General features: G+C 42.3%; 1 protein-coding gene and 2 long non-coding RNA genes across 12 annotated transcripts; 2 read left to right on the top strand and 1 right to left on the bottom strand.

Moving 5' to 3' along the window:
* Positions 1-11,894: 11,894 nt before the first annotated feature.
* SLC35F3 (solute carrier family 35 member F3) lies at positions 11,895-202,751 on the bottom strand. 8 transcript variants are annotated; one of them, XM_048047250.2, is made up of 9 exons: positions 175,722-175,917; positions 175,361-175,590; positions 174,348-174,452; positions 51,985-52,309; positions 19,444-19,663; positions 15,986-16,111; positions 15,031-15,223; positions 14,341-14,430; positions 11,895-13,547 (listed from the first exon to the last, which is right to left on the bottom strand). In XM_048047250.2, exons 1-9 carry the CDS (start codon positions 175,772-175,774, stop codon positions 13,303-13,305), a joined length of 1,587 nt encoding a protein of 528 aa, XP_047903207.1. In that variant the 5' UTR covers positions 175,775-175,917; the 3' UTR covers positions 11,895-13,302. The 8 variants fall into 8 exon arrangements, with proteins under 8 accessions (XP_047903207.1, XP_047903210.1, XP_066850144.1 ...); XM_066994041.1 differs by lacking the exon at positions 175,722-175,917 and adding an exon at positions 170,313-170,385 and having other exon boundaries at positions 11,897-13,547; positions 175,361-175,392; XM_066994042.1 differs by lacking the exon at positions 175,722-175,917 and adding an exon at positions 170,313-170,396 and having other exon boundaries at positions 11,897-13,547; positions 175,361-175,376.
* Positions 99,287-101,938, top strand: LOC106048743 (uncharacterized). The gene is made up of 4 exons (XR_007157970.2): positions 99,287-100,210; positions 100,352-100,490; positions 100,956-101,077; positions 101,238-101,938. It is a non-coding gene; the product is annotated as an uncharacterized lncRNA (long non-coding RNA).
* Positions 176,164-180,188, top strand: LOC106048729 (uncharacterized). 3 transcript variants are annotated; one of them, XR_010830284.1, is made up of 5 exons: positions 176,164-176,345; positions 176,494-176,621; positions 177,600-177,664; positions 178,794-179,666; positions 179,991-180,188. It is a non-coding gene; the product is annotated as an uncharacterized lncRNA (long non-coding RNA). The 3 variants fall into 3 exon arrangements; XR_001214260.3 differs by having other exon boundaries at positions 178,794-178,895; XR_001214261.3 differs by having other exon boundaries at positions 178,794-178,871.
* Positions 202,752-219,847: the final 17,096 nt, after the last annotated feature.

The raw sequence follows: 219,847 nt of genomic DNA on the forward strand, positions 1-219,847 counted from the left end.
GTAAGCGCTAGGTGCTGTGCAGTTCCAGAAGCGCCCGTTTCCATGGGAGCTCCCTGCGCTGCTGCCGTGGGATGGGGGAAGTGTTGGTGGCTGGGCAGACCCTCCTGATACGAGCCCGAACTGGTGGGCGCTGAGCCACCGGCACCTGGTGGCCTGCCGGGCTGCGCGGGGCTGAACTGCAAGGCCGAGCTCAGGCGGAGGGCCTGGCGTGGTGACGGCCGTGCCGTTGGCTCCCCATCGGCCCCAGTGCCCCGGTGAGCAGCTCGCCCGCAGGGCACCTCGCTGGAGCAGGGGTGCTGCAGGGGAAGGGAGCCCACCGAGCCCCTCTGTTCTGCTCAGCCCTTCCTGACCCAAACCGTGGTTCCTCTTTGGGCCACGGTAACAGCTCTGGCCGGTGATGGGAGGCATGCTCTCATGGGGCACGGTGTCGGTGGCTCGCTTGTCTGTAGGGAAAGGTGTTGTAAGAGAAGAGCACCTTCAGCAGAGCCCCTGTGAGCCGGCCACATTTGGAAGGGATTTCGTTTGTTGCAATGTTTAACCAACCCCTTGGAAGGGACATGTTTTGTCAAGATACTTCTTGTGAGGGATGTTTTGGGGGAGCAAAGTGAACGTGAACGCTGCAGTACACCTGATGGTGTTTAACACAGTCTGTGTTCTCATCTCTGGCTATTTACTTTAACCACACTTTTTATTGCTAGACTATGATGGGTAGGAGAGGGAAATGCAGTAAATTAATTTCTAACATAATAGGGACTTTAAGGTGAGTAGAAGTCACTACAAAAGTAGGATTTCAGTTATGGCTTTTATTGAAAATAATTGATATAGAAGTAATTAAGCTCACTCATGACTCTTATGCACACAAGCTTTTGAGAAGCAAGCTTTTACAAGCGTGAATATTAAAAAGAAAATGGCCATTAAGTTTCAGGACCAAAACGTGGTAATAGCAAGTGTCACTTGTGTTTCAGATTTTAAAATTTATGCTGCGTATAAGGTTGTTTAGTTATTGCATTCATGAAACAGAAGGAATAATGTGATTATATATAATTAATCACAAAGCCCCAATAGCACATCTGGGATATTTGTGATAAATAGTTTATTCTTTAAGGGCCTGCAGTCCAAGAAATACTCGCTGAAGACATTTGTAAATAACTCTATGTAATGGATATTATGGAAATCTAGTAATCTGGCTTTAGAAAGTACGTGAACAGAAAAAAAGACAGATTTCTCTAATATATTTTTAATGACAATGTTTCCATTTGGTTAAACTGCTATCATAAGGAGCTGAATTTTTTTGTTGTTGTTAATTTGCCAATTCTAAGCATCTATCTTTAGCCCTTTGCTTTGGGGAAGTGTGCCCGGCAAGTAATAAATGGGATATTTATAACAGCCAGGCAGAGGCAAATGTTCTAGAAAGATGGAAGGCTGAAATAATTCCAGATTTGTTAGGTGAGCTGCTTGCCACAACTGAAGCCTCTGAATTATGTTTCCACTTAATAGTTAGTGAGACATTAAAGAAACAGGTGCCCGTTGTCCACCAACACTCTTGCCAGGACCGTGTTGAGGTGAATTGTGTGGGGTCTGTACAGTAGTTCAGCTCTCGGATTCTTTTGTGCCTGTTGTTGTTAACTGGGATACAGCTCTGCCTTCCGATGAACACCTTACAAATCTCTCATCACCTGCAGACTTATTTACCCCTTATTTACCTGGTATTTACCCAGCAGGTTCTGGATTGGCTGCCATGACAATTTCTCCTTTCACTGCTGAAGCAATTAGCATGTTACAGGTATATCTAGGACCAGTAATGAAAGCACTTCGTGAAGTACTGTGGCTGTGTTCAGCTTTGTGCTTTTACCAAGAGCTCAATTAATTTGTTTTTCTTGCATAGAAAGACTCATATATAACCTCCTTTAAATTATGATGCTTATCCATAATAAATTGTCAGTGAATTTCATTTGAAATAGTGTTCTTTAAGCAACATAGCCCTATGCCCAACTATTTATTTTGCTAGAAGTAATAACAGGATCTTACCTGAGGTGGCTCAGGGCATTGTCTTCTGTTGTTGAGCACCAAGCCATATTTTAAAATGAAAATTGCAAAAATATGTAGTGTGAGAGAATCATGCATCAATATTTTCTCTTTCTTGCTTTTCAGATGTCTGTTAAAGATGTAACTCTGACTCTTTTAGTCTTCCAGTGCTCCTTGCTATGCCTGAGGAAAGAATATGATTAAAGAAATCATAATAATTAATTGTGTCTGGTTTTATTATTAAAAATGAATAAATTAAGCAAAGAAATACCATGAACTGCAAACAGTAGTCGCCTCTTTCTGTTCCTCTTTGAAAATGTTTTAACAGAGACTACTTAGATGGTTGGACATCAGCCATCTCTCTGGGAAGCTCTCACTTAAATGAAGATAAAATCGTTTCATTTTAAACAGTGAATTTTACCGTAGTGTTTTGAAGGCAAGCATTGGATGGAGAAAGGAGGTTTGCCTACTAGTACATCAATCCTATTTCATGAAGCACAGAAGCTCTGGAAGAAAAATCTAGAGGCTTTGAATGCCTGTTACTGGAAGGTCTTTAGAGGGGAGAAAGTAAGTAGCAGTCAGGAACAGGTTAAGCAGCAAGGTCCCCTCCCTATTCTCTTCTAGCCTTATTTGCTGAAATGGGTTTGGTTACCTAAGAGAAGCCAGCCAGGGAGTGTATCTCTTGAGATCTTGTAGGGTGTGACCGAATTTTAAATTGTACTTCCATCCTTTTGCTGCCTGAAGACCCTCACAGGTTACTCTTGGCAGCAGCAGCAGCTTTGAAGACGCAATCTGCAAAGACAAGCGTAGAAGCACTTTGTTCTTGTGGAGGGAAAACTTTCATACATCTCTATAGTTCGAAGTCTTCCCCACATTGTTTTCTGAAATTACTTTTGTGGTTTATTAGGGTTCAGTGGGACTTAAATTCTCATTCCGGTGGGTCATTCTTTAACAGAAAAGGTCATCTTTAGCTTTAAAATAACTTTTAAAAAGTGCTTTAGAAACTAAATACCCCTCTTGGAGAATCAGTCATTAGAGACCACTGATTTTTAGTGCAACAATTTTCTGAGCATAGTAAGGGAATTGCTTAGGAACTGACAGACAGTTAATAAGTTCCTCAGCTGATAATTAGAGTTCTTTTTTTAGTACCCACTGATGTTACTAAATGATCTGTCTATGCTTATAAAGAAAACTTCTCTCTTTCAATAACTTTGCAGGTAATACCAAATGTTTGTAACTAAATGTCTGAAAGAGGCATATTATGTATGCTATACTTTCTGTAGCCTTATTCAAAGCATTCCTTTTTATTATTTCATTAAGATCTTAAGTAAGTTTTATTTTATTTTTAAACAATGACATGAATTTCTTTGGATGAGTTAGCATTTTTTTGTTGTTGTTCTTTTGAATGAATAAAGAAGGAAGAGTGTATGAGGAAAAAGAAAACTCACTTTTTTTTGGGCAGCTTTAGCAAATCAGTTTTCTGAATCCCTAACAAAATGTGCATTGCCACATTCTGTTTCAACTCAATGTGTGTTGGGGTTCTTACCTTCATTTCCTCATGATGTTGTTTTTGCTGTATGCTGTGAAGATCCCTGCCATAGGGAGTGCCAGGGCGACATGAACATAGAAAATTAGGTAAATGCTTTGGGACAGCTGCCGCAGCTTTCTGTGCTAGCTCTGCTTGTACCAGAGTGCTGCGTGTGCCCAGGAAGCACTGGAGGGGATTTGATGAGGAAGGATGAAACAGGCTGGTGTGGAGATGGAAGGGGAGACGCAACAGACACAACAGTGATATTCATCTTCTTCAGACCCCTGCATAGTAATGTGAAGCCTACATAGAAAAGATTGCTTTTCTTTGCGACCCTTCATGGACATCAGTGAAGTGCTCTGTAGAACGCTGTCTGAATATCACTAGGATACCTAGAAGTTGTGACAGAGGAAAAAAAATCCTAGAGGGTCAGGATTCTTGTAAGGTGGAGAAGACATTTGTGTTAATTATAGGCAATTGTTTTTAATGCCAATATTCCTTTTTTTTGTTGTTCAGTTTTTAGGAAGGAAGAAAACAGAAAAAGGAGTATTTTGGGAAGAGCAGGCAATGGTAAGGCAAGAATACTGACCAATTCTTATTCTTCTGTTGGCTGCTGATTAGCAATTCTCATAGCCCACGAAGGATGACACAATCTTGCTTTGCAGCAATGTTGATGTTCAGTTTCTTGCAAGAAAGCTCAGATGGGAAAGTGGGAATCTGCCCATTCTGCAGACAGACTGATTTTCAAAGCTATGTAAATGGAAGAAGAAAATTCATGAGTTTCATTTGGATGCCTTCAAATTACCATGGCATGATAGATACTGAAAGCTAAGAAGTGGTTCCTGGTTCTCTCTGAGACTGAAACATACTCTATTTATCAAAAAGCCAGCTGAATGCTTGCATCCATGTGTTATATTTAATAATCCATCAGCTGCACCGATCACCTTAGCGTTCACTGTAAACATTTCAGTGAAGCATGGGTGTGCGGTACCAGATGGGATTGCTTTCACATGCACAAAGGCAACATTGTTCTCAAACATGGTGAATATTTGCTCTGAAGATCAATGTCAATTTTCATAGCAGCCAAGCTGGCAAGTAACATGCCTTTGATCGAATCCAGAATCACACAAGGAAAGGGAGATGGTTTTGTTTACATGTCAGGAAAGCATTAAAAATGTATAGCCAAAACATATAGCCAGGCGTTTAAAATGTAGCCAAAAATCACAAGGACAGTATTATACAGCTTCCTCTGTTTGCTCACTAGACTGGAGTCATTAAAGACTTGGCAGCTTCAGAAGCTGGAGGGGCAGCAATAGCTATTGCTGGTAGACAGCAAAGCTGGGCTCACCGGCCCTTCGTGCATGCTAGTGGCCAGCAGGGCAGAAGAACAGAGCCAAAGCTCACACCTTGTAAGTCCCCACAAATCCTGCTGCTTGGACCCCACTGGAAGCCAGCTTTGAGTCTTCAGCATCTTGGCCAGTTGTGGGTACGTGCAGAAGCAGGAGGTCAGTGTAAGTAATCCGCGGAGGCTAGCCAGGGCCACCCTCCCCTGTGGAAAGGCAAAGGAGAAGGGACTTCTTTAAAGCACATCTACTTTAGTCTTCTTTATGTATCAGTTGGGTGAAAGATGCTGTCCCATTGCAGAGAGATTGCACTTAACAGGTTCTTAAGTGCAGTGCTGATGTGAGCTCCACAACCTCCACCGTTTGGGCCTGTTCCAGACTTGTAACTCTCCTTATGTTTCGTTCTTCGTTACTGAAAAGTATGCTGGTTGCATCTTAGTGTGTCTGTCGTGTGTGGAGAAATGCTGATCGCCACCCTCCTTAGAATAAGTTTGTGCATATAGAACGAATGATAGTGTATTTCCCCCAACAGAGTTTCAGGTAGAAGAGAGAAATATGAGGCATTTTACCTTCAGAAACTTTACTTTGAGCTGCTGGTCCTGTCCTTAGGAACGTGATTTCCTCTAAAAAGATTTTTAGGCTGCAGGTGGGCAGCTGTTCATTTGACTTCCTCTTTGCTTTCAAAAGATCTTTCAGCTCTTTTTTTTAATTTCCCTTTTTGATGTTGAAGACTTTTAAGTAAGGAGCAGTCTGTCACAGAGGTGCCCTTAGAACATGCCAGCTGAAGAAAATCTACTTGCTTCTATTTTAATGATGATGAGCTACTTAAACTCATTCATCAAAATCCATTACTGCTGGCTATTTTTGCAAAGACAGCTTGCATGAGGGCTGGATTGTGAGAGAAACTCCTCAGCCTTGGCCTTTGCCAAGGAGTAGCTCAGTTTTGGAGGCCTTGCAGGACTCCTTCCTGTCTGCTGTACAAATCAGGGGCGTGGAGCCAAGCTCCCTGTGGTTCGTGAGTTTACAGCATGAGCACAGACCCCATTTCTTCTCTGGGAGTTGTAGCAAGGGGCACGTGGGCATCTCACCCTGGAAGGTGTTTCCCAAAGGCCATTTCTGTCCTCATCCCACCTTTCCTGTGCTCCTGCTCCACACCAGCGGCATTGCTTCGGGGTCCTGTTCTTTCCCCATCCCCTGAAGAACCCCCTATCCCCTTCCTGTGGCCTGTGTCAGCCCTGACCAACTCAGCAGTGTGCTAGCTTTGTACACAGAGCAGCACTGTGGAGAACCTCAGATGAGTGAGGCCGGCCCCTAAAACAGTAAAGCTAGATGCTGGTTGCAGTGTCTTCTGTTCATCTGAGTGTTGTGGCTGGATTTCTGCCTGTTATAGCTATTTTCTGAAGGCTGCTGATATGAATACAACCATCCTTGACAGAAGAACAGAAGAAACTTTCTAATATAAGCCCGACTCTGACTCATGTGGTGATGAGACTCTGGATGGCTGTAACAAAAAATAAAGGCAGCAGCAGGAGTCATCTACAGACAGGGGGCCAAGGAAAAAGACTTGCATGGGAGGGGCAGAAACCGTTGTTCCTTCTTTGGATTCCTCACTGCTGCATTGTGTAGCTGTGAAAGGAGGCAGCTGCAGTGGCCTGGTGATGTTTTTTACTTTCCAGATATTTTTTTCAACTTGCTGCTTATACAAGCCCACTGGATGTATAAGCAGGGAGGAGCCAAGTCGCTTTGTGAGGGATGAGCTGGAGGAGAAAGCTGACAGTCCAGATCAGCACTTGAGCCCCCTCCTGCAGGCCCGCCTCAGGAGGAGATTTGGGGTGGCCACCCCGGGCTACAAGCGCTGGTTACAGGCTCGGGTTGTGGTGCTGGTGCTGCCCTGCAGAGCTGTGCGGGGTCCGTACGCACCAGCAGCAGGACCAAATCACACAGTGCTGCAGAGATTGCACACAGTGCCTTTGGGGCACGCCGGGGAGCCTGCCAGCTCGGCCCTGACCTCCAAGGCACCAAATCTGTCCTGTGTATCTTTTACCTGACCAGCATCAGCAGAGTTCAATCTTGCCCTCAACTGAAGGGTGACCCAGCTGCATCTAATGCTTTCTCAGAAGGGCTGGCTCTCTGCCTCTCCTTCTGGGGGGAGCTAATGACTCCAGTTCCTTTTGCTCTTCAGCTTCGGGTCTGGGGAGCCTTGGCTCTCACAGATGCCCACATGTACCCATATGGATGTGCTGCTTTCTAGACAGTCTCCTAGTCACACACCCTGGGCTTCACTCTGGAAAGTTTCATCAAGCATCTGCTTGCCTTCAAGCCAGGTATTTAGGGCAAGGTGTTGCCTGAAGAGGTGTAGGTCAGTTCATCTGATTAGTCTGTGTGTAGTTCAGAAGTGCTTAAAATGGGTTAATGTAGTTTCCTCAGCTCGTATTCAGGAGAGACACTGTAATAAAATACGGTTTGAAATCCCAGCCCTCGCCCCTGTTCAGCCTGTTCTCAGGAAGGATAAGCCGGCAGAAGCAATGACAATCACATTTTGTAAATCGCAGTTTTACTGATGCTGTTGTCTGTTGTGATGCGTAAATTCCCTCATGATCTGCACTGAGCACTGAAGAGTCTGCTGCCGTTTTAGCAATGAACACACACCAGGTGCAGATTTTGAAGCATCATTTAGAGCCTTTCAGGTACGTGTTGGACTGCATCAAACACACACCAAAATGGAGTGCAGAGATGACAGAAGATGCCACTTACTGAAATTATGGAAAATACAAGGGATCTTTGTACATTCTTCTTTGGCCTCGAGTCATCAGGGAGCTTGGGGAGGGATGCAGGATACTTTGAGGGTGACGAAATGATATACCTGAAAATGCAGTAAATTTTAATCTGGGAGCTTTGAGACACAAGCCTGCGTGTGTGTCCTTCAAGCCAGTTACTAGCATTGTACATGTCCTCCTGTCTTGTACCTTAACCTCTCCTGATTCCCCCAAATTTTTTAAAATTGAGCTGTGTTATCCTGAATGGGACGAGGGCTGTGAGCAGCTTCCCACAGCCTCAGATTTTTGCTTGCATGTGTAATCTCCATTGGCAAGCCTTTAGTGTCTATTTGGTCATGGAGAGAGATGAGAACAAACACATAGCCTGGGCCAGGGCCTTATTATTCCCCAGGGAACTGGGGTTGTTTAGTCTGGAGACGAGGAGGCTCGGGGAGACCTTATTGCTCTCTACGACTACCTGAAAGGAAGGTCTGGGGAGCTGGGGGTCAGCCTCTTCTCACAGGTAGCTAGTGACAGGACTAGAGGGAATGGCCTCAAGTTGCGCCAGGGGAGGTTCAGGTTGGAAATTAGGAGACATTTCTTCTCAGAAAGAGCAGTCAGGCATTGGAACGGGTTGCCCAGGGAGGTGGTGGCGTCACCGTCCCTCTGGGGGCTTTTAAGGAAAGGCTGGACATGGTGCTTAGGGACGTGATTTAGTGGGTGATATCGGTCATGTGGGGGTGGTTGGAGCAGATCATCTTGGAGGTGTTCTCCAACCTTAATGATTCCATGATTTTATCCAACCAACAGCCATTTTGGGGCTTTCCTCTTGATGGGGGCTTCCACTTTGCCCCCAAGAGGGGTTTTGAGGAGAACCATGCCACGGCTGCCTAGCTTGGATGTGGCTCTGGCCACGGCTCCTTCTCACTGAGAAATCCAGGGCACAGTCCCAAACAAACATGGGGGGGGCTCAGGCCCACCGCCCTGCTGGTCAGGCAGTCCCCCCGTGTGGACTGCAGCGGCAGCAGCAGGCTTCGAAGACCGCCTGCCCGCGTCCTCCCCAGCCTCGCCGCGGCCTTTGTTGCCTGCCGGTCTCCCGGCGACAGGCCCTGTGAGCTCACACAGGGCCGGGCATAAGAGCAGGCTGCGGCTGGGCACCGCTGCTAGTGCTGGTGGTCACTGCTGCGAGAGCTGTTGGTCACTGCCGCTAGTGCTGGTGGTCACTGCCGGAGCTCTGCTCAGCGTGACAGCCGTCTCCACTGTTCTTTTGTGTTCATCAGGAGAGAGCAGGATGAAGTTCGACCTGGCTCTCCTCCTGGCCATGGCTCTGGCCGTGGCTGTGTTCCGCGCCTGTGGCCTTGGCCTCTGCGGCCACCGCCGCTGGGAAAGGGTCAGGGTCAGCAGGAGCCTTGGCATCAAGCACCAGGTCTCCAACTGGCCCTGCAGCCTCGGCCTTTCCAGCTGCCCCAGCCGGATCCGGCTCAGGCTGAACACCATGGTCCCTTCAGAGGGCCCACAGCAACGTCCCGTCGGCACCGAGCGCCAGCCCTCCGAGCTGCCCTACCCCCTGGGCCACTACTGGGAATACCTTGCCCAGGGCAGGAGCGTCTGGCTGCTGTGCAATAACCGGGACGCCATCTGCCTCCTCGGCGTGGGGCTGCTTGCCTCAGCCTCTGGAGAAGTGCGAAGAGATACAGCAGACAGGTGAGTGGTGGAGACGCAGTGTGCAGGAAAGGGCCAGCCTGTGGCGAGCGGACCACAAGGACCTTGGCCACAAGGCTTCCCAGGAAAGAACAAAACCCAGCAGGCATAAAGAAGCCTTAGCAGGCCCCGAGAGGCCCTCTGCCTCTTCCCCAGCCGCACGGCTGACAGCCGCTGGGAGCCCCAAGCATGGGCCAGGGCCTGCCGGTGCTGTTGTGAGGCCCCGTGACTGCCCGGAGCAGTGCTATGAGGCTGGACGCTCCAGAGGAAGCCGAGCCCAGCAGGACAATTCTCCACCCCGCGAGCCCTCAGCCATGCCCTTCACTGTGCTGCTTCTCTTTTTGCTTCCAGGGAACGGTCCGGTGGGCCTCAGCTTCCATGGGGACAGACCACCGGGGAAAGGACGCTCTGGGTGATTGTGCCTCGCTCTGCCGGATGGAGGCCAATGCTGCTGTCGTGGTGAGGTGCCTGAAGCACCTCTACCAGCTCCGCCTGCAAGAGCTTGGGCTCCCACTGCCCAGGAAGAAGGCACAAAACAAGCGCAAGAAAAGAACGGTCCCCTTGCATACCCTCCGCAAATTCATCTAGAGCGTGCATGCCGTGTACCGGTGACAGGAAAGGCAGTGCGGCGAGTGAGTGCTGCTGTCCATGGGTTTGGGGAGGCTGATGCTCCAGGAGAAGGGGGGAGAGGAGCTAGGAACCCATGGCTGTGGGTTGCGCCGCAGGAGCCCATGACCCAGGAGAAGGGGCCCATGTCCCTGTGAGATGGCAGTGGCCAGGGAATGCCCATGACCTGTTGGGTTAGCCCTTGGACTTAGGACCTCCAAGGCCCGTGCGAGGGTAGGCATCGCACCGGGAAAAGGGGCGGGTGGAAGGAAGTGCCTGGCTAATAATTCTGGCACAGCATTTTCACCCATCTGACAGTCAATTCTCTTCAGATTGACAGCGAGCCGGTGAGGCAGGACACACCTCAGCCCTCCGAAGGCTCCTGCGGTGAAGGCACCTCCCCTGACAACTGGATGCCAACATCGCCCTGAACACCGCCTCCCTGCACGGGCACCACCGACAATGCCAGCTGTCCCCTGGTGGGCTGCCCGTGCTCTGCCAGCACAACAGCCAGAGGGGACTCGGCATTCATCTCATGAGGACCTCCGAGGAGAAGTTCCCTTTTCCATCCTCCCAGAGGCACCGCTGGGACTGCTGGCATCCCAAAGGACATGGCTCTGCTTTGTTGCTCCACAGAGGACAGCAGGAGCATGCGTGTGCAGCAGAGCTGGCTGGGGGACTCCTGAACATTTCTGTTGGTAGCAGACCACATCTCCCAGCTGAATAAAGATCATCCGTACAGGAACTTGTGTCCTTTTGGTACCAAGGGGCTTGGGGCAGCAGCCACACGGGAGGCAGTGGGGCAGGTGAGGGCTGCTGCGTGTGGGTTTTAGAGAACACACCTGCAGAGGAGTGAGGGAGCTGGGCTGGGAGAGGAGAGCTGTGAGGTGCCGCCCAGGCGCCTATGCCCCAGGAGGAGAGACCACATCCTGGCAGGGTGCCCGTGTCCCACTGAGGTTTCCTTGGGGGTGCCCATGGCCCTGGGAGGTGGCAGTGGCTGGTGAGTGCCCAGGACCCTGTGAGTCATGTGCCTGGGGGACTAATTCCAGACTAACTCCGCTCCTACTTCACAACACTTTGCATTTGAAGGCTCTGCATAGGGACCTGCAAAGTTTGGATCAATGGCAGAGGCCAAGGGGATGAGGTTCAACATGGCCAAGGGCCGGGTCCTGCGCTTTGGCCACAACAACCCCATGCAGCGCTACAGGCTTGGGACAGAGCGACTCGAAAGCTGTGCAGAGGAAAAGGATCGGGGGGGTCGATGCTCACCTGAACGTGAGCTGGCAGTGTGCCTAGGTGGCCAGAAAGACCACCAGCGTGCCTGGCTTGTATCAGGAATAGCGTAGCCAGCAGGACCAGGGAGGTGGTCGTTCCTTGCATTCATCTGTGGTGAGGCCGCACCTCGAGTGCTGTGTTCAGCTGTGGGCCCCTCACTACAAGAAGGACATGGAGGCCCTGGAGCGTGTCCAGAGAATGGCTAAGAAGCTGGTGAAGGGCCTGGGACACAAGTCCTGTGAGGAGCGGCTGAGGGAACTGGGGTTGTTTAGTCTGGAGAAGAGGAGGCTCGGGGAGACTTATTGCTCTCTACAACTGCCTGAAAGGAAGGTCTGGGGAGCTGGGGGTCGGCCTCTTCTCACAGGTAACTAGTGATAGGACTAGAGGGAATGGCCTCAAGTTGTGCCGGGGGACATGGACAACGCCTGCAGGGCTTTGACTCCGGTTTCGTGTTGAAGGCAGTGGGACTCCGAGTGGAGGGAAAGCTCCTGTGATGTAGCTGTGGCTGTGAGACCAGACTGAACATTGGCTGATCTTGTCTCTGCCACCTGATCGCTTCCGCCAGATGCAACCCACAGCAAAACTGGAGTAAAGGTGCAGCCAAGAGAGGGAAACAGCACTGACAGAAGCTGAGTTTAAAATCTTTTATTATTGAGCGTTGCCAAACAGCTAATGGAATCTGAAGTTGATTTGCTAAAATGTTTTGAAGTGGATGCCACCCCTGCCTGAGACAAAGAGGGCCTCAGTGGCAGCAGGGACCCTTAGGCTATGGCAGCAGTTCAAAAGAACACTTTTAATTTTGTATGCAACAATGTAAACTTCAAAAATAGTAAACTATAACCTTTTTCCCCCCCTTTTTTTACATAGCATGTGATCTATCACAGATAGAAATTTAATGGCGAACCAAAATCGCGTAAGTAAACATCCTGGTGCTTACAAGTTTCATAAAAAGTGTTACATTTGATGTAAATATATTACAATTTTAACTCTTAAACACTCACAATTATGGAGTAAAAGCAACTGGCGATTCACCCCCTCAGTCCGTGTCCTCAGACTGTACACCAGCAACCCCGCTCTCGTCAGCTCCGTCGTGCATTTTCGGTCAGATTTTTCCCCACACGACCACCACCATTTCCCCTTTCTCACGCTAGCGTTAACCGAGTGCGGCTCCACACAGGGGTAAAACCTGTGCAAGCAGGAGGAGAACCAGGTCCCCTGCACACAAACCTGCAGTCCCCCGGGCCCCGCGCTCCCAGGGAAGCCACAGAGCATGTGGGGGGGCACATCCTAATGCCGGAGGGGAATTTGGGGTGCCCGGGGCTGCAAGCCTGAGCCCCGCAGTGCCGCCGTCTCGCAGCGGGGCCTGGTTCTGCACGGATAAAGACAAGAGTTCTGTAGAAGGCACTGGATTTCTCTTGCATGGTTTTAAACGTGGACTACAGTCGTGTGCAGTACCAGGAGATTTGGGCTCTAGACTGCTTTCCCTCTAGTGCTTTAGTGCAAGCATTTTTAGCACTTGAATTTTTGTCCGGTTCCAGCGCAGCATGCGCTCACCTACACAGAGTGATTTCCGAACTTCCCTCCTTCTACTCTTCCCCCCATCTTCCTGTCCCTGTAAAGATTCCCTTTTGGTTCCTTGAAAACTATCAGAGTACAGCTCTGGTCAAAAAAATAAACATGTGATGTAGCATAGCATTTGTTTCTTTTAAATCACAGTGTGCAATGCATCATTCGGTACCTAATGTTCAAAATGTCTGCCCTGCTTTTCATGAAAATCATTCTTTAAAATAACCTATGCAAATATATTTTGACTATATATTACATTCATTTAAAAAGAGAAGAGAGGTTCTTGGTTTGCAGTTTTTTTCAGTGTACTACTTAAGTGAAAGGTCTGATGTGAAAAAAGTACAAGCAAACTGGACATGCCAAGACTTGATGCCTTAGATGGTGATCATATCAAAACTGTACAGGTATGTACACCGTGTTGGACAGGTGTGCTTCTTCCCAAGAAAAGACCTTTGCATCATCATATATAAGGTTAACCACAAAGTTTTGGTAAAAAGAGCATTTAATGAGCAAAGGATGACATGGAGGGGCGAGTTCTCCGGCTTTTGTTAGGCAATCCTGAAGCGATGTCTCCATTCCCTTCGGGGATTTCTTCCTTCTTCCGGACCTTGAGACGTGTGAGCAGCTTTATCACCCAGACGTCCCATTCCTCTGGCAAGAGCAACAGGAGGAAACCCAGGCCAATAATGACGATGGCGATTACTCGGACACTGTTGAAGACAATTTCACTCGTGTAGTGATCAACAACTGTGTGGGACATTGAACTGGTGTTATTATGTGGGACAAAGCACGAGGGCAGTACCCCCCTTCCCTCCCCTCAGCTCCCTGGCTCTGAGGGCTGGGCTGCGGTGCTGGGTCGGCTGCGCATGAGGACGTGGCCATGGGGAGATGGTGGCAGGGAATAGCACACAGCAGGGTGCAGCCCGGGTCAGAGCGGGCACAGCAGGCCCTGGTTCATTTAAGGAGCAAGAAACTGTAAATGATAATGTATTTTTTGTTTCTTTTGATGCCTAGCAAGAAAGGGGGGGGGGGGAGGGGGCTGCGGTTTGGGCCAGGTTTGCCCGTCCGCTCCCCTGCCCAGCCTTACTACCCTGTAGTCTCTACACCTGCTCTTTTATTTACCAAGGCAAGCAGAATTACTAAGAGATATTTGCTCTAAAATGTATTTAATTCTATTTGTTTCAACTTAATATTAAGCCTGCCTGGAAAAAAATCATTAAGAATTGATTTCTACTTCATCTGTGAGTTTTCATCCCAGCCCGGAGATGGATGACTTCAAATCTGGTTTGTTTTTCAGTACACTGGCTTCTTCAGACAGTAACTTAAAAAGCAATTCTAGAAATTATGAATAGTCATGCAATATCATACAACACATATTTAACAATTAAAGTATAAATTTTTAACGAGTGTCATCTGCGTAAGTTTTTAAGAGAAGATGTAAAATGTCTTTAACAGAGCTATTTGCTTTTATCCCTGGTAGATATTTGAAAGGCCACAGATTTCATGTACTCATTAGGATGCAAAAGTCAGAAATTCTTACCCGCATTTACTGGCACACTCAGTACAATTCCAAGAGAAATCAAGGTGGGGTACGTAATAGCGATTCCGAAATTTAGTAGAATATTGAATGCTGAAGAAGGAAAGAAAAAATCACCTTTTACTCCAGTGAAACTAGACAAAGCAAAATACTTCTTTATTACTCCCTCTGTACGTTGTTCATATAGAAAGCACATTAAATTCTGCCGGTATTCCTGGAAGATACCTGTGCACAGATGTCCATCTGCTGCACATCTGTGTGCCCAAGACATTGCTGTTCCCAGGACACAGAGACATTCCTCTATCCCACTGGAGTCCAGTGGCAGGATCAGGGTGAGGTTTGGGTACAGCCTATCTCTTCATGTAATGCCCAGAAATACAGTTGGAGCCCTGAGCAATTCCTGCTTTCTATCCCAAGGCATTATTTTTCATCTGGGAGATTTCAGCCAAATAGCTGGTTCTGTCTGCTTTTTGTTGTTGTTGTGGTGTTTCTTTTTTTTTTTTTTTTTTTTCTTTTTGGAAAAGCTGTAGGTTCCACATAGGAACTGGCCTTCTGAGTGACTTCTCAAGCTAAAATTTAGGTTCAAAATAAGGGGAAACAGCTCCAGTATCAGAGGGCTACAGCTTCCACCAGTGGCCAGTTTTTGTCATGCTATTCCACCCCAAGCACCACGAGATCCCAGTGTGTACTCACTCAATAAGAGAATCGAAAATCCGCAGAGGTTTCCCCAAGGAACGACGGCAAAAGAGCTCCAGTATTCCACTTTGGTAAAATAAAGGATGACAGGAATACAGGTAACGAAGAGAACATTGAAGACGGCTAACACGGACAGAAATAAGGCAGCTTCTCCGAATTTTGCACTGCCCAGAAGAAGTTTGAATAAAACCTACAAGACAAAACCACATGGGCTGGTGTAAATCTTGCACCACTTCCCTGGAGGGCTGGCGTCCCAGCTCCAGCAGCTCCAGGTGACCTGGCTGGTGCTTGGGGCAGAGGGACTGCGTGTGGGGCATGTATGCAACGGTGTTGGGGACACTTGAGATGGCTGCTAGTGAAGCTGTGGAGAGCAGCTCGTGCACCAAATACACCCATGTGGGAGGGGGGCTCAGCCCCTCTGGCCATTCTAAGGAGAAGAGCATGCACCTCCTGAAAGGAAAGGGGGCTCGCCCTAGCCTGGAGCCTTGAGTCTGTTTTCTGCATGATCCCTTCAGGAAAACCTCAGGAAAATTTGGCACGAAAAGCAGAAGACTTGGTGGAGACAGGCAGGGGGAGGAGAGGAAGGGTGCACGACCCTCCTTGTATAAGACGTCGCCTGCCCATGCCTTGAGCTGTGATCTGAGGATCGCTGCGGTGCCGAGCAAGCAGGTCCATACTGCCTGGCAGCCCTTCCCCGTGTCCCCACGCACAGCACAGACACCCGCGAGCACCTTTGTCCCCATGTCCCAACGGGTGCTCACAGCCCTGCCTTCCCGGTTAGGCTTTGTCCTAACTGAGGGCAGGCATCAAAGCAAGCAAATACCTGTGTTTATGGCAGAGGTCCGCAAAGAAGGGCACCCAGCTGCATGGAGGTTTACAAGCCAGACAGGAGCAGCGCCAGCCAGCGGTGGTGGTGACCGGCACCTTTCAGCGGTAGCCCAGGTGTGCTTACCTTGTAGAGAGCAGACATCGAGGCAGAGCCCACCACCAGGGCTATCCCGATCACGGAGTGGCTGTGAAACCCATCAGCGTACGTCATCATAACTATCCCTGCAATAGCAAATATAGCAGCCACGATCTGGTTGGGGACAAACAAAGAAAGCGAGCGTTACTGGCCAGCCCCCAGCATGGAAAAACATGAGGGCAGCTTTACGTGAGAGGTACTTCTGCATCATCTGCCCCTGTCCTTAGGCAGGAAACCAGTAGCAGCCCCAGGCAGGTACCCACGGAGCCGATGCTGTCTCCGCTCGCAGCTTCCCTGGCTCGCCGGGTGCAAGTTTACAGGGGCTGGATACGCTGGCAGTCCTGTCCCTGTCACACCTCTACACACACAGCTGCCTCTAAAGGGACACTTGGTGGTGTAGCTATGCCCCACCAGCCTGGACAGGCTTTGTTTATAAAGGCAAGGAGAGAAAAAAAAAAAAAAACAAAACACGGTGCCTGGCACTACAGCAGCATGGGGCTGTTCTGGATGGGCAGGGCTGAAGGAGCTCAGCAGCGCTCAGCAGTCCTCTCACGTCAGCATGCTGCTGCTTGTCAAATAAAAATAAAAGGACATGCAGACACAGTGTGGGTACAGAAGCACGGGAGAAAAGGGCATCAAACAAAACTAGTGTGGGGCAGGTGCAGAACAAACAAAAGGAGATTTGTCTTCACCAGATGGGTAAATCAGCCAAGGGTATCCTTGCTGTGGGTGTGAGAAGTTTACAAGGATAAACTCATGGAGGAAAAAAGCCCATCAAAGACCATTAACTATATGAACATCTCTTCTATTTCAGGAAGTCCTTGAGCCTCAAACTGCTAGAGAGGCTGACGAAGGACTGTCACTGTAGGTTTCTCCCGTTCAAACAGATTTTTCTGCTGGCAGCTGTTGGAGACAGGCTGCTGGGGCAGACGCACTCTGCACTGACTGTGTGGCTCTTCGCAGGGTTGCGAGACACGCGGCTAGGTCTTGCCTGAAGGATGGCAGCTCCAGCCTTCAGCATCGCCTGGCCAGGAGACAGAGAAGGGCAGATGCAGCATTTCTTGTAGCCCCTGCTCCAGGCGTGGCCATCTGCCATCCAAGCTGCATGTGGGTTGTCCAGCCGTCACCGGGGAGCATGGTGGAGACCGCAGCCATGTGTGGGCAGCAGCCCACAGCCTGGACCACCAGGCGCATTGGTTGAGCCTCCCCTGGTGGCAGCACCTCTGCTGCAGCGAATGGCAGAATAAAAAGCATCAGGGTTTGCTTTGAGCATCAGGAGCTGGCAGCCTTCAGAGTAGCTCCCTGGAGGCAGGGAGGGCCTCTGGCTGGAAAGGAAGACCACAGTTTGGGATTTGATGATAACTTTTTTTCCAAGTCCCACTGACAGATGTGCTTGTCTCTACAGGATTTGTGCAGGAGGTGCTTGCAAGCAGTGGTTCCCTTGAATGCTGAGCTGCTTTATTTCTTGTAGCGTGAAGGGAAACACCGAGGGCAAAGATCAAAGCAAACGAAGCCACTCTGCAAACAGCTTTGCTCTGGCAGAAGGTCTTACCTCTTCTACCAAGCACACCACGAGTGTCAGATGAGTCTTGCCCTGACCTCTCGGCCTGTCGACATGTCAGGAGTGTCACATCGGCTTTCTCAGCAAGCCTTTCAGCCTGTCCCTCAAGCACTGGATTAGCAGCAGCTGCACCGCAGCGACCAGCCCGCGGGGATGTCTCAGCACCGCAGGGCTTGCAGAAGCAGCGCCTCAGGCACTCACAGCTTCACTATACATTTGTCCTGTGTGAAAGGAGCAGGGCAACTCGTGCCCTGCTGGGATGGTCACTCTGTGCAAAGGGGAGAATTGCAGCTTCACTGCAGGAGATGGAGGTGCTCCTGCTGTGGCACATGGAGGTGGGTGGTAGGGCCGCTGTGATGTCCCACGCTGTGTTTTCTTGCCAGTCCCTGGGGACAAGGACCTCCTCACTCACATTTTGCCACAAATCACGGCAACACCATAGGTTTTGGGGTGGAGAAATGTCTGTTTCAGGGCCAACAGCCCAGTCCTCCTGCAAGTCCCTTCTGCCTGCACCCAGGCCCCTTGCTGACCCGTCAGTGGGACAGGGGATGGCCGTGTCCCTCCTTGGGCACGTGGGTGTCTCGGTGGCCCCTTGGCCACCTCTCACAAGCAGCCATGGCGAGGGGCTGGGATGTGTGGGGGAGCATTGCTGCTGCATTTCCATCAGGGTGTCCTTTCCCAAGGCAGTGTGGACAAGAAACAAAGGACAGCTGGATGTGGCTGCAACTCCAGAGAGTGCATAAGAAATGTCTCTGCTCCTGAGTCCACATGTCCCTGTGGGTATCTGTATGCACAAGTCAGCCTCTTGCCCCAAAACTCACATCCAGCTGTGGGAGAGAGCACATACAGAGCAAGGAGCAAGCTGCCAGTGCAGGAGAGCAGTGGCCATCCATCTACACACCTCCTCTCCTGGGTCCAGCCAGCACTACAGGGTGCTCACTGACACTGCCACAAGATGGATGAACACCGGCAAAATGCGTATTTTTTCACTTTGATCAAAATGGCCAGCAAGGCCAGCTGGGATAAAAGTGACACTTCCCTGCCTCCAGGAGCATTTCAGGATACCCTTGCTTATGCATTAAAAGCAAAACAAAACAAAAGCAACCAAACAAAAGCCCAACAGTTAATTTGTTTTCTGCATACTGCTACCTGGGAAGTTGGATGGGCAGGCACAGACACCAGCTGGCAAGGCTGGGCTGTTGGCAGGGGCGTTTTGCAATGCTCCCCTGAGCTGCCTCTTGGCTGCAAACACCACTGGGCTGTCCAAGTGCTCCTGCCAGAGAGCAGTACTTCCCAAAAGTTAACTCTCAGCAGTGAGATATCGCAGCTTTTCCTGAGCACTGAAAACTTTGCCAAGGCTGATGAGCAGGGAGCTCTTCAAGCACTGGGCGAAAAATAGGTATTACTGCCATCATTACTGTAAATACTAATCCAGCGCCTGCTGATGCAGGGAGGCTGGAGGGACTCAGCAATGCCTTTCGGTTGCAGCTACCGCTGGGTCACCGTGGTGGATGCCAGGTGCCCATCTGCCCGGCTCTGCTGCCAGAGGACACCGCGTGCCGGGGGCTGCCAAAACGGCAGCCGGGTCAGCGGGGGCCGTGGGGTTTCCAATACTCTCGGAAACCTTTTAACTCAAAAGAGACAGGCAAAGGCTGGTGTATGCTCACAGCAGCACGGAGATTGCAGCTAGCCTGCACGTCATGCTCCAGAGCAGGCTTCCTCTCTGCTGGTGGGAAATGCGCAGGGAGCCAGGCTGCAGGCGAGGGCTCATCCCCCTCTCCAAGTGTTTCTGTGCTGACACTGCATGGGGCACTGCTCCAGGAAAGGGGGAAGGAAGGGCCGAGGGAAAGAGGTGAGAAAGAGACAGAAATAAGGAGTCACTTACCCTCACTCCCATGAACCTGTCCCTCAGAACGATCCATGAAAGCAAGAACACAAACGCTTTGTTGCAGCAGAACAACACGGAGACATCCGTAGTGTTTATTTTCTTTATTGCATGTAAGTAAAGGTAGTTTGTGAGTGTCCAAAGAACACCAAAGGGTGCTGCCTTGGTAAAAAACACCTTCAAAGTCAAGCCATTGTCTCCAAAAAATCGGCAGCACTCCCTAAAACAACGAGAGAAAGGCAGCATTAGTACACAAGCCAGTCACAATCTGTAGCAAACACAGGGGTTTTTCTTGCTCCTCATCTTTTCCTTTGGGGGAAGAAGGGCATAGACCTCAAAGACAAGGCAAAAAACAAGTTTCAGCACCTGCTGCATCAGCCACCACCTGCACAGGGCACCAACAGGGATGGGCTGCAAAGGGAAGGGACAGCAACACAAGGCAGAGGTGAAGCCAAGAGGTTGAATTTCACCCTCACCATGAGCATCTTCAAAGTGGGCCATCCTGAAGCAGCGTGGGGTTGCTCTCCTTTCACACCGGTGGGGACCAGGACGCTGAGGGGCCCGGTGCTGCTCCCCAAGGCTGGCAGCAAAGCCCCAGCTCCCCGCTCCTGCTGCAGCCCCCTCCAATGCCCAATGCTACAGCTGGGGATTTGGGGGATTTGGGATTTGCTCCCCAGGGGTGGGATCTGGCTCTGCACAGCAAGCTGGCCACGCTGGGCGGAGCTGTGGGGGTCTGTAAGGTGGCGAGGTGCTGGAGTGCACGGGGCCAGGACGGGGTTGTGCGGCTGCACGGGCTTCTTCTGCTTGATTTCAAAACCCCTGAGGCCTGGAAGTGCTTTAATGAGGTGCTCTGGCAAAATTTGAGCAAAATTAGATTTTCCTCTGACAACGAATGCCAAATAGGTTTGCACTGCTGCCTTGAATTTTAAGCTCTTTTTTTTTTTTTTTTTTTTTTCTCCCTGAAACTGGCCATGCGAGTCTCTCTATTTGGAGCCTGATGAAAGTGTGTTTTCTATCCACTTTCTCACCAAATGGGCTGCATCAGGTGGTTACCTATAGAAATCAGGGTGTGCTCTGAGCCTTTTCAGATTTCCCTCATTGCTAATTCTCTCCAATCTTACAGAACTATGTCCAGTTTTATAGTCCTATCACTGTTTCGTATGTCGTACAGCACCTCATGATAGGGCTTCAAGGTGGACAACCCTGGGAATAACACTGCAAATCCAGGAATTAAGTGCCTTCAGCAGCCTTCAGGGGAATGATCAGAGCCCGAATGTGAGACTCAGCCAGAGCTGGCAGCTGGGAGATAGAATGAGGCCTTCAAATTGAGGATCTCCTGGGGGTCACTGCAGCATCTGCACCACTGCCACATCCCCTCATGGCAGGAGGCAGCCCAGCCTCTGCCCCTTTCTAGCAACATCTCTGGAATCCATTCATCTATCCATCCGTCCATCCGTCCGTCCGCCTGTCCGTCCATCCATCCACCCACCCACCCACCTGTTCTCACTGCTGTGCCCATGCTGTCATGCACAAGGACTGTCTTTTTTTTCGTGTGCTCCTACAGACAGCAGCCCGGTGAGGCTTAGTGCCACGCAACTCGGAGCATCCAAAACCTCCAATTCACTGATTAGCAAATGTGGCCAGAGACAAGAAACCACAGAAACATTCACAAAATGGTGTGCCATTGGTGCTCCTGGAGATGCTCCATCACCATGAATCCATTTCCTATTTCGTACAGCAGGTGTTTTTTGCTAAAACTCTCCCATTTTTGGAAGAAGTGGTTCAAACAGGACTAGGAACATGTGCTGGGACTGTGGGCCGGGCCTGATGCTGGATCCATGCAGCAGCACAGCCTGGGGTCCCCCCACCCCGAAGCACCCCAGAGGCCTGCCTCGCCTGGGCCTGGGTTGGGCCCTGAGCTGCACCTCCTGCTCTGGGAGTCTCTTCCTACGGCCTGCACAACAGAGCCGCCTTTTAGCTGTTTTCTCTGGCCGCACTAACTCTGAATTGCCTCTTGCAGGCTCCAGCTTCCAGAGGAGGCCTCTTTAGGCAGAGGTTTCCCACGGAGCACTGTCCTGCCCAACATGTTATGCTGCTGAACTTCCCCATGGGGCGGCAGGTGGGTGAGATGGCTTTCTCGGACTTATTGTCAGTGAAGGCCGAGGAGCATTAAGAGAAACATGGCCTCTTTTTGTGTAAGGATGACTCTACACTGTAGAGGAACCCCCTCACAATTAATTGTCTCCCCGGGTCTCCTATCGCTTATCAGAGAAATGATTTTTCCTTGGTGCCATCACGCCGCTCGTGAAGCGGCATTTGATGAAGAGAGCTATCAGGGAGTAATGCCTGATAAGCAGTTGTGGGAAGCAAGACAGGGCAGGGATATAACCCACACAGTAATCCCAAAACAGCTGGGGAACAAAATCACTGCAGAAAAAAACAACCTTCAGCTCTAAATATTTTGACAGAACGTTTTGGACACCGTTCCTCCTGCTGTCTGGTTGTCTCGGCTTTGCCCACAAGGGCACGCTGTACCCATTGCGGGGCCTGATGTTTTATGGATACTCCCTGGCAAAAACAGAGCCCGTGTCCTGTGGCTCTCCAGGCACGCCTGAACGTGCCAGAAGAGCCTGCCTATGAATATTTTAACAATCTCATCTGCTAATGAAAACGTAATTTTTTAAGGAAGACAAAAGCCACCCTAACGCGAGGGCAGTCTGTAAGCCCTCAGCATCCTGCGGAGCCAAACTCAGCAGCTGCGGATCCCAAAGCGTCCCAAAGGTGCAGGACGGATGGGGAGCCTGGGTTGTCTCCTTGCAATTTCACAGGACAGCGACTTTCAGCCATGCCTGCTGGCTCGGGCAGCACAGCGGAGCCATGCCTGCAGGTGCGATGGTTTTAAGCAGCACGCAGCATCCACATGGGCAGGCAGCATTTGCTCACCACGGCAGCATGACAAACGCCTACTGCTGTGCTCTGAGTCACTGGAGATGCACATCCCTGAGCTGCTCTTGATGCCCACCTCAAGAGGAGTGGAGCCCAGGGAGAAGCTGTTTCTTGCCTTCAGCTCTAAAGGGGAGTTCAGGGTCTGGTAAGAGAAATGCCACCTTCTGTGTTAAAAGAGAAATTGCCACCAAAGACTGACCAGACCTACTCCTGCCTGCATTACCAGCAGTTCTGCAATAGGCAGTCTTACTTTCAGCATGGATAATGGATGGAGAGGCCATAGGAAAAGGGCTGACACAGGGCTGAGGTGTGCTTTGGCCCTGCGCATGTCCAAGTAGTGAGAGAGGTGCTCCATTGTAATCACAGCAATTGGTTTAAAAAATAAGCAACGCAAAGCATCAGTAAGGCAATGGTGAAAGGCTACGTAAAACTGGAATGGAAACATCAGATTAAGAGATCTTATTGCCTACATATATATTACTCTAAATTGTTGGTTTCATAATCCTTCATGTGCTAATTCTTCTTCATAATCTTTTTAGTGTGTATCTTCATTAACCCAGCAAATAGCAAATTAGCTCTGCCCCATTGTGCATGTCTGCAGCACAGCAAGACTATCAAAATATCTCAGGCACTGGAAATGAGCATCCCCAGTGAAGTTAATGACAAATAGTTGGTGCCAAAATTGCATGCTAAGTAAGTAAGAGTTAATCTTACTGAAAGCAGGTGTTGCAGTCAAATAAAGCTGGCAAATAAAACACAACACTAAAGCTCTTTTTTTTCCCCACTGAGCTCATAATTACATGCTTAACAACATTCATCTTTGACTGCCTTTTTTATCTTTAACCATTGCTAGGTAGCTGGGATGTTTCTTCCTGCCTTGAACCTTGTGCAACTGAATGTATAAATTCTGCCCAAACTGGAAGGAATGCTTTTTACATCCCTTTGCAAAATAAAGCCATTTCTTGAAGAGGAAAGGTAGACAAAACCCAAAAAAAGTATACACGGCATGTTCTACTAGTCTGGGGGTTCAGCCTCTTGATACTGGAAAGCAAAACTATGCCAGAGAAGTTAATACCCCACTGAGGTTGCCATTATATTTTTGGGAAAGGTGCAGCAAAGTAGAAAATATCTGTGAGGAATGCACAACATAAGGAAATATTTTGCACAACCCAGTTATTTTTCCTTTCCAGACTGTTAACTGTTAAAATTTTCTCATTTTCACAATATTCATACTGGAACCTTCTCCAAAGCATGTTTTGTTCTGCTGTTGCTCCTAGTCATTGATTTTTGTTCTTTGTAGGCTGCATTTTTTTGCTTTGTTTGACCTTGTAGGGTCTGTACCTGCAAACTGAATTTAGCTAAATTGCTCCTGATTTTCACCAGAGTGAGCATAGGCTCCACAGAGCAGAGCTAAGCAGCCACCGTGCCAGCTAATCTTGCCTCTTGATTAGAGATTGGCAGGCAAAACATGTTTTGCTCATCCCTGCACTGATGAGGACTGCACGGATAAATAGTCTGCAGTAGCGCTGTTGACAGTCGTGCATTTTCCATTCAATGTACGAACAGAGACATGCACTAAAATGCCATGCATGAATGTCTTCTGCGTGACTTGAAAGCCAAGCAAAAGCCAACAAGACAGACAAGGTGCCACAACTGTTAAAAGAAAGGAAGGAAACTAAAATCAAATTTCTTACAGGGAAAAAAAAATCCTGGGACTTTTTTCATATTTTATCCTGTTAGAGCCACATCATTTCTCCTGCATTATGCTCATGAGATAGGCAGAAGACTACTGTGCAGATACAAAACACAAATTAAGCAAAAACATTCCTCAAAAATCCTCTCCAGGAGTGCACACAGTGTGTTTCCCAGAAATCATGCCTCCAGTTCCGCTTTGCTCTCCCTTGAGCCAATGCTCATGTGAACTGCAGTCACGGCAAAATCACCCTCCCAGGTGGGCAGATTTCGGAGCCATGCAAGTGGAGGGTAGCTTCCCAATCCCCATTTTACAGATGGACAAGCTGAGGCACAGAGCGGCGAACTCCGCAGGTGCTTGAAGGAGACAGAATGAGGAACGCCTGTAGGCTGCATCTTCTGAGATCTGTTTCCCGCATGCTTATTTTGTAGCCAACTTCTCTTACTGATCAAGACAGCCCCCGTGTGCGTTGTTCCTACATCACCGCAGGTTCATGTGCCAGCAGAACAGTTGCACGGAGGCTCCTGTGGTGTGTCCCAGATCATAAAACACTGCAAATAAACCCGCCAGCCTCAGCAATTTCCAGAGAGGTGCCCAAGGTGCCTGCAGTGCCTTTTAAATATCAGCCTTGGCAAATCTCAAGCTTGGAGTACCGTGTCCTTAGAAAGGGCAATCCAGCAAGGGCAGGCTGTCATAAAAGCACCATTTCTGCAGCAGATTACATGGGGAAAAGTTTATTTAATTGATTGCTCCTGGCTACAGGGTCAGGTCAATTTGAGAGCATGTCTACAAATCTTATGCTGCAGGAAACTCAAGCAGTGTGTCACCCATGGCCGTGCCATGCCAGCACTCTGCTCACAGCCTGGCAATGAGCCCAGGTCCACGCCAAGTCCTTCTGCTCACCCTCCTTGCTGTATCCCTGGGATGATGTCTCTTCCCTGCTGTCTCTCCATGTGCCTGGGGCCCCCACAGGAGGTTTCTTGAGACTGAGAATGGATGGAGAAGCCCCTGACATCAGATACCGCATGCCTGCTTTCCTCTGTTCTGGGGGTGAATTTGTGCTGTCAGTACAGAGAAGAAGGCCTGAATCAAAGCTTCAAGCACCAGATAGATCTGGGGCTTGTCACTAAACCTACATGCTTACACAAACTGAAAAATAACTACTCAAGATACTGAACAGTTTCTCAGAAATGGACATTGCCTAAAATAATCTAACGGTTTGTTAATGCCCATCAGCCCATGCTTATGTTTCTGCAAGCATTTTATTAAATGCAAGAAATGACCCTAAAAGTCAATCCAGCATACAGCTACCACTTTTAAGTGTACCTCTGATGTTGAGCAGTACTTGTTTCCACACGTGATTTGGGGCTGATGTTCTGCCTTTAAACTTTGAACTGTTCCAGGAGTTTCCAGTGCGTTTGCAGAAACTCATTCTCGTAGGAAATGAATGAGAAAATTGTCTTCTTTTGAATTAAACAAAAAATCTCCAGGCTGATCTTTCTTCTCTGAACTAGGGAGGCAGAGGCAATTGGTTTTGCTCAGCACTGTACATGTGCCAAACTATGCATTTGCACAATAAATGGTCCCAGGAAATGCTTAGTTATGGATTTACATAATACACCAGAATGGCTCCAAAAGAAGCAAATAATACAAATCTTACAAACCACCTGAATACACATTTCCAAGACAAGTTTTAGCACACACTCTGAGGCCTTAATGAGAGACTGTTTAAACTAACAACAACGACAACATGCAGTTTAAAAGAACAAGACCAAACCCCAGGGAGAAGTCACAAAGTGTAAACTGCCTTAGCAAAACAACAACAAAAGGGCTGGAGCCTCCGGCTGCAAAGGCACAGGGAAGAACCTGCCCCATGCCCCTCGTCCTCCCAGATTTTCTGTCTACAGCACCAGGCCCCTAGTCCCTTCCTAAAAGCATTTGGGACTGTCTTTCCCCAGGGTCTCAGTCTCCAGCCTTCCCAGTACTTTCTCCCTGTTGATGATGCCAGGTGCCCTTCCTTGGGGGGTCAGTCTGGCACAGTCCTCCGTCCCCATTACCCGCCTCTGCTCCCTGCTGGCTCCAGCCCTGTCTTCCCTCCCTTCCTGGTGCTCGGTTTTTGTCAGAGGAGAGAGGAGTCTAGAGATGATCTTCCAGCCTGAGGAGCCTGCGGGAAGCTTGGAGAAAAGGGGCACCTCAGAGCCCATCTCAGTCCCCACCCTTTCCTGCTGTGCTGCTGCCTGTGTCTCCAGAGTCAGGCTTATTGCTGTGCCCGGGGCACTGATCCTGTTCATTTTGCCTCCGTCCGTTCCAGGGGAAGAGCAGTAGTCCAGTCCTAGCACACACTGCAGCCTTCAAATACACGACTGGCTCCACAGGCTGCAGGAAGTGGATTATATTGGTATGAATATTTCATTTAATTTTTGCCTCTGAACATACTGCAGGATTTTGATTGTTTGCTGTTTGGGGAGCAGAGCCAGCAGCCGCCTCTGGAGTGACATGATGGGAAGGGCCGAGGTTGCTGGGTTGCTGAAGGTTGTTGTTGGTGAAGTCAAGAGCATCACCACTGCTGCTAGTACTTCACAGGAGCAGTATGGGATATCACAGTGAGATTTTGTTTTGCAAGAGCTTTCCTGCACAATTTCATACCCACAGGCACCAGAGCCCATGCCAGCGTGTGCTGTTGGAGCCTCTGGCGCTCTGCCTGCAGCCTGCTGTGTGGGGCACGCTGGCAGCCATGGGTCTTCCACCAGGCCAGGGGGGACATGCCATTTCGGAAAACAATGCAAGCATTGCTAGCAAGAAGATTGTGATGTGACAGCGTGCACACAGCTGTCAGACAGCTGAAGTTCCCACATGCTGCATTACCCAGCATTTTCTGCCTTTATACCCTAGCGGCACCCAGAGCCTGAGTTGCTTTATACTTTTAAGGATAATTGGTGTTATACAAATCAAATGTAATACTGTTGTTATGTGTAAGCTCCAAGCACCCAGACAGACATCACACTCGGATGTACTTGGAGATGAGCCTTTTGGTTACGCTCAGAGGCTGCTTCATGGAGCAGCTGGTTACAGAGCCCACAAGGAGCTGCCGCCCTCGACTTCATCCAGATTAGCACACAGCATCTGCCTTAAATCCAAGCCAGAGCCCACCAGACCGGAGGCTGGGAGGCATTTAGACCAGACATTTCCCCTAGGCAGCAGCAGTGGCTGACACAAGAGGGGGCAGAGAGGAGACTGAAAGCTTTGCAGGTGCCTGGGGACCCTGATGAGCCTGCGGTGAGAGTAGCCGGCAGCTCCTGCTGTGTGCTTGGGGCTGGAGGACGAGTGAGAGGAACAGGCCTGTCCAAACCGTGGGGTGTGAAGGCAGGAGGCTACCTCGGGGGCAGGTTGTGCCCAAGGGGAATACACGTAAAGGACCACCAACTCTTACAGAGGCACGTAAAACCACAGGCGAGAAGCAGTCAGCAAGGTGAACCAGAGCTAATCACGGTCCTTCCTCCACAGCAGGAAGAAGCCGGTGGCAGTGACTGGTGACAGAGCACAAGAAGAGGACTTGATCAAGAGCAGGTCACGGCAAGGCGGACAAGTGGCTTCTCTGCAGCAGTCGTCACAGCAGAAGAAACAGGGAGGTCTCCGTGCTTCACCTTCTCTCTGTGAGGGGACTCAGTAGTGGATCTACCCAAAACTGGAATGACCACAGGAGGGGTTATGAAGCAAACTGACAAAATGGGCGGTAGGCTGTTTCTGGGCGGTATTACTCAAGAATTCAAAAAAGCCTGAGGATGACCGTGGGGATCCATAACTTGGCCCTTAAAACTGCTCTCCTGCCCAAGGAAATGCCATGCTGATTATTTAATAAGGGCGTGGTGGAGAGATGGTAAGCGACAAGTTTCTAAACTTGATGTTTAGGACTAGATGAATTGGTAGCAGCTCTAACGAGACCGGAATTAGTGGCCAAATTGATAAAGATAACCTACTCAGAAGTACCACTGTGCAAACCTCTAGGAGTTATCTTAGATTGCTTTTTCCTGAGACAAAAAATGCAAGTAAATCACAGATTCCATGTTTATAAGGACTGTTACTTTCCTTCCCTAACATTTAATTCTAATGACAGGAATTATAAGGAATAATAATCTTTTATTCGAAATCAACCTTCTATCCTGTCCACTGCTTGGCTATCATCCCACATTTGTCTGTGGGAACACCAGGGAGATGATTTGTCATTCTCTAGACATCTGTGTGACTGTAACCTATCAAAGGTGCTATGATAATATAACCTTTCACAAGGAAAACTGTTGAACTTTCAAGGTATGGTGAGCAGAAAAGCCTGGTCCTAGGTTTTAGTATGTGTCCCGTACGTTGAGGTATATTAAGATTACACAGGGTCTAAATTCTCCGAATTCTTTCTTCTTTATTCATCAAGCCAAGAAGACTCCATCATTCTGAGCACTTTTCCTCAATGCCCTGATGGTCTGGTTGGCTTGGGTATTTGAGACAGCCACAGAAATGCCAGAGCAACCCCACAGCTAGCCACAGAAACCCAAGTGGCCCCCACAAGACGCCCTTTCTTCACTCTGTCCTTCAATCTGCCTTACAATTTACCTCTTGAATCCACCCTCGTTTTCTGTTGAAAAAGCTATCCTAGGAACAGTATGTTCACTGGACACCTGTAGAGTAGATGTTAAGACTGTGACTCAAAGGCAGGCTGAGTCATTCTAAAGCTATGACTACCCTTTATTACACAAGGATTGACAGGAGATCTAATTGGGGCTGTGGCTGGCCATCCATTTTGAAGACAACGCTGCCAGTCATCTTCAGCCTGTACTGCATGGCCTCCTCCTCCCAGGCTCACCAAGGGGAGATGAGGACAGGGAGGGCACCACTAGAGACATGCTGACAGGGCTGTGGTCTTGCTGCTGCTTTCATAGACTTCCAGCCCGGCAAGATAGCTGAGAGGAACCTGCCCAGGCTCCAGCAGGGCCATTCTGGCACATTCCCCCTACCTAACGACTGTGCAGAGCAAATGTGCACTAATTAACTGGGACTCTCCCCGCTGGGGCAGCGCTCCCCTCAGCAGGCCACGGAGCAGCACCACACCAGCCGCCATTTCAGAAGCGCACCTCAGCTTTTGGGGTGTGTGCTGATACTGCCCATTAAAAGCTGAACTCAGTGAAGCTGGTGTTTGCTTTGGAAAAACAGAAGAAAACAAACAAAGCCAAACCTAGCCACATTACGTTTAATGCTGCCTTCACAGATTAGGCAATTCCCCGGGCTCAGCAGGCTGCAGAGGCACGGTGAGCAATGCTCAAGCACTTCACTACTGAAAAGCAGCAGCCAAGAGGCTGCATTGGAGGTCGGCTGCAAAGCTCTGCCACAGTTTTCCTGAAAGAGACTGGCCAAGCCCCTGGCTGGCCCACGTCCCCGCCTCAGCAGCGTCCCAGGCCATGCTGAGGTGAGTCAAGCACTTGTGCGGCATTCGGCGTGTGGTGAGGGACAGCATATACAAACCCAGGCAGAGAAAACCTAAACATTAGGCTCTCAAGGCTTTCACTGCCGGAGTCAACATCGTCACTGCTCTCCGTCATCATCCAAAATTTCCATTGACGTCAGTGGAAGTTCAGGGTGTGAAAGGCCTGCGGCGTCTGAAACTGTGCAGCGATCACTTGCGGATATCTTGAGCTTGGCCTGTTCTGATTTACATCCGGCTTGTACGCTGCAGCTGTGACCTGCACCCTACTTTTTGGAAGAGTCAAAATGAATCTTCTGGGAGAAGCTGGCCAGCTGGCCCTCCTGGGAATCTTTTTTTTTTTTTTTTTTTTTTTTTGGTGCAGTCAGACAAAAAAAGCTGGCAAGAATAAAATGCTTTTATAACAGCTGGCACCTTGGTTTCCAGAAATGCTGGGAAATGCTGGGGTCTCAGATCTGCTGGTTTGGAAGCACAGTGCTGACGGAGGGGAAACCATGCTGTTGTGCCTTGGGAGAGGGAAGGAGCAAGACATGGGACAATACAAGGAAGAGAGAAATGCCTTGGTGATAACAGTGGCTACAGAAACACTGGTGTTACCATATATATAACCATACATCTACGTTGGAACATATATTTGTAAAATACATACATACATACACACATATTTACTTCAGACCTTTATGCCTGTGGGTGATCAGAAAGACTCTGCACAGAGATATGTGCAGTTCAATCTGGCAAAGCACTGCCAGCCCACAGCCCGCCTCACTGGTGATACAAGCCCTGGGCCATGGGCATAATCTATTGGCTCAGTAAATCCTCACTAAATAGCAGTATCAAGCTGTAATACAGATGAGGGAAACAACTCAACCTCACAGCCTAAACACTAATTGTGCAGCACTATGACAGGATGCTGGGACAGCTGGGAACAGGAAAGCACGTGATTCAGGAGCTACCAGAAGAGACACCATCAATTTGGCATTTAGTCAATGAAAAGAAGTAAAGTTATACAAAAAGAAAGCAGAGAGCTCACTGACACAACAGAGAAGCTGACATTGACGACACACAAATTGCTGCTAGATGCATTAAGTAAACCGGGATACAGAAAGGAAATAATCTTTTCTAAATACTTTTATTTGTGGCCATTTTTAGAGTGCCCTGTATCAACAACAGGTGATTTTTTTCTGTCTGAAGTTTGTTTGCCTTTTTAATTGCACTGCTGATGTCCATTTGACACAAAATCAGAGCAGCCTCTGTCCGGTGCTCTCTGTCTTCAAAAGCACCTTGTGCACAGCAGCAGGGCAGGGAGGGGAGCGAGTCCTCAGCTTCCCACAGAGGTGGAGTGAGGAGGTCTCAAGGTGCTGTGGTGGCATCTACCGTCATCCCAGAGCACGATTTAACAGCACGCTTCAGAGAGCGGTGATTTTGGCAAATGAGAGTGTGAGGAACTGAGAAACTCCGCAGCCTTACGTCACATGGAGTGAAGGAGTACAGCTAATGATTTTAGAGCCAAAGGGGTGGTGTTATAAAATACAACATACAGCACTTCTGAGATTCATATTTCCAAACAGCTTTACTTGTTTTGACATTTCTCCCAATAGGCTAGTTCTTCAAAAAACATGTTCTACAATATGTTCCTGTTGCTGGCTGCATTAATTTAGTGTAAGAAAGACCTCAGTATAAATGATAATAATGGAGTGATACGTAATGGTAACCGAACGGCTTCTCTCTGCATTACTGACTGGTACATTTAGGTCTCTCAAGTGACACACAGTTAACTGAGAATGGCTTGGAAGTCAATTACCTGTTGTCCAGGAGAAATATGTCATTTCTGACTCCTCATATGAGCACTTCCTTGTTGGAACAGTAGACAGGCAAAATTGGAAATACTGACACCACTGTACTGTTAAAGAAGGATTGGAAAGCACAGAAAAGGAGCCATGGCAGCTGAAATTCCCAGAGCCTGTGCTCATGAAAAGTTAGGTAGATACAGCTTCAGTGAAGAGCTGTGGGAACCTGTGTGGTTTGGATCTTTGAAGACATGTCCTACAGCATGTGGTCAAGAAGTTGTAAATTATTACGTTCATTTAATTCTCAGTGAAACAATTTGGTGAACCACAATGCTAATTCACTGAAACGGAAGCTTCTGAAGAGGGGTACAGGTTCAAAACACTTTTAGAGAAAGTACTGAGAGAGGTTTTGAAATTGTTCTATTTGAACATTTTAAGTGAAATCTCTTTTATAAATTCAAAATGGATGTTCACTAAATCTATAGTGGAAAATAATGGAAGTGATCAAAATCAACAAAAATTTTAAAAAGAATTGGAAAGAACATATTTTAGTTCAAAGGAGGTTTTATTTTCATTTTGCATCTGTGGATGCTCTGTATTTCACCTCATTAGGAACAAGATTTCTTTTGAAATTTCAGAATGTTTCCTGGAAAAAAAAGAAAGCAATTGCCTGCGCAGTCTATTAATGACACATTATATTATCTCTTCACAAATCTTCAGTGTGACTGCATAAAAGCCTCTGCTGACCCAAGCTTCACAGGCAAGAAAGAACTATGTCTTGAGGTAGGGGAGTTTTCCCTCCATACAATATAGTTTATAGTTATCATTATAAATAAGATCAGTAGGAGGAAATTTTAAAAGAAACCATAAACCTTACTCTGCTAGAAAGATCACACATGCCAGTTCAGCTGCATTGTCTGAAGGAGTTTCCTCCTCCCCAGTTTTCAGAGTTACAAAGGAGCCTGTAAAATTATGGGCAGTATTACATGAGGATCCTACGTAAAAGTAAAACTTTATCTGAAGACTCTTCTTAAAACATAAGGTACAGAGAAATAACTTCATTTCTTTTCCGAGCATCAGAGGCAGGTCCAGAAGATGGATGCAAGCCATATTTGTCTTTCAGTCTCCTTGCACTTTGAGGGGTCTACATCCCCCTAGTTCTTCTTTCAAGCTCTTTTTATCCTCATTGATTGAAGAGCCACTCCCTCTTACACTGTTCAGAAGCTGAATCTCCACCATTTTGCAGGCAATGAGCTTTCCTCCTTTATACCCTCCAATGAAGTGAATAGGACAACTGGAGTTCCACGGTGGGCCCGTCATGGTGGGTCCACCCTCCAGAGATGATGCTGAGCTATTCCACAGCGGCTCTAGAAACGTGCTTTGTCTCTGCTATTGCAGCTCAGATTTCCTCTATCAGCTCCTTGTAACTTTCCAGACAAGCCAGGTGGAAAGTCCTTCCTATTTTAGAACTCTTGAAGATGATGGTCCCTGCCTCTCCTCTGCTGAAGCCAAGCAGCTTCAGTTTCCAAAGGAGGTACAGCCCCTTCTTTCCCTGAGAGCTGTGGCACTGGCACAGGGAGAAAGTGCTGCCTACAGGCTGGATATGCGCAGAGAGTAAAAAGATGGCTCCAGAAACCTGACAGTAGCAGCCACATGCCTTACGTCTTCCCTTGGATGTGTCAAGTGACAGAGAAGAGGCATGAAGAAATTCATTAAATAGGCAAATGCCTCCAGCTGTGGCAGCAAAGACAAGCTCCAGCAGAGCCTTGTTTGCTGATGCTGATGTGGACTTGGAGTCCAGAAGCAGGAGGAATAGCAAACAAATACCCCAAATAGCCACAGAGACCACTTTATGCATATTGTTGTACTGGACGGCTTAGGGCTTTAAAAATGGTATCAGCTGCCAAGGTTATTAAATCTTGTATTCTTTTTATTGCAGAATGGTGTAGCTTCCTTTGACCCCCTGCTTTCTAATGGAAGAGTTAGGTGGTGCATATGTGGGTCGCTGTTGTGCCCCCACTTCTGGCACATTTGGTGGTGACTTTTATTCCTACTCTGGATTTTACAGCCAACTTTCTCATTAGAGACAAAATAAGAGCGTAAATAAACTAATGGGGTTATTAGCTCTTGATTGCTTCATTCGGAATGAAGTAAAGCAAGCATGATATTAAAAAGAACAGAGCAGAAATAAAAAGGGAGAGAGAGATCAGACAGAATTGATTAGTTCCACAAGTAAACAAAGAGATTACGGCACTGAGGTGACTGCACTACTGAAAGGCTGTAAGAAACTGAGATCTATTTGAAGTTGCTGGAAAGATCAGAAATGCGAACACTGGTGAGGGATACGCAGAAATCCCAGGGAAGCAGAATGTAAGGTTTCAGATTTGCTGAATTTAAAAACAAGACAAAACAAAACAAAACAGACTTGGAGAGTTCATTTGGTGGAGCAAACTGACATTTGCGACTGCAGGAACTGCTGGAAGCTACAAGCGCATCTCTGAATGAGAAACTAGCCATTATTATTTATGTGTTTGGATGGGATACACAGTGGTTCTTTGGAGGCCAGGAAATTTGCTTTAAATCTGAAGCCTGCCACAGATACTCTGCTTCAGAGTGCTGATCTGTATACTTTAGAAATGTTATTTATATGAAATATTTCATATTTTTAAGGTTTTACTCCTACAAGACAAGAGATGGTGGAGCCACCATCAAAACATGGCAGATGAGAAGTCTCTGGCCAGAGCGTGGTACCACAGAAGTACAAAATACAAAGCAGTCGGGTCTTGTCATTGCAATGCATGTGTGGGGGGAATGTCAGTGTGTTTTGGATCAGGTTGTTACAGCGCACACTGCTCGCCTTCTTAGTGACATTTTTTATGTACTTGTTCTTTTTCTTTTATATTTTTATTGCCTACTAAACAGATTGTTTTAGCTCTGCTTTGTGTGATCCTCAGTAAAAGAAAAATTCTGGCCAGAGAAGCACTCCGAAAACATTGCCCCGATGTGGAAATAGCTGGTGCCTTGCTAGTATCTAATGTGCCACCCTAATCTTAGCTGCAAATCTACAAATTAAGATTTCAACACAGTCATCACTGATTTACTTTGTGAACGACTTGAAAGCAGCAAGGAGTCCTTATCTGCAACAGCAATAACACAGGAACTTTTCTGACCATGACACAGAACTCCGGAGTTAATGAATTGGGAAACCCATCTGCTGGTCCAAATGCTGTACTTGTGCTTTAAGCATGAAAATCACTGAAGTAATAACACATTGTAAGCCTTCCCCTCTGCCCAGCCTGTGTCAGTGTGGGATTCACTTGGCAGTGCCTGCGAAGGGATGGACCTGTACAATGCAGGAATTACCAGCCTGGGTCTGCCAAGCCCTGTCTTGTCTCCAGCATCATCCTTCCCGTGGTGACCCTGCCACTTTCTTGTCTTTCTCTTCCCTCTCTTCCACTTCATCCACCTCGGATGCATCAGACAGGCACCCTCACTCAGTTCATCAGCCTGTAAGACAAGCGTAACTCCCTGCAGATCAGGAGTGGTGAGAATTAATGAACATTTCATTAATTAAAGAGCTCTGAACTGCTTAGGTGTGAGTGTAGAGCTAAAGTACAGCTCTGTTGCCTTTGAAAGGATGCTATAAGCTCCTGATAAGCTCAGCTCAGCTTGGACCATGCCAACCTTGCCAGCATGTGCTTGGTCTGGCATGTGGCCCTGTAAGTTTCTGTGATAAGGAACCATCCATCTTGCTGCAGGGCCAGCTAGAATTACCAGGACTACATCTGGGAAACAGCACAGCAGAGACAGGGAGAGTCAGGATCATCCACAGCGGAATTAGATCGTCTGGTGAGAGCACCTGGAAGACTGGAGAGAACAGCCTTGTGATGCTTAAATGGCACACACTGACTGCTGATAGTAAACCTGAGGTGACTCAGGAACATAATATCTGTATTTGTCTCAGGAATGCGAATGTGACATTTGAAACTGTCAAATGAAAATGACAGATGTTATACTGGATTTACCTTAATCGGAACAGATCATGTGTTTCATGCTAGAACTGTTCTGACCATTATCTGCTTCTGTGTTTATTACATTTTGATGTGCCTCTGGTAATGGCTTTAATAAACTACCTGGAACGGAGCCTGTTGCATTTAGATGCTCAGATGCTTGCATTTAGATGCTCAGATACCATGTGATTGACTGTAGCACAGACGAACATCGTTTTATGATAGAGAATTTCTAAAGTAAAACATAAGGATATCAGGAAAGACCTGCAGCAACTATAACCTGATTTAGGGTCACAGAAGTAATTTCTGTTCTTTGACAGTGTTCAGCTATAGAAATCAAACTCTTTTATCTCCATCAGCTAAGTGTGCAGCACATCCACTTTTACAGCATTCACTTCTGGCTAAAACGAAATAGCTCTGTGACATACAGCTGCAGTTTATGTCATCCTCCTGGATTTAATGTGTGGAAGGAGTTACAGGGAGTGTGGGAATGTGATTTTTGGAGCGAGGTTGTAAGGGCAGAGCAATGAGACTCCCTTTGGCTTGCCGGTCCTGAAAGCCGAGCTGCGGTGCGGACAGCCAAGCATTTGCCAGATACGACATTACCGGGTTCATTTGTCTTCCACTTTCTACTCCCGTGACATGCTTATTCCTTCCTTCATTCTGGAGAGTGACCTTGTGATCCTTACTTCCACGATAGCACTCTGCTTCCAGAGCAGCTGCACAGACAACAGTCACAAATCGGCTCCCTCCTACCACGGTGCAAACACACCGGTAGGGCACAACACCTGCCCTAGCGAGCTCCTGCTGCAGCCTTGCAATTTGCCACCTACCAGGCAAGTGGACATCGGCTAGCATTACTAATGCCTGCATTGTGGGCATGCCTGCTCTTTTTTTTTTTTTTAATATATGACGGATTTATAAAGCCCCTGGACTTAGACTGTAATTATAAAATGGCTTTTCTGGCTCACTCCCAAGGCTGAGGCTCCAGAGGCCGATATCTGAATGTGCTACATAATCTGCATCGGATACTCTTTGGTCGCAGTTATGGTCAGTGCAATTGCAGCCGTGTGCAATAGATTGCCTGGGTTAAAATGAAAATGGTTGGTTTTGTAGCAGAAAGCATGGAAGGAGGGGGCATGGCACTGCTCTGAGAGTGGCTGAAAGCAGAGGAGACAAGTACAGTCAGGTGGCCTGTTTCGGTGTGCCTGTGAATCCTTACACATGCATAGCAGGGGGTGTTGGAAAATTTAACAGAATTACTGCTGGGGATGTATCACAGCCTACATATTCTGTAAGAACTCATCTCAGCTGAAGTTCAGACATAGATTAATTTAAACAGATGACTTGTTGATGTTATCTAGAGAAGCAGGCCTGCAGCTTTCTAAGACGCTCTTAGATTTCTTTCGACCTTGGATTTCATGAACATCTTTTGGTTTAACCAGCCCAGCCATGCTGGAGGCCACGCTGCAAGCCTTCATGGGGAGATTCCCAGTGAGACTTGTCATTTGCCTGCTTCTTGCATAGGGCTTCCTCTTTCAGTGACTTTGGTAGGATCTGGACCTCTTACTTCAGGTTGCAACATGAGGGGGTGAGGATGCAGCACCACGCTGGCAGAAAGCTGATCTCGAGCAGAAGAGGAATCAGGCCGTCTGAAAATCATGGGTTCATCCTCATCTACGAGGACATTTGTAATTACGTTCCCCCCTGTTCATCTGCCACGTTGCGCTATCACATCGTATGCTGTGTTGCTTAGGCATGGACCTCAGCAACCCATCATCAGTTACACGAAAACCACCAGGCTTCAGCAGATCTGCGTGCATGTATGTGCCTCAGCCTCGACTGCAAGCTCTGTGGCACAGGCACTGTGTTCAGCTCCCTGTTGGAAAAGCATCTAGCTCAAGGTGCCAGTGCAGATCAGGATTTCCAGGGTGCTCATTTCGTACAAATAAGTGATAATGACACCTACACAGCTGCGTGAAGTAGGCAAAGGAGACACAGGTTTAGATAATGGAGATCCAACCTAGGATGCACACTAGCAGAGGAATGGAACTAGAAATAAATAAACAGAGAACAAAAATACATGAATGAACGATTCAGCAAGGAAAATGTGTCCAGGCTTGAGGTAAGCCACTGCCCAGCCTGTGGGAAAGAATAAGACAAAGAAGTGTAAGGGTAAGTCTCTTCACTGCTCATCTCATCACATGGCATCTGAGGTATGTGTAAGATGATATATGCGTTAATTAGCTCATGGCATCTCGGTAGCTGAAATAGTTGGTAGGTGGGCTGAGCCATAAACCAAAATATTCCCAGCATGTGAGAGATGCTCAGCAGGCAGCTTCAGGACTGGGAGAAAGGAGCAAGCCATGTTAGCTACCCAACAGAAAGCACGGAATAATATCTTGAAGAAAGATATATAGCAGGGGAAAAAATCTACCTAATAATTCCTGCTCTTTGGTTTTGATGTGAAATTTATTTCATTACTGTGCTCCATCACTAAAAGAATATTTAACTTTTCCCCTTTGGGATCAATGTAAAAACAAGGGTGCATATTCCAAACTATGGGTACACGGGCAGTGCACATCTTAAAAAACAGTTTTCTCTAATTATAGAGAGTAATTTGTGCAATAACAAGCAGACTATTATTTTACTAATTCCCTGTATCCGAATTTCCTCATGTTTACTACCAGAACTGGGTAATTCTGTTTTATGTGAAGCTGTTATTAAAACTTAGAGCATCCTAACAGATCTCTGAAAATTGAGGTTTACATGTATAAGGAGACTGCTTGCAATCAAATCTAATGTATACATAAATCATCCTTCAAAGTAAACCAACAGAGACAAATGATTTGGTGTTGATGAGATCCATTAAATTTCTTATCAAGATAATATAAAAAGAATTTGATAAATAATCTATAGACGGCACCAGTGAGCAAGCTGCAAGGAATTACTGAATTTCTCAGCCTTCACACTGAAATCATATCAAATTAAAAACATAAATTAATATTCAGGTACCTAAGCACACTGACTTGTTCAGTGGGATGAAGACTGTCAGCACCCACTGATTTCAAATGGATTATGGGTGAGCGAATTTAGTTTTAAATAGAGATTTTAAAAAGGTTAAGGCAGCTAAACTTAGTGTCTCCAGTGCATGGCATCAGCCACGACAGGACAGTAGCCCAGAAGAGGGCCAGAAAATGTTGTTCAGAGGGAGTTTGTCATCTTGGAAGTGGGGACACTGCCTGCAGATGGCTGTGGAGGAAGAATTATTTCCCAAAAGCTAAGAATTTGAAGAAAAAAATAATTGGGTTGCACAGAGAGTGAAGGTGTGTTATTTTCCAAACAAGATATACTCTTCCAACCCTACTGTAATTCATCCCCAGTGGAAAAACACGGCTTTACTCCTTCCACGTTTGAAACGAGCATGACTTTGTCCCGAGGCACTGCAGGGGCCAGAGCGGGTGCTCGGCCGTGCTGGCGGAGGGCTGGCACAGCTCCAGGCCATCACTGAGGGCACTAGATTTATCCTGAAACGTGAGTGGGATGGAGGGTGGTGTAAAGGGAGGTGAGCGTCCATCCCTCAGCCCGGCCAGGCACATCAGTGGGGAGCACCAGCCGGGCACGCTGTGCTCACAGGCACCTCGCGGGTACCCCCTGCTTGTGCTCCGGCTCCGCTCTTTGGAGGGGAAAGGATTTTCGGAGCTGCACCGGCAGCACTCGTAGACAGATGCTTGAGAAGAAGCAGCTTTCCCGGAGTGGAAGGCAGGTGTCAGCTTGCTCAGAAGCAAGCCCGTGCAGGAGGCTGTGCAGAACTGCAGCGAAAGGCACTTGAGCTGTCCTGCAGAGCTCGCACCAACCAAGACCCTCTCCAAAGGTTTTCTGGGCTCTTCAGACAGAAGTCGCACCCTGCGCACTGAGCCTCAGTAACAGGGTAATTCCATGTCACGGTGCCCTGTGATTTCCCCATCCGACCCCACTGATTCACACAAGGCATAATCTGGCTCAGTTACTGTGACTGTGCCTGGGGTACACTCTGTTAAATCTAGCTCTTCCAATAAAACCTCACCTACACAGCTAGAATAAAGATCTTCAGTGGCTGGGCTCAGCCCTTGTTCAAAGCGTAATGCTCTGCGATGAAGCTGAGAGAGGTTATTTAATAATCTCAAACCCTTAAGAGAGAAAAAATGCACTGAGCAGTAGTTCACATCATTACTAATTTTGGCACAGCATCTGGATCTCTTTTCAGACTGTTTCACAAGAAGAACGATGAGCGCAGCAATGCGGTTTTGGGCTCTGAGGTGAGCCCGTCCGCCTGGATGCCAGCAGCGGGGGCACCCTCCACACGGCGGCACCGGACTTTGCTCTGGGTGCAGCCTCGCTGTGCCCATGCCGAGGTGCTCAGCAGGATGCCAGCACCCAAGAGGCACTGTGTGCTGAAACCTCGTTACGGTGAGCAAGGGTTTACGAGCTGCAGAGCTACGGGCACGCTGACCACGGGGGAGACAGGTGGCTCTTTGCTGAAGAGGCAGCTCCTTCACTAGTGCACAAAGAAAGACGAGAGGCACACAGTGGCAGAAAGCAGGTGATTCTGTCATCCAGTCCGAAACATTTTTCACCCCTTTGCAAACTGTTTGCTCGTTTAGGGCTGGCAGTACTATGGGGCTAGAACAAGCAGCGTTAGCTGCTGAACAAGATCATGGGAAAGGTAAAGACTGCATGGCAGATATTAGGCATCAGTCAGGCATACTGGGGCTGATTGGGACTTCAGCATGACTTGTATCAAGTCTAATGGAAAATACAATTAACCCACTCCTGGAGAGGCATAAGATGACAAAGTCACACCAAAAAAACCTCTCCTGGTCAGTGCCATCTATGTATAATTGCCAGGAGATGGGAGCGCACTAGAACGTGGGAGCGGTTACAAACAGCATCCCATGCAGAGGGCTGGGCAGGCGAGCACGCAGTAACACCACCACATGGCTTTCAGCTGTCCACACTCTGTCACACCTGGAGGGACCGCATTCAAAGCCCTGGGTGAGCTGAGTCCATGCTAAGGAGCTCATCTGCAAGAGCAGGGTAGCTCAGCCACAATAAACCTAATTAACAAGGCATCTAACCTGCTGCTGCTGCTGGTCTCAGTGTGCCTGCATTTTGTGAGGATGGATCCATCAGGCCTTTACCTCTGGGACAGAAAAGAGGCTCCCTGAGCAGAGAGAAGTATCTGCTGGTAACCACAGGTAGATATTTATGCCTGTTTTCAGGATGGGGCACGCACCTCGGCCATTTTGTGGATCTCACTCTGGACAGGCCTGGCCCCTCAGGAAGGAGTGCCAGCCAGCACCACTGAGAATCAGTAGCAGCACCCCTAAACACCGGTCATTTATGTAAATTAATTATTAAAGACACAGAAAATAACACTAGCAAGGAATCAGCGGGGTTTGCTGACGACTCTCTTCTGATTTGGCTGATGCGTGTTGCTGGGGAGCTGGGAGAGAATTCCAGGTGACAAACTCGTCCAGAGCCTGATCCTCACCAACTGCAGAGCTGCACCGACGGGAGCTATTTTTGGTTTGAAAAGAGTGTAAATGAATTGAGAGTTTGGCTTACGGGGTGAGAACTGGATAACATGATGACAGAAGGGCTTTATAAACATTTATTATTCAAAATCTCTTCTGCAAATGCGGATACGCCTAGGCAATTATCTCACTTTAGCTGCAGATGGGCAATTTTGATGCGATTATTATGCACCTTCAGTACTACAAAGCTTCCAGTGCCATTCCTATTGAAAACGCCTGAATTATACAGAATGGCAAAACTAATGAACTATTGCATCTTTTTCCTGCCAGCTGCACAACATCTTGTAGGTGCCATCAGCGCGCGTCATGCGGAGGAGCCGCGTGGCCGTGGCTGCTGGCCCAAAGCCGTGGCAGAGGCAGGATTCCCGATAAAGGCAGACCGACCGAGTGGCTGAGCTACTTGAGGAAGGACAATTTGCCATTACACATTCAGATCATGGCATTACACTGATTCCAAGACATTGTTTGTCATCTCCTTCTCAAATTTCCCTGGTGAGATGTTTCTACGTGTGCCTAAAATCTGTTGTTAATTACTCTGCTGTGCTAGACACAGGTTTTTTTTTGGTAATGAGACTCCAGATATCAGCAGCGTAATAGTGGAAAATGTCTAAAGCCACACAGAGAACAGTTTGTTTTTAGCACAATTGCTGTGGAGGAAACACACTTGCCTCCAGTTCTTTGAAACGACTCGTCTCTGGTTTCTTACAGCAAACATACCCGGGAAGCCAGCTGTTAATTTTTTTGAATCGTTAAAACGAAGTTCTAGAAATATAAAGCAGCAGACAATGTTTTACAGCCTGACAGCCAAAAGTTAAGTATACATATAACATATGTTATATACGTTAACTACACATATAACTGGTATGACTTTCAAGAGGAACGTCCTCATTATGACTCTTGTTTACCTAAAAATAAAGCCAATTTGGTGCTCCCTTTTGAAAAGATCCCAAGAAAGTATCTTTAGCAGTTTGGTAAATTTTAATTGTACATTCATTCTTATTCAGAAACAAATCTGTTAACACATGAAGCAGCTGTTGCTGGTATGATTAAATCCTTCACAGACACTCCCAAGAGACTTGTCTGGACCCCTGTTAACTTGGATGGCTCCGTGGATGCTGAGCCCCACTGGGCCCTGGAATATTCCATGCTAAGAATCTGCATCCAGGCACAGGACTCAGCACACCAGCATTTCCATGCTAAGCACGCTGTCCATTGAAATCATACATCATTTACTCATCTAGCTTTGCTCGTAGAAGAGGATGTCACCTAGGGTCAGATGCTGACTGGACCCATCACATTTAATATAGAAAACTTCATGAAATACTGATAATACTAGGTGAAAATTTGATTATTTAAAATAAGTTGAGCAAAAACACTGTATAGTGGGTTAATACCATTTAAATTTAAAATTTTAATAAAAAATAAATCATCAGTGTTTGAAACAACATGTTCTTGTCAGAGGATAGACAAACATTTAAGGTGGCTCTAGCAGAAGGGGGCAAACAACAGCAGAACAGGTACCGTTCATGCCAATGCCTTCTGGTATGTGTAATTTTGGGATTTCTAGAGACAGGACATTAAATGATGTAATAAAGTAGACAAAAAAATAAACAACAATATTTGTCTCGTTCAGTGTATGCAGTTCACTAACCTTTAACAAAACAAAGTAGATATGATGAAGCTCTGCGCTCATCATATGAGACCAGAGACCATATGAGACCAACTCTGGTTGGTGGGGACCTGGGGAGGTGTCTCATTCCCATGATACAGTCTCTCACCATTCCCACGATGAGAGACTTCCCCAGGTCCCCACCAACCAGACTTATTCCACGATTCTGCAAGCTAACACTCGGGATACCCTGGTGAGACGGTCTAAGAGCAGCACCATTTGTTAGATGGTGGAAATATCAGGCAGCATTACAGAGCTGTAGCTTCATTTTTATTCAAGGTACTATTAGGTAGTACAGAAAGTTTCTGGCTATTTTTGAGTGTGCTATTTAATAGGAGAGCTTTCCATAGCTGAAGATTTTTCTTTCTGTTCTTGGAAATCTATATGCACTCCAGCTGAAAGCATAAAGAGCCAGACTAGTGAAGAAGGCTTCGCTTTCAGTTTCAGTGCAGAAAAAGCAGAATGCAGTTTTCATTTGGTTGGCTTCTACAACAGATAGTGAAGAGAATTAAGTGGGAAAAAAAAGAGTACTAGGGAAAAAAAAAACACACACAGGAAAAAAGTAAGGTTTTTTAGATGCAACGTAAGGACAAATGCCAGATGACATTTAGGAATGGTTCTACTGTAGTGACTTGGCCTGGACTCATGCTATCCAATGTGTGAGTCTGACCATTTTACTGATGTATTGGAAGGTTTTTGTACATATGAAGGAAACACTACAGGAGTCTCAACATACTGGTGAAATGACCAGCTTAAGCAAACAAATAAATAACCACTCAGCTCCAAAGAGAAGGAATGTGGTTTAGAAATTAATATGCCAACTGAAACCAACCCCGCATGGGAAGAGGGGATGGATAAGAAGGCTGCCGGGGACCTGGCTTGGTACAGGCTTGCTGAGTACAAGAGACCCACATGACACGGCAATGATCGTGAGGCTGTAGAGTAGATAAGGCTCTTGCCTTTAAGCTCACTGAGTTTTAGCCCTGGCCCCAAGGACTGACAAACAAACACAAAGGTTGCTTCGTTTTCACAGCAGCACTGAAGAGAGCTGGCCCTTCACTGATTGCCATGCAAAGCAGTAAAATGAGGAAACAAAACCAGATTTTGTTCATTTTTCCATTTTGGGATAGATTTTCTGGCAGGAAGCTACCATTTGGAAAGGTGTTCTAGCACTGGAATACACAAAATTGGTTGTACATGGGTGTGTGCAAGCACACAGATGAACCTGTCTACCCGTCAGCTCATATCTTAACATTTTTTCCCTCAAAAAAAAAATAAATCTATGGATGTTCGCAGACTATCTCGTGTAACTGCTTGATAGGGTTTTTCAGTTTCTGACACCCTGTTCATATATACCTATGCTAATGCTAACCTTCATCTTTGACTGTTTCTCCCTCTTGGTAAAGCTAAAGCTGGAGCTTCGACTAACAAACGAGGGTGGCCAGATCCCTTAGCCCTTGACTTAACGGGATCTCCAGCCAGGTACTTGTGCATTTATATGAGGCTGTCTTTTAAAACAAACACGAATCATCCTGGGAAATCTGGACATGGGCCATAACCACTAGGCAGCTGGACAAAAAGGTTTTTTCCACTTCTGTGGCGCTGCCAGCCTCGAACACTTCTCACTGTATCATCCGTCTTTATTGAGAGCTGTTAATTATAGCTACAAAGTCTGTTACCATACAGGCACTTTCCCTTTTTAAAGCAGCTTTAAAGGTAGCAGCCTTCAAGACATTTTGACACGGATCTGGGCTGAAAAAAATACCCTGAGCTTCCTTACCACTCCCTCCTGAGTTGTGTTGTTTTTGTTTCTGTTATAAACAACATGGAAGAGCCTGTGCAGGACAGTCCTTGTTTAGTGTGTTTGTGCACTGGGTGTCAGGATGCTTGATAGGATGGCTGGGGTTAAACACTTCCTGCAAAAAGACCAGCCATGAACGCTGTCTTCTTTCGTGTTATAACGATTGGAAAAACGGAGGATCCATGCTTACCCCAGCTTTCTGCTTCTTTCTGCACGCAGTAAATATGATCACACACTCTTCCTAGTCCCTTTTTGTCTCTGCCAGCCACAAAAAGCAGATCCTTTTCAGTTGGTGCATGCTGGTCATGCACCGGAGGCAGGACAGGGAGGAGGTGACCTCTGAGGTCCCTTCAGCTCTGCTTTCTTTGGCTCCACAGTCTCAGTCCATGCAGAAGGGTCAGTATAGCTAGGGTCAGTATAGGTAGATTTGCTCTAGAGGTCTCCTGAGAAAAGCCTTAGCAGCCCCGAAGTTTGGCAGTTTCCTTTACTAACTCGGGAAAAAGCCAGTTAACGAAGTGCTCTTCATCTGCAGCTCAATGCCGACCAGGGGTCACTCAGCGCTGCAGGACATGACATATTTTTCAAGCAAAAGCCATTCCATAAACACGTTATTTCATAGCACATGCCCCATCATCAGGTAACAAGAACAATTACTTCTGTCTGCAGCCCTTGCCTCAAGCACCATTACCTCATAGGAGGCATATAATATAATTATTTCAGAGTATCTGCTCAAGACACAGGAGAAAAGACAAAAGTAATGAAACAACGAGACAAAATTACAGGATGGCACTTAATTAAATCATCCGTGGAAAGGTTTTGCAAACCAGGCTCAAGAGAAAAGACCATATATTTCTCCTGATCAGGCAGTACCCAATTTTTATTCTCCCTTAACATTCCACATAGGTCCCAAAGCCCAGAGCAGGTGATCCTCAACAGATGAAGGATTTTCAGATTAAGGGAAAGATTTTCACCAGGCATGAATGTTAACGAATGTTTCAGAACATCATGGTCAGAAATACAAGGGATTGGTTTCCTAAAAAAGGATCCATGACAATTTTCTTACCGGGGCTAAGACACAAGCCCTCAAAGTAGCTGCAAAAGTTGAGGGTAGGTTTAGAAAGCGAGGTAAGCACGTAAATGCCTCTCTATGTGCTTAAGACTCCCATGCAGGCTTTGCATTGCGAGAACTGTCTCCAGGGAAGTCAGGACTTGGGCACTGACTTTGGGGCATTCTGCCAGCCCCTCACACCATCAGCTCGGTGTAGGAACCAAGCTCTCATACCACACATTCAAGGAACGGAAAAACTACCCCCTTAAGCCCAGGTCCAGGAGAAGCTTTTTAAACTTTCCATCGAGAGCAGTGCCACAAGTCTACACAGGCATCTAACGCTGGGATGGTGCAGGGCTCCCACTAGCAACTCAAGTCTGGCAGACAGACTTTCTCCTCAGCCTCTCCTGTTTACCTCATGTCTCCTCTCCACTGCCGCATGTTTGTGTCTCCTCTACAGGTGTGTGCTCTCCCTGTGCATTTGGGGGAAACCTGGCATTCAGATCCACGCTGGCAATGCTGGAATACGCAGTTTGGTGCTGAGGAGCCAGAGGTGACAAATTTCCTTGCCAATCTAATCCCTGGTACTGTCTTGTGTATAGGTAAGACTTACGTGAATAGGAAGATCCTCTAGAAATACTCTGGAGCTGCAGGACTATGTATTTTCTCAAGAACAGGCAGCTCGTAGAGCACATTTTTGACATTTGGCTGAGAAAATTTTGTTTCAGAAGCCACAAAGAGACAGAAACCATGACATTACCCATTAATCATCTAAGAAAACAAATCTCCCGCAAGAAACTGCTAAAATGGTAACTTGCATGATAATCTGGCAATAATGCAGCACAGCTGTATTATGACAAGACAGCAGCTAGGAGCCACCTACGGAGCTCCGATGGTGTGATGCACCCCTACCTACCCTGTTGCCCACTAGGGTACGCAGTGTTTTCAAAAGGAAAGAGGCAGCACTACCACAATTTTCATCAGAGAGAGGTAATTCCTCAACTTCGAGAAATGGAAGATAACAACAGCATCACCCTGAGCTCTGTGGCTTGGACTGCAGCTGAGCTAAGCCCAAATCAATTCTCCGTGCCCGAGTTTGACTCTGCATGCACAGCAGGTGCCCACCAGCACTGCCCCTACCACAGTCATCACGTTGTTCCAGCAGGAGGAGTCACTGCTACTGCTACTTGTTGACAGTACAATCTGTCCTCGTTTTAGCCAGAAGCCCTGGGAGAAAGTGCAGATTTTTCACTGCAGAGAGGCAGTGAAAACAGCCTAAGAAGTGATACAGATGCCCACCAATAACATCAACAATAATTCAAACACCTGCAGTAGAGATGCAGATGACCAGGAGTATGATAAACCTCTTGGAAAATATTCATAATTTCTTTGAATTAATTGTTTTGATCCCAAGAACAAAGGCAAGCCCTGACAGACTGCTGTAGAGATCAAATTGATTTAACTTGGAGTTACTCCTGATTTGTGTCTAACTTGGGTAAGAATCAGATGCCGTATCTTTTAACAGTCCTTTTTTGTTCTTTGGTTGTTTTCTTTCCCCATCAACTAAAGGGAACTTGAATTGTAAAGTGATTTTATTTTGAGGAACACAAAGTAAATAGGCATTATTTTAAGGCTAATGTACTGAATTAGAGAAATAGAGTTTATAAACTGCAGTTTTTTGAAAGAAAACATGCTTCATTGGGTGACATTTGCTAAAAACACTTGCCTTCACCATGTCTTGATGCTTTTGTAGCTTATTTATGACTCTGTTAATGCAGTCTGCTCTGGTGGTGATGCTCCCACCTAAGCAGTAATATAAATCAGTATGATGCCAGAAGTCAACCACAATGCAACATTTTAATGCAGATGGATAACAGAGACTCGTGAATACAAAATGCTGGAAATCAATAGTAAAAAAATATATCCAGTCATGCCAAAGCAGGCTCTAACCTTCTTCCCTTGCAGAGCTGCATCGTGCCCAGGTGGTACCAGCAGCTATGTGGCCAGGTTCTCTGCCTGCAGCAGAAGAGCTGGGTGGTGCTGATGGCTCGCTGAGTGACACTTTGGTATGAGTCAGAACTGAACTAACAGACTGGGAATTACTGGGGTGGTTGGCTAGTACCTTGTCTCCTCCGTGCTAACAGAAATACACATAAAACACACTGAGAAACTGGCCCACATTGTCTGACCACCAAAGAGCTAAGTCTCAGTCCTGAGTGCATATATACATAAATCAAAAGTAGCTCAGTTAGTAAGTTGGTAAATCAGCATACATGTGACCTACTACATCTGTCCTTTTCCACTGTCACTTCCAGTATTTTGGTTCAGCTCCAAATAAGTAACTATACCTCAGTGTTACCCTCAACTTTTTTTTTTCCTTCTTTTCCACGAAAAATGTTCAAATACCTACAGATCAGTGGCAGCTAGTTTGGGGGCAGTATAGGGACAAAATTTGGATTCAGTGAAAAGGAACACATCAAAACATGTTCAAATGTGGTTGTGGATCACTGCAGGTATGTGCAATGAATCTTTCACTCACCCAACACATCCCCTGTATTCAAGACTGTTGAACAGATTTAGTTTTAGCTTCTGGTGCTTTCTTTAGCCCTAATGCTTTATGAAATAATAATTGAGACCTAAATAATAAATAAAAAAACAAACAATCACATACACCATTGTGGAAAGTCCTGCCCTTTCCTTCTCAAAAATCTTCAGATAAAGCTGTATCATCAAAATAAACAAGCATTCTGAGGTATTCTCTTGCTAAAATGGGAGCAGAGCTCTATTATTCCCCCAGCTGGCACACACAGAGTAAATCTTTACAAAAGGTAGGTTTCCTCCTGCCTGGAGATACGCAAAGCCAAACAAGGTCTTACAGGGATTTTAATTTCATCTTCCATGTAGCCAGGGAGCTTTAAGCTCTAGTGCTTTTAATTTATGTTACCTCATAAATTAATAATGTAGATATGATGGAGGGCAGCTCATCAGATTAAATGTGTCATTTTATAAAGCAGTTTGGAAGCAAAAAGTATGAAGCCAAAATGAAGTACTCTTAAATGATCCATTAGGCACATAAATCATTACATGTGTTATTTCTGGACTGGACAATGGTTGAAATTAATGATAATTCAGTTACTGTAATTTTATTTTAAGCTAGCAAGTCTTTGCACAAGAAACAAGAGTGCAGCGATGAGCCTGGAGTGCTCTTCTGTGGCCTGCTGGAATTTTCTGGGTCACATCCCCATGGACACAGACCTGTGCAAAGGGTGCACGGGCCCCCTGGGAGCAAGCGCGGGACAAGTTCTCCCTGATCGATCTACATTTGGGCACAACTCTTCAACGTGATGGTGCTGTACAGGGAGCACACATCAGTTTGTATGTGAATGCAGGCATCTTGGTTTGCCTTAATTCATCCTCAGAAGTAGGGAAGGGATTTTATCCTTCATCAGGCTCTGAGAGGCTGGATACGATTTGGACAGTTTCAGCACTGCCTCAGCAAAAGCACTAGTGATTCCCTCCGGGTGCTGCAGATGTAACTGGCAAGTGTAGCAGGGCTTACACAGGAGGTTACTTACCACGCAATACAGGTCGGTCAGAATCCTTAATGCTTTACATTGCAGCCTAATACTCAAAATCTTACAAAGAGACAGAACAAACCTGTTCTTAATGTGCTACTATAAAGTTTTGGTGCCAGATTTACTACTGTGGTATATGCTAGAAAATGGGAAGAAACTGGTACAGCTTTAAACTTGTTTGTGTCCACAATAAGTATGTTCTCCTGTGATATTACAGAACATACAAATTCGTGTCTATATGGCATAGTACATACACCTACAGGTATAATACAGTAGGAATTCAAAACCATAATAGACCACACAATCAGTATAAGAGGGATGGCTCATCTATTCACTGCTTCTACATTTTATAATCCCTCTTTTGTGTATTTTTTCTAATGATCACTGTTCATTACACGTTCTTTAGCCGTACGGCGAGCTATACTGAAGCACGCCTGCCAGCTCAGACCTCGCAGAGCCACCCACCCAGGCAGGGGCGGTGTGAAGGCACTGTCTGTGCTGTGCTGAAGGGAGGCTGAGCTGCCCAGCCCTGACGAAGAGGTGGTGGCAGCACAGGTGTCCTCGGGAAGCTTTGCTGTCAACACAGGTGTCTATAGATTTTAGCAACCTGCCTAGGCAAGATCTGAGAATCCCCTTGTTTACTACCTTACTACTAAGGTGACTTAGATGTCACATTCCTACCTTCTCCCAGTACCTACTTTTCATTTATCTCACTGCAGATTCCTGCCAGAGAGCTCAGATAATAAATTAAATATATGAAGGTGAAGGATAAATGCAGCAGCAACTGATTAAGCAAGGTGGTTTTTTTTGTTAGTTCCACATCAGAAATGTCTATTTTAATTATCTAGAAGCCCATCCACTGCCTCCATAACATGTCTGACTGTGCCTAGAGTACAAGCTTTCCTGAAGATGGTAATGCCTCATATAGACCTGCCAAGTTTCTTTATAGGTGTGTACATATACATATACATATATATATACGCACACACACACATATAAAAATATGCAAAATAGGGGGAATAATTAGGAGAGGATTCTGGAGCCCAGAACCTGACTTACAAGCATGTGAAATCTCAGCTGTACTGAAATAGGCAGATGATCAGTAATGCTTTTTTTTTTTTTTCATTGGTAGCTAGTGCAGCAGCACCAAAAGGTCTCAGTTTGGATAATGGACATGCTGGGGCAGACACCACATAAGCACATGATTCTACGATTCTAAGGGACAATCCTCCCTCTGAAGCACTGTCTCATCCAGAGAGTACAAAGGAATCTGAGGTCTGCAGTGACTTGCTCAAAGCCACAAAACAAATCTGCAGCAAGGACAGGAAACAAAGCCAAATCTCCAAATATCTGTTGACCCTGACACCAATAAAAACTCTGCAAATTAACCCTAGTCAACGCGCTAGTCAGACTCACAAACACACATTCTTCACTAAGCCTGCTGTAGGCTTATTCGTAATGATGTCCCCCTGCATCCCAAATAGCCTGCAGGGCTTGCACCTGCTCTTCAACTCAGTCATCATTTAATTAAATGGAAGACAGAAAACTATCGCCCATATCAATTAACTGTGGCAACAAAGAGTGTAAGGCTCTGGTTTTAAGCCCAGGAATCTGGTGAACCACAGGCATTCACCCTGGATTTCATCAGTATTTAAAACATTGTCTGATGGCAATTGGAAAGAAAAATACTGACACAACAAAGAAACTAGAATATAGTTGTTTGGGGCTAGCATTTCTTCCTGTTTTTAGATTAAACTCTTTCTCTAACCTCCATACTTTTCTCAACCCTGAAGCCCCCATGTCTGTTATGGAGTAAACAACAAACTGAAGTGTAGGAAACACAGCATCTTATGAAAATGTCTTTAAAACTTCTGGTACTGCTTTAGGACCTGCAGTGAAATTCCTTTATCTGTAGCTGCCTCAATGATTTAGGAGAGGAAGAAAATACAATAATGGCTAATAAGCACAATTTAAAAATTAATAATCTTAACCCTGGTACTAGGAGGTACAGTGTAATCAGTATAACTGAGTAACCTGATTTCTTACGTTTCCCATAGTGAGTTTCCTCCCCACTAGCTGCACAGCTGGAAGCTGAGAAATGTGCATTTCTTACTGTTTATTTTCTGAGCTACTTCATTAAAAGGCTGTGAGTCCCACTGTGTAACAGAAGGGGAAAATGTTGTTCACATCCTTCCATGTATCAGGGAGGCTCTGACACAGGACGTCCTGATGGCTGATTCATCCCATCTGTCCCAGGCGCCTCCCTGAAGCCAAAAGGAGATGAGATGAAGGAGCGCTCACCAAGAGGCAGTCCTTCAAGCAGCTAGAGCATCCTAGCCTCTCATGGAGGATGGGCACTCACGGCTTTCCACGAGTCCTTCAGGCTCAGTGGGTTTGGCTTGCTGTGAAGAAAAGGTGTGCTGAAGACAAAATACTGTCCTTGTTTATGACTGTGCTTCCTCCCGGAAATAAACAAAACAGCTCGAGTTTAACTGGGATCAGAGTCTGGCCTTAGATGTCAGGGGCATAATGCCAGGAAAATACTGTAATACCTTTTACTTGGCTATTCGAGGCACTGCACAAGTCTCGACTTTGGAAAGAAGAGCTTTCTCTGCTTACTCAGAGATTGCCATAAAGGTCAGCTGTAAGGCAGAGGAAGAAGACCCTAATAAAGAAAATGATGGCCACAGGAGTCTGAACAGAAAACTCTTGAGAAGTAATTACAGAAACGGTGGACTTTCATTAACCGACTTGCGTGTATTTCTAATAAACCCGGACTTCTTACTTTTGGAGTCAAACTGTATTAAGAGTAATATCAACAGCTATCATATGACAGAATGAATTCAGAGCACCTTTTAACAAACCTGAAGAGGAAAGCAACTGCAGGTTTGATTTAATGAGTAAAATGTCGGCTTAGAGGCAGAGCAACATGCAAGAGCCACAGGAGAAAAAAACAAAAGCTCCCATACCTGTATCTCTGCTTTGGAGACTGCTTTTCAGCTGACTTAAAAACATGTCCAAGATAATACAAAGGAAAGAATAAAAAGTTCCAGTTTGTTGCAAACCATGTTAGAGTGAAGGGTGCATCAAATTTCTTAAAGGTTAGTTTGGCTAGCTGGGTTGAACCCGACCAGGAGGAGCAGACACCCAAGACCACGGCCACACCCCAGAAAATTTTCTTGAGTTGTGTCACGGAGCATTTCCAGCAACAGCGGCTCACCCTTCCACCACCTTCTGCCCCGGCTTGCATCTGTGCTTCTGCTGGGGCTGGAGACTCCCGGGAGCGCTCATCCCCTGGGGAGAAGAAAACACAAGGCTTACTGAGGAAATCCGGGCAGAATTTTAGTTTTCCCATCCTGGGGCCTTCTGAAGTCAGGTGGGGCTTTACCAGCCAAAATAAACAAATAAATACAGATCTTGCCACAAAGCGTCATTCATTTTTAGATCATTGCAAGGCCTCTGGTTCAACTAAGGCATGGTTAGAATGTAAATAATAATTATCACCTCTAGATTTAAAAGCCACTGAGTAAATGGAAATTAAAATTACATGTTCTGATGTATGTAGAAAGATTTAACACGCCACTTAAAACTGATGCTGTAAGGACATGTAGATGACTGAAAAATACAGCACTGAATTTGGTAGAGCAGCAAAGGGGATTGCAGCAATAGTTGGAATTGTTATCGTCTTGGAAAACGTGGAATTGGGCAGCTTACGCAGTATGACGTTTCTTTAAGAGGAGGGAGGGGACCACGTAGTTAACCTTGCAGTGAGCATCCTCACTGCAACACACGTAGCACGACTAATACTGAACTTGGATCCCCCAGCATTTCAGCGGTCCCTAGCTCTCCTGCGGCAGGTGCCAACAGCTAGACCAACCCACAGGCTGCCCTGAAGTGTCTCAGACTACGCAGCCGTAACTTTTTTCGGCTTGAGTCCTGCACCAGATGTGATACAGCACGTTGACTTTTCCCTGGTTTAACCAAGCCTAGGATGCTGCTGGAAAGCTGGGTTTCACACATGCCTTAGGGCTGGACCCGGCATCCAGCACCCCAAAGTGGAGGCAGCTCCTCAGCCGCACACCTCAGCACCCACTGGCCCAGTTACGGGCAGTGTACAAACCAGGCGACGATTCTGAAAGACAGCACCTGCTGTTATTTCTGGTTTTTACTTATATCCTTAAACATGAATTGTTAGAGTCCTGCTATCTTACCACTATCAGCAGATAACTGTGTCCAGGCTGTAAATGAATGAGCAATGCAGCGCTAGGTGGCTCATCTCCTACTGAGATCAAAAGGTGCTGGCAGACCTCAGCAGCAGGCCACTGCCTTTAGGGCTTTCACCTGCTGTAAATTAACTCCATTCAACATCCACTGAAGCCATCAAGTCACCTGCATGCAACAGTCAGCCAGCAGTGATTTCTCTTAAAGGCTGATTTGTTTAGTTGGCCCATTCACTTTAAGGATGAAGTAATAGTGATTTATGCTGAAAGCCAGGAGCCTACAACTTCAAAAGCATCCAAAGGCATTGAAAGGTGGAAAGAGAAATATAAGTACAGCCAGGATAATGAGGGACTATACTGCCAAACATTTATCCATGCTCATTGCAGACTAAGAGATCCACGTATGGAAGTCCTTCCTTATATTGGTGGGAATCAGTGGTTGGAATGGACAATCTCTTAAAACATCTTATTTCAGGTTAACCTAATTTTGTATTTACGTAAGCTAATACATCATTAAATGAAAGGTTTATTCCAATGGAGAGAAGTATTTAATTAGTCCTTCACATAAAAGAAATGCTTGATCTGAGCTAAGAGTACCATTAGTTTGCCTAGCAAAGCTGTATTTTGTAACCGTCTGACATCTTGAGATCTACGAAGAGCGTTCAGCAGCAAAGGAATAAACATCTAGATTTTTGCTGGTGTTTTTGAGTGGCTTTAAAGAGATGGGGACGTTGCTGAACTCTTCACTTATTTCAGTTTTCAATAGAAGACTGTGTGGGCAGCTTCCCACATAATGGGAGATGCATCAGCAGGCCAATGAATTATCCGAAGTTAATGTAGCATTGTGTTAAACATACAACGGGAAGCTCAAAAGCTACCTGCTAAACATCAGAAGAAGGCAGAATTGAAATAAGGCTGAGGCTCTAGCTCATTCTAAACATTTTAATACGTTTTCTTTACACCACTACTTGTAAGTAACGTTCCTTCCTCTATTGCCTGGCACAGACTGGTCAGAGTTCAGTTTGCTGTACGATGATACCTTGGTTTCCTTTAACTTCAGCAAATAATGTGCAGCTGACAGCACCTTCTTTACTGTCCACCACACAAGCCCCGCAACGATGGCTATAATTTTTAATTTCCCCTCGCGCCTTTCTAATGGATGCTGCCAGTGTAAGACCAAACACTTTCTACACCTTCGTGAACTCCCCTTGGCATGCTTCCCATGGGCCAAGGAGGAGAGCTGGGCACAGCAAAAAGGAAGCCACAGTGCCAAGTGAGAGCCGCCTCAGCTAGCTATGCAACGGGCTTCAGAGGGGGCTGTGCCACTGCTAGTGCAAGGAACAGCCTTCCTCCACCCACAGCCCATCTCTGAAACCACTGGAGAGGCACACAAAAATGTTCCTCCTTCTAGAAGACAGCCAGAGGAGTACTCTCTGCCCCCTTCTTCTCTGCAGTTCTTCCTCCTGGATGCAGGAAACCAGCATTTAACCCCCTCCTGCTGAAGATATTTAACAGCAGGGAATATGCCTGAAGCCACTGGGATATACGACATCCCAAGACAGGTAGGTGCTCTGAGTGACAACACTGAATTTGTGTTATTTTTTCTAAAATAAGAACTGGTCACTGAGACGGCAGGATAACGTATCTGACCTCTGGGGTCCAGTACTTCTGGCACCCACTGAAAAGGTGGAAAATCACAACCACACGCCCTGACCCACCAGGCACTCAGTATTAAGTAATGCCGTGTTTGATGGACACCCCACTGCAGACAACGCGGTGAGGATCTTCCAGGCTGAAGATGCCTGTCCTGCTCCCTCTTACACCATGCACGTACTCATAAGCTAGCAGTTCATTTGGGCAGCTTGTAGGCAACATCGCTATCTTTTAGGTCTGTTCTTTGGCAATTAGTCCCTTTGAAATAAAGCTACACTTTACTGATGTTCTCTCTACCCCATAGGCAAAATGACTCACCCATGTACATTTAACTTTGTGTTCAGTGCCCCAAGACATTCACTTTCAGGAAATGACAATACTGAGTGTACCACTTCTACTACAGTGATATTGCTGCTCAAGGCTTAAATTTCTAGTGATGCTCATTCTTTGGATGCATTTACATGCTGGACGGAGTAAAAACTTATCCCAGGCATGACACGTTTCATGATGATGGACCTCAAATTTAGAGGTAAAAATCACTGTTGGCTGATCAAGAGTTACAAGCAGGGACATCTTTTAACTATCTGGCTGTGAAACTGCATCTTGTGCTCACTATTTTCTGTGCTCCCAAATTTTCTGTGCTTCTGTCTCAAAAAGCCAGATTGTCTTTGGAAAAGGTGGAGGCTATAGATAATATACACACACATCATCCCCTCTGTTCATTTTCTGGGTTGGGGACCTGCCTGCTGGCTGGAATGCACAACCCCCAGAGCTGTAGCTCTGCTTGTCCACTCCCTGTGTCCCCATAGGGACAGTTTTTCTTGCACAGGTGTAGGTTGGGTGATGGCAAACCCACACATGGATGAGAAGCTTCTCATCCCCTTTCTAAAGCTGCACAAGGGCCAGCTGGCATCAGACTCCACAGCAATTTAAAGATGGCAAAATGGCTTTTCAGAGCAGATGAGGCAGGACTTTAAAGAATTTTATTTCTGGACATCTTCCGCCAGACTTCCTGTTTTTTTTTTTTTTTTCCTTTGCCCCTTGCAGCAGACTGCTCTGTATGCTACTATATGCCCCAAAAGAGTAAATCAAGATGCTGAGATAGATGAAAAATGCCTATCTTGCTTTTACTAAATTTGGCTTTCTTTTCTCCTGTTTGATCATTCATTTTTCTGTTTCATAAATCCCAGCTGAGACCATTCCTCCCTCCCTTTCAGCCCAGTCTGTCTCCCGTGGCATTTACAAACACCTGAAGGAAATCACCTCCAATGCCAGTGCCCTCTGGGATCCTCAACCCCAGAACAGACATTCTGTGTTTCCCCCGTTAAGGGTAAGACCCCTCTCGGCTAACTTAAGAAACCTGTGGTAGGGACACCCACACCCGAGCTAGTCATCCCCTGTTCCTGATTGAGTCCAGGGTGAGAAACAGGCACCAGAAGGCACAACTAATCCCACATAAGGTATATGCTTTCACTGAAGTGCCCTTTCTCACTGACTAGAGATGCACTGGGTTACAGAAAACCCACCCCCGCACTGGTATCGCCCTTAAGCAGCCTGTCCAGACCACTTCAAGGGCCTTAAGCCTCACTTATGGCTTAAGACTCCTGTGCACAGCTCACCGGTTTAAGACTCTCCATAGGGCTGAACCTCACAGTGTATCTTCAGAGTGTGATCCTGATAGAAACCAAGGGTGGCATTCCTCTTACCAGTTTGAGACATCTGCTATGCAGACTTGTATATCTGAGACAGTCATTTACACTTTCTGCATAGTTAGTAGACAGAAAAAAAAAGACATTTCCATAGCACGATTTATCTCATCCTAAAGTAGACGATTAAAACAAGCCAGATGAATCACCCTCTCCAAGTGCTTGTTTCTCTCCACCAGCCCTAAACAGTCTGGGGAGATAAGCCCAGAAGTGGGTGTCTCTGGTGTAGGAGCCCGAAGCAGGGTGAGATGTGTCCCTCCTCTCCACCACTGCTGTCAGGAACCAAGAGTAAAGCCACAGCAGGCAGCGCTGGCAGGCTCTGAGATGGGCCCACGACACAAACATGTATAGCTGTCAGCAGCAAGCTGCTCTCGCTGTTCCCAGCTAGTCAGCAAATGACAGAAAGAAGTACTACAAAAGCGCAGGGTGCCCTTGCCAGACCTTCAGAGAGAGAAAGTGACCCTCGCAGACTAAGGTCCTGTCTATTAGGGACTGATACATGTGCCTAATGATAATGTACAACTCCCTCAGCTTCCCCAGACTATGAACGTGCTTGCATGTGAGCATAATGTAAGCATATTCTTAAACAGCTCTTTAAGGAACACTTCTGAAAAATCGTTGACAGAATCCTCACAGGTCTCTCTAACAATTACAAATGAGCCATCCTCAAGGCATCTGTATTTTGCTAGCCTCTTAAATGTTTTGTAGCTGTTTGGGTGTTGCACAGAAAGTTTGTAAAGCTTGCAAAAATATTATTTTCTTCTAACAGATATGGGAGATGTCTCCTGTAAGACAGCGCCTGATCCTCAGAGTGGTTAGGAGCTCTAGAAACCCGTGACATGCAGGGGGATCAGAGCTGGGCACTACGCAAAGTATATTCACACAACTTCAGCTACTCTGTGGCTTCCTCTTCACCCAGTAATTACTACATGGAGAGATTAGTGGGTGACAGTTATTTCCTAAACAATTACCATTTCCAAACATACCTAAGAACACACACAATGACCGCTGCTGGTGGTGTTCAGGACACAGAATACTATTTGCCTCAGTAGCAGAGTCTCAAACTCCTGCAAGTGTTTTTATCCCATTTCCATCTACCACACTAGCTATGCATTATTTAGGTGTCCAGGATTTTTGAGCTAAGCTGTTAAAAACTGCTGAGGCATAATCCTGTGAAGAGAAGAGTAAGTGCCAAATCCACAAAATGATTTACGTCTCTAATTGCCTCTGTAGCTGTCTAAATCTGAAATACTGGCATTTATTCAGATATGTTGCCCAGGCGTTTTCTTCACAGTTGGTCAGGTTAAAGAATGAGGTCTGAGGGGGTCACCTGTCACAGCGTCCAGTCACTGGTGCAGATTTCCCATGCCATTGTTAATGATGACCTCTCCTCTCGCAGACCATCCTGATAGCTGGTTTTAAGGAATTCTAATATTTCATTTAGGAAGCCAGTAATCTCCATGTAACAACCTTCCCAAAGGCCTATGTTTCTGCTGCATGGAAATGCAATGAGAGACCGTACAGCCTAATTTCTGCACAATGGGACATTGCCTCCTTCTCCAAATGAGCTTTAGCTTTGCCAAGCTGCTTGCACCAGCTGTATCCTCCTCCCATACCCCTTAGAGCCCCTCACATACCAAACAACCTGTCCCTGGGCTCACCTAGGTGGATTCCTAAGCAGGTCGGTGCCTCTCTTACACCTAGACCCTGTCAGGATTCAAAGCACAGTTTACATCTCTCTTTTAAAAAGTCATCTCCAAGAAATATTTCTAGTCTATATCTGAAATAATCATTGGAACAAGCCTAAAACATCACTTTTTTTCTCCCCTGGGCAAATGACCTCCTCAGTTAAAGCTTTCCCAGCAAACGAGAGCATATTTCACTCTGGGCAGACCAGCCTTGCTGCTGTGTGGCTCCCCTGGCCCTGGGCTCCTTCCAGCTGGGGAGCTGCCACCACAAGGAGGTGCCCTATGTGCCGAGCCATGGAAGATGAGCTCTTGCTCCCCCTCCGCTTTTTGAAAGGCAAGGTTCAGACACTTAGCTGCCAGCCAACTCAGCTGTGAAACAGAGCAGCAAGTGCTACAGCGAGCAAGCAATAGAGAGGGACGGGCATCCTAGTGTGGCATAAAGCCGTGCTCAGGCCTGCTCTCAGCATTACCCACAGGACAGGCGAGGCCGCTCATCCTGCAGCCTCACTGGTGTCCTTTGACAGGGGTGGATGGCCGCACTGATGAAGGAAATGTAGTTTCTCGTTCCAGGTTTAAAAGAGGCTTCTGACAAAATCCCACTCCAAAGGGTTGTACAGAAAATAGGCAGCCAGGGAAGGTGCTGGAATGACTAAAAGGCCCAGTGCAAGACAGGAAACCAGGAAGGAGTAAAGGAAGCAATGGAGAGGAGTGACTGGAGCTCTGCAGAGGCCTGCTGTGGGACCTGCACTCTTCAACGTAATTATAAATATCACGAGGGCAAGTGGTGAGCTGCCAGTTTCCTAATGAAATGAAGTTATCATCCAGGGCTGCAGGATGACAGGCAAAGCGGTGTGGTCATAAAACAGCAAACTGGAGAAGCGTACAGATGTGCAGGTGGGAGTATGCGAACCACATGCTGCATACACAGAGTGGGCTCTGACCCATCTACCGTGAGGGATCCTGAGCTCTTCCCAGGCTGTCCCACAGAAAAGACAACCTACTGTTCAGGAGCAGCCAAAAAAAAAAAAAAAATAGGAAAATTATTATCTGCCAGCAATTATTAGGAACAAAGCAGAAAACAGAGCAAAAAGTTGTTTTCTGCATCGAGGGAAATTTCAACTGACAGCATGCCCACAGTGGAAGAGATTCATCTCAGGCTAGAAAAACACCTTCCCAATCAATTCCACCAAGCTGGAGGCAGGACCAGAAGGACCTTTGGCCAGGCCCCATAGGCGGCTGTTCATGTGCTTGTTGAGGAAATTGCTCTTAGCTTCCTAAGGGGAAGCTGGCAGTGTCCATGGGTGGCTGGTGGATGGGACTGTAACGCTTAGTGTTTGGGTTTGTCTATGCACAATACCCAATCTTCCCTATTGTGGGAGGTCCTGAAGGTCTAACAGACCATTTTTACATTTTTCAATGAATACCAATTAACGCATCATGATGGAAAAATGACAAAGCCCCATAAATCTTCATAAAATCAGTTCTTAAATGAGAATAATTGGTCAAAATGGCATTGCACATGTGGATTTTTAGACAATATTTAGGAAACTGTAAAAGTGCTCTCTAAATGCTCTGCCTTACAGTAACAGATAAAAATTATGTTACTTAATTTGATCACGGAATAGCATGACTACATTAAGAATAAATGAAAACAGGATAAAATTTTAGAAAGTCACAGTAGAGGTTATTTTAAACAACAAAACCAGGGTATTAACCTGTTAGATCAGAAAGTCTGAATTTGTTTGAGGCTACAGCATAAATTCTATGAAGGATGAAGGTAACTGTAAATGGGAACTCTGCATGAGTACAGATTCAAAGCAAGACAAATGCCGACTGAGTTCAGACCTTTTTTTTTTTGCTATTGGAATTTATTATATAAATTAATTAATCATAAAAAATAAAGTGTTAAGATAATCTATGCAGGACATTCAAATTTATCTGATCATCTCACCTTAATTTCAACAGGGTAGGAAATAGGTCTGTTGGCTTGTAGGCGGTCAAGATGAGTCTCCTGTGCTTTTATCTATGGAAATCTGTGTCCCATATCACTGATACTACTGAATCATCCGTATAGCTTATCTTGCCAAGCAGGCATAAGTTTACTCTAACAGGTACTCCAAAATCCTTAAGTACTACTCAAAACTATAGTGATTTCTATCACTGATGGTTATCATATATTAATTCCTGGTTTATCCTGTGCTAGATACTATATCTAAGCTTACTAAGAGTTGGAATTAAATAACAGATCTGCACATATTTGTTGAAGATATGCTAAATTCTCCTCCCTAGCATATATATATTATTTTATTCCTCTCAAATACTCCAGCAAGACTTTCTGCAAAATCTATATTCTAATTCCTGTTAGTGACACAGAGAGAGCTGATAAATTATCAACTCTGTACTGCAGCAACTTGCACTGTAATCCATTTAATTTATCTTCAGAGGCAACTGCTTAGAAATTCTATTAAAATTGCTGCATTGAAATGAGCCTCATTAAAACATGATATTCCACTTTGAATGTTGTGGGGTGAGGCGTTCCCCTAAATACTGTCCTTTTTATTATTAAGCAGAATGCGTGACTGGAGTCCAGAGTGAAAACTGGTAACACTGTGAGCTTATTACAGTACACTGTGGTACTGGAAAGTAACAACTGTAAATGGACATACAGAATAATCCTGATTATGAGATATGTATTCTTGATAGTATGGAAAATTAGATTTTTTTTTTTCATTATTCTGAATTTCCTTCTTGAATAAAAATTGCAGTTGTGAGTTTTGCCATTTATTTTGAGGAGACCAGCATCTCTATGGAAGTACAACTTGCATTAGAATAAAAATAAGCCATGGCCAAAACTGGATTCTGGGCAAATGTGAGTTGGAGGCTTTGCAAATTTCATCTGGAACAAAGGTTTAAATAATGGTTGTCTGTTCTGGTGAAAAAAAAAAACAAGACTGTATTCTCTACAGGAAACTACTATATTAGCCAGCAGTTTGAGTGCCACATCTTTCCTGGGCAATGGTTTAATTGCCAAAGGCAATACTCAGCTACTTATACTAATATGAATACCACATCCGTATCAGGACATATAAACAGGTATTATATTGAGTGGTAAACCAGCTATGCTGGCTGCATTTTTTCAGAAATGAGACAATGCTGTTTTTCCCTTACAGAGCTTTCTGAAATTCTGAGCTGCTTGGTATTCAGGTATACACAGTTTCAGGTAACGGATTTTGTCAGAGCCCATTGGTCTTTTGCACACTGAATTCTAAGTCCAGTTGACTGTTCTCTTAGGAAAAACCTGCTAACCTGCTATTGAACCTAAAACATGATGCTTTTTTAGGTCCTAAATTCAGAACACGACACTCAGAGCATCTGTCTCTGCCAACTAACAACCAGACAACAGAGCAGACTTGAAATGGATTTCAGTCTGCTCACAATGGTTGGAGCAGCATACATATATCCAGAAAAGTCCTCATGTGATTTGCTGCTCAAGGATGTACCAGAGGAAACAAGAGGATGCCTCCTCACATCTCACTGGCAAGCTCACCCAAAGCTGGGTCTCCTTTGGTAACAAATCTAGGCTTGGCTAGACCCTTGTTGGCATCAAGAAAATTATTACAACTGAGCAAAAAAAATATTACACGTAAGGATTCCAGTTTCCACTTTCTCTCTGATAATTACCTTCTCCTCTTTTCAATAAGGAAGGGTTTTGGAACCTCTTATTGTTTCAATCAGCTATAGAAGACATACTCATACTTTTTTTCAGCCATAAATACAATGCTATCTTTGCTGAAAGATGCACTAGGGAATGTGAGGTGATTGTGGAAAAGCTATATCCAGAGCATATTTCCTCATTTCTTTATTCTCCATGACCAAATTACAAGGCTTATGGGACTCACAGGTCTTTCCTTCGAGGAGTTTGTTCTATGGCCAGAAATAGTGAGGCTGAGCAAAACCCATTCCTGTTACATCAAGAAAATTCAGTGTATAATTTTTGTATAATCAAAGGGTACTAGATCCCATGGAGATATTTATGCCTTGTGTGGGACTCTCAAAATTTCAAGGCAAGGTTCCTCTGCATTATGACAAATTAAGAGTGGATTTAAGTTCCTGGAATCAGGCAGTTAACGTTGGAGGTGGTGCCTGGCTTCTCCAGTACACGGTGCCAACACATTTGGTGGGCATCTCTGCCTGAAAGCAAGCCATCTCTGCAATGCAAAGAACACCTTGTTTCCTGTTGCCTTTGATCTGACGCTGCAGTGACTGCCAGCAAAACTCGGTGATGATTACAAAGTTAATCTACTCTCTTATCAGCCAAATTCCTGCTTCTGCAGGATGCTGTCCAGATCTGCAGTGGCACTCACAGTTTATAATTAACAAAGAGTAACTGGGCTTTGGATTAAAGGTTGGTGATGGTACTCCAGCCACGATGAGGGAACCACCTAGTATGCAGGTGAATGTGCTGTGCTGAGTATAAGGGGCCAAACAGGTACAATGTAAATAATACTACTCATGTGCCCTATAACTAGGCAATGGCTAGGGAATACACGTTAAGAGATTGTAGACTTTCACGTGGAACTTCTGGTCTTTTCCCTAGCTCTTATACTGAACTGCTTCTACGCTATATACTCTTCCATCTACAATTGTAGGCCATTATGAAAAGAGAGGTGAAATTTTCTTCTACAAATATTATCAAATGAAATTAGGAGACAACGCATGATGCATTCTGGCGACTTAATATTTCTTTTTACTAGCCTTTGTTCCACCTTCTCATGAGAGAAATCTATGATTAAATAGACGGATTAGTAATCTGCTTATTGTTTGAAAGCAAATGCTTAAATTGATTCAAGATGACAAGAAAATGCACCTTGCTTCATTTAGGGGTATGTGGGTGAAATTTAATGGTCTGTGATCTACAGAAAGTCTCAGATTATCCAATGGTTGATGTTATTCTTAGGTTCTGTCACTATAAATGAAAATATTGTTTGTCTGTATTGTGTACATATTGGCTCGTTTCAGCCACTAAAGTAAGGAAGCTTGGATAAATCTTTAATAACTTATCTTTCTGCTCCGTGATGCATTAAAGCTCCTGCTCTAGCATTAGTTCACTAACATCAAAATGGTCTCATACATTCGTTTTATTTTTGTATCATTTGGGGAGGGGATACACAGTGCAGAAGCAATGAGTCACCTCTAAACCTATAGATTATGAGTATGCACAGGCGAGATGGTATAGAAAACAATGAGTGGGACACGATCAAAGATGAGCTGGCAGGAATCCCCAGTGAGTAAGCCTAGCACAGCTAAGAGCGGCTCATTTTGAGACTGTTTAAAGACTAGGAAAGCACTGCGCCATTTGGGAAGGGTGCCAGGTGTTATGAAACAAGAAACTCCTCACTCCTTTGGAGCACGATCTTGGATATCTGCTCAAATAGGCTGGTGAATTAGCCGAAAACACTGAGAGAAATAGGAAAATTGGGCAGAAGTTGCCACGGGTTAAAGCCAGAGTGTAATTATTGCCTATGTGAATTTACCACTCAGTAAACGTGAAATAGAGCACCCCTTTTCCAGCAGAGGAGTAAGCTACATTGACTTTACCCTGGGATAACAGCACATGGCAGCAGGTACAGTGGAGAAACAGACAAACTGCAGATTACACCCCCATTCATTCTCATACCTGTATGCAAAGCCCCTGCCTCTTGTTACCATTAACTTCACCCCTACAGCATTCATTTTGTCCCAGCTCTGGCAAGGAGTGAGTGAAAGCTGCTACCACAGCCCTGGAACAAGCAAAGCATGGGTTTGATGGTTTCTGCCGTGATTGTGAATGTCCACATCAAAGAATCAGCTATTTTTTGTCTTCTGTGCAAGAAGACAGGCTGAACAAAAGCAAACATTTTGCAAATTAATTATTCCACGCAGAAGCAGGTGTGCATTCCTCACAAAGGCCATTTCAGTGGGGAAGCATGGGCAAACCAGCAGCCTTGGCTGAACCACTGGCTCACCAGCCTTTCCTGCTCTCCCGTTTCTTTTGTTTTCTAGAATTACATGAGCACTGTATAGTTTTACAATGTACATTTCTCACATAAAAAAGACCAGTGGGCACAATTCTTGCTCTACAGATGCCTACTCCTGGGTGCAATTTTCACGGGGGCTGTCCTAGTGCTCAGCCAAAGCATGAACAAGCACCGTCTGATTACCAAAACTTTCAGATGACAGCAGCAGAACACTGCTAACAGCGGCACAGTATTCATGCAGAGATGTATTTATGCAGCATTTGAGCTTTTCCCCCCAAAAGGAAGTTTAATTAGGAACATGCAAGAAATCAGCGACTTCAGTAGAAGCCCTCTCGCACCCTGAGCATGTCCAATCTTGGGGGTGCCCTCCTGTGGCCAGAACACAAATTCGGGGCTTAGGGGGTCTGTTTCTATCTGTTGTAGGTCTTTTCTCCCCTGTTCTGTGAAAAGATGTGCTGCTTGTTTTTAGACAAGCTGCTTCATTCTGCAGTTTCTCGTCTGCCCCATCTGCAAAATGAGGATAAAAAGAATCACATAGCTGAGGGAGGCATACTGCCACTCATGGAAGTTTTTGCTGCGGTTGGGATCTTCAGCCTATGCTTGCTAAAGAAGCCAAAAAGATTTATTACTGAAGTAATTACAGCGTTGATACATTTGTGATGAATTCCCCGCAGGCATGAAATACATTAAAGGCCAAATTCACTTCCCATTTGTACTTGTAAAAATTCCCTGTAACTCCCGTGATGCAAACAAAGTTACTCCAAAAGAGCAGGTGGAGGAATCCGGTTCCACAGCAACTACACTGGGACATATATGTGTAATAATTGAAAACAAAGGGGTATTATTTGTGTTACAAGCAACCTTGAATACCGCCAGCCACTTTTCCTGATAGTGCAGAGTAAAGGTGCCATATGGGGAGGCTGTGATACCACTTTGTTGGTGCCAGAAGCCTGAGAATAAGGAGCTCTAAGTAGGGACTAATTAAGTGAAGGATGGGTTTTCTCTGGCAAGGTGATTGTCCTGGAGCCTCTTGTGAAAACTGATGTCACCTGCCTCTGGAAGATCCCAAGATGCAGAGCAGGGATGGATATTTACCTTCCCATGGAAGGGAAGGCAGTCCTCCAAGTACTCTGAACTTTCACGTACAAAGAAGGTGAAACCAGCTAATCACCTGGTCCAAGAGAAATGCAGTATGGATAGAAACTGGCGATAAAAACAATGACAGAAAGATAGACAGGCACAAAACAGGCACCGAGCCTACATTTCTCAAAATATGAAGTGTGCGCAATGGCACCAGGCACACAAAACACATGGTATGGTTACTGCCTGCCTGAGTGATGCGTGTAGATAGAGTTGTCTTTAAAAGTGCTGGTACAGCAGGCTCAGTGCATACTGATGATTCAATCTCTGAAATAATTTGAAATGGCAGTCACGCTTCTGAAGGCGCACAAAGTCCTTATCTTCCTTTTAAAGTAAAGAAGCTACTGCATCGACAAGAAAATATAAAGGGAATGCTGGAAGGCTTCACGACAATGCATATCAATGAAAGGCTCCTCTTGGCTAACTATCCTATAGAGAAGCATACTCCCAGGGGTTCCGCCCAAGATCCTTGAAAGGCTTTGGTGGTGGTTGATAGGGAAGAAAATAAGCTTACCTACGAAGCAGAGCAAAGTTTTTGCTGTCTTGAGCTTGCACCGCTGGTTGTGCCTTTGCAAGGGATGCTGGCTACAAGAGAACTTTAGGAAGACAAATCTTTGCCAGAGGTACAGCAGCCAGACCGAGGGAAGAAAGCAGTCCACTGTACGCCCACTGTCTCATTTCAGTCTATAACTACATCCTAGCTTTTTCATACAGCTCTAAACACCAGCTGGCAAAATTAGTCAATATTAGTCTGAAAGGAAATGTTGTCAATTGATTTGGAAAGAGAAGCTCTCAAACAAAGCGAGTCTGTTTCATTAAAAGGAAACATACAGCGAAGGAAACTCTTACCTGCTTCTGTACAACCTCTGGTCTCTATCATACACCATCAGGGCAATTTAGACATTGCCGTTGATGATAACAGAAAGAAGAATCTGAACTAAGGAAGGAAAAGTCCAACTAGGTCAACAAAGTCCCTGGTGGGCGGTGGTACGGTATCACGGAGCTGGTACACACAGCAGACATGGATGTGCTTGGAAGGATTCAATTTTGCAGCACAGGGGAAGACTGCTCTGCTTCTGTTTCTATATAAGGTAGGTAATAAACTGTATTTGAACTGGTAGAAACAGAATATGACCCACATTTCAAAGCTGGAACCTAGTGGGTTTTTATTATTTATGATTCACAAAGCTTGTGCAGTGCACCAAAAGAAAGGAAGCCATGCTTACTGCCCAGAGGAGCCTCCGATACAAACCTTGAGAGAAACACTTTGTTGGGCACGGAGCTAACTCCAAGGGCTTGTATTTATTATAATTACAGCATCATTAAAATCTGGCTTCTTCTTTCACTCAGCAAACTGAGATCCATTCTCCTACCTCTACAGCAGGAGGATTTTATGCTGGGAGAATGCAACAGCTGTATTCTCCATGAACCGAAATCACAGCCTTCAGGTACTCCCCATTTAGCTCTACTTGATGATTTTAGTTCCTCTCCCCCTCCTTGGGCATTTCTGCATTTTCCCTTTCTTCCGCACAGATGTATTGCTACCATTTTTCTTTTCCTATCTTTTTTCCCCTCAGTTTTTCAGTATTATTATTTTTCTCCTTCTTCATGAACTTTCCATAGAGTCTCACATTCACATTTTACCTCTTCCTGTCCTTTCATTCCCCTTTTGGCTTCGTTCTTCCCCTCCTTTGCCTCTCGCTTGTCGCCACCTGCCTCCCTCCGTTCCCCTGAGCCAACCTTTTTCTCTCACCAACCCCATTCTCTCACCCAACCACCACATCCCCCAGTGGGTACCCCAAGCCAGTGCCTTCCTCTTTGCCCTTCCTCGAGGAGCTCAGCTCCCTATGCACCCCTCAGATGAACTCCTCTTCCTCAGCTGCACCCTCTGAGTTCCTCCGATCTCCGCTCTCCCCCGTCCATCTCACCTGCTCTGCCTAGCCCTGCTCCAGGACACAGCCTACTTCTTTCTCCCCAGGACCGCAGCTCCTCCAGCCAGGCCTCCCACTCGCTACTCCCGGAGCCTCAGGGCTCTCTGGGGGGACCCCTGATCGCACCCAGCCCCTTTCCCCGTCTGAAAGTCTCCGGAGCTCCCCGCGGTCCCAGAGGGGCTCCCGTTGCCCATCGCGGCGGCGGAGCCCCCACACAGCCCCACAGCAGCGCCTGCCGGGCCGGGCAGGGGAGGCGAGGGCAGGTTCTCGGGGGGTCCCCCCGTCCCTCCCGCGGGGCTGGCCTCCCCCCGACGCCCCCCCCCGTCCCGCCGGGGTGCCAGCGGGCAGCAGCTCGCCCACCGGCTGTGGGGCCGGTGCCGGCTCCCCGGGCCCCGACGGGACGGGGGGGAGCCGAGAGCGGGGAGCACCCCGGGCACCCCCCCTCCGGCCCCCGCGTTACCTTCCACTTTGGTGAGGGTGAGCACGGGGCTGTTGCAGGCGCTGAGCGGGGCCACCCTGGCCGAGTGCTTCTTCATGGCGAGCCCGTCGCCGGCGGCAGCTCCCCGCCGCCCCGCGCCTACATCCTGGCGCCGCCGGAGCCCTCCTGGGCGGCGCTCCCGGCACGGCCCCGCGGCCGCCCGCCGGCTCCCGGCCCGCCGCCCTCTGCCGCAGCACCGGGCGGCGGCGGCGGGGGCTGGGGCTCGCCCGCTGCCGCTCGGGGCTGCCGCAAGCCCCACGTCACCGGCGCGGCCCCCCCCGAGCCCCCCGGGGCCGCCCCCGGGTCGGGGCCCGAGCGCGGCGGAGCCCCCGGGCGGCCCCGGCCCCGGGCGCAGTGCGGCGCGGGCAGCGGTCCCGCCGCCGGGAGCCGCCGGGGGGCTGCGGACCGGGCTCCCGGCTCCCTGCGGACCGCTCAGCCTGCCCCCGCCGCCTCCCGGCGCAGGGCGAGCCCTCCGAGCCGCTCCTCGCTACCTGCCCCCCCGGTGCGGCCCCCGCCGCCGCTCCGTGCCGGCCCGCAGCCGGGCGGCCGCTCATCGCTGCCGGCCCGGGCACGGCCCTGCCGCTGCTGCGGCGTCAGGGAGCCCAGCGCCGGGCTCAGCCCCGGGAGCACGCACCACCGGTTGATCAGTGGTACTCCAGCGCTTTCTCAGCACGGCTTGCTAACTTCCTCCGGAGGCATTGCACAAAACACATCAGCACTTACAAATTAAATAAAATGGGGCATTTCACAACTGGATGTCGCTCAGATGTGGCGACTTGCTATGCTCGTGTTTTGTTTCTTTTTCAGAAACAATTTTAAGACCCCCAGTCATGCCATACCAACAAGTTGCGGTAGGTTTCCCCTTCTGTTGATAAGCTTTTTTTACATTAACTAACAGATCAATTAATAAAGTGGATCCAGCAGAGGACACATTCTAATGAACGAGTATGAAACACAAAATAAATAATAATAATAATAAAAAAAAGCTTTAAGCCAGGAATGAAACATTAAAAAATAAATAAAATTATACAGCTATAAGCCAGGAATGAGATTTTGCAAGACGCTGAGCACCACCTGACTCCTAGAGAATTCTACTGTGGCTACGAAAACCCTCAGCACATTCACCGGTTTCAACCGTGAGATGTATTAGCAGACCAAGATGCAAATACTCCACAGTTCTCAAGGTTTAGTCAAATTAACAGGAGTGCACTTTGCAAACAAGCCTAGGCGGCCAGCAGTACTCCCCAAACACTCCAGAGTATTTGTTAATGATATAATTAGTCATTATTGAAAAGCAGCCCTGACAGGCTGGTTAGCAAACGGTGGGAAAATGCCACCTTCCTTCTGCAGGCTGGACAGCTATTTGTATTTAAGAGGCTAGCTCTCCTGGGGGTCAGATCCAGACTTAGCTTGCAAAGGTCTCATCTGGTGACCTGCAGGCTGGTGGAGCCAAGGGGCTGCTTTGTGTTTCCTATCAGTCTTTAGGATGAGCTGTATCAAAAAATCAGTAGGTTCCTTTCACAGGATTCTTTAGGAAAGTTTATTGGCATGCTCAGCAAGAAGACCACAAAAGCCCAGCTCAGTCAAATGAAAAAAAAAAAAAAAGGCTTTCATGGTTATTTCCAGGCTATCCTAGTAGGATTATCAGACCCACTGATTTTCCTGTGATGTTACAGATCATAGGCATGTTGGGAACTGTGGGTTCATCTTGTTTCACTGGACTGTTTCATCTAGGAGTCCAAACAGTTTCTGATCTTTGAAAGAAGCTACATGAAGAGAGGCAGATCTCACCGTGGCTGGTTCTGTCCATAAAATATTTCTCAATGCTAGTGCCTTGTATATGAGGATTTCAAAGTGCAGTATAAAATATTCATTTTGCACTGCTTCTGAGAAGAAACTTCAGATTCACAGGTGAGTAAAATGCAGCCACAGAGTTTAAGGAACTTCCCCAGATCAGCTAATCGAGTGACACCAGCAAGGAACAGAACCCAGATGAGCTGTGCCTCCTTCCACCCTGAGCTTAGCTTCCACAATGATCTGAACTCCTGCTATAGGCAAGAAACCACTGAATCAGCATTTTACATCCAAATTTCAGGCAAATGGTTGTGCAAGGCAGAGGAAAATCAGACTTCTCTACTGTCTGTAACTTGTCATCACCAGGACATTTATAGGAATTAAAGGCTATTTATTTTAAAGCCTTCTTTGTTGCTGGGCACTTAACACTCTTCCCTTTCTGCAAGGTTTATGCTCTCATTTTTTATAGGCAAGACACGGTAAGCACATTATTTTACTTGGAGGACAGCACCATTCACATAAAGAATCATGATGAAAAGGAGGTGAGTTATTATTATTTTTTTTTGATAGCATATTATTCTAACTCAACCATGCATATATTTACTATTCCAGGATTTGCAGGGCTGTTAACAGGTTTCAAGCTTGCGATGTTTTATTTATGGCTAGAACTCCAGATGTCAAAGACTTTCCTGGCAACAACCATCTCCTGTGGCTGGCTGGAGCTCTGCTAGCTTGGGTGATGGTGGCGGCCAAACGTGCTGCTTTGAGAGGCTGGTGCACCTCTGCCAGCTGGTGCTGCGAGAGCCAGGAGGCACCTCAGCCTTCCACACTCCCGTCCTCCTCCTCCCTCTGATGACAACTTGCACAACCACAGTGCTCAGGGCTCTTCGCCTCGATGCTCAGTTTAATCTCCCCAGAAAAGCTTTCAAAGGGACTGAGGACAACAAGTATCCAACTAACTGGTTTCAGATCGGGAATAGGACATTGGACTGCTTGCTGGCTTTTGGACATCATTTGGACAATGCGCGTCAAGCGCAGCTAATTAGGGCTAATGCAGTTTGATATGGCTATACTTGACCCTCGATCCGACTGCATTTTAACTCCACTAGTCTCTGATTTCTCTTGCTGCCCTTGCAGGCACAAATACTTACAACCAAAGATCCATGCTAAGCCCCTGTCTTGCTCTGTGCATAAAAATCAGCCACATACCACAATAACAAAAAGTTGTGTTTATTTAATGAAGAATAGTACGTCTGAGGACTATATTCCAAGGGCTCTAAAAGCAAGAGCTGGGTTTGGCAGCATGCTTGTTACTTTCTGTAACTTGTATGGCAGTGCAACCTCCCCGCATCCCTAAGCCTTAACACATTTGCTGCTGGATTACATTTAATTGAATTCATAGTAAACGCCTTACAGTATTAAGTAAAGCAAAACCGATGCACTCAGGGTAACATTTCAAGTCAAATTTACGGCTATTTTTCCTTAAAACACCCCTCCAGCATTCAAGATGCAACAGGGGAGAAGCTGGTGGATGTCTGGCTTCCAGACAGCTAATAAATTGGGAGAGAAAACTCAAAGCTTGAAAACTGGAGAGAACAGACTTCCAATTCCAATCAAGAGCAAGGATGTGTCATGTGAAAAGGCAGAGTCAGATTAAAAATCCAGGATGAGATAGATAGAATTTGCTCAGCCAGGCTTCTGTATGGTAAAGTCTGATGGAGCTGCTTTTAATACATACCATCAGTTACCTGAAAGTTCAGATTAAAAAATTACGTTTGGTTGTTTTCTTTAACGCACAGACATGTAAATGGAGGCATTAGCACCCAGCCATCATGCTGCTTTTAAGCTCATATAACATCACCACTTCTGTGAAAGACTTATCAATGTAGAAAGGTATACTTGAGACAAAACTAAATTCTCATAGTTATGTCTATTATAACCCTTGACTTTTATCCTATTAGCTAATTTGATTAACCAACATGAAAAACATGTATAGTTGGTATTTTTCCAGTTCAGATATTTTCCTATTTAGTGTACTCATTAACAGGACATTTATTAATTTACGTGCTTGCCTTACCACTGAGGGCAATCACTGTTGAGCCTAGCAACCCTAAAGGAAATGGAGTATGGACTTGTACATGTGTAGCCAATTTCGTAACAGGCTACATCTCATGCCAAAAGGAATTAATCTGCTAGGAACCAAATACATGCACGAATATTAGCTAGACACCTACTCTGCCCACAAGCTGTCCAGGAACAGATCCTCCTTTCCTCTTGTTTATTTGAAGTTATTTGTTGAATATTCTCCACAAACAATTATTAGTCTGTTTGTGAGGAGCTTGTGCTTATTTGAATGCTGTGTTAGTTTTGTCTGGCTACCGTCTAACAACTTTCTAAACCATTTTTGTTTCCTGACTAAAAAAACATGTTAAACACGCCTTTCCAACTCAAATAATAGCTATTTTGGAAGTGACATTTGCTGTCCTGCTATCATTTTGAAATAAGCATTTACGACACGCTGCCTGGTGACCAGCCACCAGTATGCTGTTTGCACGTCTTCTATATTCACAGCCATCATCCACTCAAAGCAAATTCCAATTTCTGTCAAAATCACATAGACGTCTTTCTCTGTAATATGTGCCTGGCTGCAAGGATGATGTCTTTCCAACCTTCCCTATTCCAAAACAGGTCAGTTACTTCAGGTATGATATCGTCAATTCACAGAATGAGACAGTGGAGGAAGGAAGGTCTGACTGGCACCAGACCACACTGAACAAAGACTGATATACCCGAATGCTTTTTCTTCAAAGCCAAATCTGAGGTGTTCTTAAAGGCTGCAGATTATAATTTTGACCATATATCCAACAGTTCCTAGACATGGATGTGAAGTCCTAGTGAGAGTATCTTCCTATCTTCCTCTTTTTTTTTTTTTTTTTTTAAATCCTTCTGTTTATAACTGCTGTAAGCACTACGGGAGGAGACAGCGCTGATTAATTTTATTTCCAAATCTCATAAAATATTAACTGTTTCCAATACTTTCTGAGAGACTGTCCTGGTTTTGTGCATAAAAAACCAGCTGCATTTCAAATAATCCTGGTGGGTTCCACAAGATGTAATAAAAAAGCTAGTTTAAGTCTCAGAGTTTCAATACTGGAGTATATAACTTAGTTATGGTGTTTAGACTTCTGCTTCAGGATTTTGTCAGGGAACATTTATGTCTTAACCTTGTTGTGAAAGGGAAATACTTTGAGAATTTTTATTTTACTTTGAATTTTAAAGAAAAGTTAATGCAGTGCCCATGGGCAGGTAGGAGACTGCAGTTTTGTGAATGTAGTCTTACATTTACAAGGGGATCAGACAAAAGGATGTTTGCCAAGCTGCTTCAAACTGCTGGGAGCTGAGGGGATCCCAGAGCCACTTGCTTTCAGCCTTATTTTCCTCAGCAACATGGGTGAAATGAGCATTGCTATTAGCCAAAGGCAACTCTTCCTGAAAAATATACACCCAGGAGAAAAGACAGGGGCTGTTCATTTTCTGAAGGCCATTGGGCCTCCTGTGACGAACAGCAGGTGTTTAAAGGTGAAAGGCCCAGGAATACAAGGCAAATTCCCATATCTGTTTTCATGATTACATGATTCCCATCCAGCTCCTTCAGCTGACGGGCTCTGCGCTTTCGCCTCTGTACAGCTGCAGTTTAGCCAAAATGCACACTTTTGGATCAGGTGGCTCGGGAACAACCCCTCATGTGGCAATTGTGATTTTTCAGCAACCCACAGAGTACCATCAAGGTTTGCCTTTAGGAGCTGTGGCCTGTAATTAATCCAGTGATCAGACTACTTACCTATATAGCATTTCTTGATATTAGTGGTGGGAACACAGCAGAAACTAGAATGGAGTAAAATAGTAAAACGCTTCAAATGCCTCTGTCTTAAAGCATGTAATTCTCTGGTAACTCCAGCAGGCTCAAACAGTTTTGCCTGGTAGAAGCTGCTCTTCACTAGCTGCTCCTGACAACTCCACCAACCCCCCTCTGTCTCTTGTCACTTTTGAGCCATTTCAAATGTTGATCCCCAAAGCTACCAGTTCCCTGTGTAGTTTTGGCTGAAGACAAGAAAGTGGAGTCCTCACTCCTTCACAGCCTGGCATTTTTTTCTAATGAGTCTCCAGGGGTTTTCAGGTAATTTTTTTGCCTAGCCATATTTGATGCTGCCTAACTAAGAGACCTCTATAACCTCAAATCATAAAAAATAGATCATTATACCATCAATATCAACAATTCAATAACTATTTCTGAACCTTCTCATTATCTAGGATACGTACACTATTACAAATAACTGGGCATCACCTCTACATTCTTCACTACCACCTCACTCCTTGCTAGCTGTCTTTGTAAGATACTGGATGTGAAGTGCATTTAAATGTAGTTGTGCATGTTTTCCACCATCAGAAACAGCTGTGCTGAACCTCTACTGCTGTTACATCCCAGCTCAGGAGGGGATGGCTCCTCCTGTAAAGATGCAAAGGCCAGGAGACAATGTTTGGCCATCGCTCACACTTCTACCATTGTAGAACAAATAGGTTCAAAAATCTGAAGTTAGAATATATGAAAACAGAACTAAAAAATCTGTGGTTCAGACTCTAGCTCAAAAAAAAAGAAAAGAAAGAAGTTCGATCTGTGAGGCAATCTTATATCCTTGAATAAAAAGTTCTTTAAGAACAGACTAAGTAAGCAAGTAAACTCCCTGTCTCAAACACAAGCAGAGATCATGGGAACTGAAGGCAGAATCACATCTGTTTCTCCTTCTCACCTGAATACTTACAAGAATTTTGCACTGCCTTCCCAAGTAGTATTAAGCAGGAAAAGAACAAAAAATTAGATGAAAAAGGTCATCCAAAGATCATTCAGAAAATAAAAGTAAAGGCACTTCTGAGCAAATCTATTCTGTATTTTGAGTTGTATGGACAGTGCTCTGGAGTGAAATTCATAGCCTCTCCGTCAAATTTGTTTTCCTGACAGCTCCCTGAAACATGATTAGGTAGGATGTAAGCACTCCCAGTGGTCTATGGACTGGAGAGAGTCTCAGCCTACAGAAGTAACTTGCCAGTTATTTGCCAGGCAGAAAATTGCTGCCAAGATCCAAAGATGCATGAGACGACAGGTTCAGACAGATTCCTTTGTTGCCCTTTTATCAGGAAAACTGATTTTTAAAACTTTAAATAATAACTTTCTTGCCATTCTCCTCTGTATACTCTGCACTTTGTCTTCTTACTTTTTATGTCAGCATTTCTTTTGTTCTTTTTTTTTCTTTGAGTTGTCTTTCCCTTCCTCCTCATGCCTTTTCTTTGTCATTTTTTTCACAGTGCTAACACTAAAAAGCTTGCAATGTGAACTGAATGCCACATCCATTTATAAAGCTACACTGACAATCAGGAAAAAAAAACATTCTTTTTTTTTTATCATTCATTTCAGTCAAAACCCTTAATAGCAAGTAATGGGATTTTTGGAGGTATCTTAGACCCCACTACCCTTTGCTCTCTGATTTTAAAATTCTGCCTGTGCACGCTACCAGTGCTAATCCAGAAGAATTCAAGATGAGACTGAAAAATAAAGCCATAGGCACAGCCTCATCTCAAATCTTCCAAGCCTGTCCTTGCAGGGCTCCAAGCAAGGTCCTGCAGAGCAGCAAGTTGACTCCACAGACGCAACAAGTTGATTTTCCTGGGACCTTTAACTGAAATATTTTGAGTGAGTAGCTGGGCTGATTGCCCTCAGAGAGACATTCAGTTTGGCACACTGAGTTCCTGCTTCAAGTGTAGATTTTATTTAAAAGGCATTACACAGGATGAACCTTTTAGCACCAAGTGTTTTGTAATGATATCCTCCCTACCCTGCAATCCTAATCACTCCAGTCTCCCATTCCTGGAGAGGCTAATTGGTTCCTCTTGAGCCCACTGGTTACTTCCTTCTTTCTAAGGGGGCTTCTCTTGCTTCTTTCAATTGCTATTAAGGGAGATGTTAATATAGTTGGGCACCAGCTATTACACTACAGTATGAGAAAGCGATATGAGCTTGTTTCCTTGAAGAATATCTGCCCTGAAATTCTGGGAAATGGTAGAGAATGCTGGGGTACAAATGGTTCTCTCTGGATATTACAGAATATAAAAGCACTTGCTGTGCTATGTATTGAGAGCAATGGCATCAAGATCCTCCTGCTCCCTTTCAGGCTCTGCATTTACCATAACAAAGGGCATGAGTTAAGTTTCTGCCACAAGTTACTCATGAGTACCCTGGGACATAACTTTGTTACTTCCTTAATGTGGTTTTGAGATACTATGATGAAAAGCCCAGAGAAGAGCCAAGCATTACTGTTATTAAACTCTTGGAGCGTACCTAACAACCTTCCTATTCATAATTTATCACCCCTTCTTAATAAAGAGGACAAATCTATTAGCAGTGTATAGGGTAAATCTATTGTTATTGCTGTTCATCACTAGTGCAAGAATAATTAAATCTTTAAGCTGTACACTAAACTGAGTTTTCAAAATGAGAGTTAAAACAGCATTTTGTAGACCAAGAAGTACCTCTCTTAACAATTCTAGGTATTCATAAATACCTAGAGATTTCTACAGTTCTTCCTTGGGACATGAATGTCCACTGTTGGATCTTGTCTGTTTTACCCTTGGAGTAGGAGAAGAAAGCAAGTCAAATGGTTTCTTGCTGTTTCTCACTAGCCAGTAATCGCTAAATCTGTACAGATTTTGTTAAAACACGCATGACTTTTTAAAAATGCTGGAGTACAAATTTCAAGTTTAGTGCTTATGTGACAATAGCTGTAAGCATTGAAGATGTGTCATTCTATGCTGTAAGCCCTGTATTTTACACAATAACAGGATAGCTCTTTATAAAGACCTGCTGCTGCTGCTTATCACTAATCCCTCAACTTCAAGACTGGATTTAGTTAATACTTTGGGGTAATGAATCTGGATCATTAATTAACAGTACCAAGGATATCTGTAATAAGATTACGCATGTGGTTTTACATTCCCATGACTCAGTTGACTTTCTTTTGAACTAATGGGAACTTGGCTTCAATGTGCTCAACACTGGAACTGTCATTGCTGATAGGACAGTAATAATGAAACAGCTAAAAAGGAAACTAAATTTTAAAGTAGACAAATTAAAAATATTAGGTGATAGATGAGAAGGAGGGAGGGTTGCTATAAGCTATGAGTGCATAGGATAGCTAAAAGAGGGCAAAGCCTTAGGTAGAAATGTCCAAGATAGATAAGGGAAGAGAGGACTACCAAAGACAGAATAAGACTAATGCAGGTGGGAAACAGTTCAGACAAGCATCAGAAGAAAAATAGAAAGCACACTTGGAATCAGAAATTAGAAGAATATTGGGCTAATTCAGAAAAACTGAAGTATCTGCCTGTTGTGAAGAAAGACCATGTGTGCTTGGGACAGGGCATGGGAATTCAGTGGATCCTGTTCATTTCAGCTGGAGGAAATTATAACCTACCAAAAGCACAGCTTTCTATTACAGGGAGGCTTCTTGTCCTATAATGCATTGCTTGGCATTAGCACGTATCCTTATGCAAAGAGCCTTCCAACTTGTTCTTTGGCTGCAGCTTGATCCTTTCACCACGGCCACCAGGAGCAGTTCTTTGGAGAATCCAGATGATCTGCACCCCCCCATCACACAAAGTAAACCTGTCCGATATGGCCACAGGCGTATTTGCTGGGTGGCACGTGGATAGCAGGAGTAGTGGGGAGGAAACTGGCGAGGAGATCTGAGGCTCCCCTGGCTGGTGTAACCCTGGGGGAACATCAGCTTCTGGTCTCATTTACAGCAGCATGAGACATGCTCTGATCCTTGCTAGGAACTGGATAGATGCCTGAGTGATGGGAGGACAAGGGACCCGAGAGCAAAAGATTTGCCTATCCATCTCCTAGATGGCATGAACCTTCATTGGGCAGGTTCCAGCCTCTGCAGTGATGGCAGAATCATTCCCCTGAGATCTGAAGCAATGAAATGAGCTTCTTTCCTCTCCCACTCCCAGCAGATTCAGGTCTGAACCTCAGGTTAAATTTCCACTGAACTGTGAAGCAGCAGGAAAGCAGATTTATGCCCTGCATATTATTTCCACTGGTGTTCCTCGAACTGTATATAAAACATTACTATAATTCTGTCCTAGGGTTCTGTTGATATTAACAAACCACTTGAATTTTACTTTAAGTAATTAAAATCACAAGTACCTTTTATAGTAGTTACAGGCAGGAGGCAAATGTGGCTGGGGCCTTGTAATTCAGACATGTCTAATAATTCAGGCAGCAGCATATATTTATCAACTGCATTTCTTCCATAGAAGCCTAAAGCCTTCAGCAATGCAACATACAGTTCCTCAAAGCTTTGAAACATAAATCTAGATCCCATGCCACCTCATGAAAATAAATAGCACAGATGCCAAGCATTTTTTTTTCAGATTAACAACGTATAAAACACCTTGCAAATAACTTATAGATGTTTCATGTAGTAACTCATTGAAAATGAATGGCTCTTCAATGTACGGCATCAATTTAAACCTGCCATGGATATTAGCATACCCGATGCAAGATGTTAAACAAACTAACGATTGATACGGAGACCTAAAAACAAAGCTCTAGACAGAGTCAGGCTCTCTGGCGCTTTCAGGCGTTTTTAGGAATAAACCGTCGCTCCATCAGAAGTAAATAGAAGACCCACTGTTTGCTCAGTCTTTTCCCCAATAATGACATTTCTCCAGGATCAACTTTCATGAGAAGATTAAAAAACAGCAACAAGACATGCATAAAGAAAAGAAGGGAAAATCAGTAAGCAAATGCATTTCTAGGAGACTAGAAAGTTGTAAGGCCTCTGAGGCCCTATTCACTGAAGCCTTTAATCACTGTATAGGGCACAGCTACTGTATTTAAAGGAACTTTAGAAAACCTAATTGAAAAAACATATATACTCCCCAAGGCACAAGATTGCATATGAGAATTGACAAGTTTTTTCTTGGTGTCTTCTGCCCATTGGAAAGCTTATCTTATACTCTTGTCTAGATTGTCTGCACGAACAAGGAAGGCTGTGAGGAAGGAAGCAAAATCATGTCTGGAAGGCTTGTGTGAGACAAACGGAAGACTCAAAACACAGCTTTAAATCTGCAAGGAGCTAAGACCACTGCCTGACTAAGCTTGAGAAAAGCTTGTGCCAGTCAAACAGGAGGAAGTACGTTTGGTTTTGCTGACCAGGAGCTCAGAATAGTTGTTGTCATCCCAGCATTTAAGAACTACTCACACAATCAGTTTGTACAATAAGGTCATTGAAGACATACTTGTGGGAGACAATTTTTGAATGATACTTCTGTGTGTGCCAAACCAAACAGGGCATCAGCAGAAGACAGCAATCCAAAGGCAGGAGACACACAGAAGCATACAGAACTCATCAGTGCAATTAAGACTTTGGAAAGGGACAAATGAAATAGTAACTCGAACTCTGGGAGGGGAGTGCAAGTTGGCTTAGCTGAGATAAATACATCAGAGCTCCATCCAAAACAGCACCCAAAAAGATATTCACAGACAGCTTGTATCCATTTCATAACTTGAGGAGTGTAAAGAACTACTTGAAAATTAATTTAAAAGATAACAATGCTTTTGCTATCTGGACAGGATCCATGTGTGGATGCCATAGGCCAGTCTCTTTCCAATAGGTGCAAAGATACTGCAGAGAAATACCCCAAACTACAGCTCTAACATTTACATGAATATGACACCCTTAATTTCTGTGTTTCAGCGTACATAAAACAATAATAATAATACTCACTGCTTCATCTAAATTAATGCTATGTATTTTTAGGAATTCTGACCCTCTCTCTCCCCTCTGGCAGTGTATAATATATAAAAACAAAATAAGCTGTTTGCACTTAATTCAATCTATACCACCTACATTAAACTTCACCCATTCTAACTGCCAGTTAATGTCTTATTGCTGTCTAAATCCTATGAAGTGGGAGGATTATTGGTTTAAGTCCCTTTACTTAAAAAGAAGCCTTCTTTATCTTGTAGAGGATCATACACCTGCTCCAACAGATAGTATTTGTCAGTGAAGACAACACCTAGACAATGACTTGCTATTTGATCATTGTAAATATGTTAATATTGAGCCAAGCTACACATTTTTCATCTCACATTCTTATCCCCTCCATATCTTATCAAACACAACTTTGTCGTACCTTATTGCCAACCAGGAAGAATCTATTTCAAGATTCACCCTTAAACAATAGTGTCATCTATTTATCACATGTTCTAATCATTGAATGCCACCAAAACCAGCTTGCATTCATTGAAAAGGACTTCACCTGTGCTGTGGATATTCCATTTCCACTTATCACTCTCTTCCTGGATCATTGCATGCAAAGTGAAAAAAACATATATATTGTATTTCAGAGTGATTTTTACCCCTCTTATTATTAATTGCATTTTCTTTTTGGGCAGAATGTCCTGAAGAGTTATTAAGTGAAGAGATACCATGCCCTACTACATTACCAGCAAAGTGATTGCATTTCATTGTGCAGAGCTGCACAACAAGCTCTGACTGTCCGGTCTCATTTCCAGATAGTTTGCAGTTTCAAAATTGTTTTCACTGCTTCAGGGGAAGTCACCCAAAGTCACCAAAGATCTTGTTGTAAATGTTAGTATGGAAGTCATTATATACTGTCAACAGCCAGGATAACTGTGTTTTGCCTTTCATATCAATCTTTCATTCTTCTTACTCTATTTGGCATAAGGTACAAGAAAATATTTAAATCTCCTGTGTTTTTTCTGTGTTTTTGCTGAATTATATATAATTTATATATAAATTATATATATATATATAAATATAATTTCCCACCCAAAAGAAGTACAATGTGTTTGCTATGCTGAAATTACTACCAAAATGACTGCCAGTGACTGCCTGACCAGTGCTGAGTTTTGTTTTTTAGTATTTGGAAAACGCTGGGGTGAAAGGTAAGAGCAAATAGAAATCATTACTGCTTCTCTTGTTACTGAGACACTAACATTCTGACATTCTCCTGCCTGCTTGCATACTGCACACAAACATAAAGAAACCACATTTAAGAGGGAAACCAACAGAAATGTGGTTCTCATGAATGTACCAAATGGGGAAAGAGGGGTTCTTTGCAACTCTACTGGGTGCAGAATGCCAAATACTTACCAATTTGCCAGTAATAGAGGGGAATGTGAGACTATCTGCTGCTGGAATTGGACCATGACAAAGAAGAAACAAGCTCATTTATAAAATGTTAATGACTACAGAAATTCCATAATTGAAATCACTGCTATGTCTGCTGCAGATAGTACAGATGGATGAAAGGGAACAGAGACGATCCTCCAGGCTTGTGGGAAAAAATCTTGCTGCTCAGCACTGAAGAAGATTATGAGAATCGAGAGCCTAAATAAGAGAAAAGCTGAAAAAGCAGGAGGAGTCAAAATACATCTAGATGTGAAAGGCATAACAACTATGGATAACACATAAGACTGTGCCAGAATAGTTTAATATTTATCTCAGCCAAGGGCCTATTTTGTTGTGTTTTTCAGTTTCTTTTCATACTTTCTCTCCTCAGCATCTATTTCAATGTGAAGGACACTGGGATTTGCCATGGATCCCAAGAATGAATTGAACTAAGCCTCAAATTCACAAGAAAGAAACAAAGTGAGCATAGCACAAAATCATTTATATTATAATCACATCAGTTAGCATGTTGTAAGTCTCCCATGTCAGTAACGTGCCCCAGTTCCTGACTTCAACCACGTATATTAGTAAATTTGATGTTTTATCAGCTGACATCAGGGCAATGTCAATGCAACTATTGCTTTCAAATGTTATGTCTTTTGATGTATATATTTTACGTGTTTTTCTGCTACATTGTAATATGGTTTCCATGGATTAGATGGTTGCTGCTGACATTACCCTTCAACATATTTGAATTCCAGGCCTCATTCTACGGAAAACTTCACAGGTACGTAAGCAAAATGCCGAATAATGGAGCTTCAGATTCAACTGACTTAAGCACATCTTCAGAGCTCTGTATCTGCTTACAAAGTGTTTTGCTGAATGGGTTTATGTAGATAGTTAAGGCTGAGAACATCCATCAGCGCTTTACTGATGCAGGCTAGCCTCCCTCCCTCCACAACATCTATTTGATTTAACCCTACAGAATGGGTTTCTCCTTCTTTCAGCTGACATTGTTGGGAATACGGTGTAACTCCACCCAAAAAACTCCTATCCTCTCCTGAGTCCCACTGAACTCAGGGTCTCAGTATACTTTTATGGCACCATATTAAAAATACTACTTTTAGTTTGACAGCTGCTGCCTCCTTCTTTTACTAGGTAAGCAAACTATTACAATTCCCTGTGTTCTTGTTGAATGAGAATTCACAACCAGGGGAAGTCTGAAATGCGGTCCCTAAAACATTTTTTATTTTGCCAGCACTCACCTTACTCTCCCCTATTTAACACCTCTCTAAATGAAATAACTCTATTCCCATCCTTCTCTTCTTTCTGCAACTTCTATGTGGTCTTTTCCCCATCTTACATCTCTCCTATTCCTGCTGAAGCTGTTCCGTGAAAGAATGGCCCAAACTGGCCACAACAGCTAAACCTAGCGTAATAAACTATGGATTTACTGTTAGAGGGAATTATACTATTTCAGCATAGAACCTGGAAAGATACTGTGAGAAGAGATGCTTCTTTAAATTTGATATGATTAGTCCTACCAGTAATTCTGACAAAAGTCAGAGAAAGAAAATAAGGGACTATAAATGCTAAAACACTTTAACATGTTTTTAATCCCATATTCTTGATAGCCAGCAATGGTTCTTTCTTCTAAGTATATTCGTGAGACCAAAACACCGTACAGTTAGTGCCTTTAGTAATATGTAAATTGCACTTTCCTACAAAAACAAGGGAACGTTCACATTACAAATCATTATGTCTGGGACAGAAAGAGACTGCAATGTGATCAGTAATTGCAACATGGCTGTTTTAAAAATTCACATCTCCTGTGAAGAGAGGCTTTGCACTGCCCATCCTAGACAGGCTTGAACGATGTAACAAGCACATTCGTTACATCCATTACCATATCCCAAGCACATTTGCAGCCAAGTCAGGCTGCAAATACAACACATTTCCCTAAATGGATTATTAAGAAAGCAGAGGTCCTAGAATTGCTTTGACATATCATTTGTACACATTGTCATCCTGACAACTCTTTAAGTATTAGAGAGAGAAACACAAAGACTGTGTGTGGAGAGCCCACAATGTATTATAGACTACAGCGCAGCATCCTTGATCTGTTGATTAGCCCTTGGCTATAGCAAGAGATGTCTCAGAAAAGGTTTAGATGACAGCTTACATAAGAGAATGTTTCACACATATATTTGGTTTAATCTCATGTATTCCTTTTTTAACATTCTTTGTAACGATATTTCAGGTTTATGATCAAGAATGTAGCCTATTGCTTTGCTAGACAATACCTGTTTTCATTTATTTTATGCCTTTAAATCCCATGAGACAAATGTGTTACTTTCTCAGAAGCAAGAGGTTCAAATAAAGCAGTATTGCAGCTGAACTCTGTATGCCTGCAAACTAAGATACGGCTCAGACTTCCAAATGACAGCAGATGAGGAAAGCGCATACTGATGCGGATGAACTGGTGTGTGTGGAAAACAGCGTGGAAGTAAATTACAAAATATCTGTACGGGCAGCTTATGCTGTCTGCAGAGAATCGGTTTGTGACAGAACGCCAGTATCCCCGGGCTAGGCACAGGTACCTGGCACCAACGCCAGCCTCCTGTGGGCGCTCAGGGAGCCAGAGGAGATTTGTGCACCTGGGAGCTCCGTGAGCACAAGGCCTTGCCCAGCCACCCCGGGTGAGGACCTCAGGACTCCTGCGGCATTTGGTGGTGAGTTTAGGCAGAATTTGTGAGCAAGTACTTCTCTCTCTGCTGTTTCTGTTGACGTGCTCAAAGAATTTCAGTGGAGCAGAAAGGCTCTTTCCTGCCCTTTGGAAGCTCTGCTTACCGTATTGTTATTGTTTCAGGTGAGCTGATCAGCACCCAGAACAGTTAGGTTGGACATCCAAATACTGACAATGTTTGTGCAATTTATCACATCAAAATCTCATTATGCACAAATGAGAGATCACTTACATGTCCAATTAACAGCAGAAAGCAAGAGGAAAGGAATCAAAAAGCATGGTGCCTGGCTGGCTTGTCTGCATGCTGTATGTAATGTATGTACTGTAAGTCAGTAAGAACGCAAAGATAAAGCATTATCAGCTGTATTAGTATTAAATAGGCTTGTTAACAATCTCTTTATGATGGTATCTCAATATTGCACTGTATTTACATTGAGCTTCTGTGTACTACTGCTTGATCAGTGATTGTCTATGGCATGAGCCTACAGCTGGATTGCAGGAGTTATATGCCCAGTATAAATTTGTTACTTGCACAAGGAGATCTGACTTTCTTGAGTATCTGCAAAAACCTACAGTGTGAACTAAGTGTATTGACCCATAGAAAAGTGAGGTATTTACAGTCTGGTCTTAAGGGGGTGGTGCAAAATCCACAGCAGCCAATGGAAAGGTTGTTGCCTGTATCTGTGGAAAATTCACTCTTGCTTAGGCAACTTTGAGTAAGTCACCAAATGCTCAGTTGGCGTATTGCCACCCAAGTTCGTGGAACTGTAGCAGAAGACAAAATGTCCTTAAAAAGGAAGCATTTGATAAAGCCACTGTTTTTTCAGCGGTGAACTGAAATGTCAGGAGGGCTGGGAAATGCAGGAGGTTTTCAGCAGCAGATGAAAGAACCAGAGCAAGGGAATAAAGAGCATAGGTTTGTCTCATCTGTGAACAGCTGTCTGACACCTGATCTTCAGATAAAATATTGATATGAGAACAATAGGAAAAATGCGTAGGTGTTCAGAACATCATATTTATAACTTGTATATATGACATCATAAAATATATCGCTAAAGATCTTCACTAAGGCACACATTATTTATAGAAAATTCACAACTGAAAGACAAGAGAAAAAATAATTATTCAAGTAATTCTAGTGATAAAACATTTAGTTTTGTTTGCTTCTTCATTATGTCCCTGCATTTATACATAACTGGTAGATGATGCTAAACAAACATGAGAAACTCCTATTGGAACTGATGGATTTTGCACATACTACATGGGCTATCTCAATACTCCTCTTTAGCTTGATCCCTAGTAGAAAAGCAAGGAATAGTGATAGAAACTGCTGCTCTGACTTTTAGAAGCTTTGTCAAAGCACTTGAATTGGACTTTAAGTGCAACTGCGTTAGACTTTCACACAAAGCATGATAGGGCTTTTCTCGTCTTCTCTCTCACTCAGCCATTTTGTCTGGCTGTTGCAATCACTTTGTGATTGCTCTGATTTGGCCTTCAGTTACGCTTTTCAGAGCTCAGACAAGAAATTCAGCTTGCAGTACTACTAGACATATTTGGTGTATGGTGCTGTGAAGTGTGGCTGTTTAGTGTGGAGCCACATAAGCACAGAAAGGCTACAAAGCCGTGATGGGTTTGTGTCCCTCACCAGAAGTAGGGGCATGGTGCATGGAAAGGCTACTGCTAGAAGTAGTATATCACCTTTAACACTGTACTCTGCGTGGGCTGTCTGCAAATAACCCCCAAAGAAATAGAAAGCTGTGAGTTTATTAGGACATGCATAGTGAATACTTAAGATATATGCCGTACAAATATGTTACAGTCCTAGAAATGTAGTTACCATTAGTAACCAGCAAAGTTATTTTCACAAAAATCTAATAACCATTCAAACTTGAAGGAATGTACTAATTAAGAAGCACAGTAGGATTATAAAACAGAGAAGTCTGGGGAGGAAGAAAGGTCCCACTAGCTATATTTGCATATTTTAATTTCAGAGCTTGGTGTCAGAGAAGAATGAAAAATGCTGCCCGACCACAGGCATTTTCTCATAGGCACAAAATTTACCTGCTGCTGGGTGGCAGGACTGAGATAACAGGCAGGAAGATGCAGAGAATCCATCCTAAGCACAGCAACAGGGTAGGTTCAACTGGAGGAGAGTTCCCAAGGCAAATCAGAGTGGCAAACTAAGTTGCCTATTGCTCTAGGTAGTCTTACAGAGCCACTCCATGGGCAGGGGACTGCCGCCAAAAGAACACTATGGCTATCACTGCCAAGTCCACACTCAGAGGCCTGGCTGCCATGCAAAGACTGCTATTTTTTTTTCTCCATCATCCAGAGCATTATCCTTACAAGAGTAAACTTCTTCTTTGTATTTTAGGCTAGTATTTGAAACAGATTTGTGACAACCAAAAGCCCTTTGGTTCTCTTACTTCCATGCTGGCCAAGAATCCAAACCAGGAGACGTTGCAGAAGCAGCCCTGTGCCTGCAGCCTGCAATATGCATGGGCATCTGCAGGCACTGATGCTCCTCATCAGGCATTAGGTGCTGGGGAGAAATCAGCCCTGCCATTATGCTGTCCAATGCCTCACAGGGAAAGGTATAGAAGGAAGGCATCATTTATCACCTTGGGTGACCCTCAGGTTAACAGATAATCTTTGTATAGAAACTTATGTGTATTCCAGAAAACTACAAAAGGAGACAGACTTGTACAGCTGGAGGATGAATGAGTAATCTTTCCTTGCAAGGACAGACAGAAGCAGGGTTTTCCAGGCTGTTACAGGATTCATCAATTAGTTTGCAAGTAAGGTACGTGGCAGCAAAAGGCAAAAACACTTCCATTGTATTAAAAACAGATCAAAAGATTAGAGGAAATTACCTCTCTGTTGCCTCCCAAGAAAATCTTTTGCAGTACGATGCAAAGCTAATTCACTTCAGGGGAAAAAACCTGTGAGATCTGTGTGTGCAGCGAAGATGAAATACATTTGTCATGAAGACAAAGGATTTCATGCAATCAACATCCAATGAAAGGGTTGCATCCAGTGAGCACTCCAGACAGGAAATAATACATATCCCTTCTACTCCCACCTCTTCTCTTAGCTGTCTTTACGACACCATCAAGAGATTCTTCTGAAGATCTTGGGAATAAGGAATTTTGATGAGAGCTATAGTAGGTGGACACCTGCGGTATGGTCCTGGGAAGCTTTCTTTTACTATGCCATGCCCAAACAGATGTCAACAATCCAGGCTTGAGTGAGCTACAGAACCGATAACATTTTCACTAAGAAAACTAGGTGAGGAAGTGGTCTGAAAAGTGTAATACCGAACGTGCAGCCTCTTATTCCACTCCTCAAACCAAGAACTAGTCACCCAGTTTCATATTTTTTTAAATATGGTATTTTTAGAAGCAATATGAATTGAAAGTAATTTTAGCAGCACCAATCGTAAGTTTGACAGCTTTTATAAAGTAGGAAAAATAAGTAATGTGAAACAAATATATGGGATAGGAATAAACCCCCTAAACTGTCTATTGACCAGCTAAAAATATATTTTGACTCATACTTTTCAAGGTTTAAGAAAATCAGAAAGTTTTCAAGAAGATATTTCAACTGGGCTACGAAGTCTGTAGAATAAAAACTGTCAAGCAGTGCACTGTGTTATATCTGGGATATTTTGAATACACCGTGATAAGCTTTTCTGTCATCATTTGCTTAGTTTTATAGTCAGCACATAAAATGTAAACGGTCATAAAATGAGTTCTCCTGTTAGGAATGAGTGCACATGACTTTTAACATCAGTGGCACTTGGGTGCAAATGATCTTCAGCCCTCCATGCTTGGTAAGTGTCCTTGATTTTGTTTCTCATCTCCAGGCCACAATACAGAGTACAGAATACAAGTCCTTTAATTTTCCCCATCTAGTATTACTGAGTCATTGCAAAGTGATTGTTAAAATATACGCTCCTGCTCTATTCCTTATTCATTTCAGGTGAAAATGCCAACTAGAAATTTTATTTCTCTTACCTCTGTGGAGCTGGCAGAGCTTTAAGGGTAGCCATTTGAGATTTTCCTCTGACTTGCACATAATCAAAAATACCTTCCAGGTAAGTTCCACTTAAAAAAATCTTTATTATGGGTAATTGTATTATAGGTAATTGTGTCAAACTCTTTCCTGCATAAGATCCCCAGTGAGTTTGCTGTTCAGAATAAAACCAACAACGTATTTTTCATGTAAACTTACTGAGTATGAAATTAGTAGGGAGTTTCTCTCTCACATGTACTTTGGGCTGAAACCACTGCAGACCTCGAAAGGAAGATGCATGGATAGATTAACAGAAGTTGGTTGCCCTTTAGGCTCTCTGTATTTTGTAGAGGAGGGGAAAGGGGAAACTTTCACTGAGAAAGTGAATCATTTGTCCTGACGTGTTCAAGTTCATGGAAACCCTAAAAAAATACGTTACCCTAACTTAAAGCTTTGTCCAACTGCGTCAATTCTACTCTTATTTTAAAATGTCCTCAAACAATTAACCTACACTGACCTTGATTTTTAAAGGTTACCAACAAATCCTCAGTCAGAATCAATGCTATGTTTCCTGGACATGCTGCTTAACATTAGTGCGGGATGTGAGCCAGCAGGTCTCTCTGTCTGATCCTGCAAGGATGATGCAAAAGTTGCCCTACTACCAAAGGAACAAGTTTATTTTCCAAATGAAGAAGCTCACACATAAGAAATACCACTACACATATCAGTCTTTCTGCTGCATAAGGATCCAGCTTGCTGAAATGTCACAAGATTCCCCGTCAAAAATACAAAGCTTATTTGCCAGTGATACCCTCCTACTCTGCTGCAGCCCACAAAATGCTTAAAATAACCAGGCAAAGGTAAGCTTTAAAGCCCTCTGCTCTGAGCTTCAGTTTCAAACAAAGCAATTGCAATTTAAACAGAGGAAGTAAATGTTGTTCTGTTCAAGATTTCACCCTTCAACCAGAAATAAATATAAATTCCCCTATTCCTTAACTATTTCATGAAACTGTGAAACATGTGAGTGTTCATAACTGTGTGAAGCACTGTTAAAATTTACGTGTAATCATCATCACGAAAACCCAGACTGCTTGGGTGACCCTGCCAGCTTTGGTCACCATGTGAATAAGGGGAAGGTGTCGCTACGTTCTCCAATGCATCTCTGTGTTTTCTCTGCAATACTGCTAGGCAAGTACTTCATACTGGAGGCTGTAAATTCTGGAAAAACCTCCTGTCCTAAGCCGCTGCCTTCACTTATGGTCAGCCTAGCAAGTGTAATGTCTGGTCTTTAAACTGAGACAACAGTGACACAAGGAAGCACCTCCGTGGCTGGCTGTAACACCTGTGTCACACTGGCAGAGTTACGCACTGTGGTTCCCAGTGCCCTTTTTTTCCTTGCCCTTTCTGGCTTTCTCTCCTTTTTTTTTTTTTTTTTTTTCCTGATCTGTATGCTGTGGAAATAGAGCTCCTGCTTAACTTACCTCTGAACTGTTGCATGACAGTTCATGGATTGTGCTGGTTGACACAATTTTTTAACTGTCAATTTTTTAAGATAGCACCTATGTGTCTGCTGCACGACCCCTTTGTGCCTCAGCCTACGACAAATATGACTCCTTCACTCCTGTCCCGTTCTTCTATCACATCACTGTGCGTTAATTTCAAGACTAATTTTGCAGCTTGACCCTCTCATCCTCCAGTCCTTCACAGGCTACAGGGGCTGCACTGCTTACACATGAGTCCTGAAGAGGTACTGCTGAATGCTCTGGAAAGCACTCTGGGGACAGCAGATGTTAAACATGAGAACATTAAATATTTGGGACAATGAGGAGTACAAATGAAGCTCCTAGCTGTCCTGTAAGTGACATGAGAAGAGTTAACTGCAGTTTGGGTAGCATGGAGAAACAATTTAAAAGAAGGAAACCCTGAAATGTCAAAGAACAGAGTTATCAAAACAGATCATTGTTAACAAATGGCTGTTTATTGCTAACAAAGCAAGTGTATGATTTGAAGCTGGATTCTTTCTGTAAGCATTTACTAGAGGAAGAGACAAAAAAAGACATTTGTATCCTATCAGTTGTTCGTAAAACTCAACTGTTTCCATATGGCCTACTGCTATACTGTTTTACTTCAGGATATACGAGTTCCAGTTGTTGGTCTTTAACAATGATCCCTTGAATGAAACATCCCCTCAGTACTACTGTAGCTACATCCTATTCCCAGTCTAATTTTTTAGAGGAGAATTAATTTGAGATAGTGACTGGAACAAGCCTCACACACTTGAAGCTCTCAGAACATCAGGCACACCTGGACAAAATTTACCATATCATAAATTGTGAACATATTGGTGATTGTACTGCTTACCTTGCATTTGTCAGGAAAACTCAGTTTCCCTGTCTGAGTTCACGAGAGTATCTGGGTAACTTCGGAAATGCCTTGGCACCTCTTTTGTGGTAGGAATTAAAATCAGTAATACGTCATGCATGGTAGCAAAACCACACTGCAGAATATGAACTCGCAAAAGTGCTGCAGAGGAGGGACTGAAGTTATGCAGTCAGTTCAAGGAACATACCTTGGGACTGTTTTCAGGAAATGCTCTCTAAGACAAGTTTCATCAATAACTAATTTCTGCTGCTGTGGTTTCTCTCTGTGTGTGTTCAAGCAACTGAAAAATGGGCTGAAAGCACACACACCAGCCGAAGGCCCCACTCCTTAGCTTCTGTGCAATAAAAAGGATGCTGGTTTAGTATTTCTGAGAGAAAGGCTGTCTGCTCTTCCCTGCCCTGGTCAGCCCAGCACATCCGAAGATTGTGAGGTGCAGAATGGTAAATCCAATGGCTCGGCTAAATTTTGCCCATAGACAATTAGTGATCATTTGTTTTTAATGATTTCTACAACTTGCCAAAGACTCTCCACGCAGTAGAGAAGCCACAGCCTTCCTTAGCGTAAAGCCCCAGGCAAAAGTTTGCACCTTTTGGAAGCAGTGGGCGAGCCAAAGGTAGGAAGAAACCTTTGCTGCTTACCCCTGCTTTCACTGGCCAGCATTACGATGTTGCATATGCCAGCATCCATTAGGCATCTTTATTGTAAATAACATTTCTTCTTTGGCAAGTCATCTCACCCCACCAGAAGTGCCACTAATGCATTAGTGCATAATTGAAATAACATTTACAATGCCACCTGAGAAAAGGCTTCAGCTTCAAATCTTATTAACCACCTAATGATGAAACAACACACTGGAACTATAATTGGAAGGGTAGGTAAATATATAACAGACTTCGCTGGCAAAGCAGGTACGAAGGAGTTTAGTGCTATTTGGCTCACTGGGATAGAAAACAGAATGTAAATGAGAGTAACCCTGCCTGGTTACAGTGAAATGCAAGGCAGTGTATGGAAAAAATGGAGCATAAGGTGACAAAAAGAAGCTAAAATCACACCTTCATTTTATGCATGGACATACCCTGTGTTTCTTTCAGTAGAGGTTGTGGTATCAGAAAAAAATGGCACTCGTTCCTTCCCTGGCCTTGTGATGCTTAGCTCAGGTCTCAGGGGAACAGAGAAGCTGCACTTGGTGCTCCCCTGGCATCAGTGGGACCTGATCCACGGTTCCAGGTTTTCACTAGAATAACTGCACCAGTTAGGTCTGTGAAAGGATATCTTATCTGTAAAGCGTACAACTTGACCAGAAAAAAGCCCAAGACACCTGTTATACTGGCAGGAAATACTTTTGCTGACCTATCTTACTTTTTTTTTTCCCCTGGTATAAGCTGTACAGGCCAAAAAAACTCCTGGGTTTTAAATACTCAATTTAGAAGGGCTGCACTCCACCAATGCAAACACATCTGCAAAACGCTCTTTACTAGTGACAAAGTCTGAGTTTGTCCACACTCGCAGAAGAAAGAGAGATTGAGATCTGTTTTTAAATCCAAATTTAAAGAAGCTCATTCAACCCACTGTTCACAGAACTGTAAACTGCCAAAGGTGTAAATCTCCAAAAACTAAGCAGAGGCAGCAGCAGGCGTGACTGGTGGGGCAGGCTTTGGGTTACAGTAATACCTGGGGACTCCAGCTAGGTCAGTCTGACATGATAGTGAGGCTGGGGGTACATGTATTGAGGCTGTTGTCAAGACAATCAGACAAAAGCTTTCTAAGGTGAAATGTTTTCTGCATCTCTATTTTTCAAGTGTTTTATGCAACCTCAAACTAAATGCACTCGAAATGTGCAGCTTATACAGCGATTTCATAGTTTCCTTTGGCTGGAAAACCAGAATTTGCAGTAGTCTGAGGCACCGGGACCTCTTCTCAGCTGTTCTTTGAAAATTATGAGCATCAGGCAGAGCTAGACCCATTACACAGCATGTGACATCAAACACTGAGATCTTATGCAGTTTTCTACATTATTAATTTTCTACCTGATGGCAATGTGCTCCTATTATTTCTGCCTCCCACTACTGTTCTGTGGTGAAAACCCTGCAGTAAAAATCCAGGTTAATTCCTTTTATTTTTCTACCTCCTGCTGCTGTCCTATCTGTCAGAGATGCTGCAAGAAACAAAAAATTGTAGCAGAACAACTTAAAAAAAAAAAAAGCATTGCTCTACCCCATGTGATATTGACAGAATTTCACAGCTCCCTGTCTCAGACAATAAAGAAAACAGCCCTTAATTTTCATGTTCCAAGTATTATTTTCCCACTGTCCCAGGGTAGCAGAAAATCAAAACCACCCATCATCTCCTGCACAAAAGCCACCACAGAGCAAAGAACACCATCACTTTCAGGCAGTTTCAAAGATCTAGTTTTCCTTACTTGTTTTTTGGCTTTCTACATAGCTATTACTATAAAATGCATGGCTAGAGACAAACTGAAATACTAACTTCCACCTGCTTTGTGGCCACAAAAAAACATGCTGTCACCTCTGTGCGAATTCTCCTCCACAGCTCAGGAAAAGGGTCAAAATAAGTGGCAATACAAAGAGAACAAACACTTTCATGAGCCAGCCTTTTTGCCTTATCCAGACACAATACTGTTATTTATTCATGCATTGTGTAACACAGAACCAAGAGTTGTAGTTAACACCAGAATTCTGTATGATTAGCAGTAGATGGACCCTTAAAAATTCATGTAAGCACCTAAAAATGTCAGTCCATATGACAACCTTCCAGCTGCAAGTGCTACTACTGAGATTTAGGGGACTGTATTGCCCTCTAGTGTCCACGCATGAGAGAGAATAATCTTATTACTGCTTCACCTCATCGCTTCTCTTTCAGAAGGGGCATTTATTTACATGTGGGTTTGCTGCTGGAGAGCATATGTGGGGTTCACGGCACCATGCACTGTGCATGCAGTGCTCAGCCATCACCTGTGCACAGCCCTGTGCTGCCACATCAAGACTGTACTTTCATTAAATCAAGTGAAAACTAACAGAAGCACTTGTTTTAGACCAGGCTGGCAGACCTGGCTTATTTCCCCTTGCTCCTTTGCAGGGGGAAGAGAGCAGAGCCCCCACTGAAGCTGGCCAAGGCCATGAGGGTAGCTGAGAACTGAGTCTCTTTAGCAAGGTCCCTTAGGAGTCTAGGCATGCCTGATCTTCTGCATGGGGACCTACATGTGCATGTGGGTACATGCAACATCTGCCCTGGAGCAGCCAGTCCATGAGGAATGGCTGGTCTAAAAACACACAGCCCCGTACGCACAGTTACTTGTGAAACCCTATGGCTTCTGAGATCAGGAACACGGTACAAGCCGTCTTTTCACATCCCCGTCCTGCACAGAGATGTCCCAGGGACACATCGAGTTCAAGCAGGAGCCTTTAGGTGATGTGTCTTGACTGACTGGGGTCTGGATGGAGAACCAAAAGGATGCCCCATAAAGGGAGAGCAGAGTTATTTCCTCACAGAGCCTAGGGATTGGGGTGAGGTAGTGGGAAAGGGTGTTTTGATCCATCTGCATGCAGGGTGACACTCACCCTGGAGGAATGATGTCTATAACACTAAAGTTGAGCACATTTGAACTTGGAGAGGTTACGAATGCGGACTCCACATAGAAAAAAATCCAAACTTTTTCCTGCTTGTCCTCCTAACATTCCCATCACCTTGAAAGTGAGGGAGGATGCTCTCAGAACAGAAACGTAATGATCACAGTAAAAACATTTTGCACTGCTTTTATCTAAGTATAGATCTAACACCAGGTATACAGAAGACCAGAGAGGTTAACCTGTCTTGTTCAAGGTTACAGCACATGGCCACGAATAGACCCAGACCTCCTGGCTCCTAAGCCCATGCTTAAGGCACAACAGAGAGCCTTCCCTTAAGCAAATGTGCTGAGAAGTTGCACAACCTGAACCTACTGGTTGAGTTTCTTTCTGAAGTTCCTGACAGCAATCCATGACCAGATAGGTCAAACTCAGCATTACAACTGTGATCTGCTAGTGGTGACATACAGTCCTTGTCTTTTGCAAGTAAGTCAGATGTTGTATCAGGTCTCAGCCAAAATCCGATCAATGATTAAGAACTGAGGCGCACTGTATTCTCACAGGTCTTTAAGGATATATCCAGTGACTTTCAGTCAGTATTAACCACAAGACATAGAAGATGTCACTTCAACATGATTTTATTTTCAACTGAATATCATTTTATTCAATTGACAGAATCCTATTCCCTCTACTTCATTTTCATTTCAAAAGGTGACACCTGAAGTCTCTTTTTCCTTTTTTTTTTTTTTGATGGCATCCCTCCTTTAATGCAGTCAGCTGAAGGAACAATTCTCTTTCTCTTTACTCTATTTTTCTTTCACTCTAATTTTACAGATACACCCAAGAACTGAACTGCAATAACATTTCTTAGCTGTAGTGAGGAGACTATTTTGAACCTTGTACTCCATTATTTAAAATTACCTCTTACTGTCCTTTTTTCTGATTTCATGAAACTGTGTGAAAAGAATATTTCATTCTTTTTTCTTCTCCTTTTCTGTTTCTCTTCTTTTTCTTGGGTTCTGATCTACTGAATTAGACCAAATTAGGCCAAAAGGGACTCTTGCCACTGAATAAGTAATGGTAAATGACCAACCCCAGCAGAGGAATGAAAGCAAGCAGGCTACAGATGAAAGGTCTACCAAATCACCATTAGACGACTTCCAAACTGGTATTCAGACATAGACTTGAGGATAATACAACAGAAATTAGTCACTGAATAGAATTCAGTTACACATTAGACAACATAAAAATGTGTTTCACTTCTCAGCATATGAATATGTCACAACATAAGCAGGGATGCTCTGCAGATGCAGTGAAAATGAGAGACATGGCTATTTAAAACACCTCTGCACGGTAGGCACTGGGGTAGGGCATACTAGTATTTGCTCTGTATAGAATATAACTAGTTTTTAGAAGAAAAATGTATTTCGTCCTTTTTTTCTCCTATTTTCTCCACCACTAGGCTGTTGCCTTTACCCCTCACTCAGGGGTTCTAAGCCATGAGCCCTGATCCCCCTCGCAGACAGGCGCAGATCACCTCCCAAGGACGGCTCACTTTGCATTACCTCCATGTGCTCCTGCAGTCTCCTCACACCTGAAAGCTTGCTGTTCAGGGCACAGCCTCCTTGCTGAACAGCAGTCTGCACTGTATCGTTACGGGCTGGGAAGGACATGCAGAGTATCTTAGTACTGGTGTCTTAGTATTTCACCATCCCTGTGGGAAATGCTGTATGATCAAGTCAACTGCAACCCTAATGCCAATCCTGTTAAAAATACATCTAAATAAAATAGTAATCAGAATGGCTACATTCAAATAAGAAATTGCCAAAGTTAGCTAACTAAACACAAAGTACCTCAAAGACCAGGTATTTAAAACTCAGAAGCCCGAAAGCACTACTATGTATTTAGTAGGTACTTCAGAAGCTAGCATGTCCATTTTCCACTGAAATTAATGGAAATTAATGAGACTTAGGCCCACAAAACTCTTTCAATAACAACAGATGTCTCTCTGCATCTCCATGTGCCTCTCGCTAACTTTAAATGCCTGATTTAAAATCCAGCTTTCAGAAGTCAGCTCAATGTGTTGGATGGATCAAGCACACGAAAGCTTTTCATGATATTTTTAGAAAAATCAATCAAAAATTATGAAGAACTACATTTCCAAATGTTTCTTGACTAATCTAGGAACCAAAAATTCTTTTAAAACACTAATTATTGAAAGACAAGATATTCAATGGTACATAGAGATAGAAATAAGCTTATTAGATTAATAGAATTGTTTCTAAGTCCATTAAAAGGGAAAATATCACAATTTGATTAATCTTACATAAATACACACATACTTAATCAGCAGGGACTCTTACCACATTGGCTATTCTAATCATATTTGTCATCAACATTCCTTTTTTAAGTATTTTGTAGACAAATAGCCCACTGCTTCAATACAATTGATATAGCCACTAAATGTTTTCCAGAACCAACCCTATTAGACAATGGTAATAGTTTAAACATTGAATTCATAATCCTCTTCAACTGTTGCTGCTTTTTGCACTTGAACTGACATTCATCTCAAAGAACAGTATACCCATGAATTTTCTGTTTAGAAAAGATTTGGGTTATTTAAATCCTACAATGTGTTATGAAAGATATAAAAGAGGAAACGTTAAGCTTACTGGCAATATTTAGCTATGTGAAACATCCATAATTTACATATATCCCTGTATCTTAACTTTTTTCCCAATAAACATTTCAAATCAATAATTTTACTTTTAGGCTTCATATGTATCATTGAAGTTGACTTGCTATCGATCTGTTGTACATTTCCATGGAGTTAAAATTCTTGTTGCATAATCATACTTAACTCATTAAAAACAAAGAAAAAAAAAACAACACCGAAAACTACAAACAAAAGAAATGAACAATTACAGAAGTAAACATATAACATTCTGGATTTTACCTTGTAAGTGGATTAAAAGTTAATTGCTTTTTATCCGAAAACAATATGAAATGGGGAAATGGACAAACTTCTCTGCTTGTCTCCAAAACAGTAACAGTAAAAGCAGTACAAAGTCATAGTATCATAGAAGCACAGAATGGTTTGGGTTGGAAGGGACCTTAAGGACCACCTGGTTCCAGCCCCCTGCCATGGGCAGGGACACCTCCCACCAGACCAGGTTGCCCAGGGCCCCATCCAGCCTGGCCTTGAGCACCTCCAGGGATGGGGCATCCACAGCTTCTCTGGGCAGCTTGTGCCAGTGCCTCACCACCCTCACGTAAAGAATTTTTTCCTAATGTCTAATCTAAACCTACCATCTTTTAATTTACAACTGATGCCCCTTGTCCTATTGCTACACTCCCTGATAAAGAGTCCCTCCCCATCCTTACTGTAGGCCCCCTTTGCGTACTGAAAAGCTGAACTGGCATAAAAATCATAATTAACTTGCTATAAATGATAGTAATAAAAAAGGTAGCTGCCCTTTACAGTGAGGCAAATGTGTTTTCTAAGAATAAATTGTCTAGGTTTATCTAGTTTCCAGCTAAAGCAAGTTTCCACAAATAACCATTTTTGAATTGTCTACGCCAATAATGGCGCAGGATGAAATGCCCATGGAAATGCTTCAGGATGGAATTACACACAGATCACATCCTACCTTCCCTTCTACACATGCTGGTGGTGTCACTGTTGCATAAGCAGATTTTTATTTGTTCATTTCATTTTCTCACCCGGTGAGAAAATACCTAGTGATTTACTAAAGTAAAATCCACCTTTTCTATTCAACTAAAGACCTATTTAGATGCTTGAACTCAGGCAGACAGCATCCCTCTCTGTAGCACTTTAGAGGTTTCCATTCATTTGGCAGGGAATACCGGTGCTTGTTACAGAAGACTTTCTTCACTGGACATCTAAAATTCAGATGTGAGCTTGACAGTCAGATGCAGAGTTTCGATACTTAGATGCAAGCTAGGTAGGTACACTGGATCTTATCCCGTGTAATTAGCATTTTATGAAAGCAGGATGGCCTTAAAAAGAAATCTCAGTGGTCTTTCTGCCTCTAAATATGTCCATTAAGATCCTGAATTATTTTTAGCCTTTACATATGTTTTATTTTGTATTAAAGATTTAAGTAACGCAAAAAAAATATATCTGTGCATTGCTGTCAACCAGAAAAACAGCTTGATATGAAAAGTTTCTGAGTCTGGAATTCAGACCTATATTTAAATTGTCACAGTCAAAGTAATGAGGCAACTTCATCTTGGAACTGCAGGCACCAAAAAGAGGTCAAGAAATATGAGTCTCTGAACGAATGAAGGAGCAGACACTGCAGTTCAGAGAAAAAACGAAAAAACTGCAAAACATGAATTCTGAGCCAACACTAGAAAGTAATTAAATGATACCAACTTTGGATGTAACAGTCCCATCATGAAAAAATAAAATATCATGACTGCAATTAAAAAATATAATAAAAGTTAAAATGGCAAAATCAAAGGAAACACTTTCCTATTAGGAAAACAATCCTTTCACTCAAGATATTCTGCACGTTTCATAAAATGTTTTGATTTCGCAACAAGGAATGATTGTATCAAATATTTTCAACTGATTGGCTGCTAGTAAGATGATAACAGATTACTAGATTGCTGTCTAGACACCTGCTGTACCCCAGCTAGTCCACCTTCTGCAAAGGTTTCTCATAGCATTGTTGCGATATGCCACATAAGTCACAAGAGCTTACACTTCCCATGTATTCCCATTTATCTTAGATCTTATGCTGACCACTTATGCTGAACTACAGTAACACTAAAAATGTCAACATTTCACCTAATTAACAAAATAACTTCTAAGAAAGATTGTGAAATGAGAAAACAAATCCAAGAAACTCGAGAAGAGAATTCTAGAGGAGAAAAATTCCAATATATCTTGTAAAACTCTTTAAGAGGCTTCTTAAGAGTTTCTAATTCACATTCCTTTACTCTGGCACAACTCCTCTCAACTTGATATTCTGAAGATTAAAACAAATGTACTGTAACAAGTGCCAACAGGCTCTTGCACTTTAAAATGATCAACCAATAGCATATGCGGCACTCTAGCTACTAAAGCTGAGGAGTTTCTGGCCTCTTTTCTTTACTATTTTATCCTTTCAGTAACCTAACATAGGTCAATTTCTCAAAACAAATCTTCAGTTGCTAACATCAGCAACAGTAAAGACATCATAGTATTGCAAACTGTGTACTAAGGAAAATCTGAACAGATTTTTATGACAAGTACATTTCAAGAACTACGCTGTCCTGCCAACCAAGATGCAATACTCAGATCCACGTACATGCTCCTATTTCATTACAGGAGCCCACATGACTAGTATACAAATACAGCAATGTGTGGGCTTACGTCTGTGTGAAAGGTGAAAAAAACATATATATTTAAAAATGAGAGTAATATGTCAGTGTCTTGGGGACAAAAAATGAAGAATTGGATGGTTACAAAAGAATCCTGTAACATACAGATGCCCAAATACTCCACATTTACAAAATCTAACTAAATAATTAAAGTTTCTTGCATGTAAGCCACCATATTGGGGTGATCAATATCAAGAAAATGAAAAAGTTCCTATCTCTATCCACCCACAAGGACTTACTTTGGGGGCAATTAGAAAAATAAGGCATTCCCAGCATGAGCAAATGGATATCAGATCTTCATGAAGAGCTATTTACTACAGGTACTAAACAACAATAGGTGCTTTGAATAGCATTTTGCCTAATAAAATTTGCATGGTTCATCCTTGCTCATCCAGCATACCTGTCTGTGGCTGATCTTTCTGTGATGGGATGTTGCAGTTTGTTGGTTTTACTAGCTGGACATGATAGACGCCTATGTGGCATACATATTTTAGTTGTCCCTTTACTATTAAGGTGAAAAGAAGCATTTTACCTTTGTAAACTGAGTTTGTTTAAAACCATGTTTCTGTTTTTGCTCATAAGATATATGCAATGGGACACTTGCTACTGAAGTTGGCTTCATAACTCCATCACCACCCGTACCTTGTATGTTCCTCCAGCTGTTGAGAATGAAGTTGAAGAGGCCGTGATAACTGCTGACATTGTCAGAGCAGCAAAGTAAAGTCAAAGGCTACTTTCTACCAGAAAATGATTAGTAAGGCACAAAACGATGTTTATAAGGCCTTTTTCTAAGGAAACGGAAGAGATCCACTATGTCCTAAGGCATGCAATGCACCGACTGGGAGCACAGTTCTTTTCTTTTGGAAGAAATTGACCCTCGCTTTCCTGAGAGGTGAGTGAATACATGAAAGAAATAAGAGATGATTCTCCTAACTTTTCTCAGCTTGAAGACTGTCTGACTGCTTCAAAACCAGATCAGCTGTAACGTTATTATAGCTCCTCAGATGCGAGCAATTTTTATACTTTTCATCTTTACAGGTGTCATAAATTTGCTGTAAATGCCTACAGAGTACCCAAACACAGCAGCTTCAATTACTTTCTAAGATTCAAAGCCTTCTCAAATTGATTGTGGATTCAAGATGTACAGATTTAGCAGACATCTCAGCAAAAGAGGGCTAATGGTTATTGCTACAGAAGTGAGTCTGAACACTCCCATTTTGCGAGATAAGTTTCAGCTTATGTAATGAGATTCCTCCAGATAATATATCTTGCTCTGCTCTCCCAGAGATAAAAACACAGCTCCGGCTCATTCACTCCACTCTGTTCTCCTCTTAAAGACCAATAGGAATTTGCTAAGTTCATTCAAGAACTGACCTCATTTTACATTGTGACGCTGTACTTCACTGTGCTAAAGCACTATGGAGCTGCACTGACGGGCAACACGGGACCTGGATACTGAACCTCACCCATAATAAGGTAAGTTAGAGTCACTATTCCATACATACTCCTAAATAAACGGCCTCATTTTCAGCAGTGCTGGCTATAACAAGTTCTTGGCTGGAATTCTGCTGCTCTTTTCCTAAATTTTCGAGAAAAACTGTATGGAATTGAGATGACTGAAGTGGTTTTAAGATTCCAGCTGTAGCCTACAAGATTTGAAACGTTTGGTTTCAACTCAACAGAAGAATGGCATGATGGCTGCAAACTGTACTGTTCTAGAGCTGGTCTCACTTTTTGAGATTGGTGCTGTTAAAAAACACATGTAGCTCTTATTCTTGCAAAACTTTCAAAGGCTCTGGTAGCAACTTGCCTAAAAAATTGTGAGCTCAGTTTCGCAGAACCACCTCTTTCATTTGCCAAAGTTGAGATTAACTTGCAGGTGGATGGAGAGCCAGCTCAAGAATGCCAAGAGAGTCAACTTTGCACATTCTCTCTTTGCAGGTTGTCTGATCACATCCGTGAGCTGCACTAACTGGGTTAGCCACTGTCAGACATCTGACAACTGGACAAAGATGGACGATGTGCTTTGAAACTTCAGGGCAGGACACCTGGGGAAAAAAAAGGTCTGTGTGGTCACAAAGGTACTCTGTTTCCTGGGTCCCAGTGCGTGCACAGTGTGCAGGCAGTGTTGATGGGCTGGGAAATTATTGAGCCTTTAGCCCCCTCTTCTCCCTCCTCTGCAAATTCAATTTTTTTTTTTTTTTTTTTTTTTGCTTTGCAAAGGGCAAAAGTTACACAAACATTGACAGAAGTCGACAGTGTCATTGAAAATAATCAGAAGAGCTCTGAGTGATAACAGTTTTTAAGGACTGTCAGTGGCTACTCATATCAAGTTGCTCACAAAATAGTCCTGAATTACCTTCCTGGAAGATAATCTCCTATCAGACTTTTCAGAAATATCTTGATTGCTCAGTCCCTTTTCTTTACTGTAAGGTTATAAAAACCCAGAGACTTTATTAATAAGAAGTTCAATAAATGATGGGAATACATTAGCAGGTTGTGATCGTTTGTGTCATTTCAGTGAAAACAATTCTTTCAATATGAAAAACAACCCACAGTCTTTTCTTTATTGAGAAGCACCAAGCATTAGGACCTTCTGTGTCACGTTGGAAGAGCATCACAGCATACCACTCACCACAGGCACTGTGCTAATTAGAAACCACAACCAGAATGTTATTACCGAGAAATGATTATTTTTCCTTATAGTAACTGAAATACAGTCTCTTGAGCAAATTTTGAGATAATTTAGCTATTTAAAGTAGGAATCACATTTGTTTTATTTTGAATTCCCAGAGGTAGGGGCTACTGTGAACTGCATGTGAACATCACATGTGCTCACACCAGAGGGCCTGGTCCCAGCCACGGAAAGTGGTATCAAGGAGAAGCCACAATAACAGGTTGCAGGGAGAATGGATGTTAGTATATTCAGGGAGAGGGAGAGCAAAGAGAGAAACATACCACCACATGAATAACAGAATCGAGAAAATGAAAGAAATGGTTTAACGTATATTGTGAGTACGTGTGTGTTCATGTGCGTGCGTTTTTTGGGCACATACTCTAGGAAGGAGTAAGGAGAGGGTGAGTATACAACAATATCTTTTGTATATCCTCCTGCCTTCCAGCAATTTGCAGCCTAATAGCTTTGTGAGCCAGCGATTATCTTCCTCTCTTTTTTTAGTAGTCATCATCATAGAATCATAGAAAGGCTCGGGTTGGAAGGGACTTTACAGATCATCTAGTTCCAACCTCATCCAACCTGACCTTGAGCACTTCCAGGTATGGGGCATCCACAGCTTCCCTGGGCAGCCTGTGCCAGTGCCTCACCACCCTCTGAGGGAAGAATTTCTTCACAGTATCTAATCTAAACCTCCCTTCGTGTCATTCCCCCTTGTTCTGTCATTATCTGATTGAACAAAAAGTTGTTCTCCATCTTTTTTATAAGCCCCCTTTAAGTATTGAAAAGTTGCAATAGTCTCTTTGCATCTATCAACTTGTAACAATTTTCTGTTCATTATATGAGAAATAGGGCTTCTTAGATTGGTTACTTAATAATTTAAAGATAGGTGTCTTTACATCTATTCTCATGGCAAGAAGTACTTTCTAAGAGAAAAATCTGAAGAGAACAGTGACCCTGTTACTTGGATATGAACTACTCAGTCTTCCTGGACAAAGATTCACATGTTTTAAGAAAGGCCTAATTTTAGTAATTTATTTTGAATTTTTACACTTTTTTCCCCCCCTGCTTTTCCTTCATTCTTTCTCAGCTGCAGTGTGCCCCAAGTAATATGAAGTGTTACAAGAAGCACGCTATGCCCCACAGCATGGATACCCTGAGGAACGGGGCAAGAGGCTCACGTGTGCAGTGAGTGTATCTTTGTGCGAGAATACAGAGAAGCCCAGAAGAAACGAGAGAGGGAAGCAGCAGCCTTGAAACACAGGGTTTCAAGGAGATGCTGTATTTCAATGTAGTTATTGACATCTAGATCCTGAAAGGAGTCAACTGTTCTGGTTAAACACACCATAGAGGTGTCTGTCCAGCTTCAGTGGAGGACTTGGGAAAAGACAGGCAATGGGTCCAATTCCAAGTCCTTTGGTCAGGAGGAGTCTCTAGTGGCTGATATTTGGGCCGGCACCTTGCCCTGAAGCCCAGGCGCTGTACGGCAGCACTGCATCACCCTTCAGAAGGCAGCCTCACCAGGTTCACAAGACAAACGTGGAGGTTACCGACTATGAGAGAGGCTTTGTCTCGTCTCATCAAAAATTGACTGGCTTATTTCTTGAAACACTGAGCATTTTCTAAATTAAACTGCAGTTTTCATCTCCTGAAATAGCGTGCCATGAGCAGATAACCAGCACAGTTGAATTCAAATTATTATTTCCAGGCTGGGCATCTACTTCTTCCAAATGAGTTCAAACCTTCCTGCTTTAAAATGTCTTTTTAATTTGGCATGAGCAAAGCAGAGGAAGTCTGTCATTCAGAAATGAGATTTGGGCTGCTATTTGATCGTTTTCCTTTCACACAAGTAGACTGACACAAAGAAACATTTATACCATTGAGCAGTTCAGATAAGACCTGACAGCATCTACTGTAAATAAACAGAGGCATCAGTGGACTTTACTTAACCTATAAAAATTAAAACTGATCCAAAGTATGATCTATATAATGAACAAACAAAATCCTTTTCCCTCAGCTATTTAATAAGAGCATTCACAAAGCTTTCAATTGACAACTGTAAATGTTTCTTTCAAAAAAGTCCTCCTGTGAGATGCATTCATGCTATTGATGCTATTGTTCTGTACCTGTATTCAAGAAGCTGAGATCCTCTCAATCATCATGAGCAATCTTCATATGCTCCTGATTTTCCTTACCATGGTTTTCTGTTACTAATAAATGAATGCTTCTGGATAAGAATCACTCCAGTGTAATCACAAGTACAACAAGGCGTGGGTATCTTAACAGTGAGGGTTACCTGAGACTACCAGTTATGTTGTCGTGCCCAGGGGAGGTGCTGTGCCTCCCCGCCAGCCAGGTCACCTTTCCTGGCCTTGCGTGCAGTCACTACCCACACCAACTGGGAGACAAAATGCATTAGCTTAGACTCCAGTGAAACTGCTTTACTGTGCAGTTGTGCACATGGACACTTATTGCGGCTAAGCTGATTAACAGTGATTCATCAAACTACAGTAATATCTTGCCTTGTTGCCCTAGGATACTCGATAGCCCAAACCAGGAAAAAATTGAATTCACACTTCTGTACTAACATTATGTGCTGTTTTTTTTCCAGGCACTCTCATTTTTGCAATGTTCTGATTGCTAGCATTTTACCCATAATTTTTAAAAGCACTGTAAATTAAACTAACCTATATAATCTTTCAAGTTTTATTACTTAATAACCAGGTGTCTCCTTGTAAAGCAAAAATGCTGCAGATTGAAATGGATGTCATGAAATGCTTAGCTGCTTTAGAAGGTATGAAAGCGTGAAGTGAACCCAGTATCTCTCAAACTCATTATCACTGCAATTAGCATATAGGACATGTTAGTTTAACTTGATGGTTGTTATGACCAATAGGAAAATTAACACTTGCCAACAGTGTAAAGAGCAAACAATTGGAATGCAACCCTGATCTACCTGATAAGAAAAACAATTTCATAAGTACATATTTTTATTCCATTCTCAATACAATACTGTTCAAAATGCTCTCAACTCTTTATAAGATGATTTATGTCACTGGGGCTTTCCTAGGTAAACATTTTAATAAATATGCATAAATTTCTCCAGGCTTCATTTTTACATATTTGGAAATAGTAAAATCCAACAAACTAAGGAATACAGTTTCTGTGTTTAGCTCTACTGCTGTCACATTTCAAAGTAGTTTAGGAAAAAAGCCCGCGACTATTCATATGAATCACTCCCAAACCTGTATCCTCCTTATAGTGTTCTTCCAAGCCTTTCCAGCATGTGTCACTGAGCTGACATCTGCTGGACAAATGATTTCCCAAGCACTGAGGCCCAGATCATGAAAATAAAGACAGCAGCAAATGTGCTTACATGTCAGTCTGGCACCACCACCACTTTTAAAACAGATTCTTCACTGTCACTGAATCTTGAGCTGCCATCAGTTTGCTTCAAGTGTCCTGAGGCAGTGTCATCAGCACTGGTGTCAGCTGAGAACAGTAGCTGCTCAGAGATTCAAAGCAGGACTTGTCTTCAAGCCTTGCCAATGAGCCTGAATCTTGTAGGTCCCCATACAAGATGGTATTGCCACATGGTCTAAAATTTTGGGTAGACCTGTGTGGTGCCAGGATTTGGACTCGATGATCCTTATGTGTCCCTTCCAACTCGGAAGATGCTAAGATGCATGACCCACCAAAAGATGTAGGAAAGGATATAGATGTGAATTTCTTAAAGGATCAGAAAATTTGTCTGAGATATGGACTATCACACTTAAGGCCCTGCTCCAAAGCAGCTATCAGATCTCCCAAGCCCATCTGAGTCCAAGGGTAAACATCTCTCAGTTTCTCTACTTGACACAAATAATGAAGTGCTTGCTGGAAGCAAGCTTTTACCCTGCTTCTGAACTAAGTGCTCAAAACTCTGGAAAATCAGGGTCCTTTTCTCTGGCTGGCTGAATAGTTAGTTAGTTTACAACAAGAAATAGCTTCAAAAGGAAAGACAGCTTTCTTCCATATACCAGGAGAAATAAAAGCATACGTAGATAACTCCTCTCTTCCAGTACAATATGAACACATATGAATAAGGTTGGTTTTCTCTGTCAACCTGAGTCGGGGAAATGTCTAGTGTGAGGATACGGCTTCCCGGGGCCCAAGGACACTGCTGCTTTCCAGCTGCAGGACATTCTCAGCATGCTGGTGGCTTTGCACATGGCCCTAAGAGAGCCATGTAGACACTTATGAGCTCTAGCTGAGAAATGGCTTTGAAGGTCTCTGAGGTTGCCTATACAGAGGGCTCTGAGGGAGGCCTGGGTAAGCAGTGCACTTGGATGGTGCTGGAGGAATCAGCAGCTCATTATATGATGCGTCTCTTTTCAGACTGTAAAACACTGTTCAAACGAGATGTTTTAAAAGCCAGCAGTGAAGACCAGATTAACACACCCCTTTTGGATCAATGGACTTTTGTCAGCACTCATACTTTCTTGTGGAGTACCATACATCATTACTTGCAAGCTTGTATTTGAACCATATAAAACTTGACTGATAAGATTATCTGACACAGACTCATTGACTTGTTTTGCAACCACTGACTGAAAGTACAGGAAAGGCCTGGGCTTAGGTTCGGAGCAGTAGCTGAACTCTGATCTTACTAACAGGAATGCGTTTTTTCCCTGGCAGGTATTGGCAACACATGGCAAGGGATGTTGCTCTTAGCCACTGTGCTGATATCAGCACAATGATACCTTGATTGGCAGGCAGTGTAGCAAGTGGTCATTATTTTATCATGCATTTTCTTCTGATCAAATTTCAGCTCTTACATCAATTGATCACGTATGCATTTCAGATTTTGCTACAAAAATGTTTCTAGACTATAATACTGAAAAAATGCTCAAAACTACCATCTAAGCAAAAACTGTGTATGCTTATAAACCAGGCTCAAAACCCACAGTCACAACATCTAGGCTCTGGACTGTTAGAAGAAATAACCACATTGCATCAGTAAGGTAACACTTTGAATGTGAAGGGCAATTCATGACTTCTGGGTGCTTGTGGCCGACAGGATTTCAAGTGCTAACAATCAGAGCAGTATTAGTGAAAACCTTGAGAAAAAATAATCAGAAAATAAAACCTACATGCTCATGGTACATTTTATGCCATCCAACAAGGAAAAAAGTGACCAGATCCAAGTGTTTTCCTAAGTATCACATGACACAGCAATGAAAGAATGAAGCTCTTCAGAAAATCAGCTGCAGAACATCTTGTTCCACTACATTTGCAACCAAAAGAGATTTGAAATCACCAGACCTGAGTTGGCAACAAAATAAGTTTGTCTTCCACTTATAAATTTTTAACTGGCTATCGCCGACTTGCATATACCTCATCCTTGAGATAAATTTGTTGAGACTGGCAATGCTGAAAAGCATTTTTTTTATTTGCAAGTAACGTCCATTTTAATAAATGCTAGAAGTCCTATCACATACTGGATAGCCTAGTGAGGCAGTACAAGAAAGAAAATGCAAATAATGCCCCTGACCCAATGGTCTTACATTTTATGTATAGGGCAAACCAAAACAGAAGATAGATGGAAAAAAACAGGAAAACAAGCCCATCTTAGCAAGTCAGCAAAAGGTAGTCAAACCCTGGATGCTCCACAGTCTCTACATTTTCAAATTTTTCTAAACATCAAGGAAAGAGAGCTCTCATGGTGGGGAAGGAGTTAATATTTGCATTGTATTTGTTCAGATTTTTCAGACCAAACATTCTAGAGCCTGTCATCAGCTAAGCCACATGGCTTATGGTTGCTTCTGTTCATTTTACAGTAAATGTGCCCACCATACAAATTCCTTAAAACATAGACGTGAATGCAAAAACACTCTGTGGCCTATTAAGAGCACTGCAAAGAGCATTAACTCAGAAAATGAATTAAATGGTAAAAATTCATTCATGCAGTGCCATCTTGTGTTGGGATAAATTTCTAATCCTAACAATCTCTCAGCTGGAAACTCTCTGGAAACCGATCCACTGCAGTCGTTTAACCACTGAGCCATCTCCTGGGATGTCACACAAGCTGCTCCTCACATGCTTTAGCATTAACTTTCTCACATGGAACTTCTGGACTCCCAGGGAACACAGTTCAGAGGCCAGGCTCTTCTAGAGCTGGGAAACATCTCAGACTGCAGCAGTACCTCTGGTGATCAGAGTGATGCAGGATAAAACAGGGAATAGGGTATAGATGAACCTGCTGGATTTTGAAAATTTCAAGAAAATGATGTTGCAAAACACAGCCAAGTGAATTATGCTAAAATGGTCACAAGAGGCCACAAAGATCTATATACAAGTATATATCTAGATTTAATCTCTCTCAACACAGAGGAGCACGGGAATTTATAAACAACACACTTCTAACTGCAGAAACTTTGATGAGAAAAGGAGGAGTCTCTTCTAGGCCGTGCAATACTGAAATCAGTCACTTTTATTCTACAACAGAAAATTTGCAGAATACCAGGGCATCCCGGAGGAGAAAGCATAAGAAATAATTATCTAAAAACCCTGAAAATTATTCTGAAACTTGCAGCACAAGTGAAAGAATTCCAATGGAAGGCGAACATATTGTGGTCATTTTATCAGTATCACAAGGAACTAGATACCCTTCTTGAACCCAGAAAGCAGCACACCTACTTATTTACAAATTTACATTATTTACATTTAGATGCATTTTAAAATAATTTTAATAACCACAGCTCAAGGACCTCCTGAGCACCTTTGGTTTCCACAGACAGCCCAGAGGCCAGGGGTGCATATGAACTGCATCCTATGGGTAGGAGATGCATCTACAAGGCACTATGCAGCCCTGGGAAGTTGGTGCTGTTCCCAGGAACTTAGCAGGACATGGGGCTCCGTTTCACTCCTTGTAGTATGACCATCAAGCATACAGCAACACCTGATACTAACCTGGGATTACAGAGTGTTAAAGGGTTCAGGTAGCCAAGCAGTTTCCAGGGTGCCAAGTCATATGAACATTGTCCTGGGAAACAACGCAGACAACACGAGACAGTAGTTTCTAAAACTCTTGTTTTACTCAACTCATAAACACCTTCCCTGCCACAACAGTATGCACACAGGAACGCCTGCTGTGGCCTGTTAGCATCCTCACTGACGTGACTGATCTTCCTAACTGTGATATGCTGCGATTTGGTGAGGATGACAAAAGACAGGAGAGAGCAATAGGCTGCAGGCAGCTTGAGGCAGGAGGAGTCATGGAGCTACTATCCCAGCAGATGGCAGCATTATGCAGGATCATGAGCAGTACCAACACCGGCCATGCCTTGTTTGTCTCCAGGTGCATGAACAACCTTGCTGGACGCTGCGAAGAACCGACCTGTTGTGCCTCAGCAGTTCGAGGCCTACGTAATCTCCTCGCTCCAGTGACAGTCTGTTGGATGCCATCTCCAGTCAGGAGGACTTGAGTTAGGTCACTAATTCCAGGTTGTGAAAGGCCACTTTCACTAAACACTGATGGGCTGAGGTGGGATGGGACTTCTGGATGTCTACTCCAACTCCTGCTTAAGCAGGGTCAGCTAGAACGGTCTGCCCAGGACCACGTCCAGTTGGGTTTTGAATATGTCCATTGAGGAAGGCTCCACAATCCCTCTGGGAAACCTGTGCTAGTGTTCAACCACCCTCACCATAATGCCACTGCGCGGCTCTCCAGGGCCTTCACCACCTCTGCACGAGGGGCAGGAGCATTCCCAGCCCACGCAGCTGAGATAGCGCACAGCACTTGGCAGTCCTTGCTCCCCTTCACGCTAGTGAGTGAACTTAAGTTTCTTAAGAGTTAAGAGGACTTCAAGTAGTTGAAGTGTGAATGTGTGAGGCCTTCCTTCATCAAATACCATAGCTATTTTAAAGAACCAAGAGATTCAAAAAACACAGTTCAAAAAGCAATTTTGGAAGGAAACCTTTAAAGGTTATGGTTTTCAATTTTTTTTCCTATTAAGAAATGGAACTAAATGCTATTCCTTAAAGTGAAACTCTAAATTCTCACAACCTCTGATTTCAGGGTTTAAGGCTTTAAGAAAACTTCAAATATAAGAACACTTGTGACAAAAGCAAAACAGTTGGAAATTTAGTTTCCAGTTTTACATCATTGGCAAAAATATATAAATAAGAAGTTTAGAAGATTGAAAGCTTATGTCCTTTGGAAAAATTCTCATTTCTATGTTTGCAATGAAAGGAACCCTAAGGCAACAAAGCCATTTTCCTGATTTTAACAGATGATAAACATTCTATAGCTTTCTATAAAAAAGTCATTGAATGGATGGCATTAGGACAATAGTCTCAATTAGAAAGCCAAAATATTTTATAATTTAGGATCTATGAAAGCTCCACATAGGAAAAGAAATTTAATAAAGATATAATTGTATTATACTGTGAAAGTTGTACTGTAATTATACAGTGAAAACGCGCACCTTATTTGATCCCTTCCTTTCAGGGACAGGCATGTATTACTTCAAATAATAAGAGAAAAGGAATTCTGTGTATATATATTATATGTATCAGCATTTCAGTGTATTTTACAGAGCAGGAGAAATTTATTAATATAGGTTTCTAGAAACTGAGTTAAAATCACCTATGAAGGGCTGATCGGAAGAAGACCTGTGGTAAGGTAAAAGATTCAGTGCCTTCAGATACTTTGAGCTTGTGTTCTGTAGACTCCTGTGCAACTACTAAAATTCCATTAATATTTGCCTTCCTTAATATGCTGAATTAAATATCCACACATTGACTGTTCCTTTTGCAGATCAGTTCAAACAGAATTGCACTCTTGCACAAAAGCTGCCTTCTTTTCCCTCCCTATAACCTTGGCCAGTGGCTGAAAAAAAAATAATTAAAAAAAAGATTTCTTCGTAAAGCATGGAAAGTCTCTTGACATGTTGACCCTCTCAACATTCAGTCATGCCAAAGATATCGCTATCCTGGGCTTGGGGATGTTTTGACTGGTCACTGCCCAGCCATGGCCAGAAGAGGGAGCACAAACCCTCTGCTTTTACTCTTACAGCTACATCACTAGCAGAGATGCTCTGTTTATTTGCTTTTATTTTTTCTAACTTGACATGTTCAGTTCTAAATAATTTATGGAAGCTGTTTGGGAACTCAGGACATTCCTCTTCATATAGTGCATGAAAGCAGAAGATGAATGGATGATGATGATTTGTGTCCTGAGAAATATGAGATCAAAATCAGGCAGGATTTATAGTTGCTTCAGAAATGCAAACACACACACACACAAAAAAAAAAAAAAAAAGATCTATAGTTATGACTTTCAATCCTAATACAAAATAAATGCTGAAGTACTAAATGCTTAGTGTGTAAATATGTGTGTATATATGTACAATATATGTATAGATGTGCATGTATTTATACATACGTATGTTTCCCTCCCTCTAAAAGGAGACTGAACATTTCTACCCCTTTGCAAAGAAGGATGAATGTTGACCCTGTATCCCTTTTGTAGGTGGGGACACTGAGACACCAGAGATGCAGCAGCAGTCTCAGGGCAGACAGCAGCAGTGACAGTGCTGGCAAGACAACCTCAGGGTTTGTGCTCAAGGCTGGATGCAGATCAATGTGCATCTGCTGAAGGCTCAGCTCAGCTCTAACATGGTTACACAGTTGACAGACTGAACAATCTTCTGGCACTGAGCTTGGGTAGAACAGCTGTATATAAATGCTTCTTTGAATTGGCCTGGGTTGCTATAATCTCAAAGGCTTGACCTATCTGTTGTCATAGCCTCAAAACCATACTGTCTCAGTGATGAAAAGATGCTAAACTGTCTTGTCTGGTTAGAAAGTAGAATTAGCAGGGTATATTACAGCAAGAAGAACATCTTCTGGGGCAGGTGTGTTGTTTACAACCGGGAGGGGAGTGTGAGGTGTACCTTTGGAAATACCAGATTTCATAAAACAAAATTAAAAGAAAACAACAACCAACTAGCTGGTTTACACAGAAGAGGGAATTATCAATGGATCTCTGGGTATTGCAATATAGTACCAAAGAAGATACATGTGCTTTTGGCTGAAAAAAATCCCAGCACAGCAATAAACACAATGAAATTTTTGTGCTAAGAATCAAACCAGTTTCATCAAGCTCAGACTTTGAGGGAAATCCATAGCATTGTCAATTCTCCTCATTTCATGGAGATTCTCAAGACACCTGCTATTTTGTTTCCACCACATCTGCAGATGTGTCCCATTGCGAACCTGAAAGACCTTAAAAAACATTCCTAAGCCCAGTTAGTTAGGGGGAAAGTTTGAAAATTGGATGCAATTGTATTTTGGAATCTCAGCCATAAGAAGACAAAATTAATAGGTAAAATAAAGACTGATAAAAAGTTATTTTATTATTTTATCCATTGGTAATTTTTGAGCTCCCCATCAGACTGTATTTCTGACTGGCAGTTTTGGAAAACTTGGCAATTAAAATACTGAATATCCAAGGAAGTAGCAAATGCATACACTACATTTACTAGTGGGGAATAAAGTGAAATGGACTGCTGGGTATATATTCCCAAAAATGCAGGCCTGGAGAAATGGCTGATTATAAAGACTTCTACTCTCCAACAGCGAGAGGGAGTAAAGAAAACAAAAATCTACACCTCCTCTTTCACCATGAGCCAAGCTTTAAGTTCCTCAGACCAGTCAGCCAAGAACTAAAAAGAAAGACATCCTCCAAGCAGCACACACATCTTCTCCTTACCAACATTCCCAGCATCCCAATTAGTAAGTACCAAGAAATGGTAATGGGAGGATAGCAAGGTTTCTCACTAAGTTTCAGGCTTCAAGACACTGCTAACAAATCCCACTCCTTCTCGCTCCCCCAACAATTTTTCCACTCTCACCCTAGTCAACTGATTCAGTCTAACAGCCAGAATTTACCTGGAAAATAATTGCAAATCCTGCATCACCACGTGCACAAGTCTCACAATATACATACCAGCTCACTTCTTCACTTAAATTGACTAGAAAGGTGATTATTAACAAAAACCATTCAGCAATCCCACAGGAAGGAGTGTCCAGGATTTAGCACGCATGCTATCATAAAGCCACACCAACAGACAGTTTTGTCAGAATGAAAGAAAGGATTTGGGGATTAGAAGGGCATAGTATTTTGCTCCTGGATTGCACGGTAATGTTTGCCAGTTATTCAGTACTGCTATCCTCAGAAGAAAGGAGAAGGCTCTTTTTGTGTCTGGGAACAGAAACATTAACCTATAAAGCGTCAGATTACACATGACCCATTTGGCTGCCAGTTTTGGGTATGAAGAAGTGTACTTGATCTCAAGTCACAATGATTTCATTTCCAAGTGCTCTGGTAGGGTGACAAAGTATAGCAATGAACAACATTTCCATCAATTTTAACGAGTTTTTGAAACTGCCATGGTGCTGTAAAGTCATCTCAGCATAAATCTCAATGGGCTGTATCAAACTACTTTTCCTGGGACTGCCGAGTCTTGAGCCTCTTCCTGTTGGCTTCCCACAGGCATCCCCTCCCTGCTGCAGCTACTTCTCTGTTCTTCCTGCTACTGCCTCTCACAGCTTTGCCGGAGCAGTTTGGCATGTTGGTCTGCAGCAGTGGTCTTCTCCACACCCCTGCAGCTGCCTCACCAACTTCCAAATTCCTTACAGGAAACACGAGTGGAAGACTTGAAAATAGAAGCTTTTTTTTTTTTTTTTTTTTCCCTCACTGCTGCTGCTGCCACCTCCTTGGAGCAAACAGCTTGAGCTCAACTTATCTTTAGGATGGGATAATCTAATCAGCTGGTACTGGTGCTCTGCATCTATCTGTGAAGCCTTCTGCTTCGAAGAGTTTGAACCACTTCTCTACTGGAAGTCTTAATTACATTCAAGCTAGTTCCCTTCATCACTTTATATCTCTCTGGGTAAAATATATATATATATATTAAATTTCTTCACATTGCTAGAATTACATAAAGAGGACTTAATGAAAAAGAAAACACCACCAAGGCTGTCTAGATTATGTTACATGTGCCTTCTGATAGGACATAATATACTTTGTTCTGAATTCTTATGTTCCCTACCACCATCACATAGCAGCAACACCACTCTTTTCGAGAACAGTACTGTGAGATTATATAGTAAAACGGAAATTAAAGATTAAAGAGATATGACATGAATCATATGAATTTCAGCTTAGTCTTCAAAATATTTTTTAACTCTGTATTCTTTCTTTTCTGTTGCCCTGAGCTGGTGGAAGGGGATGGGGAGCAGGATGTGGCCTTCGCTATCCATGAGGAAATGGTTGGCGACCTGCTACGGAGCTTGGATGTGCGCAAGTCGATGGGGCCGGATGGGATCCACCCAAGGGTACTGAGAGAACTGGCGGAGGAGCTGGCCGAGCCGCTTTCCATCATTTATCGGCAGTCCTGGCTATCGGGGGAGGTCCCGGTTGACTGGCGGCTAGCCAATGTGACGCCCATCTATAAGAAGGGCCGGAGGGCAGACCCGGGGAACTATAGGCCTGTCAGTTTGACCTCAGTGCCGGGGAAGCTCATGGAGCAGATTATCTTGAGGGTCATCACGCGGCACTTGCAGGGCAAGCAGGCGATCAGGCCCAGTCAGCATGGGTTTATGAAAGGCAGGTCCTGCTTGACGAACCTGATCTCCTTCTATGACCAAGTGACGCGCTTGGTGGATGAGGGAAAGGCTGTGGACGTGGTCTACCTTGACCTCAGTAAGGCTTTTGACACCATTCCCCACAACATTCTCCTCAAGAAACTGGCTGCTCGGGGCTTGGACTGGCGTACGCTTCGCTGGGTTAGAAACTGGCTGGATGGCCGGGCCCAGAGAGTTGTGGTGAATGGAGTCAAATCTGGTTGGAGGCCGGTCACTAGTGGAGTCCCCCAGGGCTCGGTACTGGGGCCGGTCCTCTTTAATATCTTTATTGATGATCTGGATGAGGGCGTCCAGTGCACCCTCAGTAAGTTTGCAGATGACACCAAGCTAAGTGCGTGTGTCGATCTGCTCGAGGGCAGGAAGGCTCTGCAGGAGGATCTGGATAGGCTGGAGCGATGGGCTGAGGTCAACTGCATGAAGTTCAACAAGGCCAAGTGCCGGGTCCTGCACCTGGGCTGCAACAACCCCAAGCAGAGCTACAGGCTGGGAGATGAGAGGCTGGAAAGCTGCCTGGCCGAGAAGGACCTGGGAGTATTGGTGGATAGTCGGCTGAATATGAGCCAGCAGTGTGCCCAGGTGGCCAAGAAGGCCAACAGCATCCTGGCCTGTATAAGAAGCAGTGTGGCCAGCAGGTCGAGGGAAGTGATTGTGCCCCTGTACTCGGCTCTGGTGAGGCCGCACCTCGAGTACTGTGTTCAGCTTTGGGCCCCTCGCTACAGGAAGGACATGGACGTGCTCGAGCGAGTCCAGAGAAGGGCGACCAAGCTTGTGAGGGGTCTGGAGAACAAGTCTTACGAGGAGTGGCTGAGGGAGCTGGGCTTGTTCAGCCTGGAGAAGAGGAGGCTCAGGGGCGACCTCATCGCTCTCTACAGTTACCTGAAAGGAGGCTGTAGAGAGGTGGGGGTTGGTCTATTCTCCCACGTGCCTAGTGACAGGACGAGGGGGAATGGGCTAAAGTTGCGACAGGGGAGTTTTAGGTTGGATGTTAGGAAGTACTTCTTTACCGAAAGGGTTATTAAGCATTGGAACGGGCTGCCCAGGGAGGTGGTGGAGTCACCATCCCTGGAGGTCTTTAAAAGACGTTTAGATGTAGAGCTTAGGGATATGGTTTAGTGGAGTACTTAGTGTTAGGTCGGAGGTTGGACTCGATGATCTTGAGGTCTCTTCCAACCTAGAGAAATCTGTGAATCTGTGAATCTTCTCACCTGCCACCCGTTCATCTTCCAAGTAATTTACTAGTAGACTGCATGCTCTACTTTTCTGTGAACACTGCCTGGAAAGTCAAAGGATGGTTTCTGGTGAACTTAATATGGGACACCATGCATGATAACAGACTGCTCATTATACTCTGCTTTGCTGTGTGGGTTGCAAAGGACTGCCTTGAAAGCTCTCGGTGAGGATGTCTGAGCAGACTGGTGAGCACTGCTCTGGGTATACCCAAACACAATGGCATGTCTAAGAAAGCAACAGGGACCTCTGCACAGACAACGCAGAGACCAAGGAGTATTGTGTTAGTAGGCTGATTATTATTTCCACCCCTTGATGGGATCACATAAGCTGAGCGTGGCACTTTGCTGAAGGGACTGCAGAGCTCCTGACTGGAGCAGGCTCATTCAGAGCTACTGTGCAGCTCTCCACGTGGTCACCCCGTACTGTCTTCCCCTCTATGCTTCATGGTACGGCGTCCACATCCAAAACTTGTATTCCTCTGATGTCTTGCTGATCAAGTACATGTTACCAAGACCAACGATACATTAAAACTCCTTCATTTTCAGACTGTATCTAATATGCCTTAATTTAAGATCAGGCCTAGTTACCTCAGTGAGTATCAAATGGAAAAGAAAAAGTGAATAAAATTGAAAACAGACTTCTAGGAAAGTTCCCAATGTCACAGATTTCCATGAAGGTAGCAGAAAAGGCAATTCAGAATTGGGTCACAGTGGAAAAAAAATTTGTCATTAGCTGGTATCAAAAGACAGGTTTGAGAGATTTAATATAGTATGAAAATCCCAGAGCAAATGTCATTAGTAGAACCACTAGGAGAGAAAGTAATGCTTTTTACCTGTGAAACAGCTACACTTCATAGGCAAGTCTCTACTATTAATTTGGATAGTGACATGTTCCTCAGGAGTCCTCAGGAAGTACAGAATAGTCATATCCAGATAAAGATAAAAGTGGCACCCTTGTGAGAGAACATTATTTTGTTTCAGGTCCATCAAATATATTACCCCCCATGCATTGTGGCTAGGACCATGTGCTTAAAAGGAGAATGCAGGACCCTCCAGTGGGCAAATGGCCCATAATATAAACCCTACTAGTCTGTACCTGCAATTAAAATCTCTGGCCAGGCATAGGCAGTAATAATTAAAGATACCACATAACCTGCTGGCCTGAGAAAGCAGCAGCTATTAACACATCTGAATAACTTCCCTCTTGTGCAAGTGCTGTTACTGAATTCATTTGCCGTCAGGAAGGAAAACAGAAGTCAAAAGCATCTAATACTCTCAAGGGAAAGGAAAAACACAAACTAAACACATTACTTAGCAACTCGTGATATTTCATCACGACAGAAAATTTTCAACTCAGAAGTACTCACATGAAGATGTATGCCCACATTAAAGTAACAAGAATAAAAGAAAAATCCTGTAATCTTAATAAGAAATACTAAATATGCATTCCAGCCCACAAAGCATATGTAAGTGTAGGGAGATTTCTACTCAGCATAATGCAGTTTAGAGGAGACATAAGAACTAATTCTTAATTGGATAAACTGGGACCTGGGCATGGTATTGGCACTTTAATATGGCATCTAAGCCAAACAGCCTGCCTGACAGACAGGGCAAATTATCCTGTAAGCATAGCTGTAGGGCTTCCAGAACCTACAAGGACTTGGGCACCTACACACGATTTGTGTAACACTGAATAGATGTAATCTGGCTCATGGACACCAGGAAACCCAGTGTGTGCGCCAGTGAGCCAAAAGCAGTGATCTGGGAACCTGGAAACAAATATATCACCTGATGATGGGCTAAGACTTATTTCAAGTAATCTCTCTGATTGAAACTAAGAGGCAAAGAAAGCGAAGCTAGAAGTTGTAATTGCTGTAGTTCACTGAGTGTTCCCTGGGGGACTGTATTCTGAAGCCCAGAATAAAAGCTATCAGCATCCTGAATGGAGCTGTCAAGCCACACTTGTTAGCAAAATTGGTTGAGAAGATGAAAAATCCCTTTTCACTTGCAATTGATAGAGCCAGTAATTCAGACTTGACAGAAGAAGCCTCCAACAGTGATGACATCTGAGGCAATTTGAAGCCATCTAGAACCGTGATAGATTTCTGTGAGTTTGGTTCCCAAGGGAGGCTCAGAGATAAGCAGAGCCTTGTATAAAAATCTTTCCATGGACGAATGTTTATATAGCACAGTACACAGTATTTCCTCGATGACAGTTATTCTCTAGAAATGCAAAGTTTGATATGAAAGACCTTAATGGTCAAAAATCATCAATTTGCTCAAAGTCCCCAGTTTATACAGTGTTTTTTCAATGTGTATTGTTGGGACAACTCTCAAAAAATGCTTGAAAGTGTCCCCTGACATCTTGGACAAACTTGGGGAATTCAGGATGTACACTACTACAAAAAGCTTCTTGCCACCCAATGCAAAGCAGCAAAGATTAAAACACCTATAAGCTTAGCTCTGTTACGGAGAGGTTTTCCTGACGCTGTTTCTGACTAGTTGTGGAATGGTTCCAGCAGAGGACTTTATATCTGCTGGATGTACAGGAGTGTGAAATGTATTTCTGTAGAGAAAGAAATGCATTTTTTTAACCTGTTCATATCATGAATGTAAATGTTGCTAAAAAAACCTCATATGGCAGCTTAGGGAACCTATAGTGGTTATTCAGTAAACCACAGATTTGACACCACCTGACCTCTAAACCGTGGAGAATTGCCCTTCTTGATGACAGGCTACTTGCAATATGTATCACCAGCAGAGGATGCAGGTGTCACTTGCAACGATTTACACATTTTCTGATGTTATTGCTGTTTTTCTTGTGGGAGCCGACAATTCTGCTTGTGCGCTGTCACTGCTACACAACCCAGTTCTACACCAGTCTAAAGAGAAAAACTTGAAGACCAGGAAATGTTCAAAACCCATAAATATTGTCCTCAATGGAATAGTTTATAGCTTTTCTCAAAGGATGGAGAATTAAGATATTCTTAAGAGAAGCCAAACTAACTGAAATGCTCAAGGGCAGAATAATTTCTGGACATTTCATGTTCCGCATTTATTTTTGTCAAACATCGTTGATCCACACATTGGACACAAGCTATTTGTCTCATAGCTGATAGTGGCTGCAAGGCTTATTCAAACATATTGCTACTGCAACACAAGCACAGTGAATTTTTCTTAGAAGTTTTTAACGAAACACAGAAAAATCGTGACTCATACTAAGAAAGTGAATGGACCCTCTGCTCACCATGAGAACAACCACAAAAAATGTTGTTGGAAATCTCTCCTGAAGTCAGCACAAAGAGGAATTTGCAGAAACTGAAAGCCTACCTGAATCTCCACTTATCAGTAATTCATCTAATCAACTGTCAACTCAAGTTGCTGGGAATAAAAAAAGCTTTACTGGGTTCAGCCCAGATTAAAATCTAGATCTAAGACAAGAGGTAACAGAAGGCTATGGACAAAGCTGGGAGTTCACACAGTGGGACTTACTAGTGGTCAGCAAGATGGCAAGTAGCTACAGCATGCCACAAACTAGCCACTGATGACTGTTTTGCAGCCATGACAAAAAAAAAAGAACAACAAAAAAAAAGAACATCAAGGATGATGAGAATGAAAATAATGAGGCAGTTTGCACCTCAAGCATGTGAAAAAGAACAATGTGCTTGTCTGAAAGATGTAAGTGGTGGGTGGATGGCTGGCATCAGCAGCTGACTGGAGGCAGAAACAGCCACTCAATACTGAGAAGCACTTGGAAGTCTGTTTCCCTACTACCACTGTCCTTCTTTAATATATAATCTAACATAAATGCCCCATTGTCAAGAGAATCCTGCCAGTGTTTTGGCTATGGATATTACATTAAATGTATTTGTATTTTTACTTGCATTTATTAACAGTATGTCTTTTATCATTTCACAATAAAAAACTATGCTGACCTAATAAATAGCTCATATCTCTGTTGAAGTGCTAAGCAAATCTCCCACAAGCCTGGGGCTGAAACTGGGCTGTTTGGCAGTAAACAGTTTTACAGGAGTTCTGGGGAGAGGCATTAGCTAAACACAGCCAATCTAGATATCAGCTTTTTTTTTTTTCTTTTCCCTAAGGAAAACTGGCATCTTGTAGAGTCATATTTTAAGGCGACCTAAGGCAATTCTTTTTTTTTTTTTTTTTTTTTTTTACAAGAAGCCCAATCCAACACACAAAGCAGCTGGGTTTCACTGCAAAATGAGATCTCAAACATATGAACAGAGCCCTTCAGGAGTAAGAAGAGATGTACTGAAGGTGGAAAACTCCTCTGTATAGAGAAGCTCTTGACATCACCGAGATCTCTGAAGTCTGCTGAGCTGAGAGGTGTAAAACTTTCTAAGCCTTCTCCTCTTAAGCAAACCTCAACATCATAGGAGTCATCATGAATGAGGTTTCTGAGCCCTGATGCAGGTTTTTCTTTACTGAATGACATAATCTGAGACATGGTTTCCAGAAAAATATCCATGACTTCATCCCCAGAGAAGCTGTTCTCAACTCTGGTTGCTATTATAATAGCCTGCAGCTATTACGACCAAAGTGAATATGAATTAAAGACACTAATTTATTTTCCCAGTTAACCTTTTTATCACTAGATTCAGCATACATTCTCCTTTCTGATGATGAGAAACTAATCTGTATCTTTCAGCAAGATCAACAGTTTAGTTGGACATACAGAATTTACACAAACCTGGCCATTTTCTCCAGCACCTACTCCACCTGGGAGTTGAGTGCAATATGTGAAAAGTGCAAACTATTAAATAAAATCTGAAGGCAAAACCAGTCCATTCAGTGGCTTGAAGCACTGAATGTAACTCAATGGTTTTTGCCTTAGTGAGACTCCTCAAGTCCCAGAAGCTTCTCTACATAATTTGAAAAGACAGATTCTAGCAAGTAAAACCGGTCTAATTTTCAGTCTACAGCAGCACATTTTCTCAGTGGAATCCTGCTAAAATCAAGACCATGAACAATTAGTTTCCTCTTTCCAATTTAAGTTACCATATTAAAAAGTAGGAATGTGTGTATAGTGCATCCTTGAAGTTTATACCTCCTGTACTGAAAACCTGCAGCTATTTCACTTCTATTCTGTTGGTCTACTGAAATGGCATTTTGCCAGCCTTCACTACCCCATCAATCCATTGCCTGATGTGAAATCTAACATATGATTTCTGTTCTGTACTCCAGAAGTGAACACAAGTTAACAAGACACCTCAGTTTAGCAGGTATTTGGTCTGCCTAATAGGCGTTGGCAACATATACCTGAACAAGTATTCTTACTTCCCTCATAAAGAAATTCTCAGCATTTCTTCTTGAATATTTCCTCTTCAGCAGATTGATAACCTGATTCTGCTAAGTTATTCAGCTATCTCACATCCATGAATACTCGGTGGTTTCACAAAAATGAAGAATGTGAGGAAGATTTTCAAATTTAGTTGGCCAAGTCCTTTCTCTACTTTTTAGTCCCTCTACTCTGGAGATTTTGCTACGCACAACGGATTATGCATAAGGTATGAGTGCAACTGAGCAAAAGAACCGCAAAATTTCTTTAGCTAAGTATGCATTAGCTACATGCATCAGGATGTTCATCAAATGCAGATCATAATAGTGTACCGCCAAATTTTACGTAATAGTTTTTTCACTGCTTGAGCACTCAGAGGTCCAAATAACGAAATATCATCTGTTTTTTTAGTAACCTACATTGGAGTTTTCCGATGAAGACTGATAGTTCTGCACACTGTCTTTATAACAATACAAGAGATGCACTGTTTGCACTACTGCCACGGTACACTCAAGTTCTCAGAGGGGGACAAGACCGTGTAAAGGACTGTGACTTAGAGATGCAGGGTCTTTTGAACACAGCAGATGATGAGATATACAGAAGGAGCTGATACATGAAAAAAGCAAAGATAAATGCAGGGCAATTTACAGAAGGACTTGGCTTCAAAGAGAGTTGGTGCTTTCTTTGCTTAAATGTTTTCAAATCCCAGTTGTGCCTCCCTGGCCCTAAATTGATTTGAGTACTTTTCACAAACAGAGCCCAGCTTACAGAAATGGAAGGTGTATAGCCCTCATGGTTAGCTGAAAAATGCTGTTGGCGTTATCTCGCAGAATTGCCCAGAATCTTTTTATCTAACAAACAGTATTAGCAAACTGCATGATGCTAAAGCCCAGTGCGTATCATACAAATCCCTGTCACAGACCATGTCTTTCTGTTTATAGCCATGGTTCTGTTGTCTGGCTCCCTGCTCGTATGCAACCTGCAATTTAGCTGTGGAGCTGCCCAGAGCAGGGTATTTCATACTGCCAAATAGTTTGTTTCTTGCCAACAATCCTGGATTATATATGTGTGATGACAAAGTATTGTGCATTATGGAATATTTATCCTCATTATTTTGGACCATTGTACACAGATGAAAATACATACATAAATATGATATAGCTATAAAAAATAGAAAAAACAAACCCACAAATCAGAGTAATGCCAGAAAGGACACACGCTGTCATTATGCCTTTTTTAAGCAATCAAACTAACTAACAACAGTTAGTTTTAAGCAAACTAACTAAACAACAGCACATATGAACTCCCCAAACTAGCATTTTTTAATGTATGACTTTGGACCCTGTTCTTTAAAATTCACTTACCATTTCTGTTTCACATCTTATTCTTCCCTGATTCAAGCTTGTATGAAAAATCCTGTAGCTCTGAGAATAATTACTGCTTGTGCTAGCTCTCCCATCAATTGATTTTTTTTGTTTCCTCATGTGAGCAATGACTGCTTTCCTGTTCCGTTCCCTCCTATTTCTTCTTTCCGTTCTTCCTCCTGAATGCCCTTTATCATGAAACTGAAGCCGTTTTTCTCTTTTAAAACTGCTGCCAAAAGAACCCTGTAGGAAACACTATCTTAAAGGTTTTCTGTCAATGTATTAGGCTGCTATGCCTCAGATACTGCAAAGAAAAACACCAAAAGTATTAGGGGGAAAAAAGTCAATAGATAATGTAATATATAGGCATGGCATCATGAGTATGATATGGTTGAGCAATAAGTTACAGCATTTAAGGCCTTTTAATCAAACGCAAGTGGGAAGAATGGTCTCTGAAATGGTGACAACCAATGCTTTGCCAGACCCTGATTAACAAGAAATGAATGCACAGTATCATGGTTAGGATTCAAGGAATCCCTTAAGATAAAACCACGTCACACACAGTTAAGTGAATGTATCACGGTCACATCTCAAAAATACTTTCTATTTTTAAAGATATTGTTGGCTCTCATGTTACTCCCAGTAGGGAGTCTCTTTCAACATGTAGTCACCTTTATCTAAGTGGATACTTTACAACTGTTTCCACTCCACTCTTCAGATTTCCAAGATCTGATTCTTGATGGCTTTGTGCTTATACCACTGGAAATAGTTTACACCCACCTTGAAAAGTGAATGTAACATTCACTCCATATTCTCTGTTCCCTCAGACACTTTTTGCATGGATGCGTAAGCACATAAGGTGCAGTTTCTTTCTCTGCATACACACAGTGTAGAGAGATGGTAGTATCCTTTATGTTTGAGAGGGAAGGTAGGAAGAGAAGAAAACCAGGGTAGGATCATTTTGTCCACATTCCATACTAGTCTCAAAATATGTTTTCCCACCAATTCAGGGAGGATGAAAAGGATCTGAGACATTCAGTGGAAAAGGGGAAAACAATATCAGTATCTCTCAAGTATCTCACATTATCAATAATATATTGTTGTCATTGTTTACACTGCTAAGACTGAAGCAAATCCTCTCCCTCTCACATCCTTCTTGCTAGGCAAGGAGAAAGCTAGCTACAGGACCTCTCTATCCAGGTGGGTCTTCTTCGCAGTGAAGATGAAGTAGTTAATGGGAATTAGACAATGAGCATCTGCCATTTCCAGCCAGCCAGCTGGCTCTCACCCTAGCATGACTCAGCTTTCACAGGGCCTCTATCATTAAATTTGCAGCAAATTATGGAGGTGAGTGTCCCGCGGTGCTCTGTCCCACTGCAGTCTTCCTTTGTGAACTACAGAGGGCAAGCCATCTGGAGACACTTGAAGTTCAAGTGTCCAGAATCTAATAAACTATTCAAGGTCCAGGATTCAAATCCTGAAAATAAGGGTATGGCAGTTATGCCTTTTTTTTTCTTTTAACCTGAAAATTTTGCAAAAGTACACTATTGGCTTGAATCTTAAGTGTCAACAAACTCAGCAGTGTCTGGACACGTGGACTGTGCCTCTCTGTGACTGACTGGGGTCAGTGACCAGCCGTGTCCTAATACACATGCAAGCTTTCTTGTAGGGCAGATGCCCAGCCAGGACTTTGTGACACCGAAGGCAGATGAACACCAGGATATACACACACTATGTCTCAGCAAGTCCCTGAGCCACCAACCACGGGAGCTACAGCTGCATGCCAGCCCCTAACGGCCTGCCGCCGGCACTGTTCGAGATGAGGCCTGGGGCTGGCCAGGCCTGTGGTCTGAAATGGCATGGCCATTCTCGTGTCCTGATGCACTGTTGACGGCTTCGTAAGTTCCATGCTCACTAATGCATTTTGACAAGGACTCGTTCTGACACTTCTAACCAGACAGTTTTTAAAAGATATTTTAAGGCAGGCAAATATTCCTCTTCCCAGTTCCAGCTGTTTTTAGCACTGCAACTGTTGGAAAAGAGACCGCGCTTTTAAATTTTATTTCTGCTCTCTGAAAAGTGACCCAGTTTGATGCAGTGGACAGGAAGTTAAAAACCAAAAGAGTTAGCCCCAGGCAGAAACAGGGTTTTGGAAGTTGAGTCCTCAACAAGGAACATTTCTGGAAGCTCCACACGAGAGTCTGTAACAGCACTGCCTGGGTAAGCCAAACCATAGGTGCCAGTAACGTTGCACACACAGCAGGGCAGATCAACATGAATCCAGCTCTCCTGGTACCTGTCCTAGCTTCAAAACCACACATAGACACACAAACACCACCCAAAGTACACAAGTGTAGTGCTGGAGCAACAGTCACAGCTTCATACACCGCAAACAACTAATGGGCCACTGCAAAGGCCAGATGCCACTGTCCCCACGTGGCAACTACTGGAACAGTAGTTCTGAGCTCAAAGATATTAAGAAACCTACTAAATAATTAGCCTGAGGGAGAAAAAAAAAAAAAAAAAGACTTCAGGCTTTCATTCAGAAGGTGCAATTTCTACTACTTTTGCTTCTTATTAGCCACAGTCCAGAGGTATCATCCCAGTACTTTCAGGTTAGGATGCAGCCAGCCCAACTTCACCTAAACTCTGTCTGAAAAACTAACCAAACAGCAAGGTTAAGCAAGATGTAGTTCCATGTATTAGAAAGATGTCTTCCTTGTTTTCATAACTAACAACTGAATAAAGGTTGGGACGCACAAGAAAATATCTAGGTTGATCATACTCCCAGTCCCTCTAACACTGCAAAACATATGTTCATTACAAAATACATTACTCATACGTTCATCACAAAATACATACTCTGGCAAAGTTATGAATTAAAAACTGGTACAATATACAAGATGGAATACTGTTGTGGAAGAACAGAGAAAAATGTTTAAGTATATATTAAAAGAAGGGGAAATTTTTATATCTTACTGGTGTTTTTAGGAAAAAAAAAAACACAACATAATTTCAGCTACAAAATGAGACCTAAATGTAATTCTTCCAGCCAGTATCTATAGTTATATTGGTTATTTTCTCCCTCTTCTCCGTTTTGTAAAAGTCTCCCATAAATCAGAAGGGTACATTATTGAATGCATGGGGTAACCTAGTTATGAGTCATATATGCAAAGTGAGCACGTACTGAATAAGAGAGAAGTTTATTTTTCCCTTCACTTCCTTTGATTACAAGTGACCTTCTTTGCTAGTCAAACTCATAACACCAGCAGACAATAAACCATGACAAACTGGGACTGCTAATTTGAATGCATACTTTTAGGTCTCATTTTGTTTTAAACAAGTTTAAGGAATCACTACATATAGTGAGAAATTTGAGCCAGAAACATAGTTTTTTAAGCTGAGAGCATTTCTTCAAAATAGGGCCAGATTAAATAAAAATTAAGCAAATGAGTTTTGTTCCTTTTTTTTTTTTAAATTTAATCTAGAACAGTTCAATTTTAATTGAAAAACTTTCAAAGCAGAGTCACAGAATAGAATCATAGAATCATTTAGGTTGGAAAAGACCCTCATGATCATCAAATCCAACTATCAACCTTACACCACCAAGTCCACCAATAAAGTAACACAGAATTCTCTTAAAAAAAAAAACAACTTACTTTTTCAATTCACTATCACTTGAAATAAATTAATTCATTTAGTAAGGAGTAAGGAGATTAACCCACAAATAAAATTATAAATTAACATATGATGAGTTATTATTAACAATTCAGTAATTTCCAGCAAAAAATTTCAGTATTTTCAAACTAGTTTCCAAATATTTTGTGCTAATAGGAAATGTGTGTGCACATAAAGCATTATTGAAAAACAATTTTATAATACAGTGAAGTAACTCAGCATTCTCTTACAGCTTTGAGCAACTGAATATTCTGATGTAGTCTACATTTTCTTGCAGAAAAACTTTCCTGACGGCCCAAGAACAATTCAAATGATTAAAATGAGGACCATTTCCTGCAACTGTTTTATTTTCTAATAAAAATTAAAAGCTCATTTGCACGACTGCCTATTCTGAGACAATTTATGCACAGTTCCAACAGGCTCAAAGTTGCTAACTGCATGTGTTTATGTTTGGATGCTGACAGCTAACTATTATTCATATGGCTCAGAAAAATTATTCAGTTTGATATTAAGCCAACTCACTTGCAGGTTGTATCTCACTGAACTTATTTCCCTAATAAATTCATTTTAATGTAACCTTGACATGAATGTCTGTTGAATAACTTTATAAATCAAGAGATGGCTATATGCTACTTCAAATATACTATGAAATAAGGGTTTTGGAGGCTATTTGACACAGAAGTTAAAGAAACAGACCCTCAGCTACTACACATTGACGCAGATGCATCAAGGAAATGACTGCAGGAGAGAGGGTCCTAATTTCTGCACAGCTCCACTTTGAACCTTATTTTTGCACAATGATCTTCAGCTATTAACCCTTTCGAGGTACTCAGGCACAGCTCACATGGAATCCCCTAATGCTGATGGCCTGCTAGAACAAGAGATGCTACTTACAGGTAAACCAATATATTAACTAAGCTTATGCATACAGTCAAAGACACGAACCATCATTAATTTAAGTTTCAGATTAGTTATAAAACATACAGTAGATAAACTAAAGGGATTTGAAATCTGATGTAAATCAAGCAAACAACAGTTACAGATCCACTTATGTTAAGAAGAGGGATTCGTTTTCTTTAAGAAGACTGTTAAAAGCTACATCATCGTGCAGAGCGGGTAGAGAATAAGAGTGTTACTTCATGGATGTCATTTCACACATGGATGGAATAACTTTGGGTGTCTGGCTGAATATGAAATTCTCAGACCAAGCTGATTTTGGTAACAAACTTCCCCCTGACGTGTAAAATGGAGACAGGATAATCTCACAGTCCCACCAGATCCCTTAATGAAGATCTCCCTTTGTAATCTCAAAGCTGAAATTTAGTGAGAAATAGCTGAAGCACACCTCTCCTGACCTCAAGAATCTGCTCCTGAATGGGAAATTTACTCTTGTGCTGAGGGCACTTGGCCACTTCTGCTGCACACATAAAAGCTACTGATTCCTTCCAAGGGAAGAAAATGAGTATGCAGATTTTGTTGTTGAAAGTCATGCTGTGAAGTGTCAGTTCACCAAATGCCAGCTATACCCCCTTCAGCTTGCTTAGATCAATATTTAAACTGTCAAAATACAGAACAAAGGCCAAAAATCTTCCCCTAATGTGTTTCCAATAAGAAAAGGATAAAAAATAAAACCAAGATCACAGCAGACAATTACAAACTTCCAACTTCTTGTTGTGGTAAGAAACAGGTTATTATCAGTATCAGTGTATCTTCAGAGAGATATACTGTTGACAGAGAGACAGCTGGTAGAATGGGCAAGGAGATTACCCAGAACCACACAAATGAAATGAGGAGAAAAATGTGAATTAGGATTTTTTTTTTTTAATGATTTCCAGTCACGTTTCACTCTGAACTGCTAGACTGAGAATAAAGAAGGTTGATGGATGATCCATTTCACTGGCAGCTGAAACAGCTGATGAAACACGAAGACACTTTCCTGATCCTTAACAGGGAACTATGACAACATGGGGAAGACAAGGATGTCACTGAGAAGTGGACTCCAGCAAGTTCTAGCCTGGGGTTTGCAGTTTTTTTTAATCTCCATTCTGTTCTTCAAATTTACTAAAAGTTCCAGGAATAGCACAAAGGTCGATACTGAGAGGATACAGGGCCTAAATCAACCTTTGCACAGCTGTTGCCTTAACTGCTGCAATTTAAAGTAAGATCACACTCGAGAGGAAACCCATCTGACATTTCCTATGCTTCTCTGCAGCACTGCGGGGAAAAAACATGGATGTTAACCCAGTGAGAAAGTGTCTCTACTAAAACAGTCCTGAAACTATCAGCTCTTAGAAGCATGCTGATGAACAGCTTCATAAACAGAACAGAGGTAGGGGCTTCTGGCTTATAATTCCCTAAGAAAGGAAATGAGGCCAGTGAAGTAGGATGTGCACTGAGATTTAATTTACGTGGTTAAGAAGAGATAAATACTGCTTTGCTATGAATTGTAAATATCAAGGCAACTCTAATGAAATGTATATATATATATTAAATTATTTTTAGTGATTAAAATCCAGCTGAAGACTTGTAAAAGGCTTTTGAAATTTGCAGTAATACATGATAATATCATTTTGAATGTAGCTATAATTATAGGATTTGGGATGAAATCTTGTGTTCTGTTTTTACAGTGCTTATGGCATTCAAAATTAAAAGGATTATGCAGGTATCTGACTGCAGGCAACACCATCTCAGCTGCTCTTTCATAAAATATCTGAAACAAATTGACCTATGTAGCATTTAGAAGCAAATTTTAGAGATTCCTGAGCTGTGAATATAATAAAAACACAAAGTAAATCAAATAGCCTCTGTGTGTGTAGAACAATTGTTTCAGCTTTATGGCACTGTCAGAAGTGAATCATGTTGCACTGTCTTTCACCGAGGATGACTGCCCAGGGAGGTATAAGACAGCCTGTTCTGTAGATGTAAACCAAGGAAGCAATGAACCCAGTCTTACTAAGTACTTTATCAGGTAGAAAGGGAAACTGGTAAGGAGTACAGTTATATGTTAGATACAGTTAGATGTGGAAGAGGTTCTTCCACTTTTTAGTCTGATGTAACTGTAAATTTTTTGAAATGACAGTAAAAAAATTTTGTTTGGGAATTGAAGTAGCATCTACCAGGGCCTTCATTTCCTTGGGAGGGAATTCTATGGCTGGGGTAGGCACTAATAGGGTCAGTAATTGCACATAATATGATTTCTCCTGTTTGGGCTAAACCTTCCAACCACCTGTCTAAATACAAGTTGTCAAGAAATTTTTAAAAATGATGCTGCCTAAGATGTGTCAAGCTATTTAGTTATATTATTAATTTTTCATCATTTTCACCTGTACTAAAACACGCTTAAGAACTATGCTGAGCACATCTCATACAAAATAGCCATTTAAGGGTAACCTTTGGTTCCATGCTTCCAAAGACAGGAAAGCATACAACTCAGAAATCGGGGACTAAGTGGCTTAAGGACCTTTTGGGGACTTTCTGAGATGACAAAGGACCACTGAGGAAAAAAAAAATAATAGGGGTGGAAACCTAAAATCTGAGCCAGGGATGTGATTACCAGTATCTCTGTAATACAGCTAAGAAATCTTAATAGTGCTCCATGCTGTCCTCTGCTCCCGGGAAGATATCCTCCAAAGCCTCTGTTTCATTCTGCCTACCAGATACACGAATGCCGAAGTCAGATGAGAACCGCATCAGTACGCAATACTGTAATTCAGCCATTATTTTGTTATCGTCAAAGATCACACTGTATGCTCACCTCAGCTGGAATCACCTTGGGGCACACAAGTATTTGTCCACTTTACGGCCTGGGCAGCTGGCACAGCGCTTATAATTTGGAGGTCCATGTTACATACTGTTTCAAATGCTAAACACATCCACTCCCTTCCTAGAGTAAGAGCACTCGCTTGTGAAAAGCAGAACGACAGAAGAGACAGACAAGTGGGTGAGAAATGGATGCTTCCTAAGCTTCCTTCACATATAATGAAAGCTTTACCTTTTTGATTCCTGGAAACCTGAATTTATGCATCTTCTGAAGCTTTTTTAGCTCTTTTATTGTCTAGAAGGATAAGAGACATTCTGTACCAGCAGAGTTCACATCTCACTCTTAAGAACTACAAAAAAATTAATCTGCAATCAGTCAAAGAATACAGATTGTCATAATTAGCTATTCAGATGATTCGTGAGATACCATAAGCTGGCACAAATACTCTTGCTCAACCACAACACCTATGTCCATGTTTGACTTTACAAGGAGGCCTTAAAATGTCATTACCTTGCATTTATCTGCTTTCAGAGTATAAACTGGAGTTAGGGTTTGATTCACAAAAGGATGCTCCAAATAATAATGGTGGGCTTTCAGAGTGGAATCCAGTGCAAGACCATAGATAAGGGGAAGAGTGACAGAAGGGGTCACGCAGATTAGCACTGCCTCCTGAAATTAGGTAGTTAAGCAACTGAAAGGGAGGAGAGGCCACAGAGGGAGCTGGGGTTGGCTCCCTAAGGTTGTAGTTACTGCACTTAGAACAGCCAGAGGGCGATGGCTTCCCAGATCACAACCCAGAATTGCATCTGGTCCTTGGCTTACAGTTAGTTCTGGGACCGGGTGAGGATTTTCCATTCCTACTTGCAAGAATTTTTTCCTCAAACATTTTAAGGAAAACAGAGATGTGTACCCTTGACACAGAAAAAGAAGCACAGGCCAGAGAAGCCAACACATTCATGTGACATATGCTTGGATTCCAGAGACCATTCACATTCACTTGTTCATTTGTCTTTTCAAATACATAAAAAATGCCAACCAAAGTTGGACTATCTCCTATCAAAAAATATAAGCAGTCTTGGATGCAGAAGCGAGTATCTTTACTTTGATGATTAGTCCTAAGGAAGCAAGTTGCAAGTTGCATGTTGCAAGAGCATGCTTACATGCCTAGGTGCTTGGGCAAGGGGAGTAAACGCTCTATAGTCTCATTTTGTTTCTTTTCAGCAGCAAGGAAAAATTAATACATTCTCTTCATTCTCTTTCTGTTTTAAGGCAAGTTTTATTCTAAAAGACAACCCAGCTGTATACATCAAATAACTCCATCATCTACTTTTTGTTTGAATGACTATCATGCAAAATATAATGAAAATAAAATCAGTATGGCAAATCTGAATGCAACTAATAAAAGATCTGAGACAGTTCAAGTGCTTGAAAATTACTTGCAGATGTGGGCAGGTACTTCACAATAATGGACACTTGTATGTGTAGATGCAATCAAAATAAAGAGTGGGAAAGTAAAACAGTCTGTGAAAAAATATATTCAAAGGGAAAGAAGATTTTAATGCTTATTTCATGTAATTTCTAATGAGACATCTAACAAAAGACTATACACTAGACAAATGAATAGCAGTACTTCTTTTCTTTCATGGTAATGCAAACTTCATTTAGAAGTGGCCTCAGATTATGCTTAAGAATACAATTACACTTTGTGCTTTTTGTTTTACAGACATGGGTAAAATAATTATTTTTATGTTCAGAATGAGAACTCTGATTATCACTTATACCAAAAGCATTTTAAACAGTAATGGTACCAAATGGCTTTAAATTACATTTATGCTTATTTTAAGCCTTCATTACACTGGCTGAGTGGTGCAACATAGATTTTGAACAAATAAGAATTAAGGTCAAAGTGTGTTTAACAAAAAAAAAAAAAAAAAGGAAAGAAAAAACAACCCAAGAGGTAGTTCTTTTTCTGAACTGAATCTGCCAGTATTGCTATGAAATACTTGATCCATGGTACTCTACAGCAACCAATGGAGACTTACAAAAGATACTCAGACGATAAATCTGTTGAGATACAAGTACGTGGCTAAGAACTGGTCAGTGTTAGCTAACATTTTCTCTGCTAGTGATGACTTAAGCTTGATCATCATCATCTTCACACCAATACAGGGTAGTACCTTTCTCCTTGACATCTGGGGCAAATATTTTGGAAAATCTCCAGTCGATCCTGACAACTTAGTTAAAAGCGGTTATTTCTCAATATCCTAATGTGATGAGTAATAAATAAATAAATAAATAAAATGTACTAACCAACTTCAAACTCATCTCAATTTATTTCACTAGTCTAGACAGATCTACAAGATATTTACAGAGGACTCCAATTCCAACAGCTCACGTAAATGATGCATATGGCAAGAAACAATCCCAGCTTCACACAGAACGAAAATCTCTGTGTTGGTAAGCCAGAGGTGGGATCCCGATGTCAAGATTGCTCATGAAAACAGCTCAATGCTCAGCTACAGGCAGAAAAGGCCATCAGATGTTTGGAATTATTAGCAAGAGAACAGATGAAGACATCACTACGCCACTAAGCAAATCTGTGGTTGCTGCACCTTGAATACTTCGTGTGGTTTTGGTCCCTCCATCAGAGAAAGTAATGGGAAAGAAAAGATGGAAAAGGTTCAGAGAAAGGCAAAAGGGATACTGAAGCTATGGAATAGTTTCCATACAAGGAATGACCATCTAAGCTAGACCTCTTCAGCCAGGAATAGCAATTTGTTTGAGGAATATGCAAAAGGTCTACCAAAATCATAAATGTCATGAAAAGACTGGACAGGGATTGGTGTCCACTGTCTCTTCCTGTGCAAGAATTAGCATGAATCGAAGCCAGTAAGAACCACATTCACAACAAAAAATGGAAGTAGTTTGTCACACAGTACATAGTAGATTAGTGGAAATCCTTGCCAAAGGATACTGTGGGATGTACAAAGCTTTTGCGAATTCAAGGGGAAACTGGGCAAACTCATAGAAAAGTTTCCATTAAAATTTATTAGTTACAATAAGCATCATCTCATCAGGAAGTCGCTGAGATGCAGATGTTGGATGCTGGCAGAGTATTTACTAGAAGGAGGTGTCAATACAGGCTTGTCCTGATCTTACTCTTCGCAGAAACCTGTTTACAGTCATTGATGGAGTGAGGACATTGAAGTACATGGACCTCTGAAATGACCTAGTATGCATATTCAAGGAGGTTTATGTTACACATTGCAAGCACACCCTTTTATTCCCTCAGAGAAAGTAAAAGACAACAGAACTGAGCATTTTTTCATGTATTGTGCACTCGGACATATCCTATACAATGAAATACGGAATGTTTTTACGCTTGTGCCTGCAGCTAAGTTTTGTTTTACTTTAGTTTACCCCTCTGTATGCATTTAATATCCAGCAGCATTTGAGAGACTATTTCTTGATGAGATATAACTAATCCTGTGCAGCTAGACTATAGAGAGCAGCCATTATTTACTTTCAAGCGATCATAAGGCATTTGCCTTCAGCTAAAGATGTAGAAGCTTTAGCACATAAGAAGTACTCCAAATGAGAAGTTATGAAAGAAAAAAAATAACTTAAGAATAAAATGTTCTAAAAAAAAAAAAAAAAGCACGAGCATTTCTTTGCCCTAAATTTGACCTATCTGATGATCACTGCCTGGTTGGAAATGTATTCCCAAGAACTAGGTACCTACTAAAGAGATATAAAGACAAGAAATATTGACCACTCTGTTGCCAGGAAACAGAAAAATAAAATCTGAAGCAAACAGAAGCCCTTTAAGTTATAGCTACAATATGCAGACTACCATTTCTGAAGATCTTTCCAGTCAGAGAAAGAAGCATAAGTTAAATCATACCCTCAGAGCTATGTGGACATTGCTGACTGCATCAGTCATTATGTGCAGGTTTTTGGAATAGAAGAGCTACAAAACCAGCTGAAGTTTTGGCTCTACTGGAAATATGGAAACTAATCAATGGCAAGCAAGAGAAATGTGACAGTGTAGAGAATGCCACTTGGAAGTGTCTACGCAGTCATTTCAAGCAATGGAAATAAAATTAATAAATAAATTAAAAACAGTTACAGATCAAGAAAATACTGTCTGTTATCAGGTAGGTAGGGCACTGTCTGTTGTTGCAGAAGAGTATTTGTGTTTTACATGTGGATAGGTCTATAAAGCACACAAAACTGTGACTGTAAAACATGTTACTACACTTGGGGTACCTTGCATGGGCAACAACAGGGTCCCCATTAGTATGTACTAAAGTTGTCTTTGTCCTGTCATTACCTGTGCTAGCACGGCCGGTCAGCCTCACCTGCGAACCACCTCAAGTACACAGGGTCTCCGAGCAGGGAAGAGCCACAGCACCCACCAGTCTGTGGACCCGACTTATACTCACAGGGGTTCTGCTATCACAATGTTTTACCCAGCAGGTGCTGTCTACAGCCTTTTCTCTCCGTTCCCACACAATGAGGCTGCTTTGCCTCCTCCCATTTACGTGACATGAGGAACTGCTGTGCTCTTCTTTCATTTTCATTGCAAAACCCTGGGACCACAACCAAACAACTTTCAAGAGCAGGAAAGTCATTCCCTGCCAGGAAATTCCTATTTTGTTGATAACTGGTTCTTAACTCTCTCTTGGAATATCTGATAACGGCCACTTCAAGAAACAACACACTTTGTTAGATAGACCTAGCATTTCCTACAATGTTCATACACTGGGACAGGAAAAAAAAAAAAAAAAGACAGATTTGCACAAACTACAATCTTCCCTCTGTCTGTCCCTACACACAATTTCAAAATTACAGCAAACAGTTGAATATTGCCAAAGCATCCTGGCAGGTCAGTTTTCAAAATAAAGCACTCAAAAGACATAATATACAAGATAATTACAAAGCCTGAAGAGGATTAAAAAGTTTATATAGGTATCAGAAAAACACTGTAAGAAGCAAGTCAGATCTCCACTGAAAAATGCTTGTTCTTGACAAATTTATTAGTTGATGTGAGTTATTAGTTAATGTGACAAGTTTATTAGTTAATGTGAGCCTATGCTCACATTTACACATACCTATCACTGTCAGGTCTTGCAGGAAAATCATTTACTTAGGCTTATCAGGAAACTGAACAAAATTAATGATTTCAGAACAATTTACTTGTTTTGAAAAGGACTGAATCTTGGTCAGCAGATGGTTTTTGCTTTCTATCTGGAGAGACTAGTGGGACATATTTCCCTTTTGTTCCTGAACATTACTCCAAGTGTAAACTAGAGAAGGTCTAACCAAATGTCATATGTCTAATTGCCTTGTTCAAAAGCGGTGAGTAGATCCATTCTTCCCTCCTGTCCCTGACACAGTTATGCTCGCCTGCGTACTTCCAACGTTAGGAGTCTCTCCACTCTGTAGTAAGCAGAAGTCAAAATTGTCTCCATCTCATATCTGGAGAGGTTGCCTATAGCTTCCATTGCAGACTTCCAGCTAGAGGAACTCCTTTCTGGCTATCAACAGATCCATACAAAACTTACTTCTGGCTGTCTCTCTCCCACTACTGTAAAGGCACTGGGTCAGACTGTCAAAGACTGGCTCCTTCAGCAAACAGCAGGATGTGCTACTGGCTGAATAGTTGAGCAAATTAATAGCACAAATGAAGAGTATTTTTCATCCCAACACCTTTAGATTTCCGGGAAACGTTAAAATTAACTACCATACTAAAAATGAAAATACACATAAAGGAGCTATAAACACTTTTTTTTTTCTGTTAAGCAAAACAGAGAAGTTGAATTTATCTGCATAGAGAAGGATGTTTTCCCTTGCAGAAGAATTCACTATAAACACATTAAAACAAATTCAGAGATTTCTGGCCATTTTAAACTTGCTTTAAGTCACCCTTCAGTACATTAGACCTCTCTGAGACACCAGTGAATCACATTATAGTAGCTACCATGAGTCAGTCTAATTGTAATCATAAATTTAATATAAAAAAAACCTTTTTTCTCCCCCCACAATTTTATTGGGATATCTCAAAATGGTTTTTTTTGGAATGTATTCAACCTCCAGCCATAAACGCACCCAAAAATGCCTGAAGTGAGAGATGTCTTCTTTCATTTAATTTTGACATAGAGTTTGTTTTTATTAATCCCTACCCTTTACAAAGATTTACTTTTAAGATTTGAGGCAAGCAGGGAGAACAGACATCTCGTTGAGCTCAGTGGCAAATACCAGTTAAGAATCTTAGTAACATATTATTCCTGACAGAAACATATTATTTGGACCTCAGCTTTACAGACACATTACTCACTGAGAAATGCCTACGGCACTTAATGGAGATGGAGGAGAGATGAGTGCATAGAGAAGTATCAAGATTAAAGATCATACAAACAACAACTCAAGAGATAAAACATTGTTTGCCCTTATTAATAAATCACATCAAAAGAATCCTATCAAAGGTCTACGTTGAATTATTCTCTGAGACATTTTACCCCATTTATCAGTGATTTCAGGGCTTACTAAGGCTCTCATTGCCATTCACACACCTGAAAGGCTCAGCCTTTGCCTCCCTGCCAGCTCTCTGCCTTTCATCACCAGGTGATCACGTGTACTTGACCACTACAGGGTGATGCTCCTTAGCTGGAGCAGTTTGGCCCCTCAGTGGGTTGCTGCTGTTACTGAGCTGAACTGCAATGACAGCAACACCTCGCTCCTATGCACAGGCTGCCTTAATGCTATTCAGTTCACCTTTGAGGCCTCCAGGCCTTGTGCTGCTCGTAGGCTCCTGGGCACAGGTACAAACTCTCAGGCATATTTGTCCTGTGGTCAAGTTACCCTGGAGCACACCACTGGCTGCACAACTGCTTGTGCAACTCCCACTGCTGACAAGTCTACAACACCTCCTAAGCAATCCGCATCTCGCTCTTCATCCATGCATCTCCATACAGAGAAGCTAGTAAACCTGTTCTACGCTGGTATTCATTAGTAGAGCACCCAGTAAGTACAAAGCCAATTTTCTATCTGCCAAAGACAGCAGATTTAACTGTGAACTTACCTGAGATCTTATATTCAGCTCTCAGTATCTAAGTTTACCATCTGTAGGTTAACAATTCACAAAGCACTTCTGGTGCTAAGACAAACTCACACTTCAAAGACCAGACCCTCTTCTCGGCTCTTCTCTCAGGGATTTCGAACTATCACCCAAAATCGAAGTGTGGCTAGATTAAGGTCATGACCTGCATTAAAATCATTTGTCATTTATTTCCTCTTAATTTCTCAACTGAAGTGAACAATTTAATTTTTCTTATTCTCAAAGCTCTCCAGAATGCTGCTTTTTCAGTATGCTTTCTGGGCTCAGCTTTTGCCACATTTTCGTCAAGGATACAGGTTCTGTTGGAATCACAGAGACTGAGAGCAAAGAACAATAACAGTGGGGTAGCAAGAATACTTGAGGAAAAAAAAAAAATCTCCATTCCCAGCCTCCTCTGCTACCCAACTGAAATTTAAGTAAACAAGACATCTACTGTGTTTCTAGCTGGGAACAGCTCTTCTGTTGCACTGCCATGCACCCATGTTCTTATCCTCTCATTTTCCCTAAGTGTTCACTTCTAACCAGAAGTTTGCATTCAAGTATACTTTCACTAAAATATCCTGATTATGCTTTCATTCAATTCCTTTTATCACTCACAAGTTCATCCTGTAACAAGGACAGTAAACACAAATGGAAAATTCACAATACAGCAGCATGTGTATTTGTCAGTATTTTGATATCCAGATTTTGTGCAGCCAGTAGTGTAGTGTTCTGATTTGTAGAGACAGAAAGATTTAGAACTAAAGCAGTAAAAGAACAAAGCATTTCAGGTAAGGGCACTGTTTCAAAAAATATTGTCAGGGTGTCTTTAAGGTCACTTCCTCTCAAGCTCCTTTAAAAACCACCTTTTTTTCAAAGTGAGTTTAGAAGAAATAATTATCTATCTACAACATTTCAATAACAAAAACAATCTTTTGCTGCCATATTCTCCCTCCCCTTACCAATGTTTGCTTTCTCCAGCCTTTCTAGGAGAGGTCACAATGATGTCCACAACAATTTAAATGATGCTTTCCTTATATGCTCCGGTTTGTAAAAATCAGGTCAGAGATACCTCATACAAATCAGAGACAAATGCTCAACACCCAGACTAGACAAAGCTTTTTATAAAAGTTTTTGTTGTTGCTGTTTGTTTTTTAAGTAGTACTTAAAGTAGTACTTCCAAGTTATGGATAACAATTTGAGAAAAAAAAAAACAAAACCATCATCCACCTACCTGTCTTTCAGACTGCAAGTCAAGAGCTACAACACTGAAGCCAAGCAAGGTTAAATGGGAAGTTCTTCATTTAGTTTAAAGCTGCTGTTCTGGGCAGACAGAATGAAGGCTACGGGTTTTGCTAATGAAAAGCAACTTCCAGCTGCTAGATTCCAAAGCTCAACCTGGACTGAATGGATCAGGACTAATTTTATGAGGCATGTTTAGTGCCCTAGTTTTTGAACTCCTACCAGAAAACTGAAATCTCTGCTTCTCCTTTGAAATCTAGCTTAGATGCACGGAATGGTGTGTTCTGAGCCACAGATGCCTACACAGAGCTGCACAGTGTGAAAAAGAAAAGCTCCAAGGTGTGTGTGTGACCTCTTCTCATTGTAGCTAGCTCAGAGAGACACACTCTTGCAGCCTAGAAAGGAAGAGCACGGTCACAGAGAGCATCCCATGTTTATGTCTCCATTTCAAGTTCTGTTAACAAAGTCTGAGCCCCACTGACTGAAATTGTACAGTCTCTTTGTCATCATCTCCTGTGGTTTAAATGAGTTTGTGAGCAGTCAACTGGAGTTTAGGGGGAAGTTTTATAAAAGAAGAGGAAAAAGGACACATTGATGTCAAAGAAGGACAAAAAGCATACTTATTCTGTTGTGTATTGACTCTGCATGGCAGGAAGTACTAACGAAAATAAAGAACATGCTCTAACCTCTAAAATGAACACCTAATGTACCTACCTGTTGAATTACAAAGCACTCACATACTATTTTTTCAATGTACAACCACACCAAAAGCCTTGTTTTTTTTCCCAAGCATGAATATGGCAGTAATCCAAGTTCCTGAGCTGAAAAAAACAGATGGATTGAAGGAGCTGACAAAGTTAGCCGACGAACAAAAGCAAAGTATAAACACTTGGATTTCCAGACTTTATTCTGTCCTTAGCTTGTTAGAGATGAGATAGTTTTAACACCAAGGGCCAAATCCCAGTTCCGCTCAAGTCAGTTGGAGCTTTGCCATTGACCGTAGCCGAGCTGTGTTTCCCCCTGAAGTCAGAATTCATCACCCTCTTCACAGGAAGAAGGCTGTCGTACTTGCCTGATGTTTACACTAAATGGAAGTTTCACTCGAGGGTGAGACGAGATGCACAATGCATGTTAAAAATATTTTGTTGGAGAATCGTGTAAGTAGGGATGTTTATGAAAGCAAGTACTAGAGAAGAGTTTGACCCAGTGTGGGCGGGTGCTGCATAAACAGAGCTTTCACATGGGAACCATAACCACCGGCTCCTTTCTGTGCTGTCTGTGCCAGTCAAACGGTGCATCTCAAGTCTGGTTTTGTTCTTGGAGCTTTCCAGCGGAAGGCTGCAAACAGAGAATGGATGTATTGCAACCTACTTTGCCTTTGCAACACACAGAGGGGTTTAGGGAATGCTAATATGAGAGTATCAAGTTCTTTTCAGTTGTGATTTACTCATGACCAAATCCCAGGCAAGAAAGAGAGAGTCTGGAGCAGAAACTCTGCTATTTTAAGCAAACCGGTGTGTCTGCACTCATATTATCACTCACACATATTAAAACAAAACAAAAAAAGGGGGGGGGGGGGGGGGTGTAAAAAATTTTGTCATTAAACTAGCAACTGGCTGTAATCTAGAAAAATATTCTACTTCCCTCATCTAAACAGGTCATAAAAAGCTTCAGGCATGTTCTAATTAATACAATGTATTTGCAGATGTGCGCGTGAGAACCTACTGTTTATCTCTGATAAACTAGAGCTTCCACACAATTCACTTTCAAGTTCCTTGTATCACGTTGCATTTTTCAAAGAGGATTTTGTTTTTAAACTCCTATCCACTTGTCTTCTCTACTAATAATTCATAGTTCTATCACCTATAAGCTCCACAGACACAGTATTTACTCTCCTCTTATTCAGCAAGATGTTGAAATTTTGCATCTTAAAATGTCCTTAATTTCTACATTGTCTTTGTTTTCATATATAAGTATACATGAATAAAAAAATTAAAAAATGCAAATAAAAGAAAAAAGCCATTATGAATTCACTTACTTTTTCAGAGAAAGTCTGAGACAGTGGGAATGAAAAACTGTTCAGAATATTACTCAGTTGTACACTTCTAGAATAATTACTACCTTGACAATCATATGACAGAAAGAAACCTGTCTGAAAAGTTTTCAAAAAGAACTACACCTTCACATCTGCAAATATGACTGTTCTCCACTTTTCTTGAATTCTACACAATAGCTTATTACTTTTCTAAACCTGGCAGGGTCATATGGAGCATCAGAAGGGTTTTTGAATTTGAACTGTGGTCTTAAACAAACAAGCTGCACTTAAAATTATCTCTAAACACAAAATCATTTCCTATGACTAGTATCAAACCTAATCAGATTTAGAAAGCTTCCAGTATGTACAAAAGGTAACAAAGCAACAGCGAAAGTTCTAAAATTGCCTGCCTACAGAGAATTAAAATCAGGATGACTAGCATTTGATTCATATGCAAGAAACCAATACTATTATGAACATATAAGATTACTTCAATCTGCAAACTGTCTTTATACACAAAGCTATGTAAATAATACAGCATATCCTTCTGTATAAGCACAAGCATTTATAAAGAAAGCATATAACCACAGATAAAAAAAAATAACACAGCATCCTGTAGAGGGATGCAAGTGAGCTGCAAGGCATGCCATGTAAGGAATGCTCAGATTTGGCTTTTTCCTTTTTCACTGTTTTCATGTCCCTGCAGTCAAGCCCACACTTCTCTAGCAGCATCAGCTTAGCCTTCCACAGATTCTGGTGGTCAGGATTTGATTAATATCTAGCCCAACATATGCCTATTAATATTAAACAGAATAGAATAGAACAGAACAGAACAATTTAGTTGGAAGGGACCTTCAAAGATCATCTAATCTAACTGCCTGACCACTTGAAGTCTAACCAAGAGTTAAAGTATATTAATGAGGGCACTATCCAAATACTTCTTGAACACTTAAACAAATTCTCTGTTTAATACACCTGCATAGATATATACTCAAAATGCCATTTTGCCACCATGATTCTGCATCTGTTCTACATAAACAAGAAAAGTATATAAAGCTGAAAAGCGCTGCTGCAAGCCTGCAGTATCAGCTCCTCCAAGACCTTGCCATCCTAACAGCACCTTGGGACAGAGGTATGCATCTGCATCCATTGCTATATAAACACCCTGAGACCTCATCTTCTGAATATTGGCATGCAGGTGCTAAAGAGCTACTCTGTTCTCCATCCTGCAAGTAGCCGAGTGACATCTAAATCCTATATGTGCCTCACCAACGTGCTTTCTTCCATGACACATCCATGGCCCCCAAAATCAGACTGCTTTCTCTCTCCTCTGTGCTTCAGACTAAGGGAAATTTAACTGACATTTTCAGCAACCACAAGACCTGAAACATCATCAGTGTCCTCCACCCCTTGTGCTGTGTCATTCTAGCACATTATATTTGTGTTTCTTGGTGCTTTTCAGTAGGTTTATTGGTGGGTAACTACAAGATCCAAAGCATCTGATGGCCAGTGATGAGTAAAAGCATGTGGGGAAGATGTAAGGTGCACTTTTTTTCACCTGTCTGCTGAATGGCTAACCGAGACTGCAGAGGCTGGGATTCAGGGGACCCTGATTGATCATCTATACACAATGGGTCATGTCCAGGTTGTACGGGTAACTTGAATTCTGCTTTTTGCAAATTAGTCTACTTTTCTGTCTTAGTGATCCCCATTTAAATGAGCATTTCTTTCTAGCTTGCTAATTCTAAAGTGAAAGCACAGTGAGAAAAAAATGAATCACACGGTATCCTGCTGAAACCTCACTCATTAAGCCAGGTGAAATCTTTCTCGATGCACTAGTGAGATTCCTGTTACTTGAACTAGCGGAAGAAATGACACCAGCTATGTGACTAGCACAGACAGGACATGATGCACACAGAGGTTTTCATAGTTATTTGCTAACTTTGAGGAATGCTGAGATTCATAAGCCCTGGAGCATTATAGATCCAAAAGGAAGAATTTTCTTTTTTTTTTTTTTTTTAAACCAGAACCAGACTCTTCTACTGTTTTTTTTTTTTCCAAGGATTGCCCTCGTGTCTGACTTTCCTTAGTCTGGGCCATGCACAATTGTCTCCAGATCATTCTTGACCATGCTGTCTCACTCACAAATCTGCTAGTTTTCTGATTGCTAGTCCTTCCTCTTACTCCTAAAAGCAATAAATGAAATGATTAGAGTAAGTTCCTAAGTCCATATCCCAACCAAATCAAGCTATTTTTCCTTGCCGGATTGTTTAAAAGAGGAGTTCAGCTGGTAGACAGAAGCAAAAGTTTCACAGCACATCTAAATTTAAACATTTAGTTACTGAGAATATGAAAGAACTTTTAACATTTAAAAGATAAAGGTGAATGGCATAATCTGAGAAAATGGAGTAATACAGTACTGATGTAGTCATTCTGGGCTGATAATCTGAGTTTCTGTCATAATTGCTGATAAGAAGAAGCGTTAAGAATGTATGCATTACATTTCAGATAAGCATTCCCCAAACTGACACCAGTTACTCAGAGGCTGAACACAGGCTGTATCATTGATCCACCCTAACGAATCCAGCAGCAGTCACAAGACAGACCAGGAGATAATTTGACTATTAAATACAGATCTGTTGTTTGTCAGAATGCCTATGAAAAGCTGTCCTTGGGCTGTTCCAAATACATAACTATATCTTTTCTTTAGAAAAGTTTAAAATGCACCACAGAGATACAATGCTTCTGAGACACTTTTGTCAATAGATTGGGTTATAAAATGCTTATATGAGCCAGATGTTTACTGTTACTAATATTATCACGTTTGTACTATGTCTAATGAGGAATAAAACATTTTATTAGACTGGCTGTACAAACTGAATAGAAGTAGAAACTTCTGAACAAACTGAATAGACAATAGGTATTGCCTCCAATACCTCTTAAAAACACCTTCAGTTGTTTGCATTAGCAACTGGTCCTATCACCTGCTGATTAGAATTATGATCATCCAGTGACAAGCTGATCCTACTGAAGCATCTGTCTGTACCCCTTCTCCAATTCTACATGTTCAGAAGCAGCTCAATGATGCATCCTACCGAGGTACAGCCTACATATCAATGCATTGCTCCTCTAAAAGCTATGAAATATCTTGTGGTTCCCAATGTTTTCTCATAGATATGGAGGGAAAAAAAATAAATCTCCAAAGTGCAGAGATTATGAATTCTCAGTTCACAAATCCATCCCTCACCCTGAAATGGCATCATAAACTGTTTCTAAAGCAGCACATTTCATCAAAACCTAGACTGATACCCCTTTGTGAGCAGAGCAGGCAAATTAAAATTAATGCAAGACTTTTTTTTTTAAGCAAAATTATTCAGTATCATCCTTAAACTTGACTTTATGCCATCAACTGAAAATAAGGATTATTTATTTTTGTTGTTTGGTCAATTAGAGTTTCCTATGTATGTCCCTACTATCTACCCCACCTCAGCTTTTCCTTTCTAGCAAGTGTACTTGCAGTAGCTGATTCAGATTACAAACAGCGACAATTTAAGATGCCAGAGTTCACTGTGGATAAAAGAATTAGCTATTGCAAACTGTTGCTAATTTTCTGCTCTGGCGTATGTTCTGCAAGCTTTCATGGAGGCTTTAAGCTTAAATCTCTTCTATAAGCTCTGTAAAGCTTTAATTGGCTTTTTGACCATAAAATCCCTACCACTTTTTTTTCTTCCGGCTTGCTGGATTTGCTGGCATTTAAGTCTAATTCAACCTGGATTCTGCATTTTATATGATTACTGCTTTTAAGCACGAGGGACTAGTCCACAATTACCTTTGTATTCAAATATCTAGATCAGTACAGCTTTTCTGTAACAAGCAAAGAACTGCTAATACTGCAGTGGCTACCTTGGCAAAGCAGCCCTGACACTCTGGACAAATGGCAGGTATTTGCTCAGTATTTCTCATGGCAAAGGTCAGGTCTTCAGGAAGCACAAGCCACATGGGTTAGAGACGAACCGGAAGGCAGTCCCGCTGCAGTTACCTCGCCAATAGCACTGCCTGACCAACTGCATTGAATGAAAATGTTTTAGCCACCGAGACTATGCGCATCCCCCAGTGTAGACAGCTTCAATATTAATCACATCATTAATACTAAATCTGAAAGCAAAGGCACTGCAAGAGGGAGCTAACCTGAAAAAATATTTGTCTTCAGCAAACCAGGAAAAACGTTTTCACTTCATCTCCCGGTCCCTGATGGTGGTTCATCTCCCAACCACCATGCCAAGACGCAGGAGATGAGCACCTCGCGCTGCTCCTCTTGCCCTTGCAGCTTCCCTCCCCAGCTGTGTTGCTTTGCCAGGACCTTCCTCCTCCTCACGAGTGCCCGGAGCCATCCTGGCCTGGAAGGGAGCCAGGCACCTCCTAGGCTACATCTGGTCTCTGACAGGTGATGCATTACCCTCACCCGTGTCATCTGCCTTCTCTCTGAGCCAAGCAAGCAGGCTGCACCGGGAGACCGTGCGGCTCCTGCTCTTTGCAGGTCTGCTTATTCACCTTGAATTCCCTGTGAGCTTTCCAGCAACGTTATTAAGATTACCAGGGAAACTGCTCTGACCAAAAATTAGCAGCAGCACCCCAGGAACGTCTGCACCAGTGTGAATGTGAACTGATCATCTTTGCTGCTGGAATACTTCCACTGTGGGGAAAAGCACAATTAATTACATCTGCTATTCAACACAAGATGACCTACTAAAAGACGCCTACGAATAATCTCATCAAACAACACAGCTTTTGCTTATCCCTGAATCACCTTCCTGAGAGCAGATGTCAGACACTTTATAAAAAAGTTTATGAGCCTGCAGATTGAAGTCTAAAGGGAAAATCCTGCTGACCAGTCATAAGAGATAACACGTTGCAGCTGCTGAGCAACATTTCCTTAAATTATTTGTCAGCCCTCGATGCTGAAGGACAACAGGGTCTCGGACAGGATCCATGCCTTCAAATCAAAGCCGCAGTAGACAGGTGCTGCTTTTGCAGTGCAGTTAGTTTAGGCAGATCAAAGGAGCTGCAGTACCACGTCAGCCAGGAGCAGAACAACAAAGCAAAGATAAGGATACGGGTGGCCAAGGAAAAAGATGGCTAGCAGGGAACCAGCTAACAAACCAAGCCAAGGCGGTGGAGGAGGGAAATTGCCAAGAAAAAAAAATCAAAGAGCAGGGATTGTTGTCCCCAGTCACCTCCAGGAATTGTTTTGAATTTGCTTCACTTTTAAGAAATAATGTATCTCATTTTTTCAAAGCTTTAAATTACCTGAATAATTTTACTGCTCCAATCCTAGATAAACTTTTATAACAAAGTGCATTGCAAAGGCTGTGTTTTTTTCATGTTGATGTTGCTGGATAATATTACTTCAATTTACAAAAAAAAAAAAAAAAAAAGACAAGCCTGTGGACAAAACAGACACTACCAAAATGTCACTCATATAGTCCTAAAGTCTCCTACAAACTACTTTTGTACTTAAAATTAAGCACATCTATAAATACTGCAGCATCAGGAGCTAAGATTGTGGCTTATTTTCACAAAATTTAGTTCCAGCACAACAGAACAGCACAGCCCAAAGAAAGGAAAGTAATCTCGATTTTAAATTTTTTAGCAAAGTTATGGCAAACTTCTTAAATACAGAGCAGAGTTGATTAAGAGCTTACAAGAGGCTTCTGAAATCACACTCAGACATGTCAATTTAAGATTTCCAAAAGCACTTAAGTGACATGGAAGCACAAGCCCCAAAGCTCCCACCTGCAGATCGTGCTGGAGAGCTGTGAATCATCAGCTTCCCTGGCATGCAGAAGTGCAGGACACTGCCCAGACTATTTATTTCTCAGCTTTGTCAGTATTTTTTCTGTGATAGGGATACTAATGAAGCCCTGGAACTTTATTTTGAAGCTTAGAAAAGCATTTTAAATGAAAAGTTAGTACAAAAAAACTTCCTACGCAATCTGAACATTTAGAAAGGTCTACATAATCTGAGGCTTTCACAATTAGGTAAGTTAATATACAGATGCAGCCATCACACATTTCAGTTGATAAAACACAGAAAGCAATCAGCCTGCAGATACTCTTTTTGAATCAGTTTCATCCAGGCTGTGAAAGCGTGTGAGAGGAATTCACCAGAAAAAAAAATATAAAGGCCAATAATGAAGTACAGACTTATAAGCATGACTGTGTCTTGGGGCCTCAGACAAGTACACTTGAGGAGTTGGCTCTGTGTGTAAGCCAGAAAATTATGAAAGCCGTAGTGCCTCTGTATGTTTCTTTTCCTTACCACGAAAAGAACCACTTACCACTTCCTTCTCTCAAGGAAGAAAACAATGATATGCTTTCTGCCTTACTCTACCATGAAAATGATAAAATAGATATTTAAAAGTGAAGAAACAAGGGTTGATGGCAGCATCAAATACCAATTACATTAGTTGACCAAAGCCTTTCTACAAAGATTACAGACCAACAGCCCGCCAATGCAACTGCAGCAGGATGCACTGAGCATCAAGCAGGCAAATAACATTTTCAATACCATGTTTCCTTACATACTGCAAATATCATTTTCCTTTTCCTTTCCTTAATATGAGAATTTTTATATCCCAATTATTTTTCACCATTGCAGCAATCAAATGGAATGAAAGCCAGAGCAGACGAATGTAGCATCTCTCCTCTCGAATCACTAGGCACCTGTTACAGTTCACTTTCTGCCATGCAGTGGCATAATTTCCCTGAGTGATTACACACTTCTCTTCCCTGGTTCACTTGATACCCAAGATACAATTTCTATGCTAGGGAAGGCAGAGACACCTGCCCAAACACCAGCTTCATTTGTGCTGTCTCACCAAGCCCTTGCTGAGAAGGTTGGATGCTGTTCAACAAGCCTAAGTGCAAGGTCTGGAGTGCTGGTGGGAAAAATCACTATCACTGATACGGAAGAGGTAGTATTTCTGCAGAAAAGGGTGCTGCTGTGCTTAATAAGGTGAACAGAAGTCATCAAGGCCATGTAGTTGTCTGGGAAGTATAAAGAGAAGGACAATACTGAAACAGAGACCAGGAGACACACTGGGTGCATCTATACTAGCACCAGTGTGCTCAGGGTGCTTTCCGCCATGGTGGGGCTACAGCCAGAAGGGTGCACCCAGGCAGGCAGAGTGACCCACCTGCAGCTAGTGCTCTACACAGGTACACAGTCCTGCAACCCAAGCAGACTGCAGCAGGTCCTACCTTCTGTGTGCTGCATCAGTTGGGAACATAGATGCACACAGCGCAGGGAAGGCCATAGCTGGAGTAGCTGTCAAGAACAAGGCAGAATACTAGGACAGAGCCCAGAAGAAAACACTAGGAATGATCAGAAGCCTAGCAACTGTCAGCTACAAAGAGAAGCTACAGGGATGAAAAAAAAAAGAAAAAAAAAAAGAGAGAATACAGAGGTGAACACAGACTTTATGATCTTGAAGGTCATTTCCAACCTAAATAATTCTATATTATCACTCTGACAAAGCATGAAAAACTGCTGAAAGGGGGAAGAGAATAATGCTCTTTGATCCACAGGGAAAGGGATATAAGGAAGTGAGCTTCAGTCACAGCCAGATTGATTCCAGCCAGGTTTGACATTTGTGATGAACTGTTCATCACCCTGACAGGTGACCCTGTGACAACAGCGAGCATAGGTGGAGCTCAGTTAAAAGCTTAGAGGCACCAACAGCACTTAAGGTCCGATGGACTTTCGACAAAGATTCCTCCTCTTCCACGCATTCTCCTTAGAAAGGATAAGTACACAACTAGCAATTTGTGCAAGGGCTTCTACGGCCGACTGATCTTTCAGCAAATGATGCCTGCCTTCTGCAAAGGTCAACAAGTCCAGCAGGAGGTGGATGTGTTCATCTGGGCAGAAACCTAGATTAGTAGACACGGTCTTCCCTTCTCAAGTACTGCTGTGACAATGGAGCTGTGGCACTCCCCCCAGTTACTGAAAAGCAGCATTCTGTTTGCATTTGCCTCTGTGGTTGCTGAGCAACCAACAAATCTTTTACATCTGTAAATGCAGCAAATATTTTATTTTGAGCCGTTTTAATATTCAGCCTGGTGAAGAGCTGATTCATCGGCACTTTTCTTCAGATGGGTATAATTAAGCCTCATGCTGTAGTATAAGCTTCTGGCATTGGTAGTAGGTTGAAATTACAGTAGATGAGGCAACCATAAGAAAAAAACAAAGGTTGAGCATAATTTGAAAGGGGAGTGGCATTGCTCATTTTTCATCTTCATGGGACCCACGTCTGTATCACAATGGCACTTCACAAAATGGGATTGCTGAGATATACACACAATTTTTTGCATGTTTAAATTATTCTATTTCTATCTGAAAAACAAACACATACAAGAGATGAAAAACATAAAAGGCACATGACTGACATAACAGTCAGGACTAAATTTTATTTGCAATGCACAGTATGCAGGATTTTGATCTTGTTTAGGATCTCTGAACATCTCTTGGAAAAAAAACAACAACAGCCAAGCCCAACTAGTAGCCACGTAGACATATACTTCTACCAGTACACAGCAACTGCTATATGATCAATTGCAGTGTTATGCACTGTTAATGATCTCACCTGCAGTACAGCAAATAATCTAGCTCCTCCATAACTTGTCCTTAAAGCAGTAGCAGATGTTCAGTGGCAACTGTGCTGCCGTGTTTTAAGATTTCACTGTTTCCAACTCTTTTTTCCATTGTGCTGCCTGCCTCACTGCACAGCAGCAGAAAACGCAGACTTGTGGCTCACTCACTGCCATGCAGATCTTTGGTTTTTAGCATCTGAGCTGAAACTGCCAGTGACACCAGGTTTGAGAAAAGAAACTGAATTGCAAATGTGACTATGCTGAGGGGGTACATACTAACTGTTCTGCCAAATCTGCCATAGGGGTAGGCAGCTACAGGTGACATCATCCAAAACTTCTGCACAAAATATGGCTAAGATCTGCCCTAAACCTCACACAGTGGCTCCAAAAAGTTTCAATAGTCATTGGTTTGAAATGATGAATGAAAGATATGGAAGTACCGTTTTTGTTTTCTGTTTAAAAACCTTTAAGCTATCACCACTTCCCTCAAGGGTACTGGATATTTACCCGACCCAGGTTTGTTTTTTCAGTGCTTTTGAAAACCCTTTTCTACACATTCAAAGTTCTCGGTGTTGGCTACTCTGCAAACCATGAGAACTCTACCAGTAACATTTATTGGAACAAAGTATGTTCAAGGCAAGAAGCTTTAAGAAACATCCCTTTTATTTTTAAGTCTGCCAAGACGATGGTGGAAACCAAAGCTTCTTGACAATTTTCCTTTGATGTCATTTATTATACGTCAGGTTTTCTTCATACAAGTGCTTTCCTTGAACAAAGCCCACTTTTGTGCATCATTAAGTCATATTCAGACAATCCACAGAAAAAGCAAGAAAAAATAATTGTTTCAAACCCCCCTATATGAGGGGAAAAAAAGTTATTTAAGATCTCAGGTTGTGACCTTATTAACGTACATGACACATTAGTACACCAAAACCTTACCAAAGGAAGATTTATGCTGCTGATCTTAAAATAAAGAGGAACAAATGGAGTAAGATTAAAATAAAATATTCCTTAAAATGATTTCCAAATATGTAATATATAATCTAACTTCAACAACAAATATTAAACTAAGAAACAGCATATAATGACAGTACTAAAAGGGTAAGCTTTTTATAAGTGATCTCAGTTGATCTAAGAACTTGCTACCACTGTATTTCATTCTAATGACAACCATCCGGTACACATTCTCATTTAAAATAAAGGTGACATTTTAAAACAGAACCACAAGTTCAGCTTTGAAATTGCATTAAAAACTAAAGCCAGTGACTAGAAATACACTTCAGCTAAAAACTGAATACTGAATTGCTCCTAGAAAGAGGGATCACTGGAAACAAAAACACATGAGCCAGCTATGCCATCTCTAGGTCTACCACACTTTCCTTTACGTGTCTTCCATAGTATGGAAACGGTGTCTTCACTCAGCAGAGGATCTGGCACGTCATACTTCAATACTGACAGGCCTCATTTACTGCAAAAATAACTTGACTGTTAGGAAGTGAACTAAAGTAATGGATAACCTCTGCAAGGTTGCAGTAAGAATAACACCTTCTTGTCTCAACCTCAGGACAAAGAGGTATGCCATCAATCTTGATTATGGGTAAAAAGTCATTATTCATTAAATTAAATGGCCTGGAAAACAAAGCAAGCTTGGCTATTTGTAGCAAATGTCGAGGGACTCACTCTTTCCCTGAGTTGCTCAGGCTTTCAATGACCTTGGATCCATTTGCTTTGTGTCAGCCAATGCCACCTGGATATAAATCTTTTATCTTCTACTCCTTACAGTCTTTTAATAACTTTTAAGACCCTTTAGAAAGGCACAACTTATTTATACGTCTGCAATCAGCAGAGGATCTATTTTTTAAATATGCAATTAGTAATACACATGAAGTCCTCCTCATGTACTGAAAAGTACATCCAACATGCTCTTGAATGCGTTCTCTCAGGCAACACCAATTCTGATAATCTATGTGGAAAACAGTAGAATCACTGTCTCTTTACTACTTCCAGAGACATGAATGCTAAACTAAGAAAGCATCGGTGTTGTATCTCTGTCCTTTCTTTTATTTTTTAGTCAAACTAAACAATGTTTAAATAAACACTGAGTTCCGCTATCCTTCACTGATACGCTGGTCCTCTCCAGCCACCTAAAGCAAATATGTTCTTTTCTCTTGGGCTCACTCAGGTTTAATAATAGACCAAAGAAACAGCGTCCAGAACAAAAACAAGTATATATTCGGTTCAATTCTGTCATGGCATCAATTGCCTTTGCTCCAGGATGGGCTGATGATGTGTGAACAGCCACATTTTTTTCCCATTAGTGAATCGCTTGTAAAATCATATCGACAGTATTTTTTCCTGCTCTCAGACCACCTTCATTACCACTGTGCCTCAGCCACTTCCTCTTTCCACCAAATACTTGTGTTGAAAAACACTTTTCTGAAGCTGTGTTAAGTAAAACTCTCACAGATTTGAGTGTAACCTAGCATAACCGGGGACGCCCCAGCCCTGGAAGTGTTCAGGGCCAGGCTGGATGGGGCAAAGTGATCAGCACACTGATGACAGCAAACTGATCCACTGGAAGATGTCCCTGCCCATGGCAGGTGGGTTGGAGCTAGATGATCTCATGTTCAGATGTAACTTTCCGTGTTTCTGTTTGTGCCCATTGCTTCTCATCCTCTCGCTGGGCACCACTGAGAAGAGTGGTGTCCCATCCTCTTGACATCCTCCCTTCAGATACTTATATACCTTGATCAGATCCCCAAGGACTTCCCTTCGCCAGGCTGAACAGGCTCAGCTACCTCAGCTTTTCCTCATGTATGAGATGGTCCAGTACATTAATCATTTTAGAAACCCTTCGCTGGACTCGCTCCAGGAGCTCCATGTCTCTCTTGTTGCCCAGAACTGGACACACCACTCCAGGTGAGGCCTCACCAGGGCTGAGTAGAGGGAGAGGATCACCTCCCTCAAGCTGCTAGCAATGGTCTTCCTAATGCAGCCCAGGATAACATTTGCTCCCTTGGCCACTAGGGCACAGTGCTGGCTCATGATGAGCTTGTTTTCCACTAGGACCTTCAGCAGCCTTGCTGAAGCCCAGGTAAACAACATCCACTGCTTTCCCTTTATCTATCCAGCCAGTTGTCCCATCATAGAAGACAATCAGGTTGGTTAAGCATGATTTCCCTTTGGTGAATCCATGCTGACTACTCCTGATCACCTTCTTGTCTTCCACAGGCTTAGAGACGGCCTCCAGGATGAGCTGTTCCATCACCTTTCCAGGGACTGAGGTGAAATTACTCCAACAATTCTTCTCCCCATTCATTCAGAGATGCTGTGCTAAGTTCAGTTTGATGAAAACATACCATTAAGTCAGAATTTCATATCTTTTCATTACAAGTCACCCACAGAATAACTATAGCACTTTTCTAGACAGTGCGCTTTTAAAATTTTGGCCATTACAGCATTAATTGTTTTCCATTACACAATTAGGTGGTCACCTTGACAGGTACGGATGATTGTGTAGTAAGATTTAAAATACACAAAAAAAAATAAATTCCAGCAAAGCCCAGTTTGATAACAATGTAATCTGACTGCACCACAGAAATGCATCCTCCACATCCCCTTGACATGTTTATAGCAAAAATATGTTAAATTATGCAAAATAAATAATTCCTTTATGCATTTGCAAGTAGATGATTTCATCAGTTCCAAAACTTAATTACAGAAGCTCTACACAATATTTTGGGTTGGCATCTGATAAATATTAAATTAAGCGATGATATTAAAGCCTGAAAGTACTTGTAAAGAATAGCACTGCTGGGAAAGCATAATGGTACCAACACTCCTAAGCGGCAAAGAAGTAATTTAGACTCCAGCATTTGACATGCAGGTCAGACCTTCTGGTTGCATTAATAGCACAGATGTATTAAGACCAAAGACTAACAACATCCTCGTGTCAGCTGTACTTTCTGAAGAAAAACTTGTAAGACAAAAGCTGGAAGGCTGCAACAGAACAGTGGCCATAATGTATGTTTAAGATCCATTTGGATCAAGAGGACAAATACGTAAGAGCTTTTCTGAAAATGGACAAATTTAGCCACCTAAGTAACTGCTGACACACACACACGCACACAAAGCTTCTCGCTATATATCACAGCTTTGGCTGCAGAACAAAAGACAAAAAAAAAGATCTAGTATGCCCTAAGTTTTAAGAAATTAAAGGAAACAGTGAAGGAAGAACCAGGGTTAGTCTAAGAGAAAAAGAAGGAAAGCGATAGGAATTTCCAAGTAAAGTATAAATGAAAATTTATTTTATTCTTGCTTCAGTAATTCAATAGATCATCTAAAAGGTCCATTAGAATTAGAGATGCTCCTGTCCTTCCCTGTTAACTTAGAAGAGACCTTACATCCCACGTCCCCGATGTACCTAATGAAAAATGAAATTATCCGTGCTTTTTGTTAGAAGGAAACATGCAGAGGCACACAAACAGAAGGTGGTAGGAAAAATCTAAAATACAGTATCAGAGCAGAAATATTAAAATAAGGAACAAAACCAATGTCAGATGAATGCGTAGTAGCAGTCAATTCATTTTAGTAAGCAAGGGAACAAAAAGTAAAGAGTTTAACAAGCAAGTATAGCATTTAATTAGATACAATGTTTTATCACATTTTTTCTTTTCTTACTGAATCAAACAATGTCACAGTTTATATTAGAGCAGTATAGAAAAACTGAATATGAGCCATATGGTTAAATGTATTTAAACAATCACCAGGAATTTTGATAATTTTATCCAAACTGTAACACTTCCTTTTAGCAGAAACCAAACTTTTCTCACTGTTCACAAAGCATTGCCATGAGGTGCACAAATAATGGTCGTACCTGAGTTTGTTTCTTTAGCCAACAAACAAAATGGGTAGGGTCTCAAAATCCAGACAAAATAAGGATGAAATAAGGTATTTGACCTGTAAATCAGCATTGAAATCTATCTGTACTTACCCATCGAAGTCCTCTTACTAAGAAAAAAAAAATCACCTGCACAATTGAGCCTGGAAGGGAAGCATTTTCAGGTACTGACAAAAAGAGACTCCTAGAGAGGTGACTAACACAGCAGAAAGCAATCAAAAAAAGGAAATGCTGGTGTCTTTTAAACCTTCTTTACAAAGAAGGAAGGATGCTTAGAAGGAGGTGTTAAATAACAGACCATGAAGGGTGTTTCTCTTCACTTCTTACATTAAATATAGCTCTAAATTCCTCATGTTTTGCTGGATAACTGAAAAATAATAAGAGCATGAAATCACGATAGAATAAAGTGCAGCTGCTTCTGACTTCTGCAGCTTCTCATTAAAGAGAAAGAGGATGTTAAGGCAGGTTATTTAAAATTCTTTGCTTAACTTTTCATTTCTGCTTAAACCTGTTTAATATAAACTCGCAACAACAGATGGGATAATCTCTTGCTGTGAACAAATCTTTGCAGTACTTCTGAGGGTCCTTCAACCAAAACAATCAGCCTGGTCTTCCTGACTATTCTCAGAGAGAAAACAAGACAAAAACAATCAAACAAACAAACAAAACAGAAAATAAAAAGAAACCCTGAACCAATTTCTTTTTGAGATGGGGAGGTTATGAAGCTTGGAAGGTAAACAAGGACAATCTGTTTCTTCTTGGACTTTACTGTTAACTTTCCAATCCAGTCACCCATGGAAAACAAAAGGCACGACCACATGTAAGGATAAGTAATCAAGAGAAAGGAAATGGATTTAGGTGATTGAAGAACCCCAGTTTAAAAACAGGCAGCAGCCAACTATGGTTTAAATGATGAGGGCTTACGAACTGCCACCAGCAGGTGAGGCCGGAGGTTGACAGGCAGCCCACGTGCAGCATTGCCCACAGCTGGCTCCAGGAGAGGAGGGCTGCCCTGAATCTGGCAACACTCTTCTACCTCAAGACCCCCTCAGCTGAGCAAAGCCTCCTGAGCCATTGTCACATCCAGCCCTAGTGTAGTCCCAACTTCTACCTCTGGCCTGCAAATCTTCCTAGACATCGTTTATGCTCCTCTTCAGTGGCCTGCATGAACTCCAGGAGGCTCCCTCTGAGCTGCTCTTTGGAAACACCTCCACCTGGTTGTGCTCTGCTCATGCCATTTCTTTCTCCTCTCCCACCCAGACACAAACTGGTGTCTCAGCGCCAGAGGTGGCCCACGTGCCACTGGGTGGGCCAGCACATCCCCTGAGCCAGCTGCACTGGCAGGGGGAACAGAGGTGTGATCGGTATGATCAGGGCCCAACAGCAGATGGCTAATGAAAAGTATGGGAAACAGGGTGAGCAAGCACAGCGTGCCCACTCTCCTCACTTAACGTTTCAGCAAACACGTCTATGGACCCAAAACAGAGGTGGCATCCAGACTAACACCAGCAACATCTGGTTCCTTTTTCAGTATGCCCTCTTTCTGTCTGGCTTCCATATAGCCAGGGTCAGTGAGGTCCATATGACAAGGGAGAGGAAAAGAAACAAACTAAAAAATCCAATCTTTTCATGGTTGTTTGAAAATGGCTACCTTGACCCTTTCATTGAGCATGTAATGAATAATTCTTTCCTTATACGAAAGATCAGATAACTTATCTACCTTGTATGCTTCTAAAACTGCTCCATTTTTCTCACCTTATATTATCATATTCTGATTAGTGTCTCCTCAGATGAAAGCTGCAGTATATTTCTGATTATAAGTATGATTTTTTAAAAAAATACTTCTTTAAAAAAGAACTATGATGGCCTTTACAAGACATTATGCCGTATCTTTAACAAGTTATAAAATATAAATATATATGTGGTCATTTAAATAATGATGTGAATTATTCTGATTTTTAATTAGTAATAGACTTGCTGTTTGACATTTACAATGATAAACCTTACATATTATGGTTTTATCATGGTGTTTTTGGATGAAAACAGCAAATTAATACAGACTTTGCAAAAACAGCAAAAAAATATTGTTGTAAACTTTAATTAAAATACCCTTAGTGAAGTGGATTCTTTGGGGCAAAAAGTTGATTTATCATAGCACACCTTGAATTTTAAAAACAGTTCACACTACACAAAAATTAATTCCTTGTAATAAACCAAACTGGTAATAGTCTGTGTCCAGCCACTGTATCATTCAAGAATCTAAAGCTAGTATAACTTCAGAATACAAACAATCAAAACAGAAGACAAACTGCATCTTCATCCATAGACTGGAAAGAAACTTAAAAAAAAAAACAACAAAAAACAACAACAACCCCCTCCCCCCAATATTCTGCTTCCAAACTTATTCATTTATTTATTTAATCACAAGGAATTCTTTCTATTCCATCAGAAAAGACTACAAATAGCAAAAGTAGGCTCAGGTATTGAAAAAAATGCACTCCCAGGTAGGCAGCTAAGGACTTCCATTTCTTTCCTGATTGACGCTTCCTAAAACTTCAGCAGCAAACAAAGCTATTAAACTAATCTGCTTTAGAAAATCACTTGCAATTATCTGAATAGATTATAATGTATTTACTTATGAGGATGTTTACTTTTTTCATAATACTTTAAATAATGAAAGTCATGTATTTATTTATTTAAATAAAGAAAAGCAAATTTATTGCAATTCACCATGCCCATCACTGACAATCCCTAAGATTTAGGCAAGAACCCACTGTACTGAAGCCAGCGTCAAGGAACGGTTCAATTTAGTCTAAGAAAATTATGTGATTCAATAAACTTTCAAGGGCACAAGCAAGACGTGTAACATTAAAAAAAATCTGTCCACTTGAAAAAAAAAATCAGAGCAAAGAAAAAAAAACAACGGTAAAAGTCAGGACCACTTTAGGCTTTTGAAAATCTCATCCCTGTAAAAGGAGGAAAATGCAATGCAGTGTTGCTAACCAAACAAGCCTGTTATTTCATCTAGACTAGTGGAATCTCCCACCCTCAGATACTGTATCAGAACACTTCTAAGCTGAAGCACCATTTTGTCACTGCAGAGCTAAGTGGCCTTAGCAGGCATGTCCCTAAAAAGACCAAAGTCCTGAACCATGCAACGAGAAATATCTGTTTTAACCATATCATGCAGTAGATAGTTAACCCCGATGCAGAACAAGAGACATCTATCTTCCTTGCAAATACCATCATCTTGCAGAGGCATGAACATCAAAGAAAGAAATCCTCCTATAAGTCAGTTCCTGGTCCAGTGAGCTCCCTCCCCTTGCAATGCATGGAGGAATTAAATCATGGGAAAAAATGGCACAGGATAGCCAGAGATGGAAGAGGCCATAACTCAAGCTGTTTACTTCCCTTGTTGAGCTGCCTCTGTTCCCTACACACACCTGTTCACCGGCCAGCTGACCAGGTGTTATGGAAAAAACACTGCCAAGAACAGTGAGGAGCCAAGGAAAAGTCACGAGTCCCCTTCCTCTTGAACTTACATTCATGGTGAATACAGAAATGGCTTTAGCTTGCTCTTAAAAAATGAGATTCTCGTCTATCCCGTCGCAAGCCACTTCACATCTCAGAGCCTGATTGCACAATGCTCAAAGCTATTGATTTATTTTCTTGCACTTTGCACTTCTACTCTGGGAAAGAACACATTGTCAAATACTTCTTGTTAGTTAATACATGAACGCATTAGCCACCCTGGAATTATAGAAACAAAATCAAAAACTCTGTAAAAGACGGAGGTTGCAGAGTAGGGTGCAGGTGACAGACTCAGGCTTCGCACCAGTTTGAGATCGCTCCCAAGACAATGTGATTATCAGATCTCTCCCAACCCACCCCACAGGACACAGACAAAAAGAGAACGGTATTGTACTGTTAGTCACTACATAACAACCTTCGACAGCAAATCCAAACACTCATCTCTTATTTATAAATGTTATAAACAGGAAAGTTCTCTTGAGTACCTTTCTCCATAAAGAAACAAGAAACATTTATGCAACTACTACAGATGTCTTTTTTCCAGCAAAACCAGGAGAATCCACAATGTGCCCATTAAATATGACACAACAGATAGTCCCCCCTGCCAAACCACATTGTAAGAGGTGTCACTGGACTGGTCTGCAGGCACGCAGCCTCCCCGTGTCAGACCAGAACCATGCTGATCCTCAGGCACACAATCTGTGGGTACAGGTTATCAGTATTTATGGTGCGGTAATGTTCAGAATCTAGCTGAACTGGGATCGTTGGTATTACATATGTAAAATCAATGTTATTTACGGCACTTTCCCCTGACAGCATACAAGCTAAACAATATAACAGGAGGGCATAACAAGACATTAGATAGAACGGGGTGGAGATGAAACAATGTCAAAAATAAGATAATACAACCTATTCTTGACCAGGGTGGTAAGAGGATGGAGCTGGTCTCTTTTCAGTTGTGTCCAGTGACAGGACGAGAGGCAATGGGCACAAACTGAAGCACAGGAAGTTCCAGCTCAATATGAGGGGGCATTTCTTTACTGTGAGGGTGACAGAGCACTGGCACAGATTGCCCAGAGAGGTTGTGGAGTCTCCTTCTCTGGTGATATTCAAAACCCACCTGGATGCCATCCTGCACAACATGCTCTAGGTGATCCTGCTTGGCAGGGGGGTTGGATTAGATGATCTTCAGAGGTCCCTTCCAACCTTGGTCATTCTGTGATTCTGTGAAACTGGCAGCAATTTTCAAAAACCCATTCCTGTTAACAGGTGATGGTATTTTGCTAAACAGCACTGAATAGGAATTTTGAAGACGTCCTTGTAAGGGGGAGGGGGAAAGAAGTATTTAGCTATAATATTATGCTGCAAACATGTTTGGCAATTGTAAATTTTTTAAAACCAGAAAATTTTCAAAAAAATCAGCAGTGCATAGATACATTTAAAAGCAATGCAGTTCAAGGTTGCATTAATAAAGCCCTTAATAGGAGAAATGCTGGATAACTCAGGGGATGCTAAACAATTAGGCCCTCTTTTTCCTTTCAGAGAGGCAACTCTTCACTTCTTCCTTTACGAATTTATGAGGTAAAGGCTTTTACTTAGAGTCCCTCACTTAACCTCCTTTAAGAAGTCTTTACCTGACAATGTATTCCTGACATATTCCTTGTAGTTTGTGGTTAACTTACTTCTGTCTTCAATGGGTACCAAATCCCAATATATTAGAATCGGTAATGTTACAACTTTTTTCCATTTTGTTTTCATTTTACTATGACGCATTCAATGGTTATTACTTACTTTTGATGGATTATTTTATATCAATAAGGACATGAAAAACAAACAATAAGCACTTGCGTGTTCACACTAGAACAATTACAGTCTCAAGTACTCACGCACACTGGAGTATTACATACACATATCTTCTAGTTTTTCTTCCTCATGCAGCAAAAAGAGTCTGGGTCAATATCATACTTTAAATTTCCTTATACTATCCCAAAGCAATTTTTTCTCAAGACGAAGAAAATCCCTGGCCAACACACAGTGTTAAATCTTGGAGTAGTAAAACACGGCTGGGAACATGCAAGTCAGGAGAAGCTACCGGCCATCACTTGGCTCCCTGTAGGGTGGTTAATGTTGTGCTAGAGATCCCTCACGGAAGCAGGTGATCAGCACAGACTGGGTCATTTGAAACACTCCATCGTCAAATGGGCCTTGTGGGTACTCTAATTTTGGGAAAATAAGTGTTTCCCTACATAGAATAATATTGCCTTTTTTGATCTTGACTTTTAAATAAAGCATTTCAATTTTATGGGAATGAAATACTCCAGTGAGGAATTTTGAACTACCCACATGCCACAGGCGTTAGAAATACAAGTGTCCTTGCTTGAGGAGCCAGGCTTGCTGTTTGCATTTCATTTTGATACTTTAATTCCACTGAGTAGCAACACTTATATAGGGTGTCATGTCAGTCTCATTTACAATAGTCTGTCAGAAATTAGTTCTTATTTATTTCCTTCTTCAGTTGTCACAATCTTGAAGCATGTCATAAGTCTATTAACTTTGTTAAATCTTTCTAAACTGTTTATACAGTTCCTACATTGAAAACATCAGTAAGACTAAAGTGAGACAATTCCCTTTTGATCTTATCATCAGACATGGAAACTTCACTTTTAAGCAGTTGCCACACTTCACTTTTTCAAAACCCTACAACACTGTTGCTGGTTAGGATCAATCCTGTAAGACAATGGAGTTCAAGCACACTTAAAGATAACTGAGAATCTGATGTCCATTCAAGTCAAGATTGTAAAAGGATGATATTGTGAAATGGAGTCAGTGAATTTTCATTTTTATTTTACATCCAAAAATCTAGTCATAATTCCCAACAGATTAAGTATGTGACCAGTTCAGTTTTAACTTAATGAAGATAAATACCCCAATACATCTTCATGCAGTCAGCCTACTTACTTGTGTACAGACCTCCTAGTTAAAAAAAAACAACGAAAAACAAAACATACACATTATGAGACAGAGATCAAGACTAACATAAGTCTATTTTCTGTTGATACTTTTGAAGAACAAACATTACCTTCTTCATCTTCCTGTCCTTCAACAAAACTACACAAGATGCCTAGGTGTAGTCACTTTTTTCTTTTTCAAGATATAGCTTAGCAATCAGGAAAAGGAAAAAGAAAAAAAAAAACACAACAAAAACAAACAAGAAACCACCGCTACCAGCAACAAAACTTTCTGGAGAAGTTATCTTGCAACACCTTAGAGTACCCTTTCCTTGCTTTCCCTCGTAACATTGCTTGTTTAATAATAATTAGATGGATCACAATTCGTATCAATCAAGGTAATTCCAAAATCATGGAAAAGCCATGTTTCTATCCACACGTAATTCAGTAAGTAGCATACTTTTTCAAAATTTTCTAATACTTACTGCAGATACATTGCGCTAAGTGGCAATGATATATGTCTTAGACTTAGAAAGCCTAGATTTGCAGGAGTACCAGCCCAGAATAAGTCTGTCTGATCTGGGGTTTGGCAAAAATACCAGTTGAAATGGTATCTTTTAGTTTAGTTTAGCTATCTGTGGATCCTGGAGCTCATGGAATAAGTCATCATTTATAATCCTCAAGCTCCCTCATTATGAGTGTATGCAAAGCCTACCAAGTTGCTTTGGAGAGGCACATATGTAACCAGGGCAAGACATTTTTCCCATCCAGAAGAAAACTGGAATTACGTTCCAGTGTTTCAAACTTGATGGCACATTGCAGCTCAGTGTTATCACTACATTACTGCAAATTATACTGAGTTTATCCATCTCCTGCCAAACATTATGCATTGTGTCCATCACAAAACGTCTGCAATATTTTAAAATCATTTTTCAATGTACATTCCAATTCTTGCATTAAAAATTAGTCCTCAGTACCCAAGCAAGCCATCTTTCTGCCATTTTAAATATATTGTGGGTGCCTACACACTTTTTAGCGCAGCAGCTAGAAGGTTTAGTCATAGGAAAATAGCACAAATTTTCTGATGCCCTCCTTCTTTTTTCCCCTATACAGGCTTACCTGGACAGAGAAAGTAAGGCAAAAAACAGAGTACACAGACTTTTCCATCAAGCTTCCTTCCTTCCTTCTCAAGGAGTGCTGTATGCAGTTTGAAATAACTGTCTGTCAACTTGCAATACTCATTGCTGTGACTGCAGAAAGGGCTAAATTAAGACTTCTGTAAAATGCCTCAGAAGAACACATCTATAGCTATGATACAGACAATAAATCCAGTGCAAAACTAATGGGCTTTATACAAGCAAATGAATTAAATGATTAGAAAGGGAGGGGGGGGGAAATGAGCTGTAAGAATAATCAGTCAGTGCAAAGAAACCATCCAAACATGTCAGTGTGGATCATTACGTAATGTTCTTTCAGGGTACTTGTTATGAGAAAACTTAACTGCTTCTATTCAGGGACAATTTTCATCAAGGTAATTCTGTAAATTCCAACAGCACAGGCTAACACTGCATGCACATGCAGGTTTTTTTTCATCTCTGAATCAACACATTTATACTTAAAACAACGAAAAAGTCCAGAGCTCTGTAATATGAGGACTACAATTTTCACTTGGATATGCATGTTTTCGCATGTGCAGTCAAAGTCACTAAGCAAAGGAAGGGAGAGAGTACCATGGATTCCTGTTGCTTTGATAAGAACAGTTTAAATTAGGGGGGAGGTACCTGAGCCCAAGTTAAATTTGATCACAAAAATTTGGTAACTACAGCTTCTTGTCACATGGTGCATTTGAGATACAGAATACCTGAATACTTTTTTTCTGCTAGATATTTAAAAACTTAATGTTGTCCCTAACATTACAACTGATAATTATCCATCTTTTTCAGACTGCTTATTTTAAGCTGGGTTCTACAAGCTTGTGCTGCTTAAGTACTACTTTATTCCACTGAAATCAACAGAGAATCAATTTAAATAAAATGAGTGATGTATTTAGTTTGAAGAGCGTTTTATGCTTAAGGAAACAGAACTTCTTGCAAACAGGCTATCAAAGGCCTAATTTCTCAACATGGTCCTATAATATCTAATTGCTCACTCAGAAATATTACAAGAAGAAACACATTTTTCTCAAATAAATCAATCATCCGTCAAAAGACTAACTTATGCAGTTAATTTGCATTAAATAAATTGCAAAGAACCCCTGTCAAAAGCATTTTACCTTACAGACAGGCTGTTGTATCAAACAATTTCTCAGCACATGTGAATTACTTTGCATTACGTTACATTCTAGAAAACTGACAATATCAGACTGATGAAAAAAAAACACAAAACAGAATACCCCCCCCCCCCCCCAAAAAAAAAAACAACACAACCAAAAACAACCCCTGAAAACCAGATCAATAATTATGTTGGGATGCCCAAAACTAATTGAGAGCTGAAGCATTTTGAACCAGAATGGAATCATTCCTGTTTGCACAGAAAAATTATGTGGTTTATTCACACACAAATTGACTTTCAACGTATACATAATAGCGATGATGAAATCTTCTAGATCACTGTAATTACCATAGACAAACAAAAAGGATATTTTGTGTTATTGAGAATAATAAATTAATATTTTCAACAAAGTGATTCATTAACATTCAGTAGAAACCAGTTATTTGGGGTACAAATAATTAACACGCTAAAAGTTAACATGCAAAAATTAATAATTTTAGTCTCATCTGCTCTGCCACTTAAGTTAGTCACATATATAAGTAGTTTGTGGTTTTTTTTTTTTTTTTTTGTAGGCTTGAAACTTGTGCATCAAATGGTTGCAGAGACATTTCTTCAGAACTCAGTAGCTCAAAGGAAATATAGCTCACTAGGTTATTTAACTGAAGAAAAAAAACACATTGAAGACCTACCCTTTGAATATAAACCAGATGCATGACCCTGTACTTACATCCACGAGTATTTTTAGTTATTATTTTGTTTACTGGATAAGGTCCTTAATATTTTAATGGTGTAACATTAATACAATAAAGACAATGAGAGATAGAAAGAGCAACTACAGTAAGGTTTAAACTTTACTCAGTAGTTAGTCCCAACAGCTTATAAATGCAAAGCTAAGAAATATTATTTGAAGTAGGTAATGGTTGAGAATTGCTCCAATTTTAACTCTAGAAAGGTATATAATGAAAATATTCTTATGAGATAACAGAGTAATTCAACCTATCAGAAATAAATCAACAGTGAGAAAAGAGTGGGAAAGATCAGGATTTTCAAGTTTGGTTACTGTCGGAGGAAGACTCCAGCTTCAACACCGAGCTCAGCCATATGTAACCCATTTGCTTTTAGTAAAATTAGCTGCTATTGCAGAAAACAGATTACAGTGCAACTAGTTTAACCTTGTACTAGCTGAGAAAAACACATCTGAAGTGAAAGAAGCCTTTCTGGAACGTGTTGATGTTTTTCTACCTTTCAATTATTCTTCAACTCACAGTGATTCAGGTACAGCAGTTAATATCCAAGGTATGAACTAGTAATAACTCTCTTGATCTAGATCTCTCATTCTTCATGTGCAGTTCCTACTGCTGGGCATGGAACTTTGGCTAAGTTTCTACAATCCTCCCTTCAAAAGAAGTAAACGTTTCAAGATCAAATTCGTCTCAATATCTGAGATAAGACCAGTTCAAAACAAGAGGAGGTAAGACAGATAGAAAGGTAGTTTTGTTGCTCTCACGCTGTTCTCACCTACCATAAGTAAGGATTGTTTATTTTATTTTATTTTTTTTTCTACAGAAGTAATGGGGAAATCACAAACACCTACTGTCTAATTGCCTCCTGCATGGAAACAAAGTGAAGAAAGCAAAGGAATTTATTAGATTGACAGGTTAGCTACAATGAGAATGCTGTTAGCTGGAAGTGAATTTACTATACATGTTTACAACAACAGATAGCTATAATAGGAATGCTCTCAGCTGGAAGCTGGGACCGGATCCAGCCACTTTGCACTCCCATTTGAAAAGTGCAAAAGGCATTAGAATAGAAGAGATGCTGGCCTTGGGTCAGCATGTTGTGTTTGTAAAAATACTTCAGCTAGTTTACCCCTGGGACTCTGGAGGTTTATGAGTGTCCAAGCCTGCCAAACTGCACAGCTTTCACAGACCTATTAGAACCGCACCGAGACCAGAACCCTCGGTCCCACTCAGGGCTGCAGTACCCAGCAGGCCATTACTTGCTGGTTTTAGTCAGGTAGAATTTGTCTTGGCTTCTGTCAGACTTTTATCAACATGAAGACTTAATGATTTCGGTCTTTGAAAACAAAACAAAGCCATAAGAGGTTGATCCAATCAACCAGCCTCATTAGATAAATTTTACAGAGTAGTTTCCTCAAGCTGCATCCTGTTACTTTACTTGTATGTTTTGGCAGTGGGATAGTTTAACAATAACCAAAAAATTAAGTTGAACATACAACATAGTTACTTCAGTGCCATTTCAAATTTCACTGGGAACACTAATTTTGTCCCACTACTCATTGTTCTCTGTCTACATTTGCAAAAGGTCTGTTTCTATATGCTCTTTCACCTTGACTGTTTGATACAGAGCTATCAAAGCCTAATTAGCTTCCACATCACAGATGACCACCTAAAAGGCTTTCCTGTTATTGTTTCATGAGGGTCCTTCCCCGAACCCATCCACTGTCCCCCGCACTAGCATAGGTCCTCATCTGAAGTGGAAAGATACTGAGAACGATGTCGTGTTTAGCATAAACAAAGGAGTGGCACTTAGAGAACTGGCTACTTGCTGTTGGTAACAGCCCTGTTTGAGGACATGCTCCGTTAGAGGTCTCAATCCTCAACTCCTAACGTAACGCTACAAATGACTGTATATGCGTTCTTCCTCCTTTCAACACCTGGGCTCCAAGCAGTCAGCTTTTTAGACAATGAGAAGAAAGAGTGGTCCCTTCTTAATTGCTGTAGATACTTTCTACCTATGTTGGGACAGGCTATTAAGTACTAATTAAATACCAAGTTCAAGATGAAAGAAAATTAAAATTGCACGTCTATTAAAAGAAATCATTATTCTATAATTTAAACAGAGCTCCTCAGTAGTGCTCAGGAACGTATAATAAAGACCATGTATGGGTAGGTGTAATTGGATGCAGTTGCCTTAGGAACAGAAGCTCAGCATATAAAGCAGGAAGCCTGCTTAAAAGGCAAACTCAAAGACTTAAGCCTGGTGGGTGAAACCTGGCTTGACTGAAGGTAATGACAGAAATGCCATGGATTTGGTTGGAGTCAGAGATTCATCCCATATAGTTTTTCTAATTCTCTCATATCTGCAATATTAGTATGAGTGTAGAGCTGAATAATATATTACTTTGAGCCAGAACTGCTCTACTGGAGGCACATTTCCCAGTTTCCTTTGTGCAGTAATTTCATTAGGAAGAGAAAAGTACCTGGGGAGTCATAAGAAAGTCTAGGTTTACACTCTGGAGATTCTGATATCATTCCCACTTCAAATGTATTTTTACTACATAGACAAGAGATATTGTGCTTCTAAAGAAGTGTAGGATGGGAAAGAATTTGACATGCAGAAAGAAAATATAATCTGGTATATAAGTGTCATTTTAAAGTAATATTAATAGCGAAGATTCCTACAAAGATGCCTTGCAAAAATCTTTTCATCTTCTGAACTTTCCAGGAATAAATACAGAATGCCTAATATTGCTTGCCAGAAGCACTTCCAGTGAGATTCAATCTGTACTATGTACATACCAGAAACAGAAGGTACAAAGTCTCTGTACAAGATTCAAGACCTATTTCATTTCCCTACTGAGAACATACTTGTTCACGCTTCTATGATTAACATACCATTTTTGTTTCTATTTGGAGAAATATTATTAAACACAAGACTACTTCTCACTGTATGATGTCCAAACACATTTAGAGCAGTCTACCTCCTGACTTCACTATTTGTAAAAAGTAGAGAATTTCCTACACATATTGAACTACACATAACTAAGGTGTAAAGTTTGAAATAGGAAAAGATACTATATTTTCTTTCTGTCTGATGCAAGAAAAGCAAATAAAAAAGTCGTTTGTTTGTTTTTAATAAAAAATGCAAATAGCAAAGTACTTTAAAGCGATTGTTTTTGCAAAAAGCATGAGTCCTAAATTTCATATTTCCTTCTCTGATTGAAGTTTATGGATTTTCACTCCATTTTTAACCTTCTGGGACAACTTTTATTAAGGGCTTCCAAAGACCAGGAAATAATTTTATGAGCAGGAACCAGAGGTCAAATTCTATGCTGCGACTCTAAGAGGATTATCATAAACCTTACAGGCAAACTGTGGGAACAGGGATTTGCGATATATTGGTGCCCTCCTCATACATTCTCCCAGGATAATCTGGCAAGCTGGATAAACTGCCTAGGAGTCAGATAGCCTCCTAAAATCCCTGATGTTGTATGCAATGGTAAATCTACTCCTCCATGTTAATCTGTGTACACCAACTCATGCTTGTGTTGCTGGATGCAGGACTCCCATGGTATCTACAATACTAATTAAATGTGGGCTTATATTCATTTTCAAGTCGAGACCCACCTGTCATGACTATCAAGTTTTAAACTTCTGAACACATCATAATTCAGCTCATCAGGGCATAATCTCTAGGTTGCATGCAACCTGAGTTCCCAAATTCAGGCCTACAGAACACATCACTTAGGCAAGAAATAGCTGAAATTCAAGTTATTTACTGTTACATGGAACATGCCACCTGAAACCATAAGCAGTCTAAAGTTTATCTAGCATAAAATGTCTAGATACACTGGAAAATTAAACACGATTACCATAAAGGCTGTAACCATGTTAGTTTGCTCTAACAAATACTAGTATGAATGGCTGTGCACTTCAACAAATCTCAAAGCTTTCAAAAGATTTGCATGAAGTGAGCAGGAGAGCCAATGGAGTTAAAGCCATGAAGACTTATTTCCTGTTTCACAGCGCAAAGACTGGATGATTGATCTGAATTCTGGCACTACTTCAGCTAGGGCAAAAATGTGTGAGTAGCTTATTCTACTGAAAACCATGTTAAGCCATATTGTCTGCATACAAGTTACTGTTTTAAAAAGGAGAGCCAACCCCAGAGTTCCAGGATATGACTATGAAGACAGTATCATCATCATACAAGCATAAGATCTCTGAAGGGACAGGTTCACTTTCCACCTAAGCACAAACCCACAGTCCATTCACACAGCTGCATGGATCTGGCAAAGCCACATCAAAATATCAAAGTATCTGAAACCACTTAAATGAACATTTTTTTTTGGTAAGGGGAGCTAACCAAATTCAGCATGCCAAAGCTTAAAGAAAATGAAACCAGGGAATGCCATCCCTGCATCCCTCCAATCCATGGCATGTTTCATTGAGCCATTCATGAAACATAGTTCTCCATGGTCTCAGGTGCAATCATAGCATCTTTTTTTGAGGAACAAAATAGCACGTGCCCTCTGAAGATAATCAGAGAATCAAAAATGCTCAGGGAACCAGGTTCTATAACAAGATATATCACATGAAGGCTAGCCATTCCCTACGTAGAAATTGTCAGGTCATGGTTCCTTTCTCCAAAGGAAAGGGCTCATATTTCTGTTCTCAGAGTAGTCATTATTCACTGGCCATAGTGGAAAGTCTATGGCTTCTGCTTCCAAAACAAAGAGAAGGTCAGAACTACACCCTCAGATGCTCCAGGAGAGAGCCCATTGCCAAAGGGGTAAAGTTGCCTTTATGTAACTTTTCCATCACTCTTTTCATCTCAAGGCCTACTTGACATCAACTAAATGTCAGCAGTTATCAGTAGCTTCTGATTTACACCAGGAACATCAAACACAAACACCTCACTACATTAAAGACAGATTAGGGCACAACAACCCCCTCAAGACAGCCCTGACATGAGCCAGGTGAAATGACCAGTGAGGCTAATGACCTTTGCTGGCAATGCACTAAGCAATTTCAAGAGGGACAAACACCTCGGACCAAGAGTCTTTGTCCTTTTGTGGCTTTTTGCTTCAGTAATTACACAACAATATCCGTTATTACAGTAGGTCAGCACAGACTTTGCAGCCAGACTGCAATGAAGTTATCTTATGCGATTAATTGCTTTTATTAAACAAATTATCAATTAAAGTTGCAAATACATATCACACAGTACTCTCCAAAATCTATTACAGAAATTTCCCGTGATGAAGGAAGAACCCCTCAATAAAGACAGATACAACTTCATAAACCTGATGCAAAATTGTTTCAAAAATAAACATTTCCTCCTAATTCTTAATAGTCGCCAAACACAGTTCAAGCAAATTAGTTTTCTCCCTTATTATTCTATATCAATACAGAGTAGTTTGTGGTTTTAGTAACAATCCATTATTATGGATTCAACACATTGATTACTGAACACAAACACATTTCTACTAAAAAATATATATACATATGTATATATACACACACAGTTCACTAGTAAAAGGAGTTTGAAATGCCGGTTAACACTTCTTCAAACCTGCTAACATGGGCCCCAACTTTACAAACACATACAACTAGCATTTCCAGTAGGTTTGCATAGTAGAAACTTCAGTGGGATGTTCCACTGGAGAAACAACATTCAGTGATAACATTTAGTTAAGGGGTATATAATGAATGCTGGAAGCCAACAGCCCCCTAATTGCTGTTCTACGAACTGTTTTGCATAAGTGGCATACTGCATATGACATGTAATTAGAGCTGCATGGGAAAACAAAGTTGAAAGCAACCAATTAATTTGTTCAAATAATGAACAAACAAAAAAGTATCCATTTTGTAGGTTGCAATTCTTCGTTTCTTCACTGTGAAGACTCAATACAAAGATACAAACCAAAAAATGTTTACACAGCTGTCTACCTAAAAGTGGTAGTAACTTAACACTACACAATTAAAATTGTTTAGTAAACATGTTCACTAACATTTACAATTTACCAAATATTTACTAAGCAATTCAAAATGTTTAGTAAATCAGTTTAAATTACAATTTGCTTGGCTTGCCAGCAAGCAACTTAAAACTAGGAATCTGTGATTAATGAAACCCAAATTATAACAGGAAGCAGTTTTCTGCTCAGTATTGGCCCCAAAATATTTTACCTGAAAAAAAAAAAAAAAAAAAAAAAAGGCCAGGGAACTCTCATGTCTTACCTCCTTTGGAATTATCTTGAAAAAGAACCTTCTGAAAGGCTGCCTGATCTCCCCCTAACTATTCACGTGGTATCTTTGCAGCTGCTCAGCATTCATCCCCTGTACTCCTTTGCTCTGTCTCACATGACCAGATTGTGCTATTCCTCTTTCATTCTCAACTGCAAGGCCACCCAAAGAGTTAAAGCCCACTGGGGTCAAAGAGATCTCTTCCCAATAAAGAAAAATGTCTCCTGTAATATTCTGGGACATCCACTGCAGACTTATGACTAGGTCTCTGAAGTATTTTGAGAGGCTGTGTCTGGGGACAGTTATTCTCAGTTACAAAGAGTACCACACATATGACGAAATGGCTTCAGGAGTTTTTGGGTGAGATGTCATTTGGATATGAACCACTAATATCCTTGGTTTGTGTATAACCACACATAGGTTTAGCTTCCAGCAGACAACTACAGTGACAGTTGAATTAACAACACCACAACACTTTTAAAGCTACAATGCAATTGATTACCATCGCTTTTTTTCACCTGCAGGAGTGACCAGGCTTTGCTTAGCTTTTCCTGCTAGCATAACAATTAGCTATGTTAGTACTGTCAAAGAGCATTAGGAAAAAAAAAAAAGGAATTAAGCCACCAAACACCATAAATCTGACTTAAAACAATGAGGTAAAGCACATATTTTTACTTTTCTTCTGAGCTTCCGGGGGATTTTGACCTATACAGTGACCCTGGGGCAACTATCCAAGCTTTTCTTCCAGAGCCAAACATGTAGAGGTTAGTCCGTGTTTTCACCTGAAAAGCAAGATTCTCACATAATCACTTGAGCTCACGAACAGCAACATGAAGGATATCATTAAAGTACTGCATTAGTTATAAGAGCATGACCTTCAATATTTATGTATTGGAAAGTGAGTAACAATTTTAAATGAATCACTTACAGCTGGCCTGAAAATTGGTTTTCCCAGAGAAAACAATGCTCCTCTACTTCTGTCTTTGAACTTCTGGAGATTCCTGTATGTCACCTCAAAAACAAGTTAAGTTCTCACTCAGATGTCAAGACTAAAAACAGTATTTGCACAATTCTCACGTATTAATATAACTTCTATTCCACTATTTATATGGGTAAAATGATTATACTTTTAATTAGCTAAAACCAACATTAAACTACTACATTAAAAGGATCATAGAATCACAGAATGGCTTGGGTTGGAAGGGACCTCAAAGATCATCCAGTTCCATCCCCCCTGCCATGAGCAGGGATGCCACCCACTAGATCAGGTTGCCCAGGGCCTCATCCAACCTGGTCTTGAGCAATTCCAGGGATGGGGCACCCACAGCTTCTCTGGGCAGCCTGTGCCAGTGCCTCACCACACTCAAAGTTCAAAGTAGTATCAAAGTTCAATAACTGTGACACTTTTGTTCTCAGACACTCATGCTTTCTGAGGAACATTTAGAAGATTTGTAAGCCAGTGTTTTCTATTAAGTTATTTACATTGGTGATAGCACTTAAATTCCATGCCCAGGTCAAGACCTACTGAGTTATATGCTGTATGAATAGTACGTCGCTGTATGAATAGTGTACATCAATATTCTGGGCATAAAAACCATATGGCTTGTTGTGTTGTTGTTGAAATAACGATGGAGAAATGTTAAAAATAGGGAACTACTGTTGAAGCTAGCAGGCAGAAGAAGAGACGGAGGTCTTCAGAGCTGCTGGATGCAAATCTTTCCCTTCCACCTGAACGACAACACACCACTTAAAAGAAGTCACCAGAACAACCTGGAATTACGTGCAAGATCAGAGTCATAGAAACGTTCACAAGCCATGGAACTGCGGTCCATTCCTACTAAACAGCACTGAGTTAAATACACATAATATTCTCCTAACATTATTTCTTATATAGTAATATAGTATAGTAATATAGTATAGTATAGTATAGTAATATAGCATAGTAATACCTGTAGCCACACAAAGAAGGTAACTGAATTAAGAGTGTGATGCTAGGTGGTCTTATGGGCACCTAAAAGGAGAGAGGGTAACATATAATCCTGATTTGTCCATAATGAACCTGTATTTAAGAACACATTCTAAGGATACTTGAAAGTCCTTCTTTTAGAAGACAGACCCTGATCTTATACAAGGAACAGAGGTGTACAGATGATCAGTAGGAAAAGAAAGACTGCAAAAGAGGGATAGCTCGCTGAAGCCCAGATGCATGTATTTAGAATATTAATCACATGGTGACAGACTGTGATATTGAATCACTACAGAATAGACCAAGCCCATGTAGAAAGCAATGAACATCTGACAAAGGTACTTGCTGTGCACTCTTCAGGTGGAAATAAGCACTCTGTCAATTGCTACAGTAATTAAAATGAACAGTCTTCCTTACGGATCAGCATGACAGTTCAGCAGTTTAGTCACAGCTGTCTTTCACAAGTACAGAAAAGTTCTTGGGTCTATACTTCTAAAAAAGTTTGAAGCCTAAATCCCAGTTACACTGGTGCTAAATAGAAATATGTCTGCTCACTTCCAAACTTGTCTTTCCTCTTGAACTTAAGTCACAGGCTTTTAGAGGTAGAAACCATGGTAATTTACTTAACCTTCATGAAAGAGAAGAGCACTGATAATACAGCTCTAACAACAGTTTGATCTCCAAACAACAAAAAGGCCGTCACTGGGATGTACATTTTTTTTTTAAACTAAATTCTTTGATCCCTACGTGTTAATTAAAATTTTTTAAAAGTCAATTAACATACTGCCTGTTGATATCAAAGATTTCACAAATACTGAGCTCTACCACTGACACAGCTGTATTAGAGTATGATTCTACTGAATCTTGCTTGTTTCTTCCCCCCACCTTTGCATTCCAGAAATCAAATCAGATGCTGCAAAACTGTCCCCCCATGGGACAAATATGAATGTTTGATTTAGACTCAAGAGCAGTTATTTCCACAAATAGCCTGAAACTCAGTAGCAAGAATTTCAGAAAAATACGTACTGCCAGATTGGATCAGGGCACACTCCTATCCTCTTTCTGGATATTGCCTTTGGTGGGCAGAGGCAATGGAGGAAAGTGCAAGAACGCCTCAGGAAGAGATGGTCTGCCTCCCACACTAATTTGTACTCTGAATAATGAAGTTTAATAGTCTCTCCAATATTTTTCCCAAGTTACTGTAATTGTAATTTAGAGCAGCGACAAGATCTACAATCCTTTGAACTCTTGGTCTCAAAAACAAATGTTTCTTCAAAAATTATTTTTCCTATCAGTTTTTAATTGACAGCTTTTCATCTTCATTGACTGTCCATCTGTTTTTTTTCTAACAACACAGTAAGAAGAAAAACTCTCTTTCTGCCAGGGCAGCATACACCAATACCTTTCAAACTTTTGTTCTTACCTCTTTAAGATAAGCAGACAAAACTCTTAAGACTCTCAATAGACTGTCTGTATTCTTTTCCTTACTCATCTTAAAGACTTCTTTGATCATTTTCGAGAGGAAATAACCAATATTGCACAATATTTCACTAGGCTATACCACTAAATCCTCTGAAAACATCATAATAACACAAAAACACATTGCATTATTCCAGTTCCTAAAATCTGGTTTGAAGGTGCAGTCAAACAGCAGAGGTCTTCACTGAGCTGTGTACAGTCCCATCCTATTCCCTCTCACAAGCTGATGCAGTGATGTGAAACTTTGCAGGCTGGACTGGTAATTTTAGCATTTTCAGGGAACACAAGACTTCTATTTGTGACAGGGAATGTCATTTGTTAACATCTGGGCTATTCACCTGCCTCGAGCAGGTCTCCCTAGAGCAATGCAGAGTCCTTTCTTTTTCTGTCCAGTCCATAACATTTTGTGATTTTGGCAGATCTTTCCTTCTTCCTCCCCTCTTTCCATCTTATTTATAAGTATATTAAATATAGGATTTGGTCAGTAATTCACAGGATTTTGTTAACAACCAGCAAAGGCTTCTTGAATGTCTCAATTTTAAATACCTATAAACAGTCTAAATAATGCATATGAGGAACACTGTTGTGTGGGAAAAAAAGGAGATCTGGCCCTTCAGGTGATTTAGTTATAATAAAATAATGTCACAAAGATATATAGAAAAAATGTGATGAGATCAAACCATGTTACTGACTTACTTTCCAGAAAGCAGATCCATTATTAATGCACTCCATTAATTATACTCATTATTTACATAGTGCCAACAGCACAAATGTCTACAAGCACACACAATAAAATGACAAAAACCACAAGGGAGCAATCTGAACTTAATAAAAATTGTTTGTTCACAGTTCTTGGGCCAATTAAACCCCATAAATGAAAAGTCACAAGGAAAATCCATATCCCCAAACTAACTGCACAAACTCAAGTTGAAGGACTATTTAAAGAGTCCTGTTTCAAAGTAGCCGTTACAAAGTTAGCTTCCCACTTCAGACGATTTACCCCATTTACATCCATTTGGTCAGCTATTCAGCTGATGTTCATCAACACAGCTCTTCTTCAGCCATGCCACACAGTACCAGCCAGAGAGATGGGTCTTTTCTTTTGTGGTGCTTTTTTTTTTTTTTTTCCCCACACTTCTAGCAACCCAGATTTTCAATTGGCAACGATTTCATACGACCTATTATTTTTAGGCACAAAAGTAAGAAACTCAGACAACTTTTGTATTTATATTCCACCATTACAACTCAAGTATGTAATTTTGTTATTCAGAATGAGCTACCAGAGAAGATATAACTAGGCTAGCAAGCTGAGGCTTGCAATTAACTTTTTCAGACACAGTTATGAATTTCAACAAACAAGTTATAATTGAGGAGTTAGCATGACCATTATTATTTCAGAAGGATCTGCCACAGCAGCTCAGCGCGACTTCAGCTGGACTATTAGTCACTGTGTCAGATGCAAGCACTAATACCCAACTCAGCCTGGCATCAGCACACGATCTGATGCTGAAAACTGACCTGAATAAGCTTTACTCTCAGGAATGATCCCAATCCAGGCAATGGATTTGCTCTTAGAGAAATCCCATACTCCCTTGTGAGTAAAGTAGCAAATATCAGACATTTCTGTCAAAATAAAAATAAATAAGTAATAATAAAAAAGCTCTCTCAGAAGAAGTCTTTGAATATTTATCAGTAAAGCCCTATCATCAGGCAATCAGAAGTGGCTCACAAAAACTGAACAAGTACCACATACCACGCTTTCTTGCATCTTCCTCTTTCATTATTAAGCACACGAGCAAAGGGATAATCCGTGAGTAAACATTTCAGAATGTTTACACTTAATACTTAGGAAAGCGCACCACGAAAACAGTCACTTTGTCAGAGCCAGTGTTCCCAGCAAAACTGACTTTTGTTACACCATGATCATTTTAACAACAACAACAACAAAAAAAACTGTGATGATATGAACAGCATTTGACAACCAAAATATTTTTATGACTTGAGTTAATGGGTAACTTATTTTTAGAACTTGTTAAGTCATGCAATTACCACCGTGGAGATGAAAGATGGGCAAGAAACTGGGAGTGTTAGTGCAAGAATACTAGCTGATATATTACAACCCCTCAAGGTCTCATTTCCTTCATAAATCACATCTACGGAGGGACACGGCTAGGCTTCTCTTCGTGGCGGTATCGCAGGAAGTTTCTTTCTCAAGTGCAGCAATATGGAAGAGACAGCTCCATTTGACCCAGGAAAGGCATAAAAACGAGATTAAGCACTGCGAAGATCTGACAGACCTCTAACACAACAGAAAGACGTACGGAGAAGGCGTCCCTTTTGAGAGCAGGGCGTGCGTGAATGCAGCGGGGCTTTTTCAGAGCTGTCACAAATCCGGCGATCAACACATCACCGAGCGCGTCGGCAGTACTAAGGCACCTAAACGGGCTCTCCCGGTTGCAGGATCCCAAATTTACCCCGTGGCTAGCGGCAAGCCAGCCCCCCCAACACCACCACCACCCCCGGGGACTCACGTTTGTAGCTGGCGGCCCAGGGCTGGTAGCCGTAGTAGCCGGTGATGCGCAGGATCCTCTCCTCGATGGAGGTGAGCCCCACGGAGGCGCTGGTGAGGTCCTCCACGGAGCGGGACCACTTGAGGTCCTCCTTGATGGCCTCGTCCACCACCAGGTACTTGAGCTGCCGCAGCTGCGGGCTGATGTCGGACAGCCGCCGGGGGCTCACGTCGGGGGAGCGCCGCATGCCGCTGGGGGCCGGGAGAGGGGCGTCAGGGGGCGGCCGCCCCCCGCCACCTCCCGCCCGACAACTTTCCCCTCCGCCCGGGTGCGGTGGGTGTCCCCGTCCCCGACCCCGTCCCCGTCCCCGCCCGGTACTCACAGCGTGGCGGCTTTGCCCCGCGCCGAGCCGTTGGGGAACTCGCGGATCCCCATGGGGAGCAGCAGCAGCGAGGGCTGGGGGGCGCCCAGACTTCTCGGCGGGGCGAGCCGGCGGCGCCCACCGGCCGGGTGCGAGGCGGGAGGGAGGGAAGGAAGGGAGGAAGGAAGGAGGGGAGACGAGAAGGAGCGGGCGGCGAGGCGGCGGCCGCGGAGGGTCCCCGGGCTGGCGCTCGCCCCGCAGGGAGAGGCGAGGGGCGGGCCGCCGCTGCTGCTGCCGCCGCCTGCCGAGCGCCGGCGGGCGGGGGCCGGGCAGGGCGAGCTCCGCGCTCCGCGCTCCGCGCCCCCCGCCCCAGCGCGCCGCCAGCGGCCGCCGGCAGGGGGAGCCCCGCGGCCCCGCCACCCACAGCCGCCCGGCCAACGGCCGCGCCGCGCGACCCCTGCCGGCCGCCCGCAGCCCCGGCCCGGCCCCACGCGGGGCACCGCCCGCAGCCCCGGCCCGCCCCACGCCGCCCTCAGGAACCCTTCTGCGGGGGCTTCTGCAGAATCCCCTCAGAATCCTTCTGTGGGGGTTTCCGCACGCCTCAGGCAGCGGGCCGAACAAGGGAAGTGCGTGGTAAACACGCAGGTGAGGCTGGGTGAAGGTTGGGGTGTGCACCCGGTACGGACACGTATGTTCAGTCCGTTTTTAAAAAAATAAAAATAATAGATGTTTGGTCGTCTATAGATACAGTTGGAGTTATTTAAATAACTTTGTGGGTATGTGTGTCTTACAGGAGAGGAAACTGAGAAGTCCCAGCAGAAGAGATCGTTCAGTGCACGCGTTCGCTTTACCAGAGATAGCAAACCACGGACATGGACACAAACCAGTGCCGGTTAATGCAGGCCTTCCTGATGGCTAAAGGTAACGTTCAACAATCGCTGTGTCACTTTCAAAAACAGAAAGTAAAGCAGCCACAGCTGGCAGGAGACAAACTAATATCAAACACCCGTATCAAATCACACACTGAATTTGTGTTATTACTTACGCAACAATTATTTTGTCTGTGAAAGTGAAAACATCTGTAGCTGGGCAAGTACTTCTGAAACCCAGTCAAGGGATCAGCAGTGCTCCAACAGCACAAGCACTGAGCAACCACACAGGTGTTTGGCAGCATGATAGAGCGCCCTGCCAGGCATGCACACCAATGCAGGAAGGTGACTTGGGCTAAGCTGAGGGGATGGAAACAACATTCACGAAACCCACAGGTACTGGTGACTTAAATCTCCTCAGATGTTCAGAGCAGCAGTAGTGATAACAAGCAAGAATAGGATTAGACATTTCAGTCAGGCCTAAGTCCAGTATCACTCCATATGCAGAGTCTATACTCTTCCCAGCTTTAAGTGAAAGACAAGAATAGGATGTCATCTGAGAATTACCTGTGCTACTGCATGTATCTGGTGTCAAATCTCTCCATTATTATTCATACAAGACTCTCAAACTGTACTAAAAATAACGTCCAGAAATGCAAGTCTGGGCTAGCTGTGCTCAATATAGGGCTAATTCACATTGGCATGGGAAAACAGCGTAAAGTTTTTTCAGAGCTGGAGCAAACAGAGGCTCAGTCAACCAAGCCCAGCCAAGCAGTGATATCTGCTGAGCATTTACCCACCCCTCATCATGTGCTGGGCAGGTAGGCTGGTGCAGAGTAGCAAAGGCTTGGTCAGCACTGCTGGACTGCCAGTAAAGTATGTCACTGTCCATTTTCTGTATTCCCAGAAAGGTGCCATGGAATTCAGAGGCTCTACTGCACACTTCTCCACTTTATATTCCAGAACCATCTCATTCCTTACACATGCCCCAAAAAAGATTGTTTTTCTGCTGTTTTTTTTCCTTTCCCAGCTACTGTCATTTCAAGGTGTAAAAGGAATGATGGATGACTGTTAATACTTTCTCCTGTCATGCAAGTAAGTGACTTTGGACAGCTTGGGTGGCAGTGCTGACAAACTTGAAGTGAGTATGCATCTTGTGAGAGAGTAGAAAATGCATGGAAAATGGTAAAGTTTTGAAAATTGAATTGTTTAGTGAAACATTTGAAAATTACAGTAAGAGGCTACATCAACACAGTTAGCTCTTAGGATCTTGTCAAACCTTGCTATAAATGTTTCTTCTTAAACGTAGAGCTGCTGTGGACATGCAAGTAAAAATTCTCATGTTCACTATTTTAATTATGCTTAAACATTGTACTTGAAATTGAAACTGACAATATGGCATTGGATGCTAAAAGATAAATATTCAGTCCCACATGATTTTGAATTTGTGGATTCATGGAGCTGACTTGAGATTTTTTGTATGAGGAGAGAAAAAGTAGTGTATAAACTAGCAATGCTCCCCAAGAGTAAGGAACAAGTTACGGAGAAAACATTTGCTAAATGTTTTGTATACCTGTCTAAGGAATATACCTACACACTAGTAAGGAATAGTGGGCAAAACGGAGCAGGATTTGTCTCAGGTTAGGTAGGAGCCACCCAGTACTGTATGCACCGCCAAACTGGAACCACTGTGAATGGCTTTTCTGAACCTTTTACTAGTGCATTAACTTTAATAAAATACCTACAATCTTTCAAGCACAGAAGAGTTGGGAAGTATTGTACTTGAAATAACAGCAGAACTCTGTAGGAGGGAACAGTATTTGTTAGAGAATGTAGTGACTTTATTCTGGCCTGTTAGATGCACATTTTCTTTCCCTAGACAAGAAATGATATGCTTGACTGATAGTCAGCTCTTAAATACAACCATTAAGATATATCAGCACTATATAGACATTATGATGCCATGTCAGAGGAAAATACCATTTAAAAGGTATTTATTTTCATCTCCTATCTGTACCAGTTTGGCATAAGTTTATCCAAGATGGAAATTTACACTTACCAAAATATTATTCATTTCATGTGAAGGGCTAATGATTTCTATCCACCTCCCAAGATGAGTTTCACATTTAGAGGATACAGCGACAGGAGTAGGATAACATAGAAGAGAGATTTCAGTGGGCAAGACAACAGTCAAAACTACAGAAACTACTATCTTCTCTTCTAGGAACTCAGGGTCTTTAGAAGAGGACCCAGCTTCCTCCTTAAGCAAGTATTCTTCTGACTGAGTCTCTCTGCAGTTGATGTATGTTCCTGCTCCTCAGTATTTGTATCCTTATTACTGAAGATGCGTACCTGAGCCATTAATCAGATGTTCCTGCCCCAGGGATTTTTGGGTTTTAGACAGAAATACAATGTACATGATAGAAGCCCCATATAACACAGGGAAATACTTATATGGCAAAACTATTAATTTTCTCTAGCTGGAGTCAGATTTGACATCCACATGAATATAATGCTACGCTATAGCCAAAGTGGCTCCAGCTAAATCAGTGGGACCGATTTAATATTAGTATGCTATTCTGACTGGATAAGAGTGCAACTTTGAACATAATCTATTTCACCTGCAAATTTTTGAGTCAGCAACAAAAAATATGTAGCTGAAGACTTTCTAGTCTATCATGGGTAACCTTGCTTGCATTCACATTTTAAAATATCTACTACTGCCTTTAAATGGTATAAATAAACCCAGAGAACCAAGAAAGACTGATAGAGTGGACAGATGCTGGCCAAATGCAAAACTGGATAATAAGCAAAATCAGCTCAACTACCTTCAACAGACTCACACTTGCTTTCTCAAGTAGAGGGAGAGTGTGCTGGAGCAAACACAGATAAATTTAAGACAAGTTGCAGCACATTTTTCATGTAAGCTCCCACATTGTTCTCAGACACCTGCAACGCACAGGCAAAACCAAACAAGCATCAGGATTTCAGGCATGACTCCTTGCCAAAAGCAACTAGAAAGCTCTGAAAATTATGATGTAGCTGCCTGTTGCAGTCAGGAAGGGATGCACAGAGTCAGTGTCTCAGTTCCAGGGAGGTATGTTGCTTTATATAAAGCTGATTTTAATCTGCTACTTCAATGCTGCTGAATATAAACTGTTCAGCTTCTTCTTTGCCAGTGGAAAACAGAAGCCTCTTATATTTGGAATTGAAAATAGGTCTATTGATTGTTTTGCTATCCATTGTTAGTTGAGAAGTGCAGGGAAAGAAAAAACTTTTTTTTAGGGCATCTCATCATTTCTTTGCAGTGTATGAGCATTGCCCTTGTGTCTCTTCTCAATTCAAGTGGAAAACTGAGAATCGAAAAGCAGAAAGATAGTCTTTGTTTTTAAAGTCTCCTTCCTCATTTTCCTTCTTCCAGCAACAGACCCCAAAAGGACTGTAGGAGGTGTCAAAGACAGAAAATACAGAACAGCAGATCTCTTCAGTGTCCCGTATTTTGAGAAATGCCAGAGGCATAAATCCCAAAGTCAATCTGTGCTCTACATATACTTGGTATCTGCCATCATGTTGTGCCATTTCAAGAAATTTATACCAGAAATAAAGGACTACAAAACAAGGATTAAGGAAAGACTAGTTACTGGTCTTGCAAGTTTTCTGCATTTGTCTATCATTCCTATTTTGTCCTTTTCACTTCACTGACTGTAGTATGAGTTTTTCTGAAAGGAAAGTCAAACAATATGGGAATAAGGAGAAGGGGGAAATCATGGCAACAGCTATCTACCCTGACAAGCCGAGGAAGACCACCAAAAGAAATAATAGAAAAGCAGCCATGAAGATTTAGGGGAGAGAATTAAAGGCTCCAGACAGAACAAGAAAGAAAACTTTTAATAGATTTGTGCTCAGGGAAGGCTTTAGTGAATCAGAACACAACATTCATACTGCGTTTAAAGTTGCTTATTTGGAAAATGTGCTAGCCCCAAGAAAAATCTGATAATTCTCACCCTTCAGATAAGCTTTTGTTTTTCTAGTTTTGAAGGTGGTTTTTAAAGTTGTCATTTTTTGATGCAGAAAATGTGTTGCTAGCCTTGGACCGCGCAGCTTTCTTGGCAAGGTAATTTCTGAAGGGAATAGAACACCTGGAGACTGATTTGACAGGCAATTTCTATTGTATAAAATTAATGGCAGCTGTTTGAAGCTGCTCATGTGTCTGAAACATTAAAAATCCCACAGCTGAACTTTTGATCTAGCACAGAAGGTCAAGGACCATTACATGTTTGCCACATTGTTCTGTACTGTGAGGCGTAGCCACTTCCATATATGCATTTTGAATCTAGTTCGTAAGTTAACCATGCATTTTTTTCCAGTTCTTCAGGAAATAATTTTGGAAGATACTACACATTCTGCTACACCAGCCCAGACCCCAGTTCAACCACATCTCCCTGCAATATACAAAAAGGTGTTTTCTCTTACCCTTGTATCACCTACAGTGGATATATTTCACCATATCATAGCTAAGGACAGTGTCCCACTGCACGTTTTTTTTTTTTCCAGCTGCTTTTTGCAATTAAAAGACTTTGTAAAAAAAATAATCTGTTAACATTACAAGTTTGTAGTGAGGGGAAGAACAGCAAGAACTACAGGCAGACAATTCACAGAGGTACTATGCAGGTCCTTCTTACCATTCATTTGTATACAGGGGTCATCTCTATTTACTGCATACCCACGTAGGGGCAGATGTTAGCACTGCTTTGAGTCTCAAGCAATACTGCTTCTTCATATAAAACTATTTAGCAATAGAAAATGGATTCTTTCATCCTTTGCTTAGTAGATTCTTTTATTGTGGTGATAAATTTGGAACAATGAGATTATTTGATTAAACTTTCTCAGTCACTGCTGAATGGACTACCCTGCTTGTAGAATTAATAAAAAGGCCAAGACACCTAATTAATATGCTTGGTATTGAGCTAGATTGGCAGCAGTGCAGTTTAATCCTGCCAAAAGGTATTTGCTGAGGAAAGTCAAAAAGCTTTTAAATCACTCTTAAAGGTTGAGTCAGGAGAAGATGACCTTGCAAAAGCTGTAAGCCTGAACTGTCCAGAAGAATTTCCCCTTCTCCTAGAGCTGCTTACTGCACAGAACAATGTTAAATAACACGTCTTTTCCTTGCATTATTCAATGCATCAAGCTTGATTTTGCTGTGCATTCTGATTGGTAAGCTAGATACAAAAGCTTGAGCTGGAGAAAGCAACATGTGTTTGCATTCCTCTAGCGTTTTTTAGTAGCTCAAGGTATAGTAGTATTACCTAGCCTAAAGTCAACTCGTCTGGTCTAAAGGCAAATTGTCACGTACAGTAACTGATGGAGACCCACCACATCACTTTCACCAGTGCCTCACATTTCATATAAACATTCACAAATCATAAAGACATGGAGAAACCAAATGAAAAGCACCAGTTGTGCATAATCATGCCTACCAAAAATATCACAAAGATCAAGATGAATGTCATCACTGCTGTTTAAAATCATGCATCCATGGTAAACATAACTACAGAAAGTTGTTATCTAGTAAATTGCTTCGTAATTGTCATACAGAAGAGCCTATAAAACCAATCTCAAACTTGATTTCAATCTGTTTTGGAAACACTGTTTAGATTTACTCATTCTGGTATTTATTTACTCTGTGGCAGACATCCCAGATAATGAAAATATGCTTTACAACTGGTTTTCTACATGGAAATAATCTTTTGCATGTAGGCCATTTCTCAAAAGAAGTCCCTAACCAAGTTTCAAGTCAGTAAAATTGAAAGCAATGTTATCCCCCAACTTGAATTGATCTGATTTATTTCATGCTGGTGAAACTCTGCTGGCTTGATGGAGTTGTCTCCAATGTACAACTTCTGAATACACATTAGCCACTTATTTTGAAGAGTGGCATGATTTTAGTAATCAGTCACTTCATCATATTTCCAAAAGAAACATGACTGCAAGAAAAGTTTTTATTGCAGGTATCAACTTCTAATTTTGCTTAACACAAGAGCACATAGAGCTTCTCAAAAATCTGTGGATTTTTCTGTTTCTTTCCTGGTAATGTTTCTTCTAAATAAGATTTTTACACTCCTTTTTCTAGGCTACATTGGTTGGTTTTGAGCTAAAGGTTTTCCTTATGTATAAGCTTTCCTTTGTTGACCCATGCAAAATTCCTATTCAAACACAAAAAGGAAATCCTGAGGAATTCCCCCAAAGACAAATTAAGCCCCATCAGCAACATAATAAACAAAAATTAAAAACAGTAGTGACATTACAGAGGAGATCACATTGTATTTGGATATCTTTAATAGAAAAGAGACACGTGCCTTGACTAATTTGAAATACAAATATTGTCCTTGGAAAAGTAATCCACAGACAAAATTGCAAAAAAAGATTCCCTATGCTATAGGAATCCATGGCACTTGAGGAAACAACAGCACTGTCGGAGATCAAGGACCTATCAGAAAGACTGGAGAAGAAAACCATGGCTCGGGATGCTGTGCTTTTTTATTATTTTATTTTTGTTTGTTTTTAATCAAATACTTGGATATAAAGATAAATCTACAGGAAATAGAAAAAGCAAGGAGGTTGCAAGCTTCCCTAACAGGATTTTTGTCTGCTAGAAATATCTATATTAATTGTATCAAATAATCTGAAGAAAGAAAAATTTGAATAATGTGGGTTTTATTTTTTCCTCCTGCTATAAAACATAAAGATGAATCAATTGTGATTTCACACATTAAAACGTTGGAAAAGGCAATATTTTATGCTTTACTATGCATTGAAGAGGTGATTTGAGCTCCCTGTATCTCACATGGGATTTTTGTATTATCTTCAGTGTATTCTTTGTAAATAGTGAAAGGGAATTAAAGTAGCCCCTATAAAGCACAGTCAGTATTACTGCCTGAACACTGGGCTACAAATAGCATTTTGTCATCCTCCAGTACTCACATGGGTTTATACCAATCATGTTTTAGCTCTCAGCCACAACTAAAATTAATGTCTTGTAAACTTAATACAGTGTTTCTCTACTAAAACAAAATAAATCCTCATCATAACAGATTTTAGCCTGACTTTTGGCACCAATTATAGACTAAAATTTTATTTATTCCTTTTGTTGTCACAAGTAATAGGGCCTTTTTTTGTGCCTTCTCCTCCCACATGCTCTATTGTCAATTACTCTGATACCATTTATGAGACAAAAGCCCACTCATGCCGGGCATCTCGTGACTGAGATGGGCATATCATTCCCTACACCTCAAGTTCTCTTTGTGCCACATTCAACCATAAAGCACTTCTTTGTCCTAGATCAGAGCAAGAGATCACTTTTCCCTGTCCTCCTGTAGTTATAGAAGTTCCCTGCTTTATCAGATATGATATTGCATACAAATAAAGCTACTGTAACAGCCACTTATTTTTTAATCCAATCTTAACAGTAAAATTAATCAACCTCAAGAGAAATACTAAGATCTAATCACAAAGATACACAGTAAACATGCAAGTTTGCAGCAATTTTTATGATATTGTAATAATCCATGGACTAGCAGATCAATTCTAGGCTCTGGTATATCTGCCACTACAGATCAAGCAGTCATCTTCTGTGACCAGTAATTTTTGTAGCATGTGCATACATTATTTCAGTATCAAGCTATTTTGTGTTAGTAGGACAGATTAAAAAAACAAAAACAAAAACAAACCTACCGTATAATCGATCAAAAGTTCCCATTGACTCAAAGAGGATCTTTAAATTAAATTGATGAGCTATATTTCTGTTTATTTAGAAATTTTGCCATTTAATAAACCTACATGGTGACTTTATCAGACCGTTGTACAAGTAGTGACTAGACCTTGTAAAACAGAAAATGGGAACATCATCAGCAGAAAATATGCAAAACTCCTGTCTGCCTCCCAGTTCTTCCAAAGTGCTTCTATACTCCAAGTAGAAAATCTTCATGACATTAAGTGAACTTGCATCTATCACCACCAGATCATACGTAAAGATTTGTAAAAATAAAAATACCCACCCACACACCCTCTCCGCTCACACCATGTGAGGTAGCCTAGGGATGAAAGCTATTTTTCAGGCTTGTGCATCAGCAGCATGAATAAAGGTTCACTATTTAGGAGATACTTAACACTTTAAGAAAAGAGGAAAAAAGGGAATGGTTTTCAATTCTTCGCCTATTCTATTTGCACTGGGGCAATAGGACTGCACAGGGTTATATCTCTTAAGTTCGCAGATCAGATTGTAAACAAGTAGATGTGGCAAGAAGATGCCGTCTTTGTACAGTCTCCCTATGCTGTGATTTTAAGACTGGGAGAAAAGAAAGATTCACACATGTTAATCTTTGTTTGCTTGGGATAGGAGAAGAAATGAGGGGCTTACATCTCAGCAAAAAGACCTTGCCATTTAGATACTGAGCAAAACTTTGTTTTGGTATGGAGAGTTGAAGATAAAACTGCCTTGTTTAGGAATTTTGCTGAGCCCCCACCACTAGCATTTAAGAAGTTAGACACTCATCTGTCAGGGGGTGAATCCCAATCTGTCCAGCCCTGTTCTCCACAGTGGAGGCTTCAGTCTCCACTGCTTACTGGCAGTAGTTGATTCATGTGCCAGGCCAAAATCATGCCAAAAAATACAGACTTAATATTAGATTTCTAGAGGTGTTGCTGCAGTTGCTCGTGTTATTCCATGTAACGTTTTCTGTTGTATTAGTCACTAGCTGCCTCGTTGTTAGCAGCCTCCTTAGTTTTTCCATTTTATTACATTTCAGTTGTCAAACAAGACCGAAAAGAAAGAAATCCTGGAGATTGGGTAATGACTTTTCTCTTTTCTGAATGCTTATTCTCTGGTTAGGAACCAACTTTTCCCCTCCACACCATGCTCCTCCAGACTTGAGCTATCATTTCATCCGATAAAATTAAGTTACTCCTGATTCTTATCCCTTCCCATTGGTGCCCAACAGCTCTGTCTCATGTGACCCAGCTCAGAACTCCAGAGAACATCATCTGTCCTGCCTTTCAGAAACGCATTTATAGCACTGTAACTCTTGAAGAGATCCTATGGTGACATTTTGTAAAGATACAAATGAAGCAGGAAAGAAATTTCCCCGTGACTGTAGTGCTGGGGGGGAGTGTGAGGGGGAGTGCTTCTTGTCTGCTTCCTGGCTTCAGTTTGGCCACATACAAGAGAGAGTCATCTAAACGATCTGCAGAAGCAGTCAAATTGCAAACAAACAGTACCCAGATGAAGGGGAGCCATTATTGCATCAGTCCCCAGTGCAAGTAGAAAGTACCAAGAAAAACACAGAACCTCCTGACACTACTCAGAGCTGGGAAAAGAAGCCCTGTAAGAAAAACAAGCAAAAACCGTAAACATCCTTAAGAATTTGATCTGAAAACCATGGAATCTGAGTTGCTGAGTATCAGACGAAGTGTTGTCATCTGCCAGCAGTAAGTTACCAGCATGCCATTTCCTTCAAAAGTTCCTCCTGCCCTCTGTTACCTTGTTCTGGAATAGGCAGGGTGACTGGAGAGCACATGTTCTTCACCTTGAGGTCACGGCAAGTGTACCCAGCGGTTACCACCTCGTGCCACCTGTGTTGTGGCATTGCGTGACAAAGCCAACAAGACAAGTGCATGTGCAGCAGAGAAATCAATGAGAGACAAACTCAACTGATTTACAGAAAGTGTATCTGATGTAAAGGTCCAGAATGAAGGAAGATCTGACTGAATGAAGATAGGTCAAGGCCATGACCATTTTTTTTTTTTTAACTAGGGGAAAAAAAAAGACGTCCTGTGCAATTAAGTTGTTCACCTAAATTAAATATGCCAACAATGTTTCTGAGTTCCAAAAAAGGTTACCCCTCCTGCTTCATTTCTACACCTAAGCACCAGTCAATTTTATTTATTTACATTTGTTTTTTAGGGTATTTATCTAAACAGACAGAACTGCTGCCAATGTTAAGCAAAGGGCAGTAAGACCTGAAGGAAAGGACAGGAAAATTTCCCTGAGATGGAACTGCGCAGTTCTGAGATATGAAACTGTCTAGTGCCAGCATACATGTATTCTTACCCTCTGCTGGTGCCAAGATGTATGTGTGTGCACACATGTGGACGCTCCAGCCCATGGCATTGATCAGCTCCTCCTTCAAGCTGCTGTACCAGCCATGAACCCCACTGAAGGCTGTTCACACAGGGCCAGGGCATTTTGTCATCTTCTGCAGCAACAAGACCAAGCCCTAAATAAGCGAAGAATCTAGCTGTTGAGGTGTATAAAGAGACGTACCTTCCCTCCCTTCCTCTACCTGAGATCAAGCTCCAGCATTAAATTTTCAATAGAAGCACAGTTTTCTAATCTCTCTCCTCTTTGATCATTGAGAAGGTTTTAAAAAACAACTCATAGGTTCCCTTCCTTTTGAAGTTGTACACAGCAGGATCGTTACTGGTAGGTAAGCAGATAGATGTAGTGCTCAGTGTTAGATTTCCACTGTCACCATAACAACGTTTACTAGGGATGCTGAGCTACCGGCATTTGAAATGAGATCAAGTTCTGCAGAGTTGCGGGCAGGTGACACAGCTTTCATGTGGAGGCTGCTCTCTCCAGTAGTGAGCCAAGGCCTTCAAGAAAGACTTGTTCCTTTTAGAAAAGAGACCAGGGAATTTCCATGCTTAACAGAACAATATGAAACTTTCAGGTCTGCTCATCTCATGAGACCAGATGAAGGTTTGCAAGCATTGGTAATTCATTATTCAGCTTTTAGTTACCTTGCAGTTCTTGCCTGGATTGTCAAGCTAAAAAGAAGCTTCTGTAATGGATGCCATCTTTCTCCCATCCCCTACCTCTATGGATCATCTAACACAAATGGAATAAGCTAATTTCAAAGTCATTTATGAATAAACACTGATATAAGCATAGTATCGGTGAAAGGTGTTGGCTGAAAATTTAAGAAAAGTTTCCTTTTGCTCCAGAAATCAGCAGTTTAAACTGTGTTTAAATCATTTCTAGGCGATTATAAGCATCATCCACATTTATTAATGAATTAACAGTACTAGCAGCAATATAACACTTCTCGAGGGGCTCACTAAAGTCATAAATGTATCCCAGGGCAGCTTGTTCACTATATTCAGAGTAATAATTTCCTTTCAGTTTGGTTGCTTAGTTCTAGACTGACAGGCCATATATATATATGTGGGTAATTAAGGACCTAGTTAAAGCTGCAGAAGGAAGTTCTTCAGTATATGCTTAAGGTGGGCTAACACAATTCCTAAATTCCTACCCCGTTTGAAGAAAAACAAAAGCAGGAATTCCCAGAGGTGTGTGACACTGGATACTTCATGTCAGAAGGTGTTGGAAATTGGCAGCAAACTATACATTGGTACTTCTATGATACTTTCTGTCCAAAAATCACTTATCTGAAAACAACATTTCTCTTCGCTGCAGGTAGTTTCAGCTCTGCCTTTTAGATGGTGACAGTGTGGAAAAATAGAGTTTTAATTAATATCATCAAAACGTTGTGGTGAACAAAAAGGAAAACCCAATTCTTAACTCTGGCACATAAGCAGTGTGACATCCAGTGAAGGACAGTGAAGCTCCAAACACAGTTTTTACCTTATGTCAAAGACTTCAGAGAATAGTTAGATATTTAAACAGTAGTACAAGAATTGCTGCAAGGAAGAACGAGGAGAAATAGAGGACCATCATTTAGAACATGCTTAGCATAGTCCTGTTGGCAACATTATGCTGTGTTTCTGTAAATCATCATTTCTTGTGACGTGGGGCTCAGGCAGCAAAGAAGAATCCCAGCAGAATGAGTTTTGGTGCTAAATAGTGCCAAATCGCTGGGCTGTCTCAACAGACATCGGTGAAAAATCACTTGCTTTGTAGAGGTTCAATTCAAAGAAGCTTGCAGCCTCCAGGTGGTGCAAAAGCAAGACTTTGAACAGGTGAAATTAGCATGAAACTCTGTACAGAACATTCTTCTGTTGCCACGCTTTGCCACATTAAATTACTACTACTTTTAGCTTTTTCCCCTGGTGATCCTACTACTTGTCCTCTTTTTCCTTCCTCCTAGCCTTTTTGTACGGTTTACACACAAACTGCTTAGAGCTAAAAGAAACTGAGCCTTCGTTTTAGAGTAAGTTAGAGGCACAACAGAGGCTATTAGACCAAATACAAAGACTTCAATCAAGTAACTCCAACTGTGAAAGCCCGCAGCCCATACTTACACCAATGCAAGCACTGAAGTCACTAGTTTTGTCTGCAATTTATACCTCTAGCATTATGAAAACTTGTAGGAAGTATGAGTCTCAGAGCAAAAACATTGCAACAGAATAAGAAAACAGTGTAGTTGTGCATCCCAGCTCCCAGTCTTTGATCAGAATAATCTCCTGAACCAGTGAAATCTTGTGGCCCAACAGCCAGCACAGTGTAGTAGCCTAACTGCCAGCATCCACAAGTATAACAGCTGTTGGTAGCTTCAATCACATGGACATCAGTTGTTTTCACGAGAGAGGGTTTGATTAGGTTGCATCCTTCCACACAACTGGAACATTTGAGAGGAGAAAATGTTACTTGCTGTCCTTTGATTTGGTTAATATGAGAGTGAAACGCAGTGTCATTGCAAGAAAAGTAGTGCAGAAGGAAGACAATACAACTAAAGGGACAGACAATTTGCCAGATTAACCAAATGACTCAACTCATAGAGGGTAACATCTGTACTGCTCTTAATCTATCACATAGCCAAATGAAGGAGAAAGACAAACCCAGAAATTTAGAATACTCTTATTCGTGCAAATGTTGAAGTAGAGTTTATTGGCCTGGGTCCACACACTTGTGCTTCATAGATGAACTTCGTACTGAACTCTGTACTCCAGAGTTTTTGAGCACTCACTGTAGAGAATTTGTTACAAGTATTATCATTTAAGTGCAAAACAGCTCAAAAAGGAAAGAGAAAGGTAAATTCTAAACATTAAAAAAAAAAAAAAAAAGAAAAACAAAGAATCAGAACAAGGATGAGAGAAGAACCCTAGGAAAGAAACAAAGGCAGAGGACAAGAGAGACAAAATCCTGGGATTTCCAGGGGGCTGGGACTGTCATGTGCTGTTCATCATGCTTGACTGTGGTGTTCATCTACTACCTCCAGCACTGGTAGGAAAAAGTCTACCACAGCTTCCTTGTGGACACGGCAGTGCGAACTCATACAGATCTTGTATTTCTTGAGTGCCTGTGGAAGAGGTGGTTTTGTGGTAGCACTCTAAACCCAAAGCAATGAAAAAACCACAAGTGAGCAGAACACCTTTCTGACCAAAGCAATATGCACTGGTTCAATAAAGGCAGTTTCTGGAATATTGCAGTGCAGTGACTTTCTTGCATAGAAGACTTTAATCATCATCTTTGTCCATCACAGAAATTCAATAAGAGCATCAGAACTGATCCTTGATCATATTATAGGGCTAAAGTCAATGTGAGCTGTAATCCATTTTCTGGGGCCAGGGAGCTTGCACTCATTTATCTTGGGGCCAACAATGGGCAGACATGAAAACACTGTAGTACTCTTATTCCCAGCACTTGCAATCCAGCTTTAAGCACTTGAATCAACAACTGATCTGGAGTTTCCAACACTAGGAAACAATATTTAAAGATCACCCAATTGGAAAATATATTAAAAATAAACTTCCGATGTCTTTAAATGTATTAAAAGTCAAAGTCCATGGACTTGTAACAAACAGGTCCCAAAGAATTTTGCATGAAAACAAACCTGAAACAGCTCTTACCTTTGCATGCTTAACAGTATGCTTGTGATACCACAAATGCACAAACTCAGATTTAGGACATTTTAGAATTGGTCTAAGAAATAAAAGTAGTACAGTGCTTAGTAGTGAGGAAATAAACATGATGTGGAAGTCTTGTTCCTTGACTGATTTCTCTCTGAAGTTGGTGTACCCCCACTCAGAGGACAAGCCAGTCTTGGGAGAAGTGCTTGCACAAAGCCTTCCAAGCCTTCAGCGATTTCTGAAGACCCAGGTTTGATCTCTCAGTTCTTAGTTCTGTTTCTCCCGGTCGAGTGGCCAAGTGAAGCCAGAATCAAGTCTTAAGAATGAGTTTCCAGCAGAGCACATAGTAGGAAAAACGTATTACCTGTGAACTGCTTTGTCTCAGAATACAGAAGTTGTGAGCAGAGATGTTCCTCCCAGCTCGCAACTCATTTGCATAGTGCACTTTGAGTCATCTCTGTCAGTACTTGTGTGCTCTGTACTCAGAGCTACACATGCATGGTTTCTACTCAAAAAATATAAATTCAGGCAATTCCTCTTGCATGTCCTGTTAGAAGTCAAGCTGAAGAGGTCAGACATCTTATTTCAAAGCTACTTACAATTTTCTCAGACTTTACCTTTGAGATAAATATGTGTGCTTGCCTACTCAACCATCAACACAAAGAATTTCAGTATTGAAAGGTATTGAGCTACCCGAGCACTAAGGATTGTTTCGCTTGATACAATGTCAAGGCTGACATTCACGCTTGCATACTTGTTTCATTGATGGGGAGAAAATGCATTCAAACAGCAGGGAAAGCAGATCTGACTTTGCAATACTTTCCAAAGTATCATACACTTGCCTAAGCTAAATGAGGTTTTATCAGGGTCTTGAAATTCAACAGAATGTCCCTTTTCTTGAACGCTTTGATCAGCTGTGAGGAAATTAAAAAAGGCTATTGCTGTTGGGCTAGCACTGAAATCCTATTGAGATGAATGGTGCAATTAACACCTCTGAAATGATTTGCTTGAGCATTCATACAGTGCTGATTATCACCTGAGTACATTTTTATAGTTGGCATTTATAAATGCCAATAAATGTCAGAGACATTAAGTAGAAAAATTGTTCTAATGTACAAAATGCAACCTATAGAGAATTATTTTTTCCTGACATGAACACACAACTTTTCTGGCCTGAACTGGAAGCTCAAATATCACTACAAAGCTAGAAAGATTGGATCCAAGTTTTGATTGTCAAAGCACTCTATCTCAAAAATGAAAAAAAAAAGCAAACACAGAAACTTTGTTTTACTAATTCCTAACCGTTTAAGAGTTAGAATAGAATAGAACTACATTCTTTCATCAATATCATGATTAGACAAACAGTTTAAATAGAAGATGTACAAATATGGAGGATAATTTAGGCAGGTACTGTAATTACATAAGAGTTCATATTTGAGCTTGTTTAGAACTTAAGTAGTTTATGGAAATTTTCAGTTATAAGTCGTGTTTGCATTAATCTTTTGGAAATGAATATTGTATTTACAGATATCTAATACATTTCCAAGATAGAAAGTTCAGAAATTATAATATCAGCTGTTCTTTTTTGTGTGTACATCTACTGCTGCGTGCTTAGGACTATTTTGGAAGATGATCTACTACGTTCACAAGAGCAATCACCTACTACAGTTTATCATGCAAAAAGGCACACAGGGAAGAGCTCGCTACTCTATCATCATCTTCAGATGCTCCTGGAGTCCCAAGCTTCTTAAGAGTGCTCCAGCCCCTTGCAAGCATACGTGGTGACAGGAAGGTAGAATTGATGGGATTTGAACTCAAGCATATCCTCCAAGATAATTGAGAAGATACTTCAGCTCTGACTCATTCAACAGATTTCACAGGGCTTTCAGAAATCTTTCCTTACTTCTAAAGATACACTTTATAGAAAAAATAAATGAAAGCAACATCAAGGAGGTCTGGCAATTCTGCCTCCTGCTTTTTCTGAAACACAGGAAAGAGGGCAATCTAAGAAACCAGTATGCAAAGGAAAACAAAAGCAGACTGTTTAGAAAGATTCCCTTTATTGATCCTATTAGAAAGCTCCTGATCAGTGTTCACTAGTGCAGAGATCTCACTGATTTTGTACTGCAGCTTGCAAGACACAGCACAGTTTCCAACCAAACTAAAATTCAGGCATGGTTTGCCCACACAGACAGTTTGAAATAGAATGGGTTATGGTTCAAATGGTTCCTCAGCAGTGGGAGCAGTAACCTGGGGGGAGCAGTGGGAGCATCTGCAGTCAATGTGGAGCACACAGATCACACAAAGCAAGCCTTATTAACAGCCTTGTATTACTCCTCCTCACTCTGGATAGGAGGAAAAGCTCCAACAATAACATGCCAGTGTTAGAAATACGTCATTGTCAGTCCCACTTTCCCTCTTTGAATACCAAGTCCTCTTATACAAAGAGGAAACAAGCAGGACTTGAGCACGCAAGAGCTTTCCTCCATCTGAATAGGAGACCTGCAGTCTGTTCTCATTTGCAATAGTTTGAGACATCTGGAAGGTTCCTTGTTACTAACACAGAGTATGCAATTTCTATTTTCTATATTGAACATCTATGCTTGTGTCTTTAGTAATCTGTGTTACAAAAAGACATATCCTACTTTTTGTTAACACAATGAGTATTTGTATTCCAGTAGTCACTAGTTATAGGTTCAATGCACATAAAGAGAAAAATATAGGATATTTATATTTTTTGCTAAGCCAATTAAAAAAAAAAATCATTAATACTTCCTCTTATTAAACCAGGTAGACCCTAATGCTAAGAGCATTGTAACACAGTGTACCTGTCAGAGTACACTGACTCAAAAGCTTTCATACCTCAGTTATGCATTATGTATGTGGTAAGTGACTTCCCTTACCAGCTTAATCAAGATTGAGTGTTTGAACCACAATTACCCCTCTACTCTTATATTACTGGAAACAATTATACAAGTACAATGAAATTTCATACAAAATTATGTAATTGAAAGTGAAAATCAACATTGATCCTCTTAATGAGTAAGTACCGCAGTTCTCTAGTAGAAAACAGTTAATTTGCAGTGGTCATGTAAAACATCTTCCAGAGAGCTAGAAGTGTGCCTGGAGAGCTTCAGCTACAAGGTAGCTTAGTAAAGTGTGCCAGCTTCTGATCCAGCAAGTGATGACTGAGGGGAGAGGTCAGTAAGAGCATCTCTTCATAAGGGCTGCTTTAAAATGAAGACTTGGGAGTTGTGTTTTGCTAGCAATTAGCTGTGTTCCTGGTCTTTCCATGAGCTAGTCCTGTCCTAGATTCATTATCAGTATCTCTCAGTGTATTCCCTAATTGAGCTTTAGTGTAAGAACCCCAGTCATAGCCCAGATGCAGACACTGTCAGGGAGGAGTCCCCCTGCCAGCCCATCCTTTCAGCAGTCCCTTTCCAGCCCCACACATGCCCACACATGGCTCCAGCCTCTTTCAACCTTAGCCATCAAAGACATTTTTCTATTTGTTTCCTCTATTTTCAAATCTCTATTCAGAGTTAGAAGATCACAAAGATAATCATGGGTTACTTCATCTGAAGTAGAAATCCTAGGGAGAATATTCAGACTCTGCTCCTCTTACTCTGAAGAGGAGACTCTTTGATAGTATGTGTTCACACAGATGCAATAAATCTAGAGTATGTTTCATGAAAATATAAAGGTAACTGTTATTCTTTAAAGGAAGCTATACTTTAGAGACTGCCACTGTTACAAAAAGCACATTATATTGTAGGTTCAATTCTCATTAATTTTTATTTTGGAAAAAAAAATTAATGGCTTACTCATTAACTATGAATTTGGTTTTCTTCTTGCCCTTTTCCTTCTATAAAAGATTCTGTTTGAAGTGGTTAGATTAAACTGGTACTACCACGTCCTCTCGATAGCAATACTGTATTCTGTAAATCACGTTTTTGTAGTTAAGCACCATAAAGTGTTCAACACCTTCAGCCTCTATGGCTTACAATATGAAGTCTTGAGATGATGGCTGGCCTGGGACACAAAGGATTGTTGTGTTTATAGCTGTCAGAAGGAAGAGGACATCTTACAGCATGACCCCATCTCAGAGGAGGCCAGATTCCAAACTGTCTCAAAACGGTTTGTGTTGAACAGTGCTTTACTGCAATTAAAATATATGCTTACGTCTTGAAGGATCTTATGTTAGAGCAAGGGAGCTGAGGTACCACGAGGCATTGCCCTACTGTTTGCCAGCATTGGAGCCAGATGCCCCCGCACACTTCAAACTACAATGAACTCTTCAGAAGCCACTAAACAACCACTGGATTCTCACCAGAACTCTTTAGTTCTCTGGGGAAAATGAGAATGAGCCAAGTTCATGTTCACAGACAGTAGACCTAGAAAGAAATTACTAAATTCCAATTCCAATGCTCTGATTTTTTTGTTATACCATAATTGGAGAGCTTCATTTCCTGCCTATAAATTGAAAAGCTTATTGCAATACATTTTTGCAAGCATAATAGCATACCCATATAATTCAATCCTTACTGTATCTTCTACTGTGCATTAAATGAGTTGTATTGGAAAACAAGCTTGGTGGTTTGTTAGTTGTTAACACATTTAGGGAATTAAGTCAAGCTTAGAATCACTGCTGAAGCATTTGACAATAATCTCAAAGGCAAATCTCAAAGCAAGTCTTTATCATGTACCCCATCCTGTAACTCCTTATTGTCTCTTTTGGTAGGAGAGGGAGTGCATGCCAATTTACCCATACCAAAAACAGCTTCTAGGAGAATTGTACACCCCTCAAAAATACTGTTTTGCACACACTTCAGTGTGTGCACTGAAGGGGGGGGAGAGGGGGGCAGCTAAAAGCTTCTTCTCCAGCAGATCAGCAGATGAGTTGGGTGCATTTCCAAGAATGAATTTTTCTTCAATTCATCCCGGAGCAGCAAAGACTGACTGAGGTATTCTGCACATCCAGAACCCTTACCCACAGGTGTTTTGGGTATACAGATTATAACACAAGGCCATGAAATTCTAGCTTCTATTCTTAAACTCCGTGAAAAAATAAGTCTTAAGATATTTATGTAACTGTCTTATCAGTTGGGGAAGAGAGAATATAAAACTTCTGAACTTCTAGTTAAAATTTCTAAAAAACATTCCCTGTGGTCTGTGGCAGACTCTTAAAAATGTCCCACTAGCAGAACACATTAACAGAGGTGAAGGAATTCAGATATCTTATGTACAGAATGAAAGTAAAGACTTAAATATGTACTCAGCTTCAGCATATAAAGAATCATGCATCCTACGGATATTCCTCCCCCAACAGCACCCGTCTCAAACATGATGTTTCCCCCAAGGCGTACACTCAGGCAAAAAAAAAAAATTATTGCCTTTCTGCACCATTATACGGAGTTGTCTCCCTCAAACCTTATCAGACCAATTCTTTTATTTGCACTATTTCAAAGTTTCACTCCATTGTTTCCTGTTAGGCAAGGGAGATATAACCATTAGAAAAGGAGCCTGAACTTCTGTGTCTTACAGCATGGTTGGGTAAAGTTTAGTTCTTCCCTTTCAAAGTCCCTTGAATTTTTTGGCTGATCATCTCCTCTTAGACAATTTAAGTGAGTTTATAGACAGAATTTTCAATGGCAGAGGCATTCCTTGCCCACAGTACGACAGACGTGAAATGACAGAGTACTGAAAAACTTATCAAGAGTGGCTGGTGTTCTCCAAGCTAGCCAATGTCAGGATACTCTGCTTAAATCAACGTGTAGAGTACTTAGAAAGTGTTATGTGGAGGGAGTAGGGAAGTGAGGAAATCAGTCATCTTGATACATATTTGCTTCTCTATCATGAGAGAATCAGTTCATTGTTCCTAGATCAGTGGAGTTCTTTGTAACATAGACCACTATCAGAGTGTTATGAAAACAAAAGAAAAAGCAAACAAAAACACTGTGCGAAGTAAGCCATAACCTAACAGATGAGTTTAGATCTCTCCAGGATCCATGCAAACAATTTGTACACAATTTCAGGCTAACACTGCCAACGTACAACTGTCTTCCTGACAAAAATATCTCCTGGATGAAGGTGAGACTCAGTATTTTTTTTTTATTCTCCTTATGTCAAAAAGGAAATCTATGACAAGTAATATAACATTGCCCAAAAAGGCAGTTTAAGAAATTGTTTCTTCTGATTATTTTAAATTTAATATCTTTAAGTTGCTATTACCACTAGCGCAGATTCCTTGCAATAATAAGACTGTAGGAAACCAGGATTCTTAACAAAGCATTAGTTTCAACTGATAATTGCCGCGAGTCATTTCTTTTCACACCTAGCCTTTTACCATTGTTCCTAACATTCAAAAAAACCAAACAAAACAAAAAGCAAGAAGCAAAATTTATTTTTTACATTTTAAATAGACAAGCTAGGGCAAGGAAACTGCAGTCTCCCACACGCTAAAACATAATATTCCAGCTACTGAGCCTCAGAATGAGAGAGTGGTCAGAGGCTGTTCTGGACTATTAGACAGGTCAAAGGGAGAGACCGTATGTGAAGGTACACACGGACTGAAGGACCCACACAAGTAATTAATTATACCTGCCAGAAGTTCTGTTCCACACCCCCCTGTGTGTGTGTGTGTGTGCGTGCGTGTGTCCCATGTGGACTGTGGCTCCTTTTCTGCCATATTTTATCTTTGGCTTCTCCAAATGGAATGACAAGTAGTCAGTCACTGGGTTAGCAACTGGCAGCTTGCTGAAACACAACTCTGCTAATGACACTGCTTCTGAAGAGGAACTCAAAGCTGAAAAAACCTCCCTGCTGTGGTCACCCTATATCTCCTCTAGGAGCCTCCACCTCGGACTTGGTGCTTAGGGACATGGTTTAGTGGGTGACATTGGTAGTACGGTGATTGTCAGACCAGATGATCTTGGAGGTCTTTTCCAACCTTAATGATTATATGATTCTACATTACCTACAAGTGTCTCACTTTCCCCACAGCCGCTTGCAAAACCCCCCAAAGAGGGCTGCTTGGAGCTCATTCTCACCTTGGTTGCCCAGGGCACAGACATCCATCATCCCAAACCTAAAAAAAGAGGCAGGTTACCACCACAACACGCTGGCAAGTAACAGAGGAAGAGTGCACGGGAATTTCAGGTCAGTGGATGGACCTGCAGAAATTGTAGCCCTTAGCACCGGTGCTTTTGGCAGCTCAGGAGAGCCATACAGCTCCTGTGAGCCCCATAACTCCATCCCAAAATGCCCGTGTGGAACAAGCGTTTCCTCACTAGGAGCCTAATGGCAAGTTTAAGCAGACAAACTACTGCCAGAAAACAGCGCTCTCCAGAGCTGTGGTCAGCACACACTGCTATCTCCATGCCACCTAGCTGAAGCTCTGGACCTCCTTGTTGTCAATGGGGAGTAGATTTCGTAACTTCCAGCCTTGGGATCCAAGCTCAGGATACCAGATGTGCACATCAGCATCCTTATGCTACTGAGAGCTAAAACAAAACAAAACAAAACAAAACAAAAACAAAACCTTTTACTGCACAACTAACCTCCCAAGCACAGGACATGAAAGCATAATCAATGCATATATATGAGAGAACATGGGTGAATTAGACTGACTGTAGTTTAAAATACACTTTCCCCTTCCACAAAGCCTTGCAATGGGTTCTGTTACATTAACTTCCTACGTGCAAACCTCACATTAAGCAGCCCAGGATTAATCCTTCCCTTAGACCGCTTTCCTACCTTCCACACCTGATCACTTTTCCTCAGCGTTCTCCAAGAAGCTTCTCTTCATCCTCCCACTTCAGGATAACCTGCAGCATCTCCACCCACATCTCACATATCCCTTGAGATCCCCCCTTTAAAGCAGTTGTTCCCAATTGGCAATTTGGGCAAATGGAAGAAGCAAATGGGCTCTTTTGAACCTTTTCTACTCTGCTAAAGGAGAAAGAAAAGGGGCTTGTGTCTCTGCATGGATCACCACATGCCAAACAAGCTATTATTGTAATTGCATTGCAAAGCTGGCTGGTCTGACTGTCGGGGTAAAGCAAGCAGAAGGCAGGAGAATTTCTCAATGGGCTGGTGGGGCTGATATGACAAAACAGTATTCAGCTCCATTACTCTCATTTTTTTCAAGGATGTTGCAAAATCATACAAGTGCAAAGAAAGTGATTCAAGGGCTGGAGGAAATTCTCCACAATGAAATAATTTAAGAGGTAGTTTATTTGTTATACTAACAAAGAGCGTGAGAGGAATATTGACTACAGTGCATAGCTATCTGCATGGAAGAAATCAGTATTCATTAATATTGGAATCCAGAAGTATAAGAAAATGCAAATGAGAAGGCTCATGTTTTAACTTTGTGTGAAATGTAATTTTCAAGAAACCACCCACCAAGAAAATTAATGGATTCCTTTTTTTGGTTTTCATCTTCATTATTTCAGATGTTTTAACTTGGTAGCACTTTTTTATTATTATAATTCATATAAAAATCATTATACCTCTCTGCCTTCAATAAAAAATATTATTCTAAAATTATAAATATTAGACTATTTATACAGTGAAATTTTGTTAAACACAGGAAAATAAGGCTAGTATATGACTCCTGGTTACTCTATTAATTATGATTTTGGCAGAAGTCTAATTTTGGATATCCTTTCTAGAAAGGACCATAGGTTTCTAAACAGCTTTTAGGACTAAGAGGTAGAAGATGGCTGAAAATAATCTTCTTTTCAGAAAAAGTATAAGCAAAGTCATGTAGTTCCAGTGTTGGATGTTAATCAATTTATGGAAGATTCCTAGAGAGTCTGATAAAACAGTTTGCCTTTTTTTCCCCCCTTCTCAGATCTCCTTAGAATGTCTACTGAATATCCATGCCAAACTTAAATCTTCCTTCCAACTGTATTTTTAGGTTGGTGTTCTTGAAATAACCCAATAGAGAAAGTATTCCTTATTAACTTCTGTAGTTATTGCAATAGTTTCTCAAGCAATCTACTGGTTTAATCTTTATTAAACCCTATAAAGATTTTCCCAAGGAAGCTTAACTATGATTGAAATCGCATTAGCTTTTGCATAATTTTACATACTTTTACTTTCTTCAGGATGTGACGAGAGGAGTCAGCAGCTCAGTTTGCTTCCCTCTGGAACAGCACGTTGTGCTGATACCAGGGCATTTTGTAGGTGACATTGTGTAGGTGACACACGAGGGACTGGGGGCAGAGATTTGTTTCGACTGAGCAGATCTGTGGTGAGCCCTGGCCTCCTGCACAGACAGCCTGAGGACCTCATAGAATCACAGAATGGTTTGGGTGGGAAAGGACCTTAAGGACCACCTGGTTCCAACCCCCTGCCATGGGCAGGGACACCTCTCACCAGACCAGGTTGCCCAGGCCCCATCCTGCCTGGCCTTGAGCACCTCCAGGGATGGGGCACCCACAGCTTCTCTGGGCAGCCTGTGCCAGGGCCTCACCACCCTCTGAGGGAAGGATTTCTTCCTAATATCTAATCTAAACCTACCCTCTTTTAGTTTAAAGACATAACTCCCCATCCTATCACTACAACCCCTGACAAAGATCCCTCCCCAGCTTTCCTGCAAGCCCCCTTTAGGTACTGGAAGGCCGCTATAAGGACTCCCTGGAGCCTTCTCTTCTCCAGGCTGAACAGCCCCAACTCCCTCAGCCTGTCTTCATAGGAGAGGTGCTCCAGCCCCTTGATCATTCTTGTGGCTGGAGTGGAGCACAATGCAGCCATCTTCCAGGCCACGTGCCTGTGTGTCAGTATCTTTGAAATGAAGGCATCAGTGTGAGGAGAGAGGATGTGGCTGGATGATAGACCTAGGTGCTTGGAAAAGCTGTGATGTCCCCAGACTGGAAGTGGCCATTGCAAGTGCCCTCTCCTTTCTAACTCAGCCCCAAAGATCTGTACGTAAAGGTCCTTTTCTGCCTTCATGCAAGATTTTCTGTGTTACTTTGCAGGAAGCGTGTAACGAGTTTAACAGGGAGTTCAAAGGACACATTTTTGGGCGCTCCCAGCTCCTCTCTGACTTCCAAATCCAGCAGCCCCTGGCCAAGTGAACGCCCATGCCAGAGAGCATGGCTGTCACCTCAGTGAGCAAGCCTTTGCTCCCAGCAAGGAATGCCATGGGTGCCAATGCTGCTGATGTTTGTCTTGGCATGACCTTGCTTCTGGAAGCTGCCATGGAGAGACAGAAGCAAAACCTCTGCAGGTCTCCTTGCCACCCTCAGAGCATCCTTGGTCTGTCTTTTTGTGCTCTATTTGGTCAGAAACATGACTCATACCCTATTGTTTTCTACCCAAATCACTGTAATGTTACTTAAGAGTGATAATGGACCAGCTCTGTCTCTTGGAGGTGTTTTGCCTTTGTACTGGACTGCCTTTGATGGTCTTGGGGGAATGCCAGCAGGCAAGATCGAAGCATATGTGCAGTGCTGCAAAAACAAGAGAGAACAGTGGTGGAGCAGCAGAGGGAAGCAGCAGTACTCTGAAGCACAGCAGTTATTTGCATGTGCTCACATTAGACATAACTCAGTAATAAAGTTGTCCGTACACTTTTTAAATTCACTCTGCAGTACTTGCCCCAGTGACCTCCTGCAGCAGCGCAATCCACCAGGTAGTGAAAAACTGCATAAAGAAGCATCAAATACCCAAATTGCCCCCTTTGGACTGAGGATGCAAGAAAACAGGACTGTGACATTGCTAGTTCACAAGAAGTTCAGGCTGACGTTTCTAATCTTGAACTAATAACAACAAAATTGTAGCTGTCTTTTGATAGAAGGATCTTTGAAGCAGGATCTTTTTTGGCATTCACTTTCTGTGACTGATGACTTGGTGGCTGGATGGAAGACCCCTCTCCCCCAGCTCTGAAGAACAACTTGCCTCTCTCTTTCTTTTTTCTTTTTTTTTTCTTTTTTTTTTTTTCCCTGGAGAGGGCAGGAGACATTTTTACACTTCTATGATTCTCTCCGCTATGGTTTCCAGGGCCCCAATCCAGCAAGTAATGATAGAAGAGCAAAAATGATTAATGAGGCAAATTCTTCCTTTTTACGTCACAATGAAGTTCTGGATTTAGGCAGGTTTCTATAGTAAAAATAAAGTCTTCAGAGGAATTTGTTGGTTTATCTCCTGGATTAATTCTATTGAGTCTCAGAATATTTGGAATTTAAAGCATCTTTCTGTTCCATGGAAAATAGAGTGTTGTTTCCTCATAAAGGAAACCAAGATTAAAGAACATTTTGAATGACATTTAATACTACTAAACCAGGACATTTTTACAGTTCTGTAATGCCAACAGCACCTCAAACCAATCAACTGTCTCAAAATAGCCAATCATGAGAGGAATAGCTCTGAAATATGCCTATAAGAACGGGGGGAGGGATCAGTCTTTTTCGTTTGGTAACGTTTCATGACAAGAAAAAAAATAAATAGTGCTTTTTCTAAAAAGCAGCCACATTAGTTCGTAACTAAACCAATCTATGCCTTCCATAATAGCATATAGTATCTTTTTCATAGGATGCAGGTTTTGACAATCACTTTTCTTGTTTGCAGATGCATACATACAGGCATTTAGGAACATGTATTTTTATGTCAACGTGATATACAAACTGCCTGAATTTCCAGGAACACTTCGACATTCTTTTGCATTGCCCTGACAACAGAAAATCACACCATATAGTTCCTTCATGCTGGCTGCTTTCAAGGGGTCCTCCACACTTTCAGAAAGGATCAACGTATTTCAGAATCAGTCTCTGCATTGTGCTGATTTATCTGTCTGTCTGTCTATCTATCTATCTATTTATATTTTCTGTGGAGCAGAGGGGTAATTATTTCTATTTATTACACTTAAAAAATATATATATTTATTTTTCTGATAATGAGCTCCATGCCTTTTCTACCTGTCTTAAGATATCTTCAGGGAAAAGGGCATTAAACCACCTTACTTCTAGGCAAGCTGCATGCTAAGACTTCCTCCACTACTTTGACTATAAACATCAAGGCTCAGTGCAGTTTACCTACATAAATGTATGAGTTTGACCTATGGGACATGCTGGACACCTTGCAGGGCTGTGCTGTGGACAAGGTCTGGTATACATCCTACCCTTTGGACTGGCCCTGAGAATACTAATTGCTGCTTTCTGTAGCAATGTTTCCATGCACCTCAAAGCTGCAAGACCAGGCCAAGGCTTCATGCTACACATGTGCATTTTGTGCAAACAGACTGCACTGGCCACAGGGGAGAGCTTGTCAGCTGACAGGAGGCAAGGAGAGGCACGTAAAGACATTACAGAGGATGTACTGAATTCACCTGGGATAAGAGAGTTCTCCTTATTACCTGTGACCCAGCATGCTGCCAGGTGAGCAGCAGAGCTCCGGTGGATGTGCTGTGTGCTGCTGTGGGACCTTGTGCCCACTCTCCAGGTAGCTCTGGGGCTGTTGTGCCATCTTCTGCTCCTGCAGATAGAGCAAAGGTCTATTTTTTATTTTTATTTTTCAATTTGAAAAGAAATGTGGTCAAAACTGTTGCATAAAATCTAGAAATAAACATTACTAAAAGACCAAACTGAGTATTAATGCCTCTCCCATCCTTTTCGTTATTACTAATCAAGAATGTTATACTTGCAGAGAAACACAAAGCAGCCAGAAAGGTGTGGTTTCTAAATACAGATAGCAAGCAGCAATGCCTAAACACAAACAGACCCTGAACAATGTGCAAGGAGCCTCTGCAAGGGCAATATACTCTATGATTCTCTGCATTTTCGTATGTTCACTTAGGATCTGACAACAGCATCGATTTGGGCGAGTGAAAACTGTCACAATGAGCATTAAGAAACCAGTAACCTGTGGAAATTAAAAAAAAAAAAAAGTAGTTATGTGCACCTGTGGATATGACAGATGTCAATGTCATGGCTCATGCACATGGAGCCAATATCTCTGCAGGGGTGATTTTGTAGCCATACAAAGATGGAAATAACCTTGCACGAGAGAACGTGGAGCTATCTGTGTGCACTGTATTTGTCCTGGTTTGAAGTATTTTCACCATAGAGTTAAATATTTTCTCTGAAGATAACTTTCAGAGACTGCCAACCACTGTTAAGTCACTTCACAGAAAACAGAATTTCTACCACAATTTTTATTACTACTTCCAAATATGCCAGATTATTTTATTGTTCAAATTATATCAAATTGTTTCTAAGCTGGGAATGTGCAAGATTTCAATCTATTATACTGTTTTCTTCCTTTCTATATACATACTTCTGATATTTGAGCCCAGATCCATAACGATTATAAACTGGTATGAAGACTGGAGACCAGTTGAAAACTGCTATGAATACTGAAGCCTACTGTGTCCACCTGTTTATTCATTGAGTTTGAACACTATATTGGAAGACTTCAGATTTTCCAGCTTCAGCATCTTTTATGTCAGAATCTATAAAATAGGCTAAAGAATTACATTTATCCTCAGCGTTTTTACTGAACTGGAACACATGAAATTTCCTAGAAGAGAGGCACTGTAGAACTTGTGTGCTAGTTTTACATATGTGGGAAATGTCACTATAGCTATATTTTACTTTGGAGAATAAAAGCAAATTGGAGAAGTTGAGGGACAACTTCACAGTGACTGTGCATAATAAGGCATTCCTATTGGTATGGATGGAAAGCTGAAGGATCTGGGAAAGAGGTAGAGATCAAATTTCTTCTTAAGAAAACAGTCTGTTTTTATTAAGGCTGTTATTTGCTTTTATTTGTGTTCCTAAGAGCATTTAAGCATTCCCTGTTCAATACACGTTCTCTATCTTATCTGTCAAATTCTCCTTATTGCCTAAAACAGAACCTGTGCTCTCCAAATGTATTGCTTGTAACTGGGTGCTCATTATACCTGTTAAAATATCTGTACACATTCCCATGAGATGAATCAGAAACACTGTGAGCAGTAAAAATGTTTTTTTATGCAGTGGTCTTACTTCTGTTTAGACCAAATGCTGGCTCCTTCAGAAAAAGAGACTCCTGCTTTTCAGTGCTTTTTTTCTTCTGCAGGTCCCTTTGCAACTTGCTTTGTGAAAAGTTTTTACTTTTTTTTTTTTTTTTTTTTTTTTGCCTCAAGACCATTCTGTCTGACTGTTGGATCAAGCAAATGCTTTGGAAAAGTATCCCAGCTGCTTTCTGAAGAGGGAACATCCCAACCCACCTTATTCTGAAATCTGTTGGGATCTGGGTTTGAGTCTGGTTCTATCTGGCTGAATTCTCACCTGTCTCTGAGGGAGCAGCAAGCTAAGCTGTCCTGTCTATTTTAAGGCATAAGAAAGTAAAATGCTGAGTTTTTTTAAGCCATGAAGCAATCCAATTCCAAAATATATGAACAGCTCAGGGGGTTCTCACTGCCAACATCACATGCGAAGTAAAGGACTATGCTGCCTTTCAGTTAGCTGTGTCATTTTAATATAACTCTTCCTTGTCACAAGACTTTTTATGAAAACAACCCTTTATTCAAATAGCATTATCTGAGGGAGGATGAAGTTAAAGAGCTGTGACAGACTGAAGTCAGAAAAAAAAGGATGTCATATTATCAAAAGGAGCCTTGTGTGACTCATTCAGTTATTGTGCCTGTATAAGCCCATACTTGCAGCACGTTTTCATTGATTTTCATCATATAAAAATAATACTTAATTTTGAGTGTAATGTATAATGACAGAAAGATATTTAAAAGTATAATTGTAACCATCTGCCTATAGTACAGGATATTATACCCAAATGCATTTTATTGCAGTGGCAGGATTTTGGAGTCACAGTAAATCCTCCAAATAAGAAACAGAATAGATGAAGCAGTTGACTTGCATATCCCAAACAGTGCAGATTTCATTTTTTGATTAAGCACAATTTACCTCATTTTTCAGACTACTTACGTGGCAGTGACTGTTCAGTATAAGAAGGTGAGAAATTGCACCTAAAATGATTATATACCAGAGAGTGTAGAAGAATAGAGGGTTGCAAAGGGAAAGAGCTAAGAAATCAAGAAGTAGGAGAATTAATATTGCCCATGCAGCCTTACTGCAATTTGCTTACACACATGGTTTATTGTGGGCTGTGGCATGTGTTCACAGCTAGGGCTCCGCATGGGACCTTCCTCGTTCCGATCAGATGGAGCTGCTCAAGGAGTCAACTGAGGCTGTGTGAGCAAAAGGACTAGAAACACCTCCTGTGCTTGCCGTGGGATCTGGAAAGCACACAGAGGATGAGTCAGGATGAGCTCATGATCAGGGCAGATTAATGCTGCCCGGGATACAATTTCCCTGTCACTGCCTCTGCCACGGACAGCTCTGTGACATGGCACGAGACACCTCATGTAACTGTGTGCACTGACAGGCTGCGTTTGATACAGTCCAGGGGCTGGCTGGCCCCGGTGCTGAGCTGCAGGTGCTGCCAGCAAGGCACCCATGGCGCTGAGCACTCACAATCAGGCAGGCTCGTTGTGCCAATCCCATGCTCCTTGGATCTGGACACCGTTTTAGGGTTGTGTGCAATAATGCTGAGGTCCCTCTGTACTCAGGATTCCCCTTAACCATGCTTTGTCAGGCTAATATTACAAACCCAAAGACCACAGAACCTATAGGTTAGTGCTCTCCAATACCACAAAACCATGAATTTCAACTTTGATGGCACTGATGTGTGCAGTATGGAGGAGCTGCTATAGCTGCCAGCTATTTTTTTTTTCCCAAACAGCACAGTGTCTTTTTAATCTAGCCTGGGACCTGCAGCAGAATGAAAGCTACCCTTAGGGGTAGCCCTTACTTCATTTGCTTCAGCTGTTTTCCAGCACCAGCAGCCTCTGTGCTATTAGGAAAACACATCCAGATAGCATTACTGTTGCACGTCAAACACAGAAATACAGGAAAAATTTGCATTGTGACAGGCTGTGACACTGTAATATGGACATGTCACCTACAGATGCCTTAATGAAGTCTTTATATAAATGATACTTTGGGGGAAGATACGGGGGCTGTGCAATAACAAATTGCTCCCAGGTTTTCAAGCTACAAGATCTGTAGCGCTCACCTGGCAAACTCAAGCCAGGCACTATTTTTTTTTGTAAGATCATCTGATGCCTACAAACTCTGCTCCAAGCTCCACTGGCTGCAGTGGGCTTCAAGACACATTAACAGCACAGAGGGGAAGAAAGGTGGGTTTACATAAACTGTGAGTCAAACAGCTGTCTAGATAATGACCAATTACACTCAAAGCTTTTTGGTTAGCATTCACCTGAATCAGAGGGAAAAGATTATGACTGCATATATAGCTTTTTTTAGTGCTGCTTTCTCATAAGCCTTTTTGAGATTGCGCTTTGTCTAGCTTTCCAGAATGCAATCCTTCCTATTTCCAAGACCAGTGAGTATTTTTAACCAGCGGGAGGTAACGTCCTTATTTTAAGGACAAAACAACGGAGGGAGACGTGAAAGCTGACTAAGAACCTGGTTAAACAGACAGATTGGAGCTCACAGTTCCTTACTTATATTTGTTTCTTTGGACCCAAGTACTTAATGTGAACACTGTCATTCTTTAATTCAGAATTTATATAAACAAAAAATTAAATGCTAAATGCAAGCAACAAAAATATTGAAGAGTCCAAGATGACATTATTGGTCATTTCTTGCAGAGTGTTAAATATGTATGATACTAATAGAAATCTTTACATTTGGCCAACTTTCAGTAAACTTTTGTTTTGGAAAGTACAAATTCACCAAGCAACCACTTCCAGGAATCGTGTTGCAAACCACTCATGCTCCTAGTAATTCACGTGCAATAAAAGTTGTTACCTCTTCAAGCTTATTCAGTGCCATGGCTGTTCGTCCAGTGAGTGTCTGATAATCCTGAGAGAAAAGAGCTGCAACATAACCAGATGAAGAGCAACAGCAAAACTCAGACCCCCTAAAATATATACAAGAGTACTCTCGTGTGACTTCTATTCCAAAATATTTTCCTCTCTCATGCAGATAAACCACAGAATTTGTGTGTGTGCGTGTGTGTGTTTTCCTTGAACCTCCCAACCACTCAAGACTGCGCCCAGTGCAGTCTCTTCAGCGTTTTTCACACAGCAGTTGGGACTGAAAACACTGGTCCAGCAGCCATTGCTGAGCCAGAGCCTTGTGTGCTCCAAGCACTAAATCTGCCAGCCAAAGGTAAGACGGGCTGGGGGACAAGAAGCTGTTTGCAGCCAGGAATCAGAGGAGTCCTCCCATCCTGAACTCAGCCATTTCCCCTCGTCAAGGTACTGAAAAGTAAGCAGAAATTAAGGCAGGTTTCCCTGACCAAGTGCTGTCACTAGGTCCCATAGTGCCCACCTGTGCAGAAGTTCTCACTGCAACAAGAATTTCATTTCTCTGGGTGTCCTGTCACTGCCTACCTATCTGGAGCACCCCACCTTTTTCTGGGGTGATCTTCCCTGTTACCTATATTGTGGGCTGGGAGGGAGGAGATACCTCTTATCATATGGGACCTTCAACACAATGTAGGGACCCTACTGCTGCAAATTTATGCACAAGACTGTACAGTGCACCACTAGTTTTGACTCAAGGGGACAGCTCTTTCTGGATGCACCCACTACATTACCCACACTCCTGCAATTTGATCTGCCAAACACAAAGTGCCCATTGCTGACAATCTGTAGTTCATCTGGGGCAGCAAGCAAAAGATCGCAGTCACCACACAGAGAGCCTTTGCAGAGATGGCAGCTGCAACAGTGCCAGGGCAAGCTCTACAGGGAGTATGAGAAAAGCAATTTTGACCTTTATGGAAGTGCTGGCAAAAAAAAATTTAAAAAAATCCCAGAAGACACACAGACAGTAACCGGCATAACACTGCGTGTTCCAACGCTACATCAAAATATTGCTTCAGCTCATCAAGAGAGAAATACCTCGGCTGTTCTACAAGAGCACTGTATTGGCAGCTCCGGCAACACCCGCAGCATCACACTTAACAGAGATGCGCTAAGCCTGAGGCAATGCTGAGGTACAGGCATGTCGCTTTGCCATGCATCGATGGGGGAAAATACAGCAGCACGGGGTTTGTCGGGAAGCTTTGATCAGATGTGCCAGTGGACATGTTCACTAAGAGTCCAGCCGCTAGGCTTTTAGCTACTTGCTGGCCCCCAGTTCGGGCGTAACATCTAGTGGGACAAGATTTCACAGGGCTTACCAGCAGGTGGACTTCATTCAGTTGTTAAGGTTTTTCTGCAAGACATCACAGAGACATCTGGAGTTACTTTACACATGGCCTGAGCTCTTCTGCAAAATAGTTCAAGACTAATATATCCAGGTATATCTGAGATAACATTTTACTCCCTCTAAGTTTTTAGTTAAGCTAGAGGGGAGAGCAGCACAAAGGAGGCTGAGGAGGTGAAACAAGGTAGGCCACCACGACTGCCTTTGGATGAAAGGAAAAGGAGGTTTGAGCCAATTTGAACAGAATTGCTTTATCTGAACTGTATTTATTTGTGCTTTGTAGATGTTAATACAATGTAGAAGACATCCTCAAAAGCTCATAGAAATCATTGCACACAGATACTTTTATGAAGCCATTACCCTCTCAAAGCAACTCCTATTAGTATTACTGAGCGATCCAAGCTGATATCATGAGATGTCACAGACACATTAAAATTTGCAAATGAAAACCATCGCTTCTAGTAAAAGAAGTACTTTTACAGAGCTGCCCAGCAAATTTAGACAAAGTTTAGTGTTTTCAGGCCTGCCCTGAGATCACAAGAAGTAAGAATAGTCACCATTTTTAAAGCAATTGCAGCTTTCATGAGCTAGGTGCAATTTTCAGAGCAATCATGTCAATTCTGCAGATAATCATTGTGCAAGTTAAGAATATAAATTGTGTGACATAAAAGAAAGAGAAAAAGCTGATTCCTATTGAGTTCCCATAATTGCAAATGAAAGACAGCAAGAAACATCAGGGAGTCACTTTTCACAGAAGCAGAAATAGCAGGGGCTTAATTAGCATTGGATCATATGTATCAGCCTGAAAATGTGTAATGAATAGCTGGCACCTTCACGTGAGACAAGGCTGATAATCTGCTCTATTCTTTCAGAAAACATTTATGTACAGAGAGAAATGATCCCTGCCACAAGTAGTCATGCTGACTGCTGTAAACCTGCTAAAAGGATAAACCTGAGACTAAAACACCTCAAAATGATCCTAAAAATGTATATGTAACAAGACCATAGTTTGTACGTGAAAGAAAACAGAACTTTCCGCCAGACCCATCAGATATGAACAGTCTACATTCAATGAAAAGAACCTATAGCAATCTTTTGAGTTGCTTGGATTTATTCTCCTTGCATATGAGTAGGATGAAGTAAGTGTCATGTGGACGATCTGTACTGGTACATTTTTGGAACAACTTTCCAGAGCTGTGTAAAGTTACTTACATTTTTGCACCAAGATCACAGAAAAGAGCATGAAGTTTGAACACTGTATAGGGAAGCTGGTGGTGTCAGGGAGACTAAAAATATATATGTACTCCTGTTTTCAGGCAAAAGAGACAGCAGATAGGGAACGTGTTTGCATTAATTCTTCAATCCAGATGTTATAGAACTTACCAGCACATCTCTGTAGGGGACTTTTCAGCCCTCGCTCTGCAGACCTGGCTGCACAGACCGAACTTTAATAACTGTTCCCTCTTGAATTAAAGACTTCTTTTTTTGTCTTGCTCTGCCACAGTTCCAGTATCTGACAGAGGAGTATTTCCTACAATTTCCCCCTCTCCTTGCTTTCCCTGTGTAGTTGCAGCTCCTGCTGCACAAACAGGCCAGCCAGGTACAGCTGCATCTACTGTTTGTCATCCAGTTTGCTCACAAACCGATCTGCTTGTTTTTCCCTACCATCACGGGAAATAATCCTTCATCTTCCAGCCTATCATGGGAAATTATCCTGCATTTACCAGTCTGCTTGCTCCTGCAGCACAGCAGAATGTAGCACTGAGCTCTGCTTCTTCCTTCCTTGTTCCTGCAAGAGCTTATTTAGAGAATTAGGCAGAAAATACTACCAGAGTGTTTAAAGTGAATGTTTCTTTTTATTATACTTTTCTCACTTTACTCTCATTTTTATGTTTGTTCCCTTTTGTTCCACACTGCAAACATTAATTCTACAGGGACCAAGGCTCAGTAGTTCATCACAGAAGAAGACAACAAAAAATGCAGATTTTCATCTTTATGTTGTTCTGTTTCCTACAGAACTCCAAAGCAGACTTTAAACAAGAGCTCTTAGTGACCCAAGAGGTTTCTGTGAAAAATCTTTACAGTTCATGGAGCTTACGAGTTCACTCGCCACTTTTCTATACCAGCATTTTCCCCTGCCTCAGATATGTCTTATAAATCCCTGAAACAGAGCTCTCCCCCAGGCTCTGCTTTCAAGAGGACAGGGAAACACCCCAGGCAGGGGGATTACAGCTCAGCTTTGTCCAGAACTGAATCTGACTTGTGACGTTTGAACAAGCCTGTAAATTAAATCACAGTCTTTAGGAGACCCTGCTCTGAACTGGAGGATTAAATCATTTTTACAGTGGATGCCTCTGTTTACCTAATTCATAATGTCTCTAATTTAACAAGTTAATATTTCCTTGAACAATCATGAGATAAGAAAGAGGGTTTCGAAATTGCTTTTCATCCGTATGATTACACTTCAGGCTAAGTACAGAGGTTCTCTGAATTCAGACTGACCAGGGAATGCAGAGATGTGATAGGTTATCAGTAAAGTGCTGAAGATTTCTTTCTGATGTCTTTCCCTCCAAACACTCAACCCCCTCTCTTTTCCATATGCATGTGAACCATGATCAAGCAACCTCCTAACCTTCAAATGCAGTAAGCAAGTAGATTAAATTTGATATCCTCTAGTTTTGAACTATTTCTTGCATCCATTTGCATAAAGCACACAGAGAGAAAGTATTAGCCCTAGAGCAGGTCATTAGAGTCCCGCAGAGGTGGTATCATTGTCCTCTACAGAAACAACACGCTGTTTCTGCTCGTGTGATATTCCCCTGCTTATAGGCCCTTTGACACAATGCCAGGAAGATTCCTTATTGTCACAAAGAGGTGCTTGAATAGTGCCCCAGCGGGCATCAGAGCAACATACAGGCTGATTGCCTTTCACTCACAAAACACAAACCTCTTAATTAACCAGACCTCAGTCCCTCTTTTTGTCCTTAATATTGACAATAGACTATTTTTAAAATTAAATACTGTTTACAGAAGAAGAGACAGGACCTTATCTGTACCTGTCAGTTTAATATCTGGCCTAAATACTCCCTCTGTCCATATTTCCATAATGCAATTATCTTTAAAAGCAATGACATATTTTATATACATATATATGTGTGTGTGTTGATAGATGTGTTTATATATGCTAGATATGTACTTGTATGCATATTAATGTGAAATAAATCCTCTCTTTTCAGGTAGAAAAAATTATTTAAAAATCTTTATCAACAGAGCTGTTTTTGTCATGTTTCTCCCCCACTCAGTTTCCCTTAAGCACGTTTGCCTTTTGAGCACTAGCACTGAGCTTCTCTAATTTATGCCAGAACCACATTCTGTTCCTCCACGGAGGTGTGCTGCGATCATGCCGTGCTCACAGGTAGCTTCAGGAACTAATAATTAAACTAGAAACATTTTCGCAGATAATTCTATCTTGCAGACACAGACAAATCCTGAGCCAGTGGCAATACCTTGTTTGGAAAATTGTGATATTTGGAGACTTGACAGATATTTTGCCCTACGGCAGATGTCTTCAGACTTGGAGTTGCCCATAGTACTGCAGGTTCCTTTCTGCACAAGAAGAGCTCTTGCTGAGGTCCCTCCCATGGTCTGGGCACGGTGGCAGGCTCCCTGGCAGCAGCTCACACCACTGAGCCCGAGATGCCCTATGTCTCCCCTTCCAATCTGTCAGTAATTACAGCAGGCAACAGCACACCCTGTGCCAAGTGCCTGCCCCGTCTGCCTTCCACCGGTCAGTGATGCACTGGAGGCACCTTCCTTCCCTTTTTAGCTTGGTGAGTGTATATTAGAAAAAAGAAATCCCAACTCCTCAACAGATTCAGATTTAGGTCCAACTGCAGATGACAGAAAGCGCAGCATGCTAAGACTTGATGACAATTATTTGCATGCAATTTTTCTGGACTTCTTTTTTCCGTATCAGTGGGAAGGAGACTTATGCAAGAATTTCCACATATTATTATACAGAACAACTTGTTTATCGGAATTTGTTATTCAAAATCTTCATTAGAGACTCAACAGCTCATTCAGACTTCTGAAAACCACAAGTGGTCTGAAGCTCGGGCTACTTTCTCACTTGAGGCACTTGAAACCTTATTTATGTGACATACATAATGAAGTTTGCAATGGAAACTCTGCAGTCCTGGAAGATCTTCCTTTCGAAAGCTAATGGGATTTACAAATTCTATTTCCGTGCGTCACTTTTATACACTATATACACAAGCACAGTTTCTTCCTATTTATTTCCGGCTTTTTACATCAGCTGAATGTTTTCACCTCCATTTTGTTCTGGTAGGGGAACTCTGTGTCTCTCAGGTAGATGAAACTGACCTGTGAGTATTAAAATAAGGCACTGGGATATATGACCTGAAGGGCACGGAGCCTGTGATGGTGAAACCAGGACAGGACCAGCCTGGAGATAACTGTCCAGTGATTTTTAGGGCAATCAGCAAGCATACAGCCATCACTATGACAAGAATCATCCTCTTGAAGTTAAAACTTAAAGGGATCAGACTTGACCGGTGAAAAGCAACGGGTAAGAGCATCTGAAAGCCTCAGCCTGTCAATCACATGAAGACAAAAACGCATCTATGTAAGAAAATGGGTGCAGCACTTGGACTAAGTGAAGGTGGGCACACACCTTCCCTCCAGTGTGGTGAGGACAGCATAACTATTTTGTTTATAAATAAGTAAAAACATCACACACATTTTTTTGAGTCAGAATATGGTAGGAATGGAGGCTGCAACTGCTATCTGCCATATCGCCCCTGCATTATTCAGAAAAGCACCAGGAGAACTTCATTTTTGAATTTGGGTTAAACAAAGTGGCTGGTATTGAACAAATGACAAAAACATAAATGGGATTAAAAACACAATATTGTTTCAGAAGTGGTTACTTTTTAAAAATGCATTTAAAATACAAAACAAAACCCTGTGATTATTTCTTTAAAAGATGTGGTTAATTTCAAAACTGTCCTAATATATGATAACAATGTATGTGGAAAAACATAATTATAAACTTGCCCTCGTGGTGGTGTTACGTTTGATACCAAACAGTCCTGTGAGGAGCCCAGAAACCTCACCTCTTCGTTTCAGCTCCAAGTGCTGTTTGGTGGTGGTTGTTGTCGATCAGTCATCAGTCCAGAAGGATGAACCCCAATTCATGGTTACTCCAGCCCAGGTGGCAGGCAGAAGATGAGGACCCATTATATGACAGTCTACTTTTTGTGAAGCTGACCATACAGAGGAGGCAAGTGGTAAATAGGAGGCAGTATAAACAGACCAGACCCACATCCAGCTCTTCTTTGCCCCTTCTCTAACACCCCTTCTGTCGACCGTGTCCTGTCATTCAAATGCTATGCTTTCCCACACTGAAAGCAGTTTCCAAAATCCTGTTAGGCTGTTGTTTCAGCTGTATCACTATTATAAACAGCCTTCCTTTTAACCATCATGCCAAATAAATAGCCTATTTCACAGCATTTGCAGTGCAGATGCAGTTTGGTCTCACAATCCTAGGGTAAATGCCATAAATTTCAGACGGGCCATCTCCTGGCATGTCAGCCATGTACCTTTGCGCAGAATTTCTGCCAAACACGCTCGTGACAAATCTGTTTTCTCCTTCCCTTTTCTTGGATTATGAGCATAATAAAACACACCCTATGACGTTAATGGTCTTGTAATGTTGATTGAACAATTCGGATGCTAGGAGACACACAACTGAGGTCATTTGTTCAAACAATGTATTGAATTACAGGATCCTTTTTGCTTTTTGTTTTGCTTTTCTCTACAGGACCCATTCGTACACTGAATGAAGCAGGAGCTTGCTTAGTACAGCTCTCCAATGTTTTACCTCACCTTCATTGCCTTGTCTAACCACACAGCATTTCTCTTCTTTCACGATGAAGGAACTGTTGCTTCTTCTGCATTTTTGTGTGCACATGCACTATAAGGTCTGAATACATAATAAACAGGCGTATGTTTTCTGTCCCTGCAATATGGTGTTGGTGGACTTTTCACTTTCTCTCCCTTTTTACGGATGGAGGATCAAGAGAAAGGAATTGAAATATCAGACCATCCATTTACTGCATGACTAGCTTCAGGCAGGCAGGTAATCTCCTTTGATAGCACTTACATTATACGTACTTGTAATCTTTGATAATTCTATAATTCTACAACAATAGATATTCTGGGCACATGGTGACACTTGAACTAACTCAGGCATTCAAGGCTAACTAGTAGGGCTGGGAGAGTCACAAAGGATTTCACCTTATTTACATTATTTGCACTATGATTTGAAGTATTTACGTTGTACAAGTGAGCTCCATCTCCCTCATAGCCCAGCAGTACATCATCTAGGCAAGGTCTTCAGGTTTGAGGCCCAATTCCTAGCTATTTAGGTTGTATGTTTGAGTGTTGAGTCCTTTTGAAAGTCTTACAACAGGAATCCAGGGGTATAAATTAAAGGATTTGTCTGCACAGCAAAATGAGGGGTGTCAGCTTTTGCATGGACAAAGCAGCATGACTAATACCATCGGTGAACGAGGCCCAGGGGAGGCCTTGCAATGTGCCACCCTGGGGAAGGACCCAGGTGAACATGGACATATGCATGTATGCTCACTAGCTGTGACACATGCATGTAGACAAACCTTTTTATTTATAGTTCTGCTGATGGCTCGCAAGAGCAAATATGCCACATTCACTAAGTGGATGTGCATGCTAATTCTAACATAAGGCCACTCTGACAGCTCCTGAGAGCAGACGCAGCCCCAAAGCAGTGATACAGGTAGGAGCACAGTATGGGGAGGAACAGCTCTCAGGCAGCTGTTTGCCTGATGCCAGAGTTTCACTGCCAGAGCTCCCTCTCAGAGACTCAGAACATGTGTTTTGCAAGATCTCCCCCTCAAAACTGCATCTTCCCACGAGGGAAAGCAACATTATTTATGGATTTTATTCCAGAATTTGCCACCAGCAGCGTAAATTCTACAGAATGACTGTCTTTCTTTGTATCGGTTACAAATGGTCAAACCAATGCCCCTTCTCTATGTGTCTGACTTATCCTTTGTGGCCCCCATGGGCACTGCCTCCACTCCTTTTCCCCTTGGTGCCCTATCCTGCCCAATCCTTCTTCCCTCCTGCTCCCACAGCCACACGCTCAGCTTCTGCATCATCTAGAGGCTCTGCCCTGCTGGATGCTCCCGCAGGACCTCACCCTGGCTCTGCCAGCATTTCGTGCAGTACTTGAGCCTAAACACATTATGAAGTAAATCAGCATTTTGAGTTGCCACAGATTTGGGCAGAAAGTCAAGAGAGAGTGGTTTTTCTCGTAGCCAGGACTGAAAATCAAAACAATTGATTCTGCTGTGAACAGTCGGCAGGCGCCCAGGCAGTCTCACTGATGGTGCTAGGCACAATTGGTCTCGCAGCAAACATAGGCCGTGGAGACCAAGTAAGGCCACACAGGACACAAAATCAAATAACGCAAACACTGATATGTTGAAAACTTAGAGCTGATAGCGCATGAAAATGAAATTTTCTTCTTCTGATGAAAACCAAATGTTTATTACAAAGTCTGATCTAGGTTTGAAGGCAAGTATTGTATAGTCAAAAATAATTTACAAATGTGTGAAACCTTGGAGCCACTTGAAGTGCACCGTTCATGCCGGCTGAACAGTTTGAGAGACACTGGTCTTATGCACATGAAATTCAGAACATTCTGATTAGTATTTCTTTCCCTGTTTTCCCTTCACTCAGTCTTATTTTTTGGTAGAACACAAACCAAAAGAAACAAACAGCAGTTTTCAACATTTCAGTGTTTTTGAAAGCAACAAGCCTGAACATAGCCAGAAGTGGTTTATGCTCTACAGACTGTAGGAGGAAGCATCAGCTGCTAAGGTATGTATACAGATGGCCAGCCCCAAACCAAGGCTGAATTCACAGGAAAACAGTGTGGAAACTAGCCAAATATTTGACACTAGAAGGAGATAGCAGCCAGAAAAACACACCTAGGAGTGCAATAATAAAGCAGAAACTGGAAAGGCTATCAGGTATTTCAAACAGTGAAAGAAAAGTATTGGGAACTCCCTTGAGGTGAAATTTCAAAAGATAGGGAGATTCTGTTTTACCAACTGCATCTAAGGTCAAATCAGAAAATCTGAGGCCAATGGGGAAAGATTAAAGGAAGCAGGTTATTTATTTGGTAAAGAAAAAGACATGAAAAGGAATTAGTACATAAAGCAACTCATGCAACTGGGGCTCTGTGGATTGCCCATCAAATATGCACGTACCTGATCAAGACAGCCTGGAGTGGGACAGCAAACCTGTTTTTCTAACCATACCATATACATCCAGCTTGCTTCCCTACACAGAAGAGTCCTGAGGGAGTCCTTGAGTGCTGGGCTGGAAGGGAATGGAAGATGCGCTCAGCACCACTTCAACATCAGTGATCCTACCCAATCTTCCTAACGTACACACAACTTCATTAAAATGAGAAAAAGAAAAAAGACTTTTTGCAAGAAGTGTTTAGAAGTAGTTTGTGTTATTGCAGACCATTGGCCTAATCCTCCTTACACTCTTCCATCATGCCGTACTTTGCAGCAGCCTTTTTCTGAGCATAGCTGAGGGCAATGCCAGTGCTCCAGCAACACTGTGGCATTCTGGCAGTGCTCTGTCCCACTTGTTTTTCTTCACTGCCCTACTACATGGGGAAGGTTGCCAAAACTGGGCACCTCCCAGAGGGCAGTCTTCCTCAGCGAAGCGGGGCGCATGTCAGCCTGTGCTGTGCCTGTGCTCCTTCTGCAGTCCCTCCGTGAACCTGGTGTTGCACTCCACCTCATCCTGTCCCCAGTTTCCCTGGGCAGCTGACCACAAATCCGGCCTTGGCCATGAAGAGAGACCCTGGGGGTGCAGGCAACAACCGGCCTTTAGCCCAGGAGGGGGTAACTTAATTTGCCCATGCAAAAAGTTAGCGAGAGAGAGAGAGAGAGAGAGAGAGAGAGAGCATCAGCTGGGTGGCATAAAGAGCATGGCTGCATTATTAGCTGGCAGCCAGTGAGGGTCAACTCCAAGGCAAAAGCTCCGACCGGCTGCAGGCCCTCAGTGCTATCACCTCCCAGTCCAGCCATGGGAAGGATACTTTGACAAATCATACACACAGAAGCTGCAATTCCATGTGTCTTGGGCAATTTCCTCAGTTAAACTGCACTTGACAGTGGAAAAAAAAAAGAAGAAAACCAGCCCCTTGATGTGCACTTGCAGAGAGCGCTGTGGCTCCTTGGCTGGGTTTGCCTGGTGCGAGGCGCCCCCAGGGCCTCCGGGCCTGGTGGGCAGAGAGGGGAGCCATGGCTTCTCCAGGCACCCGCTGCAGGCCGCTGGGGGCCTGAAACAGTGGCCACAGGTCCCCAAACCCCTACTCCCACCCAGGGCACCTCCAAAAAGGCTCAACCCCTGTTCCGGGCAGAGTTTTCCGTCGCAGCCTGCGCTGGGCTCCAGGAGCAGCACCAGAGGCTGGGCTTGGTGCTTTTTAGATGGCACCCTCAGCCAGGGTGCTGTGACAGGGCTGGGAAATAAACGCTTTCTTCATGAGACACGAGAAGGGGCCTGCCCACAGCTCACGCTTACCTGGTGCTCATGTCCCACATCCCCCCCATGGTTTCCAGTGTCCCACTTCTGCTGGCTGGCAGCAAGCAGGAAATGCATTCAAACTGCTGCATGTAGGAAATCTATTTGCTATGTGACATTTCACTTGACCTGCACCGGCCTTACAGGGAAATCGGCTGGAGGTCATTTTATTACAGATACATTTAGTGCCTCACTTCCCCATGGGCTTGAGGACGTTCCCATGCAATAATCTCTTCCAGATTCACATGATAGCACCTACCAGACTCACAGTCTCTGACGGCCCCCGTTTTAGAAAAGGTTACTTCAGTTTTTGGAAGTTGATCAGCATTCATCCCTGACCTCTGATTCCCTGCAGCAGGCAGCTGTTTGGCATTCACTTGGCATTGCAATGGGGTGATTCCTTCCCTCCAAAGTTTCTAAAGGTGTCAGAGACTGACCGCACAGACAGCTCTGTGTGCCAGCGGGTTTAGAAGCTGCTTGGTGAGCCAAGCAGGGAGAGAGGAAATGGGAGCCCAGGGGTCCTGAGGTGGGACTGGTGCAGCAGGAGGTGGCCAGGGACGACTGGGAAAAGGAGTGGGCAACCACGTGTAAGGTAAAGAGACTTAGGGCAGTGAGATTTATGACAGTGATATGGGTGACTGCTGGGATTTTATGAAGCATGTGAAACAGGAGCATGGTTTTTAGGCATTTTAAGTCTTTTCTATTGCTGTGTGCTAAGGGAAATGCAGCTGCAGGAAGACATATGGCTCAGATAAGATAAGGCTAATAAACATATGGATGAGGTTTAAACTCAGATAGATTGAAAGAATATATTCAGCCTATTCTCCTAACAAGGGTTTTATCCTTGCCTTGCTATTTCCCCTCAGAAAGGAAACTCAGCCTTTAGTCCCAGCATAATTTGGCCTTTTTCTCTAGGTCTCCAAGCAGCATTTGTGAGAGTCCAAAAAGAAAACTGACATCCTAGCTCACACACGCCCCCAAAACAGCCCATTGGTTTCTCTCTAGCCTCAGTGTCTCACTCCCAACATCTCCCTCAGCCCTCAGAGCCACCCCCACCTCGGGAAGCAGGCACCCCAAATAGGGGAGACGGGATGTTCCTCAGCCCCTGTCCTGGGCTGGGGAAAGGCACAGCGAACAAGGGACTCAAGCTTAGGTCTTACCTTCCTTTGGGAGCAAGGCCAGAGCCATCGCACGCACACAGATGCACTGACCTAGATAGGCTGCCTGCGAGGCTGCTGCCGCCTCCTGCACCCACCAGCACCAATAACAGCCACCATCACTCTCTTCTGCAAGCCCTCGCTCCATAGCAAAGGCTGCCAGGGCTGGCTGTGCCAGATGTTTTGCCAGTACACTTTGCATAGGTTTTTGTGGCATCCCTTTCAAGCAAGCCTGAACCCTCCTGAGGGGGAGCTCCAACCTGCAAACCACAGACCTCTTCTGGCCTGGCCACTAATTGCCTCACCCGTCCCCACCACCTGGCCCCAGTTAGAGGGAGAGCTGCCTGAACCCCAGAGGAAATGCATTTTCCTGCGTTAAGGAGCCCGGCAGATTGTTCTGTGCC

Source organism: Anser cygnoides, chromosome 3, assembly GCF_040182565.1.
Source record: "Anser cygnoides isolate HZ-2024a breed goose chromosome 3, Taihu_goose_T2T_genome, whole genome shotgun sequence".
In the NCBI taxonomy this organism is placed as follows: domain Eukaryota; kingdom Metazoa; phylum Chordata; class Aves; order Anseriformes; family Anatidae; genus Anser; species Anser cygnoides.

Excerpts from the sequence above, each read along its gene's own strand:
- SLC35F3 (XM_048047250.2), bottom strand. The coding sequence starts at position 175,774 with ATGGGGATCCGCGAGTTCCCCAACGGCTCGGCGCGGGGCAAAGCCGCC. Across the intron at positions 174,453-175,360 it reads CTGGGCCGCCAGCTACAAAC|AAATGTCTGATATTTGCTAC; the intron begins GTGAGTCCCCGG and ends TTATTTTGACAG. Across the intron at positions 52,310-174,347 it reads TGAGAGTAAAGCTTATTCAG|GGGATGAGCGCTCCCGGGAG; the intron begins GTCAGTTTTCAG and ends TCTTCTCCCCAG.